General features: G+C 33.8%; 2 protein-coding genes and 1 long non-coding RNA gene across 6 annotated transcripts; 2 read left to right on the forward strand and 1 right to left on the reverse strand.

Annotated features, from left to right (window-relative positions):
- Window positions 1-2,612: 2,612 nt before the first annotated feature.
- On the forward strand, window positions 2,613-14,516 carry LOC129221335 (cofilin/actin-depolymerizing factor homolog; the record flags this gene model as incomplete). Its single annotated transcript, XM_054855801.1, is given in 2 exon segments — window positions 2,613-2,866; window positions 13,798-14,516. Coding segments are annotated over 2 exon segments (414 nt in total), but the record flags the coding sequence as incomplete, so codon positions are not given.
- Window positions 14,517-25,829: 11,313 nt separating this feature from the next.
- Window positions 25,830-80,802, forward strand: LOC129221336 (ectonucleoside triphosphate diphosphohydrolase 5-like). 4 transcript variants are annotated; one of them, XM_054855802.1, is made up of 12 exons: window positions 25,830-25,942; window positions 53,623-53,903; window positions 54,415-54,494; window positions 60,175-60,318; window positions 60,912-60,987; window positions 62,495-62,530; window positions 64,519-64,684; window positions 69,826-69,890; window positions 69,982-70,084; window positions 72,651-72,805; window positions 76,232-76,392; window positions 78,764-80,802. In XM_054855802.1, the coding sequence occupies exons 2-12, from the start codon at window positions 53,681-53,683 to the stop codon at window positions 78,830-78,832; spliced, it is 1,278 nt and encodes a 425-aa protein (XP_054711777.1). In that variant the 5' UTR covers window positions 25,830-25,942; window positions 53,623-53,680; the 3' UTR covers window positions 78,833-80,802. The 4 variants fall into 4 exon arrangements, with proteins under 4 accessions (XP_054711777.1, XP_054711780.1, XP_054711778.1 ...); XM_054855805.1 differs by lacking the exon at window positions 25,830-25,942 and adding an exon at window positions 26,131-26,305; XM_054855803.1 differs by lacking the exon at window positions 25,830-25,942 and adding an exon at window positions 42,010-42,068.
- Window positions 68,117-195,968, reverse strand: LOC129221338 (uncharacterized). Its single transcript, XR_008580498.1, has 4 exons — window positions 195,790-195,968; window positions 79,379-79,463; window positions 68,664-68,729; window positions 68,117-68,374 (listed from the first exon to the last, which is right to left on the reverse strand). It is a non-coding gene; the product is annotated as an uncharacterized LOC129221338 (long non-coding RNA).
- Between the last annotated feature and the right edge of the window lie 74,147 nt (window positions 195,969-270,115).

The raw sequence follows: 270,115 nt of genomic DNA on the forward strand, positions 1-270,115 counted from the left end.
ATAGAAATAAAGAGACTTTTCATTTATTTGCATCCTAATAAAGCGAAGTTAGCTCGAAAAAAAGAACAAAATATGACTCTCATATCAGATTTAAAGGATTGCATTTTTCAAAATGTAGACATCTAAAGAAAAAAAACGGTAATTAAAAGAGTTTATTTAAAGTTAATCATCCTTGTTAGCATCGAAAAATCAAAACCCATATAATTTTCTCCCAAAATAACAATTAAACATCGCACCGCACTGGCACTGTAAAAACGCAAATATTGACAAGCTAGTAAAATGAGAATATTTTCTAATCAAGTCATTATAAAGGTTCAACTTATAAAGGTTCAATGCCAAATGCTAAGTGGTGATAATTTTGAAGTTGGTAACCCTATCTGAACGATCTGAAGCGATCATATTTTTTCCCCACCCTTACTATCCTTTTGCAGTTCTAAGTTCATTTTGCAGATATATATTATTATTGTTTATTAAATCATGAGCTGGGAGAAAATTGCTTACCAATGCCTTTTCAGAAAAGTTTACAACAACACCGTTGCTAATTAGCTGTGATAAAACAAACAACCATTATATTTATTTGGCAGTAGCAATTATTTATCGCTTGCAGGAGCATAGCAAGAGCAGCATAGCAAGAGCGCCCATTTTTTTCTTTCAAAATTAGCCGATTTTTGTATAAGCTGATCCCTCTAATTTGACTTCAAAAAAGGTTCCAAAAATTATCGGTTTATACACAGAAACATGCATTGTTTTGCTTTCAGATTTGCTCTTTCAATTAACAATTTGTGAAAGATCAGATCTTGTTTATCAGAATTTTGTGAAGGGTCTGTTTTGTTTGATCGGGATTTTGTGAAAGGTCCATTTTGGTTGATCGTTTTGGTTGATCGGATTTTTGTGAAGGGTCCGTTAACGGACCAAATATCCTCTGGCCAGACCCCTGCTATCATTCTACTTGTTTATAAAAGAGATAGACATTTAAGCATCATAATTTTTGTTTTATTGCATTTTTACTTCACTTAAATTTAAATGATGAAGATAAATAAGAATAGTTTTTTAAGTGTACTTATATTTTTTACATTACGAGTAAGTGCTTCAATGAGGCTGTGGCATTCATGTAGACGTTTTGCTAAAGCTCATATCCAAAAATTAGCAAGTTTGAGATTAAATAGTGCTGTTCTCTTCGTGAACAAGGTCATGAAAATTTTTATTGAAGTCATGGAAAAGTCATGGAATTTTTTCATCCAAATGGAGTATGAACCCTGTGCATAATATAGACAAACGCGCGGCGAACGGCGTTTGCAGAAATTTTTCAAACTGCTAGCGTTAATGAAAAATTTTTTAAAGAGAATTTTAAAACAATCCCAGTTTATTTCTGTTTAAAGCCTTTTTCCAAAAGCCTTTTTAAAGCACATGTTTGAAAAAATTAATGGGTTTGGCAGTTTTCTTCAGTTGTTGGAAAATAAGAACTATAAATATGTAATTGTAAAAAAAATTAAATGATTTAAAGCACTTTTTTTGTCTCTTTCATATTTGAATATAAATTTAATTCTTTATTCACAAGGTTGAATTAGGCAAAATAATTATTTGCAGAAAATTTCCCAGTTAGGATTTGTGTTTGCAGAAAGCTTTTCATTTTATCTAAGTCTGTTTATATATAGAATTCAACTAGAAAAATTTGTTATTTAAAAGTTTAAAATATACCGAAAGAAAAATGAGACATTAAGTGTCTTGTGGGTGAATTATAAATAGAAAAGAAAGAATAATCCTCATATAATATCTTTATGCTGTTAGCAAATTGAACGAATTCGAGGCAAAGTGCTGATACTCGGATACATGACATTGTCATTTAGTACTTTAATGTAAGATTAAGATACATCAAAGTTTAGATCATAATTGAAAAGGAAATAACAATGAAATCTCCCCTCCCTTTCCATTCTCAAAACTTCCACCAATATATCTAAAACATTAAGAAAAATATGATGATCAATATTGTAGGAAGAGGGGAGGTTATATATGCCATCTAGGGCAAAATTTTGCATAAAATTGGTTTGCAGTTTATATTTGTCTTTCAAACTTTTGTTACGTCACGAAAAGAGTTATTTCTGAAAATAATTTAAATTTCATATTTACATAAAATATTTAACCTTTTTTTTTGGGGGGGGGGGGGGGCCTCGGTGACACTATGAGCTACCGACCAGTGTCCGTATGCTATCAAAACATGTCTAATATTTTTTGTTGCTATTGTGCTCTTTAAATTATGCTTTTTTCCCCCACAAGTGACTATGATAAACTAGGTTTTGCATGATTTTATTTCTTTTATTCAAGCCTGATTGTTAAATGTACATTGCTTGACAAAACTTTTATTATTAAAGTAGACCGGGCAATGCAGCTAGTCTTATAAAAAATGGCAAGTCTGCTTCAATGCACACTGCACAGGCTTGTTTTTTGGCCCAGTTAATCTGGATAAACGAAATTTGGTGTACTGCAGGTACACCAATTTCAGTGGTGTTATGAACTAACATTTTGAAAAGAAAGAGTTATCCAGTCTATGTTCCTGTTTTTCATTCTATAATTTTTATTTCAGTCTTCTGGAGTAACCGTATCTACAGCTGCTAAAAACTGTATATGAAGAAGTTAAGAAAGACAAAAAATACAGATATATCATTTACCATATTAAAGATGAAAAAGTGATTGATGTTGAAGTTACTGGGCCACGAGAAGCCACTTACAGTGAATTCCTTGAGCAATTGCAGAAATACAAGAATGAATGTCGATACTGTGTGTTTGACTTTCCAGCTAACATTCCTGTTGAAAGTGGAGGCCAGGAAAAATCATCTATGTCTGTAGATAGGCTTGTTCTGATGACATGGTGAGCAAAAATTGTCTTATATTTGTTAATACTTTTAATTAATGTAAATGAAATTTTCCATAATCTTTATTTATTAAAAATGTACTTTATTTGAATTTTTCAAAATGGAGTAAAACATACCTTATAAATTTCCCTCATAGAAGATAACTTCATGTGATGTACATAATTTTAATCTTGATAATGTGGATCATTGAATTGGGGAAGAACCTGAGAGCTATAAATTGGTGCTATGTAACAAGTTAACCTTAGGGCTCAAAATTAATCGTTGCATGACGAGTTATGAATATTTAATGATCATTTATTTGGATTTTCAGGATTTTGTGAAAGAATGAAACTTTTGTGTAATACTTAAAGAAAGGAAAACACATTACAGTCGAACTCGCTAATAGCAAACCATGTTTTAACGAGAACTCGGATTTAGAGAAGTAATCCAAGAGTTGGTTGGTGCGATAAGTGGATGGGAACAAAATTCTTTTAACGAGCAAACCCCACTTTAAGCGAGCAATATTTTTGTAATTCATAAAATGTCTGATTTCCAATTCAAAAAAGATTATTCTATTTTAGGAAAAAATAAATTTTCATTTTGAATTCAAACAAAAGTTAGATAAGACATAAATCATGAGAAAGTGAGGTTTTTTTTTTTTTTTTTGAAATTTGGAGTAGAGGAGCATTTAAAAATTATGTATTTGTTGGAGAAAGATTATTTCAGAGATATACTTCCGATGATATTGTAGCTGAAAGTAAAGGGAGAAAAAAAGTGAAGAGTAGCCTACCACCATCCCTACAAATTTGAAGTTAAATAGCCCTCAATTTACTTCGCTTCTAAAGTGCAGAAAAACTTCAAACTATTTTGAACTGCCAAACTGTCATGGATGCAAATGATGTTTTTCAGACCCCACATTCCTTAATTAATAACAAAAAAAGAGACAATAAAACTGTTAATATCAAACTTTTTTGGTACTGTACAGAAATATAACAAAGCAAACGTGTGTAAATTTGTAAGATTTTTTTCTCTAGATGTATTCAGTAACTACTCTATACTCGGCGAGATTTTGATCAGATACTTGGCCAATACAGAGTAGTTGTAAAAAATCGAATATTGTTCAAAGCAGATTTCTTTACAATTAATAAAAAAATGCAAGCATATAATATACTGCAATCATTTACAATTTAAAAATGCAATTCAAATTTTGAGAATAATGAAGTTTGTTTATGCTTCAATGGATTAAATCTTATATTTTAATGCCCCAAAATTAATGAAACTTATTAAAAATGAAGCAAAAAAGGAAAGTACAGAAAATATATAAAATTTTTATTATATTATTAAATAGATTTTTGCCACAAACAAAATTATTTATAAGAAGGATAAAAATACCTTTTCTTAAAAAATAAAACAATGTTTAAAGCACAAATTTGCAGGAACACTGCCGTTTTGGCATTAGAACAGGGTGGCGACAGATCAGGGAAAAGTCGGAACTTTAGTAATCAGGGAATTTCGAAAAAATAACAAAAAATCGGAAAATTAATTTTATGAAGAAAAAATTTTTTTTTTGCTTTACAAAATTAAGTATCCAAATTCCCTACGCATTTTCTGCCAATTATCTGTTTTAAAAAAAAGGAAAATTAATGCGTTGCTATTATATACTGCCGCATAATTTTAAATCTCTTTTCCTCAACCTCACAGAAATGAATCTTACTTATTAACCTCAGGATGAATTTCTTAAGATTTGCTTCTATGTCTGTTAGGTTGTTTATTTTACCTAGCTTGAAATTTCCTTTCATGCTTTCAATGCGACATAAAATAAGCAACCATACTGGCAAAAAGGAAGCCTTCATTAATGCCTTAGCTCTTTTGCCTTTATTCCATTGTCTCGAAGTGATTAGCGTATTGTAATCACGATTTCAAGAAGAAATCTTTGGTTTTTGATTTAATACTGATAAATTGTTTTTTGTCACTATACTATTTGCTGTCGCCGCAGATTATGAAGGTTTTCTTTTGTTCAGACTTGAATAATTCTTTTATTTTGTAACCAAGTTGTATTCTTCTTTTAGATATTTTGAAGTTAACTAATTGCTTTTTTTTTCTTGCATTTCAAAATTGTTTCTTACAAAAGCAATCTCTAAGATTTTTTCGTTACATACTTAAATCATTTGAAATAGTTAACTTGTGTACTTAATAAATATCTTTATTTTTTATTGTTAAAATGCTGTATTCATTCATTAAAATCTATATTCTTGATTGGAGAAAAGCTCCCTATGAATGGATGTCAAAACGTTTCATCTGTTTTGCATAAATGTCTATTAGTTATATAAGAGTAACTGTATTACTTCCATTCTTTCACTATTGCTTGTTATTCTTGCAACAATTATTAAACTGTTTGAAAATTTAGTTAAATAATTTCAATTACTTCTTCGTTCTACCATAAATACACATATGTTTTTAAGAGTGATTTTAATAGTTTCTTCTAATACATTCTTATGCTAAGTGGTTTCTAGAAGTAAAGTACTTTTTTAAAATTTTCTATAATCTTTTCATGTAGAAAAATTTAATATACTGTTTTGTAATTTTTTTTTCCCAAAAAAATTAACTTGATATGGTTTTTTTTTACCGCTTTGTTAAAAAAGTAGGATCTTTTTAAAATGTATCTTTAGTTCATCAACTTGACACAACTTGAAACGTTTAAAATACTGCATTTTATACAAACATACAATGGATTTCAAGTAGAGCAAAGAAAGGAAACCATTATCATTGGTAACATAAATCGGGGAAATTTGGTGAACTTGATCAGGGAAAAGTCGGAACTTTTTTTCACAGTTCCTGTCGCCACCCTGTAGAAGTAATGCTTTTTTCAATGCACAAAATGTGAGCTTATGGTTTAAAGACATCTCTGACAAAAGTCGGATTTTTCTACATTCATTAGCTTGCATTTTATGCACTGAAAAACTCCTTGTAGTGCAGAAACACGTGCTGCAGTGCACCTGCATATTTGCGCTTTTAATGTTTCATTAGTGTTTAAAAATTTACATTTGGTGGACTAGAAGTATAGATTGATGGGATTGATCAAGTTGGACAAATTATCTCTTATGTATTTGTTTATTTTTAATTTAAAAAATAAGTTATTTGTAAAATTATTGACACTAACAAAATTTTTTAAATAATGCATAATTAAATTTCTGCGGGAATTTTTTAAACTATTATTTAGATATTGAGGTCTATACTACAATTTTAATGAGTTCAAAATTCGTTGTGTATGTCGGCAGACCTAGATAAAATGAAAAGCTTTCTGCGAACACAAATCCTAGCTGGAAAATTTTCTGCAAATAATTATTTTGCATAACTCACCCTTGAATAAAAAATTAAATTTATATTCTAATATGAAAGAGACAAAAAAAAGTGCTTTAAATCATTTAATTTTTTTTTTACAATAACATATAGTTTGCTTATTTTTCACCAACTGAAGAAAACTGCCAAAACCATTATTTTTTTACACATGTGCTTTAAAAAGCTTTTGGAGAAAGGCTTTAACAGAAATAAACTCTGGGATTTTCTTAAATTCTCTTAAATTTTTTATTTTTTTTTTTAAGTCAACGTTAGCAGTTTGAAAAATTTTTTTTGCAGAGCCAAAAATTTTCTGCGAACACCGTTCGCGCGTTCGTCTATATTATGCAAGACTGTATGTCGGTGGTTCTTAAGACATAATTGGTACTCGGTGCGTCTCTAATTTTTCACTTTTTTACACTGATTATTGGTTAAAAGCTATAGGGAAAATGTTTTGATATATTTTTTTGTATTTTATAAGCAGTTTTTGTATAATTTTTCTACAGCATTTTTTGCTTGTAATGTCAGTCCAGTTTTGTACTATGAATCACTTTTTTAAATATGCAGCTCTTGCATAGTTTGTATAATGAATTATCTATGGTGTAATCAGTGGCGGCTCGTCACTATGGGCCGGGTGGGCTAGGCCCACCCAGAAAAATTGTACACAGCCAAATAGATCATGTCAAAATAACGTTTAGTATTTCGCCAAAAATTTAAAAAAAAAAGACAAATTGGGGACATGAAACACATTTTAAATCTCTAACACTCTGCTCATCGCTTCTAAAATGTGAAAAGTTTTCCATCTGTTAGCGTTTGTGCTTACAAGCTCTGAAGATGATTCTTAGGGCTGCGACTGGTTTGCCCCTCGACTGACTTGCCACACCTCCGCTCCTAACCAATCATGACGATTCAACCAGACACCAAAACGGCAAGTCCGTGTCATTCCGATTTCTGCTGCATGGGCTCCAGTTCCCTAGTCCTCCGAAAAATAGAGAAGGGCAATAGCAGGTGAGGAAGGATTTGACACTCGTCACTTGTACGAAACATCAGCTCGAAAAAGGGCAAACAATTGCCAGCCCACTGAATGAAAGGAAGTGCTCCTATCCCCCAAAGAAGTGCTCCTATCCCCCAAAGCAAAACACTTAACCATGTTCTGCAACGCAAAATCACTTCACCAAAATTGTTCTGCAAATACTTAAAGCATTGTATACACAAGCAACCAAAGTGACCTTTTCCACAAATCGGGAGCCCTAAATCAAAATCCTTTTATACAAGAGGTTTTTAAACTTCATTGTTGCTATGCATTTCTGTGAAACCTAAACTGATTGAGATTCTCAAAAAAAAAAAAATTATATGCTTTCTAAAATGCATTGAAAGAGCAAAGATACAATATTTTATAAAAATCCAAACCTAGGTGTCGAACCACGTTTTTTTGGTTAATTTTACAAGGCATGAAGGAGAACTTAAATAATGTTAATTAATAAATAAATTATTAAAATAATAAATAAAATGAGTTGAGTTAGAGTAGCAAATAATAAAACAATTCAGAGTATGAAAGAATATGAAATATCTGCAGAAACTGCTGAATTTTGACACATATCTTCCAACTCAACATAGAACTTTGCACAAATTCTAGATTTCTTCTAGTTCAAAGTACTTCAACAGTTTTCGCAAACTTTCCGCCAAATTATCGTAATTTCTGAGAAATTTAGATTTTTTTCTAATTTAAAGAAACCTGCAGATTTTGGTCAAAATGTTCTTTCGAGTTATGGGAGATATTTGCAGAAAATCTACAGTTTCTGCAGAAAATTTGTTTGACTTTTACTCTCACGATTGAACGGAATTGTTCTGCAGCTCAGGCATCTCTTCTGCGACGTACGTCGCAAATTTAGTAGTATTCTGCTTTGGGGCTCCTATCGTTTTCCACCGTCCTTCTTTTGTATTTGTCTTTAATCTTAAATGGCTGTTAGTATCTGGAACTGGCATTTACCGGGTTCCCACCGATTCTACCGCATGAATAATTTTATTTATTTTACTGTTTGGAACTAATATCATCGGAATTTCTGAATGAAGAGTTTGTTTTCAAATAGTTGGTTTTGAGTGTGAAAAGTTCTGAATTGGTCCGAAACTTTTACAAAAAACTTCAGATGGGCGAGATCTATTCAATTTTCTCTTTTGTTCTCGATATTCGGCGAAAGTAATAAGTATTTTAATCGTATAATCCTATCGATAATATCCTATCGATATGTGTTTTCTATTCTGTAGTACTCTAAGGCGGAACAAATCTAAGTTATTTCAATTTGATCTGGTACATTGCTTTAAATCCTTAAAGGCGTAGGGCCACATAACCTCAAAAATGATCAAACTATTCGATTTTTTTATTGCTTATTTTAAAACTTCAGATTGTTTCAAACTTTATGAATAGTTTCAACGCTCTAGTTTAATTATTTAAAAAGTTATTGGCTCTATGTCACTCACACTAGGTGCACTTTTTCTCTATTTCGAACTGTTTTTGAGCAATCATGAATTGCTTATTGTTTTCACTTGCCGTATGCTTGAATGAAGTATGCTTGTTGACGTACTGTCGATTCCAAGAAATATTCGATTAAGCGGGGATATTTTATTTATCTTTTCTTTTGCTTAAAACGTAATAATAAATCAATATCTAAGTAATAGAAAAAGAAAAAAAAACAATACATATGAAAATTATAAATATGCAACTTACAACTTGAGGTATTAAATGTTTGTTTCAACACTTTTTTCAGTTCATATTTTTTGGAGAAAGTCCATAATAGTGGATTCCTTGCCCAGGATATTTTGAGAATACTTTTCTAAATTCAATTACCGCGTTTTACGTAATGAATAATTATCAACTTCTTGTTTTCTGCAATGTTAATAGTTTGTTGTGTTTTTTAATTTATTACTGGCTGTCTGTTGGTAATGGCATTGGTAACTATAAAAGAAACTAGATAGAATAGTGGAAATGCTTTGATAGAAAATTAATGCCCCCCCCCCCCCCCCCCCCCCCCCCCCCCCCCCCCCCCCCCGCCGCCGTTGTTTGCCGAAAAATGCTATTTTAAGCTTTTACGTCAATAATTGCTCTTATTTAATTTATTTTTAACGTATTCAAAAAAAATTTTCAGCAAAAATATGTGAAAGCTGATTACTATTATTCGATTATCCGAAGAAATTATTTCGATTAAGGGGGATCTCTAACAGTACATCTATAAGGGGGATTTCTAACATTACATCTATAGGGGAGATTTCTAACATTACATCTATAAATTCGATTCCGAGAGATTTTACCCGATTAAGCGGAGCTGACAGTAATGCAGGCATCCATGTGCCTCGGAATCGAATTATTTATTAACGACCTTCAAGTCTTTACACAATCCTTTTTACGCGAAAATAGTATCCAGCACATAATATCCAGACCCAGGCATTCACTTGAATTTTGACGTCAGGAATTCAAACTATGGTTGCGGTAAAAGCCATTAGTAGAAAAAAGAAACTCCTCCTATCGCATTCTGCAATAGTGAAAACCATAGTTTGAATTCAAGATCTTAAAATTTAAACTTTTAAAAATTTTAAATATTCTTCAGGGTTTTGATTTTATTAAAGGGCACGAAAAATAATTATTGGTTAATAAGTAAGCGCATACTAAAAGATTTCAAAAAATTACATATTTTATTGAAAGTTTTTAAAAAATGCTATGAATGTGATGACCCCTAGGTATTGTGATGTAGTTTCACACAATAAAAATTAAAGTTAATTGTAATTTTGATATATGGAGAATATACTAACGATTAAGGAAACTGCTTCTAAAAAAAATAGTTACCAATTTCGTAATTTGATATAAGAAAGCATGCTAAAACAAAAGTTAATGCTTCTGTGTGATCATGTGCTCGTGTTGGCATCAAGAGTGTAATGTAGTAGTTTGATTAATGCTATGTGTTTAATACTAGTTTCATGGGGTGGGTGTCTTGTCTTTAAATTTAGGTTGTTTACCTTAAATTTTCAAAAAATGCTCAAGTGGATATTTTTTTAAAACAATTTTTCTACTTTGAAGTAAAAGTTCGAAATGAAGCAACTGCAATAAGGACTATCCTCTCCATGGTATCCGTATAAATATTATTGAGAAAACTTTATACAGTGAGCCCACCCGCTAAATTAAGGCAATGAGCCGCCACTGGTTGTAATACAAATACTATAGAAAATCACAAATGTTCCTATAATTCACCTTAGATAGTTCTGAAATAGTTTAATTCAGGTTGGCAACCCTGCATTAGGTTTAAGTTTTGGATCTATGCTCATATGCTTTAAGCTGTAGCCCTATTTTTTCATTTTATTAAAATTTATGATTTTTGGCAGATTTACACAGATCTGACCAGTATTAAGATTCTGCCGGGTTTAGTTTGCACCAACAATTGTTAAAGAATAGGATGTTTTATTTTCAGTACTTATTTAAAACTTGAATTGATAATTGCGTTATATTTCATTATTCGACGTTATTCAATATCAATTTTGTGTTAATCATTTGTATACAAATTATGCTGTATGAGTTAGTGTGAGTGTATTCATGCCAGAATTTTATTACTGCACTGTACAGACACTCGTATCACGAAGCTTGCATACCGATGTTGCATATTTTTTAAATATGTTCATTATACTGTTTTCATATGCTTTGTTCTTAATTGTTAGAAATTCCGCTGCTTTACAGAAAGGAAATTTATTTTGAAGAAATGCAACAGATCATAAGTCATAAATTCCATTACAAAAACTTTTCTCCAGATGACATGGGGGGGGGGGGGGGACAAGTCTAATGGTTGATTTATATTGTTTGACATTTTGAATGAAAAAACTCAGATGAAATAGCAAGGTTCCACCCACGTGGAAATGTCAGAATTTTTTTTTTACTGGAAATGTCGGGGGGAATTTACTTTTGTATGCAGAAAACCACCACTGGGATTCTTTTAAAATTATGATCGGTTTCAAAAAAAATTTTTTTTCCAGTTTAGCAAAACTAATTTTGGTCAAATTCATGTAAGTAGAAAGTTACTGAAAGAAAATATTTCTTTCCTTAAACTTAATGATTTACAAGAGAATTTGGGCTCTAAATTTCTTTTAGGTATTCGACCGTATGGTCTCCGTATTGTCCATGGTGCTTTTAAAACAGGATTTAAATCCTGGGATCTAAATATGTTTCTCTTTGCATTCTCTAATATTTTCCGTCTTGAACACATCGCCAAACTTGCACATATGATTCTATGGCATGTGGATAGCATTTATTTTGTGTTTACTATTATTTTAAATGTATCTCGCATTCCATAGCAGAGGACTAAGCGGCTATCAGAGTAGAATCAATCTAGAATATTTGTTTCGACTAAACGGATGGTAACGGAATATCGAAAAATGGGGCAATTAGTGGTTAAATCATGCTAAAGTGTTGAGAAATGTTGCAAGTTAGGGACTTGTGATTTAGTTTTTTTTTTCATTGTTTTAAAACTTTAAATTTTGGCAATCATAAGCAAAATAAAATGCTGAATATATTCGCTAATTTCTTGTTGCACTCGTATTTTTCCATCATTCTTTGAATAATAATACTGGTATTGTAAACATTGACATTGTTTCCTTATCAAGTTGGATTACCAAAATCTTCGCTAAAACGAGATTTGACTATTCATCATAGCAGGGATCCAAGTCGTCCTATTTTTTCCTATAAATCCTATATTTTTCAAAAAGGTCAAAAACCATCCTATATTTCCTATAAATCCTATATTTTTGGTACCCCAGAAGAACTCTACACCTTATGCATAACAAGTTATGTGACATTTCATTGACAGTTATGCCATGCTTCATGAAAAAACAAGCTCTTAAAGAAAAACTGGTGAAAATTTACGAAGAGGAAAAATATAAAAGGGTGTGTAAGTTGAGAATTTTTTATTTTTTTTGTGGATACACCCTAATGTACATTAATGACGAAGATATTCCTAAGAATGTAGCAGATAACCCCGTCAATAAGTATTGGAATTTTATCTTTAAACCTGCAGGATGAAAAGCTGCACTAACCTAACTTGACCAAACTTGTTAAGGCTGTCCTGAATTTCTCTTATGGCCAAAAGGAGAGGCTTAATAAAAGAATTGTGGCTAGTGACAAACCAAACATGAGTTTAGACACAATTGTTGCTCTCATAGTGATAAAAAAACTTGGTAAAACACTAGAAAAGGTAGATGTAAATTTTAAAATATTACACAGTTGTGCAAAGCAGCACACTTGAAATATAAGGAACAGAAAGAAAAAAAAAACCTTTGGAAGAAATAAGAAGGAAAAAAAGGGGAATACGAAATTAAACATTAGGACTCAAATGTAAATGCATAATTGACATCGAGGCTGGGCAAGCCGTAATAGGCGCTGTTAATAAAAAAAAAATTAAAACCTGCTTTAAAAAAGTCACGCAGTCCTATGTAATTTGTTGCTAAACCATTTTGATTTTTTATTGAAATAAATTGTTATTTCCCATAATATCATTGTTTTTATTTTTTTATGTGTGAGAAATTTAAATTTTCATATTCGGACAGTTAAGAATCAATATGGCAACAATTTTTGTATACATACTTTTTTATCAGTGGCACTAAAAGGTAACTTTTTTATGAAGTGTATGCGAAATTTAATCATTTTTTTGGCATCCTATATTTCTTAAATATGTCCTATATTGTTTTCCAAAAAATGTCCTATATTTTGTCAGTTGGTCACTTTGATCCCTGTCATAGCTAGATAATATAGATGTATGCCATGCGTGATACATTTGATGGTGTGTAGATACATTTGCTGTAGATGTGTGTAACACTTATCTTCAAAATTTGAGGATAAATCAGTGAAATTTTCATTATTGCTTTCACAAATAAATGATTGAATTCAAAAGACATTTTCTTACTAAAAATTTTACATACCTACTGCATTTTCATTCCTGTAGATAGTTGTGAGCTATGTGTGCAGATATTTTATATTTTTATCTCACTATGCTGGTACATAATGAAAGTATGTGCGACTTTTTTAAACTCGTAATTGATCACATTGTGGGCAGTCAAATAACCGATAAATCGGTTTTAAATTACATTTCATGGGCATAAAATCATACATTACTGCCTTTTTCATTCAGAAAACCTTCAATTGTGAAAGGGTGTCTAAAATCAGGGTACTGTTGCAACTTAGAATGAAAGGCTGCTATTGTTGAAAATTTATTTTAATTAGTTTTAGAACTCTATTTACATGAATGTAACACTTAAATTTTAACTTTTTAAAAGAAAGTTAACCAAAATGGCAAACTGTTTTAAACTGCTGTAAATCCCTCCCCCCTCCCCATTCTGAAAACTGTGGGAGAAAACTGAAACTGGTCAACTATAACACAGCTTTGATTATGACCCCTGAATTTTTCACACTTGGTCATTTTTGCACTTTTTCAGATGCAGGCAGGACTTGAATCATTTTTATTGGAAAAATACATTCTTTGATTAAATTCCATTTAATCAAAGTATCATCTGAAATTTGTTTTTAAGTTTGTGCATATGGGGTTGTTGCATTATATTGTGACTCATGACTCTTATTTTACAGGTGCCCAGAAAGCTCCAAGATCAAACAAAAAATGTTGTACTCTAGTAGCTATGACGCTTTGAAGAAGGCGCTAGTGGGTGTATATAAATATGTCCAGGCCTGTGACTTTGAAGAAGCCAGTCAAGAAGCAATTGAGGATGCTTTCAGGAAAGGCAAATAAGGATCACTAAATCATGTCTTTACTGTTCCAGAGGAGCGAAACCATCGCAATTGCCTCTTGGCAGTGTGAAAGTGATCCCTACTTCCATGCTTCTGTTTTCAAAAGATGTGACTGGGATGATCAGTGCAACATCGTTATTTCAGTATATGGAAAAAAATTCGGGAAGTGCTTGTAGAGCATGTTGATATATTATTTACTGTACTGTATTTTTCAAGCTGATAATTATTAATATTAATGTGAAACATTTTGTAGAAAAGTTCCTTTTTTTTTTCTTCTCCGGAATAGTGTTATTGGCAGTCATAGGAAAATCACATGGCTCAAATTTTGATGTAAGTGCAACTCGTCTGTTTGTCTGAGATATGTCCCATTTGAAAATTATGTATGTAATTTTATTATAACAGAAATATTTCTTAAATTTAGTCACCTGAATCTATTGCTGTGCAAACACTTCCGGTGTCTACATGAATAATTTATGTCATATCGTTTCCCTGTGTTTTTCATATGACTGTATTTGTATGTAAGCACCAAAAAACAAATAAAATATGATTTTTTTCAGTAAGTTTTCTTTCAATAGTTTTTGTTTTTAAAATAGTTTAAATGTCTACATTTGTATTAAGTATTAATTACTTATGTTTAAAACTAATATAATGTCTGAAGAGTGTTTTGAAAAATTCTGAATCTTCTGAATTAGCCAAAACTACAATTTGAAAAAAGAATTTGCAAACCCTAAATGGCTGTGTCTATGTAACTTTGGCTAAGGAAGAACCATTATCGCTTCAGCCTCGGTAATGATTCCAACATCATCTGCACCAGGCCAATAAAAAGTCTATTTGTTCTTGAAAATTAAACAGTATTTTTAAATTTGTATCATCGACTTCCAACGTCAGACCTACAAAAAAATCTTTATGGTTTTCTTTTATGTAAACTTTGCAAAACTATCAATTCCTACTAGGTCATTATAGCTGTTTTGTATTTCACTAAAACAAATATTTCATCAGAGCAGCTTACAGGGTTCGTATGGGTCATGGGGGAAAAAATTAACAAATTTCAGACCTTTAAAAGTTATGGACAAATGTCTTGGGCAGCAGTAAAGTAACAGCAGCTAAAAGAGCATTAGAAATCTTGAGTGGTTTAACAGTAGTGTGTGTAAAAGCTATTAATACTCAAATTGATCCCAAAAATAAAATCCAAGTTTAAGAATCCTTTTGCTTCCGCAATAACCACCCGCCTTTTGTTGTGATTTGATTTTACTGCTGGGACATCACTAATTTTGAATTCACCATTGTTTTATGCTCTTCTTATACTTTAAATTCTGTAGTAGTGGACTTGCTTGATTTTGCCACGCCCGCTTAAAAAGCAATTCTATTGCATCGGAGTTAACCACTTGTAAAAAAAAAAATTATCAGAGTTTATCTAAATTTGTTGAAAGTTTTGGAAAATAACGACTTTAGTCAGGCGATAGAACATAGAAATGGGGGAATTCTAGTACTCTAAAACAGTGGGGCCTAGCATATGGCTCACAAAACTGATCTGTGTTGCCAGCTAAAAAATCTAGTTTGGAAAAATGAATTTACTGACAAACAAGGCTTTACTTCAATGCATGACAATACTGTCAAGTTACATGGGTGATTAGAAAAATTGTTGACACCAAAGGGGCAATTTTTATGATGTAAATTTATTATTAGAAACTTAGCAATGACTCATTCATTACTATTCTGCCATATTTATAAAATAGTTAAACATTTAATCATCAGTATATTCTTTCACTATATTTTTACTTTACATAAATTTATGTGATAAAGACAAATAAGAATAGTTTATTAGTTTCTGCAATGTGCACTGATACTTTTTTTCAGTCACAAGTAAGTGCTTCAATGAGGTAGTAGCATTCACATAAAAATTTTGCTTATGGCTATTTCCGAAAATTGTACAGTTTGACATTAAATAGCCCTATTCTCTTCATGTAACGTGGTCATGAAATTTTTTATGAAATCATGGAAAAAGTCATGGAATTTTTTTTATCTGTATTTAGTATGAACCCCGTGCTTATGATTTTCAAATCCTCACTATTATGGGGGGGACCCACTTGCCCCTTATAGCAAAAATTTATGGGGTAAGTTCGACCCCTCATCTTAAACCGTTATTAATATTTTATTTAAAAAATATTGTTGCAGTATGCACTTTAAGTTAAACTATACATGAAGGTTTAATTATTATAAAAAATAATCATCCAGAAAAAAATTCCACAAAACCAAAGTATATGCAGAACTAGTCACTGATGAACTATGACATGATCAATGTAAAAAAAATTATAAAAACCATACGTATATTTTTTTTCAGACGGTGACCCACTTCTCCCAACCAATTGTAATTAAGTTTATTAAAGTTTTTTTTTTTTTTTTTTTTTTTTTGTCATTTCGTCTTAGGATTCAGACTTGCCAAGTGGTCCTTAGTAGTAAAACGGTTGAAAACTATTGGTGTTACTGCATTACTTTCTTCTATATCTAATATACAGAAGAAAGTATTGGATTCGTTCAAATTTTGACGGATTTGAACGTTTTGAGGTGTGACGAGTCCATTTCGACCATTTTTGGAAAATGTGTATGTGTGACCAATTTTTTGAGGCCTCTCTACAGCAAAATCTACCGCATGAAATCAAACGAAATTTGGTACACATGTGTGCCCCTATGTGAACTAGTGCCCATTGGATTTTTTGGCGCGAATTCCTCCAAGGGGGGTGGAGCAATGAGACGTTTGAGTTTGCGTGCTTGCTATCCCCCCAGGAAGTAACTGGCGGAATTAAACAAAATTTGGTCCATATATTGCCCCTAACAGGTGTTGATTAAATTTTGGTATCAATAGCTCAAACGGGGGTTGAGCTATAGAGCGGTTCTTTGTCGTCAATTGTGACTGCTGGGTCATTCCATACGAAATAAGCAAAATTCGCAAAAAAATGGTGGCCGCATGGTAACAGATTTTTATGGAAATCGGTATACAGGTTCCTTTTACGCCTATATAAAAATATCTAAAATATTTTTGCTTAAAATTTTTTATTTGAATAGTTACATGCGATTGAAAATTGGTCATATTGAACAGCATTCTCATAAATGCTAAATGTTGCATTTTTGAAGGCTTGTATCGTTATCATGATAAAAAACAAAGTTGTTTCCAGTAACCAAATTTTTGGCTAAGAGTTCAAAATTGGTTTTTTAAATATTTAACGGAACAGCATGATTCATTATTTCATCAAAAAATTACAAACTACCAAGTCCTGATGCTGATATGCACCCTCACACTAAAACACCTCCACCGTCCTGATTAACTGATCCAACTAAGTTCTTAAGATTAAGTTCCTAATTTTTTTCTTCTACTTACAGTTATACAACAATTTAACCAAAAATGTTGAGTTAATTTTTATCTGTAAGTAAGACGTGATTCCAAAACATTTTTAGCTTATTTATCATTGATTTTGCGAAGAAAAGCGTAAGTTTTCTGTTTTTCGCACGACCAAGAGAATTTCTGCGGGAAGAGGTCCCATTAAATCCAGCTAATCAGAGAAATTGGCGAACAATTTTAGGTGAAAATTAAATGTAAAATGTTTCATTTAACTCTGCAGAAACTTTTACAGTACTCAAATGTGTAATTTTCATAATTTTTTTTAACTTTAAATCTCCGATCAAGCTTTACTAACTTTGCCGGTTGACCTTTTCTTACCTTGTTTTCAGCACGATTCCTTTCTTTAAAGCATTTTATAAAGCACTTTACTATACAAACAAATAAATTAACTAATTTAGAGACATATCAAACCAATTTACCACTACTGTGGCAAAAAAAATTCAAATTTTGAATGGTGTTTGCGGTTTTTTACGAATACCAGCCATTTTACAGTAATAAGCACAATATTAAAGAATAAATAAACGAAAAATTAAAGCCAAATGACTTATAAGGGTCAACACAATGCAAAAATATTAATAAAACGGCATATGATAATTTTAATCACGAATTTATTCGAAAATATTTGAGTGTACGATGACTTTTGTGGCGTGTTATTTCTCTGTTTCTTCGTTTTTTGACCCATTTCAAAAAGAAGATCCGTCAATATTCTGAAAAAAGCAATGGGTTGTATTTAGAGTGACATAAGAATGATGTGAAAAAATATTGGACTAAAAATTCGAATTCAGTTTTGAGTTATTTTGGTTTTACTAAAAAATTTCTAAGTGTACGACCACTTTTGGGAGCCACTGTACTTTATTCCTTTTATTCTCAGCTGAAAGGTTTCGCCAAATTTGTTTAGGGTTATAGTTTTGGAATTGTGCGAGCAAAGTAGCCTTGGCGAGATTTCGCGTTTTTAGTTAAACCATTTTTAATTTTTATCATGAGTGGAATAAAATGATAGTAAGATTACAGAATTCGATAAGTAAAAAGAAATAATGGTCAATCAACTGAAAAGAAAACTACCACCATATATAAACTGTGAGTACACATTTTATTTATTTTGTTCTGAGTGAATTTGAATAAATATCAGTTTTTCAATTCCATGAAGAAAAAAAAACGAACTTAACAACATTGACTGGACACTTTTCCTTAACCTAATTCCACATAGATGATTTAAATAACCTTTGTTACTACAGTATCCTACTGAAATAGACAGTATGCAAATAAATTTTCTTGAAAATATTTATCGCAGAACAGATTGAAAAATCCAGAAAGAACGTTAAGAATTTGAGCAATAAAAAATAAAAGTTCGCCAAAAATCTGTTTATAAGGTTATGGTTTTAAAATTGTGTGAAAGAATAATGTATCTTGACAAGATTTCGCATATCAGGTAAATCATTTCCATGACGAATGAATTAAATGCATGATTTCTTTAGATATCCAATCATATAGTCATAAAAATAAATTATCTAGTGTTAAACGTTACGCTTGACAGTCTGCCACGTATGTGCACTATGTGACAAAAATGTCAACAAATGCCGGAAATGTCACGAAACTGAACTTAATATGTACTAATGTATAGAAAAAACGGTACAAAATGAAAATGCCGTTCGAAGCGAACCAAAAATTTATGAATTCCGAATTCAACATCGTGAAAATGTCTGCTTCAGAACAACTTACTGTTGTTCTGCATTAATTGTTTACTTTCGTAATACTTTTTGGTTTCAAATCTCTTTCTATATGGGTCAGAATAACCAAAAGACTTTGGAAAATCTTTTCAAATGAATAAAGCGAAAAAATCATACATACGAACGAAAATCACAACACTTTTAGCATTTTCTTCGTTACCATGTGCGTTTGTTTTGGTTTTTAAGTCCGCCATTAGACAGTGACTTCAGTGCCCCCTATAGTTCGTTGGAGTTGCGAATAAATAGAATTGATGGAACGCGGAAGAATGATATTTTATGGAGTCCGATTTGTAAATTTATTATTCTAAGTTGTAAATATTTTGTTAATATAGGGACTTTTTCGTTTAGATAGTATTGTGCAATTTTCTTTCGTCAATTTCAATAACTCTCTAAGCAATTAAAGATGCAAGCACCCAAAAAGAATCGGCAAACGGTAAGATATTTACCTACGATTTCAATTTAAGATACCGATTAGTACATTTTTGCGTTAACGCAAAACGTTTACGCCATTCACAACTCCAACAAAGTATAGGGGGCGCTGCAGTCACTGTCTAATGGCGAATGAAAAAACTAAAACAAACGCACGCACTGTAACGTCTAAATTGCTTCTAAACTTAGGAAATGAGAGGAATTTTTGTTCGCATGCATGATTTTTTTGTTCTTTATTCATTTGAAAAGATTTTTCAAAGTCTTTTGGTTATTCTGACCCATGTAGAAAGAGATTAGACATCAAAAGGTATTACGAAAATAAAAAATTAATGCAGAACACATAGTAAGTTGTTCTGAAGCAGCCATTTCCACGATGCTGAATTCGAAATTTAACAATTCTTGATGAAACTACATTTTTATTGTAGCCATATGAACACTATAAATATTTCATGTAAATAAACCTTTGTTTATCAGTGTTATCAAAAGAGGAAGATGAAAGTTCTTTGTTTTGTTTGGCCAGCGCTAATTGTTTTACATTCGGTTTCGTATGTTTTCAATTTCTGAATTATGATTTAATTCTGTCATGCATCATCAATAAAATTCGCACGGATACATAGCGGTAGTTTTCTTTTTAATTGATCTTCCATTATTTCTTTAAACTTATCGAATTCTGTTATCTTTCTAACATTTTAATCCACACAGGCTAAAAAATAAAAGTGGTAAACAACTGACATGCAAAATCTCGCCAATTGTACTCCGCACGCACAATACTAAAACTATAACCCTAAACTAAATTACCACTATTTTGGCGATGAAATTAATACCCAATTCTCAGCGTTAAACATTTTTCATTCCGTTCTACGATAATATATTCAAGAAAATATTTTGCATACTATTCTTCTTTTGAGCTTAAGATTTAAAAAGAAAAAAAAACATATTCATTCAAATTCACACAAAACAATAAAAAAAAAATTACCTGACAAAGTTATCTTCTTCGAAAAAAAAAAAAAATAAACAAATGCTTCGAATAGACTTGCAAATGCGAAGTTTGTTAATCCAGAATTTTCTTGTGTTTAAGACATTATGACATTCCATTTACGACAATCAACTCACTTTTTAGAGGGAAATAATGAAAACTAACATTATTTTGAGGAGCTCGAGAATACAATTAAGGAACAAAACACTTTCTGTTGCTGAAAGCAATCCAAGACACATCGAATGCGTTAATAAATACTCATAACAAACTGCCTATGTTTACGTCAACAAACATACGTGGAACGCCATGTTTTAGTTTTTCCGGCAGTTATGTAAATCACCGCAAGGTAGCGTATTCGAGCGCTGGAGTTCCGAATTACGTTCACGCCAACGCTGACGTAGCAGTTCCAAATGAAATAAAAGTTACTGAAAACTGTGATCGAAAACTAATTACTAATGTCAAAATAATGCATAACTAAAAGAAAAACAGTTAAATCTCTGCACCTGGAAAAAAATTATAATGAAAACACATTACGTCTTAAAATACATGTCGAGTGCCAAACTATAGATAATCCTGCCATCTAGCAACCATGCCGCCAAAGTTTTCGCCAAGCCTCCCACCAGTCACATGATGTGTCCAGGAACCAATTTTTTCATCAGCAAGTCTGGGAAAACTCGGTCTACTCTTATTATTAGTCTATGATGTTTTTCGAAATTCGATATATTGGGCGCCGGGAACTTTTGGTGCCTTTACAGGGAGAGAACCCACGTACCCCCTCTCCCTTGTCTAAAATAGTCGAGGGTGAGTAATCTACAATTGCGAGTTTTGAAATTCAATTGCAAAATTTTCTGTAGGAGGAAACCCAAACCTCTCTACCCCCAAGACCAAACATTATCAAAAATCGCCTAAAACTGCATTTTTACAACTACAATTACTAAACTTTTCAAGTGGAGAAATCCCCAGATCCTCCTATTTCTGCGTGAATATTTTAATTACGATTAGGTTCTAATATAACATAATGAATTGCTAATGAATGCCCCATACCGTTCTGATAATTTATTTCTATGAAACGGAGGGGGGGGGGGAGGATGTAATCTTATAAGTATAGTGCCTAGAAGGGCACTCCTTCTAGGCACTATACTTATAAGGTCGGAATGGGAAGATTGGGCGCCGGGAGCTTTGGGCGCCGAGCATTTTGGGCGCCGGGAACTTTGGGCGCCGAGCATTTTGGGCACCGGGAACTTCGGGCGCCGAGCATTTTGGGCGCCGGGAACCTTAGGCGCCGAGCGTTTTGGGCACCGGGAACTTTGGGCGCCGAGCATTTTGGGCGCCGGGAACTTTAGGCGCCGAGCGTTTTGGGTGCCGGAACTTTTTGGGCGCCGGGAACTTTTGGTGCCAAGCATTTTGGGTGCCGGGGACTTTGGGCGCCGGTTACATTGAACGCCAAATGTTTGGGTGCAGCTCTGCAATAACTTTTGCTACATTTGACATTCGTATTTTTAATACTATTGAATGTTTCAATGCGAGTTATTGTGGTTTTTTTTTTCTGGAGTCAAATAGTCGAATTATTGTTCTGTGTGAAATATTTATTACTTGTGTAAAATTAATTTGTAAATATTACTGTTTAATACATATTTGTGTTTGTACTCCATACTAAACCAATTAAATAACACTGCGGACAGTGCCTTTGGCGCTCTTTAGTGTTGAATTTACTACTAACTCATGTTGAACTATAGTCAAGATTTTGTTAATGTTTTGTTATGACGTTTGTAATTTATGTTTTATAATTTGTAAGTTTTAACTTAACTTTATTTTATTTTGCTTACTGTTATGTATATGTATTTTGTTAATAAATCTTATCTTATCTTTATTATCTTATCTTATTTATGCATGCTTATTAATTTCTGATGAAGATGAAGATCTAGCGAACTTTTAGTATGCCACCTCAAAAAATTGGTAGATTCCCATATTGGCCTTCCGTGACCATATTTGTCAAACCCACCCAACATATATACTGACCGATAACACATGGACATTTCGCGGCACCCTTCGCCTCTTCCTACGTAACACCCCAGGTTGCCGCGGCATACAGTTTAAGAACCCTTGGATTATATAGTGTAGTTGTTCTGGCAGCCTCCAAAACTCCTGTCTGTACAATATTTTCGAAGCCTGGGTCAAGAAGGGGTCCTATTTTCTATGTTCGCCAGAAACAAGAATAGGCTCCGTACGAATTATTTTGTAATTATTCCGCCCCTTATGGTGCCCCAATGATCCCTCCCTTCCCACTTTTTCATTTAGTCATGGTCGCTGAGAAGAAAGAGCAGCAGCCCGATTATTCTGATATTGGATATGGGGCACATTTCTATTTCAAGACCTCGCAGGGTCCGACTAAGATTTTTGTAGACAATGGGCATGAAATTCATTCCCCCCCCCCCCCCTATTCCAACTTATTCAATATAATGAAACTATAAAATATTTCGATTCTTGCGTATTAACACAACCATGCTAAATTTGGTGGTACCTCATATCACAACATTTAAAAAGTAGAAGAGATATAGTATACGATAATTATATAACATGTGATTAAACTTTGCCAGTTTACGGTAACTATCAAAGTTATCCATGATATAACTTTTAATAGTAAACGCTGACTAAACTTGGAGTGGTTTGGGAGATCTGCAAACAGATCAAATTTTTAAGGGGAATTTTTATCAACAAATAAGAGATATTTGTTGATACCCTACCATAGAAAGAGTCGAAAATATAAATTATTTAGGTATAACTTTTAGTGAAAATTTAAAATGGAAATGCCATACTGATAAACTTGTGAATAAGTTAAGAGGTAGAATACATTGGCTCTATCTATTGAGAAATATAGTTGGGAAAAAGTTTCTTAGATGTTTATTTTACGCTTGGATTAACTCAATAATTACGTATGGTATTTGTGCATGGGGAGGCGATTATGAAACAAATCTTACCAATTTAAATAGAACTTATGCAAAAATTTTGAAAATAATTTATGGAGCTAAACAAGAACTTAATAAAAACGATACTATTTTACAAAAGTCAGAGAAAATCTATAATATCAGAGAAATATATGCACAGAGAATATTGTATTTTTTGCATAACAACAATAACTGGTTTGAAATTAATGAAAAACAATATAATACTCGAATTTCAGGTAAACAATATAAAGTTGTAAAACCAAATAAAACGATTATTAAAAAACAATTCTTTTACTTGGCACCGCGGCTGTTTAATGAACTAACGGAAGATGTTAGGAATGAGAAGAACTTTAAAAAATATAAAAAAGGGGTCAATGAATATATACAAAATAATGACATTGTATCAACAATTAACTTTTAGCTGATAAAATATACTGACTTGCCAACCGGGGGGGATTTTGTATTGTAATTTTTATACTATTGAATGTTTCAATGCGAGTTATTGTGTTTTTTTTTTTTTCTCTGGAGTCAAACAGTCCAATAATTGTTCTGTGTAAAATTTTTACTACTTGTGTAAAATTAATTTGTAAATATTTCTGTTAATACATATTTGTGTTTGTACTCCATACTAAATCAATTGAAAAACACTGCGGACAGTGCCTTTGGCGCTCTTTAGTGTTAAATTTAATACTAACTCGTGTTGAACTATAGTCAAGATTTTCTTAATGTTTTGTTATGAAGTTTGTAATTTATGTTTTATAATTTGTACTTTCCTTTTTTTAATTTTGCTTACTGTTATGTATGAACTAATAAAAAAAAAAAAAAAAAAATTCTTTGTCTTGGCATTTTCAAATTCAAAAATACCAATGAAACCATTGTACTTAGATTCTGAGTGAAATAATTATTTATTTGCGTGGTAAATTAAGGGGATTTGGGGCCCCCAGAAATCTAAGAGGAGGGACCTGTGCCCCACATGCCCCTGTGGTAATCAGGCTCTGAAGAGCAGCAGGGGGCTCCATTAGGCTCCAACCACCCCGGGGGGCGCTTTGGAAACTGGAAAAGTGCAATGCAGAGAAGGATAATAAAAGAAAGAAATTTCTCAGACAGGAACATTTCCCCCTCTCTCTTCCTCTCACAATGGTCTAAACTCTCTCCTTGCGCGAAGCACCCACCTAATACCTTTTCATGACATCAGTACTAGAGCAGGGCCAAGTGGCGTACGAGAGGGGGGCGGTGCAACCCCTTTGCCCAGGGAGCAAATTTATATGAAAAATTCGTTCGTTATTCAAAGTGTTTTTTTCCTTTTTGCTACATTAATTTAAAAAAAGTATTGCAGAGGCTGGATTAAGGGGGCCCTCGAAGGGAGAGTTGGAACGCGCTCATTTTTATTTCTCGTTTCGCCAATGTACTGTAATTGGTTTTGTTCGACGATCCTTACCGGTCGACCACTGAGTAATCGGTTGCTAACCGCTGCGTTCTATCATCTACCGGTTATCGTATTGATCTGTTGATTAGTTGATTTTGAAGCATGTGATCATTTGATTTCACGTTATCGGTTAACCAGTAGCTACCGGTTGAGCTCGTCGAACGCAAGCATTGTAAACGTTTCAAAATTCGCCGCCGGGAACATTGGGCGCCGAGCATTTTGGACGACGGAAACATTGGGTGCCGAGCATTTTGGCCCCGGGAATATTTGGCCCAATATGCTCGGCACCCAAAGTTCCTGGCGCCCAAAGTTCCCGGCGCCCAAAGTGCTCGGCACCCAAAGTTCCCGGCGCCCAAAATACTCGGCGCCCAAAGTTCCCGGCGCCCAAAATGCTCGGCGCCCAAAGTTCCCGGCGCCCAGTATTCGGCGCCCAATCTTCCTAGACCGCACATACACATACCCCCCCCCACACACACTCATTCATACACACAACTACCCGCACACTTATGCCAGCACACAGACACAAACACACATACACATAATCCGTACACACAAACACACGCCTACATACACACACTCGTGATTGCGAAAAACATAATTTGAATTCAAGATGTCAAAATTCAAATTAATTTTTTTATATTTTCCTCTTCACGTTGTTTTTAACCTCACCTTATCCTTGTGTTCGGTGTTCGCATAGAGCAACCGGTCAACCATAACAACCGGTGACAAAGCAGGTGTGTTCTAACTTCTAACGAGACGTCATCAAGCAACCAAGGTCAACCGGTTGCTTTTGCGACCACAAAGCCAGCGTTTCATTGGAATCCACGAATAAATCAGTATGATTCCATATTTTTCATACCTCCTAAGCTGAAATCGCTAGAGTCATCGCTAAAGAGGCTCCGGCTCCGCCTATTTTTGAAAATATCAGTAATGACTGCGGCACAATTACACGCTTCTGCAGATTTGATTACTGCCACTCTTCGGTTGGTAGACTTGAGCATGTCAAAATGCTTATTTATTTTTATTGTCATCAGTAATGTGAAATAGTTAAATGATCAAGCAGTTATTTATTTAATCTTAAAACATGTAAGTATTTTTCATCTTTGAACAATTTCATTTTTATTTCTTTTTAAATTTCAAATGTATTTAACTTTGCATATGAAAATAATTCTTTTTGATGTATTTTATGAAAGACAAATTTTTTGAGCTGATATAATGGTTTAATGGATCGGAAAAATACTTGTGTTTTGCCAACTGAAGTCCCGTTTAAATGATTAACTGTTTTATAAATGTTAAACAAATACGTGACTTATAGCAGTCTATATTGTCCATTGATTGTTTAGAAATTTGAACAGGATTTGGGGAGAATCATAGAGCTCAATAAAGTAATATTGTGCGAGATGGCATGGATTAGGTTATCTTTTCTAAACATTACTTTATTTTGTTCTTGTAAGTTTCATTGCTGCATAAAAATAGCATTTTCTTCTTCTTTTTTTTTTTTTTTTATTACGGTTGTGACATGTTCTGGTAATAAATAACAGCTGCTGTAGCTGTTATGTGATCTGGGTGTGACTTCTTCCTAATGTGACCAGTTTTTTCCTCAAAACATTTCATTGAACAATTTTAGGTATCTATAACTGTACTGTGTATGACAAGAAGTATTCTCTCCTTACCATAATAAAAAGCACTAAAGGTAAAATTCTTTTACCTTTTATGCTTTTTATTATGGTGAAGAAGAAAATGCTCACTAAAAAAAAGACAAATTCATGCTGTTATATTTTCCAATGCTCATAGCCAGAAGGACTTATGATAATTTTACAGGAGGAAGAAAAAACTTTTTTCTGGTGCATGCTAAGGATCAGTGGCGGCTCGTGCCTTGAAAAAGTAAGGGGGCCTGATCATGGGTGCACTCGCATCCCCCTCCCCTGGTTTTAAATTAAAATTTTTTAAACATATTTTTCAATATTTAAACTTTTTTGTAATAATTATTTGTGTTAAATTAATAGAATTAAATTCATTTTAAACACAGGACAAGCTACAAAATACTTAAACTACTAAGTAAATCAAGAAAGATATTAATATCATATTTATATCCATGATTGCAGGGTGGTGCACTTTCGCCCCCTGACTTTCAAAAATAAAAATTTAATTAGATAGCGAAAAGCTGCTAAGTACATCATGAAAATTATTAATATCACATTTTTGTCCTTTACGCTCTTCGACACTGCAGTACGCTTCCCTTGCAGCAATTTTTATCCAATATTTTTAATACTAGTAATATTATTTTTAATCTTTTAAAAACTAATTATTTTGAATGAGTAATATTATTTTAAGCAAGACCAAGTTATAAAAATGCAAAAATATTGTTTTCAGAGAAATATGTAGAAATTAAAAGTTAATTAACTTTAACAAAGATGAAAATGCATCTCAGTGATTGCTTTAAATTAAATAAAATAAAAATAGATAAACAAAATTTTAAAAAACTAAAAATATCTCCCGGCATCCATGAGCCAGATTCAGAATTGTTATGCTGACAAAGAAAAGAAAAATCCAACTCTTTTTTATTTTCTTCAAAGTATTGATAACTTGTCGCATTTTCTTTAAAATTACGCGAACAAAAATTTAAAAAAAGTAATAATTTTTGTGTAACAATGGGAAGACATTTTTTGAATAAAAAAAATCTTGTAGGGCCATTCCATCATCACGTGCGGGACAAAATACGTTTAAATTTTATTAACTTTTCGTTGTATCTCTTAATATTTTAATGAAACAGGGGTAAGAGTTTTTTTATTCTTTGCATTTGATGCAAAGATACTCCTGACATAATTATATTTTTATTAAACAATTTTGGTATTTAAAATAAAATTTATTTACATACGTCACATGCGGGACATCCAAAGTCAACCTCTGGTAACTTGCTTATGAATAAGCTATTATATTTGCTCTATTAATACAGCAATGACAAAGCAAATTGTAGATTTTGAAAGCTATGGGTCCAACATAAAGGAAACATGTCTCATTAGTAGAGACGTACCGAGTAGCACTTTGGCCGAGTACCGAGTACTCGGCCTTTCACTACTCGGCCGAGTTACCAAGTACCAATTATGTTTTAAGAAGAACCACCGACACACATGTGATGAATTTTGAACTTATTGGAATAGTAGTATAGACCTCCTTGTCCAAATAATAGTTTTTAAAACTAATTTCCTGCTGAAATTTAACTAAGCATTATATAAACAATTTTGTTTGTGTCAAAAAATTTACAAAAAAAATATTTTTAAGATTAAAATTAAATAAATAAAAGGTATGATTAATCAAGTTGGAATTAAAACAAATTACAGTAAAATCCCTCTAATGCGGACACTAACAGGACAATTTTTTTATCCGCAATAGAGAGGTGTCCGCAGGACAGGAGTTTAATAATGTTATTTGCATTGGAACTGAGGAATTAAAAATTGTTCGCCTTTGAGGGGTGTTCGCTAGGTGGGGTTTCACTGTATACCAATCAATTATAGTTCTAGTCCGCCAAACATAAATAATTTTTAAAAGCAGATAAAACAAATTTGCCCCCCCCCCCCCCTCGTTACAAGGAACATCTTTTTCAGTGCATAACATGTGAGCTAAAGAATGTAAAGACATTCGACAAAAAAATCCGACCTTTGTCGGATGCCTTTAAATCCACAAGCTCCCATTTTGTGCATTGAAAAAGGAATTCCTTGCAATGCCAATACACGTGTCTGCAGTGTTCCTGCACTGTGCTTTTAACATTGTTTTATTTCCTTTTATTTTTTAAGCAAAGGTGTTTTTATATTTCTTATAAAAAAATTTTGTTTGTTGCAAAAATCCATTTTTAATATAAAAATTCCATATTTTCTATACTTACCTTTTTTGCGTAATTTTTAATAAATAAGTTTTATTGACTTTGGGGACATTAAAATAAAGATTTATTCCATTAAAGCATTACAAACTTCATTATTCTTAAAATTTAAATTTGACTTATAAATTTTAATTGTAAATGATTGCAGAATATAATGCTTGCTCTTTTTTTTATAAATTTTAGTATCTGTCTTGGATAATATTCAATTTTTTGCAACTACTCGGTATTGGCCGAGTATCTGATCAGAATTTGGCCGAGTACCGAGTACTCGGCAAATTGGCCGAGTACCGAGTAGTTACCGAGTCCTCGGTACGTCTCTACCATTAGTGTAGAAATAATTATTTAAACCATTGAAAAGAAAATGTATGTGCCCATTCCATTGAAAATGGTCATTTTCCCCCGCACGTGACGGTTCCTATATTTCATAAAAAAGAAATAATTTTTGAAGAAAGTTTTTGCTTAAGAAGTCACACATGCGTTTGTGATTTCTTAAGCAACAAAATTTTGTTCATCATCCTTTTAAATTATTATTTTTTATAAAATATATGTAGTGTTTTGTGCGGGACAAAATTACTGTTTTCTGTGGAATGTCCCTGTAACGATATATCTTCACCTCAGAGCAACAGTAAGATATCTAATTCCAGAAATAACACTAAGATATCTTACTGTTGCTCTGAGACGACGATATGCACATATGTACATACGACACAACACACAGCAGTGGCGCAACTAGAAAATAATTTTTAAGGGGGGGGGGGAGGCACAATAGGAAAAAGAAAAAAAAATCTGATCAATTTGATTGATTTGCTCATCAACTCTCTCAATTTTGAAACTTGTAGTTTTAAAAATGCAATTTTAGACGGTCTTCGGTGATGTTAGGGGAAAGAACGGTACAGGGGACTCCTCTTAAATTTGTTGTAATTAAAGCTTTAAAACGCATTTATAAGCCATAGTTATTGAAGTTAGTGTTCGAGATGGAGCTCGGGGACTCTCCCCATTAGTTTTTTTTGATAGAAATCAACCCCTCCTCCCCCTCCAATTTTTTGAAATTACAGTTCCAAAAACGCAGTTGTAGACAACCTATGAAGGGGCGGTAATTTACTGAATACACCATGCCTTGCGTTCAATCCTCGAGTTGAACCGAACCATTGCTTTGGTCTCTCGTCTGGTCTGAGCTAATTCTATATGAGCTACCAGTTTGTTTGGCACTCTTGGCTTCCTTAAGAGGTTTTCCATCTCCGGCTCAGTCACTTTCCTATGCTGGGCTGATGAGTGCTAATAAGCACGAAACTGCATTCCTCGGCTGGAAATGACTGAGCTGGCGGTGTATTTCATGTATTTCTGCTTTAGTCTTGGCTATTGAGCGGTAATTTACTGAATACACCATGCCTTGCGTTCAATCCTCGAGTTGAACCGAACCATTGCTTCGGTCACTCGTCTGGTCAGTGCTAATTCTATATTAGCTACCAGTTTGTTTGGCAGTCTTGGCTTCCTTAAGAGGTTTTCCATCTCCAGCTCAGTCACTTTCCTATGCCGGGCTGATGAACGCTAATAAGCAAGAAACTGAAGTTCTCAGCTGGAAATGATTGAGCTGGCGGTGTATTTCATGAACCTATGAAGATTTTAACGGGAATGGGTTCTAGAGCTTTCCCCTGGATTTTTTTTTTTTTTTAAGAATTTGTATAATCCACAGATAATAAAATTCAAAAATATGAAGTTTTGATTTAAAATATAATTTCAGAAACTAAATCAGGGTGGCGACAGATCAGGGAGATCAGGGAAAAGTCAGGGAACTTTATTAATCAGGGAAAAGTCAGGGAAATATCAGGGAATTTTGAAAAAGTAACAAAAAATCAGGGAAAATTGATTTTATAAAGAAAATTTTTTTTTGCTGTACAAAATTAAGTACTCTAATTCCCTACTCATTTTCCGCCAATTATCTGTTCAAAAAAAAGTAAAATTAATGAGGTGCGATTATACACTGCCGCATATTTGTTCATCTTCTTTCCTCAACGTCAAAGTATTGAATCTTACTTATTAACCACAGGATGAACTTCCTAAGATTGCTTCTATGTCTGTTAGGTTGTTTATTTTACCTAGCTTGAAATTTCCTTTTATGCTTTCAATGCTACGTAAAATAAACAACCATACAGGCAAAGAGGAAGCCTTCATTAATGCCTTAGCTCCTTTGCCTTTATTCCATTGTCTCGAAGTAATTAGAGTACTGTAATCACGATTTCAAGAAGAAATCTTTGGTTTTTGAATTAATAGTATAAAAGCTTAAAAGTTATTACTTCTTCGCATTTTTAATTTAATTGCTAAAATTGAACTTTCAATAAAAAAAGTTTCTTAATTTTAATAGTTTCTTAAATTTCTTATGCTATGTGGTTTCTGGAAGTAAAGCATTTTTTTAAAATAATTTTCTATAATTTTTTCATTGTAGAAAAATTTAATATACTGTTTTGTAGGGTTTTTTTAACCATTTTATTAAAAAAGTAGCATCTTTTAAAAATATATCTTTAGTTCAACAACTTTACACAACTTAAAACGTTTAAAACACTGCATTTTATACAAACATACAATGGATTTCAAGTAGAGCAATGAAAGAAAACCATTATCATTGGTAATGTAAATCGGGGAAATTTGGTGAACTTAATCAGGAAAAAGTCAGGGAACTTTTTTTCACAGTTCCTGTCGCCACCCTGTAAATTGAAAAATGCAAAAAAGTAATAACTTTTAAAGTACATTCAAAACTAATACAAAAAATAATCTAAAAAATAATGATTTCTTCTCTAAATTTTCAATACAGTATGCTAATTACTAGAAGATAAAGAGTCAAGAAAGGAGCAAACTGTCTAATCTTGTGCAAATGAAGGCTTCTTCTTTTACTGTATCTTGTTTATTTTACATAGCCTGAATCGAGTAAGGCAGGGTATCGGTTAAGGGGGGTATCGGGGAATTCATGCTGTAAATATTGAGGTTTAATGCGTTGGTGTAGAGGAAAAGAAACCAGATAATGGCAACGTATAATCCACGGATGTACGCAAGAAAATACGGTACAATCCATTTTTATTAATTTCATGCACGTACGCACTAAAAAAGAGAAAAATAATTAAAATTTTTTTTTGAATTATTGCATGAAAAAGTGAGGGGGCCCGGCACCCCTCTGGCCTCTCCCACGAGCCGCTACTGCTAAAGATGAGAATCGTAACTGTTCATGTGAGGAATTCCAAAGTACACTTAAGAGTAGATCCTGCTGCCATCGATGATGTTCTAAGAGAACTAATTTCTGTTTACAAAATTAAAGTTGAAATTTATGGGGCGTTTTTAAACATAAGAATGAAATACTTGGTTGGATTTCTTACGATTCACACTTTTACTTCAATTTTAAGAGCTGTGATTTGATTCTATGTGCTTTTTTGCAAATTTACGTATTATCCACCCGGAAATATGATTGATATTTTCATGTACTCATCGAGTTCGTGTTAACGAAGTTTGACTGTGTGTTCAAACAAAGTTCCAATGTTTCTCATAGTCATGTGTTAATACTTTTCCCATAATATAGTGCCCAACAGGGACGTGACGAAAAGGGGGTGCTTGGGGTGTGACACCCCCCCCCCCCCAGATTTTTTTGACAGTCCTCATTTTGAATAGATCAATATTCAAAAGCATCTGAATGGGATATTTCATTCTGTAGGACGACTTTTGGAACAAAAAAAAAAAAAAAAAAATTGCAGAGTTATAAAATGAACATAAAATATACCAGGGCTGCGGAGTCTGAGGGAAAATGAGCGACTCTGGGAGTTTTAGAACCTTCGACTCCGACTTTTTTATGCCAAAATCAGTTCGACTTCAACTTCACAAGCACTACTGGCTGAGTTGCTGACTTAGAGGGAAAATGACCGACTCGGATTCTTGAAAGTTTAAACCTTCGGCTCCCAACTATTTCACCTTTACCCCAAAATCAGTCTGACTTTGCTGCCCTAAAATAAACCACTCGGCACAAAATGCGATTTTGCTCAAGTCAGCATTTGAGTAAAATAGGCAGAATAGCAGACTGGCAGCAGTTGATGAGGGCATAAGGGGCTCCCAATTCTTGAAACAGGGACTATGACCAATGGAACAGTGTTGCAATTTTCCCCTAGGCCAATCGGGGACACAAGCTTTCGTCCGTTTCGTCAAACTGAGAGAGACACATCATGTTGACAGCTTTATGACGTTTAATTGTAGAAAAGGGATATTTGAGCATTTCCGCTGTTTTGTATTGATGTGTACTTCCCACAGCTTTGCTCCTATTCTTCCTCCGAGAGGGAGATTTTAGATAAGATATAATGAGTACTGGTCACTCTAAAATGAGTATTTTGACAAAAAACCATCCTAAAAAAAGTAAGATAGCATGTCTTCAGATGAATTGGAAGAAGGTTACTTTTGTTGCTTTTTATTCAAGTGAACTTCAAGAAATGCATGTTACGAGATGATAGGATCGCCCCACCCAATTACAGCTGTTTCTTTTTTACCATTTTCTTTCTTGTCAAAAGGAACGTCTTCGATTAACACCATTATTTTCTTAGGGCAATCCCTGCAAGGAAGAGAAAGTTTAAAGTGCTAGATTGTAAAAAATGACTATCATGAAAAGCGGCTCCTGAAGCGAAACTTACCTGAAGCGAATCACTAGGCCACACACAGATGTGAAAAGCTTTAAATATTGAACCAGAGATTTTTCTTACTTTCGACACTAAAAAGAGGTTCTAGTTTTATTAAAATAGTAAGCTGCATTTACTGTGAAAAATAAAACAAGTGGCAATGGGTAATTCTTGGCCGGCTTTTTTCCATCCAAGAAGGACTAGGAACAAAGTCATCGTAAGCTTAACCAGGCCCCAGTGGAAATTACATGCAACCCCCCCCCCCTCTCTTCATACACAACAACACAACCTTTACTAAAATAGCAGCGTTGCGAAGAGAATGAGAAGAGATCAAAACACTCACTAAAAATATCTTAAAACCACTATGCATCATGCAAACACACACACATATATGTATGAAGATGCGTTATAAGGGGGCCACACGGCCGCTAAGAATCGAGGCGGACCCCGCTTCATAAAAGTTATACTGCTTGGACTCCAAGCCAGGCACCTTGTTTCCGCAGAATCGATGAGAGGCCATGTTAGCCTAGTTGTAAAATAAGGACAGGGTACTTGAAAGGGCCCGGATTGGAATTGGAGTGGCATAAGTTTTCTGCGGGAGGGGCCCCAGTGACCAGACTGACAAGGAGCTGTGCTCGGCGGCTCTGTGTTTCCGACTAGGCTAACATGACCTCTCGTTGACCCTGACCCCGGCCCCCATGAAAAGTTTTACGGTACACCAAAATGCTCTAAAAACCTTTCCCCGAGCTATCGGTATCCCTTTGGGGCCGTGGCCCGATAATTTCGCTCCTGCATGGTCTAAGGCTCTGATCCCTTTTCGGCGGTCCTCGGGGGAACCGGCTCTTCTGGCATTTGCCCAAATGCCCACATAGCCAGTCTGCCCCTGTCTATGAATAATTTACTGGAATATTGCCAATTGTAAGACAATGTATACATTTTGCTGTTTTTTGAGTTACGTCCATAACAGGCAGTTTTTAATTTTTGTTACTTTTTGTAATCAAGCAATCTGCACCCAAATTTTTGATAGCATAAATGACACCAAACTATACAGCAGAAAAAAAAATTCTAGTTTTTTACAAAACGAAATTGAAATTATGCGTATTTAATGTCTGATTGTTAAGTCATTAACGGTGGAATTACCCGAATGTAGGTTTCTTTGTCTTTTTTTTGAGAAAATGCGGGATACTTAAAGCATATTGTTACGTAAGTATACGAACAAAGCTCAAAAATTGTCTTGGGGTAAAAAAAAGCTGGAAAGCTAGTTAAAATTCAGCGTTTTCTGAAAAAAAGTATAAAAGACTACGAAACCCAAGAAAAGGGAAGCTTCAGATTTTTTAGTTTCCATGATTACCAACAGCTGTTCAAAAGCAGTTGGGGCAAAGTTACTTCTTGAGTGATAAAATCTATTGTTCGTTTTTAATTAAAGCATTTTTTTTTTTCATTTTACTTTATTGTATTTCATTTTGTTATGCAAAACTATGTAGAACCTCAAGTAGTTTAAATCCTTTTTTTACTGAATTTCAGTTTAATCAAAACATTTCTTTGAATTTTATGTTGCCTGTTTTTCTATTTCTGTGTGCAGAGTAACATATGTTAAACTTTTTCATAAGATAATGAAAATACTGTATATCCCATTCTGTTTTCTGTCCAACCGTTTGTAAAGCCTGTTAATTTCTAAAAAAATATACCTTGTTTATTCGAGATTTGTGACTATTGGTTTGCAGAAAATAATTCACATAAAAGCCTTTTCGCTAGATTAGTTTCCTCTGTGTAATCTACAAATATTGAGAAAATCAGACATGACAGGACTTAGTCAAGATAATTTGAGTTATTTAGTGACCATTTAAAGAAAAAAGTTAAATATATTTATTTAAAATTTTTAAAGTATTTTTTTAATGCCGTTAAGTGTTAAGAAATACTATTAAAGTTTAAAATTCATTTTTTATGTCCATTGTCTGTGGTGAAGACCAAAAAAAAAATAAATAAATAAATAAATACATTGTAAAAGTATTTAAATTATTTGCTTTTTTAAAAAATTTCTCAGAAATTTTTTAAAAAAACCCAAAAGTGAGCTATATAATGGGTTTTTTAATGGGTTTTTTCAAAAAAAAAAAAACCCCATTGGGTTCAATCCGGCTAACCCTGGTTTGGTCGTCACCAGAAATGTCCTGGTTTAGTACAGTTAAATATAGCTTCTAAGGTTAGTTAATGACAAAAAAGAACGAGCTGATGTGTGCATCACATAACTTCCTTTTACTCCAATTAAATGTCATTACCCCATTACTGGCAGTTTTAATGTGATTCAATAGTTTACTCTCAAAAATCACCAACAGTGGCCAAACTGAAACCAGATTTAATAAAATAAAATTAAAAAAATCGCCAAATTTGTCACCTGTAGCCTCCGCTTTTTGATTAATTTGATACTTGATTTTAGTGGTTTTTTAAAAATACTAACGTAAACAAGCTGATGTGTGCATCACATGACTTCCTTTTACTCCAATTTAATGTCATTTCCCCATTACTGGCAATTTTAATGTGATTCAATAGTTTACTCTCTAAATACCACCAACAGTGGCCAAATTGAAACAGATTTTAAAAAAAGCGCCAAATTTGTCGTCAAGTTGGCGACCGAAAGACTGGCGATATATCGCCAAGTGTCCGCCAAATTATAACACCAGTTGAGTTTACATCACAATTAACCATGATTTCCCCCCAAAAAGGGGCAAAAGACCCCTTTAGAAGCACTGGAATGCAACCAAAAGGGGAGGTGCACAACTAGACCCCACTAGGAGTTTACGTACCAAATTTCAACTTTCTAGGACTTACCGTTCTTGAGTTATGAGACATACATACGTACATACAGACGTCACGAGAAAATTCGTTGTAATTAACTCGGGAATCGTCATTATGGATATTTCGCGTGTCTATACGTTCTTAGGCACTTATCCACGTGTGGTCGAGTCGAAAAAAAAAAAAAAAAAAACTCAACATTCATTCGGGAGTGAGCAAAATGGAAATTACGGTCGATTTTTGAGTGAAAATTTTTTCGCGAATACAATGCTTCCTTTTTTGTAAAAGGAAGTAAAAAGAAAGTTCGAGAGAAGAAAATTGCAGACAGAGAAACATTTTCTACCTAATTCAATTTTTGATTAGCTTCAAGTTTTTTTAAATTTATTTTTTAATGACTTCTTGCAACCTTGATAAAAGCTAATCCCCTCGTTTGTTTCTTTTATTTTCTGTTTTGGAATGAGTGGCCTTTTCATTTGACTGCCAAGATCAGAATTAAAGAACACCACCCGGAGAGAAATGCTGCATTGGCTTGAAGCCCAATTCAAAACACGTTTCTTTTTTTTCGGTCTACTACATTTAATCGATATTTATATCCACTGTAAAATGAATTCAAATGCCGTATTCACTCAGGGACGTGCTGATGATAGGTCGCTGTGACTTCTCAAAAAATTCTTTGATCGGCAAATTTTGTATGATGACCCCGCACATTTGGAGACAATTGCAAAATTGTAGTCCCCCCCCCCTCTTTTTTATTCCTAATGCTTTTTCTTTTCAGATGTTGGTTGTTTGCATGTTCATATTTTATCGTTTGGGAAAAGTTGAAGTTTCATTCGGTAAATTGAAAATCCCCACTTCCCCCACACAAAAAAAGTTTGGTGAAGCCCTGTATCGAATGTCAAAAAATTATTCATGCTCGTACCTCGTGAAATTACTTTCTAAAATTTTCTGAAAGCTGTATTTTATTTTATGCTGCCGAATAACAATCTATTTATTGTCCGTTTTCCACGAGAAGGCACTTGACTCCTCCTTCGTCACGTGGTATCCGATGATTCTATTTCGCTGTTTTCGGCAGAAGGTATATTCGGATCATAACATTTTGTTTCAAAAAGCAGCAGCTTTTAAAATGTAAGAATAACTAAAATAACAACAGACGAGTGAAGCAAGTGATATAAAAGACACTCTAAAACTTTCTTGCTCATTAAAATGCACGCCCAAGTTAAGGATGTCTGGTTGTCTAATTTAGAAGCGCATGGATTGCTTCAGGTTAAAAGTACTACTTTTAGTCACTGAAATTGATAGAATAAGCAAAAATAATAACATGGGCCCAGAAAATACTTCCATTTTCCCAACAGTTATTTTTAAATTAATTTTTTAAAATGTCCGATTTTTCAAACAAGGCATGGTCTTAATCTTTCTACAGCGTTTCCACGTTAGATAATCAAGAAGAGCAATTCCATGGTGTCAGACGTAAAAAATGAAGAAAAATTTCTCAGTTTTAATTCCATTTATGGGCATTCCAAGGTATTTTTGACATTTATGTAGAGTCCGTAACGTGACCTTTTTTGCCATAACTTTTTAATTTACCGTTTGATTTGCAAATTATTTTAATTTGAGCTGTTGTGTTGGTAGGAAAAGATCAAAATAAAATAATATGCTAATCAAACAGTAAGTTAAAAAGTTATGGCAAAAAAGGTCACGTTACGGACTCTACATAAATGTCAAAAATACCGTGGAATGCCCCTTTACCAAATATAAACTGTTCCAAAATGATCAAATTTATTTACAAGATACTTACTACATCCCACTGAATAAAAAATCATGTCAGTTTCCCAAAATAGATCCCTAAAGTATAAATTAAAAAAATTTAAAGAGTTGGTGTCGGACGTAAACACGTAAATAGTAAAGTTGATATTTCACTTAAAAATTATTAAAAGTCTGTCAATTGGCTTACATTTTAATTTTAAAAACAGTATAATTCTAAAGTACACTTATGATTGAAGCACATATCACAGTTTTCAAATGATATTATAAGGAATAAGATTATTAAAAAAAATATTTTTAGCTTGGTGTCGGGCGTAAATTTTCGGTGTCGGACGTAAATTGTTCATATTGGATGTAAACTATTGCTCTTAAATGTAAACACATAACGATGATTACAGTTATAAATATGTAAATTATAGGTTACATATACTGAAACAAAATTTACCAAATAAATTCAAAAGTAGGGTTGATTGGGGGAAGTGGGACACTGGGGTAAGTGGGTCACCCCCCAAAAACTGAAATACCCATATGGTTTTATACTTTTTTACATTGATCATATGCCTCAGGGCTCGAAAATTATATTGCCCGGCATGCCCGGTGCATGTAAAAATTCCGATTAGGCTTGAACTTTTTACCCGTACATGCCCGGCTGGGAATGTCATTTTTTTAATCAAATATTTCCCCTAAAACTTTATTATTTCGTAATTTTGTGAAAAATTACCGCATTCTAATGGGAGCTCAAAATTTATTTCAAGCGGTACTGCTAAAATCATATTTTTACCAACATAAAATCATTCAGAATAATTGGCGAAGTCACTGAGCGCTCTGCCTTAAGTAAAGTGTAAAGATAATGTTTTTGTTTACCACAACAGGGATTGCCCTAAGTCGAATAGAAATAGAGTTTGCTGTTTCTAGTTTGTATGGGAGTGATATTGCTCTTTATATAATTCATTTTTTTGTATATGTTAACGACGGCTTAGTATGTAGTATTTCTTTAAACTAATTTTTTTCTGGTTTACAAATAATTCTTGATTCAGATATAAAGCTGTTAAATTAACTTTCTGTCTGATTAGTGTTATATACAATAACGAAAACTGGGTACGTAAAAATTTTATTCGTGCATGTATGTTTTAGACAAGCATGCCCAGTAGGGCATGTAAAATTTTAAATATTTTTCTAGCCCTGATATGCCTGTGTTGACCATTGACCTGAATCGATTAAAATAACCTATATTAACGTGAGCGAAGCCGCGAGTAAAAGCTAGTATTTCACAATTTTGTTTCCCCGTATTCAACTGCTTCTCTTGTCCTTGCCGTCCTTGTGTTACGTTCATTCGAGCTTGTCGTCTGTTTCGCAAATGCCGTCAAGTGGAATGATGATCCGCTGACTTTGCTGATGTTTTGGATGAGTTGAATGAAAGGAAATTTTACTGTGATGGATTACAAGCATAAAAATTACTTGAAATTTTAAAACGTAAGAAAAGACCAATTCAAATAGATAATAGCTAGAACACTCTTGATAGAGACACCTTTCAAAGAAAAATAAATGAATAAATAAATAAATTTAATCGGTTCACCCGTTTAGGAACTACGATGCTGTAGAGTAGGGGCACATACACAAAAGTTGAACTCCTACTAACCCTGTTTTTTTTTTTTTTCTTATAATCTATTACCTTTAATTTTGTTGTGAATATGGCTAAGTCAGGCGCAGAAAGAACACAAGTGTGACGTGAGACAAAAACGTACGAGTGAAGTGACAGTTAAGAATGTAAAAACCACACGTAATGGAACAACAATTGCATTTTTCTCACGGTTCCTTGAAAATTTAGAATTGAGAGGTTTCATCACTTGTTTTATTTGGTGACACTTATGTATATAATTTTATGAACATGACTAATGACACAAACTATGCTATTCTAAAAAATAATTGATGAATGATTAAAATGTTTACTTGTAGTACAAAAGCTTCATTTCTATCGTATGTCTTTGCGACACATCTGTTTTTAATTTTATAAGCCTGTGTCACCTTTAATTTTCCAATTAAATACGTCAAATTGTCATTTTTAGATAAATAAAATATTCCGTCACTATAAAGTTGAACGTAACCCAGGGGAAGGGGGACATCCTTTAAAAAAACGGAATTAAAAAAAAATAATGATACCCCTGGAAATTTTGTCATTAAGTAATTTCCTTTTTTAAATATAGCCAACTTTGAATTTCGCATTTTTGTAAATTTCAAAAAACGTCACATTTCAAGTATTACTGTCAGGGGTGCCCCATGGAGGCGTCACTGTGACGTCCCAAAAATGTCCTTATTCGGCTAATTGCAGTGTTGCAATTTATTTAATGCACGAGTGTCTTTTTACATTAGTTGTACTTATGTATACATACTAGTATTGTATTATTCGGCAAACTGAGAATTTCCGCCTTCCCAAAAGTTCGGGGTGCCCCTGATTGCTGCACCAAGAAGATTTTATAATATGATGTAATGTTTGATTGAGGGCTAAAGGTGAAACACTTGTTAGCGAATCTGACTGTCAAACGAGATAGCATTATCGCTGCTTTTCTAGTTTCAAATTTCATTTGTTTCAGACGGCACCCTAGGTTTTATTGTAATTGTTTGCTGTTAGCTAATTTGATATGAAAATGAATCTTTTCATCCTTCATTGTTTTTATCGTCTGTCTGTCAAAAGAACATTGATAAGAGATAAATTATAAGTAGTGAAATTTAAAAATACCTATCCTTCACTTTTTGCATATTATTTTTATATGGGCATTATTATTATTTCTTTCATATCATGTGATCGAAAGTCGCCTATTTCATGTGAAAGGGCTGTTCATAAATGATGTCACTTTTCCCCCCATAATATTTGACTCCCACTCACTTTTGTCACACTTCATCTTACCCTCTCCTCCTTGTCACACGTCACTCCATTAACATTTTGTTTTTAAAATAGCTTGATGTCGCAGATTTTGTTACAGCCTTCCTCCCCCCCCCCCGTCACAAGCTCACAATTTCATGAACCCCTCCAACCTCAAGACGTGACGTCATTTGTGAGCGGCCCTTTAGAGTCTTTTTGCCTTTTAATCCAATCCATAAAACCTTTGTTTGAAGCTCGGTGGCTTCAGGGTTCTGCGGGCTTCGTTTGGAACCATCCTGTCCCGCCTTTTTTTTTCCAGCCCACTGTTGATGCCACTCTCTGCAATGGTTTAAAAACTCTCTAATCAGTTGGTTGGGGGGGGGGGGACTACGTGGCCTAAAAATGTTAAAATTCTTCTAAATTTGTTTAATTTTTGACAGTATAGTGGATTTACAGACTTCGCGCAATCAAGGGCGGATGCAGAATATCTATTTCAGGGGAAGGGACATGCTGAAAAATCCTCCCCCCCCCCCCCCCCGTATATGAACGAACGTACGGTTTTGGGTACGAAAAATTTTTGAAACTGCTTGGGTGTCAGTAAAAAGCACCAAATCGTCCAGGCACAAAATAGGGCAGAAACGTTACTAATTAATACTGGTTATTATTGCTCGGTGTAAGTATAAGTACATTGAGTTCAGTGTTGCTGATAGTTGATCTGTGTTAATGCAGCAATGTACCGTCGTGCGGAAGTCAGGTTGTGCAAATTAACAGCTTTTGAACTTTTTACGGTAAGTTCAAAACATTAAGTTGTTTTGAAAGAGCTTTTTATCGAACAGTAAAGTGCCAGCCTTTATAAGGGACAGGGGAGGCAGGGGGAAGAAGCTTAAAATATGTTTATAATATCGTCAGATTTTTTAATAAAACGTCATTACTACTGCAAGTTCACATGAATGTTTTGGTCTTAAACTTTCAATGGTTAAAAAAAAAAGGTAAATAGAACTGTTTCAGCAGCATGTTTGTCTACATTCCATTCGACACCCCTTTGTTTTTAACGACACCTGTAAAATAGCAGTTTCTCAGGTAATCGCTTCTACAGCTGCTGCATTGTACAAACTTCTGCAAGTTGGCTTTCATCTAATTATGGAGCTTTCTCTGTTTTATGACGATTTGTTGGATTATATCTAAGACATTTGCTGCCAGGGGAGAAATGATGGGTGCTATTCTTTTCCTGGTATCACTTGGATGAGCTTCGATGATTTGAGGATCAGTTGGCTAGTAGGGGTATGCTTTTTTTTCCTCTCTCTCTGTCTGTATTCATATAGTTCTCAAATTTCAATTGATGTTCAAGTTCTTCTAGTATTGTTTATATTACACGTATAGCTTTAGTAAAGTAGATTTTAGTTTATTTTCCCCCTTTTTGTGTTAAAACTTGTATCTAAGTAGTAGCAAATTGAATGCATAAAATCAATTTTTTTTCTTTTGTAGTAACTATTTATCATTGATGAATAATATAAATATGTATTTCCCTGACGTAAAAAGCTTTTTTTTTGACTTGACAAGCGTCAAAACAGGCCCGTCATTTAGAGGGATCGAGAGGGGGGGGGGGGAGGGTGGTCAATGGACCCCTTCCCCTGGTTTTGCAAAGTTTATGTTTTGATTAAAAGTGGGAGTGGTTTTTAGTGTTTTCCGATGAAATTTACATTGAATACACACCCTTTGCCCCCCTCCCCCGGAAAAAGGTGAAATGACGGACCTGCGTCAAAAACTGGTTTAAACTGTCAAAAACTTAAACTGATGCTGAAAAAATGACGAAATATGAATTTTGTATGCAAAATATTTTTTCCGCATTCTCATTAAATAGATACCATTAATTGTATCATTAAAAAATAATGCTTTGAAAAGTTCCCTTTTCTAATTGGATCCATAAATATTTTATTAACGCTAATTAATAACTGAATGTTATATAACTTGCAATATTGTTACGAGTCCAGCCACTTCAAGAAATTCTTTAAATGACCACACAGTTCTTGAGAAAGCACAGGAGATTTATTTACAACTATGTACAAGAAATATCGTTAGCAACTGCTACATTAACCATAGCATTTAGGCAAAGATCAATTAACACCGTAAACTCAACGGTTGCACACGTATTTACATCAAAATACGCGAAAACACAGCGCAAAGACTAATACACACAATAACAGAGCTAACGGTTCATACGAAATTCCGACAGTTTAAAAAGCAAAACTAACTCTTTATCACGCGCGGAGGCTATTTACAAATCCTAGAGAAGTTTCGACAAAATTCGTAATGCTTCTCGATGTTTTCTTTTTATTCCATTCACAAATGTTATCCGGGGACCATATACTTCATACGAATGTCGGGGGGGTTGTATATTTATAACAAGAAACTATTTACAGGTTACGTTACTAAGTTAATTTTAGATGAAAAATAATGGAATAAATGCCAAATTTAGCCAGATTACAACAAATTAATCACAAAAATAATTACTATTTACAGAATTTTTAACAATATTTTATGATTACCTGATATAACTTAATTGAAATAACATGAAGAATGAAATAGCCCTTGGGAGTTATTGAAGTTTCGTGTCAAAGCAACACAGAAAAGAGAAATCTTCTCCCTCTCAATCTCTGAAATTTGTTTAAATTTCATAACTCTTTAAAAACAAATCTATATTAAAGCACAAAATTTACTGTACATTTGTGCATTTTAGTTAAGGAGCGATTGCAACAGTAATATAGCAACAGTGATAATAGGTATTCATAAAGTATAAAAATTCGTTTTTTTTTAAGAATTTGAATTTCTAAAATTTTATGCTCTATTTCATTTAATTTTATACTATACATACGTTCATTAAACAAAAAGAAAAAGGGTAGCAAACTAATGCAATACACGGTTAATGAAGGGTCAAAATGAAATTTTAGTAGTATTAATTCAGTTGATACTTTGTTAGTAGGGTTTCCAATTCCGATCCCGAATCCTGCATGATATTTAGCAGGAATAATCCCCGCGGGATTGAAAGCAAAATCCCTCGGGAGTTTTTATTTTTTATCCCGCAATGATTTTGCATGTAAATGTTTCACAATTTTTGCCGTCCATAACACGAATATTTTAACATGTATCATCTGAAATTTTAATCACCTTCCTGTCTGTCAAAGAGCAAGAAAAACTTAGTCTCATATGCTGAACAGTAGATTTGCCATTTAACAAGAAAACAATAAAAAATTACGTATATTTTTCTGAGAATGAATTGGAATTCGCATTCGGGGGGGGGGGGGGGGGAGGTTTCAGTGTTAATACTTTTAGGAATTGCGAAAATGCGTAAAAATTATAGGCCTTTTCGAAAACCATTACTAAGTATTGAAACCCAGAAAAGTGGGCTTTAGAGGATATTGAGAAAGTGTATTACAGTGTGCAAAATCCGCTGGAGTAGCCTGAATGCAATGTTGGAACGCTTCTGTAAACTTGAGGAATGCGCTCGAAACCTTTAACTTACTAAAAGTGTACAATATTTTTTTTCCAAAGAAGAAAGCAATGAAAAACTTCGCATTTTTACTTCCTTTTACAAAAAAGGAAGTATTGTATTCGCGAAAAAATTTTCACTCAAAAATCGCCCTTAATTTCCATTTTGCTCACCCCCAAATGAATGTTGAGTTTTTTTTTCGATTCGACCACATGCGGAAAAGTGCCTAAGAATGTATAGACACGCGAAATATCCATTTTGACCATCACCGAGGTAATTACAACGACTTTTCTCGTGACGTCTGTATGTATGTGCGTATGTGTGTATGTGCGTATGTGCGTATGTATCTCGCATAACTCAAAAATGGTATGTCCTAGAAAGTTGAAATTTGGTACATAGACTCGTAGTGGGGTCTAGTTGTGCACCTCCTATTTTGGTTGCATTCGGGTGTTTCTAAAGGGGTCTTTTGCACCTTTTTGGGGGGAAATCATTGTTAATTTCGATGCAAACTCAAGTGGTGTTATAATTTGGCGGTCACTTGGCGATATATCGCCAGTCTTTTGGTTGCCAAGTTTTGTCGCCAACTTGGCGAAAAATTTGGCGATTTTTTTTTTTTTTTTAATCTGCTTTCAATGTGGCCATTGCTAGTGATATTTAAAGAGTTAGAGAGAGAATCCCATTAAAATTGCAATAATAGGGAAATAGCATTAAATTGGTGTAAAAGGAAGTCATGTGATGCACACATCAGCTCGTTTATTTATGCTCTCTATACCTGTAGGAAGAGCCTGACGATGTCTTTGCCACCGTGAAGCTAATAATATAAATGTGGGTGGTACCTTGAAAAAATTATGTTCGATGAAGTAGCTGAGCAGTCATCAATATTCGACCCGACTCTGTAAGAGGTGACAGAAACTTGGATGAAACGCTAGATGACTCGCATGACAGGTAAAATTTGCGAAATTATTCAAAGACTTTTATTGAGACTGCGACCAAGTCAGCCTTCACCCTCTGCTGCAACAGATCAAATGCACTGATGTAATAACCAACGTTAATAAGGCAACAAGGCAAGATAAATTGGATAGAGTAATACACAAATCAAACATACATCGTTTTTGTAAAAAAGCAGTCGAAAACTTTGTACTATGGAATGAGTAATAATGACAACAACGTGCATTAAGTACAAATAACGTAATAAAATAGAGTTAAAAACTCAGCGAACAGCTGTTTCGGGGACGTCATATGCAAGCCCCTTCATCAGTGCATAAAAGAAGAACGAAAAGTCCACACAATGTAGACCGAACGACAAAATGTTTTTGTCGCCCGTGCTACAAACTAACTTTTTGCCAAATTTCATGAAAATCGGCCGAACGGTCTAGGCGCTATGCGCGTCACAGAGATCCAGACATCCTCCGTACATCCAGACAGAGAGACTTTCAGCTTTATTATTAGTAAAGAAGTTCTGTGCTAGGCCAGTGACATGCACACACACGTAAAACTAAATAAATAAATGAAATAAAACATTAACAAAATAAAATGAAATAAATAATGTAAATAAAAAATAAATCAATAAATAAATAAAAATAAATAAAGTTTAAAAAAAGTACAACCCCCTCCCCCCCACAACTTTGTCTCAACTTCGCCATATCCCACCCCCCTGTGGGCACCCCTGTTACCAGACTTAAATATTTAGCATAAAAAAAATCTGGCAGAACTCCAGTAAATTTGTAAACAAAAGTCTCACCAAACTTAGTTATCTAATCTCCAGCTATGAAGAGACGAGGCGGGATATTTGAAAAATTTTAATCTATGCATCGTTTTTGCACGCCTCCCTCTCGTGCCACCTTCAGATAATCTTATGCCCTTCGTTTCTTTTGATTGCTACCTGCAGCCCATCCTTCAGATAGTTGACAGACAAAACAATCGGTCTCATAAGGGTCTTTATCAGGCAGTTTATCCTACTTTTTTGCTATCTCTGTGGTTGACCTTTCAACAAATTGATATTTTATATCTAGTTATTTCCGGTGTGGTTCCCTGATTTAAACACCGACAGAGATATTTTTGCTTCTAATACTGAAAGTGCAGTAATATGATGCCTTACTCAAATTTTTCGTTCTCAAAATCTTTGAAGAGTGCCGATTGCCGTTTGACGGATGGCTAATGAGCTAGGTAAAAGTTTTGTTTATTAGTTACTTTTCATAGTGAATATCGATATCAATTTAACTAATAGCATTTAAAAAAATATTTTTATGAGTAATAAAAGTGTAGTTCTTAAGTCTTAAACACCTGTCATAAGACTGTTTCTAGTAAAGGTATCTGAATTATGTTTGAAGTTGAGATTGATTTGAGAAAAAAAATTTACCTAATTTATAAATAAACATTATTTGATTTTAATCTCTCCCCCTTTTTGTTTGAAAATATGCTCTCCACTTCCAAAAAAAAAAAAAAAAAAAAAAGATAAATTTTATTTTAAGTACAATCCCCATTCTTTGAAAGATCAGAGGAAGTAAGCATGCTTAGCAAAAACACTTAAAAATCAGCGTTAAGATGGACAGGGTTCGTACGGGTCATGGAAATCCTGGAAAGTCATGGAAAAAAAATAAACAAATTTCAGGCCTGGAAAAGTCATGGAAAATTAATATTTTCATAAAAGTCATGGAAATTTATTTCAAGTCATGGAAAAATGTCTTGGGCAGTAAGAAAGCAACAATTGCAAAAAGAGCGCTAGTGATTTAGTAATATTGCATATAAATTGAACGATCTCAAAAACAAATCCGAGTTTTGGAATCCAATTTCATCCGCTTCTGTAACAGCCGCTCACCTTTTTTGTGATGTGATTTTATTACTGGGGCATTACTAATTTTGAACCCACCATTATTTTCAGTACTTCTTATATTTTATATTCTGTAGTAGTGGACTCCCACTTTCTTGAGTTTGCCACGCCCCCTCAAAAAGTAATAAAATTGCATCCGAGTTCGTTTCAACTACTTGTAAAAAGTTCATTATTAAATTTATCGGAATTTATTTTGATATGTTGAAGGTTTTAAAATGAAGACTATAGTCAGGCAATATAGAACATAGAAATAGGGGAATTCCAATACTCTAAAACAGTAGTGCCCAACATGTAGCTCACGAAACTGATCCTTTTAGCCAGCTGAAATATCTGGTTTGGAAAAATGAATTTACTGTAAAAAGTAGCTTTACTTTAATGAACGAATTAATATGCTGTCCAGTTACATGAGTGATTAGATGCACTATTGACATCAAAGGGCAATGTTTTTATGAAGTAAATTTATTATTTTTAATTGATTCAATTTTTATCCCATTCATTACTATTCTGCCCTACTTAATAAATAATTATTAGACATTTAAACATCAGTGTATCGCATTCATTATATTTTAATTTTACTTGAATTTATGTGATGAAAACAAATAAGAATAATTTATTACTTTCAGTAGTGTGCACTGATATTTTTTCAGTCGCAAGTAAGTGCTCCGATGAGGTAATGGCACTCATGTAAAAGTTTTTCTAATGCCCATTTCCGAAAAAATTGGCAAGTTTGACATTAAATAGTACTATTCTCTTCGTGTAACAAGGTCATGAAAATTTTTATGAAGTCATGAAAAAGTCATGGAATTTTTTATCCAAATTGAGTATGAACCCTGGATGGATTGAAAATTGATGAATTTCGTGATGCGCAAATTTTCTCATTTCAACTGGAAAAATATGAAATTACTATATTAAGCAACGAAACAAAAAATAAAATAGATTTAAATAATGATAGTAAAAAAAATAGTAAAATAAAGTAAATAAAAAATAAATAAACAAATAATGAAATTAAAAAAAATCAAACAAACAATAAATAAACAAATTAGTAAATTAAAAGAAAAAAAGAAAAGTTTTCAATAAATAATGGGGTGGTTTCCTTCAGTTAAAAGTACTACTTTTAGTCATTGAAATGGATAGAATGAGCAAGTTAAAAATAACATGGGTTCAGAAAATACTTTTATTTTCCCAGCAGTTTTTTTTTTAATTAATTTTTTAAAATGTCCGATTTTTCAAACAAGGCGTGATCTTTATGACGTCACAAATGATGCTTTTTGGCGCATCTTTCTACTACGTTTACACGTTATGATAATCAAGCAGCGAATTAAAATTGCGCTCTACGCTTGCTATCATCCATATCGTTGCCAATACACGTGAGTAAAGATGCAAATTAAATATTTAGCTCTGTGAATGGCAACACAGAATGGCATTTCATCATTTGTGATGTCATCGGCAAGAAATGTAAACAATGAAAGCTCACCGATTTAAGTATTTTGTTTAAAAAATATTAAACTTCAGCAAATTATTTAAAATATGGTCAGATCCTATGTTTTTAAGCATGTTCTTTAAGAAAAAATTACTTTTAAAATATTTGAAACGACCCCATTATGACCAGTGCACAGAACGGAGATGGTTCACATGTGATAAATTCAAGTTTTTTCTGGTGAATATTTTTCTTTCAAATGTTGCATCAACATTCAAAATTTTATTCTTTCTGTTAAAAATAATTAAATAGAAAATGAGTATTAAAATTTTATTTCCGTTATATTTTATCATATTAAGTACCGTCTTCCTCACATTTTTTTCTCTTTATGACTTGAAAAAAAATAATAAATAAATAAATCACTTCATGGGTTTCAAAAACAAATACTGTGCAGTAGTGATTTGGTGGCTGTCCACAAGTGATGTCACACTTTGAGGGGGAGGGAATTCACGAAAGTGTGACCGTTTGTGACAAGAGTGAGAGAAGAGGTAACAAGAAGTGTGATATCACACACTTTTTGAATGAAAATATTTTATGAAAGTTAACGTCAAAAATATTGAAAAATAAATAAATAAATAAATAATTTGAACTATTACATCTTGAATTCAAATTATGTTTTTCGCAATCACGAGTGTGTGTATGTAGGCGTGTGTGTTTGTGTGTGTGTGTGGGGGGGGGGGGTATGTGTGTGTATGCAATGCATGTGTGTGTGTGGGGGGGTATGTCTATGTGTGGATAGTTGTGTGCATGTGTAGGTGTGTATGTATGTATTTGTGTTTCTGTATGTATGCGTGTGTGTATGTGTTTGTGTGTGTAGGTATAAGTGTAGGCAAGTAAGTGACGCAACCTGGAGACGGTTTTCGCTAGAGGAGCAGCATCGTGAGGCCGGTCGACTGTGGTGCTGCAGAGGGAGGCGGGGGGGGGGGAATAAAATCATAGGAATTCAAAGCAGTTAAGTGAGAACAATAAGCAATCGTGATTGCTCAAAAAAAAAAAAAAAAAAACGTGACGTCATGAATGGGCAACACTTTTGCAAAATTCAACTGATACTTGCATCAAATATTTCGTTAATTAAGACTTTTTTTTTTGAAACTGCACACTGTCGAATAACTTATGAACTATCTCTACTACATTATTTCAACTGATGTAAATTTAATAATTTAGAATGTCATGACATTTAGTTGGGTTAACATTTAACTATTGTTTTATAGTTTTGTGTTACATGTTACATGGTTACTGAAGGTCTTATTATTGGCTATGTTGCTCTTGGATTACGTTCTTGAAAATCAATATATCTTCTTAGTCTATTAACAAACGTGATTTTATAGCAGCACAAATATTTTCTCGAAAAAATGTCCCATGCGTAAAACTTTTTTTTTATTTCGTTCAAGTAACTATTAATTAAATAAGGGATTAACTGTTATGTTTTGATAGTACATTAAAGCATCTATTATTCCACAACAGCATTATTTTTTAAGGCTTTAGTGAGCTGGAAAAAATAAACTACGCATGGGACATTTTTTGAGAATCGCTCTTCTAGCTGTGGATGAACATTGGAAGAAAAATAAATCAATGAAATAAGAATAACGATACACTAAGTTAATCTTCTTTACTAATAATAAAGCTGAAAGTTTGGATGTCTGTGACGCGCATAGCGCGTAAACCGTTCGGCCGATTTTCATGAAATTTACCACAGAATTAGTTAATAGCATGGGGGCGTGCACCTCGAAGCGATTTTTTGAAAATTTGATTTTGTTCTTTTTCTATTCCAATTTTAAGAATATTTTACAGAGCAAATTATCATAAGGTGGACGAGTAAATTATCATAACGTGTACGAGAAAATTACCATAACACGGGCGAGCAAATTAACATAGCAAATTGGCGTGAAATTCATCATCCATTATTTGTAAATAATATACAAGCTAACCAAATAACCTCTTAATTTTATACTACGGGCAAAGCCATGCGGGTGCCGTTAGTTACTAATAATAACGCTGAAAGTCTGTATGTCTGGATGTCTGTAACACGCATAGCGCCTGGACCGTTCTGCCGATTTTCATGAAATTTGGCATAGAATTAGTTCGTAGCATAGGGGTGAGTACTTCGAAGCGATTTTTCGAAAATTCGATTTTGTTCTTTTTCTATTCCAATTTTAAGAATATTTTACCGAGCAAATTATCATAATGTGAACGCGTAAACTATCACAACGTGGTTGAGTAAATTATCATAACGTGTATAAGCAAATTATCATAACATGGGTGAGCAAATGAACATAGAAAATTGGCGAGAAATTCATCATCCATTATTTGTAAATATGCAGACGAACCAAATGACTTTTTAATTTTATACTACGGGCAAAACCGTGCGGGTACCGCTAGTAAACAAATATTGCGGATTGATCATGAAGGAAACGTATGTAAATAAGTATGAACTTTTCTCGTAATCAAAATGTTTTTAAAAAGATGAAGCTTTCACGAGATGTCAGTAGTTTCATTTTCCATAGAAGTCGTTAAAGAAAAGAAGAAGGAAAAAAAAAAAACTGACGCATTATCTATTTTCTGGCGATGTCTGAGTCATAATAAGTGCAATCCACACTATATTGTTTTCTTTTAGTGACATAATTTGAAAGCTATTGTTAGGATGAGTTTTAGATGATTTTTTTTACCCGTCACCCAGTTATCACCGTTATAAATAATTTTAGATAAATATCTTATCATCATTCGTCATGTACATATACCTTTCTTACACAACAAACGTTTAGAAGAACAGGATTCACTTCTGGATGATAATCACATTCAGGCATAAATCAGAGCTATGATAATGTCTTCAAAAAAAAAGAAAATTGTCATTCATGTAATGGGATTACATATTTTTCTAACAACCAGTAAATGATTAAAAAAAAAATCTTTGTTCAAAAACATTTGTCTTTTGCCAGGGGTACCCAATCGGAGGGAGGGGGGGGGGGGGTGCCGGTGAAAGGGCACCCCTACTAATTAAGTTCTACTAATTAAGTGAATTTAATTGGTTCAAATCTATCAAACTATTATAACCTAATTACTGGTATTTTTAAGTGTATTAAATTTTTAAAATAATTAATGTATATACATGTTTATTTATCAAAAAATATACATGGATTGGTTATAAGGTCCCCCCTTATAAGGTCAGTTTCGTGAAGTTCCGAGGGGTGACCTTATATCGAGGTCCGACTGTATTTTGATGTATATCCGATCGATGTTTTCGAACCCTGGTTAATTTTTACCCTTATTTGTTGCGATTATCATTGTAAAATTATTTTCAAATTATACTCTCGCTATTTGTTATGCTCATTGTTATGTGAGATACTATTTGATCAGTTACAATAAGATTAAACACTCAAAATTTACTTTTAAGTTAGATTTTACCATAAGATAATAAACAAGTGCCTCTGATTGATCAAGCAGAAAGCATTTCCTTACCCTTTGTTTTCTCGAAATTTTTTAGGGAAAAATACCGACACTCCCCTCCATGAATTGTCATAGGCAATTGCATAGAAATAGAAGAAAAAAAGCGCAAGCGCTGAAATGAACCCAATACAAAAATCGCGATCGCAAAAACGAACCATTCTCAGACATGAGTGTGAAAATTGCTTATTTGCAATCTTAAATTAGTACATTTGACTTTATTTTGACTCTTTCAAAATATCTGTTTTGGCTTTCGTACTATTTTTAAAATAACACATTTTCAAAATGGCGCGATTGATTAATGCCTGACTTTTGCAAGTCCAAATAAAAATAGCACGTCAGAAAGCGATGAATTACTAGAAAGAGAACAAGGTTAAAGAAGGTTAAAGTGCTTTTGTATAAAATTCAAGTATTCATATGCAATTTAAGAAGAAAAATGTGTGAAGTTCCGAACTTTTTGTATAGCGCGATCGGGAAAATGTTCACCATTTTTTCTCCCATCCAATGCAAAATAATGATTTTCAAAAGTAATTCTGGTTACATGAATGCAAAATTGATATGCTTTTACTGTACAGTTAGTTGCCGTGTATTTATTCTGAAGATTGCGTTGAAACCACACTCAGGGCCCGACTAGCTAAAAGTGAGGCCCAAGGCCCACAATAATTTGGAGGCCCCCTGAAGGCTATTATTTTAAAAAATGTGTGTATTTTTTGTATAGTTGTAATGCTATGCATAATTCTTTAAGTAATTTGGTGCCCCTTAGGAAGAGGGGGCCCCAGGCCCAGGTCTAGTAGGCTTATGCGGTAATCAGGCCCTGACCACACTTTTACTTTTAGTCTTTATTGCTTCAGGAATTCCCTCAAGATGGAAGTTGAGGGAGAACTTATACATAGAATTCAGTACAATGGGCTATTTATGAACCTACAATATTTTTCTCCATGAGAGCTCTCTGCCCAGGAGGTCGCTGTAATCTCCAGTCTTATCATTAAAACTCCATTGACTGGTCAACAATAGATGTGTGTTTGAATAGTTGATCTTTATTCCTTTCTGTTGATTCACGTGGTCATTGAAGCTTAAAAGCAATTGCTAAATAGATCTTCAGCAATTCCCTACTTTTTTTCTGGTTAATATCTTTTGGGTTTTCTGGGTCTCCACAACCGGAATTTTCGCGGAAGTTACCTCCCTTTCCTATGAATTTGCATAAAAGACCCGCAGACGCAAACCCTGAGTTAAAATTTTAGTTCCCTACAAAAAAAAAAAAAAAAAATTGTAATTATTACCAACACTGGGACTTTTGTGCCTGACGAAAGCAGTCAACTTCACAGGTTTTGCTGTATTTGTATACTTTTTAATCTAACTATCAATCCATCGAAACTCATATCGCTATTTAATACACTCGAAATATTGTGATCACATCTAAATTTTGTAGCATAAATGTAATATTTTAACAACATCAAAATAGAATTTGAAAAAAATTGAAAATATTCCCCAATTCTTTTATTAAATCTTGCATTTGATACTTCCCCTACTTTCTTAGATAATCAAGTTCAATAACAAGTGAATTTTACTTTTAGTTATTGATTTCATTTATCTTTTTTAGGTTGGTAAACACTTGTCACTCATACAGGCCATTACATTTATGAAGTTACTGATCTGCAATGAAAATCGAGATGGACGGTGGTTTAAAAATCAAGTGGACATTGTACATAACATTAATTGTATTATTTATTTTTGTATGTGTGTCTGAAGTGGGACCTCTAACTTCATTAAAGATACCTATTTTATCATCTCATGAAGAACCCTCTTCAAAGTATGTCATAGTCTTTGATGGGGGTAGCACTGCCACAAGACTACATGTGTTTTGTTTTGCTAATAGCTCAAGTAAGTATCTAATATTTCATAAAAATTTCAGTTTCAAAACATAACTTTTAATTTAAAGGAAACAGTCAAAAAGTGACAAACCAAAGAAAACATTTCAACTCCATCCCATTTGTATAGATTTAATTTAAAAATTATTATAATAATTATTATCAAAAATTAGTCGAATGTATGCATAACAAGCACAAAGAGATAATTTTGTATTCAAACTGAAAAATTTAGGGATATGTCTCCTCAAAACTCAAAAGTTTTCCTTTTTTGACCCTAGAAAGAGACTAACCTAACCATAGTCCATAAAATGTTCCAAAAAATTAACAAAATGTTATTAAACAAAAGTTTTTGTGGACTAAATTTTAACTTTTCAACTTAGAAGTGCGTAGAATCAGCCATAGAATTTACTGTCTGATAAATTTCCTGTCTGTAAGTGCAGTAGTTTAGTCTTGGCATTGCACACTAACTCTCTTTTATAATAAGTAAAGACATGCTAATTAGATACTATTTATTTCTTTTCCAGGTGGTCATTTATCATTGAAAAGGGAGCATTTTGAAGAATTTAAACCAGGTCTATCAAATTTTGCAAATGAGCCAGAGAAGGTAAGTTTTTACAAAAATCCTTTTTTTTTTAACCCACTAAATTTTTGAAATTGATTAAGTTCAGAACATTTTTGCAAGAAATTTTGGTGGTATGCAACTTTAAAAACAAATTTGTTTCAAGATACCAGAGACATATTTTGTGCAATGTGAGAATTTGGGTAATTGAAACTCTGAAAATATTTTCTTAAAAAATGAACTATTTCATTGTTATATTACTAAACCAACTCAGTTATTAAAATTATAGTGGTTTCGTTTTATCAACATTTAAAAAAATATTTTAAGCACTTTTACATGGTGCTTCCTTTAAAATTTAAAAAATTTAATTCATACCTAAAGAGGTGACAATAATTAATATTCTAACCAAGAAACCACACAATAGTGTAATATGAATATTTTAAAAATAAGTAGTTATCGAAAGAGCAATGTAAAATATATATATGGACACAAATGATTTGTCCTTGTCAAGGCTGTAGCCAGCTGGGAGGGGGGGGGGGACCAGAACCCCCCTCTCCGAGTTTTCGAAGTTTCACATGCTATAAAAATAATTGCCAAAAATTTCGTTTTTCGGACCAATTCTGAAAAATTCAAGTTGTTCCCAACCCCCCTTCCCCCAATATCCCCAAAGATCATCTAAACTTTTAGGGCTTCAATTCAGAAATTTTTTTCCTAGGGAGCACCCCCAAAGATTACCAAAAAGTGGCCGCCAAACCTCTACTGCCTCTAACAATACCGAAGATCTTCTAACATTTGTATTTTAAAAACCAACTTCAAAAGTTTTTCGAGGGAATGTCTGTCCGCCATTCCCCCTCCCCTCTTGCCAACATCATTAAAGGTTGTCTTAAACTCAGCTTTCAGGGCTTCAATTTTGAAAAGTTTCTGGAGGAGAGCTTCCAAAAACTCCTCCCCCTTACATCATTGAAAGACAACCATAATTACGTTTTTGGAGCTTCAATTGAAAAAGGATTGCTGGTACGCTTAACTTACCAAACGTAATCTACAATCATGTTTTGAAGATTTCAATTTCAAAAATTTCGGGGGATTAGCACTGAATTTCTCTTTTCCCTAAAATTGCTAAAGATCACCTAAAAAGTGCATTTTTCTAACTGTAATTTAGAAAAAATTCGGGGGTGAGTCCCCGAACTCACCTCTTCATATCATAATAGGGATAATCAATAATTGTATTTTAGTAGATTCAATTTCATAACTTTCAAGTCAGAGTCCCTGATCCTCCTTAATGTCACTAAAGGTAACTTAAATATTAATTTTCAGAATTTTGCTTTTGAAAATTTAGGTAGAACTGCTGCTGATTACCTGCCACTTATGTGGTCATACCAAAACATAATCAAAAATCATGTTTCTTAGACTTTGATTGCAAAAAATTTTCTCTATTGAACCTCTTTCCCTTGTCCAGTGTTGCCAAGGAGAACTTTAGAATGTGATTTACGAAGGGAAAGCGCCTAAATTTCCATCTCCTTTCCGTTAACTTACCCAAAAATTTTTTTAATGGCGTTTTTAAAGTCTTATTGTCAAAAATATGAGAATCCCTAAACCTTCTCTTCTCCTCCAGCGTCATCAAGCGTAGGCCTTATAAATTCCAAAAATTTCTTATTTAAGGCAACCACCTCCTCCTCTAACACGTCAACGTGTATCCCAAAATTGTGTGTTTAAAACTTCAATAACAAAATTTTCCGGGACAGTCCTAAATGCGTTTTTAAGACTTCTAAAATTTTCAGGAAAGCATCCGCTAAACCAAACCCTTTCGCCTAGTGTTACTACCAAATATTGCCTGCAATTACGTTTTTTTTAAAAAATTGTTTTGAATTTTTGTCTAAAATGAGATACCGAACACAGTGTCAGTTTGGCATACATTTCAAAGTATTAAAATTGCTTCTATTTCTGTTCCTCCCTTACAAACAATCATTTTGGTGCTCCTGATTTTCAGAGCTCATAAAAGTGATTGATGGTACCACTGATGTTCCCATCAATTTTTCAGAGGGTATACTCCCAGTAATCAGTTATGCACAATATGTGTATGCGATCATATAGATAATATGTAATAACATGAAAATCTTTGACGCTTGAGGGTATACTCCATATGTCTTAAAAGATGTTTGAGAGTATACGGCATATATGGAGTATACCCTATGGCAGCGTTTCTTAAATTGTGTTTCATGGAACCCCAGGGTTCCCGGAGCTCTATCAGGGAATCCATGAGACTTGTACGTTTTCTTTTCACACCTTTCAAATTTGTTCTTCAAAAAATCCATAAAACTAACGCTTTTTCAAAATTAAATTTACTTTCGTATACTAATCTGAGCAATATTACCCATCATTGTTAGCCACTATAGGAATAATTTTATTTGTTGTCTAAATCAGTGCAAATTTTAGACAGTCAAAAAAAACCTGAAACTATGCCTTCAAGATCGCAACTTCATAACATTTCCTAGATCAATTCCAAAACACCTCCTCACCCAATGTCTCCAAAGATAGCCTAAAATTGCTTTTTAAAAACCTCTATTCCGAAAAATTTCTGGAAGAAGCTTTTAATCCCCTAATATGACCAAAGATATTTTAAAAGTAATTTCAATTTCGGAAAAATTTCGAAAGTGCACATGCCAAACCCCTTTTCCTACAAACAACATTACCAAATATCGCCTAAAATTAAGATTATTGAGGTAAATTTCATATATTCTGCTCTTGATACTAGCCACTCTCCCTGTATCTATGGCAGCAGTTGAAAGGATAATTTCAACATTTAACGAGCAATGACCCATTAAAGAGCAGTACTGGTCAAGTGTGTCTAAATGATCTAGGTAACTCTGTCTGCCATCAACACATAAAAAATTGTTGAAAAATTAAGGGCATTTTAATTTTTAAGATTTAAAAACTTTTTCTATGTAAATTTAATTGAATTATTAATACTATTGTAGGCAAGTATTTCTTTTCCTAATTGGAAAAATATTTTAATCATATAACTCAGGGGTTCTCAAACGGTGGGTTGTGACCCCCAGGGGGATCGTGAGATGTAGAATAAAAGTTTAAAGAAATTAATGTGGAAGAAATGTTTAAAGACCCAGCTTGCGTTTGGTATTAAAAGTGATTTCAACCTGGTAATCAAGCCACGATTCTTTCCCGTAAGTGCCTTTGCTCCCATCACTGCAAATTGAAACGCACTTCTTCCAATCAATTTCAAAAAGTTCAGTTGCTTCAATGGACACCTTATAAAGACTTTTACTTGTATTGCTGGGCAGGGGCTTAGAAAACAATACGTTTTTATGAATAGACTCATCGCAATGAAGGAGCACAAGGTCAATAACTGTCATAAAACTACTGCAAGATTATAAAATCAGTAAGGTCTACTCATGTCTCTTATAAAATAATTCAAGATACAAAAACTCATGCTTATTTTACGAGTTACTTGTGTTTCTAAGGTTAAAACTTAGTACAGTTTTTAGTTATTGTTCTAAGGTTTAGACAGAGTTAAAACTTTGGGGGTTCACCAAAATACGTAGTCTAAAAAGGGAATCGCAATGTCTAAAAGTTTTGAGAACCCCTGATATAACTCGTTCATAAACTCTGAGGTTATTTGTCTCTTTTAAAAGTACTCAGAGTTACAAATAGAAGTGTATTGATATCTTACAGTAACTAATAATAACAAGCAGTTACCAATAATTAGCATGATCTTTAATGGAATCTATTTAATTAGATATTTAATGACAAATAGTTAATGTGATAGTCTGTTTGAGGTAAGAACCTGGGCCTCCTCAGAAACGGAATCCTGGCTATGCTACTGCAAACTGGTGATGAAAAACAGGGCTTCCACGAAAAAAGTGAGCATTAAAAAGGGTTCCACTAATAAAAGAAATTTAGCAACGCTGCCCTGTGGAAACACCACTGGGTGGTACATATTACTATTTCATGTCCAGTCCAACTTGAGGGCCAATCAAAGGTACTCATGTCATTGGTATCTTTCGCAATTGCGACATTTACAACACCACACATCTTTTTCTAAACCAACAAAACTTGTAAATTATTTCATTTCAATTAAATGATATTATAATAATAAATTTGAATTATCTGAGAAAACATTGACTCACATTTTGGAAAAGTAAATTTAATTCTTGGTAATTCAGTAAAATTACTGTTTAAAAGAAAAAAATAAAACAACCAATAGTATTGCATGGCGACTCCCCCCTCCCCCGTTGCCATATGTCTACTAATGTGCAATTTGCTTAAAAAATCATAACAGGTGGCTTTTTGTCAAAAATTTATTACCCCTCTCTCCCCCCCCCCCCAAAAAAAAACAAAATCCTGGCTATGGCCTTGGTCCTTGTGTCCCCATTATCAAAATATAAAATCTTAAAAGTCTGCTGAAACAGAAAAGTTGCTAAATTTAGTGAGTTTCCGTCAGTAATGGAAAACATCTTCCACGCGATTTGTAGATAGGTGCAGACAGTGAAATTGTATGATAAAGTTCACTCCAAGTATTTATATTTGGCGCTTTTCTTAAAATTTTGCCACACAAGATACCATATACAGTAGAACCTCTCAATAAGGGACACTAAGGGGACTGAACTTTTTGTCCCTTAAATAGAGGCGTACCTTGTTTTGAGGTTATATGAATTGACTCATGCCGTGTACTTAGTATAATATCATAATAGACATCAACTATTAACATTTAAGATTAAATATTGAAAATGTTTTTTGGTGTTAAATAAAATTCAGACTTATTCAAAATGGAAAACATGTTATTTTAAAAGTTAGAATTTAATTGAAAATTTAGTACATTCAAAGTTATGTAATTTGTACAAATAATTTTGAAGTAATTAAGTTCATGGATTTGTTTCATGTAATAAAGTTTACAAAATGCATTGCAAATATCAGTGTGATCACTTTTCAAGTTCTCTATAAAAAGTTTGTCATGAGCAGTGTGCTATCGGTTGGAGTTGAATCCATATGAATAAATTGCTTTTAGGGAAAAGCATGAATATTAATCTCAGCAAGAATTTTAAAATACATATTTGCTGCTTTGCACATTAATTTCAAGACAAATTTTTTACTAGTTAATTTTTAGGCAAAAAAAAGAACCTTAATTTTCATAAATTCAACGTGTATGTATTTTTTCCCTCTGCTTTTATGCATTAATCAGTGCAAATTTTCTCTGTGAGTATCCCTTAATCAGGTAAATACATCGAGGTCCCTATTCAAAAAGAATGGGACCAGAAAAGTGTCCCTTATTCAGAGGTGTCCCTTAAAGGAGGTACTACTGTATCTTGATACAAAGCGACTAAGCCAAATAATTTTTGCATCAAAAATATGTTGCAATATTCTCTTTTGATTGTTACCTATTTCAATTTTATTCATTTTTTACTATGCGTGTGGCTCCCAGGTAAAAGTAAGTCATTCCCAACTCAGTGTGCACTTGCTTGGTTTCATTTTTCAACACAGGCCCTCTGTTTCTCACACGCACACACACACACACACACACACACAAAGACAGACAGAGAGAGAAAGAGAGAAAATTAAAAATATATGAACAAATAAATAAATTCTTCATTTCAGTTTTATTTATTTTTTCTTTATTTCTTCCTGAAATGACTAAAGCCAAGATGTATTTGTTAAGAAAAAAAAGTTTCCTTTTATAACTATGATTATTTCTTTGACATTCTTTTACAACTAGGCTGCTATAAGTGTTTACCAATTACTAGAAAAAGCAAAACAATATGTTCCTCCTGATTCCTGGGATGAAACCCCAATATCTTTGAAAGCAACTGCTGGCCTTCGACTTTTACCTAGTCAATTATCAGATGCTATTTTAGAAGAAGTAAGTGAAAAGTTTCTTTCCTTAAATACAATTTTGCTTGGGAAAATGTTCTTAAAATTAGAATAATAAAAGAACAAAATCAAATTTTCTAAAAATCGCTTCGAGGGGTTCACCCCCATGCTACAAACTAACTTTGTGCCAAATTTCATGAAAATCGGCTGAATGGTCTAGGCGCTATATGCCTCACGGAGATCCAGACATCCAGACACAGAGACTTTAGCTTTATTTTTAGTAAAGAAGCCTGCTTTTTTGGTTCCCGCTGAGAAAAAAGGCAAATTCTAAAATCAAATTTTAACATTTCCTATTGTTAGTTTTGAATCCAAAATGTGTTTCTTTAAACATCTGAAAAACCCATTTCTGCAGATACTGACCTTAACCTGCCCATGGCAGCATAGCATCTTGACCCTGGGGCTCCATATTGAATGAAATCTATGTCTTATTTTGAATCTCACTTTGATGTTTAGTGATATCTCTCAAATTTTTTTTTGTTGTAAAATAATGTTTCCTTTTAAAATTTTATCAATTTTAATTTGATGCTTTTCACTGAAACATGTGATGTTTCACCGCATGATTAATGGTGAAACTATTTTTAGGTGTCCAAAACTATTAAACAGTCTCCATTTGTATCTAATGAAAATAGCGTGTCTGTATTAGATGAAGAAGATGAAGGTATGTATTTTTGATGGCTTAATTTCTTGTACTTAAAATCCTAAAGGCATGCACAAAAAAAAAAAAAAAAAAAAAAGTTTAGGACTACAGTAAAAATGAATTTGTGGGTAAATTACTTAGGAATATTTTGCTAATTTACTGATCTCTTTATAGTAAATAAAAGTAAGTCTTCAAAGAAATTCTAAAACAAAGTCTGTGGCGGACGTGCCTCCAGGAGACCCCATAGCACCTACAGCCTTGAAATTTTGAACAAAATTACTTCGAGCCCCGGGGGTGTGCACCTGTAGTTTTATTTTTTAAATTCATATTAGGTTTTTTTTGTAATTAATTTTTTAAGCTCAAATTTTGCATAAATTGCCTATTAAAGGGGTGAAAAAGTACTTGCATACATTGTTATTATATATCGTTGGAAAGGGTAGAATTTTCCGCAATTTGTTTCAATGCTCTACTTAAATACAGTGGGAGTTATTTGCGTTTTAACTCAAACATTTTCAGGCTTAGCCAAAATTTAGGCATTACTTTCTTCATTAAATCTATCAGTAAAATGCGAATTAGTTGACCTACAGTTTTCTTTTTGACATCACTGAAAAGATCAGCTTTTTTTACTCCAGATCTAACTCGACCTATGGTTGAAAACTGAGCTTCTATCTCCAAAGGAAAAAAAGTTACAAGCCATTAAAAATAAGTTCAAATAATCCTCATCTCCATTAAAATTATTGATGTTTTATTTGCATTGCCATAGTTACGTTTTTTCGATTCGCATGTTTCTTCTTTCCCTTATTCACAAACTTTAAGGGTTTCGATTTTAACGGAAGATCTTAGGCTCAACTCAATTCAAGCCCCGAGCTAAAGAGCATAATATATTACTGGGACCATGAATATACAAAACTGCAGTTTTGCAATGCTCAGGAGCCCCTTAGCCCTTATGGCTCCGCAAGTTGGACAAGTTATTTTGAAACCCAGGGAAGGGGTACTTTTTGATCCAAAAGGGGGAAGGGGTGCTTTTTGATTCTAATGCGTTTTTAATCTGTTTCTTTCTAACTGACTATGTAAATCTTTGCGAATCAAATAAGGTTGCAGAGCAATCTTTGGGGATTGGTGAGCGCTAGCGAGCAGGGGGCAGAGTTCCTAGTAGATAAAATAAATGTTCTGCAGTGCGATATCGACTATTTGGTAGGATTTATCTTCTGAACGTGGCAGTGACAGTGCATATAAGCTATGTCCACTCAGGTTGAATTTGGTATTCACTATACATATCTTTCTAATTTTATGATTGCTTTATAAACCCTTTTCTCCAAGTTCATTGTTTTCTACACCACATCAAATTCATGCTCAATTTAAAACAATCTGCACAAAAATTATTTATCAGCAAGAATTTTGCTTTCTTTTCCACTTTATCAATGATGGAATGAAAATCTGATATGTTTCATACTACTATATGATTGTTAATTCTTTTTTAAAGTTGTTTTATAATTGGTTTTTAATTTTATTCAATTTTAATTTTTAGGTTTATTTGCATGGTATACACTAAATTTCCTTTTAGGTAAGTGATGCCTTTTAAAACTTATAATTTACATTTACTTTATGTGCATAACTTTTTTCATGAGTTAAATTTTAGTTTGAGGTAATTTTTCCACCAGTGCAACCAACTTGCCTTCCTGCTCTTCTTTTTTAGTCTAAATTGGTTTTTATTTTAACTTATATTTTATTTAACAGTTTTAATTTGCTTCTTTTTCTTCTTTTTTTTCTAATGAATTTAGAAACAAAACAAGTTGATGTTTTAATTTGAGATATTTTTTCCTTCAGTACAAACCTATTGCATATCTGCCTCCCTGCTCTTTGTTTTTAGTTACAATTTGGTTTTTTATTTTAACCTGTATTTTATAACTACACTGCTTGACAATTGCTAAGGAACGATTGATTTATGCGAATTTGTGACTCAACCAGCTGGCCAATAGAAATAAATTAAATTCAGCTGACGTGGTAGATCAAGACTCGTTATCTGTATAAAAGACAGTGCATACACACTCAAAATTTGAATGAAAGTTCACGCTGTTCGGTTTTTTACAAAAATAGTGCTGGATGTTAAAAAGGTTTTTCTTTGAAATTCTGTTTGGTTCTTGAAATATTTAAGAGTAAAAGGTCAGCAAGACATCATTTGAAGACCTACGATCGTGGACGAGCGGTTGGACGACTGGAAGCAGGTCAAAGTCACCACTGTGGCTGCTGCAGTGGGTGTATCAAATAGTGCCATCTCCCGATTAAAGAAGGACGCTGAAAGTGGAAATGTTTTGCAAAAGCATGCTGAGGTTCGTGGTAGGAACATCACTCCTTCAGAGGATCGCTATGTAGCCCTCATGGCAAAAAGGAACAGAAATTTGACTCTTGGAGAAATAGCTGCAAATCTTGCAATCGCTACCGGTACGTGTGTTTCTGCAAGAATCATCCTATGGCGAATTAATAATGTTGGTTTGTATGCACCGAAGCTCGTACGTTGCATCCAAGTGCAACCATGCCATCGTAGAGAGAGATTACGCTGGTGTAAGGAACATGTTGGTCGGGATCGTCAAAATTGGTCTAGAGTGATGTTCTCTGACGGATCTCGTTTCAGTGTGACAAGTGATTCTGGTCACCAACTACTGTGGAGAGAGCGTGGAACACGTTATGCAAAAAAATTTGTTTGTGAACGTGATTGGTAGGGCCCAGGCGTGATGGTGTGGGCAGGCATCATGCACACTGGCAGAATACCACTTCACATTTTTAAACAAGAAAGCGTTACGTTGCAAATGTATTGCAGAGAAGTTATGCTGGACCATGTTCGCCTTTTTAGGGGGCTGTAGGCCCAGACTTTCTCTTTACGAACGACGATACATGGCCACACAGAAGCATTGAGGTGTCGGACACACACTGCAAAGTGAAAACATTCTCCATACGCAGTGGCCTGCTTACTTTCCCTACTTAAATCCAATTGAACTTGCCTGGGAGATTCCTGGCAGACGTGTTGCACAAGGAACCGTCCCTCAGAACAGTACAAGAACTCAAATCCGCCTTGAGAGAGGAGTGGGAAAAAATCCCCCAAGCACTCCTCAATAATTAGTGGGGAGTTTGGAAAACACATGTAAAATATGCATTAGTGTCCCTGGTAATCATATATCATGTTAAGGTACTCATGTCTCCATCATTCTGACCTAAATCATTTTTTTGCGGTTGTTTGAAAACCATCTGAGTAGGATTATTTTTTTTATTTTTAAGTTTTTACTTCATTGATGCAGTATATCTGTATTATTTTGTGTTTATAAAAAAGGCACATCCTACCTACTAACTAGATACTTCGTTGTTTCTTTGATCATTATCTATTCTTAACTATTCCAAAAAACGTAATTGTTCCTTAGCAATTGTCAAGCAGTGTAATTACAATTTGGTTTTTATTTTAACCTGTATTTTATAACCCATTTTACTGTCTTTTTTTTTCCATCTTTTCTTTTTAAATGCATTTGAATGTAAATAACAAGAAATACTTTATTTTTGCAGGTAGATTAACCGATCCAAGTCGATCAGTCGCTTCTATGGATTTAGGTGGAGGGTCGATTCAAGTGACTTTTACACCAGTTGACTTGGACACACTTGTTTTTAGTCCTAAAAGTTATGTTGTGTCCAGAAAAATTCAAAATAAAACTCTTTCAATATATAGTCACAGGTATTTAATTGAACATTTATAATTATTTTTATAATTACATATTATCATGCTCTGTTTAGTTATATTGTTTCACATCCATTTGAATACTTCTATTTGAGAAATTTGTATACTATGATCTAACTTTGAGTTATTTCTGCTTTATGCAAGAATTTATAAGCAGTATTACTAAACAAAGATTATTACTATGCTAAGTCAAATTACTGCTTATAGTTTCCTTGGAAATTTTCTGAAATCTCATGTTTCATCTTCATGTTACGCTATTGTAACATGAAGATGAAATTAGATAGATACAATTTATTTTGTGATTTTGTTATGAATATTAATGTTATTCTTAAAATGTTTTCTTTTTATTTCCTACTGAAATTAGTTTGAAGAAATTCACTTTGGAAAATATAAATACTAATTAGTTTTCAACATTCTTGACTTTGCTGAGATTATCAATGAAAGAGATATTAATATTTGAGTTTATTTATTGGTGATATATATTTTAACAATTGAGATTGGCAGTATGTATCTGCAATCAATAAAATATTTTTTTGGAAATGATTTTTTCTAAAAAAAACCTTTTAAATAAATGTTGCTATAATCCATTATTTTACTAGTGTTTCCCCTAGACATTTTTAGGAGGGTGCTGTATCTTGTCTCCTTTATGGCAACCTTCGATGCACCACGCTATTTTTTTTAGCCTTTCTCAATAAACCTTCCTTGTCCCTTCAAAATATATCAACATTTGATCACAAAGGCAAATTTTCTTGCTCGAAAGGTAAAAATTCACTCCAGCACTTAAAATGTAACTCTCTGGTTCCCTATGTCCACTAGAATGGGCATGGGAAGATTACACTGCAAAACTTTGTATTTTTTTACAATGCTCTTTTAATTGAAGGAGTGCCTTTTTATCAGCAAGAGCCCTGCCCCTTTTAGGTCTAGGGGAAACACTATTTAAGTAGGGGAATATAGGGAAAGTGAAATAGGTAAGATAATTTATCTTTTTCAAAATGACCTAATTGGAAATTTGTTTTGAAAATTACAGTACTTAAAGAAAGAACAATGTATTTTATAATAAAACTTGCATTGAAAGAAATATTATTCTTCACTTTTGGTTGTAAATTTCAGGGTTTGTACGCTCCTTCAAAACTCCTCCAATACTCCTTCATTTAGGAATTTTTTTTTGAAGGGCCTTTCAAACTCCTTCAATTTGGTTTTAACTCCTTCAAAACTCCTTCTTTTTTATTTCAAGGCTACTTAGTCTTCCTCTTTGACAGTCATTTAAAATACTTCATACAGTGGTGGACAAAATTATAGACTCAATTTTTTTTTCTTTTGTTTCAATTACAACATGACTCAGTTTAAATTATTTTCATTGAAGTAAAGATGAATAGTTGAAGAAATAGTTCTAAAATTAGTACATCTTATCAACTAAATTAAAAAATTCATAAAATTAGAAAATTTGCAAAATTTAATATTTTATCATTACGTGAAACCTGGACAAAAGTATAAACTCAGAGGTGAAAAATCCAGGATTACGAGAAAGTTTCGTTCCAAAATGTTAATTTAACGCCATAGAATGAATAAATGTTGCCATCAGTGCTTGCTAAAAGTTTTGTTTTTGGAAATTAATGAGAAACATATAAATGCACAGCTGGACAAAATTATAAACTCATTTTTTCAATCATAATTTAACTCAGTTAAAAAACTATGTTCCAGTAAAGATAAATAACTGACTAAATAGTCCTAAATTCAGTATAACTCATAAACTTTACAAAATAAATAATTTAATTAAAAAATCTCAACTTTAATATCTTTATAATACATGAAACATGGACAAAAGTATCAACTCAAAAGTAAGAAACTCTGAAGTTTGGTAGAATTTTATTCAAATACTTAATAATGTAATAACCAAAAATGAACCAATGCTAAATTACAAACTTACAATACTGCATAAACACAATTATAAGCTGACAAAATTTTATTATTATTATTATTATTTTTTTGAGTTTAATTAAGTTACATTTGCAATTACTTCAGTAAAACAAAAGCATAAATTTAGGAAAATGTAATTTTGCTATTAACATGGATAAATTGAAAAAAAAATCAATATTTGAAATGTTTTAAAAATTAATATTGCATTAAATCTAGCCATTAGTGTAAACTACAAACTTTTAAAAACGAGTTGGGCCCCCAGTTTTCTGAATTACCTCGAATATGCGGCTGGGCATGTAGATTTCACAAGAGTTTTCAACAGCTGCAGTGGTATATGGTTCCATGCTGAAAGTATTGCCCTTTTTAATTCCTCTGTGGTTTGGTACTGGTGCCGATCATGAAAAACTTTACGCACCGTGGTCCCCCAAAGATTTTCCATCGGATTAAGATCCGGACTACGAGCTGGCCATTTGATAACTTTGATACCCCAGCGCTTGAACCATTCTTTTGTACTTTTCGCTGTGTGTACACTCGCGTTATCTTGCTGAAATAACCAGTTACCTCCAGTTATCAGATGAGCAAAAGGTAAGAGATGATCTTCCAGTATTAATTGGTAATCTTCAGCATTCTATATTCCATTTAAAAATGCCAATCCTGCTTTACCATGCTGAGAGAGTTATTTATCTTTACTGGAACAAAATTTTTTTTTAACTGAGTTAAATTATGATTGAAAAATGAAAAAAAAAAAAGAGTTTATAATTTTGCCCAGCGGTGCATTTATATGTTTCTCATTAATTTCCAAAAACAAAACTTTTAGCAATCACTGATGGCAACATTTATTCATTCTATGGCGTTAAATTAGCATTTTGGAACGAAACTTTCTCGTAATCCTGGATTTTTCCCCTCTGAGTTTATACTTTTGTCCAGGTTTCACGTAATGATAAAATATTCAATTTGCAAATTTTCTAATTTTATGAATTTTTTAATTTAGTTGATAAGATGTACTAATTTTAGAACTATTTCTTCAACTATTCATCTTTACTTCAATGAAAATAATTTAATCTGAGTCATGTTGTAATTGAAACAAAATAAAAAAAAATTGAGTCTATAATTTTGTCCACCACTGTATAACCCTAACAGTGCACCATGTAAAAGCAAAAATTCAGCAAAATAAAATCAGTTAGTTTATACATCACTCTTCTGTCTGCTACACTTTTTCCTGGTGAAGAAAAACTGCTTGTCGATAATGCTTAATCATCGATTCAACTTTCTGACGATAATGAAGTCACAAGCTAGTGTGTTGTGCTGTATCAAAAAAATGTGAATGGCTTAGTTGGGTGTATTTATTTACTAAACCCACCTAGCATAGATATTGTAGAGCTTCGTGGCACCCCTCACTTCTTCCCATGGCGTGGTACCTTAAGGTGCCACGACACCCATTTAGAGAATATGGTAAAAGGGGTCATCCGCAAGTGATGCCATGCCTGAGGGGAGACGACGGGTTCAAAAAATTGTAAAAAGGGGGAAAAGAAAGGGCAACAAAAAGTGACATCACACAGTTGTTTTAGCAATATGTTTAAGAAAAATATTACATGTGACAAAAGATAGGAGTAAGATGAAATGTGACATTTTGTGACTAAAGGAGAAGGGGGTCAAATATGTAGAAAAAAAGTTGGACATCAATTAAGGACAGTCCAAAAGTACTCCTTCAAAATCTTATTTTAGTCCTTCAAAACTCCTTCATTATATTTCTGAAATTGAGTATAAACCCTGAAAGAAAAGGAAATTTTTTATTTTTTTTTGTTCGGAGCACACTGAAAAAATATTTTTCTAATGAAATATTTTTGTTTCGATCTTTAAAAATATTTTTGATCAAATAATTAAGCAAATAAGAGAATGAATAAATAAAAAGATAATGAGATAATAAATGAATAAAAAAATAAATAAATTTATCAATTTAAGAGAAAAAATAAATGAATGAATTAAATAGTAAATGAATAAGAAATTAAAGGAAGAAATGAATAAATAAGTAAATTGGATCAATATCTATGTACTGTACTTCATATTTGACTTGAGCTTTCTCATCACGTGTTTCTTCATCATCACCTTCTTGCCTTATCATTTCCTATAAGGGAAATAAAAAAAGAACAAAAACAAATCTTTCATTGATTACATTTTTAATATTTTATTATTATAATCATCAGTTAGATTATTTGACTGTAGAATGGTTTACAGTAAGAATTGACCATGAACAGAGTTAAAAGCTTTCTGTTCAGTAACAAAACGGGTGAAGATTTATTTGTAGATTCATGTACATCTTTTGTCCACAAAAACATGAACTAGACATTGCTTTCTGTAAAGCGATGAAGTTCTGAAAAGCTTTCTGTTCAATAACAAAACGGGTGAAGATTTATTTGTAGATTCATGTACATCTTTTGTCCACAAGAACATGAACTAGACATTGCTTTCTGTAAAGCGATGAAGTTCTGAAAAGCTTTCTGTTTAATAACAAAACGGGTGAAGATTTATTAGTAGATTCATGTACATCTTTTGTCCACAAGAACATGAACTAGACATTGCTTTCTGTAAAGCGATGAAGTTCTGAAAAGCTTTCTGTTCAATAACAAAATAGGTGAAGATTTATTTCTAGATTCATGTACATCTTTTGTCCACAAGAACATGAACTAGACATTGCTTTCTGTAAAGCGATGAAGTTCTGAAAAGCTTTCTGTTCAATAACAAAACAGGTGAAGATTTATTTGTAGATTCATGTACATCTTTTGTCCACAAGAACATGAACTAGATATTGTACTGCCAGTTTTTTGCAGATTTCTTGCAAAAAACCTTACGTGCATTACATAGGGTTAAATAATCATACAGTGTTTCAGTATTCGATTGAATCTGTAATTTTGTAAAATGTTGGTTTTTTCTTTAAATGTGGGTAACTATACTGAAGTTTAATGTATTTTTACTTATGAGGGGGAGTGGTGATAAAAATACAATGCTTTTTTTGGGAGAATGAGATGATAAAAAACTACTAGGATTAAATTTTTGAATTAAAAACATCCTGTTGCATTTATGCAGTTTATTACTTAGGTTCCAGTCTATAATGTGTATCGTTAAAAACTTTTTCATTGTAGAAATTGACTACTTGTTACGTAAAATTAAATATATATCTTTCAAAGTTTTCACCATTTTCTGATTTCCTTTTTTCAATTCAGTTATTTAGGCTTGGGACTAATGGCTGCTAGATTGGCTATTTTGCAGCTTTCTAATGAGAAAACAGGTAGGTAACATTTATTTTAATTTTGTTATAGTATACAAATATATAGTTTGTTTCAACAAAGCTTTATGGTGCATATATTTATGATTTGTAGATGATCCACCAAATGGTAAAGATGTTTCTTTTCAAAGTCCTTGCATTTATCCTAGCAAAAAAAGCCATGTTTGGAATTATGATCAAAAAGAGTTTGCTTTAAGGTACATGTTTTTCTTTTATAGTTATTTTAATTCTGAAATTAGCATTAACATTCACCATGCTTTTACAGTGTTATTCCATCAATTTTTCATGTTGTACATTTATTTGATTAAAAAAAAATTGTATAATTATTATTTTAATACTGTGGTGCTCAACCTACAGCCAACAAACCTGATCCTAGTGGCCCATTGTTATGTTCAATATTACAGTTGATTATATTCATTTGAAACTAAGAATTGTTGTTGTATACTTGGAGCCAAACAGTCAGAAATTGGTTTCCAAAAAAGTAAACTTTATTTTGAGAAAATAAGCATGTAGTAAGTAATGATAACAACAACTATTGGTTCATAATTTTCTTTTTGTGTTTTTCATTGTTATGTAGAAAAAAATGTAAATATATTTAATTTTATATGTATTCTTTCCCATGAAATTCATCTAATTATGGGGTGTGACTCTCTGATAAAAAAAAAGGTTGGGCACCAGTTTAAATGTATTGTAAAGTGTCTCAATAAACTGCTGTTTCAGACTAGGAATCATTACTTTTTTTTTATAATAAACTCCTGAATTTGAAAAACATCAGAATAAAATGCAATTAATATTTTCTATGCAGCTAAGAAAAAATTTCAGATCTTCATGTAAAAATTGTTGTACATTTGGTCATAGAGTAACATGCAGTTATAAATTCCTTTATTTACTACTCTAAATGTTTGATTTCCTTTCATTATAAAGCTAAAACTTTAAGATTTCAACAGTTGAAATGGACAGTGCATTCATATCCAGTTTAAAATAAATGTGTATGAAGCTGTATTATTTTATTATATTTGTTTGCTGCATGTACAGTACATGTATGCGTTAAATCATACACAAAGAATTTGTGTAAATAATTTATAAAACTAATAAAAATGAAATTAAATGTGCCAAGAAAAAGCTTTGGTTTAAGCTTACCTTTAATACCCAACATAGATGTTTGTGAAACATAAATTTCAATCAAAAGGAAGTCCTACATTTGTGATCTTACCAAACACAGTCCAAATTGTTACACGCTATACTATGAGCGCAGAACAATTTTCTGAAAAGTCGAAAGTGCAGCAAATTGTGTGAAAAACTGTTGGACATGTTTTGTAGCTCTAAAATAAGCATGTTGTTGTGGCTATAATTGGCTCAGAATATTTTCACAGAATTTTTTAAATCTATGACAGTGATGGGATTCAAATTGTTCCTAAACCGGTAGACTTGAAATTTTTTGAAATTATTTTTTTAGAGGAGAGTAATAATGGAAAGGATGATAAAATGTGTGGTGTTTAAAAAAATTAAAAAAAATAAAAAAAAAAATCCTCACATTTTTCAAGCTCATTTAGTTTAACAAATATAAATAGCTATTATTTAAAAAAATATTTGTAAACTAGAAAGTCGCCCTTCAAGGTATGATGGGTTGAAAATTGCTCCCACTTTTCTACATTTGAATGAAGCATTTGCCTGTTTGGTGATAGTTTGATAGTTGAAATTTTAGTCCTTACCCCAGTGGATTAACCCTAAACTCCAGTAGATAGCATTCATTGTTTGACCACTTTTTCCTTTCTTCATTCCCCTGAAATGACACAGTCTTACCAGTACAACAGTTAAATGACCCAATCCAGTTCAGTCTTGTCACAATAAAGCCTTTCCCTGCATGTCAAAATATTATCAAAAAATATTATCAAATTATCATGCCATGGCGGGGGTTTCATTGTTGATGATGTCAGGAGCATTACTCAATCATTCACTATTTTATCCAGCAAAACCCTAACGGACACCCCTCAAATGTAGATACCCCTCTCATGCAGATAATTTTTAATCCCCCAATTTTCAAGACAAATAACATTATTAATCCCTTGTTCTGCGGACACCCCTCTATTGCGGACAAAAAAATTTGCCCTGTTACAGCCCGCATTAGAGGGGTTTTATTTTATGTAAGCGAATAGTGTTTTGGTACTCATTAGCTTCTTCTAATTTCTTTGTTTTTGCTTGAGGATCATCTGGGTGTGTTTGTTATTGCTTAAACACATTGTTGCCCCAGCATCCGGGCGCCATTCTTTTAGTGGTAATTCAGCCAAGTTAATTATCATTATTTAAAAAATATTTTGGGCAAGTGATCTATTTCTTTTACCTGAACAAATAGTATTCATTAGGCTGAAACTTCTTTCAGTTTCAGCAGAACTTACAGCAATGGTTTGAGAGTTTTGCCAAACACATTTAAAGTTTTTGTTTTTATTTATTTTTATATTTGCATAATTTTCAAAGTTTTGATTGTTCAATAGCTTGTATGTCTTTCTATACTGGTTTACCGAATTTAAGAAATTTTAAGAACTTGTTTGCAGAGCTTCAAGAATTTTTAAGAAACGGTTTGCACACACCAGTGCAGCCAGTTAAATCCCATCTTTTGTCTAGTACAAGTGGTGCACTCTTGCAATGGCTCTTAATATCTTTTATCAATGAGGAAAATTCATTTAATTAAATTTTTTAGCTCCTTCATGTACCTATTCTCGTTAAAAAAAAACTTGTTATAATTACTGTTACTTTTTTCTTTAGGGGAAGAAAAGATGGAAAATATGGATTTAAGTATTGCTACGAGAAAGCCGTTGAATTTCTTGGAGACACTGTCGACCAACCAGAGGAACTGATGAAGAGGGATATTTATGCTCTTTCTTATTTTTATGATAGATCTTATGACATGCAATTATTTGGTGTGTAAATATTTTTATTTCTTTAGTTTTCTCGATATATTATCCTTTCAATCAAATTTAAGTAACTAAACATAATGACGATTTTTGACGCATACAGTACAATCTTGTTTATCCATACTAATTGGGACCAAAGACAATTCGGATAAATGAAAATTTGGATGATCCAGCTAATATGTGTAATAAGCAAAGCGAATTCTTAAGTGAGCAGATTTATCTTTTATACCAGCCAAAAACGATATTTTGTAACAGAATTATATAGAATTGTTTCGCCCAAACACTTACTCATTTGTAGTTCAGCTGCAATGGTGTTGTACTAACGCTCGGACAACACCATGATATCTGTTAGATTACTGTAAATTCAAAGCTTCCCCCAGGATTAAATGATTCCGCCAGTTACTTCCTGAGGAATAGCAAGCACGCGTAACTCGAAAAACGTCCCATTGCTCCACCCCCCCTTGGAGGAATTCGCGCCAAAAACTAATGGGCACAAGTTCACATAGGGGCACATATGTGTACTAAATTTCGTACGATTTCATGCGGAAGTTTTTGTTGTAGAGCGGCCACAAAAAACTGATCACACACAGACGTGACACACACACAGACAGACAGACATTTTCCAAAAATGGTCGAAATGGACTCAGCACACCTCAAAACGTTCGAATCCGTCAAAATTCGAAATTCAAAAATTTGCACGAATCCAATATTTTCTTCTATATATTAGATATAGAAGAAAGTAAAAAGGGCAGGATACTGTTTTTTAAAAAAAGGGCACTTTTTCCAAACTAAAAGGCATGTTATCACTTCAAAGCATTGTGGATATAATCATAGGTTATATACTGTTATTCCTGAGTTCAAATGTCTTACTGTCCCAACAATAAAAACTTCGAAGCATTCATGAATTACTTCGTAGGACATATGAATAGTGTATAACCATTTTTAAAAAATTATGATAACTAATTTTTTCAGCTGTTACTAGCTGTAACTCAAAAGACTTAAATCCAAAAGTAACAATTGCTCTTGGAGTTAACCACCACCATAAGGAAACAAACACCAATAAACAGCGTCAGTTTAAAAGCACTTAGTATTAATTTTCAATAGTTAAGTCATCTGTTTTCAATTGAAATTTCCAAAATCATTTACATTTGGCTTTTACATGCTGAATTCTTTGTATTTGTGTCATATTTTTGCGTTTCTTTGATGCCACGTATCACACGAAATATTAGCGTTCTGCTGTTAATCTGCAGCAACCTTTTAGCATCTGCTTTCGGTTCTCGATATTTCTCATTTTTTCCAGTAGTACACAATAAAAAGAAAATTGAGCAAAAATACAAACATATTTTTCAGACCAAAAAATGCTCGGCGTGCGTATAATGCATAATAATAAAACAGAATATATTATCCACGAATTATCTGTTAAAACAACTGTTACAGCAAATAATTGAGATTTAGATTATTTTAGACTGAAATAAAATTGAAATAAAGATTAAATTCGCAGCACAAAATTTAAAAAGAAAAAAAAAATCAGTAAAAAAAATGACGCAGATTTTGGACGTTGGCGGATTTCAGGTTGGTGGATTTGTGGCGCTCCACTGCTCCTGCTTAATTCTAATTCAAAATGTAAAAGCACTATTAAAAACATAAATTTGAATGAAAGATTACAAAATGCAATGTTAAACTTAACGTCTATCTGGCTGGAAGAAAAAAGTTAGAATTATCTGAAAACACATGTTAATTGGACAAAGAAAGATGCCCCTTGTTATGGAGCGATAAAGAGGAAGGATAACAGCCAGTATTCTTTGCTAGAAACTAGTGTAAACAACTCCTCATTATTGACTAAAAGGGGATGCGAACCCTGAGGCAAGGGGTAAGGAAGTGATTCTGAGAATTCAGCAGTGGCTTATCAGTAGTGTTCCTAAAATGAAAGGTCCTTGAAAGAACATTGTTTAGTCTCTACAATGCACAGACCACTTTTCATCCCTTGTGGTAACTGATAATGAAAGGAATGCTTTTTTAATAATCAACTCAATGGTAATCCAAGTTGGAAGGAGAGGGGGAGGGGCGGATGTTCACTATTTTCACTTTGAAGAAAGTCATCGTAGGAAAACAAGGGGAGGGGACACTGGCTCCCTTCCTTTTCCAATCAAAAACTTAAATCCAAAGTGTGCCAGTTCATGGATAAAGCAAAGGCAAGCATGGCGTCGTTTTACTGATAAAACAGCAAGTTGGGCGCATTCTAAAAATCAAAGGGCTAGTTGGGCGTGGCACCCTCTCACCAAAGCCTGGGGGAGGGTCTAGTAAATTATTATTATTGCTCAATGCATGCAGCAGTGGTACAGTAAATCAAAATATAAAGTGAATGTTTAGCATACTCATAATTCAGCCATCATAACTTTAAATTATTATTTATGTGAATATAAACTTCTTAAGAACCCTACAAATTTGATCAGAATAAACCCAAGTTCTGGATAAATAGAGACTGAGCTGGAGGTGGAAAATCTCTTAACCAAAAGAGTGCCAAACAAACTGGTAGCTTATAAAAAATTAGCATTGACCAGAAGAGCAACCGAAGCAATGGTTTGGTTCAACTCTAAGATTGAAGGCAAGGCATGGTATTTTCAGTAAGTTACCGCCCTATAGCCAGTGCTAAGGCAGAAATACATGAAATACACCACCAGCTCCATCATTCCAACCGAGGACTGCAGTTTTGTGCTTATTAGCACTCATCAACCCAGCATAGGAAGTGACTGAGCTGGAAATGGAAAACCTCTTAAGGAAGCCAAGAGTGTCAAACAAACTGGTAGCTAATATATAGGGCAGTAACTTACTGAAAATACCATGCCTTGCCTTCAATCTTTGAGTTGAACAGAACCATTGCTTTGGTCACTCGTCTGGTAAGTGCTAATTTTATATTAGCTACCAGTTTGTTTGGCACTCTTGGCTTCTTTAAGAGGTTTTCCACCTCCAGCTTAGTCACTTCCTATGCTGGACTGATGAGTACTAACAAGCACGAAACTGCAGTCCTCGGCTGGAATGACAGAGCTGGTGGTGTATTTCATGTATTTCTGCCTTAGCCCCGGCTGTAGGGCGGTAAATGCTTTATTTTTCTGTAGCCATTAATTGTTCCCTTTATGTGGAAAAGATAGTCCTAAAGCCAGTGTTTGTGCCCAATGTTTTTCGATTCTGGGTTACTTTATAATCAAACATTGGTTTTTATTGTGGAATTTGTTTTTGCAACCTTCTTTTTTCCTTGAGACTACCAATACCCCAGTCCTTTTTTAAATTTTTTTATTATTTTTTATTTTTTCTATTTCTATCGTTATATTTAAGTACAGTAAATCAAAAGTATATTAAGTTATAAGTGTATTATATTATTGAACATAAATTAGTTAAGTTCTTACAATTAAGTTTATTTAATTTTATTCACAGGTAAAATGGGTGGCATCATTTCTGTGGGGGAGTTTATGAATGCTTGCAAAAATGTTTGTGAGGAAAAGATAAAAGATCAGCCTCTATTATGTCTTGATTGTAGCTACATATCTGCATTATTGCATCATGGATTGGGATTGGACAAAAAGAAGGAACTGCTGGTAAGTTTATGATTCTTCTTTGAAGCTGCATTTCTTGTCCTTCTAATATGGATGTTTGTTCTAGCATAAAAAAATTGTTTCGGAGCTTTAAGTTCTGTATTAGGTTCTGTGGGAAGAAAGCAGTACATTATTAAGCTTTTTTATCTGTCATCCATACTAGTACTCTTTTTAAGACTATGATCAGAAGCAATCAAATAATTCAATTTTTAATATGGTAATAGTTGCACCCTGAATGTGTTTTAAGCAATATTTATGCATATACTAGCCACAAAGGTGGCTGTATTAGCCACCTACGGCAGATCGCCCAACGTACCACAGCAGATTGGTGTGAAATTCTGTTCCCCAGAAATGTCGGACGGTGTACTGTCGTGCTAAGCACAGATGTGGTATCTGCACATTTTGTCAAAATTGAGTTATTGTCACTGGATGGTTGTTAGTAATTTAATTTACCAAAATCTCAAGTTTTTTGGTGATTTGTGAACGCAAAATATTAAACACTTTAAGAAAAAAGTCGTAATGGCACATTTTGCATAGTTTGCTAAGGCAATTTAAATGTAAGTGACAAATATTAAGCCTTTAAAGTGGTATCTGCGCAGTTACCACTTTTTTACCTAGTAATATTCAGATTCGACTTTTATACCTTAGTAAAGCAGCATACTTTTAAATGTAGCAGTTTATTGTAACAGAGTACTAAAATTAGTTTACCCTTGAGTAGTTGATATAGGTCGATAATAAAAACTAATAGAACTTTACATAAATGCTGAAGTAAATATTCAGCTTTTTCTATTTAAATTTTTATTTAAAATGCAACTTCTTACAAATGAAATGCATGTAAAATATTCATATCTAATTCTTTCGTGCAAAAAAAAACGCATTTCATTCTACAGCCAATTATATTTTTATTTAAGTATGGTCTGCTGTCAAAATTATCTTCATGCTGGGTAAAAATGAATCTAGAAAATAAAACGTTATAAATGATAGCATCAACACATTCTTTGAATATAAAGAACAGAAAATTATTATGGTTTACAGTTTTAACTATCCGAAATTTTGAAAATGGTATTTTTCAGAAGGTAGATTCTGTTAGATTTGTATTGATGAAATAAAGCGGCAGCTAAATCCAAATAAAGCAGAGTATTATTTAATGATACATCAAGCGCATTTTACTAAGCGATTTTTATCGTATATGTGCAGATATATCGTATATAGAATAGTCACTTACGGTGAAATCAACCTAATATATGAAAAGGTTTTGAAAAGAAAATTTGTCGTAACTGCATTCATTAATTTTAAATTAAGATTTTTACAAAAGTACGCTCTTATGTAAGTTAGATAAGTTATTTATGAAACAACTACCGCAAGTTGAACATTAAATAAGGTCACCAATCAAAGAAACAAGTTGTACAACTTTAATCATGAATTTCTCGTTTTGAGCTCCAGTGCAATACCACTTTTGCGCTTAACACGACAGTGTACTTCAGGGACTTCGCCCCATACTAGTGGCCTGAAGCAGCTTAAATTAGCGAAAGAATTTTAATTGGCATTTCATGTAAGTAACATTTATTCCTTTAACGAACAAGATGAAAAAAACATTGCATCAAAATGTGCCTTACTTAACTCATTTTTGTTCGGACCAAGTATTATTGGCCCGCAGCCAGCTTTTTTAGCCACTTTCGCTCAAAACATACATTTTCCCTGCCTCATTTTTGTTCAAAAAAGGAATTATTGGTAATCTGTCAGTAGCATAAGCAAGGTTACTTTCCAGGAAGAAAAGTGAAAATGTGGTGTAGAATTGATATTTGAAACTAATATCTTCACTAATTAAAGTCGTACAGAGATACAAGTTGGCGAAACATGATGCCCAAAAAATCTACCATTCTCAAGAAATTAGAATGACATATTGCCGCCTCGGAGCAACAGTAGGATATCTTAGTGTTATTTCTGGGATTAGATGTCTTAGTGTTGCTCTGAGGCGACGGTATATAGAAACATACACAGATACATGAAATACACCGCCAGCTCAGTCATTTCCAGCCGAGGACTGCAGTTTCGTGCTGCACGAAACTGCAGTCCTGGGCTGGAAATGACTGAGCTGGCGGTGTATTTCACGTATTTCTGCTTTAGCCCTGGCTAATGGGCAGTAATTTACTGAATATACACAGACACAGTTGGATTTTAATTCCATAAATATGGAAGTAACATTTACTTCAATGTGTCAGAGAATCTTTTAATTTCATTTCAAATGCAAATGATTATTAGCTGTATGTTGTCCTATAAAAGAATGTTAGCATATAAACTGGAATCTTAGATGGTTTGCACTAATTTAAATTTAATTGTCCCGATTGTTGTAAGTTTTTTCTCTCTCTTCCAGATGGGAAAACGGATTAATGGAATTGAAACAAGTTGGGGTTTAGGAGCTGCATTCAATATGATCCTGTAAATTATTCAATTTCAAGGCATTTTATGGACCCTAATTATTTATTGCAAAGGCAAATATGTTAAAGAATTTTCTTGTTATGTGTTACATATGCAGCATAAAATCTGTTCGTTGTGTTGAACAGGGTTCCTACCTCTTTTGGGACATGCACCTCAATCAGGGAAATGCTCTTTTGGGACAGCAACTTAATAAAAGTCATTGTCTTTTGGAGATGGGCAATTTACTTCACTAATATTAAGGGAAAAAATCATTTTAGTGTAATTTGTCATTCGATTGATTCAAATTTGGATCCGAAGTTAGAGGAACATACAAGTGGCTGTTGGGATAGGTTTCATCATTTTGTTTTCCTTAAAAATTTTGTAAAACTGATTTTAAAATAAAAAAAGAAAAAGCAATAATTCTGCAATTATGTACTGAAAAATGCAAATTTTTGGTGCTTAAAGAGCAGAAAAAATGTTGCCCAACTGCAATCAAGCGCATTTTTTGCATTAGACCATTTTGGAATGTCATAGTTACAATATTAATTATGCATTTTAAGAAAACAGTTACCTTAATTTTCTTGGAGAAAAGCTGTAAGCTAAAGGTCTTCCACTCGCCTTCCGTGGACTACATATCAATGTCCCACTGAGAGCTTCTGAAAATAATTGTGTGTTAGTTACATGAAACAAGAAATAGTTTCTCCTCGTACATCAAGTTATAAGTGTATTGTGAATTGAGCACCAAAATCTATTAATTATAGATGGAAATACAGTGGAAAGATAGCTTTTACTGTCAAGAGAAAAGAGATATGCAGGGTGTATCAGTATAGCGTTTACTGACTTTCAGGGCAGATAGAGTACACCTAGACGATGTGAAACCACATAGCAATGCATGGTCCGAAACGCTTTCCTGGGGCGGTAGTGACGACACAAATCACCAAATAGACGATATGAATAAGAGAAGAAAAGATGTTTATTATCCTTAGTACAGCAGAAAACTAAGAAAAAAGAACATGAAGAAGCCAACGATCGTCATCAAAGTAGGTGTTTGAAATTACGACACCGGGCCGTGACGCATGCCTTACATCTTCGGTGCATTGAAGATCTAATGTTAGTGAAAATACCAGGCACGTGACCCAGACTTCCCAGTGTAACAAAAACCACATGTGCGCATGCACCTTCCGTCATCTGATGCTTCAGTTTATGTAGCAGTATCTATAATGGTGTACACCAGACAAAAAATTACCAGAATTTTTGCTGTATTAATAACAAACATGTTTTTTCCTCTTATTCATGTCCTGTCTTCCTCATGATTTGTGTCGTCACTATAGCGTCAGGAAAGCGTTTCTGACCATGCATTGCTGTTTGATTTCCCATCATCTAGGTGTACTTTATCTACCCTGAAAGTTTGTTAACGCTGTACTGATACAGCCTGTATGCAATATTAACTGCTTTTAACTGTATCATGTTATTCATTTTAGAATGAAAAAGATAAACAAGGCTAAAATTCCTCCCCCCCCCCCCAACAAAGCCACCATTTTTCCCAAAAAATCTTTTAACAGAATAAAATAAATTTGAAATGCTAAAAATAGTTCCACATTTTACCAATATTTTCCTTTTTAGATAGTATATTTTATATTTACTTACTTTCTATTTTAAATTCATTGTGATACACTGAATTTAATAATGATTTGTACATAACTGTCAAAGGAAATAAGTGTCCAAATTTATTTCATATAATGCTGAGAAATCTGGGGACTTGACTGTAAATGGTCAGTATTACTAGTTCCGTAAAGATCTAGGAACCCTGTTGAAGAAAATTCTTAGCTTCTCTGTGATATATATATATATATATGTATATACCTATACTTATTAGAGTATTTTATGCACAGATAAATGGCATTTAAAAGCTGCCAAACATGTTAAATTATTGCAAGCACTTCTGTTTTTAACATGGTTACTCTTAGAAAGAATAAATTATTTTTTATCTACTTATTTACTGTGTATTTTTATTTTTATTTTGACACTTGAGTATTTTAGAGGATAAACAGCTAAGAGTTTACCCTAACCGTTGTTAAATGTTGTTGTTGTCATGTGCCAGTTAGACCGGCAATTCGCTTCAATTTTCCAACTGTACCATAATTTGCCGTGAAGTCCGACTTCCACAGTACACGCATGCCATAAGGATCCGTTTATAGGATGGGCAACCATTCACAGCACACAGGGTTCGTACGCTCCTTCAAAACTCCTCCAATACTCCTTCATTTAGGAAATTTTTTTGAAGGGCCCTTCTAACTCCTTCATTTTGGTTTTAACTCCTTCTTTTTTAGATCAAAACTACTTAATCTTCCTCTATGATAGTAATTTAAAATACTTCAATCGACAACTTAACTTCATGCCAAGGACAAAGATATAAGAGCAATTTTAATGTAGTAATTTGCTTTTTTTTCATAAAGATGTGATTTACAAATTGGTTATAGAAGTCATAAAAGTTGAATGTGAAAATATTATTAGTATCAGATGACTAAGACATTTCATAAGTGAATTAAAACATGCTTAAATGGTGCTTGGCTATTTTTTCGAGTTTTATGATTATTGCTTTTCCCTCCACCACACTCTCAGAAACAAAAGTCAGTTTGTATGATTATTATTAAGTTTTAAATATTTAAAAGAACATAAGTAAATGTACTATATTAAATGATTGCGTTAAAAAAAAAAAAAAAAAAAAAAAAACGTTTAGTAGATCACAGTTTTGACATTCTGAAAAGAGTCATCCACAAATATGTGTCCTGCCTTGACCGGGGGACAAAAAGTGACATTACACAGTTATTATAACAACATGTTTATGAAAAATGACATGTGACTAGGAAAGGAGTAAGGTGAAGTGTGACAAAGGGGGAAGGGGGTAAATATGTTGAAAAAAAGTGACATTTAAGAATACTCCAAAAGTACTCTTTCAAAAACTCATTTTACTCCTTCGAAACTCCTTCATTTTATTTCTGAAATTGAGTACGAACCCTGAGCGCAAGAACACATTCATACAAAGAAAAGAACTGGAGAAAGGAAGTACATCCATGCCCGGGCCTGGATTCAAACCCGGGACCTCCCCATCGAAGTCAGGCTTCTCTGACCGGTAGACAAGGGGGCTTTTGGTAAAGGTTGATTTTAGGAAGAATATGTACCTTTACAAAATCTTTTATCACACCCCTTTTGCCACCATTAATGAATTTCTTTGTCATTTAATCCTTTGTTCTCTGGTTCATTCCCTAGACCTAGATGAGCTAATGGCTGATATTCAAGAAAAAACACATATGCTGTAGTTGGGGTAAACCTAACCTGTCAGCATTACGAAGGCTACGCAGATGCTAGCAGGTTAGGTTTGCCCCAACTATATTCAAATCACACCCCACATTCAATCTTATTGAATCATGCAATCGTATTTAGTTAACTTTGAATTGTGTTTTCGCGAGATATTGGTAAGTCTGTTATCTAGCGACCTAATGATCAATTGACCCAGCATTCGAGAATTAATAGAATTGTACTTTATTAAAAAATGAGTTTCAGAATGGGAAAAATTCACTTCCTGGCACCACCTTACCAGGCTTGGAGCCAATTACAAAAGAATGTAATCGGTTAAAATTTCAAGCTTTACAAAGAGGAGATTACACACAATTACGATTATAATCCTCTGCCAAAACGTAATTACGATTATAGCAATGATTAGATTATTAATAAAATGTAATTGATTACAATTATGATGTGTGGATTACGATTTTGATTACAATTACAAACTCGTGGAAGAAAAATACATGCACATATATATATTATTCTCATTGCTCATTTGCGGTAACTACATCCTAGTTGAATAATTACGATTTTTGATTGTGCATTTAAATACTACATAACTATTTTGACAATATATCCTGCATAGGAATGAGATATCCTATATCTAAATGGCTCGCCCCATCATAATGCATATTGTACACGATTTAAATATTCATTGTTATTTTGCGTACAACCAAAATTTTAGAGGTCACGGTTTCTAAAATTTATGTGCTATATTTCTACATTCTATTCTCTACAATTTAGTATAATACTATTTAACTCAGCCCAATTATTGAGGAAAGAAAAACTTTTTTTATGCAGGATTTGTAAAACATGCGTAGTTTTAAAATACATTCCGATAGTATAAATAAATGATATAAAAGTAAATGTTCAAAAATAAATACTACATTTAAAATAATCTTTTATTGTATTACAATAGCACCAATACTTCAAAACTGTCAGGTTTCATTCTCTGAGAAATGTAAAATTTTCCACCAATGCCGAACAAACGCTCAACTGGAGCAGATGATATACAAAGGTGCAATTTTACTAAGCAATAGGTACACAATACACATGAATGTTTGATCCTCAGTTTTTTAGAGGATCAATAACATGCCCATTTGGTGCGCTAGTTTCGTAAGCTTTTAGTTTGCTTTCAATTTTCTCTTTTATGAAAGAATTATCACTTTTGGAAGTGTTGGCAGGTTTTTCCAAAAATGCAAACAGCTTTTTTTTTCGAAGGCAGTCTTGGTGACACATCTTTTGTGAATAAAAGTAAAAAAATACCAAAAGGCTTATAACTGTTTTTCAAAACTTTCTCAAACCGAAAACATATGCTAGTACTGCTCATATTGTTCTCTTTTCAATATGGTAGCTTCGCTTGTTTGCCTGTCATTGAGTGATGAAAAGGAAAATTGATGACCAATCCTTAAAACCGCAAGAGACAGAGACGTTCCTACAGGGTCCCCGTCAATGACACGCCTACAGGGAAAACGACTCACGATACCACTTGTTTATGATCCTCATTTGACAACCGTCAGCAGTGCCTAAAGGCCCTTCTTTTTATGTTTCTATTGAAGTCTTATCTTCTCCTCTATCTGGATCCCATCTCTTTTATACCATTGTAGAATCTTGGCTAACAAGTTTTCACTTGCAGCAAGTCAGGATTACACGATTACAACTACAAATTATAATTATTGAAATTTAGATTACAGTAACGATTATGCGAGAAACAGTTAATTAAAATTACAATTACAAGATTACGAGTGTCTCATTGCCAGATTATGATTACGATTAAACAAAAATGTAATCGATTACGCAGATTACGATTACGTAATCAGCGATTACTCCAAGCCTGCTCTTACAAATGTTTCAATTTAATTTCTTGAGCTAGAAAACAAGAATTGCCCACTATGAGATTTTCACTTTATCTAAAATTAAAATTGAAAAAATAGTCATGTTCTCTAGACCATTTTAAATGGAAATATATTTCCATATAAATTATACTAATATATTTTTTTAAACTTCTGAATAGTATAGTTTACAATTGCAAATTGTAATTCATCTTAAGTATACTTGAATATATCTATAGATGTGTTCTAAGTCCAGTTTGTGAATTTTGAACATTTTTGAAAATGCAATTAATTTTGTAAAAGCTGTTTCTACATAAAATCAAAAATTTAGAAGAAGCTCAGCATAAAATTAATACTGTCGATCAACTTAAACAAGTACTGTCAGTTCCAAGAAATATTCGATTAAGTGGGGAAACTTTCTTTCGCTTTCCAAATTGACATTATTTGTGTGAAGACATAATACTAATAAATCAACAGCTATATTACGGAAGTAATTAATGATCTTGGTAAAAAGTTTTTGAATAAGCCAAACAACAGAATAATAATTCAGAAATTATATGTATATTCAGGGTTGCCACGCACATGGAAAATATGGAAAACTTAGAATTGTCAGGGAAAATAAAAATCACCTAAAATGGTCAGGGAAAGTCACAAATTAGTTAAATTTCTGGAAATGTCAGGGAATCCCTCTCAATTTTTGCATCTGATGGGTAAAACTGTTGCGTAAAAATGTGGAAGTGTGGTAAATGTCGCATTCCAGGTAAGCGAATTTTCCTGATAGTTGAGAGGAAGAAATTTCAAGCTCATTTTTAGTAATAAGACTATAAAAAATAAATAAATTTTAAAAGTATCCATACGTAAATTATAAAGCTCTGATTTATATCATTACATTTTATTTTGCTTCTTTTGCAAAAAAAGAAATCAAACCATGCATTACTAGTATTTTCTGCAAAGTACGTGTGGTCTTACTAGTATTTTAATAGCCTTCATTCTACTTTTTTTCTTCTTTCTTTTTCATGTAATGAATGATCATAAAAATTTAAACTAGAGACGTACCGAGTAGCACTTTGGCCGAGTAGCCGAGTACCGAGTACTCGGCCTTTCACGACTTGGCCGAGTTACCAAGTACCAATTATGTTTTAACAAGAACCACCGACACACATGTGATGAATTTTGAACTTATTGGAATAGTAGTATAGACCTCCTTGTCCATATAATAGTTTTTAAAACTAAATTCCTGGTGAAATTTAATTACGCATTATATAAACAATTTTGTTTGTCAAAAATTTTACCAAAAAATGATTTTTAAAATTAAAAATAAATAAAAGGTATGATTAATCAAGTTGGAATTAAAACAAATTACAGTGAAATCCCTCTAATGTGGACACTAACAGGACAATTTTTTTTGTCTGCAATAGAGAGGTGTCCGCAGGACAGGGGTTTAATAATGTTATTTGCATTGGAACTGGGGAATTAAAAATTGTCCGCATAAGAGGGGTGTCCATTAGGAGGGGTTTCACTGTATACCAATCAATTATAGTTCTAGTCCGCAAACATAAATATTTTTTTAAAGCAGATAAAACAAATATGCAAGAACACTGCAGACACATGTTTCCGCCCCCCCCCCTTACAAGGAATGTCTTTTTCAGTGCATAACATGTGAGCTAGAGAAGGTAAAGACATTCAACAAAAAAATCCAACTTTAGTCGGTCGGATGCCTTTAAATCCACGAGCTCCCATTTTGTGCATAGAAAAAGGAATTCCTTGTAACTTCCAAAACATGTATCTGCAGTGTTCCTACACTGTGCTTTTAACATTGTTTTATTTCCTTTAATTTTTTAGCAAAGGTATTTTTATATTTTTTATAACTAATTTTTGTTTGTATCAAATATCCATTTTTAATATAAAAATTCCATATTTTCTATACTTGCCTTTTTTTGCATAATTTTTAATAAACAAGTTTAATAAACTTTGGGGACATTAAAAGAAAGATTTATACCATTGAAGCATTACAAACTTCATTATTCTCAAAATTTAAATTTGACTAATAAATTTTAATTGTAAATTATTGCAGAATATAATGTTTGTTTTTTTTTTAATATAAATTTTGGTATCTGTCTTGGACAATATTCAATTTTTTGCAAATACTCGGTATTGGCCGAGTATCTGATCAGAATTTGGCCGAGTACCGAGTACTCGGCAAATTGGCCGAGTATGCCGAGTACCGAGTAATTACCGAGTACTCGGTACGTTTCTAATTTAAACCCTCAAAATTTAAGCTTTTATACATTAAGATTTGTTTTTTTTTGGAAACATGCAAACATTGAAAGTGACTTTGCCGAAAATTGCCTAGTATGTTTGAGATTTCAGTCCTTATGCATGCTTCAAACTTGTCCATCATTTCAATGATTGGAAGTTATTCTAGTTAATTCTGGATTAGAATGACTTTATTTATTTTTGCAAACTTTAACTGTTATTGAGTTAATTAGCAATTACATGTTTTTTGTAAAAATACTAAATTGTAATAAAATGAGCATTTAATTTTTTAGTTCTTCATATGCATTTAAAGCTAACGATTTGTAAAAAATCTTTTTAAAACCAAAATTAAAGTCTATTTTAGAAAAATAGTTGTAACAATTTTCTATATTCTTATGTAGAAAGAATATAAATTTTAAATTGAATCATCATTGTAGAGAATATTTAGCATATATTTTTATTTTTGAAACAGAATGAACTATGATTTTTATAGATCCTTGCTTGCCAAAGAAAGATGTTACAATTTTATCACAATGCGGATAATTTTTTCACATGTTTATGTTACAGTTGAGAATAATGGCGATGTCAATGTTTTTGAAACATCCATCGTGGTTTTTGTTAAAACATTGATGTTTTACTTTTAAACATCTTTTTTCTTGTTTTAAACATCAGTATATATTTTTAAATATGTCACACCACTTGTTGAGAGTGTAGTATCAACAAGGGCATGTTGGTAAAAAATTTGCAAGAAAAGTTTTGTAGCATTATGGACTGACGGAATGCTGTTATTCATGCTGCAAGGAGGGAGGGAGTCTTAAATCAAATGAGATTTCTTATGATATGCTCAGTTATGCTAGAATAGTTCCTAGCACCTATCATCTTGCAATAGGAAAAGGTTGTAAAGTAAAGAAAAGAGTAAAAAAAGGGCTAAGAAAAAATTTTGAGTTATAAAAAGTTTGCATTGAAAGGTAAACAAACTTTTGCACAACATAATTGCGGAGATTTAAAAATAAAAGTATTAATTGGAAATATCTGGTCTTTCACAGCATTTGTAGTTAAATTTCAAGTTTGTCTTAATTAACCCAGATTTAGATAACAATTATTGATAATGTTTAAAAGCAATTTTTGGATAATAAAGTAGGTTTATTTACAGCAAAATTGTATCGTAAGTTGACATTCATTATCCTTAAATTTTTCCTAAAATCAACTTCTGTGGCAACCCTGTATATTATAAGTGTATCAAAATTATAAAAAGGAACTTTCAACTTGAGTTATAAAATCTTTGTTTTGGCACGATTTTTCATAAAATTATTTTTGAAAATTTCAAGAATACTGGATTGCTCGTTGAAGGTCTTTTGAGAACACTTTTCTAACTTCTTTTTTTGCCCCTCTTCGTCTACAGGGTTTTACATTTAATTACACTCAGGAGCATTGAAAATAGCGCCCCAAGAAGGAAGCGTTGGATTGAAGTGAAATTTAGTGTACGGAATAATACAGATGAGAGGTACACTTGGTCCCAAAACCAAGACAATTAAACAAATACAGGCTGAGATAAATACAGTGCTAATTCAATAGCGCGTTGGACCCCTTTTTGCTGCAATACATGACACAATACGGTTCGAAATTGAGCTAATTTAACATCTGATGTTGCTCTGAAGCAGATGGACGCCCAAATCTTGAACAGCCACTTCTAAATCTTGCACAGAGTAGCACGGCGACATCTGGCATTTCAGTTGATCCCATACATGCTCTATAGAGGACAAGTCTACGGAGCGGGCTGGCGATGGAAGAGTCTCAAAAGGACGTAAGAAGTCTTGAGCAACTCTAGCTGTATGCGAGCGAGCATTATCCTACTGGAAAGTTGCTCCTGGAGGGCCATTTAGGAACGGTCCTGGATGTGGTTGCAGAATTTCATTAACATGACGCTGGCCCGTTAAGGTTCCATGTACCACAACTAGAGTGGACAGGCTATCATAGGCTATAGCCTCCCAGACCACTTTGCCTGCTGTGCAGGTAGTGTGTCGTGCGATAGAATGGGTGAACTGGTACCTTTCTACAGGGCGCCTCCACATCCGTGCGCGGATAGCATCTGACCCCAAAACGAATCAGGATTCATCACTGAGCACCACCTTTTGTCAGTCAGTGACATCCCACAACGCTCTGGCTTCGCACCATTGCAGACGGAGTTGCCATGTTTTGGTGTTCAAGACAGTACACGAAAAGGGCGCTTGGTCGGCAGATTTACTTCCTCAAGACGTTTAGAAACGTTTCGCGGAACAACTGCTACCCCTACGTTTGCTTGTATGTTGAAGTGAGTCACTGTGACATCCACGAGCGCTTGCCGCACGATCCTTATATCCTTTCTTCTCGTGGTCTTCCCGGTCACTCCAGACTGTTTTTTACGCACGTGGATACCATCTGGTGTCCACTGCCTCCAACAGTTTCTAATGGAACACTTCGAACGATCCACCTGAGCAGCAGCATGGCTCGTCGACCAGCCCGCAATTTTCAAACCTCTCTCAAACTCGCTTAACTGTGAGAAACGTTTTCTAACTCGTCTACCCGGCATCCTTCACTCATTAAGGTTCTCCAGAAATCCGGCTGTAATCGCAACATTTACAAATCTTAAATTATGCATTGGTTTATATAGTACCTTTTTCCCGATTTCACCGATACTGTACGGTAAACGGTTAAGGGCATTGACACCAAACTTGGATCATTTGCATATCAATGTCATTCTTATATGCAAAATTTCACGATTGTACCTTTCTTCTATCTTGGGGCACTATTTTCAATGTTCCTGAGTGTATTTATCAATTTGTTCTGCAACGTTTATATTACTCTGTGCTGTTTAATTTAATCATCGTCAGTGCTATTTATTGTAATTTTTTGCAAAGTTTCGAATGTATCGTGTAAAAATGTATGGATCGAAAACATCTACATATGAACAGATTCATTGTGGTCTACAGCTGGGAGGTGTGACTGTACAAGTTTTTTTAAATTTTTATATAAATGATCCCCCAGAAACAGTCAAAAGCGTTGAGGGCATATAATACTCTTTATACTGATGACCTAGTTATATGGAGATCGGCTCCAGCAAAAAATAATAAAAGAACAAAATAACAAAAAGAATTGATAAAGCACTAGTATCTTTATGTACCAGTTAATCAAATGAAAGTCAATTTGGAGAAGATCATGTACCTGATTTTTACCTTAAGTCACCAACCGATTTTTACCTTAAGTCACCAACCAAGATGAATTTAATGTACAGTGATAAGAATATAAACCTAAACAAGACAGATGAGGCAATCTACTTAGGAGTTAAATTTGATAAAAAGCTGCCGTGGGAAAAACATATTGATATGATTGAAAGAGCTCAAAAAAGATTAACAATGGTTAAAAGACTAGCAGAAGTAAAATGGAGGTGTGGCCGAGATATCTTAAGTCAAACATACAATTTATACGTTAAACCCTTAATAAGTTATTGTGAGGCCTTGGTAAGCCTGGTTGAGGCCTGGTTGGTCTTTGGTGGAGGCCTCTTGTAATATGCACACTTCTGAACTAGAGATGTTTCAAAGAAAAACCTTGAGGCTCATAACTGGAGCAGTAAAAACCACATCAATTCAGGCAATGCTAGCCTTAACAGACCCAAACCAACAAGCAACAAACCAATAAAGGTAATAGTTCAGGAGAGAGCTTTAACATTATATGAAAAACTAACCAAATTATCACCAACTGATCTATGGAGAAACCAGGGACGGATTGGCTGACTTTGGCCCAGTTGGTAAAATAATATTTTGGTCCAACTCTGTAAATTAAAAAAATTAAATTATACAGTGCCGGATCTCGATTCTTCCAAGATCGAGTAAACATATTAAACTGCTGCTAATAGGAAAAACACGAAGAAAGGGAGGAATCATGTAAATACCCTTGGAAATTTTCGAATAAGCTATCTTTAGTGATTTTAAGGAAATAGCGAAGATTCGAAGACTGTATGTAAATTTTTCAATATTTTTGTAAAACAAAATCCAGGTAGGCCTGGATCTATACATTTTGGGCCCCCTTGCAACAAAACCTGTAGGACCTCTCCCCAGAGGCAGCAGTGTGTATTTGCAATGTTAATGGGTCTTAGTACTAGGTTTTTTTTTTAAATTTCTTGGACTGTTGGGCCCTTTAATAACGTGGGCCCAACGTTGGGTAGCGACAGTTTACAATAATAGACCAATAACATCACTTACCAACTTACGGCACAGCATTTAGTTGACTCTGTCACAACAAGCTGAGTACATTGTGAGTGTGGTGGTTGTCTTTTTCAATTGGGCCAGTAATCCAGGATATTGTCCTCTCATATTTGTTGCCCTAATTCTAAATGGACAGTCAACAATTTTCGAGGCTGCATAGAGCAAATTTTCGATTTCTCTCAAAAGCTGTGTTCCCTTATCCCAAGTGCTTCTTCTGTTGTTGTCTTCTTGGCTATTAGCCTTTTTAATAGAATTAAGTTAATTTCACCATGGGATGGATGCATAAAGATAGATGGTATACGACTGAAATATCATGTATAGCAGTGGTGCTCAACCTACGGCTTTCCTTGTTTTCCCATTCTATTCAGAATATATAGATATACTAGCTGACCCAGCCACGCGTTGCTGTGGCAAAGAAGTTGGATTAAAATAAATTTTTACTCATTATTTTGATAGAATCAAATAAATATTTTTAATAGAGCTTAAAATAGTATAGCCGATTTTAAAACATATGAGATTGATAATGGGCGTGATTCAATGTAAAAACGATTCCTAAATGTTACTGGAAAATTATGGGCAGCTGATGTGGCCAATTTCTTCCAGTAACATCTCATGCCGAAACCCGGAAAGTTTTCTGATAAAAGTTAATAACCTTCCTGAAATCATCTCGGAAGCATCTTGAAAAATTCGAAGATCCTCCCGTTTGAAGTTAGTCGTGTTTCTGGAACTTTAGTGTAAACTTAGGAAGGGATACAAAAAAAGCTTAGCACCGTTCTGATTTATTAAGGAACTTCTATAAGCAGTAATGCAAACATAGCCAAAGCTTAGCCAGAACTGCAAGCAAGTATCGAAAAGTTTTACTCAGAAACGTTTCGGATTTTTTTTTTTTTTTTACAGTGCAGGCTGCAGAAAGTACCTATTGAATTCAGTAAGTACTTACTTATTGAATTCAGTAAGTACTTACTTATTGAATTCAGTAAGTACTTACTTATTGAATTCAGTAAGTACTAACTAAATTTTCTATGGAAAAAGCACTATACTTACGCTTAGTAAATTTTGTAAGTATGACTTCCGCAAAAAACAAAACAAAAATAACTTGAAAGTGATAGTAAATATCGAAACTAATTGTAAAATAACCGAATGTAGAAACTAAGCGTAAACCAACATACACTTTTAGATTCTACACTACATTTTATTCACCTCAGCTTTCTCTATAGTTTGTAATCAATAACTTCTTTACAAAATACACTAACAAAATTTAAAAAATATAAAAATTAAATTTTTTCAATGAAGTTGATAACATTGACTTCGAACTATTGTTTCTATTATTTGAAAACTGAAAACTGTCTAAGCACTAAGTTGTGCACAATGTTCTTGCTTAACCAGTCTTTTGCTAATACGAAAAGTTTGATAACTTTCCACGTGTGAGTAGGCGATATATGGTTGCCCATAAGAGAAATATTTATGTTTCAAGTCCAAACCGAAAGAAGACATTGTTTGTTCTTGGAATCTATTTATGGTCTTTGCAAAAGCTAAACGAATCAAAAATTGAAGCCTTTCAAATGGGTTTGAAAATTTTGACGCTATTAATGGATTACGTGGCAACGCAAACATTTCTCCTTTAAACTTTCCCGACAAAATTGTTGACTTTTGATGAAGAAACGTGTTCCGTTGCGTAATTTAGTTGGGTTTAAATCGCGAAAAAGAATAAATTGATGAGCCTATTTTCAACCGGAAATCGTGTAGTCGCATTCCTGGTGTATCCAGGGAATTTAAAAATTCAATTGGAATGTTTACTGCTTTGTTTTCATCGTCACCTGTATAGGCTTGTTCAGCATCAATGGGGAGATTTTTTTTTCCAGCCGTCAGTAATGGCTCCTTATTCGCAATAATTGTAGCTAAGACAGCGTCATTGCTCTGTTGTTATACGTTGCAAATCAGTGTTAACTAAGTCGGTGGCCCAATTATCAAGTGACGGCATATCATAATAACTAAGTGGCAAATTTGAAATTGAAACGCAAAAACCTTCAGTTAAAACTAAAGCTTCATATTCATCTCTGGTGTAAAATCTGGATTTGGACATTTGTGTGTTTGCTAAACGTTATGAAATACGTCTTCAAACGTAAAAGTTCTATAGTTTCTCCTTAAAAAATAATGATTGTGTTGGATAGTATGTCGTCAAAATTGTTTTAAACAGTTGACGAATACTGTTTCTCCTTATGTCAAACCTGCATTAGAAAGTGTCAACTCCCAATGACTTTGTGCGACCAATAAATACAACTTGCGACATACATCAGGATATGTATTTGACAGTCGACAATTGACGATCCACAAATATTCCTGTCTGTTCGGGAATGTTTATCGAAAACAAAACTCCTACAAAACCGGCGCGATTACAGAGCCAATTATGATTTTTAAAAAATTACATTTATCTGGGAATAGACTCTCAATTAGTTCACTTTTCGGCTCAAAGGCAGTGTAGAAATTGTCTCGCTATTTGTTGTACTGTATATTTTGATACAGTTCAATTTCACCGTTTCAAATACTCAGCAATTGCTTAGAAAATGCTTATGCGATTAGATTATTTTGCGTTCATACTCGCATGTTCATGGCGAATCGCATTATCTCGACATTACGCTTTAAAAACGATTGTTTTAAACATGCATTGATTTCATCGGAATAACTGGTAATGTCTGCCGGAATTCCCCAGACAGTATTCAGATGATTTCGCCTAAAAGTTTATCGTTGCAGTTCAAATCTTGCACAATCCTAGGATGTGCTTCGAATGAATGCTTTTACTCATGAGCCATAGTACACTTATTAGAAATTACAATTTCACTCTCTTGCAACACTACAGCCATTCTACGTTTTTTTCTTTTTTTCTTTAATGTTACACTATGCGTTTTGTTTGTTATGAATATCTAATAGGCAACTTTCAAGTTGAATGTGCCGTTCGTCTACCATCTAAAAGAAGTAGCAGCAATGCCTGACGATGCAATTGTCACTGCAATTTTCTGTTGCGAACGTATCTTTGCAAGAATTAATGATATTAAAAATCTCTTGGGGAACAAAATAAAGAAAATAATTGTTTTCCGCTTAAATTCATTAACCTTCCTGAAATCAACCTGGAATATTTTTGAAGAATTCAGTAGTCTTCTTAGTTAAAGGCAGTTATGATTCTGGCACCTTCAGAGAAGCCTAACGCAGGTTTAATATAATAGCCTGGAACCTTAATGCTTTTCTACGAAAGCTCTCAAAGCATTAATACACGCATTGCTAACGCGAAGACAGACTCTCAAGCAAGCAGCTCGAATGTAACTCCTCTGCAACTCTTGCAAAGCTTCGTGAACCAGATATCTTTTCGCACTCATTGGGTGTCGAGTCAATCTGGACGAACCGTAATCGCTCCGAAACCGATACACCTATTAAATACGTTTAGTTAATCTTGATACTGGTGGAGAAAAATACTCTTCACAACGGTGTGAAATCTGCAATTTGTAGCAATTCAAGGAAACGTTTTGAAAGGTATAGCTGATTTTCTCAGGAAGTAAATAATAACCTGTAATATTCCGAAACGTTATATGGAAATTCTAAGCAGCATTTCTGAGTTTTATTATCATGGTGTTTTTAGTAGTAAGTCATCCGATGCTAGAGTTATATCGATTAATTAACTTACACCGCCATCTATTAAGAATTTTTAGAACTAAACAATTAATTCACACTATTATTGCATAATTAATATGAAATTAGCAATAAAAAATTATAAAAACTATCCTATCTTTTAAGTTGGACCAAATGACACATAGATATGAAATTTGAGAAAAATCGGTTGAGTAGTTTCGGAGTTTACCCCGAACAAACATCGTGACACGAGATTTTTATATATATAGATTTGTTCTGTCTCTCAATATCTCTGTTAATATGAGGCGTGGCCCGAGGTAAAAATGAAAAGGTTCAGGACCACTGATGTATAGCATCAATCTCAGTTCTATAGAACTTTTCCCGTTTTACTTTATATACAATTCCAATTTGAATTTGAAGGGCAAGAACTAAAGTAATTCTTTTTAGGAAAATTTGTTTGACAGAAAAGGGTCAATTATTTTAAGCTGGCTTCCCTAAGCAGTTTGCCCGGTCGGGGATCCCCGACCAGCCGACTGGGCCAGTCCGCCCCTGTGAGAAACTCAAAGAGCGTAGAAGACTGAAAACATACTAGAAAGTTTTTTACAGAAGGCTGATAAATTGAAATTAGACTACCTACTACTGAATGTACATGAAGAAAACCTTCCAACCCCACGTAATTTGAATCAATCAGAATTGAACAGAATTTAATGTGCAAAATCACAAAGTCGTCATCAGTAGATGATGAAATGAAAGCAGCTAGCTGCACGTTAGAGGCAATATACTGCAGATATCCCGAAAAAAAAAAAGGGTTTCATTTATATACAGATGGATTGCAGATGATTGATGGGGCTAGTGTGTGCTGCTTTGCATTTAAAATTATTTTCATTCTATACCTCCCTCAGTGAATTCCAAACCAATTTGGATGGAGAGAGAGAGGCAATTTGAACTACGACAAGAAAAATGCTTAGTAGAGAGATTAAGCTCAAAGATATTGTTATATTTTCTGTTTCATTTCGACCTTTCAAACTATTGCAGCCCACAATATAGCAGATTCAAAAAGTATTGAATTATGTAGACAAAATCTTTGACTCTTAGGTTTAAAGGCAATGACTGTCATCTTACAATGGATCCCATCCTATGTTGCAATCACTGGAAATCAATGCGCTGATAAATTGGCCAAAACGGGTAAAAAATTTTACAATCAAATAACCGCGAAGTACTATTTAAATCAATGAAAATAATCATTGAAAATACTACAAAGAAAAATTGCAATACCAAATTTCATGAAGAAATTAAAAACAAGAAATTGAGGGAGACGATTTTCAAAATTCCAGATTCTCCCAGGTCTGTTGCAGTTGGCAATATTTCGTTTAGAAACTGGTGTAATTGCCCTGCTAACCACCTGCATCGCATTGGAATTTAAAATAGTCCCAACTGCCTTTTATGCAATGACAATATAGAGCTACACAAAGAACAACTACTCAATTGTTCCTTTGAACGAAAAAAATCTTTGCGACCGATATTGGCATGCCAGGGAGATGATGATCTTGACATTTAGTGACTGAATTATTTTGTATTTCATGTTGTTGTTACTTACGTTACTCGGGAACCCGAGTACTCGATTTAAGGCAGAGAGGTATGGCTTTCGTTTACTCGAGCACCTATTTAGCTGGAAGTCTGATTTGGCTCAGACAACACACGATAGATGGCAGCATCATCAATGGACAGTTTGATAATTTAGAACCAATCCAGAAGCCAAATAGCTCCTAGCTTAGCACCCCCAGAGGTATCGTTTCACTTGGAGGACTTTGTGACTACGAGCATATTTAATGTCCCCCAGTCACCCTTAATGAAGACGGTGGATCTTCGACCGGCTAGGATCGAACCAAGGATCCTTCTGTCACTAGTCCGATGCCTTACCGATCAGTCCACCACGGCCCGAATTTGATGTGTTTATAAGAAATTTTTCTCCTTTGAATCGTTGTACATTTTTTTTCTTGTTTTGTTATTGTTAATTTATACATTTTAAAATTTGTTATTTAAGTTTCTTTAATTCAATTTTTAGCTCCAATCTCATGTATCTGTGATACATGAAGGCCCATGATGTAAATATCAAGTGCTTTTCCAAAAAAAAAAAAAAACAACAACATAGGGACAATAATTTAGGTTACCTTAGTTCCGAAAAGTAACGATTTGACCATAATTACTCGATTCCCCCAGTCCCTTTTTACCCGACTGCGCGTACGCGACTCAAAGGAGGGTAATGTGTTCATGAGTCTATGTATGTATATTTGTTCCTATGTGGCGTTGTACAGATTAAACTCCTTGGCCGATTTTGATAAATCTAACGTCAATCGATTTGTCGTAACCTTGGGGGTGAATTCTTGTGGTCGCGGCGCATAGGCGGATATATGCTGCGAATTCTGGGGGTGCAACAATTACAGGGATCTAGTGGGACGGGGGGCTTTCATTTGAAAATTTACCTCAAAAATGCTGGTTTTCAATTGGTTTCAGAGTAAATTTTATAGTAGTTTACTGAAATGATGTGCAAGAACTTGAAACAGTTTTAATGATTTTTAATAAAGTATATAACAATAGTCACGTTTTTTTTTTTTTTTTTTTTTTTTTTTTTTTTTTTTTTTTTTTTTTGACTTTATTAGCCATGGTTGTTTCAAAGTAAAAGAAATTGTAATGATTGTTCTTTGTACCCATAAATATTCAGTTACAGAGTAAACAATTATTCAATAACACAGTGTTGAATACTAAATAATTTAAGAAATGTGTTCATTTATCTTTTTTTTTTTTTTTCAAATGTATAAAAGTACTCTTCTGTTTTATACGTTGCAAAATTTCTCTCGCACTGGCAAAGTTTAGTGACACACGAAGATTACACTATAAACTGCTTATTATTGTTTTTTTTTTTTGGGGGGGGGGTTTGTTTTCAAGCAAATTAACTTGGATTGTAGATTAGAGAAAAGTTATTTTCTAAATTGTGTATCCGGATGAAAAATTATTAATTTTAATTATTTTCAATATCCAAATAAAAATGTTGGGGGTGCGGCGCACCCCCTGGCCCCCCCGTAAATCCGCCTATGTACGCGGCGACCTGATAAAGGCTCCTGATTTTACAAATAAAATTAGGGTTAGGAATCCTGATTTTTGCTCTGTATTCAGATCAGAGCTAATTGCTATTGATGTGGCTCTTAAAGCCATCATTCCGGTAACTTCTTCTGCAGACATATGGATCTCATCAGATAGCCGCAGTGCCATCCAGCACTTAAGTAACTGGTCAGGAGTTGGTGATAAAGACCTCTGTCTCAATCCTTTCTTCTTTTAAAGAGCTTACCCAATGGGACGAGATATTCTTTCAATGGATCCCATCTCACATTGATATATATGGCAATGAAATTGCAGATACTTTGGCCAAAGAAGGTGCCTCTGAAGCGCCAGTGACAAGTAGTACTTTGATCTTCACAGAGATCTGCTCCAAAACAAAAAACTCAAATCAGCACCTGTGGAAGACCCCCTCCGACTCACTCATTGTATACTAGGCAGACTCCGAGTGGTGCTTTTAACATCAAGGTGGATAGAGCTACCCAATCTGCTATTAGTAGACTTGCAAGTGGTCATATCAATAGCCTTTCTTTTGATAAGGGGCAAAAATTATATTTGATGTCTCCCAAATGCAACTTACAGCAGCCCTCTCCAGAACATCTGTTGAACTGCGCGGGCCTTATCAGGGAGGATATTTATTCTAGTCCTCTTCTGGTGTTTGACTTTTTGAAGGTTTTTGGACTCGTGGACCTGGTCTAGCCTAGCGGCTAGATCAGGAGGAATAAGACAACAACACAAAAAAAATATTTGCATATGTTACGATTACGTCCGGATTGTCGGAGAACTTAAATGAGTGAAGGATACCAGGTAGACGAGTTAGAAAACATTTCTCGCAATTAAACGACTTTGAGAGAGGTTTGATCATTGGCATAAAAATTGTAGGCTGGTCAACGAGCCGTGTTGCTGCCTAGGTGAATCGTTCGGAGCGTTCTGTTAGAAACTGTTGGAGGCAGTGGACACGAAATATTACCCGTAAAAAAATAATAATAAATAATAATAATAATAATAATAATAATAAACGGGTTCGGAGCGACCGGGAAGACCACGAGGAAGGAGGATGAAAGGATCGTGCGGCAAGCGCTCGTGGATCCACAAGTGACTCGTTTCACCATATAATCAGACGTAGGGGTAGTAGGTGTTCTCCGAACTATCTCTAAACGTCTTGCAGAAGTAAATCTGCGGTCCAAGCGCCCTTTTCGTGTATTCCCTTTAACACCAAAACATGGCAATCCTGTCTGCAATGGTGCGATGCCAGAGCGATGTGGGATGTCACTGACTGACAAAAGGTGGTGCTCAGTGATGAATCCCAATTCGTTTTGGGGTCAGATGGTATACGCTAGAGGTGCGACATCGATGGAAAAACATCGATGTTAGAAATTAAAACATGGACGGTATTGATACATCGACCAAAAAACATTGATGTTTCCGAACATCGATCTTTTTATCAATGTACAACATACATTTTTGAATGTACTACACTAATTTAAGCAATGCGAAAGAATATGTACCCGACGAATATATTGAAAATACTGAACCTCAAATCATAAATATAATTTAATAAGAATATTTTCGCAACATCTTGGTATTATAGTAGGACAAAAATTGATAATAAGACAAGCACCGGTTAATACAAACTAGTTACAGTAATAAGGAAATATTTTTAAACTGAATGAAACTAAAAGTAAATTTACATCAAAAAAGAATCGAAGAAAAAATGTATCATAGTACTTATAGTCAGTTGAATGATGAGAAAAAGTTGTGCTAATTATTTTAAAAATAGGAAATTTACTGTAACAATTATTTTTAAGAGCAAAAAATATGTGTTGTACTGTTAGTTAATAATTAAATACAAATTGTAAGTAATAGAGGGACGACTTCTTGGGGGAAGTCGATAAGTAACCCCGAATATTGGTGATGTCAGTTTGCAGAAAAAGCAGTTTGTTTACTTTGTCCCCCAAAAGCGCATTTCTCTTTTCGCAGACTATCCCACCAGTCAGAGGAACATCTCTTTACGATGGAACAGAAGTTGCCATCACTATCAAATACTTTAAAGCAACTTTTACCAGCTCTGAATTTTTAATGTTATAATTTTCACCGTAGTAACGTATAGGATTTTCCTTTAGTTTAAGAACTGGAGCCTTGGAGTAAACTGCAAGTTCCTGGCACCAGACTACCAGCGTCAGGTTCTTCCAATAGCTTTTACCTCTTCCTCACTCTCTAGTTAATCTTCCACTAATTTGTAGTGATCTTCCTAAACATCATCCTCTACACAGAAAAATTGATCTTATAAAATGTATGCAAAAAATGATTCTTTTTTTAGAAACTCCATAAGTAAACTTAATTACCTAGCGAGAAAATTGGAGAAATTTTATGATAATTGTCAATTAAAATGCAATAACATTAACATCGAAAAAACATCGAAACCAAAACATCGATGATCCAAAAAGATCGAAAGTAAAACATCGATGTTAAAAACATCGATGTTTCCAAAACATCGACATCGATGTCGCACCCCTAGTATACGCACACGGATGTGAAGACGCCCTGGAGAAAGGTACCAGTCCACCCATTCTATCGTACAACACATTATCCGCACAGCGGGCATAGCGGTCAGGGAGGCTATAGCCTATGATAGCCGGTCCACTCTAGTTGTGGTACGTGGAACCTTAACGGGCCAGTGCTATGTTCATGACATTCTTTGACCACATCCAGGACCGTACCTAAATGGCCTCCTAGGGGCAATTTTTCAGCAAGGTAATGCTCGCCCGCATACAGCTAGAGTTGCTCAAGACTTCTTACGTCCTTGGAGACTCTTCCATGGCCAGCCCACTCCCCCGACTTGTCACCTACAGAGCATGTACGGGATTAGCGAAAACGCCAGATGTCTCCGTGCTACTCTGTGCAAGATTTAAAAGTGGCTGTTCAAAATTTGGGGGTCAGTCTGCCTCAGAACAGCATCAGACGTTCAATTAGCTCAATGTTGGATCGTATTGCGGCATATATTGCAGCAAAAGGGGGTCTAACGCGCTTATTGAAATAGCACTGTATTTATCTCATTTCTTATCCTGTATTTGTTTAACAGTCTAGATCAGAGATTCCCAACCGGTGGTTCGCGGAAAAAATATTGTAATGGCGGAGTTCTAACATGCCTGTTTCTGATAAAGTTTCATGCTCAAGCGGTTTCAAGCAAATTTTGCTCCTTTTTTATTCATGTGTCTTTCGCACATTCTTAGCTTGAAAATATTTGCATACTTCCTGACATATTTAACATTTAAATAATTTAGCCTGTCATTGCAAAGTGCCGGTTTTAGCACTTCCATTGACAAAGATAGGTGATAGCCCTGAAGCTATGTTGAAAAAGCTCTACCTATGAATACAATGTCCTCAGATGAAAGAATTTGAAAGCTTTCGTTTCCCCAGAATATTTTAATAGGCGAGATTGATTAAACTTGATGAAAACATTACATGGAGCATGGAGCTTATACGAGCGTCTAAAATATTAGGATGTTTAATTTCTTTATCATTTGAGTCTGACGAAGAGCTATCGCTCTTCTCTTGCGTTGAGTCAAAAATGCATAGAAGTGTGATCACGCTGTTGTTTGTTGCTATAATTTTCACACTACATAGACTACAATTTACTTCGAGCTTTATTGTCGAAAGTGGGAAAGAATGGCTAGCAACCCAAAAACACCACAGGAAGTATGAAAAATTAATTACTATAGAAAATTTATGGGTGAAAGTTCGGCAGTGTGAGGTTTACGCAGTAAAAAAAAAAAAAAAATCAACGGAATTTAACCATGCAACTTAATTTACACTATATGTGAATAAAGAATTCATGAAATTATGTAAAAAATTTCTCTTGTAGTGAGTGAGCTTAACAATATTTGTTTTGTTAAAAATTACCTTTTGCGTAAAATTAGAGTAAATACGTATATTGAAAATAGACGCTTCTATAATTTTTCAATATGCCCAGTCTACTCCGCACTTATAGCATAATTACAAGAAAATTCTTCAACAATCAAACGATTAATGTGAGCAGTAAATCTTTATCAAACAGCTAGGCTCGTAATCCTTTTCAAGAAGACTTAAACCTAGATCTTTCTTATTTTACTGTAAGAAAAAAAGTTCATTTAGCTAGTCTGAGAGTTCCCTGAAAGGTATTTTAAAGATCATTCTTTAATTGACCTCTGATTTAGTGATAATAGAGATAAATGTACCTTAGGGTCAGAAAAATTTCAGCCAAACTTTTTTTTTTTGAGCCTCTTTGTTCCACAAATATCCCATTTTCATAATTTTTTCAAAGTTGATTGTAGCTCAACACAGAATAATCACTGAGTTTATTTTTTGGTGAATTTGTTTTACATTCATTTTTTAGCGATCCTTTTAGTTCGTAGCAATATTTGTAATTCTATATTTTGCAATTATGTTTTCGTTCTTGTTATAAACTGTGAAGCAGCATCAAACTAAAAAAAAAATCTCACCAATTTTATTGTCTATACGTAGTTGTGTGCGCACGCGTATTTTTTTTTTTTTGCTTGTTACTTATTACGTAGTACCTAAGGGGTTCGCCAACTTCTTTCGGAGTTTGGAAGGGGTTCGCAAGGGGGAAAAGGTTGAGAACCGCTGGTCTAGGTTTTGGGATCAAGTGTATCTCTCATCTGTATAATTCTGTACATTAAATTTCACATCAATCCAATGCTTCTTTCTTGGAGCGAAATTTTCAATGTTCCTGAGTATTTTCATTTCACTTTGAGAGTGTGCTCAAAACCAGTGGCGGATCATGCGATTTTGAGGCCCCAGGCGCAACTTGATCCGGAGGCCCTCTAATTGACACGACAAAAATGATAGTTTTTTACTATTAACAATGCAGAAAATCAGAAAATCATAACTTTCTTTTATTTTTGAATCAAGCAGCAATGGGGGGGGGGGGGCTAACATCCTTATTTAATAGGAGAAAAACGACATTTCTGACAAAAAAAACTTTACAGCGAAAAAATTTTGTTTTCTCTATTTTTTTGTAATTTAGTTAATGCAGGGGTGTATATCCGACCCCGATTTGTGGCATCTTCTGGCAAAATCCCAGAATTACCCAGTTTTTCCAACGGGGGACGGGGGAGGGGGTAGTTGGCAAAAAGAGAGGGGGATAACCTCTAATCGGATAAGGAAGGGGGGTCCCGGGGGTTACCCCCGGGAAAAATTTGAAACTTGTAGTTTTAAAAAGCGATTTTAGACTTCGCTGATGTTAGGGGGCAAAAGGTGCAAGGGCGTCAGCGGAAAGCTGTTGAAATAGATGCCTTAAAAACGCGATTATAGGCCAATTTATTGACGTTAGGGTAAAGAATGGAGCTCAGGGAACTGCCTCCAATCGATTGTTTTTTTTTTTTTTTTTTTTTAATAGCTCGAAATCAATTACTCCTAGCTCCTTCCCGATTTTAGAAACTGAAGTTTCAAAAACGCAATTGTAGACAACATTACGGGATAAACAATTTTACAGAAAAGAGGTTCTGGAGCCTCTCCCCCTGGACATTTGTTTCAAAATTATGATCCTAAAAACTTAAGCATTTATATTCAGGGGCTATTCCACTTAAACTGTTTCTAAGTGTAATTTTAAAAACTTATTTTTTTATGATATTAGAGGAAGGTGGTTCAGCGACCATTGCTCGAATATTTTCCGAAATCCAAAAAACGCGATTGTTAAGACCATATTTTGCAACATTAGGGCCAGTAATTTTTTGAAATTAAAGTTCCAAAAACGCAGTTTTAAGCGATTTTCGATCTTGTTTGGGGGCTTACCCCTGGAACTTTTGTGAAATTGAAGATCTTCAAAAATGGTATTTCAGAGTCTCGCTCTTCTCTCCATAATGCTTTCGGTGTGTGTGTGTGTGTGTGAAGGGGGGACTTTAGAGAAGTGTCCATTTTAAAACTTAAGAGGGAGAGATAAGAACGAAATAGGAATGGGGGTGACAATAAGAACAGTAAGCCATACTGTTGAATTTTTTTATTTCAGATATTTCTTTTAAAGAGAAATTTAGATTTTTCCCATCATTATTATTTTTTTCTTTTACCAATCACTGTGTTTTCCCAAGACCTGTTCTTTTCTTCGCTTCAATAATAAAGAATAGTTTAAAAAAATTCAACTCAGCATTATGAGGGGGAGGCCGTGATCCCCCCTCCCCCCCCTCTGATTGCGCCACTAGTGTAATTATGTATAAATATCAAAAATTGGTATTTTAAAATTGACATACGCACTCCTTAATATTTTACGTCGTCGAAAAGAGCTTTTCTTCTGTAGAAGATGAAGTTTGTTACAATTTGCTCAGTTAATATTAGACAGATACAAGTGTTTCTAATTTTGCGCACATCATAGTCTAAATTAAAGCTCAGCTGGAGATCGAAATGTAACTGGAGACTACAAATTTGATAAATAATTTCTGAAACGTTACGTAACGGTCATTTTGATATGCTTAGGTGCCCCCTTAGCAATTAGTCCTGATTTTGTTTTTCAACGGGAGGGGGAATCTTAATTTATTTATACCTTTAGGACATCAAATATAAGATTTTAATGCGATCCTTAGTGATGATTATCAGTCATTATTCCAAGAATTTCCAAACTATATTAAATATTTCATACTACTTTAAAAAATGCACTGCTACTGCTGGTTATCTTCTCGGCCGTTTTGAAGGCTTTTTTTTTATTTTATAATTTTTTTCCCACTCTCCAAATAATTTATTATTATTATAATATCCCTTAATCAAAATTCAATAATGTACAAGTTTTGTTGGTACAAAAAATGATGTGTGGCGTCTTAAATGTCGCAATCGTGAAAGAGATACCAATGACATGAAGCCCTTTAATTGGCTCACAAATTAGAACATGAAATAGTAATATGAACCACCAATCACTTTTCCTGAGCTTTGAAGGTCAGGAGCACCTAAATTATTGTTTATAAGAGAGGAGCAGATCCAGAAGTATTTTTAATATTTTGAAAAACTGACATTGGGTTTGATATCTCATTTTAGACGCAATTTCAAAAGACATTTTTTTAACGCAATTTCAGGCTATATTTGGTAAAAACACAAGGAAAAGGGTTTGTTTTGTGAAGGCTCCCCTGGAAATTTTTGAACCCTAAAAACGCATTTGGGGCTGACCCCGGGAAATTTTGTTATTGTAGTTTAAAAAACGCAATTTTGGGATGCATGTGGACATGTTAGGGGGGAGAGGTGGTTGCTTTAACTCGGAAAGTTTTTGAAATTATAAGGTCTACGATTGATGATGCTGGTGGAGAAGAGAAGAGGTTTGAGAGGATTTCAAGTTATATACAATAAAACTTTAAAAACGCCATTACAAATCTTCTTTGGGAGAGTTTACGGGAAGGAGATTTAAATTAAGGAGTTTTCCCTTCTTAAAACACATTCTAAAGTTCTCTTTGGTAACCGCATAAGAGGTGGGTAAGTAGCTGCTGTCCTCTCGCAAATTTTCGAAATCAAAATTCTGAAAATGGACTTTTAAGTGACTTTTGGGAGGATAACAGGGATTGGGGACTCTGAGTCGAAAATTTTCCAAAATTACGATCGTAAAAACCTAATTTTCGACTGTCTTTGATCTTGTCAAAACCCTCTTTTGGATCAGTGGTAAGTGTCAGAAGTTGCTGTCGCGGCATGATCCGACTTTCAGGGCGATTCCGAAGTCAAATAAAAAGTAATTGGAGGTGTATGAAAATGCAGGTCTCTTCTTTTATGTCATAAGTGTTTTTAATGCAGCGGCTTCTGCCCCAGTAAGTTTAAGGATTTGTAGTCTTGAAAATTCGTTTTTGACGATCTTTTGTAATGTTAGAAGCAGAAGAGGTATGAAGATAATTGTAAAACCGCAGTATTGTTACATCTCTAAATTATGTTAATGAAAGGGCTTTTCGGGAGCTCGCCAACTAATTTTTTTTTCAATTATAGCTCTAAAAACGCAGTTTTAGAAGACATTTGGTGATGTTATGGGGAAGAGAGATTCCAGGGCCCGACCTCGCAAATTTTCATTATTTGTAGTTTTAAAAATGCATTTTAGACAACTTTTGATAATGTAAATAGAGGTTCAGAGGCGCTCCCCCGGTCCTTTTTGAAATTGTATCCTTTAAAACTGTCGATTATCACCTATTATGCTACGAGAAAGGGGGTTCGGCGGCTCTCCCCCGAAAATTTCCGAAATTATAGTTGCAAAAACGGAGTTTTAAACGATATTTGGTAATGTTAGGGAGGAGAGAGATTTGGTGTCAATCTCCGGGATTTTTTTTTTTTTTTGAAACTGAAATCTTTAGAATACGATTGAAAGATCATCTTCGGTAACGTAAAGTGGATTGGCCATCTTTCCCAATTGAAGCTCCGAAAATGTAATTTTGGTTGACTTTCAATGCTGTTAGGGGAAAAAGGAGTTTTCGGATGCTCTCCTCTGAAAATTTTTTGAAATTTAAGCCATGAAAAATAAATTAACGATAATCTTTAATGATTTCAATGGGGGGGGGGGGGGGCAGAGAGATATTAATGCAAAAAATTTTGAAGTCAGCTTTAAAACGCATGTTTTAGAACATCTTCGGTAACGATAGTGGGAGGAGAGGTTTGTGGGCCCTTTTTCGCTGATTTTCGGGGGCGCTTCAACGGAGATTTTTTTGGAATTGAAGCTTTTAAAACGGAAGTTTAGACGATCTTCGGTGATATGGGGGGGGGGGGGGGAGAGATCTTTAATTTTTTCGAGTTGAAGTGCGAAACATTTTTGACAGCGTTTTTATAGCATGCAAGATTTTGAAAATTTCGAGAGGGGCCTGACAACCTGACCTCCCCCCTCTGGCTACGGCCTTGGGGGGGGAGCTGCTTAAAACAATGTATTACGTAGAACATGTCCACGAGAATCAGTAATGTACAATAATTATATCAATTTCTCTAGAATAGTGGTCAAAGAATAGCAGTAATTAGTGTGGTACCGGGTACTCGGTACGCACTTGGTACTCTGTCCACTTATCCCGTTATTTAAGACTGATAAGAAATTAAAATACATAACGTTATTCACAGTAAATAATCTTCATGATAAGTATACTTACTGGTGGATATCGGCTATAAATTCTTCATTTGTATTAACGCAGTCTAATCACTATTTCTTTTTTGTGGAAATACCTCGTCTTACCAATTCTAGAAAACCACCAGTCATAATATGACGGGTGCAAATTTCTTGATCATTCCATTTTATTTGTAAAAACAAGAAACCCAACGAGTAGGGTCTTATTGCAGTTCCTGATTTCTAAAAAATAATTTGAATTCAAGACGTCGAAATTCAAATGTGACTGATAGATGCTTTTTTTTGGGGGGGGGGGGGCATTTCTAAGCATTTCTGGTAAAAGTAAATAAACCTTAACATTTATAAGTCTTAAGTATTACACGGTATCAACTTGGTCTGCGCACGTGCCTTATATTCAAGGAACAGAAATCTTGGTTTAATATGATATAATTACTTAACCACCCTAGGCGAGACCCGACAGTTGAAAGCAAATTATAAAAATTTACTTTTGTGAGCGAAAAAAAAAGAAAAAGAAAAGAAAAAGAAAGAAAAAAAATTGATACTCATATTGTAATATTTTGCTGTAAGTCAAAAATTATTTTTGTTATTATTAGATGATAAAGTTCTTAGAATTAATGTTTTAAATATTAATTGAGATCTACTAATATTCGGCAAAGTATTTGTTTAATATTAAGCTTCTTATTTGTTGTTTTAAATAATTTGTACAATTATTCAAGTGCATGTGGGGCAAAGTGAAACAGCTCCATTTAGTTTACTTCTTCAATACTTTATAAAATCACTTGCGTATTTATTTATTAATTATTTCATTTACATTCTTTTATTTAATAGTTACCTTATTTATTCATTCATTCATTTTCTTATTCATTCACTATTGAGCAATCACGATTGCTTATTGTTCTCATTTGACTGTCCTTGACGTTACTGTGATTTTATTTTCCTCCCGATTTCCTCTGCAGCACTACCGCCCACCGTCCTCTGCTGGTCCTGAGCATTGTCCCCCGGAATCTGCTTCTTCTGGTAGGTGGCGTCGATGTCCTGCACACACGCACGCTCATACACATACACACACGCCTACGTGCATACACATTGGTTTACACACACAACTAAGCACACGTAACTTCCCAGGAGGAGGGGCAGGCTTGGGGGGACAGGAGCCGTTTCTGTCAACAATAACTCCAATGAGTAGGTCGCAACTCGTTATTGCGAAACACAGAATTTGAATTCAAAATTTCAGAATTAAAATTATTTTTTTTATTGACTCATTTAATTTTTCTCATATATTAACTTATTATTTTTTATTTGCTTATTTTTTCCTTTTCTTTTTATTTATTCATTCATTTGTTCTTTTATTTACTCATTCATTTGATCAAAGATATCTTTAATAATCAAATAAAAAATATTTAATTCGAAAAAATTTCATTTTTCACTTTGCCCCATAGAAAAAAAAGTAAATATTTCGACCTTTTTTTGGAGGTGCAAAGTTATAGTTAAAAATTAAAAATAATGTTTAAATGCAAGTTTTATTACAAAATATATTGTTCCTACTTTATGAGCCGAAAATTTTCGAACAAAATTCCAATTTGTTCATACTGAAATGAAGTAAGTGATCTTAACCATTTCACTTTGCCCCACATTTCCCTACTTTACCGATTCTATTAAAACAATTTCGTTTTTAAACTTACGACTAAAAAGTAAGTTCAGGCATTAGAGAAAAAAAAAGTTTGATTGCTCACCTAAATTCCAGTGCTGTTTTTTTTTTTTTTTTGGGGGGGGGGGGGAGAAGGCTTTTTTTCTTTCATTAAACTAGCAAGATTCTGACCACTGTTGCAAGACAAGATAACACTGCACTGCTGAATTGGATTGAAATGTACAGGGAAGAAGAACGGTGCTCGCGGTCATTTTCCCAAGGTCAACCGCCCTGTTTTGGCTTCCATTTGACGTGGAACTTGAGCCATATCAGGGCCGGATTTAGCTTTTGAACCACTCGGTGCAAAAGGGAAAAATTGTGCCCCTTTTGAACTGCATGTATAAAGAGCCCCCCTCCCCCCCCAAATGAAAAAAAACACATGATCTTTTTTACATTTTTTGGCAAACACATAAAATGTGTCAAAGTAACTTGGCAATTAATGTAAATTGTAAATAACAATTTTCAAATCGGTTGACAGATTTGATTCTGGTGATTTCAAATTCTCCATTCATAAGACAGCGATCTGAGAGAGAGAGAGTAGATCTAACGTCTGTGGCTTAAGTGGGAGTAAAAAAAGCCAAACCCTGCGGCACGACAGTCCATGAGGGCCGAGGCCTACTGTGTCCAACTCAGTTTTCCTGACCAGGGGCTCTGGGTTGCAAGGCATACGACCCGGTTAGGTGGTCAGCCTAACGCGGAACCCCCAGTGTTTGGTTCCCAAGCGCACTTGGTACTCATTTTATCGACTCACTGAAGGGATGAACTGCTGAGTTCAACCATGCTCCACCCGGGAATAGAAATCCGGGCCTGTGGCGTGGGGGCGCGAAGCGCTATGAGCTCACAAATCAGGGGACTTGTGTTATCTATGTGGAATCTAGAATTAGTAGAATTATGCTTATGTGTTACATGCATATTACTAATCCTTTTTCTATGTGCAAATAAATAAATAAAACAGTTTGAATTTTGAGATTTTGAAATCAGATTATGTTTTTCTGCAATCACGAATTGCGATAGGACTCTACTCCTTGGGTTCTACTAATGGCTCTTATCGCAACAAAAATTAGAATTTAAGACTTTAAAATTCAAATGAATGCCAGGGGCTGGTTGTTATGTGCTGAATGTTGTGTGCTGAATACTTTTTTCGCGAAAAAAAGATTGTGTACAATCGACGGTCGTTTCTAAATAATTCGATTCCGAGGCACGTGGACGTCTGCATTATAATAGAAAAATAAAATCAAGGGACGGGACGTCGTTCAACGGTCAAGTGAAAACAATAAGCAATTCGTGATTGCTCAAAAAAAAAAAAAAAAAAAAAAAAAACCAATGTGAACATTGCGTCATGGGTAAATTTTGCGCCTAAATAGGGGGTCTAGGGGTTACACCCTGGAAAGTTTTCTGAATAGTAGCTCTGAAAACGCTATTTTAGACAATCTTTGATGATTTGATGATGGAGGAGAAGGAATGTTAAGGGGACCTTAGTTTGGAATTTTTCGAACTTGAGGCTCAAAACAAAATTTTAAACGATTCAAAATTTTAATTCTGTACACAAAATTTGAAAAAGAGAAGGGAAGAAGAGGTTGTCAAAGCGTCTAGAGAGAAAAATTTTAAAATTTTCCAAAAAAAAAAAAAATGCAGTTGTTAGCAATCTTTGTCTTGTTTTATTTATTTCTAATGGGACTGTGTTAGAGGCTTTGACTTTTGTAGACCTAGTGCGATCTCCCGATGTAGCATCCGTATCGGATGGAGGTACCTGGGCTCTTACAATGCGAAACTGAGCTGGGAATTTAATTTTCCCGAGAGTACTTCAAGCCAAACGAATAATCGAAGGATCTTTCACATGCCGCAAAATCATACGACCCGGGAGCTGTCTATTTTATTCATCTTGAAAATCCATCGATTAAAGCCAGGTTTGAACCTTTGTCTTCAGGCGTAAGATGCCAACGCCTAACCATTACACCACTCGGTCGGCAGGCAACACTTGTTAAAGTAAGGGAACGGAATGGGATCTGGGATCATCCCCCATACATTTTTCGTCCAAAATACGTAATTGTAAGTAATTGTAAGAGAAGGAATGGGATTGGAGAAATCTTCATTAGTAAATTGTCAGAAGTTTTAATTTTCAAAATTGCAGTTTTAGACGATCTTCGGGATGTTAGGATGAGGAGAATTTAGTGCCTCTCCCCCCGGAATTTTTCGAAATTGAAATCGTTTAAACAAAAGTCGACCTTTAAAGGTGGAAAGGGAAGGTTGTAAAAACTTCCGCGAAAACTTTTCAAAATTGAAATTATAATTACGCAAATTGTAAGCAATCTTTGATGACGTTAGGGTAAGGGGTAAGATTTGCGGAGACTTCCTCGGAAAGTTTTCAAAATTAAAGTTTCGAAAACAACTTTAGACAATCTTTGATGATGTTATAGGGATCAGGTTTTAGGGTTCTAGGGTTTCACCTAACCCTGGGAACTCTTTCAGAATACAGTCCTAAAACCGGAAATATTAAAACTTTTAATTTTCACCCTTACCTTACATTTTAACATGTTTGAATTCAAACGCTTACAGCCCCAGAAGTATATTTTATTGATTTGGACGGAGGTGTTTTTATTTATTTATTATTTTATTTTATTTTTGACTTTTGTGTGATAACTATGGTCATTTTTCTACTATGTTTCATTTTAAATATCGTGTCTCATTAATCTCCTGCAGAGTTCTTGTTTTAACCTTCGTTTTTTCCCTTCAACCATTTAACAACTTCTAGTGCGTCTTTTCATATCAATCGTTTAAATCTCACTTCTCTCTATCTCTCTCTACTTTGATTTATCTGTTTGAACCATATTTTAACGGCATATACATTTTTCAGCATTCAGCTTTGAGATTTTCATGGTAAGAAAAAAATGAAAGTAAGAAAAACAGAAACAGAAAAACATAAGCACCCCAGACGCTATCTTGTTTATTTATAAATTTATACATTTTTTAGTCTAAAGCGTGCCATGAGTTTCCAAATTGCACTGAATACTGTAAGAGCATTTTTTTCGCGAGGCTTTAATTTTCGCAACCCCGTCATAATAAAAATTTTTAAACCTTGTAAAAAATCTTTTTACGTCGGATTTTTCAATTTTCGCTTCTGTTTGCAGAAAAAAAAAAAAAAAAAAACCGCGAAATTTTGTTTTCCGATGGGAAGTCACTGTAATCTTCCAAAAATTTCATAATTCGGGACATTTTGCCTGATGATTCTGAAAATTTGGAGACATAACCTTTACTAATAATAAAGCTGAAAGTCTCTCTGTCTGGATATCCGGAGGATGTCTGGATGTCTGGATCTCTGTGACGCGCAAAGCGCCTAGACCATTCGGCCGTTTTTCATGAAATTTGGCACAAAGTTAGTTTGTAGCATGGAGGTGTGCACCTCAAAGCGATTTTTCGAAAATTCGATGTGGTCTTTTTCTATTCCAATTTTAAGAACAAAAATATCATAAGATAGACGAGTAAATTTCGAAATTATCGTAACGTGGAACCGTAACATGGACACAAGCCAATTGGCGAGATACTAAATAATAACGTGGAACCGTAACATGGGTGCAAGCCAAGTGGCGAGAAAATTCACCATACATTATTTGTAAATATACAGGCGAACCAAAAGACCTTTTAATTTTTCTATTACAGGCAAAGCCGTGAGGGTACCACTAGTTGAAATAATAAAATGCCTAAATGTAATTATTTACTAAAGATGTAAGCACATGTGTGAATATCCATAATTTATCATTCTGAAAAGTTTAGAGCTCCGTTCGGCAGAAAAGTTCTCTCTCTCTTGAAAATTTAAGTTCGAGGCGCCCCTGCTGGTGTTGATCCTACTTATGACAAAATGATTTTAAAATCTCTGTAATTAGTATAAAAGAACTAACACCTTTTACTTCAAACTTGTGCAGACTACGGTTATAGAATAGATAAAGGGATATCGCGATGCGCCCTCTTCATTTGTAGATGGTGCCAGTATTTTTTTTTAGAGAAATTAGTTTTTTTTTTTTTTTTTTTCAGCAGCTCAGTTGCAAATATTTTTCATATTTTGATTTGGTAATTTTGCGCCCCTCAAATATCTTTACTCCGTGCCGGGGCACGGACTGACGGAGTATTAGTCCGGCCCTGGCCATATAAAGCCCTTTGTTACTTCTTATCTAACACCCCACTTTCTTTAGGGGACACACGACCTTGAAAAAAAAAGCGGGAACTCTCCGATCTCAGAAAAAGTGATGGCTACGGTGAAACACGAAATATGCTGTTTGTTTTGATGAAGCAGTACGGAGGAAAGAAACAAATATATTTTGAAATTCATGACTAATTGACAATTCTATGAGTTTTGAGCATTTTTTACAAAAAATTATGACTTTACCCATTGCAAATCCTCTAAATGAATAATTTTTCCTCCTGAAAAAGTTCAAACAAAGGCACCTGAAACCTGGGGCCCCCTTAGACGAAACCCTATTGGGATCAATCCTATTAGGGTACCCTATTGGGAGCAATCAGTCCACGCCTAAAATTCATGACTAACTCTCAATTTCCATGAGTTTAGAGCATTTTTCACTCAAAATTATTACTTTCCATGGCAAATCCTCAAAACAAGCATTTTTTTATCCTGGAAAAATCGAAACAAACGCACTTGAAGCTTGGGGCCCCTTTAGAAGCGGTGTACCCTATTGGGAGCAGCAAACCCAGGGGCGTAACTAAGGGGGGGGGGTTGGGGACAAACCCCCCCCCCCCGAAAAGTTAGTCTCAAAAAAAAAAGAGAGAAAGAAGAGAGAAGAGAAAGGAAAAAATTCCAAGCGATTACACACACACACACACATATATATATATATATATATATATATATATATATATATATAAAAGAAGTAACCCCCCCCCCCCCCCGAAAGTCGGGTCTAGCTACGCCACTGAGCAAACCCGTGCCTAAAATCCATGACTAACTGTCGATTCCATGAGTTTTGAGTATTCTCCACTCAAAATTATGACATTCCATTGCAAATCCTCTAAACGAACAATTTTTTCTCCTGGAAAAATCCAAACAAAGGCACCTGAAGCCTGGGGCTCTCTTAGATGTGGCCCTATTTGGAGCAATCCCATTAGGGGGCCCTATTGGGGAGCAATCAGCTCGCGCCAAAAATCCATCACTAACTCAATTTCCATTAGTTTTGAGCATTTTCCACTCAAAATGATTACTTTCCATGGCAAATCCTCAGAATAAGCAATTTTTTCTCCTGGAAAAAACCAAACAAACGCACTCCAAGCCTGGGGCTCCTTTAGACGCTGGGGGCCCCTTTGGGAGCAGCAAACCCGCGCCTAAAATCCATGACTAATTGTCGATTCCATGAGTTTCGAGCATTTTCCACTCAAAATTATGACTTTCCATTGCAAATCCTCTAAACGAACAATTTTTTCTCCTGGAAAAATCCAAACAAAGGCACCTGAAGCCTGGGGCCCTCTTAGACGTGGCTTTATTGGGAGCAATCCCATTAGGGGCCCTATTGGGAGCAATCAGCTCGCGCCAAAAATCCATCACTAACTGTCAATTTCCATTAGTTTTGAGTATTTTCCACTCAAAATGATTACTTTCCATGGCAAATCCTCAAAATAAACAATTTTTTCTCCTGGAAAAATCCAAACAAACGCACTCCAAGCCTTGGGCTCCTTTAGACGCTGGGGGCCCCATTGGGAGCAGCAAACCCGCGCCTAAAATCCATGACTAATTGTCGATTCCATGAGTTTCGAGCATTTTCCACTCAAAATTATGACTTTCCATTGCAAATCCTCTAAACGAACAATTTTTTCTCCTGGAAAAATCCAAACAAAGGCACCTGAAGCCTGGGGCCCTCTTAGATGTGGCTTTATTGGGAGCAATCCCATTAGGGGGCCCTCATTTTGAACTCAAAATTATGACTTTCCATGGCAAATCCTGAAGCAAAATATTTTGGTTTTGAGTATGTAACACTTCGCGGCCCGGAGGCCCCCTGCTTTGCTGGAGGCCCCAGCTATCGTCTCATGCGCCTATGCGGTGATCCGCCACTGCTCAAAGCATGTTTCGTGAAAAAAGACTTGTTCCTTTTAAAAAGTAAAAATTCATACGTTTTTACTTTCTTCTATATTTAATATATAGAAGAAAGTATTGGATTCGTGCAAATTTTCGAATTTCGAATTTTGACGGATTCGAACGTTTTGAGGTGTGCTGAGTACATTTCGACTATTTTTGGAAAATGTCTGTCTGTGTGTGTGTATGTGTGTGTATGTGTGTATGTGTGTGTGTATGTGTGTCACGTCTGTGTGTGACCAGTTTTTTGTGGCCGCTCTACAGCAAAAACTACCGCATGAAATCGAACGAAATTTGGTACACATATGTGCCCCTATGTGAACTTGTGCCCATTGGTTTTTGGCGCGAATTCATCCAAGGGGGTGGAGCAATGGGACGTGTTTTGAGTTACGCGTGATTGCTATTCCTCAGGAAGTAACTAGCGGAATCAAACAAAATTTGGTCCATATGTTGCCAGTAACAGGAACAGGTGCTGATTCAATTTTGGTGTCAATAACTCAAACGGGGGTTGAGCTATAGAACGTTTTTTGTCGTCAATTGTGACTGCTGTATCTCAAGAAATAATGAACGGAATGAAAGAAAAATTTATCGGCGAGTAGCCCTTAGTGGGTATAAAAGCTGATTTTATTTTGGTGTCAACAGCTAAAAAGGGGGGGTAGCGCAATCGCCCGTTCTTTTTTTCCATTGTGATTGCCCTATCTCAAGAAGCAATGCTACGTTCTGTTTGAAATTTAGAATATATGTGAATCCATATGTAAACAGGCTTTGGTTCAATTTTGGCGCCAATCGCGCCAAGAGGTGCTGATTTATTTTTATTATCATTATTTTTTAAGCGAATAAAAATAGCTTTATTAATGCAACAATAAGAAAGATAAATCGTAATAGATTGTTGGCTGCGTATTTCTCGTGATTTTAAATGTATGGAAATGATCGGAAATATTATCTCAATGATTTAAAATTTTTAACTGTTGCCATCTTATGTTTGTTAACAAATAAAATATTTGTAATTAATTCAAGCAAGGCTTTTAAAATAACTTTCAATTTTCGCTCTTTGCTTTGCTTTTGCAATAATTCAGACATTGGGATGGTCGTCAAGTTTTTGCATGTGTCATTTTGTTTTTGTTAGGAATATTGCTTCCTCGTCAAGCATGGGAGGGATCAGAAAAAGGAAAAATATAGAAGAAAGTTTCGTGGTGGCCACAACATACTAGTTTTATAATGTTCTAGAATGGAAGAGTAAAACGACATTATACTTCTAATGAAATGCATCGAAGATTGTTTTGAATTGAAGCTATATGATATTCCAAACTGGAAATTAAAATTCTTTCATGGGGCTCGAACAACAACAAGGCTGTATGAAATCTGTATTGTCTTCAGAATCCACTGCGAATAGCTGCTATTGTAATTTAGATGATCTAAAGATTGTCGGTCTTTTTCTTCAGTCACCATATTGTTGGGCTATATGTGGGATAATGGGGTTTCGCACTAACTCTTTTTAATACTTCCTTTGCTCATAAATTATAGCCTCAATGTATTTAACAAAAGAACGGATGGGAATATTTCCTTATTATATTTACTTCTTAATTCTGCTTTTGAGCTTCAGATTATTAGTGAAAGAAAAAGAGACGAGGATTTTCTTTTCACTGCAAGCAAAATTCTATTCATATTTTAATTCCTTCATATCGTCCTTTTGAAAACTTAGTTATAAGTTACTCGTATAGCTAAGTAAGACGATACGAATTATACGTTCAACCAGGTAAATAATAAGTATTTTTTTGTATAAGTATTTTAGAGAATTTACGAACAAAATTTTGAAAAATTTTGAATGAATATATATTACAAAATTTTAAAGAATTTTGAACGACTTTATTGCTTTTTTAAGCAATAAATTCGATAAGAAATGTTGTTATGTACCAGTGGTACTCAATTTTTTCCCCCGAGGGCCGCACCTGATATTAAAATGATTCTCGTGGGCCAGAACATATATAAAATTTCAAAATATTTGAAAAAATTCTGAAAATTTTTGGAAACATGGAAACAAAAAGAAAATTACAAAGTAAGAATTGTTGTTATCACACTTAAAAAAAACCTGAAAGTTCAGGTAGTTTTCTGACTGATTTTAACAGAATATTTCCGTAATGCTTCAAAACGTATTTTTTCCTTCCAAAAACAGAAATATCACGAAAGGAAGTAACGAAAACAGAATTTTTCCATTTCTAGGGTTGCCGCTGTGCTGCACTTTGTTAGTATCCTGATTAGCCTTCAAGTTTATGATAAACATCGCTTTTTGATAGTGCTTATTAAATCGCACTGTTACATTTTTTAATTAAAAGCTTATTTAGAATAACAACTCAGATGTCGAAGACAAAATAGATAGCTTGCTATTTCATGTCTGGAAAGTAATATACTCGTATGTCGAAATTGTTTTTACGCCTTTGGACTTTGTAAGTTTGGAAAAATGTTTGCGCCATTTTCAGACAGGCAGCTGTGTTTTGATCGCCCTGGTGATTTGATGTGAGTTTTACTGAGTCAGTATTAGAATATTATTGCGGTGTATTATTTTGCTCAATACTTCGAACAATTCTGTTCGTTAGTCATATTGTGTGTTCTAGTGGTGAGAATAGTTTTAGAATCTCGTGTTATCCATTTAAAATAAAGGCTATTGGATTACTTGTGTACAGTCGCAATGGAGACACTTAAACTTAGCACCGCTGGTCACATGTAAGTATTGTAGAATATCTTTGTACATGTTAATATACAAATGTATTTTTCTTGTTAATATGCATTTGATAGAATTCCGATGGTAGCTGATTTAGAATTTATAGAACTATTATAAAGTTACTGTTTTTGCTCTAACGCGTTGTATTCTTGAAAGTCATTAAAACGTTAAATGCTAACATTTCGTATCAACCGGAGATTATCGTGGTGTGCGAGCAAGACAGAAAAAAGTCACTCAGTTTTTTTTTTTTGACTGATTGAAAGTAAACATTTTGAATCTCTAAATAAAAGTATGTTTTGCTGTTATATTTTTTGCGAAAAGGCATAGCAGATTGTTAATCTTTGAAAATACAATTACAATTTTGACAAGAATAAGTTTTCTTGACTACTTAGAAATCTGGAAACATTCATTACTCCTTTCGGGATTTCATTTATAATAAAAAATATAAATTAATTAATTTATTTCCTTAGGATCTCATCCAACAACTTATTTGAGATTATTGCAAGTTTCTTGTTAAAACATTTCGGGTAAAACGAACTGATTGATATGTTTAGCCTAAGTATAATGCTTATGCACTAAAAATCTATGTTGCTATTCCAATGAGTGAAAAATGCGGAAATCACCGGGGGGGGGGGGGGGGTATACATCATCTGAGCAAAAAATTCTTCACGTGTATGTCAATGATTCTGTTTTTAAACACAGTAAATTGGTATGCGGTACCCCTCCATCAGGTATATTATTCCAAGATAAAGTCAACCGGTTTTTAATGGTATTTTATTTGACTCATTCTGCAAAAAAAAAAAAAAAAAAAAAATTCTATTTTTCATGTATGCTTTTCCATGCCATGCCAGAATATGTACGAGGAGATGTGGAAGGAAATATCGAGTAGTATCAGCATCAAAAATTGGTGTTATATTCAAATCGACCTAATTTCCTTGCTGGTACTTTTCGATTATTTTTATTCATCTGAAGGTGCAAATTTCAAGATAGATGCTTGAAAGGTAAGTTATGAAGCAAAAATTTCACTTAAATATATTTAAGTAATAAATACAAATTAAAAAGTAATAGTTTTTGAATGGTTAACTATTTTTATAATATATATATTTTTAAACATAGGATAGAAAAACAAGAATGAAATTTCAGTAAAATATGTAAAAATGAGAAACGAAAAAATAGCGCAACGAAAAATCAAGAACCGAAAGTTCTGTAAAGATACAGAAAATTTAAAAACGGAAAAATAAATGAACGAAAAATTAAAAACGGAAAAATAGATCAACGGAAAGAAGAGAAATGGAATTTTCGTTAAATCACGGAAAATTTATAAATGGAAGAACAGAACTAAACGGAGAAATGAGAAATGGAACTTCTGTTAAGTCGCGGAAAATAATTTAACGGAAACGTAATATTTACGCCAACTTTGCTGCCGGTACTTGATCCGTTATTTTCAGGAAATTTTTTTAACAGTGCATTACTAGATGCGTATTTTACTAATGGGGTTGTTTCATTCAGTCAAAAGTAGTCCTTTTTGCCGCTGAAATTGATAGAAAAAGGAAAAAAAAAAAAAAAAAACATGGACCCAGAAAATACTTTTATTTTCCCAACAGTTATTTTTTAATTAATTTTTTAAAATGTCCGATTTTTCAAACAAGGCGTGGTCTTGATGACGTCACAAATGATGAACTTTGCCACATCTTTCTACCGCGATTCCACGTTATGATAATCAAAAAGCGAATTAAAATTGCGCTCTACGCTTGCTATCAACCATATCGATGCTAATACACGTGAGTAAAGATGCGAATTAAATATTTTGCTCTGTGAATGGCAACACAGAATGGCATTTCATCATTTGCGATGTCATCGGACAGAAGCATAAACATTGAAAGCACGCCGATTTAAGTAATTTTTTAAAAATATTAAACTTAAACAAATTATTTAAAAAATGGTCAAATCCTATGTTTTTAAACATGTTCTTTCAGAAAATAATACTTTTAAAATTTTGGAAACGACCCCATTGCATCCGTTTTGCGAAAATCAATTTCTGAACATTTGGCTCCAAACTTGTGACTGTATGAAGTTGTGGTTTTCTGTTGGAAACTGAACAAAACAGCGGGCCATACGGGTCAGCTTCGTGGACCTCATGTGGCCCGCGAACCGTAGGTTAGGCTAGGCACCACTGTATATACACAGTTATAGATCTCTATGCATTGTTTCACACTCTAGTTGTGGAAACAAAATACGGTGTAGGTTGACTGAAATAGAAAGTAATCAAAATGAAGATATTCATTCAAGCAGAATCGAGTTTGCTTTGTGGTGGATCAAACTCGATTTTATGATCAAAGTTGTCACATGTCTCCGGGGGCGCCCCGATGGGAGACCACTGTGACCCCCCGAAAATTTCCTTATCGGCAAATTTCGTCTGACGATTCTGCAAAATTATCATCATTCAAAAAAATTCGGAGTTCTATTCGGCAAAAATGTTTTCATTCCGGCGAAATTTGGAGTTCCATTTTGAGAATTTCCGTGCTCCCAAAAATTTAAGTCAAGTTCTTTAGTTTCGTCTGCATGTTTCTTTAGTTTCGTACCATTTCATACTTTTTAAATTTGTAAAATGCCAAATGGTTATTCCTCTTTAGTGAGCGATGAAAAGGATAACAAATGAAAAAAAATAAAACAGTTAAAATTCTGAGAAAAAAGGTGAGTACAATACTTTTTCCCTGATACAAGCTGTAGATAATGAACTGACAAGTTCGTATGGTATCTTTTTTTTCTGGAATAAACCTGAATGAAATTAACTTGCGAATGACTTCGTTTATATCTGAATTCAAAACAGTTTTTCCCCCTTCATTTCATATGTTTCATCGCCAAAAATTACGCTCTTATACATTAATTTGATTAGCGTGAATTAAATGGCAGGAAAAGGAAGAACCATCTGAAATGGTTAAAGATAATTAGGAATTGGCTTCATTTTCAGCTGAAAGTTCTGCTCAATTAGTCAGGCATTTAGTTAATTAAAGAAGGTTTTCCCCGCACCACAATAGTTTAGTTTATAATTTCAGAATCGACTCGAGACAAGTATGTAAGCATTAATTTAGAAATGAGGTGAATTTTCTTTTCCATGTAAAGTAATGTAGCATTCGAAATATTACATATAAAATATCTATCAGCAAGAATAATATTCGTTACAATTGTTCATGTGAAATTTTTTTGATAGTTGAGATTTATTGGTAAGCAGGGGCGCCCCGGCGATGGGAGGTCACTGTGACCTCCTCAAAATTTCCTTATTCGGCAAATTTTATCTGACGATTCGGCAAAAATATTAGCAATAGGCAAAATTTGGAGTGTATATTCGGAAAAATCATCAACATCCGGGAATTTTGGAGTTCCATTCGGCAAAACTGAAGTAGGTTTAGTTTTAAAGACTAATTTCGCATATAGTTAAATTAGTGTTTAATTCAGGATTCGGTGGCTTGTCAGTTACGTTAGGTAGTAGTTTATAGGAGGCCCCGACAAAAGGTTATTAAAAATTAAGAGATCGTATATAATTAGTTAGGTATTTAAAATAACTCATCGTATAGTAATTTAAATCAGTGTTTATATAATTCGGTGTTTAGTTTAGTTGATTTTTGTACTGGAATTGTAAAATAAATTTCATTTCTACGTTCGGGTAGGAAATAGAATGTAAGTGTAATCAGTTTTTTTTTGCTTTTAGTTCCTGGGTATTTTTTGTAGGCGTTTTTTTTTTTTAATTTAAAAGTAATTTTTTCTTTTCTGCCTCACCAAATGCAATGCGATCCTATGTTTCTATGATGTTATTGGTTATCTGGATGGGTACTATCCATTCTGTCATTTAGGGGTATCCGGAGGTGACCCCCCCCCTACCCCAACGTTGAAAAATTGGTGTCTTTAGATATAAGTGGGCGTGGTTTTATTGTTTTTCGATAAAATTTGAATCATTTGACCAGCCCACTGGAAAAATTCGAAATGTAAAGCCTATTGCTGTCACTACTATTACTCTTCTTAATTTGTAATAACAATTTAGAATCATCCTGGTTTTCGCCTTAGTAACAAATTGCAAGGTCGAACCGTCAAGCATTTTTCATTCAGACGTGTTATTTTTTTTTCCACTTAAAAAATGAAAAAAAAAAAAAAGAAAACTCTTGTAGCTATATATTTGTGCATTTTTAGTGCGTATTTCCATGCATATTTTAATTATTTCTCTTGCATATAAATTGCTTTAATTATAATATATAAAATTTATTTTTATTCTAAAAGATTAATCTCCTACATTACCTTTAGCGTCACAATTTAGTTTCCCCCCACCCCCTAACATGATGTTTTAATGCCTGCTTTAATTTGTTGAATAAATAAAAGACTCGATTACTTTTGAAATCCCTGCAGTTTAGGACTCATTCTAAAACGACATGCCTTGGAGAAATCGTTTATTTGCCTCTGAATACTGTCATAAATAAATTTTACTGAAATCGAAAATATGATTTCGTAAACTAAATAAAGAGAAAGTCAAAACTTGAATGAAAAAAAATTAAAATTCATTATCTTAATGGCTTGTTTCTAAAACAAATAACGGAAAGCTCTTAATCTTTCGTAAGTACTATTAAATAATAAAGTATATTTAAATTAATCAGCTTCGTAACCAAAACAAATATTTTTTCTGAATTATTGTGTCTTTAGGGAATTAAATTAATTAATTATTAAAAATCATAATGCATAATAATTGAAATATAAGAAATTGCATTTGAATGATCATCATACGCTGATGAAGCAACAGAAAATTTATTTCTTAAAAGTATAAAATAAAGCCGGCGTATGCACAAGACGTTACATTACGCAATATGATATGAGTCAGGTGTGGCAAAATGGGTCACTTAATATTAACTAAAATGGGGGAGGGGGGGAAATGGCATTTTTTAATCAATGTATTTGTAATATTACTTTTCATTATGTTGGCAACATTTTTCAATGTGAAAAAAGTTCGTTTACTGAATGTGGCAACACAGAAAAAGTACTTTACACGCTATTAATGTTAGTGTTCTAAACATGTGGTTCACCAACTGAAAATCTCAAATTTTAATTAAATAAAAGTTCAAACTTAAAAAATTTCTTTTCATTTTAGAAGTCCTGAAGAATATCTGACGCTAATTATATATATAAAAAAATACTACATAACATATATTTTTTTTAATTTCAATTTTTCTTGCTTTGGGGGGTAAAATTGCTCGTAGTTTGATTTAGCTGATCCAATTTTTGTCCAATTGTTTTTCCTCTATTTGGAAGTACCGCAGAAAGTGTTACTAAATTGAAACGATGCGTTAGTTATATTTTTTCTTGACATTTAATTTTTAATTGATTCATATAATGGATAATAACTCAAAAGAATGCGTGTACTCATGTACGAGAGTAAGGAGCAACACTTCTGAAATGAATAATTTTTTAGACATTTTCCTGCACACATCAAAGTTTGGTTAATTTAGAGAATTTACTTTCAGTTGTAAAGAAAGGGATGTTTTTATTAGCTGCCGTGATCTAAAACTACATAAAACTGTATAAACGCGTAGGGGAATATGGGGCAAAGTGAACTAGTTAAGATTACTTAGCTTTTTCAAAATAAACAAACCGTACATTTGTTGTGAAAATTACAGTACATAAAGAAAAAAAATGAATGAGGAAATAAAATGATGAATGAATAAATTAATTACTTAATACATAATGAAAAATAAATGAGTGAATAAAATAGTAATGAATGAGGAAAAAAAAGTGAATGAATGAATAAATAAGTGAAGTTTTAAACGGAGAAATGCAAATAAATTAGTTAATAAATGAATACGTAAGGGATTTAGTAAATGATGAAATGAGTATACGAAATGAACTATTTCACTTTGTCCCGCATGCACTTGACTAATTGTGCAGAGTATTCAAAGTACAAATAAGCTTAATATTCTAACGGATCCGGTGCGACTTCCAACTTTCTTAAAATAACGACACAGTTCTTGAGAAAACCACAGGAGATTTATTTACACTATGTACAGGAAAGATCGTCAACAACTACTAAATTAATCATCAGCAATTAAGCAAATATCACTCAACACCGTAAACTCAACGGTTACTCACGTATTTACTTCCAAATACGAAAAACAACACAGCGTTATCATGCGTAACGGTTTTTTATACACATCGAAAGAGACCTCTCAACTATTACAGAAAATGATACACCGTTCTACACTTTCTTATTTCTTTCCATTCACAAATTTTATCATTCAGAAATGAGGGGACCGTACACTTCAGCCGAATGTACGGGGGCTGTATATTCATTACGAGAAACTATTTACAGGTTACGTTACTACAATAATTTTAGATAAAAGATAATTTAATAAACGCCAAATTTAGCTAGATTACGACAAATTAATCATAAAAACAATTACTATTTACAGAATTTGTAACAATATTAACTAAATAAATATTGCACCGAATATTAGTAGGTCTCAGTTCTGTTACTCAGAGCCAGAAAGACGTAAGTCACATTATGATAATTTTACAGGGGAGAGGAAAAACTTTTTTCTGGTTCATGCAAAGGATGGGACAAGCGCGCTTTTAGCCCTGGTGAAAAATTGAAAAGGATTATTTTTTAGGAACTATGTTCACATGGCTCAATGCAGGGACAGTCTTCTGCACACAATGCACTAATAAACAGAAAATCGCAATTTTTGGACTTACGTCACGGTACAGAATTTACATTTATAATGTGAAAAACAAGAACTTTATCATATGATAATAACAGAAATAATCTTTGACCTACAGCAAAATATTGCAATTTAAGTATCAATTTTTGAAAACTGCTTGTATTATCATATGTTTTTAAGAGGTAATATCTTCCTGACTGGAATAAACTACATGTGTTACTGCATAGTTAAAATATTAGCAGCTAGGCGCAGCAAAAAAAAAGGTAACTATTTCACCGTTTCACTTTGCCGTCACATTCCCTATAAAGAACAAAAATACATTATAATAGTGCTTGAAGGTGAGCAAGAAAGCACACAATTGCACACTTAGTTTGCCAAAAGGCGACGCAAAGAAGTGTTTTACAGTTTCATTTCTCAAATATCTACATTTCTAACATGATTCAATGGATTATTCGCGAAATATCGCCAATACCAAACTGGAAAAAAAAAAAAAAAAAAAAAAAAAAAAAGAATTTTTGGCATCTTGAATTTAAATTATGTTTTTCGCAATCACGAGCGTGTGTGTGTATGTATGCGAGGGTGTGTTTGTGTAGGCGCATGTGTGTGGGTGCGTGTGTGTGTGAGTGTATGTATGCGTGTGAGTGTTGTGTATGCAATGCTGTGCGTGTATGCGTTCGTGTGTGTGCGTAAGTAGGCATGTGTGTTTGTGTCTGTGTGCAGGCATGAGTGTGTATAGATGTGTGTGTAGGAGTGTGTGTATGTGTAGGTGTGTGTGCATATGTGTGTAGGTGAGTGTGCGTGTGTGTAGGTGTGTGTTTGTATGCGTGTGTGTGTAGGATATGGACGCAACCTGGACACGGTTTTCGCAAGAGGAGCAGCATCGAGAGGCGGCCGGTTGACGTTGATGCTGCAGAGGGTGCTGGCGGGAAAATAAAATCAGCGTAACGCCAAGTCAAATGAGAACAATAAGCAATTGCTCAAAAACAAAAAAAAAACAAAAAAAAAAACAAAAAAAAAAAAAAACGCCAATATGGTTTCCGGCTTAGCGATGTATCGCCGATTATCTGATTTACCTCACATAACTTTGAATGTGAAAATATCTAAAATGTGACCGATTTTACCCCACCTTACCACACTATAAAAGAAGTAAAAAAGTATGCACTGCTGGGCTGGGTTACGGTAACGTGATTGCTTGGGAAGATTAATGATGAATGGAGTTGGCGGATTATTCTATATTTTAATGATACTTTAATTCTTGTATTTATTTGGCAGATTATTTGAAATTTTAATAGAGTTTTCAATGATATTTGATGGCCTAATTTATTTGCAGTAAATACTTTTTTCAATGCTTTCTATTTTGTTGAAATTAGTTTGATTTTTTTAAATTAAAACGACAGAAAAAAACCATATCAATTTTTGACGAATAACGATATAATATCGACCAATAACATATTAAGACAGCTATTTTCGACTGTGCTGAATTTAATAAAATATTAAACTCTGTCTTTTCGAAGAAATGATGCGGTTTAACTAACTCTTCTTTTATTTATGGAAAAGAAAACGATTTTTCAATTTAATTACATCGCAAATTTTATGAAGATCGTTTCTTAAAAGTCTATCTACACAATGAAAAGTTGGAATATAATTGGTATTTAAATGAAATTCTCAAGATATTCATTTTAATGCAGCATAATGCCAAAGATGAAGGAAATTAAAGAATTAAATTTGCTCTTGAATCGTTTCCGAAAGTCTCTTCGAATACTTTTTGTTGAAGAGCACGGAAGATGTCTAATCTTAATATAAAACGTTACTAGAAAGTTATTTGCTACCACTTAAAGAGTTAAAGGGATTATGGGCAGATGGAATACATTAAATGGGTAGATGGGAGCAATAAATTAGTCAGAGAGCAAAAACTGGCGCGGAATCATTTTTTGGTAACAAAGGAAAGAACACGGATAAATTTATGTGTTTCCTGCCATTTTTTTTTCAAAGATAAAAGTATAAAAGTCTTTTACGATCTTCTAATATAATTTGATGTAAAGAATTAAAAGTAAATTCCTTTTTTGGTCTTTGCTGAGGAAGTTTTTCAGTCATTTTGATGCGGTGACGAAAATAAGATTAATCATTTGTTCAGGGAAGGCATTAAAAGAATTCCCACGCTGCTTAATTTGTTTTCGCATGTTGTGATATTCATTAATGTGGATAAGATTTTCAGAGAGTGTGAATAATTGGTTGAACATTCCAAAGTTTTAAGTATTATTTTGCTGCGAGCTTCTTTAAATAACATTCCTTTTGGAAATTCAAATGATCTGATGCAATGGGGTCGTTTCCGAAATTTTAAAAGTATTTTATTCTCACTGTAAAAAAAATTCGGAAACGTTTCTGAGTATATCGTGCAGCTGCGGTTCATGAAATTTTCAAAAACGTTTCTGAGTATTTCGGAATTCTCTTTCTGTAATTTCCGGAAATGTGTCTGAGTATTTCGGAATCCTCTTTCTGTAATGTCCAGAAACGTGTCTGAGTATTTCGGAATCCTCTTTCTATAATTTCCAGAAATGCTTCTGAGTATTTTGGAATCCTCTTTCTGTAATTTTCAGAAACGTTTCTGAGTATTTCGGAATCCTCTTTCCGTAATTTCCAGAAATGTTTCTGAGTATTCTGTGCAGCTGTGGTTCATGAAAGTTTCGAAAACGTTTCCGAGTATTTCGGAATTCTCCAAACAATTTTCAAAAACGTTTCTGAGAATTTCGGAATCCTTTTTCCGTGATTTTTTCTAAAAAATAATTCTTTACTATAGTATTGCATGCCATATCAGTTTCAATTCTTTCATATCTAAGAGCAATGAAACAAGCAATTTTAGAATCATTCGTGGATTTTTTTTTTCTGAATTTCTAATATCAAATAGCATGGTTAACAGCATAACATATGCACAGTTATAAATTTTTGAAAATTTATGAAATAATATAGTAGTTTCATTCATAATCACAAAATCGTCGGGGGAGGGAAGGGGAGTACTTTCTCAAAAGTGGGATTGTTTGCTAAACAATATTAAACTTCAGTTTTTCTCTCAATATTTTCAAGACTAAATTATCTACATATTGTATTTTTAGTGCAGAACTTAAAAACATATCTTGTATCAAACTTGATAGCTTTTATTTTCGGATAAAATTTGACAGAACTTACCTACACTTGCGTTTCGAAATTCGTTCGCGTCAAGTCAATTTCTTTGACGAACAAAGTGTACCGAAAAGTACCAACAGAGAAATTGATGCATTTAAATATGACACCAAAGTCCCCCTGCTGGAACCATTCGGGTTTATTCTTCTGTTCTTGCCCTTTTCCAGTTTATCACAAATATAGATACTTAATCAAAATAGGTTACTGATTTTATTTTTAGAGTGTGCGCAAAATGCATTATGTATTTTATTTATTAAAACATTGAACTCTATTACATGATTATTCCATTTCATATATACGAGAGTCCCCCCCACACCATAAGAGTGATGGTGCACCCATAAAATGATATAAAGCGCCCCCCACCTTAAAAAAAGCAACCCCTTGAAAATGTCAATGGCACAGTCTCTCACCATATGTGCATTGCATATTAATAACATAGTATTTAAAAACTGATCACTTTTAAAACGATGACATGAAATAATATTACTTTTTATTTCAGCATGTAAATGCAGCTGTTCCATTTTTGCCACTGACTCATTCCTCCTGACTGTCCTACATTAAACTAGTATATCCACGAAGGAAATGTTATTTTCGGAACTAATGTCAAGGAATTTTTTTATTGTTAACCACATTTAACAAAATGAATAAGCAGATGAATTAATTGTAACTATGTTCTTACTAATAGATAACATGGTCATTTTCTAATGATATAAATATTTTTAAATGAATGAATAAATTATAATAAAAAAAGATAAATTATACCGGCACATTTTTTGTGAAGCATATTACAATACTAGAAAATATTTGCATTACCATATTTCTAATGAATTAAACAATTGATTTTTTTTCTTTTTGAACCAAAATGTATGTACATCCAAGTATTTCGAAATAACTTTTCTGTGATTGCTTCTCAAATTTAAATCTTACTTCTTTTGCGTAATTAATCAGTTTCAGTTGGTTACAACAAATAGTACACCGCGCCCATAGGTATATGTAGGATAACTTTAAATTAATTCGATAAACCCAAAAACAGTTACAATTGGAGCCTCATCAAATGCAAATCAACAAAAATATAAATGTATATAACAACATGTTTTAAAATATTCATTAATACTTACAAGTGAACATGAGCGGAAGAAAATCTAAGTACCTCCATTACAACTGAATAAGTAATCCAAAGGGTTTCGTTTCATTAAGTATAAACACGGGTGTTGAAACTATTCACGCTTGAACACACAATATATATCTAATTATGGTCGCATTGGAAATTGTAAAGAAGCAAATGGTTATTAACTAACTTAATAGCTGCGTACATCGTCTAAAAATTCAAGGGCAGTCCAAAATGCAAAGGCGTAAAATTAGTTTCGACACATTTTACTACTCTCTAGACATGAAATAACAAGCAATCCAATGCTAAACAGTTGCTGACTGCAGCAACCATAGATAAGAAAAAAAGAAGTTCTCGTTATTTCCGACTCATTGGCGCCTGGTTGGAAGGATGAAATAGGTTTCGAAGCGTTGCGTCATCACTTCCGCTTCTAGATATCTTGAAATAACAAAAAGCTTTCTGAATATTGAGGAGTTCGCTATTGGATGAAGGATTCCTACTATTTCGGAAACGTTTCCGATATATCTAGAAACGTTTCCGAAATTTGTTACAGTGCTGAAAAAGCATCCTTAAAAACATAGGATCTGATCATTTTTGAAATAATTTGACTAAGTTAAATATTTAAAAAAAATATTTTAATCGGTGCACTTTCATTATTTACGCTTCTGCCGATAACATCACAAATGATGAAATGCCATTCACGGATCACCATATTTAATTCGCATCTTTACTCACGTGTACTGACAACAATATGGTTGATAGCAAGTGCAGGGCGCAAGGTTTAATTCGTTCTGAAATATCATAACGTGGAAACGTGGCAGACAGATGCGGCAAAGTAGAACCGCTATAAGGGGCCTTATGTCAAAGTGCATCAATTGTGACGTCATAAAGACCACTCCTTATTTTAGAAATCGGACATTTTAAAAAATTAGTTAAAAATTAAGCGTTGGGAAAATGAAAGTTTTTTCTCGCTCCATGTTATTATTATTATTATTATTATTTTGGCGTATTCTATCAATTTCAGTGACTAAAAGTAATACTTTTGACTGAAGGAAACAACACCATTGATTGGTTCAGACGAATTTCTCGGAGCACAATATTCTGTACTATTACAAAACTTTCATTCTAATGAAAATTTACTTCAGTTTTTAATTGCCTCGTTGTCATGATTGAACAAAAAAATTTTCTTGAGGCAATGAAGGAGGCAAATTCTTTTCAGGAGGCAGTTCTATTCTGAGTGATGGGAGCTAGTCAAGCTGTTGTTATAGCCTTTACTCCCATCTAATCAATCAGGGAGTTTCACATAGACTGGGCAAAATATACAGTAGCTCCCAAAAGTGTTCGTACACTTTGAAATTTTTTAGTAAAACCAAAATAACGCGAAATTGAATTCGAATATGAAGTCTAATATTTTTTCACATCATGCCTCTGTCATTCTAAATACAACACAGTACTTTTTTCAAAATATTGACGGATATTCTTTTTGAAATGGGTCAAAAAGCGAAGAGACAGAGAAATAACGCGTCACAAAAGTCATCGTACACTCAAATATTTTTGAATAAATTCATAATTGAAATTATCATATTTTTTTTATTTTTCCATTGTGGTCACCCTTAAAAGTCATTTGGCTTTAATCTTTTGTTTATTTATTCCTTATATTGTGCTTATTTCTATAAAGTGGCTGGTATTCGTAAAAAACAACAAACACCATTCGAAATTTGAATTTTTTCCTCACAGTAGCGGTAAATTGGTTTGAAATGTCTCTAAATTAGTTAATTTATTCCATTCTGTAGTAAAGTGCTTGATAAAATGCTTTAAATAAAAGAATTAGACCGAAAACAAGGTAAGAAAAGGTCAACCGGCAAAGTTGACAAAGCGTCGTGATCGGAGATTTACAGTTAAAAAATTTATGAAAAATACACATTTGAATATTGTAAAAGTTTCTGCAGAGTTAAATGAAACATTTTACATTAAATTTTCACCTAAAGCTGTTCGCCAAGTTCTCTTATTCGCTGATGAAATGGGATCTCTTCCCGCAGAAATTTTCTTGGCCGTGCGAAAAACAGAAAGCTTACGATTTTCATCGCAAAATCAATAATAAATAAGCTCAAAACGTTTTGGAATTACGTTTTACTTACAGATAAAAATGAATTTAACATTTGTGGTTAAATTGTTGTGAAAGGTGTTCTTGTGTAGGGGGTGCATATCAGCATCAGGACTTGGTAGTTTGGAATTTTTTGATGAAATAATGTATCATGCTGTTCATTTAAATATTTTAAAAGCCAATTTCCAACTCTTAGCCGAAAATTTGGTTATCGGAAACAACTTTGTTTTTTATCAAGATAACGATAAGAAGCACACGGTTTTCAACGTTTGCATCTAGTGCCTTAAAAATTGTCCTAAAGTTTAGAAAATACCCCTTCAATCTCCAGGTTTGAGCTTAATGTAACATATATAGAGATAGGATAGATTACGAAAATACAGCTTTGAAACAAAAATAAAGCTAGAAACAGTAAGGCTCGAAGTGTGGTTGATCATTTACTCAGAAATTACGCAAAAAAAGAAAGAAAAAGGAATGAAATCTATTCCCAGACGTTTAAATGGTGTTTTTGATACTGCATGATATTCTACTATATAATAACTTAATTTTTTTAAAGTGTACGAAGACTTTTGTGAGATAAAATTTCCGGCACTTTTTGGTTTTTGATTTAAAAAAAAATAAGTTTTAATATTTAAAAAAAAAAATCACGTAGTTTTGTTGAAAATTGATCATAGATCTCATAATTAAATACCTATTCCAAAACATTAATTCTTACCAATGGATTGGGTCCCATTTCATTGAAAGTCGTAGGTATACGAACACTTTTGGGAGCCACTGTATATACACGTTGTGTTATTTTTACTCATTTCATTGTACATAGTTTTCGACTGCTTCTTTTATATATTCTCTAATCTGTTTATTTGCGCTAAATAACGTTTCCTGTTATTTCTCGCCACAAAGGTATTTATTTATTGCTTCAAGGTCGTTAGTGTTTCAAAAACTTTAGGCACAAAAGATATAAAATTTTTGTTCGATTGAAATTTCAATGTTTTTAAAATTTATTAAAATTTCAAATTTTATGCAAAACATTCAATGTTTTCAATTTTTACCAAAAATTTTATCACTCACTACAGCTTACATTGAAGTATTACCTCTAAGTGACCGTTACTTTGGCACAAAAAAATTTTGAAGCAGTAATTCAATGACTTTAAAAAATATCCTACTCGACAACTGTAAAAATCAGAACTGAGAAAAACGCTTTTAAAGCTGGAATTTCAACTTCTTATTTTTCTCCTCTTGTTTTACATTTTTCTGCAATAACTTCGGAAGTTTTTGTACCATTGTCAAAATTTTAGTGTCAAAAGGTGCAGAATAAAGCATTGGATTACACATATTTGTTTTGAAAAATATGAAAACTTGAAAGTTTAAGATTCCTTAGACCGCTTAAATCTGAAATTATATTTTCAGCTTCAAAATGTTGTCTGAAGTAAAATACAAATGAATTTAATTGAGATCAACAGAAACACCAAAATGAATAATTAATCTATCGTCGTGTTTGTTTCTATTTAAAGTTTCAAGAAAAAGAAAATTAAATTTAGAGAGATTCTTTCTCGATGACATGACGTATATGATGACGTTTTCAGTGGGAAAACGAAATTAATTTAGCCAAAAACGATTAAATCTCACGAGATTATCTGATTGATTGCTAACAACGAATAAAAACTTTTCTCTGTTAAATGTCCTAGCTTGATAGGTTATGCTCAATGGGGGTCGCTTCCAAAGTTTAAAAAGTTTTTTTTTTCTGAAAAAGCTTACTTAAAAACATAAGATTTGATCATTTTTTGAAATAATTTGACAAAGTTTAATATTTCAAATTTTTTTTTATAAATCGGTGCGCAGACTCAATTTCCTTTTTTACGCTTCTGCACATGACATCACAAGTGATGAAATGCCATTCACTGATGCCATTAGCGCAGGGCGCAATATTTAATTCGTTTCTTTACTCACATGTACTGGCAACGATATGGTTGATAGCGAACGTAGAGCGCAATATTTTATTTGCTTCTGAATTATCATAACCTGGAAACGCGGGAGACAGCAAGCGTAAATATTATGCGCGCCAGTGGAGTGCGCGCCAAAGTTCATCACCTGTGACGTCATAAAGACCACGCCTTAGTTGAAAAATCGAACAGTTTGAAAAATTAATAAAAAGTTAAATGTTTTAAAAATAAAAGATTTCCCTTGCTACATGTTTTTGTTTTTTGCTTAATCTATCAATTTCCGTGACTAAAAGTAGCACTTTCGACCGATTCACAACTCCAGAGCTCGAATACGCTACCTTGCGGAGATTAACAATACTACTGAAAAAGGTAAAACATTCCGTTCCACGTGTTTCCTTTGGGGTAAATTATAGGCTTCAGACAGTTTGTGGTGTAATGTAATTTCAGAGGAACAGAAAAGAAAGCTTCCCCCCAAACACGATGAAAAATTACTGTCGTTCACTAAGCTTCAAAGCAAGTTATGTTACGGCATTTGTTTGTTTTACCTTTTTCGTCCGCCATTACACAGTGGCTGCAGCGCTCCCTATAGTTTATTGGAGTTGCGAATGGAAACAACCCCTTTGAGCACTAAGAACGAACAAACGCCGAGAACTTTCCTTTTTCTTCCATTTTTTTCGACATAAATTTTTTAGGGGGAGCATTATCAAAGTTATAAAGTGCTGTACGTAAATCCTCCTCTCTCAAAAGAAAAACAAAAACATTATTTTGCTATTAACTCTCAGAAGGATGTATTGGAAGCGTATATGGAATTATAGTATGACCTTGGGGGGGGGGGACCCTTACAATTACTCGTTAGGGGCTGGTTCCAAACTTTTTAATTTCAGTTTTCTTTAAATCTTCCTTCTTACGCTTTTTTCATTTTATTGCAGTTTACGAATAAATTTTATTTTTAAAATTGTTCCTATTCCCCTTTTTCTCATACGTGAGAGAAATTTTTACGAGAGTTCATGCACCATATGCAACGTCTAAAAGATTCAAACAAAAGTTTTCTCAGCAATATTGCTCAGAAAGCATTTTATAATGTATGGCATTCCTTCAATTTTTTAGAGGCGAAAATCAAAACAAATCACACAGCTTGAAAAAAAAAAATCTTCAGAAACAAATTTCGATAAAAAAAAAATGAATTCAGATATGCCTCGTTCAAATATTACCCCTGTTAAATCCAAGAGGAGAGAAAAAAATATATATAGCATATAGAACCGGATATAACCTCCCATTCCATATTCTAATCTCCAAAATATACGTTCTTCCGAATCCAACGAAGCAAACAGTGGGTGCGTTCGATTTCCCTTTAAAGGGCAGACGAGAAGAATACTTTTTGCTTGAACGAAGTCAAACAAACAATATTTCTCAAAAAACTCGGATAGCTTTCTAGAAATTTTACAAAATTTTGATTTTGTCTCGCAATATTATTTTCACTATTATGTATATGCGGCTGTGGTTTCCAGATAAATCATGTGATATTGGTAACATTTAAATAAAATATTGCACAATTGTGGAAAAATATGTTTCGGACGAAATATGTATTTTAAATTAAAATTTAGAGAAGTTCTATTCCACGTAGTATTTTACATTAAATTGCATTACGGAGGGGTTTGCATTTACAAATACGATTACGTGTATAAGAAGAGATTTCTGCTTGCTTCTGTAGTCCCCCATGTTTGGAGACAAAAAAAAAAAAAAAAAAAAAAAAATGATTTTTTTTCATTTACTTATTAATTATTATTATTACTTTTTTGAGCAACGACGATTTGCTATTTCTCCTCACGTGACCGTTTTTGAAGCTCCTTTCTAGCGTGTTTCGAAATTGTGGGAACATTTTTGTTTAGACTGACAAAGTATAACTGAGAAAGAATTAAAATCATGGATACAAATTGGAAAAAAAAAAAAAAAACGCTCGTGATGAATAAAACAATTTATTGTTTTTTTTTTATCGCAAAAAATTAAAATTAATTACATAACGGTTAATTTAATATCCGTTTTTTAACGCAATAATTTTATTGTTCCTGATTAAAGCTGAGCAGAAAAATAATCATGGATATTTTTTTTAAATAGATATATTTTTTAAAAACCTCATTATTACAAACATTTTATTAAGTTATTTTATAACATGAATAAAAAGCATTGTTTTTTATAGACAGTTCTGAGCATAAGTTTTTACAAGCGATCTAATTTAAGTCAAGAAGATGAATTAACTAATAAAAAAGAGTTCAAAAAACAAGTGAATGTTTTTTTAATAAAAGTTTTTGTTCTAAATTTCTTTTCTAATAATTTTCCTTCCTTTTTTGCTGCATAGAAGTATTTGCTACATTATGATTAACGTTTGATGTTAAGCCATATTTTGGATCATTTATTTTTATTCTTTTCTTGTAACATATTTATATTATTAAATGTCATGTGAACTGCATCTTATTAGAAATTTCAAAAGTTTGTTTTACAGTTTATGGCTATTCAAATACTGGATCTATATTCAGGCCTCAACCAGATTTGTACTATGCTTAAAAATGCCAATTTTGTGTTCTTATTTGAAAGTTTTTTTTTCATTTTTAATATTTAAAGGTCAAAAACTCAGTTTTAAATTTTTTCTTTCGATAATTTTTTTGATTTTTTTTGCTAATAAAAACAATAGCAAAATAGTAATAGCAACTCCAGAATTCGAGCACGCTACCTTGCGGTGATTAGCAGTACTAAAGAAAAAGGTAAAACATTCCATTCCACGTGTTTTCTTTCAGGTAAAGTACAGGCTTCAGACAGTTTGTGGTGTAATATAATTTTAGAAGATTAGAAAAGAAAGCTTCCCACAAACACGATTAAAAATTACTGTCATTCACAAAGCGTCAAAGCAAGTTATAAGCTGCGGCATTTGTTTGTTTTACTTTTTTCATCCGCCATTACACAGTGGCTGCATCGCCCTCTATAGTATATTGGAGTTGCGAATTGGAATACATTAAGAAATTGGCACGTATTAAACTGAATAACATATTAAAGCTGAATGAACGTGCGAAATATCAAATTGTAATATACTCTTATTCCACTAGAAAATCGCCGGTCAAGGTATGACAGGTGAAATTTGCTTCTACATTTGAACAAAGCAGTTGCCTGTTTGGTAAAATTGTAACCCTGAACTCCAGTTGATCAACCCTTAACTCCAGTAGATAGCGTTCATTGTTGACGACTTTTTCGTTTCTTCATTCCCTTGAAATGACAGACCGGTAAAACCGTTAAGTTACTGGATCCAGTTCAGCCTTGCCACAATAAAACCTTTCTCTGCATGTCAAACATTGCCAAATAAGGCCGTGGTAGCCTGATCGGTAAGGCATTGGACTTCGGGCCGGAGGGTCTCGGGTTCGATCCTCGCTGGTCGAAGATCCACCGTCGTCATTAATGGTGACTGGGCGACGTTAAATATGCTCGTGGTCACAATCTCCTCCAAGTGAAATGATACCTCTGGGGGTGACAGACCAGAAAATTATTCGGCTCCTGTCCTGGTTCTAAATTCTCGAACTGTCCATAGATGGCACCACTATCTATTGTGTTGTCTTCTGAAGGCAAGGCGCCTGGCACGCAGTCCTTCATAGTTTGAGGGCCAGAGATCCCGTTGATAGTTGATTGCCAAATAATATTATTAGCAAATTAACATGATGTGCCGCGAGTTTCATTGTTGAGGACGTCAGGAGCGTTACTCGATCAGTAAATTCGCTATTATATATATGAGGATTATCCCCACCTTTTCATGCAGTAACTCTCGTCTGGTAATTTTTATGAATATGGTTTTGTGAACTAAGGCTAAAACAGATTTCATAGACTCTCAGACACATCCAAATGTGATATATTTAATGTCTTTGTTTGTTTATTCAGTGAAACGTTTTTTTGAACAATCACGAATTGCTCATCAGATCACTTACTGAGGTCGATGTTGCTCTGATTTTTTAGATTACCATGACAACGAGAAAATATGTCTAGCTCCTTGGTTTAATATTTATTTCAAAATAAAATGAGGGAGGGAGTTATAAAATTAATTTTTTTTGACGAAAAATTTCAACATAGATAAACTTAAAATTCAAAACTTTATCCGAAAACAAAACTTCCAGATTACTAATTCCTATCATTTAAGAATGGTAAGAAATAAAAATATCATAAAGGTATACACTAAATTTAATCTGTATGATGAGTATACGGTGCAAACTTGCACACAATAAGCAGTTCTTTATTACCGCATCCTAATGAACATTTCTTTTTTTATGGATATACCTCGTATTACCTAATCTCGAAAATCACCAGTCATAATATGATGGGAGCAAATTTCTTTTCCGTCTCAGTCCATTTTTATAAGCAAGTAACTTGAAGTCGAGAATAGAGTCCTCTCAAGTCGTGAATGCGAAAAATATCGTTAGAATTCAAGACGTCAAAATTCAAATGAATGCTGCATGCTAGATTTTTAAGTTTAATATAAAGCGAAGACCTTCCCTTTTTACCATTTTAATGTAAATTTTCGTCTTACAGGATCAAAGGACACCATAAAGTGGACAGTATGATTAGAAAAAATCGCAAATTTAAATCAAGAGCGCTGAGTTTTTTTGCCACGATAAAGTGTTTGAGCCCACTATATTGAACTAAATGTTAAAAGTGGTTAAAAGGAAAAAACACCGTCTGCGCAGTTTTGCTGCATTTTGTGACGCTTCGTACGTTCGTTTGTATGTTCACGAAATAAATTTTTTTGCAATATTTTATTTTCAATTACAGACCTTTAGAGACTAATTTACTTTCTCGTATAAATGGAGTAAAAAGCATTTTTATGCTCCAAATCATCAGAAGTACAAAATGAAACGAGCTGATGTGTGCATCACATGACTTCAATTTCCTCCAATTTAATGTCATTATCAACAACAGTGGCCAAATTGAAACAGATTAAAAAAAAAAAAGAAAGAAAAAAAAAATTATTGAATTTTTGTCATCTTGAATTCAAATTATGTTTTTCGCAATCACGAGCGTGTGTGTTTGTGTAGGCGCATGTGTGTGGGTGCGTAAGTGTATGTATGCATGTGTGTGAGTGACTGTTGTGTACGTGCGTGTGTGTGTAGGCGTTCGTGTGTGTGTGTGTAGGCGGTGGTGTGTGTGTGTGTGTGTGTGTGTGTAGGCGTTCGTGTGTGTGTGTGTGTAGGCGTTCGTGTGTGTGTGTGTGTGTGTGTAGGCGTTCGTGTGTGTGTGTGTGTGTAGGCGTTCGTGTGCGTGGGACATGGACGCCACCGCCCAGCAAAAGTGGATTCCGGGGGACAGTGCTCGGGACCAGCCGCGCCGCCGCCGGTGGACGGTGGTGCTGCAGGCCTGGTCCAAGCTGAAAAAGGCACGGACGCCAAAAACGGTCAAGTGAGAACAATAAGCAATCGTGATTGCTCAAAAAATCTTCACATTTTTCGCCAAGTTGGTGACAAAACTTGGCGACCAAAAGACTGGTGATATATCGCCAAGTGTCCGCCAAATTATAACACCACTTGAGTTTAAATCGAAATTAACAATGATTCCCCCCCCCAAAAGGGGCAAAAGATCCTTTAGAAACACCCGAATGCAACCAAAAAGGGAGGTGCACAACTGACCCCACTACGAGTCTACGTACAAAATTTCAACTTTCTAGGACTTACCGTTCTTGAGTTATGCGACATACATACACACATCCGCGCATACGCACATACATTCGTACGTACAGATGTCACGAGAAATTCGTTGTAATTAACTCGGGAATCGTCATTATGGATATTTCGCGTGTCTATATGTTCTTAGGCACTTATCCACGTGTGGTCGACTCGAAAAAAAAAAAAAAAAAGCTCAATATTAATTCGGGGGTGAGTAAAATGGAAATTAAGATCAATTTTTGAGTGAAATTTTTTTCGCGAATACAATACTTCCTTTTTTGTAAAAAGAAGTAAAAAAAAATTAAACATCTCTGTCTGGCGATGGCTTTTTTCATTTGAATGCTTGCAAGTTGCATTCAAAAGATGTTTTCGCAATCCGAATTGCGATAGCATCTTAGCTCGTTAGTAGTCCCATAGCACGTTCTTCATCGGTTGGTTTTCGTCGTGACATGACAAAACTATAAGGTAAAAACCAACCTAAGGTAAGGAAGAAGTTGGGAGGGTATAAACCAACTCCCTACCTGATTTTGTATATAAACTTGACTCATGTTATACAAATCAATCAAACTTTATTAACAACACACATAACGTTGTTACACCTCAAGAAGTCGTCGCTCAATTCAATTAAAAATCCATCGAACACGATCTCGTGCGCCTTTTACTTTTCAACAATGAGGTGTTGCCATTCGGTAGTTTGGCATATTCCATTCGGAAAAAAAAAAAAAAAAAAAAAAGATTTTTGTCATCTTGAATTCAAATTATGTTTTTCGCAATCACGTGTGTGTGTGTGTGTGTGTGTGTGTGTGTGTGTGTGTGTATGTAGGCGTGTGTGTTTGGGGGGGGGGTAAGTGTGTTTGTGTGTAGGGGTATGTGTATGTGTGTGTAGGCATGAGTGTTTATGTCTGTGTGCAGATTTGAGTGTGTGGGTAGTGGTGTGTGCATGAGTGTTTGTGTGCGTTGGGGCGGGGTATGTGTATGTGTGTGTAGGCTTATGTGTTTGTGTCTGTGTGCAGGCATGAATCTGTGGGTAGTTGTGTGTATGTGTTTGTGTGTGTGTATGTGTAGGTGTCTGTATGTATGCGTGTGTGTATGTGTTTGTGTGTGTGTAGTTGTGTATGTATGCGCGTGTGTGTAGGATATGGATGCAAACCTGGAGACGATTTTCGCTATAGGAGCAGCATCGTGAGGAGCCGGTCGACGGTGATGCTGCAGAGGGTGGCGGGGGTAAAATAAAATCATAGGACATCAAAACAGTCAAGTGAGAACAATGTGATTGCTCAAAAAAAAAAAAAAAAAGATCGTTCGGGGGATAAGAAAAGTAATGCTTAGGGATTTCGAAAATCAACCCTCATTCCAGGTTTGTATGGACTGCATGTATATATGCATAAAAAAACGATTGAATTTTTCCCGGTCTTAAACTTTCGAGACTTAATTTTATCATTTTATGAGCCTTTCCGGTAAAAAAAAAAAAAGAAAGTTTACGACTGCCTTTCTTAATATTGAAGAACGAAGAATATCATTAAATTAAATTTCTTGCTGCATCCTGTGTTTAAAAACGCTGTAAAACTGTTTAAGGACAATTGATTCCTTTGCAAAATTAAAGATACCTATAGAAGAAAGTATAATGCTTGGCGATTTTTATGTTGCGAGCGAATCTAACTTAAGGGGAGCCAGAACTAAAACTTAGAAACGATAATAAAGCTGATTTTTTTTTTTATCTTCCTCTGAAAGTTAATAATGTTAACAAATATAATGAATTTCTCATGAGAATAATGAAGAATTAAATTTATGTTCGCTTGAGGGGAAATATTCATTAAAAACTCGTTTTAGTTGCATTTCCGTATTTTGCTCGTATACCAGCGCTTGCTAGAATATGAATAAATAATTTATGACACGGAGGGAGATCTTGTATTGAATAAAAACTTGTCTAGAAGCAGTACTGATCATTTGAGCCACTGTTTGAAACGGAAAATATAGTAGTTCAATTGTGCTATGTTTTACTTTTACTATATAAGGCTAAATTAAAAGAAATAACTATCAATAAAAATGCATATTTCCAATAAGCATACGTATCATTATAAGAATCCATTAATAGATGTGAATGAAAACTTTAAAAAAATGTTAAATTAGCACAATTTTTAATAAACAATTTTAAAAATTTTTGCCGAAAAAAGAATTTAAAGTTATACAGTATGAGACCCCAATTTTGGAATCTCAAAATTGTTAATGATAGGCAATTACTTGTTCAAAACACAGTAATTTCGGCTCAGCTTTTTTTAAAACGTTTTTTCAATGACACGTCTTATGCGTAAATATGCGTTTCTCTAATTATGCAGCAATCTTTTAACATCCACTTTCGATTAACGGTAATTCTTTTTTCCTTTTCATAAGTATGCAATGCCAAGCCTACTGTACAAAAGTACAAAACTATCATTAGTAAAAGCATGATTTATTTATTCTATCGCTCGGCACATTGCATAATAATAAAAATCAACATTCATGGACTATACGCCCTGCAATATATCTTCAACTTTTGTTTTAGCATAATGAAGTATACTTTCATGCAGATTGATCAAAAATATAAGAAATTTAGCTCGAACATTAGCAAAACCAGAAAAAACGTGACAAATACTGCGCAACAGAAGAGTTTTACTATTTTTGAATCAGAATCCAAACTCCGGAAAATTTTGAAATACAGAAAGGTTACGGTCCCGAGCATTCCTGATTCGGGGTTGTGTTATTTAGTAAAAACCTGCAAGGGTAAATGTTATTGTAAAATTGTACACTACAATCCTGGAATGTAAAAATAATAATTTGTTCTAAATCAGAGCAAACATCTAGAGACAAAATTTGGATCTCAAAAGTACTCTGTGTTTAATATTGTTTAATTTATTTATCTATCAACATATTTATCTTCCTGTATACATACATGTATATCTACATATCTATATATCTATTTATATATCTACAACACATCTTTTTATGTACATATCTGTATATCTACATATCTATCCATGTATCCATTTACATATCCACATATCTATCAATTTATCAACAATCCACATACCTATCTATATATCTATTTATATTTGTACATGTCTATCTTTTTTAATGCATACCTACATATCTATCTAAATATCTTTTTATATATCTATCCACATATCTAATTAGATACCTAATTTGACACAAAAAAAGGATCGCCCTATAAAACCTCAATTTGAATTAGAAATTTAATTTTATCATTAAAATTATGTTAAAATGACTAAGAGAGTGAAAAAAATCAAAATTTATAGTTAAACCGTTCAAAATTTAAATTCACACCACCCTTTTAAAAATATTTACTCTAAAGGGAAAAAAATCACTTCCATGCTCCCTTGCCCAAACTTTAAACAAGCAAATTATTTCTGAGTTCATTTGGGAGTCAATTAAATTTAATTTCGAGGATTCTCTCGAAGGATCAGATTTCAGAGAAGTTCAGATATTCCGAGCACTTCTAATTAAAAGAATGATTTTAATCACGGAGACAGCGGACAGCAGGCATCGGTCGGAAAGAGAATGATTTCAGTTGTTGAATTTCTTAATGAGATTTCTTCATCACGATTCTTAAACGAAAACGAGCCTCTGTAATGAAAATAAAGGTGGCAATTAAGAGGCGTTAGCAAATTACAGTTCTCGGTTCTTAGTGAGGTATCAGATTTTTCATGATTTTTGGCTTGTGAAAGTTTGTTAATATAAGTAAATTAGTTTTATTGCGTTAGTTAAATTAATTATGTTTTGACGCCTGATGATATCAACGTTTTTTTATTACATTTTTTCCATCCATTAACCAAAGCATTAACTAGCTTAAAAAGAAGCTTTAATTGACGCAGATTCGACATGTTCCCTGGATATCTATTTTATTTATAACTAGTGGTACCCGCCCGGCTTTGCCCGTAATAGAAAAATTAAAAGGTCTTTTGGTTCGCTTGAATATTTACAAATAATGTGTGGTGAATTTTCTCGCCAATTGGCTTGTACCCACGTTACGGTTCCACGTTATGATAATTTCGTATCTCGCCAATTGGCTTGTGCCCATGTTACGATTCTACGTTATGATAATTTCGTAATTTAATCGTCCATCTTATGATAATTATGTTCTTAAAATTGGAATAGAAAAAGAACCACAACGAATTTTTGAAAAATCGCTTTGAGGTGCACACCCCCATGCTATAAACTAACTTTGTGCCAAATTTCATGAAAATCGGCCGAACGGTCTAGGCGCTATGCTCGTCACAGAGATCCAGACATCCTCCGGACAGATAGACTTTCAGCTTTATTATCAGTAAAGATTTTTTATTTGAAATTTATTATTTTTTCAAACGTGATATGTTTGTTGACATAGTAGCTTCATTTTTATTACCAATTTTTAGCTCTATTCTAAATCTGAAATTTCTGATGTCCTAAGACGTTCCCTAGTACTTCATGCATCTTTATTGTCTCACCGTTAGTAAATAATTTTGCGTATTTGCAATCTTTTAAATTTCACTTGCGCTATTTTGCGAATGTGTAGCCAGATATTCGATATTTGCAATTTCAAAAGACAATTTCTAAAGTTTCTTTCTCAGTCATGAGATTTGCCGATTCTGCCTTTTAATTGTTGCCAAAAAAAAAATTAAAAAAAGAAAAATTATAAAATTAATTTCGCTAATGAAGTTAACAAATTAATTTACAAGGTTACAAGGAACCTCTCCTTTAAATACAAAAAGTTGTGACCTCATGGATGTAAAGATATCCGACAAAAGGTTAATGCAACTTTTGTGGTTTTAATTTTTACATTCAATTCTACTTGCAAACATTCGTTTGAAAAAATAGTTTGCACAAAAACATTTACGAAATGTATTTCATAGTTCGTTTTAATCGAAAAATTTACATTGTTTTTCCATCTTGACTATAATTTCCATGTATCCTGAAGTATATAGTTGAAAAGAAAGCAATAATTTGTGAATGGTAGTATGATATTACCAAAGGAAATTGCGACAACAGAGCTGTGATTTTTTTTGGGTTTTGTTGTGAAATACTTATGTTTAAAACGTAGACATTTTGGTAGGTTGCAAAATATAAAGTCATTAAAATTATTTTTTCAATTCTTTGATCTTTAGGAATGATACATAGTAATTGTGTTTATACCCTGACAACATTGAATTTAATAAACGTAGAGAAACGTCCTGATCAAAGAAATTGTTGAACCAATTGAAAATTCTTTAAGTTTGATCTACTTGAAACAAATAATTGTTTGAACAAAAAATGAAATTAGCTCCAATGACTGAAAAAAGGAAATGAAAAGGACTAAACGCCGGACATCTAGCAAACCGAAAAATTCCCAATTTTCTTATCCACTGTTTTCTACAAACAAAGCGCTCAAGAAAAGTGAATCATGTTGAGAAGAACAAAGGTAAATGTGTGAGACATATGTATTCCTGCGGTTGGATGTTTGAAATATTGTCAAGGACATTAGATTCTTTTTCGGGTAGCCTGATTAAGTATCGATTGCCTTTCAAAGTAATTTTGGATGTATAACAAGAATGCTTTAATTCTTCACTGCGTTCGATGTTCTGTCCGATAATGAAATTCTTGGGAGTTTTTCACGTGTAACTTTAGGTACGCCTTTTCACTTCAAATAAGACGATCTTTTTTTTTTTTTTTGCTCGATTGTATTTATTCTTGTTTTTTGATTTAAAGAAGTTTTTTGTTACGGAAATCTTTTGATAATATCAAAGTTTCACAGAATCCTAACGTCGACTTACTGATACAGTCGAACGTCGAAAATTTGAAAGAATGGGTATAGTTTGGTAGGTAGTTTCATTCATAGGTAGTTTGGATTTTTATTTTGTTCGGATTTTTGAAAATTCCCTAGAAAGTACCGTTAAGGGAAATGGTATGACATTTAATCAAATAAAGTCGTTGTAAGAGATCTATGCACGTAATATGCAATATACTACATAACGCCACGATACGTAAACGTAAAAATAAGTTTTAAAACATTTTTAAACAAAAATTAGCTTACATTATTTACCTGTCTCTCCCTTTATATCTTAACTTATTAACAAACTTATTTTTTTTTTCATAGCGACATTTTAAACCTCTCTCGGTCGGTTCTTTTAAAAAACTGTTTAAGTCAGTGTTTTCTTACAGAAATGTAAAACATTTCTTTGCGCATAGTCGGTGTTTTCCAGAAGTTCATTCATATTTCTTTGTTTTAATTGCTGTATAATAGTTCCTTACAGTACTGTTTACATTTTTCATTTTTCTCCTTACGTTCGGATTACGTAATAAAAGTTAATTTTTGTTAAAAATGCAGTTACATATTGCAGCCTTATGTACTGTATTGCATGTTATATATACATGTATATATTGTTTTTTCTGTTTGCTAAATGACATAAAATGTTTCTAAACGATATTTTCTTGGTTATTTTTGAAGATCTGAACAATTTGAAAATTTTAACTACCTATGGTCCTAATCGGAATGGGACTATTCGGCGCAAAACCCATTTCGGCGCCTCCGTTCGGCGCGACCCATTTCAATACGACCTGTTAAAAAATCGAAATTGTCTGCATACAAATATGCCAAACATTGCTTCAAAATTCAAGATATCTTTTGTTTTTTAAGTTTTGTAAAAAGTTTTATGATGTAATATTTTTAAAGCTGTATTTTGTTTTCTTTTTTATTATTAGTTGATAAAATATAAGTTTAAAAACATCTTCATAATTTTTCGAAGTAGATAAGTTAGGAGACAGTATTGACATTGTTCTATGAAATTTAAATATAAAACTCATTAAATTGAAGAATTTTTTTCGTTGCTGATCATTAGTTTATGCATTTGCTTAAATATCTTTTCTGTAAAAAATTAAAAAAACTGTCAACTAATAATAAGGTGAATTTTTTATATTTGTCATTGTAAAAAGTTAACGTGTTGAGAAAATCACCCGTAACCCTGCTCTCTATAAATTTTTAAGTTGTGTAGCGTGCTTTGAACACAGGAGAGACAAGAAAAAAAAACTTTTAAGACTACAAGATACAAATAATATTTACTATGTTAAGATTATTTTTATATGTTGCTTTTAAGTTTCATAAAGACTAATATAATGAATAAAAAACATTTTAAACTTTTTTTTTAACTAAAATAAAATATTTTGTGTCTTTTTAGTTCCTGTAACTGTACTATAGCACTAAATTGTCGACTAACTGTTCGGTAACAAAAAAAAAAAGCAATAAATAAAATAATAATAATAAAACTTTAAAAAAAAAGTAATTTGCAATAAATTTATAAATTGATTACAGAAAAATACTAGTTAGGACTATAACTTTCAAAAATAAATGATTTTTTAGTCAATAAAAAAAATCAAACATTGCCTTAAATTTACCTTGATGTCCATACATGGGTTTGCAATAGTTAAGTCGAGCTTTTCGGTTAGTTTGAAAAGTGTTTTCATGTAAAGACGTCTTATGAAATTATTTCCAATAGCTGCTACAACAAAAAAGAAATCACCACAGAAACACAAAACGGCTCAGCATTAATAAAAATTTTTTGACAAAGAGGTATCACTGGTACTGGCATTATTTGCTAATTTTTCAAGATATTTTCCTTTATGTTATCGCAGTAAAACATACGTGGATCACATATGCCCCCTCTTTCCCTCCCCACTGTAATTTTTAAAATAAATTTTAACTAGCTTCTAAAGCGCCAAATGTACATACTTCCCCCAGAAATCTTTTTTCTTCTTTGAACTAAAATTTCTAAAATTCACAAAGTTCAGAATTCAAAAATCTAGCGTCGAAACGATTAGCGCCAAATCGGCCAGCGCCGAAACGACCGCGTCGAAACAACCGCGCCGAAACGGTCGCGCCGAATCGTAACAAACCCGATTCTGGGTCTGTTCGTTAAGTCGTCTCTCAAGGGATCAAAAATTTTTGATCACTTATGCGGAGTGACTACATATGTGGAATGGGAAATTAAGGAAGAAGATAAAACCTTACAAATATTAATGAATAGCAGTAAAATTCTGTGAGTAACAATAGCTTATGTAATCAATGTCTATAAATTAATGGAAATTTTAAAAAGGGGGAAAAATACTAATGATAGTTACTTTGTTTTATTTTCTCTTACTTACACATTCATTACTTAATAACAACAACTTATTTTAATGTAGTTACGGTACATTAATACAATCCTTCAATGTTGACTGATGAAGTTGTTGCTTTCGGAAAAGAACCATCTCTTCTAACATACATCAAGCTTTAAATTCTGTGCTGTAGTTCCTTGAACGGATGTTAAATACTGACTAACTTTCTCCAGGTATTACATTTTGTCTGTCTTGCTGTCAAGAGTTTGATTCTTATTCTCGGCACTCGGCAGAGTCACAGCAAGAAGTATGCTTTGAATGACCAGAACCGAGGATCGAGATTTCAAGGAAAAATGACTATCATTGCCTTTCAACTAAATCCGACACTATTTTCTAAGATCCGATAAGGGAAAGGAATTTTAGAAAACAATTTTTTGAGTGACTAGGTAACCGGGTAAAATTAAATTTGGTGACCAGTAAAGGAGGATGATTTTACATTACTGTAAATGAGACCTTGTCGGGACCAAAGAAAAACGACCACTTAAACGGAGTAACCACTTAACGGGTCGACTACTTATTGAGGTTTCACTGTATTTCAAACTTTTCGTTTATAAATGTATTTTTTACTAAACTTAACAACCTTTGCTCTAACTCAGAAAAGAATGATTTTTCAATCACTATTTGGTTTCGAAGAATATAAATTCAGGCATCTGGCAGTTTTCTCTTTTACTATTGCAACCCCTTGCAAAGATTCTACTCATAAAAAACTTCTTTTATGGTTTACAGCGCTAATGAAATAAAAAAGAGAAATGTATAATCATTTATTTTCTTTTCATGACACTATTTAGATGAAATTAAAAACTTGACTTTCTCATCATGTTGATTAACCTTACTCATTTTGGTTTTAAGCAGCCTGCAATAAAAATACTTGGGAAAGATAAGCGAATGGGAAAAACCTTTTAAAAAATTGCTTTTTCACATAATTAGAATTTGTACATCCATCAATTTCCCGAAGTCAGAATTCTTTCTTGACGACTTGGGGTAATATTTTACTCAGTGATAATAGTGATAAGATCTTTCCATTATATTCAGGTTGTTACGGATTTCGTTCTGATAAAAATATTTTTTCGTGTCGAATCTTTTTTTGCATAAGCTATAATCGAAAACTTTTGTGGCTTTAAAATCTGTGTAATGGTCATTCATGCAAATATGGTGATTCAACTAGAAGAAATAATGAAAAAAGAAATCTAAAATTCATTCAAGAGCTCTGCCGCGTTAAGCTGATGTTACAGAATGGCCTTAGGTTGAAGTTAAGCGTTATGATGTGTAACTTTAGTTAACCAAAACTGAAACGTTTTCCTCATAAGGATAGTTAGTTATTTAACCCGAAGCACTTGCGTATTACGTATTTTGCATTATGGGATTAACAACGTTTGGCTTTTCTTTTTAAAAACTCAAACACAATGCTAAAAAAATAAAACAATAATAATAAAATTTAAAATTAATTTGAATTTTGAAATCTTGAATTCAAATTATGTTTTTCGCAATCACGAGTGTGTGTGTGTATCGAGGCGGGTGTGTTTGTGTGTGTGCTGGCATGAGTGTGAGGGTAGTTGTGTGTATGTTTGTTTGTGTGTGTCGGTGGGGGGATATGTGTATGTGTGTGTATGTCTTTGCGTGTACGTGTTTGTGTGTGTGTAGATGTGTGTGTATGTATGCGTGTGTGTGTGCATGTGTTTGCGTGCGTGTGTGTAGGTGTATGTATGTGTGTGTATGTAGATGCGTGTATGTATGCGTGTAAGTGTAGGATATTGACGCAACCTGGTGACGGTTTTCGCTAGAGAAGCAGCATCGGAAGAGGCGCGCCGACGGTGGTGCTGCAGAGGGAGGCGGGGAAAAATCGAAGGACATCAAAACATTCAAGTGAGAACAATAAGCAATCGTGACTGCTCAATAATAAATCTTTTTCAACTTCACTTTTAGGTAATACTTTAGTAAGCAAAATGTTAATTTTTCTATAAAAAGACATATTTATTAGCTCAAGAGTTAAAGCCAAAATAATTTTATTGAACGTAAAGGTAATTAAAATATTGCAATTTTACCATTTACCAAACCATTTGCATAATTTGCAAATGGTAATAGAGAATTAAAATTAATTTGTATCAGTAAAGATCATGATTTGTCTCATATTGAATTAAGCAAACAGATAAATAAATAAACAAATCAAAGCATTCAAAACCAAAAAAACGTGCGATGCTAAATTGATTCGGCACCGGATTTGAAAATGTAGTCAACGGATTAAAAGAAAATAGCTAGCTCAAACAATTCACGCATAAAACACACAAATTCACACAATCGGGTGGTTTCCAGAAATTTAAAAGTATTTTTTTCTGAAAGGGTATGTTTGAAAACGTAGGATCTGACCATTTTTTAAATAATTTGCTTGAGTTTAATATTAAAAAAAGAAAAAAACTTAAATCTGTGCGCTTTCATTGCTCATATTTCTGCCGATGACATCACAAATGATGAAATGCCATTCAGTGTTGCCATTCACAGAGCAAAATATTTAATTCGCATTTTTACTCACGTGTATTGGCAACGATAGGGCTGATAGCAAGCGTAGAGCGCAATGTTTTATTCGCTTCTTGGTTTTCATAACGTGGAAACGCTTCAGAAAGATGCGCCAAAATGCATCATTTGTGACGTCATCAAGACCACGCCTTGTTTGAAAAATCGGACATTTTAAAAAATGAATTAAAAAATAACTGTTGGGAAAATGAAAGTCTTTTCTGGACCCATGTTATTATTTTTGCTTATTCTACTAATTTCAATGACTAAAGGTAGTACTTTTGACTGAAGGAAACATCCTTATTCACGCAAAAGAATAAATGTTTGTTATACTGCCAATCGGGATGTTCTCTAACCTTCAAGTAGAGCCGCTATGTAAAGGGGCCTTACCTTCTGGTTAACTGTTCATCTTCCTATCCCAACATCTTTTTACGCTATCAATAGTTATCTTGACACAGGATTACTACAGTAACTAGGAGATTACTACAGTCAGCCTGAGATTACTACATGCTGTATTGCATGGAGTAAACCTGCGTTTCACTTCAACTCCTTAACTCTTTAAGAAACGATTTTTTTTCAGGAAAACTGGCAAAAATAATCGATATTTTTTGACAGAAAACGAATATTTATTTAGGCATAGTGAAAGTTTCTTTTAGTTTTGCGATTTTAGTTGCGTTGGGAGGAGGTGACCAGGGAGGTAATAGTTATTTTTTTTAAATGTTTTAGTTAACAGAGTGTAAACGATTTGATTACTTGTTTATTTTACGTTAATGCTTGAATTTCAAAATATTAAAATCAAATCTAATTGTCTTACATGCAAACATAAAAATGGCAAAAAAAAAAAAAAAAAAATCAATGAAAATAGATTTCATAGAACATTTTCTTCAACAAGTAACTGCTTTATAACAAAAGATTCCTAACAAGCTTGCGCCTTAATACACGACGTGCTTTCACACAAGAAAAATGTTGACAAATAGTGCCATTTATGGTATATAAGTATAATAATATGGTAAATAAGGTTTACTAGAACGAATCTGAAACGGGCATTAAAATAATGTGGGAGAGTGCAGATTTGCTAGTAACTTTCGCCCGTGCTTGATCATTGACCTACACCCTCTTAATACTAAATGCCTATCGCCTCAAAAAGTGACCTACCCATGTATAGTAACAATTTGGATAATAGCGCTATGCAGCATCCATCAACGAAGGCCTTTTCTATGGCGATGGATCCAAAGAATTCAAATGAAATTGTTATTTAGTTAATTTTTGAATTTAAACAAGGGCGCTCATATGCAAAACTGTAAGGGGGGGGGGGACTCAAATATTTTCCCCATGGAAACCGATTTCAGGACAGATTAGAGTCTAAAATTTGAAATTTTTTGCAATTTATTCATTAACGACTGGAGAAGAAACGTTTTTACATTTTTAAAAAGAAAAAAGTACTAAAAGCAAGGAAGTTCTAATTTCTAATTGAGGGGGGCTCGAGCCCCCCCTTCCCCCCCTAAATGGGTGCCCTTGAATTTAAATCTAGAAATTTACTCATTGCCAATTTCTTCGTTATTAACTTTTAATGTATCCGATAGATGGCAGTGTTAACCGTACATTTTTGAGTTCGTTTTTGCTTTGTGTAAAAACGAGAGAGAGGGGGGTGGGAGAGGGAGAGAGAGAGAGAGAGAGAGAGAGAGAGAAGGGGGAAGGAGAGAGAGAGAGAGAGATTTATATTATTACGGGGGGTATTGTTATGACACACGTTAATTCGGAAAGTGATTAAAAGAATACGTGCTTTAACCATAGAAACAATGGATTTAAATCTACTATTGAGTCACTAAAAGGTTCTGCAGTTTTGCGTTAATCATAAATTTACTCCAATTTCCCAATTTGTTGATGTGTGTTTGCTAAGTGGGAAATTTTTATTTAATAAGTAAAGAAATACAGAAATAAATAAATAACAAATAAAGACTTGTTTAAAAACGAAAAAGAAAAAAAGTGATACAAAAACGAAGTGAGATTATAAGTTGTCTCGCTGAAAGAAGAGAAAGAGATAGTAAAATAAGAGACGATAACTAAAAAAGCATCTATTCGCAAGTAAAATTACCTTGGAGTATAAATGGGAAATGTAAATCTTAGCCTAATAGCTGCTATTTACCTTGTCTTTCAAATAAATATAAATAAAGAAAAATAAAGGAAATATTCTCTCAGATAACTTTTATGAAGCGTAAATGGTTTTTCAAACTGCTTCGAAAACATAATATTTGAAGTACAACATATGTTAGAGAAATTTTTCTGGTTCATTTTTCCTTCGGCGTCAGGGGCCGAAAATGATTTATTGTGCACCCGGGAATCAGCGCACTCTTTAACAAAAAAAGAAAGAATTTTTCTAGGTGGGAGGAAAAAAAAAAAGACGCTTATTTCAGTGATGTAAAGAACAAATTGCGTGGTAGGTTTGAGAAGCGAAGAGTTAAATTGAAAGAACATTTAAAAGTATGAAAATTAAAACTTTAATCTGTATGGCAACGGTAAATTCGTTTCTTAAAGGTTCGTTAATTTTGCTTTTCCGCAAAGTTCATGAACTCGCAGTTTAAGTTTGATCCAAATTTTTAAATCTTTAACTGTCCTGCTTTGCATTTTAACATTGTTATTGTATCTATTAACATAAAACAAAAGATAAACGCCAAAGTATTGTTTTATTGTTGAAAACTAAGAAATAATAATCATAAAAACCATTTAAAGTGAATTAACCAAGTTAAAAGTTATTTTGCCACTTGAAGTCATTTTGAACCACGTGGTAAAGATGATGTAAAATAAATTATTTCCGTACAAAGTAGTAAGATTTTTAACCAGAAAAAAAAAAAATCTAAATGTTTACCAATTCCCCTTTTTTACTTCACATTGTTACAAATTTTGTCAATAGTAATTATTTTTATGTTTACATATGCTTAACTTGTTGCTATCTGGCTAAATTTGGTGTGGTCCAAATGTAATTTTCGCTCAAAGTTACATTTGGTCTTTAAACTTTACCTGTATGTTAGTTTTGCCTGCTATGCACTATATGACATTGCGCGAAGATTAGAGAGAAATGTAAGAGATATCGCCAAGTTGATATCAATTCTTGGTGACTTATTTTTGATGCCAGATTTGGCGAGAAATTTTCAAATGTCGCCAAGCTTGGCGACAGTTGGAAAGCAGTTCGAACCTAACACGCAAATAGTAATATCAAAGACAGCCTTTTAATGTAACTTAATGGACTGCTCCTTCAAACCCAAGAATGTAGTAGTATAGTGCCTAGAAAGAATAGTGTGCCGATCGGCGCTTTTTCCCCTTCAATTCTTGAAGACAAAATGTATGAAAACCGCTAGAGGGCAGTGCGGTCGAGGTGTACGTTCAATTTCACGGTGTTTACATTAGTAGACGCGGGATTTTGTTACAATTTAGTTCCGCGTTTCTCTTTTTTACCTTTATTTCGTGAATATTTCATGAAACAGCGTTTAAGGCTTTTAATGGAGGCATCAAAGTTTAATATTAGAAGAAGTAAAGCTTTATCTTGTTTCGTACCAGGGTGCAAAAGTGGATACAAAACATGCAAAGAAAAAGTTTCGCTTTTTAAAGCTCCAGCAGATGAAGAAAAACTAAAGAAGTGGAACTCGTTAATTCCCAGGTTAGATAAAGTTTTTGATAAATATTGCTCAATTTGTGCTCTGCATTTAGAAAAACATTTTATTGAAACGCATAATGAGCATATTATAAATGGTGAGGAAGTTTTGATTCCCCGGGGAAAACTTTTTTTAAAAGACGAGTCAATTACGACAATTTTCCCAAATCTGCCAACATACTTTACTAAAAAAATACCAAAGCAAAGGTCCATCAGGAATTATGCAGTTAAGAAAAATGTTCCCTGTTTGAAAAAAATAAAACTTGATCTTTCCGCAGATGAAACTGAAATAACCACGTATAAATCTATTATAGATGAAATTGTTCATAATAATTTGCCTAACGAATTTTGGGTTTGTATGAAATTAAAAAAATCTCCAAATATTGTAGTTTTTGTATATAATGAAAATTATGTGGAAAATAATATTGACGATAAAAAGATCATTATTGAAGTAGAAGAAAATTTACAAATCAATGCTACTATTTTGGTCAAAGGTGTAAAAGTAGATTATCCTGTTCTTTGACTCAGACTGAGAAGTCCTGATAATTTTAATTAGCTTCAATAATTTAGAAGCAGTTTTATTTTGTAACTAGCGGTACCCGCACGACTTTGTCCGAAGGAGAAAATTAAAAAGTCATTTGATTAGCCTGTCTATTTACAAATAATGGATGATGAATTTCTCGCCAATTGGCTATGTTCATTCGCTCTTCCCATGTTACGATTCCACGTCAGGATAATTTCGTAATTTACTCGTCCATTTTATGATAATTCTGCTTCGGAAACTGTTTTTAAAATTTAAAAATAAAAAAAGAACAAAATCGAATTTTCGAAAATTCGCTTCGAGGTGCACACCCCCATGCTGCGAACTAACTTTGTACTAAATTTCATGAAAATCGGCCGAACGGTATTCGCAACTCCAACGAACTATAGGGGGCACTGAAGTCACTGTCTAATGGCGGAATTGAAAACTAAAACAAACGCACATGGTAACGAAGAAAATGCTAAAAGTGTTGTGATTTTTGTTCGTACGTATGATTTTTTCGCTTTATTCTTTTTAAATTAATTTTCAAAGTCTTGTGGATATTCTGGCCCACGTAGAAAGAAATGAGAATTCAAGAAGCATTACTAAACGTCAAAGATTAATGCAAACTACGTAGTTCGTAGTTCTAAGCAGCTATTTCCACGATGTTGAATTCGATATTTATCAATTCTTGATAAAACTAAATAATAATTGTGGCCTGACAAGAATAACAATTAATGCTAGAAAATTCAATATGACATTACAAATTGTTATCGAAAGAAGATGATACTTTTTTGCCTTGCTTGGCTAGCGCTTATTTTTTTTCCATTTGTAGCTGAGTTATTTCTCTCGAATTCCCGAATCGGTTCATTTAAAAATTTTCTGTTTCGATTTTTCTAATTTCTGAGTTACGATTTAATTGTGTCATGTTATGCAAATCATCAACAAAATTCTCACGAATGGTGGTAGTTTTCTTTTCAGTTGATTGACCATTATTTCCTTTCACTTATCGAATTCTGTAATCTTACTAGCATTTTATTCCACTCATGATAAAAATTAAAAATGGTTTAACTAAAAACGCGAAATCTCGCCAAGGCTACTTTGCTCGCACAATACTAAAATTATAACCCAAAACAAATTTGGCGAAACCTTTCAGCTGAGAATAAAAGGAATAAAGTAAATTCTTTCTCGGTTATTCATTTTGTTCTACGATAATATATTCAAGAAAATATTTTGCATACTGTCCATTCCAACTAAATGCTGCTGTAAAATATGGTAAGTTTAATTAATTTAAGATTAAAAAAAACCCCATATTCTTACAAATTCATACAAAACAATAAATTTTTTAACCTTGTATAACGTTATCCAAGTTTGTTAATCCAGAATTTTCGCTTTCACCAATTATTAAGGAAATAATGAAAACTAACATTATTTTGAGAAGCTCGAGAATACTACTAAGGGACAAATTAATTTCTGTAGCTGAAAGCAAACTAAGACACATCGATTGCGTTAATAAATACTCAGAACAAACTGCCTGTGTTGACGTCAACAGACAAACGTGGAACGCAACGTGGCAATGTTTTAGTTTCATTTGCAGTTTTGTAAATCACCGTAAGGTAGCGTGTATTCGAGCGCTGGAGTTCCGAATAGGCGCTGTGCGCGTCACAGGGATCCAGACTGAATTCCGGACAGAAATCCAGACAGAGAGACTCGGCTTTATTATTAGTAGAGAAATAAGAGACGCGCTGTTATTGAATACTTAGGGGCCATTCATTAATTACGTAAGGATGATTTTGGCAATTTTGACCCTCCCTCCCCCATGTAAGGGTACGTAAGAATTTTCATCCCCCCCCATTCTTATGTAAGATTCCATTTCGTTTTTCAAAATGATAAAACAACAAATCTTGAATCGTTACATCACTGGAATCGTTATTAAATTCACATTATTAAATTAAACCTTTTGCGTAAAGAAATAGTTACTGAAAAGAATCTAAACTGAATGTTTTTTCGACTTTTTTTTTTTTTTTTTGATGTAATATTAATTACAAATAAAACATGCCGTACGCAATGCGACTCCTTTATTATATTTTACACTATAAATTCTTTGTAAAACAAATAAAAAAACATCTTATCCTAACACGTTTCTTACCTTCCAGACGCAAATGGAACATAATCTCTGCCAAATCACTTGACCGCGCAATGTCTAATGTGAAATATCGACTTGGAAAATATTATGTAAGAATGAGTTTGACCCTCCCCCCAAGTAAGGGTACGTAGAGGCTTTTCCAACCCCCCTCCCCCTTGGGACCCTTACGTATTTAATGAATGGGTCTTTATAGTCTACTATTTTCATTGAAGTAAGGTAGTTTTATAATAAGGTAATTTTATATGCTTCAAAAAATAAACGAACACCCATGTAACAATTAGCACTTATTACAGAATTTGTCTTTTGCGCAGAAATAAGTTTAATCCGAAAAACGGGGTTTTTAAACTGCGAAATCAGCATGCAATCGCTGATTTAAAACGAGTCTGATTGAGGAGCATAACGTACTACTCGAGTGCAGCGCCACCTGGATTTTCCTCAGATCTGACCTCACTTTTTCCCCGCCGATCGGCACACTAGTCTTTCTAGGCACTATAGTAGTAGAATATTCTTGAATTAAAAATATTAGAATTTAGAAAGTATTTTCGAATGGAATTGGAAAATACTAGAATGTTCATCAATGCTATATAAGAGTCTGGTTTTTCACTCGACTACGAATGTGCTTAGCTCTGTATGCTGTTAGATCTGTGATTGTTACCTCAGCGTTTTTGCGTGTTTGGATGTACAAACGTATTTACCGTTGAATTTACGGGATTTGACGATATTTACCTAATAGCTATAGATAAAGTAGCAACTGTTACCGATTTTCTTGTACATTTTTGTAAATAAATTGCCTGTGTTTTTGTAAGACCTGTGGCCAGGGGTAGATACAAGGGAAGGGTCATAGGGATCATGACCCTTCCCCCGAGCTATCGATACAATTATACATCCGCATTTTGTTCAAAAAATTTATGAATGAAATACAAACACTTGCAGTAATCTGTTTATTTCATTAAAAAAAAAAATAAGTAAGCTTTGAAAAACTACTTCTTGTCATTGCTTATGAAATTAATTAGCAACGTTTTTTCCTTATTAGATGCATTATTCCTGGCCGATTAGCGGCTTTTATTGACACCCACGCAGTTTCAGAGATTTAACGCCCCCAAAACCGTAGCGAATGAAGGGGGAGGGGGTCATTCCTCAGCATGACCAACCTCCTAAAATGGTAATCTGTACCCGTCCCTGCTTGCACCATCATCGAAAAAATTCTTCAAGTGTGCCGAGCATGTAAAAATATTGTCAGAAGGTTTTAGTGCATATCGGTTTTTAACACTTGTGCATATAGGTTTTTAACGGGTGTGGCAACTGGTAACCTTTTTCTATTTTTTAAAACTAGGTAGTAATTGTGTGAAAAATGTGGACGAAAGTTTCGCGATCATCATAATATAGTACTTAAAATATAAAACGAATTTTTCGCTAAAATGAGCAAAGTAATAATGAAATTGACTAAAAAGTGGCTGAAATTTTTGTCACCAGCACCTTTTGAGTTAATAGCTAATACTGAAAGAGTGTATTTCACTAAAATGCCCATTTACAAAAGATCGTTTCTTTGTTTATTCATTTCAAAACCACTTCTTATTCTTTTAGAAAAGCTTTCATGGCAATATCTTTTATCTTAACTTTATGTTTTCGGATGCTTTATTTACTCTGATAGCATTTTTTTTTCACTTCATGACCATTCCGTGTTACGACTTATTCGTTACATTTTTTCAATGAAGTACCTTTGATAGTGCCGATTTATAACTTGTGTTATCCGACCCATCGCTAACATAAAATTAAAATAAATGCCAAGAAAAAATAAAACAGGAATTTATTTTTTTAGAGAAAATCTGAAGCGCCAAAAATATCACATTTGAAAGATTTCAATATTTTATCCAACGACATTTTTTTATTCATTCCCATTGCCTTCGGCAAAGCACATTTCCTAGCGGAAGTGATAGATGGCTTTTATACCATAAAAAGCTTTCCAGTCGGATTATTTTTGCATGCTCCGGTATTTCCTTTCTCCCAAGAAATAAAATTAGCTCCATGCAAATATTCGAATATATGCACATATTGGTATATCGTTCACTCAACGTAGAGTGGGAAATGCAGCATTAATGAACAGATACACATTCAACCGCCATTCTTTCTGCGAAATATTTCCCTTCCGAGAGTGAAGAATAGAATATCTATTTTTATATTGCCAACAAAAAATCTCTTTGGGAATAAAGAGAACAATGCTTTCAGTTGCTGTTAGTGCATTTTTTTAAAGTTATTTTTCAGTTTGAATCTTGTCGAAAGGCATACAGAGATGAACTTCAAAGCTTCAGGGCTTCCTAAATGCAAACGCAAAGCAAAGAGAATCGGTTTGAATTACGGAACAGTCACTTAAAGCGCTTGCTATACATAGGAATATGTTTATAGCGAAATATTTTATTAGTACGGATGATTTTCATGTTCTAAATATCTATCAAAAGCGAACGAAACAGATAAATCTGAAAGCCAGCAAAAGTGGGTTTGATGTTAGAGTTAGCACAGGGAAATGGAATTCTTTGGGAATTCTTGAAAGTCGTGTGTGTGTGTGCGAAAGAGAGAACGAGAGAAACTTCTCCTGTAAGTCCTGTAGTAGGGGAGACCGGGGTTAGTTGTTACACGGGGTAAGTTGTTACATTCGAATTTAAAATTAACCGCCATCGCCAGGAGAAACTGACTTTCCTTGCAGTAGATGATATCACTCGCCCATCTGCATTCGTTGACGATCACTGGAGTGCTTGCAGTCAGTAGCAGGGAGAGTGCTCAAGGAAAACGGTTTTTTGAGGCTGGAAGTAATTTTTCTTTCCGCAGTTGTTTATCTATTTGTGACAAAGCCGTTGCAGATAACGAATTTATTTCTATACCACGTGAAAGCCTACATTTTCAGGTAAGTGCTAACATAGTTAAAAGTTTTGTACAAAGATATAATACCAGTAATATATGACAAGATTTAAAGTGGCGTCGTATGGGGCAAGTTGTTACAATTTTCTTGGGATTAGTTGTTGCAAATAACAACTTGCCCCATGCAAGTTTTAATTTAATATTATGTTTTCTTTTTAAATGTGATATGGCGGGGGACTATAAAAACAAGACGGACAGGGGCAAAACACCTAAAGAAACATACCTGGATGTGGCTAAAGAAGTAATTGCAGGTAGTTCATCACGAAAGGCAGCCGATGAATTTCATGACACTAGAGAGATTCTGCAGTAAGACGAAAAATGCTAGTTGTGGTAAGTAGCATTTCTGATCTGTTTTATTGCATGATTTAATTCATATAAAATAATTCATATAAAGACACCCTGTATCCCCCTTATAATACTAACCACTAAACCAAGGAGCATCACTACCGGGGGAGGGGATGTCATATCCGGGTGAAACCTTCTGGGTTGTGACTACCAAAGCGGAATTAAGAGTTTGTTAAAAATATAAATATTTTAATTCTAAAAATTTCCCTCAATGTATTTTAAATTACATTCAATGTATTAAATTGCAATGAAAATAGAGCACAATATTTTTTTTACATAAAATTCATACCCATGTTTTTTTTTATTTAAGCATTTGTTACCCTCTCAAAAATAAAAATAAGTCTTTTTTAGAAAATTGTACAAACTTTTTCCTTACATAAAACATTAAAATTTTTTTTTGTATCGGGGAGGGGGGGGGGGGTTACTGTAAACTGTTTCCATCACATAGTATGAACTGGGTTGTCACTCGTGCTAGGAACGCCACAGAGAAAACTATTTTTTGATCATGTTTTAGAATTTTGTGTGGAGCATGTTTCAATAATAGTTAATAATTAAACTCAAGCTGGGTGAGAAATTTTCTTTAATACTTGTTTCTGTGGTTTTTTTTTATTTTCAACATTTCTCGTCATTGTGTTGCTTCAATATTTGCTTAAGAGACAGAGAGAGAAAGAGGAAGAGAGAAAGAGAGAGAAGAAAAAGATAATAATTTTGTGTATCTTACTGAAATAGAGAACCCGCTTGAATCGTTTCGTCGTTGGTATTGGTTGCGGAGTCAAAATTATGTTTTCCAGAAGAATGAACATACTAAAATCATGAAATTATTTTCGTAGAAAATTTTTTGGTTTATTTTTTATATTATTTACATTGCTTTTAACTCCAGCAGACATAAGAATTCCATTACGAAGTTACAGAGATTCTTTTCTTTAGTGTGACAAAAATGAAACTACACAACAACTACAGTTGACATTGCCACATTTATTGTTTATTTTCTCCTACGGTTTGCTATTTTTGTTGTTTAATTTAGTTTATTTTGCAGGTCTTTCTTATGATGGTGAAAGATATTTTTGAAATTTTTACCACCGTGCTGTAATGAGCTATCTCTTTACTTTTCTTAATTTATAATTGAATGTTCAACTGAAAATGTATTATTTTATATCGTAATAAAAACTCTAAAAGTTAGAAAAACAATTAAAATGTTGGAGAAAATATGTATATAGAGCTTTCAAATTAGCAGTTTTTCCTGTTTTAGGTATTTAATTATCGATTAAGAACGACATAATGATGAACCATACTGCAAACAAACGAGCTGAGTGTGCATCGCACATGACTTCCTTTTACTAAAATTTAATGTCATTTTCTCATTATTGGCAGTTTTAATATGATTCAATAGTTTACTCTCTAAATATCACCAACAGTGGCCAAATTGAAACCAGATTAAAAAAAAAAAAAATCGCCAATTTTTTCGCCAAGTTGGCGACAAAACTTGGCTACCAAAAGACTGGCGATATATTGCCAAGTGTCCGCCAAATTTTAACACCACTTGAGTATACATCGAAATCAACAATGATTTTCCCCCCAAAAAGGGGCAAAAGACCCCTTTGATAACACCCAAATGCAACCAAAAGGGGAGGTGCGCAACTAGACCCCAATAGGAGTCTATGCACCAAATTTCAACTTTCTAGGACATCCCGTTTTTGAGTTATGCGACATACATACGCACATTCGCACATACATACGTACATACAGACGTCACGAGAAAACTCGTTGCAATTAACTCGGGGATCGTCAAAATGGATATTTCGGGTGTCTGTACGTTCCTAGGCATATATCCACGTGTGGTCTGGTTGAAAAAAAAAACAAAAAAAGCTTAACATTCATTTGAGGGTGAGCAAAATATAAATTAATGCCGATTTTTGTGTGAAATTTTTTCCGTGAATACAATACTTCCTTTTTTGTAAAAGGAAGTAAAAATCTTTTATCGTTGTCACATATTAAAATTTTATATAACATCTTTAACATCAGAGCAGGAATGATTTTAAAACGTAACTCTCAGTCGGATCGTTTCCAAAATTTTAAAAGTATTTTTTCCTGAAAGAGCATGCTTAAAAACTTAGGATCTGACCATTTTTAAAATAATTTGACTAAGTTTAATATTTTAAAAAAATTACTCAAATCGGTGCGCTTTCATTGTTTACTCTTCTGCCGATGACATCACAAATGATGAAATGCCATTCACAGAGCACAATATTTAATTCGCTTCTTTCTTTACTCACGCGTATTGGCAGCGATATGGTTGATAGCAAGCGTAGAGCTCAATGTTTGATTAGGTTCTTGATTATCATACCGTGGAAACGCGGTAGACAGATGCGCCAAAGTGCATCATTTGTGATGTCATAAAGACCACGCCTTGTTTGAAAAATAGCACATTTTTTGAAAATTAAGAAAAAATAACTGTTGGGAAAATTAAAGTATTTTCTGCCTCCAAGTTTTTTTTTGCTTGTTCTATCAATTTCAGTGACTAAAAGTAGTACTTGTGACTGAAGGAAGCAACCCCATTAGTACAGATTTTGTATACACTAGAGCTCCTTGCTACTGTTCCACGGAAAACTCAAAAGTATTACACAAATCTTCAGACACTTTTTGGACGAGAACACTTGTTCTCTTCTTTTAGTATAGTTTGAAGACCTTTTTGGAATATTCCTGAAACCATTTCTGAGAACATTTTTCAGAACAATCAAATGATTCAGCACACTTTTGAGAACACTTTTAGCATTAACGCATGTCCTTTCGTTTAGAACACTTTTTTAGTTTTTTTTTTTTTTTTTTTTTTTTTTTTACGGCACTCATACTTCTAGACATCCGACTCGACATATATATGTGTTTGATAGAGAAAAAAAATTATACAAAAAATAAAATGTGGACCAGGTAGGGTAAAAAGCATTTTAAACACCACAAGTTGAATATTTTTTCTTCTTAAATGTCATTCCGTCTCTTTCAATATAATGCGTGGAATACGTTTAGCCGCGTTTCAAAATATCATAAATGTGTTGCAGAAATTCTTCAAACGATTTTTGTCCACGTGGATAGCAACGCGAAAATAACGAAAGAATAAAATTGTTGCTGCCGGATAAAGTTTCTTTTCTTAGGAAGAAGGCGAAAATCTGAAGCAAGAAGTTTTCCGGTTTTGTTAGATAAACGAAGAAGCGCTAGGAGGGGTGGCAATAATGGCGTTTTTCATGGTTTTCTTGGTCTCTTCTGTGGCTCTCTCAAGAAGTGCTAATGGCACTCTTAAAGGGAAACATTTTTGCCCTGTTTGGTCAGAAAAATTGATTTGTTGTAAAATAAACTAGAACGGTTATTTTTATCGATCTGCTTTTACCAGTGTCAAGACGCAGATAAAAGTAAAGGTTGTTTTACAATCCTTTATTATTACGCGAATTTTATTCTTTCTTGGAATAAAATTACTCAAATTTTACTCTTGCTTAGGGTAAAATTACTCAAATTTTACTCTTGCTTAGGGTAAAATTACTCAAATTTTGCCCTAAGAAAGAATACAATTCTGAATAAAAATTCATGCGTGCAAACATATATGTTACCACAGGGCTTCCCAAACTTTATAGCCAGCGGACCCGTTTGTAGGCCAATATTTAGTGCAGAACCCTTAAAAAAGTTTTGGGGACTGTCCATAAATGACGTCACACTTTTTTTTTTCAACATTCTTGACCCACTCCCTGATGTATCGCAAAGTGTCACACTTCACCTTACCCCCTCTCTTCCTCTTGTTACATGCCACGCTGTTTTTCATACGCATATTATCATATAGATGTGTAATGTCCCTCCTGTTACCCTCTCCCTTCCCTTATCGCAAACTAAAACAATTTCCCAAGCATGACATCCTTTGTGGACGGACCCTTGGTAGGTAGTTTGCAATATACAACTTTACTTACAAACTCTGAAGTAAAAAATCAAATTGATCAGACAGAAATAATAAGGTAACAAAATAATGACAATTTGAAATTGAATATCCATAGGTGGATTTACGGGGGTGCCAGGGGGTGCGCCGCACCCCTAACATTTTTATTTGGATATTGAAAATAATTAAAATTAATAATTTTTCATCCGGATACACAATTTAGAAAATAACTTTTCTCTAATCTACAATCCAAGTTAATTTGCTTGAAAACAAACCCAAAAAAAAAAAAAAAAAAAAACAATAATAAGCAGTTTATAGTGTAATCTTCGTGTGTCACTAAACTTTGCCAGTGCGAGAAAATTTTTGCAACGTATAAAACAGAAGAGTACTTTCATACATTTGAAAAGAAAAAAAGATAAATGAACACATTTCTTAAATTATTTAGTATTCAACACTGTGTTATTGAATAATTGTTTACTCTGTAACTGAATATTTATGAGTACAAAGAACAATCATTACAATTTCTTTTACTTTGAAACAACCATGGCTAATAAAGTCAAAAAAAAAAAAAAAAAAAAAAAAAACGTGACTATTGTTATATACTTTATCAAAAATCATTAAAACTGTTTCAAGTTCTTGCACATCATTTCAGTAAACTACTATAAAATTTACTCTGAAACCAATTGAAAACCAGCATTTTTGAGGTAAATTTTCAAATGAAAGCCCCCCGTCCCACTAGATCCCTGTAATTGTTGCACCCCCAGAATTCGCAGCATAAATCCGCCTATGTGAATATCGAATTAATCGGAAAAGTGAGGTTGGTTTAGTTGGCACAATTTTACTACACATATTGGGTTTAGTTTTTGACTGCTGGAGTCAAATATCAGGTTCCGAATCTAGGCAGCTTCGGTATTTAGTTTTCCAGAGTAATCTTCTAATACTTTTTGAACTCAGACACTTGTCCTCCTTTTTTTAGAACACTTTGAAGCACACTTTTTGGAACTTCTTGCAAACGCTTTTGAAAACCCTTTTTATAATTTTTTTTTTTTTGGGGGGGGGGGGGCGGGGGCGGGGGAACACATTCAAGAACAAGTTTTGAACACTGACACTCGTCGCCTTGTCTCTCCTTTTAGAACACTTTATAACACAGTTTTTGGTGCACTTTTTACAGTACTTATGGACCACTCCTTTGATTATACCAGTAGGTTTCTCTGTTAATTTTACCGCAATATTGTGGGGTAGCTGTCAGTTGCCGTCGGCAATGGGCGGCATTCGACCAGGGAAGACTTTCCTTTTTTCCGGCATTCTAGACATCAACCGACAACGATTCATTGAACAAAATTTCTAGTAGTATCATATTGAGACATTCTGATGATTGGTAGATAAAGAAAGAGGTGGAAATTATATTTGTGCTGGAGAAAGCTTTTTCACTTTTAAAAGTTTCTGTTTAACGGTGCAAATTCGGAACACTTTTTCTGGATGAAAGTCTTCCAAAAGTGTTTCCAATGTGTACTGGGAATATGCAGTGGGGTCATTCCATGCGAAATGAGCAAATCAGCTGTGGCTGACATGTCACAGATTTCAATGCAAATTTTTATTTAGGTAAACCATGCATATCTATGAGGGAATGCAAAGTATGGAAGTTTAAAAACTGTTTGTTGCTTTGTTATTGACATTAGAAGTTGATGCTTATGCTAAGCCTAAATTTTCAGAGTTCATTGCTGCCAGTTTGTGACTCAATAACTCCATAAGTTATAAATGTACACTTAAAAAATAAATATTTCCGCATTCTATAAACAGAACTCTATTGGGAAAAAGCAAAGTAAAATTTATTCGGATCTTTTTTTAAATCTGAGATATTAACAAATATTGAAATTTTGCCAATTTACTTCAGATTTCAAATCACTCTTCTAGCTCTTTTAATGAAAATATAAGAGTAAAAATGATTCAGATTGAAAAACTATCTGTAACTAACTATCTGCTCTAATTTAGTTATTGTTTATGAATTTCTTGATGACGAAATCGTACTTTAAAAAATCGAAAATTTCAGTTTTTCCTCTATTTCTGATGTTTTTTTGAAGATGAGGGAATGCTCTAAATTCACTCAAGTTTTTTTATGTAATATATTGAAGTGTCTTTTAGATGCTATTATATTTTAATCATTGGTATCAGCGTATTTTTGTTACTAGAGTAACTTGAACTTAGGCAAAATTTCATTAGTTAGTTCTTTTTATTGTAAGTTTAGCAAAACTAACCATTTCTTTCGTGTTTCATTTTCTCAAAATCATGTTTATGAAGTATTTGCTAAAATGTACATTTTTTAAAAATCGAAATAAATGTTAGATATACTTGCTTTTGCATCATTGAGTCTTTTATCTAGTGTTTTGAATTCTCGCAATTTCACATAAGGGTCAATCATAAGGTTTCATACAGTGTAAACTACTCATTCATGTTCAAATATTTCTAAGTTATAAAATTAAAATATTTATTTTGAAAATTACAATATGTTTTTTCAGTATAATGTATTATGTAGGGCACAATATATGTAATTTAAGAAGGTGCAATGAAGTTTTCACGCTTTTAATTTCTGTTTTAGTGTGTGAATTGACTAGCAAAATTGCTCAATTTCAAAGACCTGTATCTTTTTTACAAACCAAATACAAAAAACAATATATATAACATGTATAGTACTTGAATAGAATATTCAATTGGTCAAGAAATTTTATTTTTAATTCCATCCCCTTTTGGTTTACAGGGGTCTAAAAATGTCATTTTTGTCATCTTTCCGATTTTTGAGGGACTGTAATCCATAAAGGGCGCACAAACACACAGCAACAGTTACATATTCTTTTTAGCATGGTTCCAGTGATTAGTTTTTGCCGTATTTCATTTTGTGTTTCCGTCCCCTACGCGAGTTATCCCCCTTTGAAATGTGTAAAATTTTTACATTTGGTCTTGAACTAACCTGTTGCCATTATTTTAATTATTAACGTACAGCTACGTAACTCAGCATGTAAGACTATCAACTTATGCTTTTTAACATCAAAGCGTTAAATTAACTGTCATAAATGTAATTCAAATAGATTTTGGCCAAAATGCAAAGGTCTAAAAGTCCCATTTTTGAATACGAAAATCACTTTTGATGACCTCCAAAAAATCAAAGTTGAGATAAAAAATAAAAGAGGTTTTAAGCATCTTTCATATGCAGCTTTTAGGGATATGAATTTCAAAAAAATTAAAAATGGTCGAGCGCAACCATCCGTCGAACCTGTATGGATTGATCCATAAAACAGAAAGAAAATGCTATTTTTCTGAATTTTATTTTACGTTTGAAAATCAAAAACCAATTTCGAGTTTCTTCAAGCAAATAGTAGAAACACAGCTCTATATTCTTGAAAAATTTTAAAGTTGTCTGAATTTTCCCTCATTTGAATTTTTGTGTGTACGTGAAGGGGAAAATCATCATTTTACAAAATGTCACTAAGTAGGCATAAAAGGAACCTGTACACCAAATTTCATAAAAATCTGTTACCATGCGGCCACCACTTTTTTGTGAATTTTGCTCATTTCGCATGGAATGACCCAGTGTGGTGACTGCATGATCTAACAGAAATGTATCTCGAGATGTCGAAATACAGTATTCAAAGGATAACTCCATACTTTGAACGTTAAATTTTGCTTTTCAAATATAAGGGCATTATTGAAATGTCATTTCACGTGTTTAAAACATTTTTTCCCAAAAACTTGTGGCGGACCCCCTACTAAGGCTTAGTTGGGATTTCCGTTCCCCCCGCCCAAAATTTCCATTTTTCTCCCCGACCGTTTTTGTCTAGTCTTACACCATTATCACTCGAGCTTCTCCATTTATGTGCTAATAATATAAAATTGGAACTTTTTGTTGTGTTTTCTACTATTGAAAAACTAAATAAATGATTTTAATATGTTATGCGCTGCGAATGAGGTCGTTTCCAAAATTTTAAAAGTATTTTTTTCTGAAAGAGCATGGTTAAAAACATAGAATCTGACCATTTTCAAAATTATTTCTTTAAGTTTAATATTTTTAAAAAATTACTTAAATCGGTGCTCTTTCATCGTTTAATGCTTCTGACGATGACATCACAAATGATGAAATGCCATTCAGTGTTGCCATTCAAGGTCCAAAATATTTAATTCGCATCTTTACTCACGTGTATTGGCAACGATATGGTTAATAGCAAGCGTTGAGCGCAATTTTAATTCGCTTCTTGATTATCATAACGTGGAAATGCGGTAGAGATAAGCGCCAAAAAGCATCATTTGCGACGTCAGAAAGACCACACCTTGTTTGAAGAATCGGACATTTAAAAGAAAATAATTAAAAAATAACTGTTGGGAAAATGAAAGTGTTTTCTGAGTCCATGTTATTATTATTATTATTTTTTGCTTATTCTATCAATTTCAGTGACAAAAAGTACTACTTTTGACTGAAGGAAACAACCCCATTAATATTTACCGCATAAATGTTCCTTTTTTTACTGATGATGTGTCAATGTTGTAAATATAATCGGAAATATTTTTTTCAGTTTATATTAAAATTTTGGTAAGAATTAAAACATACGCACAATAACATTTATTTATAATCTTAAAAATACACGATACTAGGAATTTAGCACCCACTCGAAAGGAAATAAAAATATTTTGAAATTTTCACTAAAAGAGACGTTGAATTCCATTCAGCACGTTCATTAAAAGGAAAATAGTGGGTTATGTTTCAAATCTGGCAATGATTCAATTTTGTACAAAGTAAAAGTGAATTGCCAATTATTCCTGTAATATTTCATGACTACCGAGGGAAAGATGAATTTTCTTAATTGCTTCAAATTACTCCATTAAACGAAAGAAAGCAATTTTAGCTACCGAAAAATATAGAATTGAAACCTTTCCAAAAATGGAGAAAATATTCTTTCGCATTGAATTTTCTGCTATAATTAATCTATTTCCTGTTACGTATTTTACACCTCTGGAAGAAATCATTTTTAAAAATTTGGACTATTTTCCGTTCATATTTGTTACGCAATGTTTCTGAATCCTTGGTTGTGTTCCAAAGTCTCGAAAATTTATTCGAAAAAACTGGCACATTAGCGATGTCTTCTTTTAAAACGAAAGAATATAAAAGATTGGTCGTTGTTAAACATGTTTTGAAGCAAATAAATATATGAAAATTGTTCTGACCTATATAATTAGTTATCATGAATGTGTGCTATTTGTCTCACGTCCCTGTTTTCATTTTTATTTGCTTCAAAGTTGAATTCATGATACAATTAGTATGAACATATGCAGTTAAAATGCAGCGATCAGTAACTTTACGCCGGCAAATTAGGGCACTTTTCCGCTATAGGTATGAAATATGGCTTGATAATTGGTTTGCATTCTATCATGGCGAAAATAAAAAAAATAAAAAAACATTCTCGTAAACACGAAACTTTTTTCAAATTTTACATTTTGTTGTTTTTTTTAAAATATTTATTACACTGTAACAAATTTCGGAAACGTTTCTGGATATATCGGAAACGTTTCCGAAATAGTAGGAATCCTTCATCCAATAGCGAACTCCTCAATATTCAGAAAGCTTTTTGTTATTTCAAGATATCTAGAAGCGGAAGTGATGACGCAACGCTTCGAAACCTATTTCATCCTTCCAACACAGGCGCCAATGAGTCGGAAATAACGAGAACTTCTTTTTTTTCTTATCTATGGTTGCTGCAGTCAGCAACTGTGTAGCATTGGATTGCTTGGTATTTCATGTCTAGAGAGTAGTAAAATGTGTCGAAACTAATTTTATGCCTTTGCATTTTGGACTGCCCTTGATTTTTTAGACGATGTACGCAGCTATTAAGTTAGTTAATAACCATTTGCTTCTTTACAATTTCCAATGCGACCATAATTAGATATATATTGTGTGTTCAAGCGTGAATAGTTTTAACACCCGTGTTTATACTTAATGAAACGAAACCCTTTGGATTACTTATTCAGTTGTAATGGAGGTACTTAGATTTTCTTCCGCTCATGTTCACTTGTAAGTATTAATGAATATTTTAAAACATGTTGTTACATACATTTATATTTTTGTTGATTTGCATTTGATGAGGCTCCAATTGTAACTGTTTTTGGGTTTATCGAATTAATTTAAAGTTATCCTACATACCTATGTGCGCGGTATACTATTTGTTGTAACCAACTGAAACTGATTAATTACGCAAAAGAAGTAAGATTTATATTTGAGAAGCAATCACAGAAAAGTTATTTCGAAATACTTGGATGTACATACATTTTGGTTCAAAAAGAAAAAAAAATCAATTGTTTAATTCATTAGAAATATGGTAATGCAAATATTTTCTAGTATTGTAATATGCTTCACAAAAAATGTGCCGGTATAATTTATCTTTTTTTATTATAATTTATTCATTCATTTAAAAATATTTATATCATTAGAAAATGACCATGTTATCTATTAGTAAGAACGTAGTTATGGAATTAATTCATCTGCTTATTCATTTTGTTAAATGTGGTTAACAATTAAAAAATTCCTTGACATTAGTTCCGAAAATAACATTTCCTTCGTGGATATACTAGTTTAATGTAGGACAGTCAGGAGGAATGAGTCAGTGCAAAAATGGAACAGCTGCATTTACATGCTGAAATAAAAAGTAATATTATTTCATGTCATCGTTTTAAAAGTGATCAGTTTTTAAATACTATGATATTAATATGCAATGCACATATGGTGAGAAGACGAGGGGCGTTCACCACGCAGACTGTGCCATTGACATTTTCAAGAGGTTGCTTTTTTTAAGGTGGGGGGCGCTTTATATCATTTTATGGGTGCACCATCACTCTTATGGTGTGGGGGGGGGAGGGAACTCTCGTATATATGAAATGGAATAAGCATGTAATAGAGTTCAATGTTTTAATAAATAAAATATATAATGCATTTTGCGCACACTCTAAATCAGTAACCTATTTTGATTAAGTATCTATATTTGTGATAAACTGGAAAAGGGCAAGAACAGAGGAATAAACCCGAATGGTTCCAGCAGGGGGACTTTGGTGTCATATTTAAATTCATCAATTTCTCTGTTGGTACTTTTCGGTACACTTTGTTCGTCAAAAAAATTGACTTGACGTGAACGAATTTCGAAACGAAAAGTGTAAGTAAGTTCTGTCAAATTTTATCCGAAAATAAAAGCTATCAAGTTTGATACAAGATATGTTTTTAAGTTCTGCATTAAAAATACAATATGTTGATAATTTTGTCTTGAAAATATTGAGAGAAAAACTGAAGTTTAATATTGTTTAACAAACAATCCCACTTCCGAGAAAGTACTCCCCTTCCCTCCCCCGACGATTTTGTGATTATGAATGAAACTACTATATTATTTCATAAATTTTCAAAAATTTATAACTGTGCATATGTTATGCTGTTAACCATGCTATTTGTCATTAGAAATTCAGAAAAAAAAAATCCACGAATGATTCTAAAATTGCTTGTTTCATTGCTCTTAGATATGAAAGAATTGAAACTGATATGGCATGCAATACTATTAAAAAAGAATTATTTTTTTAGAAAAAATCACGGAAAAAGGATTCCGAAATTCTCAGAAACGTTTTTGAAAATTGTTTGGAGAGTTCCGAAATACTCGGAAACGTTTTCGAAACTTTCATGAACCACAGCTGCACAGAATACTCAGAAACATTTCTGGAAATTACGGAAAGAGGATTCCGAAATACTCAGAAACGTTTCTGAAAATTACAGAAAGATGATTCCAAAATACTCAGAAACATTTCTGGAAATTATAGAAAGAGGATTCCGAAATACTCAGACACGTTTCCGGACATTACAGAAAGAGGATTCCGAAATACTCAGACACGTTTCCGGACATTACAGAAAGAGAATTCCGAAATACTCAGAAACGTTTTTGAAAATTTCATGAACCGCAGCTGCACGATATACTCAGAAACGTTTCCGAATTTTTTTTACAGTGTAGTCATTGGATCTAGTTACTTTGCTAATTATTGTACTTGTAAACGAAACATTTAAAGTCGTTTTATTCATTTGGTGAATTACTCAGCTCTCATTGAGATACCGAAAGATTGGGTGGAGGATATGATCCCGTGCTGCATATGCTGCACACGCACAAAATGTGCACAGAAGTGAAAAAAAAAAAATCCCCCCCCCCCTGAAAATAACGACTTAATAGTGCCCCGAATGTGACGATTGATTTTTCTCCTTTTCCTTCAATAAATATGAACTCTTTGATAATTGTTTTTTGAGTTTAACAAATGTTGTTAAAATTTTTTTGTTAAACTGCCGACAAACATAGCTAAAACTTAAATTTTCACACAGAATGATTTCTATCTTATCTTTTATGAGTCGTTTGACAAATGTACGAAAATTGGTGCCGATCGAAACCTAGATAAGCGAGATATCGGTCCCTAAATCTTAGATTGGTCTTATTTGGATCTCTTACCTTAAATTTAGGAGTTTGTCTTTTGTTTTATGCAAATTGATATAATAATACTATTAAAATACTAGCAAATCGCTCGCCAAGGTACGACGAGTGAAAATTGCTTCTACATTTGAACGAAGCCATTGCCTGTTTGTAATATTTTGATACTTGAAATTTTAATCCTAACTCCAGTGGATTAACTCTGAACTCCAGTAGATAGCGTTCATTGTTGACCCCTTTTTCGTTTCTTCATTCTCCTAAAAAGACAGTCTTAGAAGTAAAACCGTCAAGTTACCGGATCCAGTTGAGCCTTGTCAAAATGAAGCATCTCCCTGTATATTCAGCAAATTACCGCCTATTAGCCAGGGCTAAAGCAGAAATACATGAATTGGGCCGGTATCTTACTGAATATACCATGCCTTGCTTTCTTCGAGTTGAACCGAACCATTGCTTCGGAAATTCGTCTGGTCTGTGCTAATTCTATATTAGCTACCAGTTTGTTTGGCACTGTAGGCTTCCTTGAGAGGTTTTCCATTTCCCCAGCTCAGTCACTTTCCTATGCCGGGCTGATGAGTGCTAATAAGCACGAAACTGCCGTCCTCGGCTGGAAATGACTGAGCTGGCGGTGTATTTCCTGTATCTCCCTTCATGTCAAACATTGCAAAACATATTACCAAATTATCATGCTATGGCGCGAGTTTCTTTTCAATTCTCTATTATGTATATGAGGATAAGTGGAATGGTTAAAAATAGAAAAGTTTGGATCTAAGTTAATCTTCATGATTAGCACATGAACTTTCTTAATACTTCGTGACTATTGCTATTTCAAAAGTTCCACGAGATTGTGTGCGGAAGGTCCCCAATTTAAGCGTTTTATTTTACACCTTTAAATATTTTTTAATATTCGCCTATCAAACCTACCACGCAATTTGTTCTCTTCATAACTTAAACAAGCCTTTTCCCCCCTAGAAATATTATTTCTTTCTTTGTTAAAAAGTGCGCTGATTCCCAGTTGCCCAATGAACCATTTTCTTCCCCAATGCCGCAGGAAAAATGAACCAGAAAAATTTCTCAAGCAAATGTTCTATTCCAAACATTATGTTTTCAAAGCCGTTTACGCTTCATGGAAGTTTTAAGAAAAAGTTTTATATTGATTTTAAAAGCAGGGTAAATAACAATTTTTGGGCAAAGATTTACAGTTAACATGTACACTCCAAGGTAACTTAGGTTTATTTAGGAATAAATGTTTTTTTCATATTATTATTTCCCTATTTTTTTTAATCACTTTCTCCCTTTCATTGGAACAACTTGTAATCTCAGTTTGTCCTTACTATTAGTTTTTCGTTTGAATAGCTCCTTTTTTATTGAATAAATATAAACTTAATGTTTATAAGTCAGTGGGTTAGGATATTTTAAGAGAATTAGTGTACGAAAACATCTTTTATATGTTGTTTATATGTAAGAAAAAGTAGATGACTACAATGGCCAAGAAAATCCTTGTTAATACTACACTCTCTAGAAAGTGTCTCCATTTCACCTGCTAGACCTCTAACTCCACGACCGTTAGTCCTAGATGTACACGTCCAACAGGAAAGGTGGTCAAAATAAGATGAAAAGTTAAGAAAAGCTTGGAGCAAAAAAGAAAAAGAGTTAAGAAAACTTGAAGCAAAAAAGAAACTTACTGAAAAAATACGATCTTAAAAATAAAAATACTTTATATACGGATCCTAAGTCCCCTAATTTATATTTAGGGAAGTTGTCTCCATTAAAATTAATAGCAACATAAAAAATTTGAAACATTTGCGACGAAAACTCAAGGATATTCGATTTCAAAATTTTAACAGACCATTGAGAAGATAAGATTAGAATATATAGCCCTTCCATTAGAATGATAGGTTGTCGAAATAAACAACAACCTATCATCGATACAACCTATGTAGCAAAGTTAAAGAAAGGAAACAAAATAGCGAAGTTAAAAAAAAAAAAAACACTTCAGCCAATTCTCAATAAATCGAAGTCTCAAGGGACCGGCTAAAACCTTCCAAATATTTGGCAGTTCGAATTATTGGAAGTTCCTTTCCCAATTTTTTAAAGAATAATTTTTAAGTTCTTTTTTCAGAAATAGTGCATAATGAATAGACTATAACACTCTAAGTTTAGATCGAATTAGTTGTTAGTGCTATAAAAAATACCTTTACTGAGATTTAAAAAAAAAAAATCAAGAAAAGAAGTTATTTTTATCTGGTTTCTTTATTTATTTTTTAAATATTTTTCTCGTTGCATCGTAAAACCTCATTAAAAGTTTGTTTCCACAATTCGACTTCACGTTTTCCAGGTACTTATAATAAAATAAAATGTAAATGATAATAAATATTTACCAAATCTAATATTTGCTGATTAGTTGGAGTTTTGGTAAAGTTTCTGCAGCATTTTCTTCATCAGAATCTGAATAAGCAGACTCTCTTGTTTATGAAACCACGGTTCTTAAAGCAGTTTTAACTACTATTCCTGTCGTAGGCCCAATTTCTGTCCTTTTGACTTCAGTTTGGATTGCTTTTAAACATCCTTTTGTCTTAAAAGCAGGGTTATTTGAGTCATTCAGAAAATAAAGGCTACTTTTTTCAATTTTTGTCTAAGTCTTTCAAAGATTTTCAGGCAATGGAGTTTTAGGTCATTAGCTTCGGCAAAAAGGAGCCCGATCAGCTACTTTCACGTTAAAAGGCTTCGAGTTAATAAGACCTACCTTGCCTTCAATATTCGAGTTGAACCGAACCATTGCTTCGGTCACTCGTCTCGTCAGTGCTAATTCTGTATTAGCTACCAGTTTGTTTAGCACTCTTGGCTTCCTTAAGAGGTTTTCCACCTCCAGTACAGTCACTCCTATGCCGGGCTGATGAGTGCTAATAAGCACGAAACTGCAGTTTTCGGCTGGAATTGACTGAGCTGGTGGTGTATTTCCTGTATTTCTGCCTTAGCCCTGGCTATGGGGCGGTAACTTACTGAACCCACTGTACTTATATTTTTCATTGCTGCTGAAAAATAAGTGCAAATGTTTTGCTATGATACGCATAAACACACTGCAAAAGCTCGTAAAATTGAATTAAAAAAAAAAATTCTATTCTTACATATAGTTTCGAACCCTTTTTCGCCAACATAATTTCCCTACAAACGCAAGTCACAAAACGCTGCGTTTTATATCTCAGTGAATTTTAATCGTACTAATGTCAAATTTTTTGTGTTCTTTTTCATGCTTTTGATTTCTCTAAATGCAATGTAGGGAACTTCGGGACCGTATATAAAGTTAAGTTTCGTACTTTTTCAATTTTTTTTTCGCTTTAAATTTTTCATATCTTAATTTTGCACTTTATTTGGATCATTTTTGCAATGGGAAGTATGCATCTAGGTTTATATGTTTAAATTGTTAAACCAAGACACATTATTCTTTAGAGATTTCAACGAGCTCGAAAACTGGGATTTAGAACATTTAATATGGAAAATGAAACTTTAATTTTGAATATTATAACTTTGAATGTGTAATTTGTAAATAGTTTTATTTAACCATTGTGAGGAGTATGAATTAAAACCCTTCATCTGTTTTTTTTTTTTTTTTTTTTTTTTTTTTTTTTTTTTTTTTTTTTTTTTTTTTTTACAGTTCAGGCGAATAAGCTAAACATTTTTTTTTTTAAATCGAGATTAACCTACTAAACTTTTTTCACTACTTTATTTATTTGTTGGTTTCGTGAGATTTTGATATGAAGTAAAGATTAATATTAAAAATTTGCATTAAAATTAATTTCACTAAATTCGCCTCTAATTTAGGCGAGAAATGTTTCAAAAAATGAGTGGCAACAAAGTTTCTACTGCATTGAGCCGCACCACTTCGATGTATCTTTTTAAAAGAGTCATCATATTTACGCATTTTAAAAGCTAATACATTCAAAAAGAAAAATAAACAATTACTTTCGAGTTAAGCTACATCAAATCGCGGCACAAGTGATTAAATTGATCAAAAAAATCAACACGTGCTTTGAGATTATTAGAAAATAGAAAAGTTACAGTTGCAATTATTCATCGTTCAATTGATTTCAAATTTTTCTAGAAAATAATTTCCCGATTACGACATCAGAGAAAATTAATGTTTTTCATTTTGTTGGTAATTACCGGAATAAAAGAAAATGGTTTTAAAAAGCGATGGTCCATTTGATGTAGTATCTAATTTTTGAGTAATGTCGGCTTTTGTATTCATGAATGGTGCTTATTTAAATATTTCCATCAAAAGAAGATTCAACGCCTCTTCATTACCATGCTGTAAATGTAAAGGATTTCTTTTTGAGGGTTGTGTGGGTTAAGGATCTTAGTTATCAACAGTTTGGAATAATTGGTCATTTTTCAGTTAAAAATGGCAAAAATACTCTCGTTAGCTTAGTGCTTTTATTTAGTACAAATATTTCTGATGTATCAAACTGAGTTTTCAATTTGGTTGGTTTTCAAGGAACCTTATTTTTTAATAGTATTTTGCTTTAGACAGTGTTAGACGGTGAAGTGGAATTATTTCCTTCTGGGTTTACTATAGCTTTTTAATGTATGGTGGATGGTGATAAGAGTAATGAATTAATTTTGCTAAACATGTGATATTCAGTATTTACAGTTGACTAGAAAAGCGCCCGTCAAGGTATGACGGGTGAAAATTGCTTCTAAATTTGAACGAAGCCATTGCCTCTTTGGTAATATTTTGATTAGTTGAAATGGTAATCCTAACTATATATATATATATATATATATATATATATATATATATATATATATATATATATATATATATATATATATATATATATATATATATATATACTAGTGGTACCTGCACGGCTTTGCCTGTAGTTGAAAATTAAAAGGTCATTCGGTTCGCCTGTATATTTACAAATAATGGATGACGAATTTCTAGCCAATTGGCTATGTTCATTCGCTCTCCCATTCCACGTCATGATATTTTCGCAATTTACTCGACCATCTTATGATAATTTTGCTCCGGAAAATGTTCTTAAAATTGAAATAGAACAAAATCGAATTTTTGAAAAATCGCTTCAAGGTGCAGACCCCCATGCTACAAACTAACTTAGTGCTAAATTTCATGAAAATCGACCGAACCGTCTAGGCGCTATGCGTGTCACAGAGATCCAGACATCCTACAGACAGAGAGACTTTGAGCTTTATTATTAGTAAAGAAGATAGGGGATGAATCCTAAGCTCCAGTAGGCAGCTTTGGCTGTTGACCATTTTTTCGTTTCTTCATTCCCCTGAACCTGAAATGACACAGTCTTACCAGTAAAACTGATAAGTTTTTCCGATTCCAGTTCAGCATTGTCCGATAAAGCCTTTCCCTGCATGTTAAACATTATTAAAACACATTATCTAAATATCATGCCGTGACGCGAGTTTCATTGTTGATGACGTCAGGAGCATTACTCGATCATTGGCTATTATATATACGAGGATGGTTTAATTCACCCGAACCGTTCATTGTAACCTTCTGGTTGATTGAAGAATGCTTCAAATGGCGCACGGGTGTTTGACTGTGGTTCGAATCGGTTGGTGGTTAGTGAATAAAATAACCATTAAAGTTTTTATCATAAACGAAAACTTTGCTTATCCGGTTCCTTGTAGCCGGAGTTCCTGTTAGTCCGAATCAAATTTGTTGAGACAAAAAAAAAAAAAATATTGTTACAAATTCTGTAAATAGTAATTATTGTAGTAACGTAACTTGTAAATAGTTTCCCGTAATGAATATACAACCCCTTTTCATTCGGCTAAAGTATACGCCCCCCCCTATTTCTTTTTTTGTTCATTGATAAAATTTGATAACGGTCTACTATTTTCCAGAAGCGTTTGGAATATTTGAGAGATTTCTTTCGGTGTGTATATAAACCGTTACGCTGGATAAAGAGTTTAGTTTCGATTGAGATTTCGAACGGAGAGCGTATTTGCTCTGTTTATAGCGAGGCATTTCGCTGTCTTGTTTTCGTATTTGGAAGTAAAATACGTGTGTAACCGTTAAGTTTACGGTGTTGAGTGATATTTGCTTAATTGCTGATGATTAATTTAGCAGTTGTTAACGATTTCTCCTGTACATAGTGTAAATAAAGCTCCTGTGTTTTTATCAAGAACTGTGTCTTCATTTCAAGAAAGTGGAAGTCGCACCGAATCCGTTACAATTTGGCGCCCAACGTGGGGCTTCTTCTGGACTTTCTTGGAGTAAGTGTGACTTTGGACATTTTTTCATAAACACTGTTTGAATTTATAGACTTTGTTTTTATGGTGATTACTCGCGCAATGGATGATCAATTAAAACAACTTCTTGACGCAATCAATGCTGTAAAAAGTGATTTGACTGCAAGTTTTACTGCAAATCAAGAACAATTAAAAAATGATATGGCGGCTAATCAAGAACAATTAAAAAATGACATTGCGGCTAATCAAGAACAATTGAAAAGTGATTTAATGGTGCTGAAAAATGATTTAGCTTCTAACCAAGAGGAAATTGAAACGACCTTACTTCGGTAAAGACTGTGATGGAAAATAAATTTAATGAGATAGAGCATCGAGTTGATGCTATTGAAGGAAAGTTTGAAGCAGTTGAAGGCCTATTCATCGCAGTGGAAAATAAAATCGAAGAGAAATTTGAAGAAAAATTGAGTACCGTTGAAGGCTGATGCAATGCTGTAGAAAATAAATTGGAAGAAGAAGATAGAAAATTTCATCAACTTAAAGAAGACATCTTTAAAGACCTGGAAAGGAGATTGGCGACCGCGGAAGGCTGCTCTGTACAGTTTGGCGCTCCCACATCGGTTGCTCGACCGTCCATTAAACTTGCCACATATGATGGGAAAACTTCGTGGCAGGTTTACAAAACTCAATTCATGATAGTGGCGGAAGCGAACGGATGGGACTCTGCGACCAAGGCCTGCCATCTTGCAGCATCCCTGAGAAGTCACGCAGCGGACATTCTTCAGACCCTTCCGGACGGCCAGCGCCTGGATTTCGCCGCCCTCACATCTGCGTTGGAGCTTCGCTTCGGTGAGAAGTGCCAGAAAGATTTCAGCCGACTCCAGTTGAAGTGCCGTTTCCAGAAAACCGGGGAAACCCTGCAAGAGCTAGCGGCGGACATCGAGAGACTGTCTCATCTTGCTTTTTGCGACTGTCCTGCGGATGTTCGAGACAACCTGGCACTCAACTATTACATCGACGGGGTTCGAGATCCGGAAATCCAGAAAGCTCTACGGATGGCGGATGTCAAAGACCTGAATTCTGCTGTTGTGTATGCGATGAAGTTGGAGGCCGCCCAGCAAGCAACCCGTGTGGATCGCCATTCCATCCGAACTCTGGAAGCTGATGAGTCTGATTCCAGGTCGTCCCATCTCGCTGAACTTGAGAGACAACTCGGTGACTTGGCAAGACATCTGAACAGCATAACAGCCCAAAAGAAACAAGAGCAGAAGTGCTGGAAATGCGGTAGTGAAGGACACCTGCGAAGGAGTTGTCCGGCTCGCCAAGCTACGCGAGGGAAGGAAATTACCACCACCAGAGCTCTGCAGATTTCCTCTTCTAGTAGCGGCAGTAATGGACTTTTCATTTACGCACATGTAAATGGGAACCCATGCAGACTGATTGTCGACACTAGAGCCAATGTGACAATCGTTAGGACAGACGTGGCTCGTGAATTTGGATTGAAACTGTTGTGGACATCGCCACGCGTAAGTCCCCAGACTGTGACAGGCGACAAAATTAAGATTGAGGGTAAAGTGGACTTGGAAATAGTGTTTGGGAATGCCACCTACCATCATACGGCATTCGTTGCGGATATCACGGACCCCTTCATTCTCGGATTGGACTTTTTAAAGAAATACGACTTCACCCTTGACTTCAAGACTAATGAACTGCACTCGATGAGAGAAGACATAGCCATCTTCAACGTTGCAAATGATGTAAAATCCGATCATCAAATAATAGCCCAAACAGATTTATCGATTCCCTCAAGGTCAGAATCATTAATACCTGGCTCCATTGAAGAAACCAATAGTTTTCGATTTGGACTCATTGAATACCCTAACCTAAGCAATAGCCTAAAAAGAGTGCTGGTAGCATCTACGCTTGTGGACCTTTCTAAGGATGTAATTCCTGTAAGAGTCGCCAACGTGAGTGAAAGGCCAAGGAACATCCGGAAAGGTGAAGTGTTAGCAACTTGTACTCCAGTAAACTGAATCATTAGAAGAATCAATTCCCCTGAGACTGTGTCTTCTGAGTCCTTGAAATCGAAGTTAATTGGGAGTGCGCCATTATCGAAAGATCAAAGAACTGCTGCGGAACAATTGGTGGACGATTTCAAGCATCTGTTTTCATCTACATCGGAGGATGTTGGCCGTACGAATTTAACGCAGCATAGGATCTACACTGGAGAACACCCCCCTATTAAACAGCATCCAAGACGACTACCGTTCGCCAAGAAGGAAGAGATTGAGACCTTCCTGAAAGAGATGCAGGAGAATGATGTCATCGAACCCTCGTCCAGTCCTTGGGCCTCTTCCATCGTCTTGGTCTGAAAGAAAGATGGCTCTACCAGATTTTGTGTCGATTACCGACGGCTGAATGAAATCACCAAGAAAGACAGTTACCCTCTTCCACGGATAGACGACACCTTGGACACTCTTTCCGGACACAAGTGGTTTTCGACCCTGGACTTGAAGAGCGGCTACTGGCAGGTTGAGATACACCCTGATGACCGAGAGAAGACAGCGTTTACAGCTGGACAAGGCTTATGGCAGTTGAAAGTGATGCCCTTCGGCCTCTGCAATGCACCAGCTACGTTCGAGCGTCTTATGGAGACAGTGTTAAGAGGACTTTCCTACGAATCCTGTCTGGTCTACTTAGACGATATCATCATCGTGGGACGCAGCTTCGATGAACATCTGGCTAATCTTAGGAAAGTGCTGCAAAAGCTTAAGGAAGCAAATCTGAAGTTAAGCCCGTACAAATGTAATTTGTTCCGCCGGGAAGTGAACTACCTTGGTCACATCATCTCTTCTGAGGGTGTACAAACCGATCCAGAAAAGGTATCTGCGGTCAAGAGTTGGAATCGTCCCGAAAACATTCATCAGCTGCGAAGTTTCCTGGGGCTCTGCACGTACTACAGGAAGTTTGTAAAGGGTTTTTCCAACATTGCACGACCTTTGCATAAGCTGACGGAGAGCAAGCAAAAGTTTGAATGGTCCAAAGAATGCGAAGATGCATTTCTACGACTGAAGGAGGCTTTAACAACAACGCCTATCCTCGCCTATCCTCAGCCTGAAAAATCCTTCATCCTGGACACTGATGCGAGCAACGAGGGCATCGGAGCTGTTTTATCCCAAGAAATTGACGGAAATGAACATGTCATCGCTTACTGGAGCAAATGCTTATCAAAGTCGGAGCGAAATTACTGCGTCACCAGAAAGGAGTTACTGGCCATAGTGAAAGCTATAGAACACTTCCATCATTACCTCTACGGCCGAAAATTTCTGCCTCAGACAGATCATGCTTCATTAACTTGGCTTTTGAACTTCAAAAATCCGGAAGGCCAGATAGCCAGATGGATACAGCGGCTCCAGGAATATGACATGGAGATCAAGCATCGAAAAGGGTTATCTCACGGTAATGCTGACGCTTTATCAAGGAGACCCTGTCCTGAGAACTGCCACTGTTGTTCCCGAATCGAGAAACAGTATGGAACGACTAGCCCTACCGCCTATCAGGTGACAGTGACTCCAATATCATCAGAACCTGATCCATGGAGTGACGATCAAGTTCGCAAAGATCAACTTGAAGACCCCGATATAAAACCAGTTTTGGAGTTCATGGAAAGTGACAGTCGGCGACCTAGCTGGCAGGACGTTCCCATCTTCAGTCCTGCAACAAAAAGATACTGGGCTTTATGGAACTCACTCCATTTACGGAACGGCGTACTGTACCGAAAATGGGAATCTGACGACGGCAAAACATCTAGGCGGCAGTTACTACTTCCCCGATCAAGGATTTCAGATGTTCTGAAAGAAATACATAGTAGTGCGACTGGAGGACATTTTGGTGTCTTGAAAACCCTCAATAAAGTTCGGGAGCGCTTCTTCTGGAGCAATGCGAAGGATGACGTGGAGAAGTGGTGCCATTCTTGTGACGCCTGTGCTGCTCGTAAAGGACCGAAGAAGAGAAGCAGAGGGAAGCTACATCTGTACAACGTTGGAGCTCCTTTCGAACGAATTGGGATCGACATCCTGGGTCCTCTACCAAGAATTGCTGATGGGAACAAATACATTCTTGTTTCCATCGACTACTTCACCAAATGGCCGGAAGCATATCCCATTCCAGATCAAGAGGCTATCACCGTAGCAGAGACTCTAGTCCAACATTGGATCTCGAGATACGGAACACCTTTGCAGATTCATTCCGATCAAGGGAGGAATTTCATCTCTGCTGTGTTTAAGGGCCTATGTCAAATTTTCGGAATTGAGAAAACTAGGACAACACCACTATACCCACAATCGGACGGCATGGTGGAGAGATTTAACCGCACAATCCTGAACAATCTCTCGCTTATGGTATCCAGAAATCAACAGGATTGGGACAAGAAGCTACCTTTGTTCCTGCTGGCCTACCGCAGTGCTGTCCACGAGACTACCGGATTTGCCCCATCTCAGATGCTCTTCGGACGAGAGCTTCGGCTACCTTGTGATCTCGTCTTCGGTCGTCCTCCGGATGCGCCTGCATCGCCTGAGGAGTACATCCAGGATCTCCAGGCCCGGTTGGAAGACGTTCATAACTTCGGACGAGAGCGAATCAACATCGCGTCGGAGAAGATGAAGACCCGATACGACACAAGGTCTACTGGACATGAATTCAACGAAGGCGACAAGGTTTGGCTATGGAATCCCATCCGACGGAAAGGTCTTTCACCCAAATTACAGTCGCATTGGGATGGACCCTACAAAGTCCTTAACCGACTGAATGACGTCGTAGTGAGGATCCAAAAATCACCTAATGCAAAACCTAGGGTTGTACATTATGATCGATTAGCCCCATACTATGGCCATAGTTCATGAGTATTACGTAAACAACCATGGTTGATAACATAAAAGTTGTAGATAAATTTTTTTTTGCTTTTAATGTTTAGTAATATTTCTTGTTATTATTGTGTTTCCTATGCATTATTGGTTATTATTTAATGTGTGTATTTTTGAACTTGTGATAGAAGTTTGCACCCTTTCTGGGGATTGTACTGTCCGGGACGTGCAGTCCTTAGGAAAGGGGCAATGTTACAAATTCTGTAAATAGTAATTATTGTAGTAACGTAACCTGTAAATAGTTTCCCGTAATGAATATACAACCCCTTTTCATTCGGCTAAAGTATACGACCCCCTATTTCTTTTTTTGTTCATTGATAAAATTTGATAACGGTCTACTATTTTCCAGAGCCGTTTGGAATATTTGAGAGATTTCTTTCGGTGTGTATATAAACCGTTACGCTGGATAAAGAGTTTAGTTTCGATTGAGATTTCGAACGGAGAGCGTATTTGCTCTGTTTATAGCGAGGCATTTCGCTGTCTTGTTTTCGTATTTGGAAGTAAAATACGTGTGTAACCGTTAAGTTTACGGTGTTGAGTGATATTTGCTTAATTGCTGATGATTAATTGTTAACGATTTCTCCTGTACATAGTGTAAATAAAGCTCCTGTGTTTTTATCAAGAACTGTGTCTTCATTTCAAGAAAGCGGAAGTCGCACCGAATCCGTTACAATATATATATATAAATAAATAAAAATAAAAAAAAAAAATAAATTAAAAAAAAATAATAAAAAAAACCATATCCTCGTATATTTTATAGCCGATGATATGGTCGAGTAACGCGCGTGTTTCAACAATGAAACTTGCGCCACGACATGATATGTTTTGGTAATGTTTAACATGCAGGGAACGACTTTATTGCGACAAGGCTGAACTGGATGTCATTTCAGGGGAATTAAGAAACACCTTGCCAACACCTTGCTATATTTTTTCAGCGGGTTCCATTGGCTTTCCTGGCTGTTCTGCCGCGCATGGACGAACATTTAGACAAGATTCAAAAAGAGAACACAAGTAGGCGCCACTACTGCGTTTGCTGTGAAAACATTTTCTGATGAAAGCAAGCGTGTGCGCGATCAAACGAGATAGCGAGTGAGTTTTTTGTGCTACAGTTTGTGAGTAAATAAAAACGTAAAATGAGCAAACGTAAGTATATGTTTTACGTATGTAAATATATGTAAGAAAATGTGCCGTCTGCCATTCTCTGAACATTCGAAAAGAATCGCGTTATCAATGCAAAACATGTGCGTCCAAACCTACCTTATGTGTTGTCCCTTGCTTTGAAAAATATCACAGTTTGGAAAATGTCTAGAAAAAAAAAAAAAAAATAGAATTTGTTTTGTATGCTGTATTATTCATGAAAAAGTCCAATAAACCTGTTTTCCTTCAAATTGTTTCAAATAATTAGCTTAGCGTAGGGAGTCCATATATAGGCTGTCGACGACGCAGTCAATGTGTTAAGACTACAAATTTGAAAAATTTCCATTGGGCGGAATGACCCCAACATATTACCGCCCTGGGTGTCACCCATGCTAGGTACGCCACTGGTAAAGGCAGCTATGTACAACAAACCAATAACAAAATATAGTAAAAATAAACTATTTTCAAAAATTGGTTCAAAAATGTATTTTTTTGTCAATAAAAGTTCGGACAATGATTTTTGAGCAATTCATAACTAAGATATTTACATTGAATTAAATGAAATGAAAAGAAACTAAGTGGAAAATACATTCCAAATGTCTGAGGATACAGTAACAAATGAATAACCTTTGTAGGCTACATTCGCGTTCATTTTCAAAGATTTTATTAAATCAAGGAAATGACTTTTTTACCTTTGATATTTACCAGAAAAACGCGAGTCATGTTTTATAATCAATTTGTAATTCATGAACGCAGTTAGATTGGAAAATTAAATTTTTCTACCCACTTCGAGGACGATGTTTAGTTTTTCTTCTTTTCGTTAGGTTCTGTTCGTTTGTCTTTACCCGCTGCTTATTATTCAAATAAAACCCATTTTGAAACTCAGCAACTAAATGGAATGCAAATATCCGATATGTTCTTGAGGTTTGAATTTCATGTTTACATTGTTGTAAGGACGCGATTACTTATTGAAACACGGAGAAAGCCTTATAATGAATCTTTGAATAAAATCTTACAAATTGAAACTTTAGAGTCGGTAACGTGAATTTGAAATGCGTAAATTGTCGAGTCTGCCCGTACAATATGCAACTCCCAGGTTTCTGGTTCAAAAGTATTCAAATTTGCATACATATGGAGCATAAATAGGGAAGGAATAATAGTCCATTGTTACTTCCCAAAACATTACTTATAGTTTGTTCAATCTTAAGTAGTTAAAATAAATTTTATTTTTTTTCCACTCAAATGTCATTCGTTTTAAAAGAGTAGGGGGAGACTGGGGATACTTGATCCACACTTCAGTTTTCAATATTTTTCTATGCTGCTAATTATCAGTTTTTTTTAACTTCCTTTTACAAAAAAGGAAGTATTGTATTCGCAAAAAAATTTCCACTCGAAAATCGGCATTAATTTCCATTTTTCTCACCCCCGAGTGAATATTGAGTTTTTTTTCCGACCCGATCACACGTGTATATATGCCTAGGAACGTACAGACACCCGAAATATCCATTTTGACGACATCCGAGTTAATTACAACGAATTTTCTCGTGACGTCCGTATGTACATATGTATGTGTGTATGTATCTCGTATAACTCAAAAACGCTGCGTTCTAGAAAGTTGAAATTTGGTACGTAGACTCCTAGTGGGGTCTAGTTGTGCACCTTCCCTTTTGGTTGCATTCGGATGTTCTTAAGGGGGACTTTTGCAACTTTTTGGGGGGAAATCATTGTTAATTTCGATGTAAACTCAAGTTGTGTTACAATTTGTCGGACACTTCGTGATATATCGCCAGTCTTTTCGTCGCCAACTTTTGTCGCCAACTTGGAGACAAATTTGGCGATTTAAAAAAAAAAATGGTTTCAATTCGGCCTCTGTTGGTGATATTTAGAGAGTAAACAATTGAATCACATTAAAATTGCCAGTAATGGGGAAATGACATTAAATTGGAGTAAAAGGAAGTCATGTGATGCACACATCAGCTCGTTCAGAAAAAAGTATGTGAACAAAGGTAATTTTTTTCCTCTATCTGACAGTATTTGTTTTAGTTGAAATTAAACAGATAGTTTTGGTAATATTTTTTTTCAATAATTTCATAAAAGGATCATGTATTCTCACATCAAGGGATACATGATCCCTTTATGGGGGATACTTGATCTCACTGAGAAAATACATAGACTTTTCATTAGATCAGCAATTTATTTATGGATTTTAGTTTTTTACATAATGTTTCTAAAAAATAACACTATTTCTAACTTTCTTTATTAGATTATAATAATGTGAACATAAAATAACATTGTTTTAAATTCCATTAGGACATTTGTAAAAAAAAATATACACAGCTTTAATGAAGTTGTGATGTTTTTGATCAGTTACTTATTTTCCAATACAGTTGTGAACAACGTATTTTTTAATAACACTAACAGTTTTTTTTTAAAGTAGCGTAATGAAGCTAAAATTACAACAAATAAAAAAAATAGGATGGCAAGTACAAAAATCAACTTATTTGCTTTTGGTCTTGCAATAATAACATTAAGATGTTTATCAATTGAATTAATTTAACAAAAAAGAGGGAAGTAAAAATGGAAGTATCAGAACTTACAAAATGCAATACTTATACGAAATCAAAATAAACCAAGTGGATAATTTTTGCCGAGTACTCGGACAAAATTTCCCGAATAAGGAAATTTTTGGGAGGTCACAGTGATATAACATCGGGGTGTCTACGTCGTCACTTGAAGATACTACCTCGCACTTGTTTTGAAAATAATTTCGTCCACTGAATCCCAATCTGATTAAAATTCTAACATGCCGCACAAAAAAAAAAAAATAATAATTTGAATTGTGACATCTTGAATTCAAATTATGTTTTTCGCAATCACGAGTGTGTGTATGTAGGCGTGTGTATTTGTGTGTGGGGGTATGTGTGTTTGTGTGTAGAGGTATGTGTATGTGTGTGTAGGCATGTGTGTTTGTGTCTGTGTGTTGGCCTAAGTGTGTGGGTAGTTGTGTGTATGAATGTGTGTGTGTTTGGGGGGGGGTATGTGTATGTTGGCATATGTGTTTGTGTCTCTGTGCAGGCATGAATGTGTGGGTAGTTGTGTGTATGTGTGTATGTGTAGGTGTCTGTATGTGTGTATGTGTAGGTGTTTGTATGTGTGTGCATGTGTGTGTAGGTGTATGTGTGTGTGTGTGTGTGTGTGTGCGCGTAGTTGTGTATGTATGCGCGTGTGTGTAGGACATGGATGCAACCTGAAGACGGCTTTCGCTATAGGAGCAGCATCGTGAGGAGCCGGTCGACGGTGATGGTGCGGAGGGTGGCGGTGGGAAAATAAAATGATAGAGGACGCCAAAAACAGTCAAATGAAACACTCAATAAGCAATCGTGATTGCTCAAAAAAAAAAAAAAAACATAAAAAAAACTGCATAGAAATAGGTTTGGGTGAACAACAATAGAAACTCGTTTATCCGAACTAAGCGGAACCAAAGGCAATCCGGATGATTGAGAATCCGGATAATCCGGGTAGTATGGGCAGGAAAATCCTTAAATAAGCCGACATTAAGAAATATCAAACAATGTTTCACATAATTTCTTAACAGAGAAGGTGTATCTATAACAGAGATACACTGTCTTCTGGTTCAAACGGTGCCCCCTCAGTCTCTCCAATATGAAATGCCCCCTCCCCTGTTTTTTCAATCATACCTCTTTGATATATTTAAGTTGGGAGGAACTTTTAAATGTCTGCGAAACTGGGGATATGCATATAATTTGAGAAAAGCAAGGTCAATCTAACGCTTTATCATTGTAGTTTAGCTGCAGCAGTGTTTGCATTATACCATAACTCATTGTACAAATTATGTAGGAGCTGTACATTTATACAAAATAAAAAGGAATGTTCGGCGAACTTCTAGTTAAGTTCTTACTACAATAGTCATTATCATCTATATTCCGGAGATCCGGACAAACGGGGGCCGGATAATCGATGTTATATTGTATGTCATTTACTCAAATGCAGTGTCATTACGCTACATTATGTAATTACATTTTTTCCGAAGTTTTACAAAAACTAACGTTGTTTACGAAACGTAAAGAACAATTTAAAACTTCATGTTAGTGCGTCCGAATTTTTGACTTTTCGGATTTTAGATGTCCGGATTTTTGACTCTCGGATTTTTGACGCTCCTTTGTTAGTGAACGTGCTGAGACTGACTCGAAACAGCTTGATGGTATTTCTTTCAAAAATAAAAACAAGTACATATAAGAGCTTATTTTGAGCAAAATTTATAAAAGCTAATTTTTGTAAACAGCGATTTTGTTCGTGATTTATAATGGTTTTTGAACGTCTAAACAAAAGATTTAACGCTTAAATTTTGAACACTATTGTAATGTAGTATCGTTTTGTAAAATGAAAAAAAAGTGACTTTTACAATCTGAAAATAAACTGTAACCTTAGAAATGCTGAAGTTTCATACTTGCTAATTCTGTTCTCAAAACATTATTCTTTTTACTTTAAAAGCTGTCCCTCAGATTTACTTGAAAAGTTAAGAAAAAAAAGGAAGCTTTTGATTTTTTTTAAGAAGAAAGTGGAAAAAAAGCAGTCCGGTATTAAATTTTTAGCACTGGAAACTTCAGCGATTTCTTTTTTCAGACTTTTAGTCCAGCGAACAAAACATTTATTCGGCTTCGCAATTTTTACTTTTACGCTACACTTTGAAGATCCGTTTTCCTTTTTTCTTTACCCTTATATCCTGCGTACAAAGTGTCAATGAACGTATCGATCGAACTGTTTCAAAAAAAAAAAAAAAAGGTTAAACAACTGAAGTGTGGAAAATTTTATCCGTTAGAGAGCAAATAGTTAGACTGGTACAGTAGAACCTCTCTTGTCCGGCCCTTGTTTATCCGGATCTCCGGTTTTCCAGATCACATTTGTCATTAAAAAAAGATTCATCCAAATAGTAATTTCAAATTGTGATAGCGAAAGCGGAGCTACAAATACGTCAAATATTCGCTGTTTGATGAAAAAGAAGCAGTCGAAAACTTTGTACAATACAATGAGTAAAAATATGTCAACGTGTATACATGTACAAATAAAAGCATTTAAAAAGAGTATAAAAACCCCGCAAACAGCTGTTTCGGGATTACAAAATCAAACCCATTCTTCAGTGCATGAAAGAACGAAGGAACATCAAGTCCGACAACGGACAAGTGAACGAGAAAAAATAAGACATGGATGAGTAAGTAGACTGAAAGTGGCCGGAACCGGAAATGTTACGTCAGCAGAAAACAGCAAAGGCATCTATACCTAAGAAAAACGTCATACACTAAAATTTTTTAATTAAGGGATAGATTTCCAAACAGTAGGGAAAGGGAGCGTGCTCGACGAATCATTCACTAATGAAGTGGAATTTTTCCATATGCAGTAAGATTCCCAAAAATCTAAATCGTAAGTGGAAGAACAATCATGGATAGTTTTGGCAGAAGAAAAATCGAAGTTATGGTCGTAGGACCAACAATGTTGGGCAATGAAGGAACGTTTAAAATCCTGATTTTACTTCCTTTTACAAAAAGGAAGTATTGTATTCGCGAAAAAATGTTCACTCGAAAATCGACAATAATTTCCAATTTACTCACCCCCAATGAATATTGAGTTATTTTTTCGACTCGACCAGACGTGCATAAGTGCCTAAGAACGTATAGACACGCGAAATATCCATAATGACGATTTCCGAGTTAATTACAACGCATTTTCTCGTGACGTCTGTGTGTACGTATGTATGTATGCATGTGCGTATGTATGTCGCATAACTCAAGAACGGTGAGTCTTAGAAAGTTGAAATTTGGTACGTAGACTTCTAGTGGTGTCTAGTTGTGCACCTCAACTTTTGGTTGCATTCGGGTGTTTCTAAAGGGGTCTTTTGCCCCTTTTTGGGTGGGAAATCATTGTTAATTTCGATGTAAACTCAAGTGGTGTTATAATTTAGCGGACACTTGGCGACACTTGCCAATCTTTTGGTCGCCAAGTTTTGTCGCCAACTTGGCGACAAATTTTTGTACATGTATATACGTTGTCATATTTTTACTTATTCGCTATTTTATTTCATTAAATGTAAAGCTCTGGCATCATAAATTATAGTTTTCCACCAAACAACGTGGAGTACTGTGAACACTGACCTGTATTCTAGCTGGACTGAGCATCGTAGTTTCCGAGCTGAAGTGATTTGAACGCCATCTTGCTCACCCCACTGACCTGTATCACCCCCAAGTCAGTGTTGATCGAGCGTTCTGCTACTGTTATCGCTTTGCATTTTTTCTCAAATTCACTTTTAAATCAAGATTTTCTTTTGCCATTGTTATTTTATGTTGATTTTATTAAGTTTTTTGTTGCTTGTTGTTTCATTTCTGCCACAGATTTATATTTGCTTGTTGCTTTTTCTTATTAAAGTATGCCTACCTGCAGTGCAATAAATTGCAGTTACAAACATTGCAGGCAAAAAACTCCAGGAAAATCTATTCATAGGTGAGTGATATAGAAGAAAATTATAATTTTACACTTTTAATTGCAGTAGGGGGGTAGTATTGGGGCAAGTGGGACCCCTTTTAGCATAGTTTGTTTTTAAAGCCTTTAAAAAAGTTTTGAAGCAAAAAAAAAAAAAAAAAAAAATTACTTATTTCATCTTGGATATTATAAATAAATACAAGTTCAGCATTATTTCCTAAAACAATGCTTTAAATATTTTTAACCACTATATTTTTTAGATTATATATTTTTTAAAAATCACGTGGGTATTACGTGACTTACCCCATCATTTTTTAAAAAAGTCATTATTTGACAAAAGGAAACACTTGGATAGTTAAATTTTGCAGTATTTTAATTTTCAAAGTTTTACTCCGTAAGGCAGGGGAGGGGGGAGGGCTGCGATCCGAAGTTTCTGCAAACTTTAGGCTGACAACACATTCTAATGCAGAAAAATTATTTTTAAAAAATATTAACTTCTAAAATGTGTTTTTTTTTTAAATGATTTTTGTGTATGTTTGAAGAACTTCCTCATAGTTTCAAAAAATTTTACTCGAGTTCACCCCTGACCATATGCAATATTAAAAATTGTTTAAAAACAAATTGACTTTTTTGAATAAATTGTAACGATATTTCAAGCAATATCAATTTGTTCAGAATTGCTGATAAACATATTTTATTTTTTATTAATTATATTTAATATAGACAAATTTAGGAGTTCTATGGAAATACATTTTTAGTGTATAAAACATTCTTTATTTAAAATTGGACAGAGGCAAAAATTGTACTGTTAAATGTTTTTTAAATCAAATATTCGGTAAGCGGGCGTATCTCTTACTTATATTTTTTAAAAATAGGAACGTTTTCTTAAATTAAACAATTCTTTTCTAATCCGGCCTTTAGTTAAAAAATAAAAATACTTTAAAAACAAAATAAGACGATGTTTCGGTTTTATTCGGTTCGGTGGGGGCGGGGGGGGGGGGAGGTCTGAATCGGTATAATATTGCACTGACGAATCTCATCACGGTTTTGACACCCATTTTTCGACAGGTTTCTATTCCATTAAAATTAAAAACTGAATGTTTTTAACGTCTGTTCCAGACGAAACGATGCTAGAATTTATATGATGTTAGTTTTTCAACATGAAACGGTTTTTTCGCTTATATTTAGTGAAATAACTAAATTTAAAGCTCGCAGCTCAATACACCAATCATTAGTTTCACTTCGAGTTGGGGGTGAGCATGGCGGATCCCAAGAGCTTCTATTCGCATCTACTTCTCCGCGCGTCAGAACCTACGATGCGCGATCCAGCTAGAATACAGGTCAGTGACTGTGAAGCAAGAACGTAGTTGAGAACCATTTTGGATGACTACGGTCATCTATAGCCTCACAGGAGAAAGAAAGGTCATTGGAATGCTCATTCAATCTCCTAGAAAAACTGCTCGCAAATCGACTCGTGAGAGAGTGGAGTATCTACTGTATTTTGAAGCGTGCCCAATGAAAAATTTGCATTCCTAGATTTGTGCAATCTTAATGAAGATAATCAAGATAGAGGATTGAAAGGATGGAGGATTTGTGAGTGGTTCAAATCAAAAGTTCAGAGGACGATCAATTTCAGTACACCCCCTGCGGTCTCTGTATTCGATCGCGAAAGTTTTTTTTCTTCTTTGAGGGCGTGTCAAGGACAATGATTACAGCACAAAACAAGTTGGAATCAATGAATTGAAAACAGTCGTTGTAAAATAATGTGATCAAATACTACGTTTTGGATCCCATTGATCAGCGTTATTAGCTGTGTCTAGATCACAATGGCCAATAATTTGAACACGTTCGCCATTAGTGATTGAAATACGGGTTTAGTGGTATAATGAACACCGGTATTTCAAGTTTTTTCTCCAATTTCGTAATACTGGTATTTGTTGAGGCAAAATACCGGTATTTTCAGTGTTAGCTGTGCAAAACATAATTTGGTTTTAATTAGAGAGTTTTCGATTCAACTTATCAGATTATTTTGATTTTGAACATTCCATTATTTTGAATGTGCGTTCCTTTTCGCTTAGACAGTACCAAAATAAATATATTGATGAAAAATTTGGCTTAAAAAACAAGTATTAAATAATAGAATGTACATAGTGAACTGGATAATATTCTCAGCTATTTACATATTTAAAAAGAATTTCGAAGGAGAAACGATAAAATAAAAAAATATAAATAAATAAATAAATAAATAAAAAAAATCAAATTAAATTAAGTTCATCGTAAATTTTAAACCAGAGTTTTTGCACAAAATTATGAAATATGCAACGAAACAAGTAGTTTTTGATCCCGTTTTGAGAAATTTCCAATACCAGTATTCCGGTATCACTTTTTTAAAAATACCAAATACCGGTATTGAATTTTAGGTCAAAACGGTATTTAAAACTTTTCTGTATCAAAACCAATGTTTGTGTTCTAGTTATTCAAAGAGGATAAAAAAATTTTTTTTGGCATTCTCTGTATTGCGATAAATATGAATTTTTGATGGTAACATGACTCTGACATTCAATGTCGAATCAATTATCAGAATTACAATTTTCCAAAATACCTAATTATCCGAACATATAATCCGAACATATATAATATATCCTTTTCATTTTTTTACTATGTGTACGTAAAATAAAAAAAATGCATTTTAACGAAAATTTCAGCTTTGAATGAGTCGGTATACTTTTATGGTGTATTGTTTTGCATTTTAATGAAACTTTATCGTTGTTTTATTAAATTGGTAGATTATTTTACTTATTACTAGAACTTTTATTCTTGTTTAAAGGCTTCTTTTTTTACAAAATTTAGTGTTTAGCAATATATTGTTTCTAGCAACGTTCCCAACTTCGATTAATTTGGTGAAATATTTATCAAAATGTGTCAAGTAATCCACTTTATGATTATTCCCTCAGAACAAAACACAAAAAATACAGAAATAAGATAATTTTTTTGAAAAAAAAAAAAAAAAAATCAGTCAGAATCATTTAATCAGTAATGACATCCGTTAGTCATTACTAGTCATTAGAATTTTTACAGCTATTCAATTTCATATATTTTAATAGCGGTTGCTCAATGCACAAGAATATCGATATACGTTCGAACATCGATATGTTTGACAGCACGATTCGATGGCATTAATCAAATCAATGTGGAGGAAAATTTTTGCATCGACATTCAAATTCAGATGTGCTTTCTGAAACTAAGTCAAAAAATAGAGGAAAGAAAAACACTTTCAATGATTTTGATGGATTTATATATGTGCTGGGTTCAAGAAAAATATTTGCGTTGCGTCTTTTGGTGCAAGTAAGGAAAGGATTTGATGGATTTTGGATACTGCTGCTGCGAAGGTTTCATAAATCATTCTATCCGATGCATTTGAAAATGTTTTCCCAAGTTTCTTCACTTAAACCAGTGAACTCTCAACTAAAACAACTTCGAAGTTTGAATCAGAAGTAAGTTCCAACGACAGATTTATTGAAGCTCAAAATTTGAGTATATTCTTTTGGATAAGTTTATTCCCCTTTTTTCTGCATCAGTGCCGAGTTTTTTATTCAAATCTGTTAAAAATATATTAGTTGATTAATAAAAGACAGGAAACGTGAATTTAAAATGATATAAAATGTTAAAATATAAAAACGTGTGTGATAAATTTTGAGCAGTTCAGGAGTTGAAGTGTTTCGAACTAGGTTTCGAATAGGTGTCTTTTGCTGCGAAAAAAAGGTCTCAGATTATGCAATAAAACTAATAAAAAGAATTTTAAACAGAATGATGGTAACAGATACAATTTTAAATCATTAAGCTTTTTCTAAGTGCCAACCAGAACGAATTTGTCACCAATCGCCTGAAAGGTTCAAAATTCTATTTAGGATTTGTGATAAAAAGTTAGAACTGCAGTTCGAACTAAATTAGAATCTCCAAAAAATTCCATTTTATGTCGGCGAATCCGCATTTTCAATTATTGGTGTCGAAATTTTAAATGTGCAAGTTTGTTTTCCCCATTAAATTCACAAAAGAATGCAAATTTGGTTTTAAACTTATGTCTTTTTTAATTTAAGTCCTAAAAACAAGACTGGTTTTAGCTGAATTCTTGGAAATTTCACAATTTTTGATAAAGAGCTCGAGCACTAACCCCTTGCTGTCCTCTGGGCTACCCTAAAAGAAGATGATTAACTTTTATTTTTTTATGTTAGTTATTAATTTAAGCTAATTATAACTCACAGACAATGACGAAAATCCTTTTATTTAGAGCAATTTGTGCTGGAACATGATCAGCACGTAGCAGGGGTGCCCACTTGGGAGGGGGTCATGGCGCTGACTGCACCACTGACATTTTTAGGGGGGAAAGGGTGTTTTGAAGGATATTTTTCTCCTTTTTAGGGGGTTCATGCTTTTTTGGGAGAGGGGAGGGGTTACGAGATTTAGGGGGGTGGGTGCGCCCCTGCATTTAGAATCACTTATGTGCCAAATTTTGTCTGAATCCTCGCATTACGTTTGAGATATATCAGTCAGTATTGACGAGAAAAAAGTTTGATTTCTCCCTAGGCGCTATTGACACAAAATTAGGATCAATATGTGTACTTGAGGTCTACCTATCGACCAATTTTTGTCTGAACCCATCCCTGCACTACGTCTTGAGATACAGCAGTCACGCATAACGAAGAAGACGTTTTCATTGCCCCACCTGAAAGATTTGCGTCCAAAACCTAATCAGCACCAATTGACATGAAAGAACATATGTGTATAAAACTACGTGCGATATTATGCAGTAGTTTTTAAGCAAGAGTGGGGCACAAAATCGGTCACACAAATGCTGAAGCACGCACACAGAACGACATTTGTCAAGAAGGGTGAAAATGATACAACACACCTTAAAACATGTAAATCCGTCAAAATTTGAAAGCTTTCGCAAATCTAATACTTTTTCTACACACTAGGTATAAGGGAGGTGTGGGAAATAAGGCCTACCTAAGAGAGATTTGAAATTAAATAAAAACAATATATCCGAATCAACGAATTGTAATATTAATTAAACTTACAGATCAATTACTACAAGAAACTAACGAAAAATCACCAGTTTTGCAGAAAACAAGCATGAAATAAAACATTTTTAAAAAACTTGTCATTAGTCCTTATTATACTATGGTATGATTATAAGTCCTAAAAACTTTAACACTCTTAAATAATCAAAATAAGCTTCTAACATTGATTATTGAGGTCAATTGTAATATATATGCATTAATCATACTTAAATTTTCAATATGACAAAAAAAAAAAAAAATTCTTCAACCGTCAGGATACTCAAAATTATCTTTGTCATAGACTGTAACACCTACGCATTCCTTATGATACCACTTGCCGCATTTTAGATGTACATAGTTTCATGTAATTCATCTTGTTCTCACACAAGTGTGTTACAATACCAAATAGCATCGTTGTCTTTTGTATCATTTCCTTCATTGAAGGTTTACGTATTTTTTAATTTCTTCTCTTTCTTGTTTCTGTCAAACAAAATTTTAATGACTGGGGTTCTCTAATAATTAATGGCTTTTCTTCTAACAAATGATGTTTTTTTTTTTCATAATTTTCTCAGACGTAGGCATAAGTTCTTGAAATGCTGTACGTTTTAATGGAGCGAGCCGCACATTGTCTTTTTCATTGTCCGAACTAGAACCATGTTATAAAACTTTTCAGAAGGTCTGCTTGGGCTACTATAACACTGAACCAATTAGTAAATAGTTGTAACTACTTATAAACATCTAATATATTGAGAAAGATTTAAAATAAGATGTAAAACTGACAAATATTGTTGCAAAAACAAAGGAGTATAATAAGGCCTAAGATCAAATTTGGTAGGCCTTATTAGCCACTGACATCGTGTACAAAGTACAGAAAAGTACAATAATTGGTTTATATATATATATATATATATATATATATATATATATATATATATATATATATATATATACATATATATATATATATATATATATATATATATATATATATATATATATATATATATATATATATATATATATATATATATATATATATATATATATATATATATATATATATATAATTCAAACATCAAAGATGGATAGAAGCATTAACAACAGAAAACTAGAGCGCAAAACTATATCTCTGTAAGTGCTAAATATTATAAAAAATATTTAACATTCAGTCGGACGATTTTTTATTATTCGTGTTGCACAACCGCTCCGCGCAAACGAATCGCGTCGCACTGGTCGCAACAAGTGAGCAACATGTCGCGACCAGTATGAAGTGCCACATGAGTGTTAGCTATCAACGAGTGCGTCCTTCAGTGGATACGAACATTTTAAATTGTATTTCTGTTGTTTAGTCTTTATTAGCCGACAGGCCTTAGTACCTGCACCTACCTTAGATAAAAGTAAAAAGAATTAAACTTGCGGCGTGACCCAGCCCCAGATCAGTGATTTTTTCGTGCTATGGCAAAATTTTGAAACTGCCGCTCTTACCCATCAACCTTCAAATTTTTACATTGAATTTCAAAAAAAAAAAAAAAAAAAAGAAAAAAAAACAACAAAAAACCCACAAATACTATAGGAGGCCCTTTACCTTCATTGTGCTGTAAATTCTTTCATGTTCTGTGTGTACTATATGAAATAAAAATATAACATATGTAAGGGAGGCGAAACATCTAATGAGATTGTAGTACCTACTCATCAAATCAAAAAAAAAAAAAAAAAAAAATAAAATAAAATAAAATGAAATAAAAAATAAAAATAAATAAATAAATAAATAAATAAATAAATAAATAAAAATTAAAGAAGAAGAATTGAGTGACTAGCGTATTCGATGTAAAACAAAAGAAATGATCACCTGGGGCCTCCGTGGCTCTGTGGTATAAGCTTTGTCTTCTAAGCCAGAGGTCGTGGGTTCGATTCCCGCCGGTGCCCTCGGTGTTGTTTCCTTCTCTTGTGTTGTAAACCTTTCCTGTGTGTGTCTGAAGGCAAGGAGCTTGGCGCGCAGTCTTCTATGTGTGTGAAACTATGCAGATTCTGAATAAATAAATAAATAAATAAAATAACCTTAATTGGATCAATACCACACTAAAATAATCAAAAGTCGTTTGTGAAACCATTGTAGGGCTTCGGTGGTGCTGTGGTAGAAGCTGTGTCTTCTAAGCCAGAGGTGTGGGTTTGATTCCCGCCGGTGCCCTGGGTGGTCTTCCATTCTCATGTATTGTAAATCTCTCATTTGTATTGTCCTGAGAACAAAATTTGGAAAAACGTTGTGGATTATCCGAGTATAAAGCTTTTCCGCTGAGAATAACTGAAGACTTCAATGTGTGTTATCAAATCGAAACCGTTGTTTCTCTATTAACTCTTCAGTTTGTGCTTCCAACATATTCCTTTCACAACAGGTAAGTAAAATTTAAATTTATTTAGGAGCTAAACAACTTTTCATACACAGAGGACTGCGTGCCAAGCGCCTTGCCTTCGAACACACACAAGAAAGATTTATAACACAGGAGAAAGAAATAATACCCAGGGCACCGGCGGGAATCGAACCTACCAGCTCTGGCTTAGAAGACGAAGCTTCTACCGCAGAGCCAAGGAGGCCCCTAAAATTTAAATGTTGAAGATTTTAACATTTGGTTCCGTAATTTACATCTTCTTTACTTGTTATTTAAAAAAAAAAAAAAAAAAAATGAACATCTTTTTTTGTTGTATATGTTGCTTTCAGTCATAGGGGTTTTTGACGGCTATACAAGTGTATTTCACGCGCTGCAAACAAAAAACACACTTTAGGAATTTAGTCAAGCTTAGGATAGTAGAGGAAAAAACAATTGCAGTTTTGAATGTTTTTTAGTTCTTTACATACAGAATGTCGTACATTAAAGTGGTTAAGAATCAAAATTGTACTCATTGCTTCTTTCCCTGCTGTTATCCATTTTATCTTAAAAAAGTTGGGAGTTTTTTTTTATTGAAATAGATCACTATTATGGTCTTTACTGTTTTCACACATTTCACTCCACCAAAATGAATTTCACCCCTCTAAAAAATCTCAAGGTGCATTTTCATGCCTTGAAAAAAAAAAAAAAAAGCTAGCAATATCTCTGGTTTATAATGTAGTATGGGTAACGGCATATAAATTTGTTTTCTCAGATCAAAAAAAAAAAAAACGAATTCAGAGGCGTAACAACTCATAAGGGCCACGGCTAATTGAGCACATCTCAGTTTTCCTGACCAAGCGCTCTGGGATGCAAGACTGATATTCCGATTAGGTGGTCAGCCGAACGCGGAACCACTAAGGTTTAGCTTCCAAGTACGCTCGATACTCATTTTATCGACACACTGTCTCAGATCATATGAAACAAAATTATATGTCCTTAATGGATTGCGAAGTGCAAATGCATCAGTAATTTTTCTCTCAGTCCAACGTAGATAAGAGTATCAAGCAATAAGTTTCTACCCTTAAGTCGGTTGCTATGGAAAAAATTCATGCAATAATCCGACAGTCTTGTTATGTCATCCAGAGTCTGCAGTTTCCTCGTTATGGACTCATCAGTCTGGAATGGACAATGACCCAAATGAGATGCAAATTGTCTCCAGCTCGATTATTGTATATTCCAGACTGAGGAGTTCATCGGAAGGACGAAACTGCAGTCTTTGTATGGTAAAACGGGGCTCTCGGTATATTGCTTGTAGATAAGAATGTTTCTGACAAATTTCGAGTTTTAAATGAACATTCTTTTCGAGTTTTAAATGAACATTTTTTTCGAGTTTTAAATGAACATTTTTTTCGAGTTTTTTAATGAACATTTTCATAAAGTATCATTGATAGAGCTTCCTGAATGCTGCACGAAAAAAACTGTAAAAGCATTTATTTTCGTAAGGCTTTGATTTTCGTGATTTCCGCGAGTTCGTTGCAATCGCGAAAATTTAAGACTTGTGAAATATTTTTTTCGCGGTAGATCGTTCATATAAAATTCGTGAAATTTTCATCTCACGAAATCACCGATATCTTCATTTAAGCGAAAATTATGACTATGTACTAATCGGTATCTTAGATTGAAATTGTAGGTAAAAATCTTACCCTTTGCCGATTCGATTTGGGCGTTTGCATCTTAAATTACTTAGAGAGTTACTGAAATTGACTAAAGAAAACGCATAGTACTATCTAAACAAAAAAATTCCCTATATTAACAAAATATTTACTACTTGGAATAACAAATTTACTAATCGGACCGCATGAAAATCATTTTCGGTGTTCCACCAATTCCTATTCCTATTCCTATTCAGAGTCACAATTGACTACAACTGTGTTTATGTCGAGGACTGCATACTAAGTGCCTTGCCTCCATTATTTTATATATTTTATATACCGATAGATGGCATCATCATCACCGGATCGAACAGTTAATGAGAATTTAGAACTAGTCCAGGAGCTAATAGCTACTTGGTGCTAGCACCCCCAGAGGTATCGTTTCACTTGGAGGACATTGAGATCACGAGCATATTTAACGTCGCCCAGTCCTTCCATCAATTCTATTTATTTTTTATCTCTCGCTCAGTTCACTTCAGATCCAAAAAGCGGTGTGCGGAAGGAAAAGTTCAAAAATAAAAGTTCAAGGCTAACCTCGATCAGTTGCGACAGTTACCATTTAACTGTTTCTAGAAATTATGTAACAGTCTCACTAGCACAACCAGAATTTAACTCCTGGGGGAGGATCATAACAGTCTTAATGAGTATCTAATCTTCCGTAATGGGAATGGCAATATTAGTTAAAACCAAGGGCTTTGGGAGGGCATCCAAACACCCCTCTCGCAGCGCCACTGACACTATTTCTATTTCTACGCAGGAATATATTAAGCCTTGCTAGTTAGGACTCGTAGTAAGGAATTAGCTATACCCTTAAATTGGATAGGCCGTGGTCAAACATATTCCCCACTTAAATGGATAGAGTTTGTACCAGGAAGTGGGCAAGGTGTTTCCATGGCAAAACTACCTCCAGAAATTCGCGAACAGAATATTAGGTGTCTAAAGCGAACAGAGGAGGAGGATTCTATATCCTCATTGGAGCTCTGACTTAAGTGGAAAATTCAATTTCCGGTATTTACTCATTGTAACTCAAGATATATTAAGAGCTGGATGACTGGGAAATGAGCTGCTAACGACAAAGCATCGTTTAAAGGAAGGATGTTACCTAGTATGAGTATTAAAGCAGTTGATAAGTGCTATATTTTGTCATATTTGCATGTATATTGTGCAATGTAGATTTCTTTTCTTTTTGTAATGCTTTAATTAGAATCTTTTTAAGTGCTTCTCGCACTAGAATGCAGGGGTCACTTACGTTTCTTTCTTTTCTTTTCTTTATCTGCATTTGTACATTTTAACTCTGAAATGTTACTTAAAAGTATATTATTTTCTGTTATTTGAGTAACTAGGAAAAAATTTATAAGAAAATATTATTTACCATTTGTTTTTTATGGAGTTAAGTGTAGAATTGTTTCTTGGGCTAAAAAACTTAAGCAAACTTTCGTCATCTGAACACACTCCAAGCCCTCCTACTCCAACTACACTGGGCCAAAGATAGGCCATGTCAGTCTGCTCGGAAACTAGGGGTCCGGCCTTAAGGAGGGTCCGGCTCGCAATTCAAAAATAAAAATTTTATTAGATTTACGGGGAGAGGCGGGCCCACCTTACTGAAAAGGGCCCGATAGGGTTTTCGGCGGTCCTGCAACTACACAATGTGTAAGTGTGCGACATCGATGCAAATGCGGTAATGCGTACAGAATAAAATAATAATCGCATCGAATCGATACTGGTTCGATTACGATATTTCTCTTAGTGGTTGATAAATCGGCAGTAGGAATTCAAAAATCGTTTTTTTAAGTGTAATTTTTCAAAAATATTCAAAATGTGAATTGTTATTTATTTATTTTTTTACCGATAGCGGTGAAAAAAATCTTAAAATGACACCTCATTTACGAAGTTCGATAAAGTATTAAGAAAGTTATGACGTACACTGTAAAAAATCTCGGAAAACTCTCTGAATATATAAAAAAGTTTTCCGTAATACACAGATTCGTACGCCCTCCGCAGTTTTCTGCTATAATCAAAAACGTTTCCCGTATAGCAAGAAAGTAAGAGTCGACGCATGCGCAGCTCACAATTTTATAGTCCAGCAGTAAATCTAAACTGAAACTTTCGAAAGCACGCAATGAAAACAAGTGCTGACTCATGTATGCGAAGTAACACTTATCAAGGGGATTAGTAGAAGTTTTGTTCCTCGCATGAATTCACTGAAGATAATTCTAAAGTCTTATATTTTCTTGCATATGTATCGTCATAAGATTGAATTTGAAGCTATGTCACTTATTTTTAAGTACGAAGTGCAAATTCTCGACGCATGCTCGCGGAAGGAATACAAACTGAAATTGAAAACCAAATAACTACCGAGAGGACGCCATGTAAATTCATTGCGTCGCATAACTTGTGTAGGTAATTTACTTTTTTCTTGGATACTTTTCTTCTTTCTACCAAATGGGTAATTTTTGTTGGCAGAATTTTATTCTGTCATAAAAATCACCTTTTTGGTGACCAAAGCCTGCAAAAGACCACCACCGACGAATAGGTAAGTCGCTTTGCAACTCTATTACTTTAAAGAGATTTAGTTCATATAAATCTCGTTAAAAAAAACTATTTTCTTCAGTATTATTTTTTCGTTGTGAACTATTGCAATTTGAAAATATTTTACATTACATAGAACACATATTTAAAGTGCAAGTGTGTCTAGTTTTATTCTGTAAAATTTATGAATTGAAGATTATAAAAAAATTTAAATATGTGTTATTGTGTACTTTGTTTTTATGTGTCAATCTCAGTTAATATTTGGCTATGTATCAAGCATTATGAATTAAATGTTATAATATGCAAATTGTCAGGTTTGATAGTTCGTCTTTAAGGTTGCATGTTTTCATTCTCTTGTAAACAGTGTAGCTAGATTGTATGAAGTAAAAAAAAAAAAAAAAAACTATCTCTTGTAATTAGGAACATAGTGCTTCAGTATTATCTAAATGACGATATCTCTTTTAATATTTGCATTAGCGAAACGCTTTAAATTAGTTAAATGTGTATTAATTTATTTAACAAATAGATACATATATGTATTTAAAAGTGTCTTCATTTTTTTCGTTTTACGAACCTCAATTTTACCAAAAGCAAAAAAAAAAAAAAAAAAAAAAGACTTAATAAAATAATTTTGTATTTTTACACCATATTAAAGTATTTGACTTATAATTTATATGATACTTTGATTTATAATGTATGTGATACTTTGATTTATAATGTATATGATGTTGCTTTTTCAAGGGGGGGGGGGGGCGCTTCATAGCATTTTATGGGTGCACCATCACTTTTATGGTGGGGGAGGGGTTATTCTCGTATATATGAAATGGAATAATCATGTAATAGAGTTCAATGTTTTAATAAATAAAAAATATAATGCATTTTGCGCACACTGTAAAAATAAAATCAGTAACCTATTTTGAATAAGTATTGATATTTGTGATGAGCTGGAAAAGGGCAAGAACAGAAGAATCAACCCGAATGGTTCCAGCAGGGGGACTTGGTGTCATATTTAAATTCATCAATTTCTCTGTTGGTACTTTTCGGTACACTTTGTTCGTCAGAGAAATTGACTTGAGGTGAACGAATTCCGGAACGCGAAGGGTAGGTAAGTCCTGTCAAATTTTATCCGAAGATAAAAGCTATCAAGTTTGATACAAGATATGTTTTTAAGTTCTGCATTAAAAATACAATATGTTGATAGTTTTGTCTTGAAAATATTGAGAGAAAAACTGAAGTTTAAGATTGTTTAACAAACAATCCCCACTTTTCAGAAGGTACCTCCACTCCAATTCCCCGACGATTTTGTGATTAGGAATGAAACTACTAGATTATTTCATAATTTTTCAAAAATTTATAACTGTGCATATGTTATGCTGTTAACCATGCTATTTGTCACTAGAAATTCCAAAAAAAAAAAAAAAAAATCCACGAATAATTCTAAAATTGCTTGTATTATTGCTCTTAGATATGAAAGAATTGAAACTGATATGGTATGCAATACTATAATAAAGAATTATATTTTAGAAAAAATCACGGAAAAAGAATTCCGAAATTCTCGGAAACGTTTTTGAAAATTGTTTGGAGAATTCCGAAATACTCGGAAACGTTTTCGAAACTTTCATGAACCACAGCTGCACAGAATACTCAGAAACATTTCTGGAAATTACGGAAAGAGGATTCCGAAATACTCAGAAACGTTTCTGAAAATTACGGAAAGAGGATTCCGAAATACTCAGACACGTTTCTGGACATTACAGAAAGAGGATTCCGAAATACTCAGACACGTTTCCGGACATTACAGAAAGAGAATTCCGAAATACTCAGAAACGTTTTCGAAAATTTCATGAACCGCAGCTGCACGATATACGCAGAAACGTTTCCGAATTTTTTTTACAGTGTACTGACCAAAAAATTAGATTAAGAAATAACATACATGATTTATCTTGAAAGTCTTTTTCTTTATTAAATAAATATGCTGTGCTATAGCTGTATGCTGCCGTGTGCAGGTAAACGGCAGTATCAGCAGAAATACGTTTTCGAGATATTTGAGGAAATATGTGGTGAATTCAATAGCAACAGTAGGAAAATGTTGGAATTAGACATTTTTGTCGCCCCTTTTTTTCAGCGGAAAGCAAATAAGCGAGCTTGCACAATAAAGATAAAGTACAATAGATGACAATAATGCAATAAATTGAAAAATGAAAAATTTGGTGCAGTTACCGTCCTTTACCTGCACACGGCAGTATAATAGCTGTTGTCTGTATCTAGGCATATATGTGTGTTAATTTCTTAAAGGCAATGCTATAGTTAGGGTGGGGTTGGGAGGGGGATAGGTATATTCGCTTTTCTTTTTCTTCTTTACGGTAAAAATAACGCAAACGTAATGTGAATTGGTTTCAACCCACTTTCCCTTGAGGTGTTCCCCCCACCCCCCACCCAAACATTTTCTTCCAACTACAGCACTGCTGAAGAGCAAACTTGGATTCAATCTTTAGTGGTCAGTGGCCGGTACTAATAGATTCATTAATAGCCACTTCTTTTGAAATAGTGGCTAATTTATTTTTTTAAATTCAAAAGGCGAAACAAAAAGTTTTCTTTTTTCAAAACAATGAAAACAAGGGGATTTATATGTGTCTGTATATATATTATTCCATTTAATTGAAAAGCATTTCTTCCACTCCAGTTTGGTAGTTTATTAAGTACTAAACTCTGTTCACCGGATAGAGCGACAAAAAATAAATAAAAAGGTTTCCAGATGGTTTGCCGCTATACCACTTTTGGGCATTTTCTCTTGATTAATAATAATTGAAAAAAAAAAAAAAAAACCCCACACAAATATGATTCGTATTCGTCGTCTGCTTGGCACCTATTTGCTCTTTCCCAAGCCAACACGTGATTATGGCCGCCAAATGGCGCAATTCTTTGTTTACATCTAATCTAACTTTCTCGTGAATGAAGTTTAGCTGCGATGCCCGGCGTTGACCGATCTATCTCAAAAATAAGAGTTGCGTCAAGTGGACGCATGTTCAATAATCAAGCTTAAATAAAAAAATAAACACAAGTACAACATTTTCCGTCAACGTGTAGAAAAAAAGCAATTTTATGACTTGGAATTTATATTTAGACCTCTTTGGATTAAAAAAAAATTAATTTGAATTTTGACGTCATTTATTCAAATTATGTTTTTTGCAATCACGAGTGTACGTGTGTATGTTGGCGTGTGTGTGTGGGGGTATGTGTATGTGTGTTTCGCATGCGTGTTTGTGTGTGTGGGTAGTTGTGTGTATGTGTGTTTGTATGTGTTGGGGGGGGGGTATGTATATGTGTGTAGGCATATGTGTTTGTGTCTGTGTGCAGGCATGAGAGTTTGGGTAATTGTGTGTATGTGTAGGTGTGTGTGTATGGTGTGTAGGTGTCTGTATGTATTCGTGTGTGTGTATGTGTTTGTGTGTGTATGGTGTGTAGGTGTCTGTATGTATGCGTGTGTGTGTATGTGTTTGTGTGTGTGTGGGTGTATGTGTGTATGTTGTAGGTGCGTGTGTGTATGCGTGTAAGTGTAGGATATGGACGCAACCCGGAGACTTTGCTCGCCGGAGGAGCAGCATCGTGAGGTCGGCCGGCGGTGGTGCTGCAGAGGGTGCTGGTGGGAAAATAAAATCATAGGAACGCCAAAAACAGTCAATAAGCAATCGTGATTGCTAAAACACACACACACACACACACACACACAAGGAGATCTAAATATAAATTTTGGATTTTTTTAAAATTTCGAAATCCCCGTGTGGACTTCTGAGCAATAAAGGGCCTCTGTGCCAAATTTGGCAAACATCCGACGTAAACTGTACATTTGTGATATAACTTCTCCTTCTCCCACACTTCCATTCCTCTTTATGTATAGTTGTTCCGATTTATTTTCTTCAATTTATAACGAAAAGTACGATTTCATTTCGTGTGATTTTTCAGTTTCATTATTTATTAACGAGATACTCCTTTCACGTGTTGGCTCATTAATGAACAGCGCTTCATTTGACAATTCAAAAGATAATTAATTTCTCCTTCACTGCAGAAGCTACGATTACATGAGTTGAGTGGAATTCACAGCAAATTATTCTAGAATCAAGTTCGAATGTTCGAAATGCTTCGTTACATTCTAATGAACGATATATAATTTTGCGTCATACCCTCGCGTGCAGGTGACAGGCTTATTAGCCTTTTCATATTCATACTGTCACTAACTCGACTTTAAATGAATTCATTATTTCGGAATCGGCAATTTAATCGAGTTATGACACTTGTTTCGAGGAGTGTATTATGCATTGATATGCAGTAGTAATGCGTCGAAAAGTGATTTGACCGGATGCCGGACTCCGAATATGCGACAAAAAGTAGTCGAATGTGCTGTACGATTGTGCTACTTGCATTGACCAATTATGTTCGAGGGGGAGGGACAGCATGTCCCTATATCAGGGGTTAAAGGGGGCACAGAGCCCTAAAGTTTGGGAACCTCTGTTCCAGCTAATGCATTAGAAATTCATTAGAAAGCACACAGATTATATAGTATGCTGGAGGTCGGGTTCGTACAAAATTGGGCAGGGTTTAAGGGGGTAAGCGCGAAAGCTGAGTTTTGGAATCTAATTTGGTGCTGATTTAAAAAGAGAAAAAGAGGAAATGCGTGGTAAGTAAAAATGGTTAGTTGATTATATAGCACCTAAAATAAATCTCAAGTGTAGCGGCCGCCAGTCGCCAACGAGCGTCCATTTCATTGAAAATGGCTACCAAAAAATCAAATATCAGTCACCAAAAGTGGTAACCATGTGTTTTTTTCTTTGCAAAAATTCATATCGTATATCGTATTACGATATCGCGCTATCAATTCTGTGACGTTCAGCGCATCAGCCGACTTCACCTTGGCAACGCAATTAGGAACAAATTCCCTTTAGGTTATTTATTTCTTGCCCTTTTTAAAAAATTGCAACTAAAAGTCAAAAGTGGCTACCATTTTCTGTGACTCTGGTAGACAGTGGCTACTATTCAGAATTCCTAGTCTAGAGCTTTAAACCTAAAATCTATAAAAATTTTAAGCAAAATCATAAAATATCAGTATTAATAATTGCACAAAAGTGTCCAACCAAAGACAGCAACTCACTTCGGATGGAGGAAGTTACTTTTAATTTTCAATCCACAGAGCTTTCGAAAACTTAATTTACACACCAGAATACGAGCCAAAGTCATTTCAATAGAGCTCGATAATTCAAAAGTGTTCTGCATAAAAACCAAAATGACTGCCCGAAAATGCACCAAAGCCATTAAGTTTCTTTGCAAGTTTTTTTCCCCTCAGTTGATGAACATGAGTCGAAATCATCTGTCGAATTCTAACTGCTTGTCAAAATGGTTCTTCCCAGATTTAAATGCCTGTTTTACCTTAATGGCAAATCGATATTTAATTAAGCTCCTTGTAAGAAAATCCGTTTAGTTCGTTCCTACAAGGCACATTCTAAGAAAGCATGAAACGACTTAAGCAACTCGTTTTTGTCAGTCGAACAATTGGCGCCGAATTTTAATGTTTCTTCTTTTCAGAATTCGAAGCACGTTTTGCATTCAGATATATCTTTGTCATGTACTTTTATGTCCTCACAAAAATTCTTGAAATTGAAAACTTTCGGAGAATATTTGAGTATACGAAACAGAGTGGATGGCTTACTTTAAATTTTCTAATGTACCTGCTTTTTGAATTTGCATGCTTTGTAGTTGTTGAAGTAAAAAAGTTATTTGAAGCTCGAGACAAAATATAACGATTAAAATCTTCGGTTGAACAACTATACTCAAGGTGTTGAAGTAAAATTATGGCGGGATTAAAGCGCTTTTTAATGCTTTCTGAGAAGAGGAGCATGATTTATTTTTACAATGTAAAGCTCTACTTTTGCCGTAATTGAACATAAAATTTAAAACTTTTAAAATTAGTTACACTACTTGTGCTTTTACTACTCTGAATTTCTCATTTTTTTATTTTTACCCAAGTAATTCTTGAACTTTTATTGTTTTATTAGTTACTTGTGGTTCCCGCACGGCTTTGCCCGTTATAGAAAAATTAAAAGGTCTTTTGGTTCGCCTTTATATTTACAAATAATGTATGGTGAATTTTCTCGCCAATTAGCTTGTACCCATGTTACGGTTCCACGTTATGATAATTTCGTAGTTTACTCGTCCATCTTAAGATAATTTTGTTTTTAAAATTGGAATAGAAAAAGAACCACATCGAATTTTTGAAAAATAGCTTCGAGGTGCACGCTCTCATGATACAAATTAATTCTGTGCCAAATTTCATGAAAATCGGCCTAACGTCTAGGCGCTATGCGCGTCACAGAGATCCTGACAGACAGAGAGACTTTCAGCTTTATTATTAGTGAAGAAAACTTTTTTTTATAAGATACTAGGGTTGGAGCGAAAAAACTTTTTTTTTTCGGTTTTCAACTTGCCTTAGTGTGGAAAAGTTGTGTAATGGTAAGTAAACATCGTGAAAAATATCTGAGGCAAATCAAATAGTATTTTCCGATTCCTCATGGGCCCTTAAACTTTTCGTTTTGAGCAAAACTCACGAATTGTTGAAATGGAAATTTAGGTTGAATTTTGAGGGAAATTTTTTTTGAATATTTCTTCTACCTCGTACAAATAAGTAAGGTCAAAACATATGGTCTTCGATGCGTTAACAATTAATACCGTATCGCAAAAGAAGACACTAAATGTGACATGGCACTTAAATCTAAAGCCTATGAAATTTAATTTAAATTATATATCCTCATAGATTTTATGTCTTATTTACAATTTCAATTACAATCTCAAATATAATTTTTGCTCGATGCATTTCGCTAAGAAAAACTTTCAAATCCCTCATGCTAAAACAACGTTACAATAAATGTTAGCCATTCGTCCAATAGCGACATTTCCCGAGGAAACAAAATAATAATGACGTCAGAAATCAATTTTGCGTGAAACATAAATGAGTGCATAAGAGAAACCCTCCCAGACGTATCTTGCTTTCCTTGGTTTCCTAATTTATTGAGCGCAAAAGCGTTCTCCTATTTAATAAGGATTCTTCTTTTGATTTGCAAATTAATTTATTGGAAGCGAAGACTTCTTCGGAAGCCCCTCACCAGAGATGCGGTGGAATATTCTATGCGAGGTCCTGTCTCATTAGGTTGATAAAATGGGTTAGGGCCGTTATGCCCCTTTCTGCCAAATAAGTATTCATTAACGCGGTCTTGAATAGTTTTATCAAAATTAAAGGAAGTGGGATAGGCGGTTTAATGTGTTTTATCCTCCACTTGTTAGAATGTTTTATTAACTCCATTAATTATGTCACAAAGAAGTTTCAGTTTTCCTGTAATGACAAGGGTAATTTTCTTAATTAGTTTTTAACGTAGTAAGTTTATACTGAGCTGTTTACTGTAGTAAAATAAACAATGAAATATTTTATTTAAAGAATTAGCTGCTACAAATTAAAAAAAAAATCTGTTGTAGTTGGAAACAAATTTCTGCAACGAAGAGATTACTTTATTGATAGTTTTCAAGTGTAAATGAAAATATTATATTTTCACTCCATGACCTTCTAAACCAGCAATTCTAAGCCCGTAAATGAAATTAATTTTGAAATTTCAGAATTTTAAACGACTGATTGGAAACCAAATCTTAGACTAAGAAGGAATTCAGTCCAACTACACTGTCAAAAATGAAACGCTCAATTTTGACGATTCGGCAATCCTCGAGCACTATTTCGTAATTTTCGACGATCCTTTCGTCACCGAATCACCTGATATTTGACGAAACCAGAATTCTCAAATTTTTCACGAAATTACTTCGTCCCAATTTCGTTACATTGCAGTGCATTCTGGGAGTTTTCGTTTCAATCTTGTACTTGCTCGTTAAATTATCTTACCTCAATTATTCTAAAGGATTCATAAAAAAGGTTAGTAATTATTGAAATTTGTATGTGCAATGTGCCTTCTTTTATGTATTGTTACATTTTTGTTTAGTGTTGTGTTTGTAGTTGTATTTAAAACACATTAAAATTGAAAACGAACGGTTCGATTAGGTTTAGAATTCTGTGTGTGTTAACTTTGAGTCATCTCCACGTTAGGCTTAGCTAGCGTTGTTTTTTTTATTTGTAAAAGAAAATGTTGGTTCGTTGACATTTGTTTCCAAAAGCGTACTTCCTTTATTTCGTTAAAAAAATTACAAACATGACTAAAGAGTTTGTACGAATTTAAACTTACAAAAAAAAAAAAAAACCTCCACCGTAGCTTAACTAACACAGATGATAAATACAGCGCTTTTATAAAAGGCATAGAACTTTGAAGCTTTTAATTTCAACATGGAATATATTACATGGTTATGTGCTTTCATTCTTCTCCATGAATTAAAAAAAAATAATTATGTTAAACGAAGTGTATTTTTTAGTTTAATAATTCAAATTTGTTTCATTCTGCATTTTTATTTTCTTAAACAAATACTATATACCAATCCCCCAATATGCTTACCAGCTTACCCCACGTTGTTTATATAATCTCTTTCCCTGCGGCAGATGTTTCTAGCAATAAGTGCTTATGTTCATTATTTGTGCAGCTTTTTTTTTTTTTACTTGCATAAACATGAGTTAAAGTAAATATCAATTTGATAAAATCATTTTAAGATAGAGAAAATATTAATTTCCATAAAGAACTCTATATTTGTTCTTGATATTTCAGCAGAATATTTTCAATATTTTTTCAATTTTTCCGCAAATCAAAATAAATTATTTAAGTGAAGTTTTAATGTTTAACCTCGATTTAAAAAGAAAAGATAGTATAGCATGTTTGAAAATTGTAATAATAATAGTAAGCATTTTTTGTTGTTTATTTTCCCACTTCATGCACTAAATTTATAAGTTTTTCTATGTCAATTTGTGTTACATGATTTGTCATTATTATGAATTTTTCCATTATACATAGTTTCTACAGCTAAAATAAATGCAGCATTAATTTTATTGCCATATTTGCCGCCTCAAGATATTGTCAACAAAAAGTGAGAAATCCCGGTCTACATTAAATCAGACTAAGAAGTATTTTATAGATGATTTCCAATAAATCCAAATCTTTTAGTTGGAGTTGTGATTTTGCTGGATATAAAGTAAAATGCCTGAAAATTTAACCGAACTTCAATTGAAAAATTGAAAGGATAATGAAAATATATGAAAAATTAAAAGGATAATGAAAATATATGATAAGCTTTATATATGTAACAAGCTTTGCTCACCACACTAGTACCTATTTTCATTATATACCTTTGAAAAAAAATCCATTGATATCAGTCAATTAGTTCTCAAGACACAAACAAACAAGAAAATGCACTTAGTTATTGGGTTTCCCCTATCTTTTTCAACTCTTCTCCCTTGCCATTTTTTTATTTACTGCGTGAAAATTGCATATTTTAAAAATCAAATATGCTTAGTTAAAAGGTGATATCCCCTTCGTCTCCGTCCCAAACTAGTAAGTAGAGTTATGTTTGAATATTTTTGTACTAGTGATTGATTCTGATGATTTTATGATTTCGTTCGAATATTTTGTAAAGATTTCAAGGTACTATACTATCAATTAACAACTTTATTTGGCAAGCATTCTCTCTTAAAATCATTACCAGCTGAGTTAAAGAACTCCGAAGTACACACGCCCTTAAGCTACGCCCAATTTTGTAAGTACTCTACCCCCAGTATAGCAGAAAAATCAGTTTTTTTTCCTACTAAATCCCTATCCATCAGCTAGAAGATAGCTTTATGTAATTACTAGTCAACTTATGAAATGGAGCGTGGCTTCGAGTGTTGGAGCCCTGGGTTTTTGACTCTAATTTGATAGTGGTTTAAGGAGGTAAAGCTCGGTAAGTAAATGTTGTTTATTGATAACATAGCACAATAAAATCTCTGAAAAAAGTGCAAATAAAATCATAATCACCAGTTTCAGTACTACTTAATTCATAAGTACTTTATTGGAACTAATTTGGGTAGGGGGGGGGGGGAGTAGTTCAGAAAACATTCGTGAAGAAAACGGAACACGAAAATCGGGGAAAAAAACGGTGTATTTTGGCTATTGGTTAAAATAAAAAATAAATTTAAAAAAAAATCACAGATCAACAATTTTCGCACCCTTGATTTTTTTTATAGCTCAAAAAAAAAAAAAAAAAAAAAAAAAAAAAAAGGAAAATTCACGACTTGATGTGCAAAAGAATTAACTCGTTTAATGGCTAAATAATGCTGATTCTCGATAAATTGAAGAAACTCTAATGCTAGAATATTATTCAGAAATTAATTTCAGAAACTGAGAGTCTAGCTGAATAAATGAAAATTTTGTTCATCCGCTGTAAAAATAACTCATTCTTGCAATCTGCTTGAAAAAAAACTGTCAGCGTCGAAATAATCATATATTTTGAAAAATATGAAAATTAAATCAGGTGCTTTTCAAAGTCACAAGCGAATCGTAGCTTTTTAACTTAAGAAAAAAAAACCCCTCAGATTTTGAAAGAAATCGTGAAAACATGTTTTATTTCAGAAACAAATTGCTGAATTTAATCGTAAAACTTTCCTCGAAATAGAAAAAAGATCCATGTGCGTGAGGGCATACACACATGGACTTAAACCTTTACTTATTATGTATATATGCTATTTTTAAAATTTTTTAGGATGGATCCAACATCACGGAGATAATCAGAACAAGGACAGACGAAGACTTTTTCATAATTATAACAATATTCTAAGTGTTCGTATATTATACATTGATTTCTTGTTACACATGTTTGGAAATAAAAATACAAACTTAGGGATAAAAAGCAAAGGTATATATTTATAATTATTTAACAAACATTACACTAAATTAATTTTACCAAAAGATTTATTTCACATCTGCATCTTTTTAAGATTTATATTTTCAAATACCTTTTGCAATTTTGGAGAGAATTGTTTTCAAAGCATGAAGCATGAAATGCATGCAATAATAAAGTTCCTGTATTAAGCATAAATTTGGCCAAATAAACATTCTACATACAAGCAAAATTAATAAAACAAATAATTAATTGGAAAAAGAAAAAGGTAAGCTTTTTCTTAAGATTATCTAATTTTATTTTCTGTATCTAATTTTAGAACAAATATGTACTAACTTAAAGTTGTCCATTTTATTGTACTTTTTCTTTGAAATTTGTGGTATAAGTTGGATAAAAATCTTTTTTTTTCTGGAATTTTTTCATGCGATGCAATGAAGAAGAAACTTCTCAGCAATTTTCTCCCGAGCATATATCGATCTAACTGTGCATAAAAGTGGCACATGATTTATTTTTCCAGAACTAAATGTCTGCTGAGGAAGTAGACCTTTTATATTACCAGTAGGGGCAGGGCGATGTAGGAATTTCTACATCGTGATGCATCGCCATCCTTATATCGCGACGTAGCGATGTAGTTCAAACAGTTTGAAATATTCTTTCCGCTTTAGGGGTACCCCCCTCCCCAATTAGGGGGGTTTTCTTTACAAAAATCCAGACTTTTGTCAGATCTTTTTCTAATTTGGCACATAGGTTCTTTAATCACATGGGGTAGTACCCCATATGAATACTACCCCATGGGAAACTATTCTATGTGGATTTCCAGCATCAAAGGACATCTGGGTCGAATCTGGAAAAGATTCGACGAAAACTGGATTTTTATAAGGAAAACTCCGTTGGGGTTTGCCACACATAGCGGAACGAAAACTACACTATGAGAATTCCCAATTATCAAAAGACAAATGTACCAAATTTCGAACAGATCAGACAAAAACTGGGTTCTTATAAGACCCCCCCCCCCACTTACACACACGTGGTTTCCCACTCCATAGCGGGACGAAAAAGGGAATTCCGAGCGTCAAAGGACATCTGTGACAATTTTGGAAAAGACATGATAAAACTGGTTTTTTGTAAGAAAACCACTCATTTGGTGGTTGTCGCCCATAGCGGGGTGAAAACTACCCTATGAGAATTCCTGAGCATCAATGAACGAACCTCTATGCCAAATTTTGGAAAGATCCGACAAAAAATGAATTTTTTTCAAGGAAAACCCTTATTGGGGTTGCCTCTCCCCCCACCCATACATTGACGAAAGCTAACCTCCGTGAATTCCTGAGCATCAAAGAACTTCTATGGCAAATTTAGAAAATATCGGACAAAAACTTTTTTTTATATAAAGAGAACCCCCAATGCGGGGTTGTCTGTCTCCCCCCGCCCCCCACATAGACGGACATAAACGACCTTGTGTGAATTCCCGAGTCTCCAATAACGAACCTCTGTGCCAAATTTGGAAAATATCCGACAAAAATTAGATTTTTTGAAGAAAACCCCCCATTATAGGGGGGGGGGAATTAGATACCATGGGGAGTTTAATCTGCAATAATTTGTTTTACCTTTTTTAAGAGGTTGTTTGTTTGCATTTTTACATAAATAAAAATTTGCTTGACATATTTTATGTGCCTCTTTCTTTAACAATTACTTGTCCTTTTTTTTGATGGGGGGGGGGGGGAGGCTGCAGGCCTGTTGTTTCAATTTTTTCCCAAATATGACAAAAAGTCTGTCCCCAATAAAATTTTTACAGAAAACCAACTAAAATGACGGCCAGTCATGTGTAAAAACATGAATGTTCAAAAATCAAGACGGGAGGGGGGGGGGGGGCAATTGACCCCCTGACCCCGTAAATGACGGGCCTGTGAAAGTGACTATACGCAGTAAAGTGGGAAACTACGGTGGTAAGATTCTGAAGTTAGGATTTGATCACATGCACACAAATCTTATAAAATACAGTCGAACCTCGTTATAACGAACTTAAAGGGACCATTAAAATCGATTATTATAAAACGTGGTTCGCTTTATCCAAAAAACAATGAACAATAAGACAAGGATTGCAAAAAAGTTCATTTTAGCAGTTATTTTTTTTAAAGCGTGTTCGAATTAACGAGGTTCGACTGTATTCTCAAAAATAAAAAAAAACTGTGCTCAAAGAAAAAAAAAAAAGGAAATAAATTTTCTTAAAAATTTACGAAATTAACGTCCTTATATATGACGAAATTAATTTGACGAAACTAATGCTCTCAAAGCTACGAAAATGATTGTTAATTTGACAAAACTAGAATGAAGAAATATTTCGTTACATTTGACGAAATTCGCATCTTCAAACCACTAACAAAAGCAGTTTCTTCAATTTGACGAAATGTTCGCTCGGAGCATATCCCTGGAAGTGGTTTCGTCAAAAATGAAGAAAATTTCGTCAAAATTGAAAGTCCATTTCTGAGAGTGTACCGGTCGGGGACATGTCTGTGTGACGGTAAAATGGCTCTTGAACAAGTTAGAAAATCGTGAAGATAGCGGCAGCTGGTTAAAATACTGATGGTTCTATTTAAATATGAGGCAGTCGAAACAAAGGAATGTAAGTGCCAAAATTTAAAATTTAGAGATAACTGATAAAAATGACAGGAAGATCTATTCTCTGTTTTGGAGCAAGATATGGTACTAGTCTGTTGCTATACAACAAGATCTAGAGAAACTTTTTAATGAAAGCCTACATATGGTTTGAATTTTATACGCGTTTTACTCAAAATCTTAAAGCTTCGACACTGCATAGTTAAGTAGTCTTTTACGAAAGATGTCATTTGTTTTTTCACTCAAAGTTATGATTTGCTTTAATTTTCGGCTCAGACCAGTGACTGTAAAAAAATATTTTTTTTTGTAGCGAACTACAACTATAACTACTTTTTTCAAAATGTAGCAACTACAAACTACTTTTGAAAAGTAGTCGTTACTTCGCTACATTTAAGAAATTAATAAATGAAAAGCATACACATACATACCGTTTGAGGATTGAACGGAAAAATTCGAAAAGGGGTTTAGATTAATAAAATGGTTCATTTGAAAATGAAATGTTACTACGAACTATTTATTTTTCCTTAACTTTACTGAATGAATTTGTCATTCCAAACATTTTTTACGATTTTATCGAATATTCGCTGCAAGAAGTTGAAAGTTGGCTTTAAAAGTTGATAGAATTCAACCTTCAAATTTTTAATTCTTTCCTGACAGTGAATATTTAATTCATGAAATACAACTCGGCTACTTGAAAAGGTAAAAAGATGCAGTCGTAATTTGATTTAAATTTTACATATGCATACAGAACCTTACAGTATTTCAGAAACTTACAATATTTAAATATTTCATAATTGAGTTATGTTAATGTGTCAAAACACAACCAGTAAAAAAGAAAATATAAAGAAATAGGAAAACTATCCCAAACGGTATTAGGATTAAAAATTAAATATTAATAAATATTCGAAACATGAAACATAACTAAGAATGTTTTCTATGTGCAATTTTAAACTGCAATGGACTCACGCTGCAACGCGATTCGAAAATTGCGAAATGACTATATAGCGACTTTTTCTCGAAGAACGAATTTTGGAGCTAACGTGAATTCCTTACCCGCAGCACAAAAATTTTCGGAACTGAATCGCTTAAGTATTGCCTTCTTTATTGGGTTCAAATTGTTAGCATCGTGAATGGACTTTTTCTTTGGCTTCACTGAAAGCATTTAGAAAAAAAAAAAAAAGGTTCTACCAGCGTTTGAAACAAAAAAAATTTCACACGCAGATCTCTTTACCATATCAGTAATAACTCTTTCAATGCCAAGAAATTGATGTTCATTTGTAATCGGGCAGTAAGGAGGTAGGTCATTTCCATCTCTAACACTGATCAACGATAACTGGCTTAACCTTCGAGAGATGGCGTCACCGGTTATCTCCATTCCCGCAATTTGAACGTGAGAGTGATGAAGAAGGAAATTTGTTGCAGTCTTCTACATCCATGGTAAAATGCTTAACGACCGACTCCAGGACTTTTGAGCTCACAGATTCAATCAGTACGTACCACATAGATACTCGGTAGGCCTTAATGGCCTCTGGTATTGAACTGCTGAGCCTCTCATCACAAGTCCGATTTTCTAAGCACTGTACTTCCACCGACCTGAAACAACAAACTGAAATCTTCAACATTCATGCGAATGAAAGAATATTTCCCACATTGAAACAGCAGTTTATTCAGTTTCCAGAAAACTGTTCGAAGAGTCTCTTCAAATGATGCCATTTCGAAATTAAATAAATTAATGATAAAGCAGGAAATCAAGAGAACGTTATCCTCATCTATTGTAAAGTGACTGTTCACATTTTTTTCCAAAACATATTTAACCCCCAAACCCTCTTTTATCACAAAATGTCACATTTCATCTGACTTCTCACCTTTTCCTTGTTACATAAAAATTACGTAAACATATTGCTATGAAAAAGTGTTTTTATTTCAGCCAAAATTTGTGATATCACACTTTATATTTTCCTTCCCTCCTCTTTGCCACAAGCTGTCATGATTTCGCGAACCCCAGTCCCCCCAAAAGCGTGACATTATTCGTAAAAAACTCCCAAGTTCAGAAACTTTTTATCTTTATCTTCTTTACTAATAATAAAGCTTAAAGTCTTTCTGTCTGGATGTTCGGAGGATGTCTGGATGTCTGGATCTCTGTGATGCGCATAGCGCCTAGACCGTTCGGCCGATTTTCATGAAATTTGGCACAAAGTTTGTTTGCAGCATGGGGGAGTGCACCTCGAAGCGATTTTTCGGAAATTCGATGTGGTTCTTTTTCTATTCCAATTTTGGGAACAAAATTATTAAAGATGAACGAGTAAATTACGAAATTATCATAACGTGGAACCGTAACATGGGCACAAGCCAATTACCATGGGACCATCTGGGAAGCATACCCTTTCAAGCAAAAAAAGAATTTTTCAAATCGGTCCAGTAGTCTTGAAATAATCCGAAAACATACATAAAAGCCGCATGACGAAATCATAACTTTCTTTTTTGAAGTCGGTTAATGATGTCATTTTGAAATTAAATAAATTAATGATAAAGCAGGAAATCAAGGGAACGTTATACCCATCTATAGTAAAACTGACCGTCCACATTTTTTCAAAAAACATATTTGACCCCAAACCCTCTTTTATCACAAAATGTCACATCTCATCTGACTTCTCACCTTTTCCTTGTTACATAAAAATTTCGTATATTGCTATTAAAATGTTTTTATTTCAGTCGAGATACGAAATTGGCGAGATACGAAATTATCATAACGTGGAACTGTAACATGGGTACAAGCCAATTGGCGAGAAAATTCACCATACATTATTTATGAAATTATCATAACGTGGAACCGTAACATGGGTACAAGCCAATTGGCGAGATACGAAATTATCATAACGTGGAACCGTAACATGGGTCCAAGCCAACTGGCGAGAAAATTCACCATACATTATTTGTAAATACACAGGCGAACCAAAAGACCTTATAATTTTTCTATTATGGGCAAAACCGTGTGGGTACCACTAGTTCCAAAAAAAAAAAAAAAAAAGAATCATGTTTTCCGTCATTACTCAGCCTCTTATTACCCACACTCCTCTACATACACAATTTAGTGGAATAATTTAATCAAAGTCATTATTGAAATATTCATTTGATTTATGCAAAGATATTATTCCAACTGTTCCAAAATTTACTTCTGAAATAGAAAAAAAAAAGTGCAACAGATCTTTAGGTGGTGAAATTCAGTTGAAACGTTTATCATATGTGACACTTCTATTCTTGAAGAAATATGGAGGACAATAGAAGCAAAATTCTGTTCTATTCCTTATAAATGTTGATCGTAGAAAGAATAGTAGTCATCAATGGGCATCTATCCAAACTTTCAGATCTTTCAAATTTTTCAAGACATTTCGGAAAATACGAAAATTTATGAAATAAAAAACATGCGACTAGATGTTCGTTGTGATGATGATTGCATTTTCCTTTCAAGAAGTCACTGTTTTAGAAAAGAAATAAATTTCCTTTTTACGGTTTCAAAATAGATTTAATAGTTATTCACTGTAGCTCGAAGAAGTGCTTCATATTTGTCGTCATTTGAATTTTTAAGAAATCTTCCTTTTTTGCTGGATGCGCGATACGCCACGAGATATAAAAGGATACTTTTTTTTGGCGTATAAATTTTGATCCATTTAGAATACTTATGATTTCTCTTCGGTCTTTTGCTCAAAATTTTTGTTACCAGTTTTATTTCGATGGAAGTTCTTAATTTTTAGAACTCCATTAAACGCTCTAAAATCTTTACATGGTATAGTTCACATATGGTATTATAATCTTTAAAATTTGCAATTTTCTGGAAACAATATAAGTTTTGTAAATTTAGTTCTGTAACAAATTGTTAGTAACAATTCGATACCGTTTTTACTATCATAGTGAAAAAAAAACATAAATTATTTTTTGGATTTAAATTTAGGTTTAGGTCCTGAGGAAAGTACATGGCAATACTTTGAAATTAGGATTATAATTATACATGCATTTTACTGCAAGAGAGTGCGCGATGTTACATATTAATTTTCGAACTAGAGAAAAAAGTAAGTTTTATTATTATTTTTTCCTATAGAAAAGTGTACTGTTTTAATGTGTGTACAGCATGTACTTGTCTCAGGTTTTCAGCTTTCATTTAAAGCTAAAATTTTAATTATAGCTAGTATAACAATTTAGTTACAATCCTCATATAAATAATAGCCGATGAGGAAGTAACCCGCGTGTTTCAACAATGAAACTCGCGCCACGGTATGGTCATTTGATATTATGATTTGGTAATATTTAACATGCAGGGAAAGGCTTTATCGTGACAAGGCTGAACTCGATCCGGTGACTTAACTGTTTTACTGGCAAGTCCACATATAAATAATAACCCGCAATGTTTCAACAATGAAACTCGCGACACGGTATGGTCATTTGATATTATGATTTGGTAATATTTAACATGCAGGGAAATGCTTTATCGTGACAAGGCTGAACTCGATCCAGTGACTTAACTGTTTTACTGGTAAGACTGTCATTTTAGGATAATAAAGAAACGTAAAAATTGGTCAACAATGACCGCTACCTATTGGAGTTGATGTTTAATCCACTGGAATTAGGGTTGAACTGCCAAATTTAACTTAAACTACTAAAATATCACAAACAGGCAATCCCTGCGTTCAAATGTACATAGAAGCAAATTTTCACCCGTCATACCATGACGGGCACTTCCTAGTATTTTAAATAATGGGTATTTAACATTTCGCGTCAACATTTTAAGAGAAGAGTCCTAAGAAGCTTTATCCGATTGGCGGTCGTTGAGACAGTATAAATTATTTTACTGTTTGCCGCTTTTAATATTTAAATTAAATGAATACATTTTTTCCCTACTTTTTTCCAGGGAAAGCGTGGATCCAGAAATTGCGCAAGGGAGAGGAAATATTACTTACCTCTATCTGAGAATTCTGAGTTATACACTCATACTCAAACAAACTTGTGTACAACGCAAGTTTGTGTGTGTGTGAGAGAGAGCCCGCGTGGATGTTAAAATATGAAACCTGAACCTCCCTAACATCACTAAAGATAATCCATAAAACTGAGCTTTTGGAACTTCGAAAAAATTCCCGAGAGAGAGTTCCAATCCCCATCTATCCTCCTTATGTCGTCAAAAATGGCTTATAATTATGATTTTGGAAACTTCAATTTTGAAAACTTTTCACTGGTTTTCCAAACTCCCCTTTATTTAAGATCATCGAAGATTGCTTAAAACTGCGTTTTTGTGTATTCAATTTGAGGTAGAGAGAGGGGGAAAAAAAAAACTCGTAGAAAGCTTCGAACTCCCACCTGTTCTCCTTAACTTAGTAACAGTTTTCTTACCACTTTTTAAAAATATTGTTTTTAAAGGATTCAATTCCGAAAGAATTCTGGAGGAGATCCCATGTACTACATTTCCAATAGCTCATCAAAGGTAATCTAAAATTATATTTTTTGAGATTTATTATTGAAAATATTACGCGGTAAAGTCCCTGTAACCATGCTATTCTCCTAGCTTTTTCAGAGATGACCCACAATCGTCAACTGAGTTTTTAATTTTGGAAAGCATCGAAGGGAAAACCCCGTACCTTTTGTTCCCTTAGTCGGGTTATTAATAAAATTATTCAAATCGGCCGCTAAAAATTCGGTTAAAATCGAGATTTGCAAGGAAAAATCTACTCTTCCTAGTGTTGAAGTCGGTTAAAATGTAGCCTTTGTTACTCGGGCTACGAATCGATTAGCACTTCATTCATAAAAATTCGGATAAATAGCTTAGGCACTACGGTGGAACAATAGAAAGACTGCTAAAAACAAAAACATCAAAAAATAGACTCATACTATTGTTGAAGTCGGTTAAAATACAGCCTATGTCATCCGGACTATAGTAACGATTCGATTGATTGAGATCTTTTTCATTAAAATCGGATGAATAGTTTAAGCGCTACGGTGAAAGAAACGTAAATACGAGGGGGACCCAAAAATAACCGGATTTTTGTTCTAAAATATTTATATATTAGTTTATTCAAAAAATTTCTTTTGTCTCCTTTAAAGTGTTCACCCTTAGATGCAATACACTTGTTAATTCTTTTTTTCCACTGTTAGAAGCTCCCCTGGAACTCTCTAACCTCTCTAACCTACAGTGCCTGTTGCGAAGTAGTTTTTACAGCCTCTACATCATAAAAACGCTTAATTTTCAGATTTTTTTTCATCCTCGGGAACAGAAAAAGATCACAGGGGGCTAAGTCTGGCGAATACGGGGGTCGAAGAATGACTGGCCACCCCTGAGAGGCCAATTAGTGGTTAATAGTAAAGGTTGTGTGTACGGGAGCGTTATCATTGTAAAGGAACCATCCTTCCAATCGCCCTAGCGAGCTCCAACTCATTCTTGTTTCTTCTAAATTTTCGTCAATCGTAAAACGACCACTCTCGTTGATTTTTTGGCAGATGTTTTCAACATTTTCATCATTTCGAAACGTTGAAGGGCGCTCAGAGCGAGCATGATCTTCAACATTCATGCTACAGCGTTTAAAGCGCCCAAACCACTCGAAAACTTATGTACGGCTTATAGCATCGGTCTTGAAAGCTTGTTGAAACATTTGGTAAGTTAATCCGTTGCCGACTTTTCAAGCAGGAGAAGCAAAATTTCTAGTTTAGTTTGTTCTTTTAAATTTACCACGTAATGAGTTCGCAGGTGGAAAGAAACAGCACCTGAGTAAACCAACCCTACGATCAGACCAGTGGTTGGAAGTAGCGCGCTACAAGTAGCGACGCTACTGTAGTAGCTACATTTTTTAGTAGTTTGTAGTGTAGCGCACTACTTTTTTAAAAAAGTAGTGTAGTGAGTAGTTAACTACAAAAAATAGTAGTTTGTAGCGATTTCTGGAAACTACTTTTAAATAAACTGAAAAAAAAATCAAGGTTCAAACAAATGTAACTGGCGTAAATTTTACACAAGGTACATCATCAGATGCAATGAGAAATAAGACTCATAAAAATACCAGCTGACCTCAGGCATTTCATTTTGACGCCATACGTTCTATCTGTTTGACGCCATTAGTTTGTAAACGTAATTTTCATATTTCACCAATATTTATATGGAAAAAAGCACTTATCTTCGCAAAAATGAGGATAGCGGTGATTTCGCAAGTTGAAAATTTTGTGAATTTTATATGAACAGACCGAAGATTGTAAAATAAAAATATTTTAGCGAGGCTTAAATTTTCGACAGTATTCACCTAATAAAAAGAAGCTTCTAAAAATGTTATAGAAAAGGAAAAAAATGAGCTGTTCTGGAGGACTTACAATAAATACCAGCATTACAGTGTATGAGAGTATGATAACGGGCATTTTTCATAGTGTCTTCTGATGAGTTAATTTATCAATCGTTTTTTGTTCAAACCTCTTACGGTGTGTGTGTATAAGGGTGTCCCCCCCCCCCCCAAAAAAAAATCGAAAGTTGATTTTTCAAGTCGCACACTCTTATATGTTATCCTTTTACGTCAAAAAAAAAAAAAAAAAATCATATAATTTGAACAACGGCAACAAGTGCCGATTATGTCTGAAAGTGAGAACCAGCACTTGTAATGCTAGGCAAAATTAAAATAAAATGTTTTTTTAGAAACTAAAAATTTATGTTGATAAAATATTGCTCCTATACCCCACATATGCACCTCAAAAACATGTATTTAAATTAAAAGCCATTTAGATATCCCACACGTGGCCTAACATTTATAATTTTCATCAAAAAATTAAGTTTTTGATACACATTTTCAGAAAAGTAAGATTTTACGAAATTATCAAGCTGAAAAAAAAAAAAAATACAGTAAAATAGAAAAGTGGGTAATTAGCGTTAAATAGAAATTTTCGTTTTCCTGCAATTTTTAAGTCTCCCACATATTACTCAAAGATATGGATTTTTTCCAGGTTGAGTTAAAATTTTCATTTAAAATACTATATTATGTATTTATTATTCGTTTGTAATTGTTGATTTGTAAATGTGTTCGCCAGTAATTTTTGAACTTGATATTCTATTTAAATTTATATGCAATTTTTTAAAAGATAACTGACAAAAAAATCATTTTTTTAAATAAAATTATAAATTTTAGGTCATGTGTGGCATATCTAAATGTTTTTTAATTTGAATAAATGTTCTTTTGGTACATGTGGGGTGTTGGGTACAGAAGAAACGTTTTATTAACAGAAATTTCGAGTTTCTAAAAAAAAAAAATTTTCTTTTTTTTTTCGATTTGGCATAGCATACAAGTACTGTTTTACACTTTCAGGTGCAAGTCGGCACGGATTGCCGTTGTGCAAATTATATGGAACTTTTTTTCACAATTGTTTTGACACAAGAGGAAAAATACAAGAGGGTATACGACTTGAAATATTGACTTTAATTTTTTGAGGGACAACCTATTGTGTATGCTTTTTATTTACTTATTGTTTTAGAAAGTAGCGAAGTAGCGACTACATTTCAAAAGTAGTTTGTAGTTGCTACATTTTGAAAAAAGTAGTTGTAGTTGTAGTTAACTACATTTGTAACAAAGTAGTTGTAGTTGTAGTTCGCTACAAAAAAAATGTAGTTTTTCCAACCACTGGATCAGACGGTATCAATTAAAGTGACGCCATTTGCACAACTGGTTTCTGAAGGTCTCTACTTGAGCCATCTAGCTGGAGAACACTCTATTACATCTAGGATTGGCATCGCAAAATTAGTCCGGCTTCTTTTGGATCCCCCCTCGTACAATTATATATAGACTGCTAAAATCATAACAATTCCTTTTGGCTTCTCCGAAGTCAGGTAAAAAATCAATAAAAATCTTGGAGTAAAAATAACAAATCATCCAATCTAATAAGTTCAAAGCTTCGGTAATTGTTTTTGAGTTGAGTATCGTAACTGAAAAATGTTGTCTGATGAAAACTCAGTCAAGCATAATTTTATTCTGAAATCTGATAAGAGCAAAGCCGCAGCAAACATGTGCTTAACCAGCCCGAAAATGTCTAAAAAGCAGATATTTATCATATGTTTTTAAGTGTACAAACAAGGAATTAAAAACATGTCCAAGCAGATGCGTCTGATTAATATCTTTGAATATGAATAACGTCAATTTGTATGACCATATGAATAAAGTCTTAGCGATAAAAGGATAATGCCTGAGAAAGAAGACAAAAACTACCAGCAACCCAGCAATTTTCCCAAAATTTCACTTTTTTGCATTACTACTTAGTCCTTTTAATTCCAACATCAATGGCGCAAGAAATATTAACTCGCTGTAAAAAAAGTCACACTGCACAACAGCATTTAGATGGAATGAATCCAGAATGTTTAATTCATCTTCTTTCCTCTATTTTCATTAAACGAAATGTTCCTTAGTTTCGTGCCTGATGAAACATGGTTTAGCATTTCTCAAACTAAGTGAATTATTCCTTCTCTATTTCGTCCTTGTACAAAAGAATGGCGCTTTTTCTTTCTCAAGACGTGTATTTTCCTTTTCATTTAAAAGATATCTGAAAATCCCCATGGAACAATAAATCATTTCCGTCTCAGAGTGCAGAAAAAATGGCGACTCTTCGCTGTGTTCTGGCAATTTCGGGTGTAATGTGCTCTAAATTTCCAGAAAATGCATCTTTCCGCAGGAAGTGTACTTTTGCTTTATTTACTCTTATTCTAAACAGAGGAAAATAAGGAGTGTGCAGAGAAGACATTTTCATTCCCTCTGCATTCCCGGAGGAAATCAGATTGTAAGTACAGCCGCTTAGGTGGAATGCTTTGGCTCACCTCCATTTTACGAACACATTTTGCAGAATTGAGTTTTGTTTTTGGAGTCGGGTGTGTTTTGTTCTACGAAACTGTTTGTTCGGGTTGTGATGCGAAGTTGTCGAAGAGATGTGTTTTTATCGCTAGAATATATGAATAATTAACTGTAGATAATTAAATGCCGTATATACTCGAGTATAAGTCGACCTACCTACTTTTAGGAGGAAAATCGGGAGAAAAATCGAAAATCCGCGCATAAGTCGAGTCTTTGCTTTCTGAAACGAGCTGATGTGAGCATTACATGACTTCCTTTTACTCCAATTTAAAGTCATTTCCACATTATTGGCAATTTTAATGCGATTCAATTGTTTACTCTCTAAATATTACCAACAGTGGCCAAATTAAAACCAAATTTAAAATTAAAAAAAAATCGCCAAATTTTTCACCAAGTTGGGGACAAAACTTGGCGACCAAAAGACTGGCGATATATCGCCAAGTGTCCGACAAATTACAACATCACTTGAGTTTACATCGAAATTAACAATAATTTCCCCCCAAAAAGGGGGCAAAAGACCCCCTTAGGAACATCCGAATGCAGCCAAAAGAGAAGGTGCACAACTAGGCCCCAGTAGGAGTCTACGTACCAAATTTCAACTTTCTAAGACATACCGTTTTTGAGTTATGCGACATACATACGCACATACATACATACGTGCATACGGATGTCACGAGAAAAGTCGTTGTAATTAACTCGGGGAATGTCAAAATGGATATTTCAGGTATTTATGCGTTCTTTAGCACTTATCCGCGTGTGGTCGGGTTGAAAAAAAAACTCAAAATTAATTCGGGGATGAAGAAAATGGAAATTAAGGCCGAAGTTTGAGTAAAACTTTTTTGCGAATACAATATTTCCTTTTTTGTAAAAGGAAGTAAAAATGAGTTCATTCTTATTCCGAAACACATGTCTGCAGCTTTTGCAGAGTTGAGTTTCAAACGCTGTTGATTATACCCAGAATACGTGTATATTATATACGTGTGTCGCGCACACCGGCAAGGCAAGTGGCACAACGCAAAATTTGAGAAACACGAACTAGCAACTGATAAAAAATATATAAATTTAACACTCTTCCTTGCCATAAAACTCGCGCAAAGTTTACATAACTGGTGCGTGGTGGCTGGAAAAAGGATATAATCAATAGTGACACATCATTTTTTTTATAATTTTATAATTTAGAAAGAACATTTTCGTACTTTAATTATGCATTATTAATTAAAACAAGAAAAACTAACCAGTAAACATCACATCATAATGTTTTTACGCGATTGTAGTGATTGAGCCGAAATCACTCAAATCTACTACAGTTGGACTCGCTTATAACGAGCCCTGATTAAACGAGAACCCGGATTTAGCGAGGAAATCAGAAATACTTGGTTAGTACAATGTTATGTCTATGGGGAAAATGACTCGCTTATAACGAGCCCTGATTAAACGAAAACCCGGATTTAGCGAGGAAATCAGAATCTTGGGTAGTACATTGTTATGTCTATGGGGAAAATGACTCGCTTATAACGAGCCCTGATTAAACGAGAACTCGGGTTTAGCGAGGAAATCAGAAATACTTGGTTAGTACAATGTTATGTCTATGGGGAAAATGACTCGTTTTAATGAGAAAAAAGTGAGCAATATTTTTGCGTTTCATAAAATTTCTTTTGACTACCAGCTCAACTGAGCCTTTTTTGACAAATTTTCTTCAATATTCCAAAGTTAGTGATAAAATCATAAATCCTTAGAACAATCGATGACCATTTTTTACTTCTTTTTACAAAAAAGGAAGTATTGTATTCGCGAAAAAATTTTAACTCAAAATTCGGCCTTAATTTCCATTTTGTTCATCCCCGAACGAATGTTGAGTTTTTTTTTTCAACCCGACCACACGCGGATAAGTGCCTAAGAACGTATAAACACCCGAAATATCCATTTTGACATTCCCCGAGCTAATTACAACGACTTTTCTCGTGACGTCCGCATGTACGTATGTATGTACGTGCGTATGTGCGTATGTATGACGCATAACTCAAGAACCTAGAAAGTGGAAATTTCGTACGTAGACTGCTAGTGGGGTCTAGTTGTGCACCTTCCCTTTTGGTTGCATTCAAATGTTCCTAAAGGGGTCTTTTGCCCCTTTTTTGGGCGAAATCATTGTTAATTTCGATGTAAACTTAAGTGGTGTTATAATTTGTCGCCAACTTGGCGACAAATTTGGCGATTTTTTTTAAAAAATTTTATAATTTTTTTAAAATAAATTTAAAATAATTTTTTTCAATTAGGCCACTGTTGGTGATATTTAGAGAGTAAACTATTGAATCACATTAAAATTGCCAATAATGGGAAAATCACATTAAAATTGGAGTATAAAGAAGTCATGTGATACACACATCAGCTCGTTTAATTTGCGGCGGAAAGAAACATTTAAAAATTACGTATGTGTATACTCGTATATGTGTATTCCTCAAAAACAATGACATAAGAAAGAGACACTCAAATAGGTCTATAATGTTTTATGATACTTTTCACGAACTAGTATTTTACGAGCACTCTTTTATAACGAGTAAATATCGTGGTTCCTTTTGCGCTTGTTATAAGTCAAATTCAACTGCGTTATGTCAAGTTATGTCAAATTCAACTGCATTGCGTAAAACCTTGTTTTCCCCGAAGTCTGTTTTTCCCAATTTTTTTTAATGACTTGTGTCCCTTTCCTTGCAGGGAAGCGGTATGTTATTACAATCTGCTCACATTGTCTAAAAAGTAACGAAATCACAGGAAATTAAAAATGGAAATTGAAATTACGCAAAAAATCTGAGTACATTCCGTAAAGTTTGTTGCTTCAAAAATAAGATTTAAAAAGCTTGAACACAAGTTAAAAACGGATTCCAATTAAAATTTGTTCTGCCTTTTGGAAAACAAAACAACTAAAAGAAAATAAACATATTTGCGAAATTTTCTATTGTTTAAAAGAAAGAGTCAAAAGCAGAAAAACAAGTTATCCAGTGCATATTTAATGTTTTCAAAAAATATAAACGATGTGCAGAAAATATACATCGTAATTTTTTCTCAAAATTTTACAACTTTCAGAAATAACGAAAATACAAAACACTGTTTTTGCATTTGGAAAAAGGAAGAAAAGGGCTCTTACGATGAAAATACAGATTGAAAGAAATCTCAAACATATGTATTCACGAAAACTTTATTCAGAGAAATTCCGAATACTGTGGATGAAACGTACATTTTTAGAAGTGTACTAAATTTTTGAGAGAAATAGAATGTAGACAACATGTAACGCAAGTATTCTTGAAAAATTTAACATTTTTTCAGAAGAAATCTTTCGGAACTCCCCTTCCCCATGGTTATATATAGGAAAAGGTTATAGTTATTTTGTAGTATATATATATATATATATATATATATATATATATATATATATATATATATATATATATATACAGTCACAAAAGTCTGCGTACAGATTAAATTTTAAATTAAAAAAAAAAAAAACTTAAAGCATAGAAAAATGTATTTTAATCATTGCATTTTTTTCTACTAGTTGCTACAATTGTAAGTTTAAATAAAAAGTAAATAATATAAGTGTAATACTTTCTCAGATTCAGTTCTGTTCCTGGTTTTCTCCATACAATAGGGTGGCCTTTAACTTTAAATATTGTAAATTTACTTTCATCTGACCAAATTACAATGTTCCAGAAGTCCTGCGAAGAGTTTAAATATGTTTTGGCAAAAGCAATTCTTTTCTTTCTTATTTGTCTCGGAAATGTATGGCTTAGACCTAGGTTCGTGTCCGTGATAGTCGGCCTTTCGCAGCACTTTTCGTAGTTTCAGGAAAATTTTTCTTGTTGCTGGTTAAAAAAATATCTTTTGCAATGCTTGCAGCAGAAAGTTTAGGATTTTGTTTAATTCTTAAAAGGATTTTTCTTTCTTCTCTCTTCGTTTGCTTCTTCGGGCTCCCACATCTTGGTTTTACAACAAGACTACCAGCGTCAAGATAGTTTTGAATAACTCTTTGTACACTAGAAAATGGTTTTTTCAATGGTTTTACCAATATCACGAAGAGTTTTACCTTCGTCTCTCAATTTTATAATTAGTTGTCTCGTAACTTAAGGAATTTTTTCACTGGTTTTCCTTTTTGTCAAAGAAAATATTAATAACAACTTCCAATCAACGTGAAATTTGCTTCAGAAGTCAATGACCTTGAAAGCATAACCTTCTTTGCATTCTGAAGTTCGAAGTTTAAAAGTTAGATAAGAAATCCCTCGCTTTCTCTGCGTTGTACGCAAACTTTATTGGCTCATATTTCTGGCCAATTATCTTTTAAAAACTAGTGTGCATAAATTATTGGATATGAAAAGATTACAGTTAAATAATTTCGAAGTCCCTTATTGAAACTAAATATTTAATAAATAAAACTTTAAGAAACTACCCGTTTCGCACCTTACATTTGGATATGATATTACTTTTTCTTGATATACGCAGACTTTATTGACTAACTGTATATGGGAATTTATCCCAATGAAAACGAAGAATAGTGAACGAAACATATTTAGTGGTTAAAAACTACATATACGAGCATAAACAGGAACACACACATCACAAATATAAGAAAAACAAACATCTAAGTCCGGTGTCTAGGGCCGTCTGAACATCATATTTCACTCGCGTCTTACGTCGTTCTCACCGCGTCTTACGTCATTGTCACCACGTCTTACGTCGTTTGTTTATCTGTCGTTCTGCTCGTGGCGGTTTTGCCGTAGGATTACCGTTAAGTTCATGGAGCCCTTGACTCATATATATATATATATATATATATATATATATATATATATATATATGCAAAAAAACACGTAGGGGAGGGTGGCCCAAAGCGGGTAGGCCTTTGTATGCTCTCCTATGGTGAGTAAGCGGCGGTGCATACGTATGTCGAGTTTACATTAACACCCCCTACTTTTAATCAGCCCCAGCGAAACAGCAGTGAAGCGGCATGGCGCAATCAGGCTTAAAATAAAATAATGATGCATTTCTAAAAAAAAAAAAAGAATGAAGATTTGTAACTTATGATTAGTTGAATACCAGCTTTTTTTTTTTTTTTGAAGCGATAACTTCTTTCGGAGAGTAAACCGATTTGTGACATAACGCGCGTAACGGCACAACTCTCTGCTGGAATTCCTTTCGTTCGCGCATACAACAGAAGTGCGCATGGTCGGGGAAATTTTGTTTCTTTACTCTTAGGGTCAGTTTTAAGCGTTAAGTGATAGTAGAAAAGTAATGAAACTAACAGAAGATGGATAATCGTCGCAACATAACGCAATCTCCTAACGAAAGGTAAGTTTAATAATACATATTTTATAATACCAATAACATTATAAACTATATATATTCAAAACAGCATTTAATCTTTAAATTTATTTTCAAAACAAAAACATTTTTGCGATTAGTTATACTAAAAATATCTCGCTTCATTTAGGGTTTTGAAATTTGATAAGGTGTACATATTTTAAACGAACTTTATCCCCGCAGTCTCCGCAACGCGGGGGTTGGGGACGACCGAGAAAACAAAAATAATACATAAACATTTTATTTGTTCATCACAGAGTAAAATCTAAAATGTTTCGTAAGTTTGAGTGTTTTTTCTGATAAACGAAATTTGGAAACGACGCGTCATTTAACCTATTGTTTTTGCGTCGACATCAAAACTTATGTTTAGAAGAATGGTGATCAAAGAATAAAATTAGTTTTCATTTAGAGCAATTTTAAAGTCGGTTCCATTTTTTTTTCGAAATTTTTTTAAATAAAAATCTAACCGGCAAACACCTCTGTCTCTGTCTCTTACGTATTCAAACTTTCAATATTTATTTACAAATTAGTATTTTAATTCTATTCAAATGGAAGTCTGGCTTGAAAATGATGATACTAAAATTATTCCATCTTTTAAACATCATGTGCGATTAAAGCGTCAAAATATAAGAGTAAGAGGCGTTGCAGTTTTTCAGAATGGTCTTGATTGCATAAATATTGTCACTCCAAATATAGGATTACATGTTAATAATGCTACAAGCTTTAATACGGCAACACAAAACGATATTGGTGAAATGTGTATAGTGGAATGTCTCAATGAAGCAAAGCAACAAATTATCATTGCCAACACACACACACACACACACACACACACACACACACACACACACACACACACACACATATATATATATATATATATATATATATATATATATATATATATATATATATATATATATATATATATATATATATATATATACAGGGGCGGACTGGCTATCTTTGGCCCGGTCGGCAAAATCATATTTTGGCCCACCATTGGGAATAAATAATAATAAAAAAAATGAATACTGCTTCTATATAAGCAAAACTACATTGGCCCTATTCCCACCATACTTCAAAGCTTAAATATTAATGACAAGTTAGAGACACGTGTAACGATAAGAACTCAAATTTAAAAAAAAAGAAAGAAAAAACAATACTTGGCACTCAAAATGCTTTAAGTTTTTAACCTGTATTTAAATTACATGAATATATGGTACAATAACACCATTCCACGGAAAAACGAATATTTTGTTAAGAGCATGACAGCTCATATATTTCATTAAAAATAATAATTTAGAAGGGCAATGAACAAAATTTTGGAGATTAAGGAATCGCAAACGTATGTGTGATTTATTAAGAACAAAAAATTTATTCATTACGTTTTAAAATTATTCCTTTTTAAAAAATAGATAAGCTTTCACGTGCGGGACAAAGTTGCGGTTTTTTCGTGGAATGGCTCAAAAAGGTTGAACTGTAAAATTTGGGCATTGAAATAAAGAAATTATTTTCACTCAAGCGTTGAGCAACCAAGACAGTTCTGCTGAACTGGAAGCTATACTATCAATCAATTTATCATAGTCGTAATTAAATGATCGCTCGACATGAATCAGCATGTAGCCCTCTAGAAGATCTTGTCCAATGTTTGAACGTAAGCGATTTTCGCCTACTTTTGCACAATTCGATAAAGTACACAGTACGTTTTGCGTTGAGTTCTACTAGGAATTTAACTTCAGGAAATCAAGCAGGATCTAACCAAGCAATGTCTTATAGAAGTGGTTGCAACAAATCATTTATCATGTTGAGTAGTGAAATTGTGGTATTCAGTTAATTTATATATATATTCTGCAGATAAGAATAAAAAATTCACTCTCTTTTTTACTTCCTTTTACAAAAAAGGAAGTACCTATTGTATTCGCGAAAAAATTTTCACTCAAAAATCGACCTTAATTTCTATCTATTCTTCTCTAGTTTTTTTTTTCGACGCGACCACACGTGCATATATAACTAAGAACGTATAGACGCCCGAAATATCCATTTTGACGTTTCCCGAGTTAATTACAACGAGTTTTCTCGTGACGTCTGTATGTACGTATGTGCGTATGTATGTCGCATAACTCAAGAACGGTATGTCCTAGAAAGTTGAAATTTGGTGTGTAGACTCCTATTGGGGTCTAGTTGTGCACCTTTCTTTTTGGTTGCATTCGTATGCTCCAAAAGGTCCTTTTGCCCCTTTTTGGAGGGAAATCATTGTTAATTTCGGTGTAAACAAAAGTGGTGTTATAATTTGGGCAGACACTTGGCGATATATCGCCAGTCTTTTGGTCGCCAAGTTTTGTTGCCAAATTGGCGACAAATTTGGCCATTAAAAAAAATTTTTTTTTTTAAACTCTGGTTTCAATTTGGCCTCTGTTTGTGATATTTAGAGAGTAAACTATTGAATCATATTAAAACTGCCAATAATGAGAAAATAACATTAAATTGGAGTAAAAGGAAGTCATATGATGCACACATCACCCCTTTTTTTGCTGCAATAAAAAGTAAGTGTTCCCCAACTCATTTATAAACACCCCAAAACATGGCCCGCGCATTTATAGAAGGATTGGGGCCGCTTTGTCTGATGATACAGACCTCTTCAGTTTTTCTTAATAAACGAATAAATATTATAAGTTTTTAAAACGCTCCTTTTTCATGCCGGCCCCTTTTTGTATGTCCGTGTCCGACCCCAATTGCTCTGGCTCCTCCCGTTTCCAGGGCTCTAAAAACTAGAGATCAAGTTGATAAGAGAGGAAAGCATTCGCCCGTGTGGACTTCGGCAATTTACTTTGGCCCCTGCTTAGGAGGGAAAAAAATTGACCTGTTTCTAAACGCTTTTTCACATAGAGTAAACAAATTACATGTTTTTTTTTTTTAATTGTGACATCTAAAAAAATGTTAGGTCGGAGCTTAAATGTATTATGTTCAATAAAAAACTTGCTTGAAGTGGCCCACTCAGCGGGTGGCCCAGTCGGGGATCCCCGACTAGCCGACCTGGCCAGTCCGCCCCTGTCAAACAAAAGTATTTCAAGTATTATTCAATTTATTCATAAACAGTTTTTAATTTATACACAAGAAGGTTCTGCTATAGTTAATGAAGATTATTACACAATTCCTTTAATTTTAACCGAAAAATTTAATGTTAATTTTGCTTCTGTGATCGAGCTAAAAATTTAATATTGTTTGTACAATCCAAATTATAATTACAAATGATTAATACGTCAGAAGAAGCCACTACAAGCCTCGGAAAGGTACTTGATGCAGTCTTTGCAAGATTTTTAGATAACATACAATGCAAAAAATTTTGTTGCTTATTATAGCTACCAAAAGCCAATTGTTACTTTCATAGGATTTAATAATAATAATGAATAATTTAATCTTATGAAAGTTATCACTTCTGCCAAGCGTCCCGTGTTTTAATTTTCAATATTATTACGTTATTCTGATACCATCCACCTACAAACTACGATGGTCATTTCGTTTGTTTCTCTTTAACCCGGTTTCAAAAAAGGAGGTTATGATTTCGTATTGCGGCTGGCTTTTTATGTGTGTTTTCGAATTATTCCAACACTACTGGACCGATTTGAAAAAAATTTTTTTTTTGTTTGGAAGGGTATACTTCCCAGATGGTCCCATTGTAATTTGGCCTGGATCTGATAAGGAGTCCCTGAGAAATCCAAGAAACTTTAAATTTCATACGTCATGGTCACGTGGTGTTGCTGTGATCGGTGTATTATCACACCTAATTTTTTGGCTTTCTATTGAACGATATTTAATTCTCGCGGCACATGGATGATTAATTTTCTCAACGCTGCGCCGCATGGTAATTTTTTATTATAGGTGTTACTAATGTATTTATTACTGCGTAGCAAAGCAGTAAACTAAATGTATTTTGCTACTTTAACAGATGAATCAATTACCTTAATATTTTATTTACTAATAAATAACTTTATTTAGGCACTAAAATATAAAGTTCTTTATTTAATATTCCAATTTTTAAATATATTTAGTGTTCTATTGAGGGGGGATTGAATACAGAACACCCCTTCCCCACGATTTAATTTATATTTTTTAATAATATACATTATAACTGTGTATGATTCCTGAAGTTTGAACAATATTCTGGATTTACTATTTCACGATGCCGCCAGTTCAATTTGAAATTAGGGTTATATTAATTAGCAGGCTTCAAAAAAAGGAGGAGGTTCTGAACTCGTCAGATTTGTTTTCGCTTCGTACAATGTTCCATAAATACTCGAAGACACCTGTACCCAGGAGTGTGCACAGAGAGGGGGGAGGGACACCTGTTGGTCCGGGTCCGAGCCTGGAGGGGGCCCAATATTTTTGTAACTAACGGTGAAATATAGGGTTAACAATATGGAGAGGGGCCCGGAAAATCTTTTGTGATGGGCTTCAAAATTTCTGTGCACGCCCCTGCCTGTACCCATAAGGAAAAGTCTTTTTTTTTTTTTGTTTGAAACAGCATAGTTCCTCGGCGGTCTAATGTTAATCACGTTCAGGTTTGATGAAATTGAGGGAACTCTTCAAATATCATACTCACATTTAAATCGATTTGTACTTTATTAACTTTGTATATCGTCTCACTTAGTGAACCGGTTTTTATGCTTTTTTTTTTTTGTTTAGTGGTGATTTTGTTTAAGGGTTGGTCTAATTTAGGTTCCAAAACTTTGATTTACCCTATTTGTTCTTTAGGGAAAAGTTGAGGGTAAAACAATAAATTTTATGCAATTTCCCTCACAAACGATTAATATAAAACCCATTGATAAACTAAGGCCATAAAACAAAGGTTTATACTTTCTTTACCTAAAGTTAAAGAAAGTACTAAAAAAATTTATTAAGACTAATGATAATGAAAATTTTGAATTAAGGATCCTCTGAAGCAAACATAAAATTCATTCCAATGGAATTTTTAATCTTCATCTATAGTGGAGTCATGTGAAGAAACATGCGACTTTTATCACGAGTTACATGACACGTATTGCGAAACATGAATTACAATTTACAATATTACAATTCCAAAATTTACAATTCTACAAATTTAAACTTAAAGCGATTTCCCTTTTCCTTTCCTTTTTTTGGGACTTGTCTCGTGGAAATGCTTTTGGAAAGCGAACTTTAATAAAGTTGAACTACACTGTTACAACCAGAGGTTCCAGACGAGTGAATATATTCCCCCTAAGGTGAAAGCATGGGGCCCAAGGGTGCAATACTAACCAGGAAGTAGAGCAGGGGTGCCAAAACAGCAGACAATCGTAGACAGGGGTGCCAAAACAGCAAGCAATCGCAAAATGACTTGCTAGCGCATGCGCCTTCCGGCATACATTCACCATTCAACCACTTCAATATGGCGGATGAATGATAGGTTGCATCTAAGCGTGGCTTCAATGTCTTTCACATTGAATGAAGTACACTATTGGATTAAATCTCAACTTTTCTAGGATAATTCTTTAAAATAACAAGTAAGTACAGCTTTTGATCACTTTGTAGGTTTTAGGGCTTTCAAACATAGTTAAAAGTACGTTTAATGCTTTTCAGTTACCGGTAGTTCGTTACGATACCGTGTACCGTTAGTTGTTGATTTTCAGTTGACCGTTACTGTCGTGAAATTTCCATCATTCAAAACGCTACTAAATATATCTATCATTATTTTCTTGAGTACTCGATAAGCAACATTTAATCACCAAAATAATAACCGCAATTTATCACTAATCAACAAGTGAGAACCTAAATAAAAATGATTCTTGTGCTTCGTAGATTACTACACAACAGCGAGTGCAAAAAAATAAAAAGGAAATCTCTCTCCGTCTAGCTTTTTTTTTTTCTTTTTCGTTCAAGTGTTTGAATCATTTCCTGCTAGCGTTTAATGTTTCGTTAGCGTTAGGATTTCTTATTTCTTTACGTTTTCAACTGTCGAAAAATTTCATATGCATTTTATTTTATTGTTACTCTTGATTGAAATTTTTAACGTTCGAGAAAGGATTTTGTTTTTTCCGTAACTTTAATATCCCAGAATAGTTTTGGCTCTTCATGTAAATAATTCATAAGTACATCTACATTTTACTTTCGGTGCGGTTATTTCTCACAAATAATCATTAACTTAACTATGATATTGAAATAATTACTCGTCTTTAACTTTAAATATATTTGTGACAACTCTTTGATACCAAATAAAGTCTGTAGATATTTATTGTTTTATTCATTTTTAATATTACTTTGTAAAAAAAAAAAAAAAAACTTATCAGTACGCAGAGTTTTTTTCACAAGTTTTTTTTACCGCCCCGAGAGTTATTATAATTATTATTATTTATTTTTAAGAAAAGGATAAAAAATTTCACAGATCCGCAATGTTTTTCATTAGTTTTTACCGACCCGTGGGTCAAAAGAGGTTGAGAAACACTGATGTAGAGAATGATCAGATGAATTAAAGCAATGAGCACTCCTTAACTATGTTGAAAACTCTGAAATATGATCAAATGCTGTAATTACAAGTTTTAATCATTTCCAGTACTGAATTCATGCAATGTGAAAAGTGTGCAAAACGTAGACTGTCATGAATCAAAACAAAACTATTAAAAAAAAAAAAAAAAACAATTATATTCAAAAAAGCACACAATACGGGGGAGGGGGGAGGAGGATCTACAGTAAGGGTGCCATTTCTCTCTCCGTAGGTTCATTCTTTTCACCCTGGCTGCCTTCCTTTTTTGAAAGGTGCCTGTTTTTCCACCCTAGTTATAGGTGCAATTTCGGCTCCGTAATGGGTGCCGCTGGTGAACAAGCGTTTCACCCCTGAAAGGTGCCGAATGCAACCTGTAGTTTTAACAGTGTAATGATAAAGAGAATTTTTTTTGTACATAGTTACGCATTTGAAAAAGCCTTTCTTCACAGTCATCGGAAGTCTCTGAGGACGCTCGCCGTGTCATATACACCACTAAAAAGCAAAAAATAAATTACATTTAAATAAAAAAAAAACACCTTCAAAAACTACCCAGGAACTAAAAAACAAAAAATAACTGATTACGCTTACATTCTATTTCCTACCCAAACATAGAAATGAAATTTATTTTACAATTCCGGTATAAAAATCAACTAAACTAAACACCGAATTATAAAATAAACACTGATTTAAATTACTATACGATGAATTATTTTAAATACCTTACTAATTATATACGATCTCTTAATTTTTAATAACCTTTTGAAGTCGGGGGCCTCCTATAAACTACTACCTAACATAACTGAGTAGGTTTAGTTTTAAAGACTAATTTCGCGTATAGTTAAATTAGTGTTTAATTCAGGATTCGGTGGGTTGTCAGTTAGGTTGTGTAGTTGTTTATAGGAGGCCCCGACTTCAAAAGGTTATTAAAAATTAAGAGATTGTATATAATTAGTTAGGTTTTGAAAATAATTCATCGCATAGTAATTTAAATCAGTGTTTATTTTATAACTCGGTGTTTAGTTTAGTTGATTTTTGTACTGTAAAATAAATTTCATTCCTATGTTTGGGTAGGAAATAGAATGTAAGTGTAATCAGTTATTTTTTGCTCTTTAGTTCCTGGGAATTTTTTGAAGGCGGTTTTTTTTTTAATTTAAAAGTAATTTTTTAAATTTAAGGTTATAATTATTGAAATAAAAAACGTGCCTTCGGGCAAAGCGGGTTATAGGATTTAATCATATATTTGTTTATAATATTCTTGAGTCGTGTGCTGACTTAGATTTTATATTTCTATAGGATAAGTATGACTTTAAAAAGTTATTTTTAAGGATCGCAATTAATTAGTCTATTAATTTAATCAGTTATTTATTTATGTTTTATAAACAAATGTGCTGACTTTAAATTGGATAAGTACATATTTTAAATATATTTTTTATAATGGCAGGTAGCTATTCAATTTTTTTAATCATTTATAATTTCATATTTGATTGGCAAATGTACCAAATCACAATTATTTAAGTTTACCCGCTTTGGGCTCCCTAGCAGGTTTTTGAAATGTTTGGTAAAGTTTGATAATAAATAAATATTGGGTTTGAAATAATACAAAAATCACTTTTTAGTTTAAATTTCAAGAACCCTGCTAGGAAATAAATCCGAAATTGCTATGATAAAAATCTAAAAAACTACAATTTTCGAGCGTTCTTCGACAACCTACCCGTTTTGAGCCACCCTCGCCTATGTGTTCATCTTTACTAATAATAAAGCTGAAAGTCCCTCTGTCTGGATGTTTGGATATCCGGAGGATGTCTGTAGGATGTCTGGATCTCTGTGACGCGCATAGCGCCTAGACCATTCTGCCGATTTTCATGAAATTTGTCACAAAGTTAGTTTGTAGCATGGGGGGTGTGCACTTCGAAGCGATTTTTCGAAAATTTGATGTGGTTCTTTTTCTATTCCAATTTTCAGAACAAAACTATCATAAGATGGACGAGTAAGTTACAAAATTATCATAACGTGTAACCGTAACATGGGCACAAGCCAATTGGCGAGATACGAAATTATTATAACGTGGAACCGTAACATGGGTACAAGCCAATTGGCGAGAAAATTCACCATACATTATTTGTAAATATACAGGCGAACCAAAAGACCTTTTAATATTTCTATTACGGGCAAAGCCGTGCAGGTACCACTAGTTGAAAATAAAGTGGCATTAAAATAAAGAAAGAATACATATTTTCAGTGCAAATTGTCAAGCCGAAAGATTTTTAAAAATTAGAAAACTTAAGACCAGTTAAGTATTTACGGAAGCTAAAATATCTCAATAAATAAGTGGAAACGCGTGAATCAAATGATATGGATGTGTATTTTATGTTTAGAAAATTTGAAAATCAAACAGAAAATGAATTTCAAGAGTTTCAACTAACTGAAATTAAAAAACTTACAAAACAATTCTTATGAAGCTCATTATAAGAAACTTTTTTGAAACGTGAACACCGATACTATTAGTAAAGTTTTTTTGTTGCTTATACACACCAAACGGCAGTCATAGTTTACAACAATGCTTTAAATTATTTTTTTCAATGAAGTGCTACACATCATTCTTTCAATAATTACGAATAGTATTCCAATGAAGATTCCCAACAAAAATTATATGCATTCGTATCTATATAAATTACTTGCATTACGCCGCTAAAGCAATGAGTGCTCGCAAATTTTCTAAACCGGTGCAAAAATTTGAAACTGCCACCCTTACCTATCTTCCTTCAAGTTTTTATGTATAGTTTAAACGGAAAATCCCCGCCACAGAAATAGTGGCATTTGCCCCCCCCCCCCCCCCCCATGCTGCCACCCAAGGCCTTGCTCATCTTTAGATCCGGCTCAGGAAGCAATAGGGTAAAATAATATTTCAGTTAAAACAGAAAATAACTTTGAGCTTTTGCCGGTTAAATTAGCCGCCAATCAATTATTTTAGTAGGTTTTACTTTTAAAACAAACTAGAAGTCCCAGTGCTGAGCACTTTCGGCGGGGACACGTCTGTCTGTGTGCCTGTAACCAGGCCGTGGTGGCCTGAAATGTAAGGCATCGGACTTGTGACCGGAGGGTTCCGGGTTCGATCCTAGCCAGTCAAAGATCCACCGTCTTCAGTTATGATGACCTGGGGAGCATTCAATATGCTCGTGGTCACAAAGTTCCCCATGTGAAACGATATCTCTGGGGTGCTGGACCAGGGACTGCTCTACTTCTGGTTTAGGTCATTGAGAAGAGATAAAATGTAGGTAGTGAAGACTTTTTATGACTGGGGAGCATTAAATATGCTCGTGGTCAGAAAGTTCCCCATGTGAAACGATATCTCTGAAGGTGCGGGACCAGGGACTGCTCTACTTCTGGTTTAGATCATTGAGAAGAGATAAAATGGAGGGAGTGAAGACTTTTTTACGCGAACCAAAGATCTCAACTTAAGTGATATATTTTAAAGCAAAGCATTGGAAGAAATCAGGTTTCCTTTCGCTAGTTTCACGCAAAATGTGTCAACCATTTGTCGGTTGTTGAGTCACGTGACTTGGAGTCGTAGCCTTAGCTTTTGCTAAGCGAATGATTGGACTTGTTCCTTTCATTTATATTCTTGCTCTAAGGTTTAGATCCAAAAATCAGAGCTGTCCTCCCATTCAACTGATAAAACCTCAAATTGTGGTATGTACGGGAACCCTTGGAGTGGAAAGTGAAAAATGTGCCTGTAACCCTTCTCCTCCGGACTGTGATTGTCTACCAGGTCAATAATGCTACCGTTGGATACAGGAAATCCAGGGAAAACCATTTCGCTCTATGTCACCCCTCAAACTCTTAAGGGTCCGGAGATAAGGGGACGGACATTCAGGGGTAAAATCATCAATCGAATGGAAAAAACGTTGTATGTTGGTTTTCTACATTTTTTTTTCAGTATGAAAATGATGAATGTTGTTCAGAGAATGAATCACATGTGTTTTTAGTTCGTTTACACGGTCATAGAATGCAATAGTTGGCATTGGCCTTGTAAATAAAGTGTTCAAAATTTGTTGAAGAATGTTGTATGTTGCCAACCTGCTTTGGGGTCTTTACAATAGGAACTGAGTAGGTAATAGAATGGAAAAGCGGTGTATGTTGCTATTTGTGGCCTGTTTTATATTTTACACTAAGCAGATTCGTTTTTCGGCCGTAGTGAAAAGTTGAAGTTGTTGTTTTCAACATACAACGTTTCCCACGCCAACCATTCAATTGTCACCAAAACGATGGGGATCAACAAGGGTTGGCGAGTGAAGCAAGCAGGGCGTGTAAACCCTAGTAAGACTGTTCAAATATGATTTGGATTTGGGTTGTTGAAAACAGTGAACTTGGGGCGTTAAGTTCCCCAAGAGACTGCACTATATAAATTAGATCTTCATAAAATAAATAATCTTGTCAAATATTCAGAGCTCGATAAAATTTGATATCACTTAAGTTGAGTTTATTTTTTCTCTGAAAAATCCATCTCTGATAGGAAGAATGAATAAAACTCTTTCCCACTCAGCAGAGCATTAAAAGATGCTAAGAATGTTTCTTACCCATCAGGAAAGATATTTACCATTAGCTTCATTTGTGCTTAGTGGATGTCACTAAAACAAAATTGCTTAGTCCTCATTCTGGATCTTGGATTCCTCCGTTAATAGCTTTCTTTCTTGTCTCGGCGTTTTTTCTTCTTTTTGCTTACTTGTTGTTGTCTGTTCAAAGTTCTGACCGAATCTATTGTTATTATTTGCTCACATTTTGATTCAGATGTCCGAGTATTGACGTAAGGTTTTTGCAATATGCTGCTAAAGAGAAAGATAAATAAATGCGTTGTTTTTTTAGCCTTTTTATCACGTCAAAATAAAACAGAAAAACATGGCATTTCCAAATTATACCTAAGAAAAAAAAATTTAAAAAAAAGTAAAAAATAAATAAAATTATTAAACAAATGCTAAAAAATGTTTTTTTTTTTTTTTTTTTTTTTAATGAAGAATTTTTCAAGGGAGGAGGATGGAATCAAGAGTATACTCAATTAAAATTTTACTGGAAAACAACAAATCCTCTCCTATTTGATGTAAAAACCGAAAAATTTTCAAATCCGGGGAAGGGGGGAATCGACCCCCTGACACCTTTAAATTACGGGCCTCCATAAGCTTAGGGGCTGTCCACAAATGATGCCATGCTTAAGGGGGGGGGTTCATGAAATTGTGACTGTTTGTGACAAGGGGGAGGGCTGGGGGTAACAAGAAATGTGACATTACACCATTTTATTACAATATGTTTGTGAAAAAAGTGTGACATGTGACAAGGGGAAGTTTCGTTAAGTGTGACATTTTGTGACAACAGGAGGGAAGGAGGTCAAAAAGTTGAAACTAAGTGTGACATCATTTGTGGACAGCCCCTTATATATTACAGCGTGAATTGTGACAAGAGGAGAGAAAGGGGTAAATTGAAGTGTGACTCATTGAGACAAGGGGGGATGGGTCAAATACGTTGAAAAAAGTGTGACATGTATGGACAGTCCCTATGTCTTGGTTGCTTTGGAGGGAAATATATAGAAAAAAACTTTTTCCTTCCAGTGACCAAAAGTTTTACCAAATGTTTTTTTTTTTTTTTTTATTAATAAGGAAACTTGAAATTTATTACTTGATTGAAAGAACGTGCGATTAATTTTCACTGTCATGCACGCAGATCATGCTAAAAGGAAATTTTCCCGTGGATCAAAAAGTACAACGTAAAATTTCCCTCACATTGAGTCCGTAGAAAATGAAGTCGTTAACGACATCTGCCAATTTGTTAAAAAGCAAAGAACAGTAATCTGAAGGTTTTGGAATGAATAAATGTAGGAACTTTCATGTTCGAACGTACTTCCGGACGATTTTTGTTCTTTCATTTTAATCGTTAATCGATATTTAATCAAGTTTCATGGTAAGAGCGCCGACGAAAAAAAAAAAAAAAATCCGCTAATGTTTCTGAATTTATCACAGAAGTAAAAAAGTTATTAATTTCTTTAAGCAGTGCCTTTTATCCTTTTTATTATGTACGTTAGGAATTAAATGTTGACAAATATCATCTTTGATAGTAAATATTGTATTTATTCAAATGTGTATGTTATTTGATAATTTTAGCTAGAAAGATCTTTTCAACAAAAACTGATATCAAAAACAGTCAGCTGCAGTTGAGACAAAGGTTACGTTGGCGGCGGCGATATAATGTATGCATCGTTATTGGAAACTAACCATGGAAGCACGCGAATAGTGTAATAATGAAAAAATAAATATAAAAAAAATTATTTGAACTTTGACATCTTGAATTCAAATTATGTTTTTCGCAATCACGAGTGTGTGTGTGTTTGTAGGCATGTGTGTGTGTGGGGAAGGTATGTTTGTTTGTGTGTGAGCGGTTTGTGTATGTGTGTAGGCGTGTGTGTGTGGTGGGTAGTTGCGTGTATGTGTGTTTGTGTGTGGGGGTATGTGTGGGTAGTTGTGTGTATGTGTAGGTGTGCGTATGTGTTTGTGTGTCTGTACGTATGCGTGTGTGCATGTCTTTGTGTGTGTAGGTGAAAAAATATTTGTCCTTTGCGTTTTTTACCAAGAGCCTGCTGAAATTTTAAGAAAAGGACCAAATTTAAAGACTTGCGTGAATTTGAAGATGACAATTTTTTCGCTTACGATTTTACCGTCTGCATGCAGTTGGACATTTATCTGCAAAGCGTGTGGAAGATGTCTTTTATTTCTCACCGAAAGTCGCTAAATTTGGCGAATTTTCTTAAATTTCGGCAGACTATAAGACTTCCGATAACGGGGGCACGAGTGCAAATAATTTTTGTGTCAAATATTTTTTTACTATGCTCTTTCGATTTTTTTTTCATTCTTGCACTGTCGTGTGGTTTCCGCGTAAGGACTTTTTAATCTGCGGTACTAAAACTGTATGACAATCCTAGTATTTGCCGCCACGCTTGGTCAAAGTTGCATACAAACTATAGTAGAACCTTGTTTAACTGGCTCCCGTTTATTCGTATCTCCGGTTTATCCGGATTAAATTTGTAACGTTTAAAAAAGTTTTATACTTTCTCAAATTATAGTTTTAAATTATGATAGCTGAACTATCAGCGGGCCAAACGTTTGCTTTTTATTTTGATTAAGTGTACCACTTCTACTTACGCAATCATTTACAACAATCTAATAAATGGTGAAGTGTTTGATTGAATAATGCAAATGATGTTAAAGGTGGATTTTCCGAAATAATACTATGTAATTTTGTTGCACAGCATTGCTTTAACTGTAATAAAAGGCACGTCTGCTTAGTTAAGGATTTGTTTCGCTTATTTTCCGTGCTATCCGGATTGCCTCCGGTCCCAGTTAGTCTGGATAAACGAGGTTGTACTGCACTTTTTTACGGGAAAGTAGGCTAAAAAGATCACAACTTGGATGTTTTAGAAAATACACTTTGAGGAATTATCTTCTTTACTAATAATAAAGCTGAAAGTCTCTCTGTCTGGATCTCTCTCTGTCTCTTTCTCTCTAGCTCTCTCTCTTTCTCTGTCAGGATCTCTCTCTCTTTGTCAAGATCTCTGACGCGCATAGCGCCTAGACATGAAATTTGACCCAAAATTAGTTTGTAGCATGGGGGTGTGCACCTCCAAGCGATTTTTCGAAAATTCGATTTTGTTCTTTTTCTATTCCAATTTTAAGAACCTTTTACCAAGCATATTATCATAACGCGGACGAGTAAATTACCAAGTTATCATAACGTGGAACCGTAACATGGGCGAGCAAATTGGCGAGAAATTCAACATCCATCATTTGTAAATATACAAGCGAACAAAATGACCTTTTAATTTTCTACTACGGGCAAAGCCGTGCGGGCACCACTAGTAATCAATATTTCGGCTAATATCTCTTTTAGATATCTTAAAATCATTTTTTTAAAAAGAAAATAATTCTTAAAAAAATATTAGGATTCATTTCTCAGAAGTTACTCGGAAATGCTAAAGACAACAAAAACTCTTTCTGAATTTATGACACCAGCAAAATGAAACATTGTCGCGAGAATTGGCTCGAAAGAAATAATAAACACCCCCGAAAGAACAATCATTTTCTTTCTGACAACACCTGTCCCGTCGTGTTATGTGACCGTCGGAAGTCATTCATCAATGTCCGCCACTCCACGTCATTTATCAAGTAATTAATGTCATTCCACGGATCATCAGAGGTAAGGAATTATATGCGGAACAATGTGTAGAATTTTATGCCCGAGTCCCCTGAGCATGGGAAGGAACACAGCAAAAACATTGATACTTGAATAATAAAAGTATCCGGTATATAATTCGTGACAGAAAGCAGATAGACTGCTTATTGAAATATGATGATATCCCGTGCTAAGAAGACTAATACTGTTTGACCACGGATTGTACGTAAATTGGGATTCTGTCAAGTAAAGACGATTCCATGTGAATGAATTTAGCAAGAGAAAAGGGAAAATAACGATGGGATTAGGATGCTCGCGTTTTATAATGTCACTATTGCCTTATTCATTTATTGCATTCACAAAAATAAAATAAGGGGAAACAAAAATAGTTACTATGGAAACAACAAAAAGAAAAAAAAAATGTTCTCATTTCGTTCCGGAACTTAAAAGCAAAATGGTAAGTTCAAAACTGTGTTGTGAATAAATAAATCAATTAATTTTTGCCGTGAGAATATAGATCGAATATACTTTAGATTTAAAAAATGCTGCTGAGAGCGAATTTTCATTTTTACGGAACTAAGGCTAAATAATAGAGAGGCAAAAGTGCACATCTGAAACAAACCAACTAACATCCCTTATAAACTAATAGATACGTCCATTTCCGCCTATAAACCGGATATTAACCTTTCCATGTAATCGATGACCAGACAGTACAGATCAAATACAATTAGTAGTGAATACTTATATTTAGTAGAGTAAACTCGGGGTCGCATTTAAACAACCCTTACTCTGTCAGGGGACCATGTAAAAGTTTTGAGGCCCCTGATTGGCTAAAGCGGACTGACTGACTAGCTTGCACATACGGCGGCCATGTTTTTTCTTTCGTCCAACGCGTATGAACAAATTTCGTTTTCATTTAATTCACGCTTGAATGGATACATTTTTTTTTTCTCAGTTTCGAATAATGGCTACCGAATCTTGTTTTGAAATGAAACTTCCCCCTTCTTTTAGTAACTGTATTATAAATAGGTAGTGTAATATTATTACTCTACACAGCGACATACAAAATGTGAAGCAGTGCAATAAATGGGTGAAAGAATTTGGACTTCAGACAAATACGAAATGGAATTCAAGGTCTTCAGTTCCTCAGGGAAAGAGAATTATGTGTTCGTTAGTGCTAATTTTTTCTTTGTGTTTATATTCTAATAAATATTGTTCACATAAACTCTGATAAAATTACCAATTCATTTATTCGTTCTACAGTGCTGCCATCTATCTATGTATCTGATATGTGAAAATTTTAGAAATGCATTAAAATAAAACCGGAAACACATTCTGCTAATTATATATTTGTAATGCAACTAAATAAAAATGTTGCTTTGAAGTCATTCTTTCATTTATTTTTTCGTTTTAAGAGCATTCATTTCTTAAGCTGATTCATTTTCTTAAACTGATCAAAAAATGCTAACAACGACACGTAATCAATTTGAAATATCACATTTAAAGATAAATTTTTTAAACTGAGCAAGAATTGTTTTTCTGTAAAAATTTCTCAATTTAGTTTACGCCCCCCCCCCTAAATGCTGCTTTAAAAACAAAAACTTCCTCTAAATTTAAAAATTAATGTTTTTTTTTAAATATTTTTATATTTCGCACGTTTATTTTCCTTATAAGAAAAAAGTAACGATTTAAACCCCTAAAATGCATTAGAATACAGTAGACCCTCGTTTTACGCGGGGGTTACGTTCCACGGAAATGCCGCGTAAATTGAGACCTAATACTAATGTTAGAATGGGGGTTTGGTTCGGCAGATAACAAAATACTTCATGCTAGTGATGACTAATTCTATGATAAGCTTAATGTGTACTCATATCGACTTTTATGCTCAAAATGCATAAAGAAAACATCAATTAATTTCGTGTCCTGTTTATAAAGAGGAGCAGGCTATGATCGTCTTTTGGCAGTCATTAAGAATTTTTCTCTGGAATTCGTTGGAGAGCATTAATGCATTTATGATAACTTGCGTCACATTTCCATGATAGAATCTTCCTTCTCTAACAAATCAGAAAGATCATTTCTATTGTCTAGGAATAGCTATAAATTTTCAATGTGAACATTTTTGGTTGTGCATCACCGACGTCGGTATCCTCATTGGTTTTGGCCTCCTGTGTCACTCCTGAAAGCTCTTCTTCCGGTGAGTTCTGAACTGTGCGAGTCAATTAACTTTACTTCTGCAAAAAGTTTTGGAACAAATCGTATAAAATGTCTCCAGTGGTCCAAGCTCGATTATTAGCACGCCACACCAAAATGCAGTTGATTACGCATAATCTGCAATCTTTAGGAGTTTGTATTTTGAAAGAGGGAAAAATGTTATCTGTTTGCTTGTAAAATAAAGTAAAGGTGTCAAATCTTAAACCGCGTACAGTAAAACCTGTAAAGTTGACCACCCTTGTAAGTTGACCACCTGTCTATGTTGACCGCTTTTGTCAGGAACGGAATTAGTCCTATCTCATATAATGAAGGAAAACCTCTGTAACTTGACCACCTCTCTATCTTGACCACCTGTCTATCTTGACTACTAATGTACGCTAAATTTGGTTTGGAGTATTGTAAAAAACTCTTTGTAAGTTGACCACTTGGTTTATTTTCTTAAACTTTCTTCAACAAATTATTTTATTTTATTATCTGTTTATTTATTTATTTATTTATTAATTATTATTATTATTATTATTTGATAGCTTTCTAAGAATGTTTTATTTATTTATTATTATTATTTTCTTTTTGATAGCTTTCTAAGAATGTTTTTAATGCTTTGATGACAGACTAGCATTTTAAACAGCAGCATTTTAAACAGCAGCATTTAAACAGCAGCATAAAGCTTATGCTGCTCTTTATTCTCCAAACTTGTTTTTCATTTGCTGTTCTATTTGAGATTGCTTTTTGTACTCTGTTCAATGAAAATAGGTGTCAGTAGAGAAGTTTAAAGTCTTTTCTTTTAGTTGCATGTGGCAACACAGGAATTGGGCTACAAAGAGCAGGCCCGGATCTATACATTTTGGGCCCCTCTGCTACAAAATATGTAGGGCCCCTCCCTAGTGGCTAGCAGTTTCTATTTGTAAAGTGAATAAGTCTTAGTACTAGTTTTTTTCTATTTTTTTTCAATTTCTAGGGCCGTTAACCCCTTTAAGGACGCGGACCCCTCGCACTGCGGATACGCAGAGTCGAGCTTGTTGCTCTTTGTGCTATAAGTTTTACATAAAAAGGCTTCAAAAAGAAATTTGAAATTAATAAAAAGTATGAAACATTAAAATTAATTGAAAATGAAGAAAGCCAGAGAAAATTAGCTGGCACATATAGAATTTCTAAAACTACAGTGTCTAATATAGTTAAAAACAAGGAAAAAATAACAAAATTATTGGAATAGTATTTTTAATTATTGTTTCACTTTCAATGACGTTAAACAATGAAAGTGAGTTGAACAGAAAGAGTAAGGGTGAATTACTCAAAAAATGAATACATGGTGCAAGAAGTGACAAAAAAAAAAAAAAAAAAAAAAATCATTACCGTCCTTTATAAGTTGACCACCTGTCTAAGTTGACCGCCAAAGTACTGCACCGCGAGTGGTCAACTTACGCAGGTTTCACTGTATAATCGATACCGTGTAAAATAAACACGCGTGAAACGAGGGTCTACTGTACTTATTTTTGATGTGAACTTCCTTATTGATTTAAAAAAAAAAAAAATATTTTAAATCAAAATGTAAAATCATGAAACTAAATTTAGAACTACTCTTTTTAAAGTTTTAGCTTAAAAAACACATGCATTTTATATATTGTGTTTTCTAATCTTATTAAAACCACTAAGCATTATTACCAAACAATACAAACACTAGTTCAAAATTATTTTGTGGAAGAAAATCTTTTATAGAAGAAACAAATTAAAATTTAAAACAGTCTACATAAAATTTTCCAAGTGTTTTAAATATACATCAAAAATGAGTTTATGCAAGTATAAAATACTACAATGTATATTATAGATGGCAGCACATAAAATTCTTCCGCTTTTTTTTCAATTCAAAAATCAGCAAAGTACGAATGATAGAAACTTTTTTTAATGAGTAGTACTCAATGAATACAGAAAGAAATTACAGAGTTATAAGACTAAACAGGTAGTGTCATTGTTCAAAATGGAAGAGGAAAATAGATACATTCAAGCGTGAATTGAATTGAAACGAAATTTGTTCATATGCGTTGAACGAACGAAAAAACATGGCCGCCGTATGTGCGCGCTAGTCATTCGCTTTGGCCAATCAGGGGCCTCAAAACTTTAACATGGTCCCCTGACAGAGTAAGGGTTGTTTAAATGCGTCGGGCATACCTAAGCCGAAGCTTTAAAAAAAAAAAAAAAAAAACCTAACCACGATTAGTTGTTAAGTGTATGCTTAAAACTTATTCACACAAATACTCTTGAAAAGGTCTACACAGGCGCACTTTGTTGCTGAAATTAGGAAAAAAAGTTTCTGGGGTGTTTTACCTGGCGGGGCGTGACACCTCCACTTACTGTCGTGATAAAGGAATCCGTACGTCAGTGTGATAATAGTTTTTTTTTTTTAAAGTAGCAAAAGGAAGTAAAGTAAAGGAAGTAGTAAAAAGAAGAACATAGTAAAGCATACTTTCTGACTCATAAATCACTTGCCTTTATCCCCCCGTTAATGAAATATTTGAACTTTAATTCGACCGACGTTAAAAAAAAGTCGCAAAATTTAGCGAAGAATGGATGCTTAAACAGTCGTTGTAGCTTCGTTAACATTCAAAAATATCGAAATTCTGATTGCCAGAACCTTCTATTTCTCGCTAAATTTGGCGAATTTTCTTAAAATGTCACTCGATTTTAAGACCATATATATTGATAAAAGGGACATGAGGACAAATAATTCATGCGTCAAAAACATGTTTTTTAAACTCCTTCAATTGCTACTTACTTTATTAAACTATTTGCGTAGTTCCCTGGTTAGTAGGATATGGTTTCTTAAATGTGGACACATTTCAGGTTTTGTACTACATTTTAAAATAAAAAATACATAAATAAGCGTGTATTGTCGTGGCATAAAGCACAGAGTCTTCAAATTTTTCATTTTTCTTAGGAGTTCTGAAACACTTAGGCATCCTGTATAACGGAACACGTAAAAATTATTATTTTTTAAGGGCAAAGTATTTTTAGAAAGCTGATACTTTAGACTGTAATACATAGCGCTTACTTATATTCTAATGCATAAAAAATTACTGTACAGCTTTAAATTTCGGAAATAAATTGCAAATGTATAACGAAAATAACACATGTGTGCAAAGGAACAGGATCAAGGTCGGATACAGACTACCATTTTAAGGGAGGGGGGGCTGATGCTAAAAAATGCCCCCCCCCTTTTCCGCTATGAAAGAACCTACTGTTTTAGGTTGAAAATTTTCTGAAACTGCTTGGGTGTTAATGAAAATCACAAGAGCTACCATTAATAATACACATACTAGTACATAAACGTTACAAATTAATTTCATCAGCAATGAAAGTAAGTAGTAACTTTTAAAAATAATTAATAAATTGAAAATATTACTGTCATCGTTTACATTTTTACCTCCTTTTACAAAAAAAAAAAAAAAAGGGGAAGTATTGCATTCGCGAAAAAAATTTCATCCAAAAATCGACCTTAATTTCCATTTTGCTCACCCCCAAATGAATGTTGAATTTTTTTTCAACCCGACCACACGTGGATATGTGCCTAGGAACGTACAGACACCCGAAATATCCATTTTGATGATCCCTGAGTTAATTACAACGATTTTTCTCGTGACGTCTGTATTTACGTATGTATGTGCGTATGTGCGAATGTGTGTATGTGTGTATGTATGTCGCATAGCTCAAGAGCGGAATGTCCTAGAAAGTTGAAATTTGGTACGTAGACTTCTAGTGGGGTCTAGTGGTGCACCTGTGCACCTTCTTTTTTGGTTGCATTCGGATGCTCCAATGGGGGTCTTTCGCCCCTTTTGGGGAGGAAATCATTGTTAATTTCGATGTAAACTCACGTGGTGTTATGATTTGGCGGACACTTGGCGATATATCGCCAGTCTTTTGGTCGTCAAGTTTTAGAGCCAACTTGGCGACGAATTTGGCGATTTTTCTTTTTTTTTTAAATGTTTTTATAAATCTGGTTTTAATTTGGCCATTGTTGGTAATATTTAGAGAGTAAACTATTGAATCAAGTTAAAACTGCCAATAATGAGAAAATGACATTAAATTGGAGTAAAAGGAAGTCATGTGATATACACATCAGCTCGTTTTTAATAAAATGTTTGAACTCAATGCGGATGGATTATATTGTGTACAGTTTAGGGAGGAGGGCTCATGACCCAAATGACCCTCACCTTCTGTCCGCCCCTGTGTAAGGTAGTGTAAAAAAAGTAACTGCACTGAAGAAAGTGCACTAAAAGTTGTGTGCATACATTTAAGAATTTTTGACCAAACTTTGCATTTTCAAAAAGTTCATGAAATCGCAAACTGTTTTCTTAAACCCAAATAAAGAAACCAAGCCTGATTCTAGTCACTATTCACCAGATGCAAGTTGAGTAGAACTCCTTCCCTTCACATTCTGAGTGAATGATTCTCCATTCTAGTGAAACAATTCTTTCAAAAGATTGAAGCAGTGTTTCCCTGCTGCATGAATCCATTGTTATGTAAAAAGTTTCCAAGATTAAACTTTTCTTTCGAGAAAATTCAATAAGAAAGCTCACTCTCGGACAGCTTGAACAGGAAATCAATAAAATCATTGCCACTCAGGCTTTCAAAACTGCTGTATTATCCAGCTTTCTTTAAAAGTGGATAATCAGTCTCATTTTTCTTTATTATTTCGAGAGTTTTGATTCATGGTTTCGGAAGATACAATTCAATACATTTTTTGTATTGTAATGCATATATGGCTTTGATGTATGGAGTATTTTCTTCAGTTACAATGACAGTTGGAGTTCAAATAAATATTTTAACTAATGTAAAAATTTAATTTTTATTTCGTTGGGGATCCAACTCTGTTATTTCCGGGCTTCACATCGTAACAAAGAGGCAATTTACTTCTTTAGGCTAACTATATTTTTCAAAAGTAAGTTCACTGTTTTTTCTTTTTATTTTCTAGAAGTTTTGTAAAGATTTAGTATTTTCCAATGTGAGAAAACAAAAATTGATAATAATTTTAATTCTTTTGTTGATTATTTGCAAATACTTTCATCATCACTTTGTGAGAAATTCAGCGATTTAAAAGACATACTATGTACTTGTGTGTGCGTGTATTTTATTTTATACTAGCTGCGCTCCCTGGCGTTGCCCCGTGCAACTCGACAATAAAAGTTATGTCAAGTGACGCATGTTCAGCAATCAGGCTTAAATACAAAAAAAAAAAGGGCAAAATTTTCGTCTACGTGTAGAAAATAGCACTATTATGACTTAAAACTTAGCTTCAAACATCTTTGGATTCTATTAAAATTCAAAAAAGAAAAAAAACTTAAAAACTTTCACATTTTAAAAATTAATTTGAATTCTGAAATTTTGAATTCAAATTATGTTTTTTGCAATCACGAGTTGCGACAAGACCCAAGTCATTGGTCACTACCCCACTCACTTATTTCGCAAAACCGTTCCTGTCCCCCCAAGCCTGCCCCTTCTCTTGGGCGGTTACGTGTGTATAGTTGCGTATGTGTAGGCTTGTGTACACAGTGCACACACTTGTGTGTGTGCATAGACCTGTTTGTATACACGTTGGTGAGTGGGTACGTGTGTAAAGGCGCAGGTGTGTATGTGTGTAAATGTGTATGAACGCGCGTGTGTTTAGGACATCGACGCCACCGATCAGGAGAATCGGCTACCGGGGGACATTGCTCAGGACCGAAGGAGTCGCGCCTGCAGAGGACGGTGGGGTTGAAAAAGGAACCGCAACATCACGGACGGTCAAATGAAAACAATTAGCAATCGTGATTGCTTAAAAGAAAGAAAAAAAAAAACCGTATGCAAATTTCTGAGCATGAAGAGACCTCTTCGCCAAATTTGCAAAGATCCGACGTAAACTCTGTACCTCAGAGCCAGAAGGACGTAAGTCACATTATGATAATTTTACAGGAGAGGGGGGAAAACTTTTCTCTGGCGATGGCAAAGGATGGGACGCGCGCTCTTTTAACCTTGGTAAAAAACTGAAACGGATTTTTTAAAAAGAATTAATTTCACATGGTTCAATGCATTATAGGTTTCTACAAGGTATCCAGCAAAGGACTCCCTGGTTTAAAAATTAACTCGGAAACAAAGGACGATATTGAAATGAAATATACGGTGTGTTTATTGTGAAACCCATAAAAATCATAAGCAGGAACTTTGAAATTAGTTTAAAAAAATGCCAACGGGTGGCGCTGCCGCTGTAATTGCAATCGAAGTCTATATAAATAGTGCTGCGAAGAGGTTAGTTGTTTCAGCAGTAGTTTAGCCCCTCAGATATGCTTACATATACGCTAGAGACTATCGTCCAATCTCTTTGCAGCACTTTTTATGGAAACTTCTATTTCAGTAACAGCGTACAGCGCCCCTTATTGGCACTTTCGTAAACTAGTTTCCAATTTTCCTGTATATGATTTTTATGGTTTTCACAATAAGCATACCGTTTGTTTTATTCCAATATCGTCATTTGTTTTCGAGATATTTAATTTATAAACCAGGCAGTACTTTGCTGGACACCCTGCACATACAATGCACTAATAAACAGAATATCGCAATTTTTGGAATTATGTCAGTCTGGCTCTGAGGTACAGAGCTGTGCATTTGTGTAACCCCCCCTCCCCCTAGCCCAACCAACCAGAGGTAATAGCTCAACTAGCTAGAGCTACATTTTAATATCTTCCTAGTAAATAACATTTAGATATATTTGTTCTAAGAAAAGCAAAATTTCTTAAATATTTCATGTTTTAGCCGTAAGCAAAGCATCGTTTCTTGCCTGTTCTGATAGCGTTTCTCATCTTCTCTACCGAAAGCACAAAATTGAAAGATGTTGCATTTATCCGCACTATTATTAGTTTATTATGCGTCCTATATTTCCGAAACTTCAGGTCTTAGGTTTTTCCACTCCGTGATTCAGCTTTATCCGATAATCGGATTAATTCCGGTGGTTAAATGTGCATCTGTGTTTCATCACTGAAAATCCATTCCTACCTCTTGCTTTTTTCTGTTAAAGAATGTTATTTGTCTTGCCACTCCAAGAGGTTAATGCAGAAGGAAATATCTTTATTTTGGAAAGTAAAAATAAAATGGAGTTTCATGTAAGTTTTATTTTTTGGCCTTACCACAGGAAAAGAATAAATGTAAAGGGTGTTTTTTTTTTAGAAGTAGAGAACTTTAGATTCAAATAAAACACAGTTAAATGTAGTTAATTGCCACGAATGTTGCTTTATTCGAAAGATGATTCTTTGCCATTTTTATTTAAATATGATTTCTGGCATATGGCCATCTCGGCTGACTTTGAGAAAGTCCAATTTTCTCACTTTTTGCAGCAATAGAGGCCGTATGTCAGTAATAAGGTGGCGAATGTTCTCTTCCAAGACGTCAATCGTCTGTGGCTTATCGGTGCATACCAGAGACTCCACATAGCCCCCATAAAAAGTAGTCCCGCGGTGTTAAATTCCATGATCTTTCAGGCCAATTCACGGGTCCATTACGCGAAATTACGCGTTCACCGAACGTTTCTTTCAATGAACCAATTGTGACACGCGCTGTGTGGCATGTTGCACCGCCTTGTTGTCTATTCATGATGAAATGGCAAACCGAACTGAACATAAAACAAGTGACAGCTATCAAAATGGCACACATATCAAACAGTGTTGCCAACTTCAAGTTCTATACCTCTAAAAAAACACCCTTATTTGAAAGTAAATTTAATTTTGCTTACGTGATCGTCTTTGTTATATTCCTCACGGAGCAAAACTGTAATTTTGGCAAGTACTAAACTTGTACTAAATATGCAACTGCATGCTAAAAAAGAATATTAGTGAGTGTTTAGGGGTGTTCGTATGTAAATTTCTGGGAGGGCGGAAATTCTCTATTTGCCAAATGGAAGTCTAAATTTCGACGGCTGATAAAATACGAGTATAAAACTCATAAGTGCATTAATGGAAAGAAAGAATTCCGCATTTAAAAAGTTCCAATATTTCAGTTAGGTCTTGAAATTTGGCAAATCTTTATACAAAATTTTTTGAAAAAATTTCTTTTGGGAGGTCGCAGTGACCTCTCATTGGGGCGCCCGTGTAACTGCTATAAAAAACAGTTGAAGCTGTAACTTAGTATTTGTCGGCGTCAGGCCCGCGCCAAGCCTAATCGGCGCATTCGTGCTGGTATCTTTCGAGCGCCATTATGCAGTGACGATCAGGGAAAATATATAGTGTGGCAAACCTAACTTGGCAGCATTGTGACGGCCAAGCAGATCCTAATCACAGCATTACAACGTTAGCTTTGCCTCAACTATAGAGAACACTTAGAGAGGTTTTGTAAAAAAAAAATAATAATGCGTAAACATTAAATTTAATACAGTATACGTTTTTACTTCAATTCTGGAAATTATTTTGAGTTTAGCAGCTCCTCTGTTTTGATAATGCGTTTTGGAAAAAAGAAAATATTTTAAACATCAAAGTTCGCGACGCTCTATATATCTCTCTAATCTCTAATTGATGAAATATTAATCAAACTTTTATGCCACGGAAATTGTTAAAAAGGCATTGAATTTAATATCTAACAAGAAGTTCCGTCTAAAACTAAACGAGCCTACTTTCTCGTACACTAATATCGATTTTCTGGTATCTGATAATATTGTTTAAAATTAGCTAAAATCGCAAATAATTATATCAAACGTAACTTTTTAATGTTTTAACCTGATTTCTAAAAAGAAAATATAACTCGCTCATCTGAAGACTTAGATGCGTAAAAAATATAAAAATAAATAAAGAAATAAATAAAACAACGAACTAATTAAGTAGTAGCACTTTTTAGACAAAAATAAATGCATTAAAATAAATACATTTTAAAATAAATACATTATTTCAAAAAAGAAAAAAAAATCGTTTGTTTTTCTCCTGCTGCGAAAAAAATAATTGAAAAAATAAATAAATAAATAAATAAATAGAAATAAAATTAATTTGAATTCTGAAATTTTGAATTAAAATTATGTTTTTCGCAATCACGAACTGCTACAGGACCCTACTCATTGGAGTTATTGTTTCTAGAAATGGCTCCTGTCCCTCCAAGCCTGCCCCTCCTCCTGGGCGGTTACGTCTGCATAGTTGTGTGTGTAGACGTGTGTGTGTGTTCATAGACATGTGTGTATGCACGTAGGCGTGTGTGAGTGTATGTGTTTGAAGTCGTGTGTGCGTATGTGTGAGCGTGGATGTGTGTAGGACATGGACGCCTCTGACCAGGAGAAGCGGATAACTCAGGACCAGAGGAGCCGCGCCTGCAGAGGACGGTGGGTGGTGGTGCGGCAGAGGGCCCTAGTCCAAGCCGAAAAATTAACCAGACATCAAAAACAGTCAAGTGAGGACAATAAGCAATCGTGATTGCTCAAAAAAAAAAAAAAAAAAAAAAAAGAACTTTCAAAAATAAATAAACAACAATAAGATGTCAACGTAAGAAATAATGCTCATTTTCAAAAATAAATAAATAAATAAATAAATAAAATCGTCTGCGCTTATCTTTATGTTCAAATATAAAGGACTCTGAATTTCTCCGCTAAAAACGGAAAACATAAATTAAAACTTTAGAGCTTTCATGCTTAAGGTTCGACTCTGGCCCATCAACAGATTGCATTCAGTATGTCATAAGTACCTCTATCTGCGTAGGGTTGCCACCTATTAAGCATCCTATAGTTGAGACAACTTACGTTACGTTGTAAAACTGATTAGTTTAACCATAAATTTGTTAGTGCTCATTTTAATGCCAAATGACTAAAATTTTAATATCATTAAAGATTTTATTTGATGTCGCTTGACGCCTTACCTCTTTTTTAGCACACATGGTGGCTAATTAATTAGAAGCGTTCCTTTTTATTTCTTGGGACTGTACTGTAGCAGTACTTAGTTCGACATGAAAAGTAGCACAGATAAACAAATTTTCAAGTTCCATTTTTTTTTTTTTAACATAGCACTTTCTTGCTGTAAGTAATATCTTTTGTATAACTTTTCTTCGGAGAAAAACGAAAATAAAAACAAAAATCATTATGAGACATGACGGCTTAGCATTTGTGTATTAGGCAAGCCATAAAACAACAAAATATCTTTAAGATCAATATATATATATATATATATATATATATATATATATATATATATATATATATATATATATATATATATATATATATATATATATATATATATATATATATATATATATATATATATATATATATATATATTTGTAGTTATAACCGTAGAAAGCTCATTAATTTCTCAATCATACTAATACATCTTTTGCTCCTACAAAATAGTTTTAAATCTACATATTTACGAAAATCTAGTCCCTAAAATACATTAAAAATATCAATTTTTTCAATTTTTTGCTTCTTTTAGTACTTCAACCTATTTCAAACACTTAAAAAAAGTTTCATCGTTCTTTCTCGATCATTTAAAAAGTTATGGGAGGGTTTTAAGTCACGCGCTCTAAGTTACTTAAAGCAAAAAAAAAAAGGGAAACTTTAAAGTGCTTTTTTTTTCAATAACCTTTTTTTCCCCTTCTGCTAACATAGTTTTTAAATCCTTAAGGATTTTTTGCTATTAAATATACAGCTTTTAAGTCATACTTTTTGCAATCAATAGAATATATTTAACAAAACTGCTGGATAAGCATTTGAGAAACTACTTCACTTTTTTGAGTATTTCATATCTTTATGAACAACGGAGGAGGGGGGGGGGGGAGGGTATGAGAGAATTTTAGTTTTTTTTAGCAAAACTAACCACAGAATGTTTTCCAATTAATGTATAAGCAAATGACTGCACAGATTTGTTCGAGGGTCAGTCAGAGTCAAAGTTAGTTGCACTGCTCAAGAAAAAAAAAAAAAAAAAAGAGGATTGAAATTTTACAATAACTTTTTTGTTATCTTAAAGTTCCATTCAAAATCTACTTTTTAACGTAAGCATCTCCGTTATTTAAGCATTTGTCGAGGCGTGGCACAAATCGAATGGCATCATTGCTTTGAAAGCTACTGTTTTATGGGAACAAAAACATCGAAATCAGGAGGTGAAAGGTTAGGTTGACTTGGGAAGGTGAGCCCACACTTCCCACCTAAACTTGGTCATCTCTCGCGCTCAGCGTCGTCAATATCTGTACGTCCATTCTCAAACATGTTGCACCATTTCACGATAACTTAACGTGACATTGCATTTTCACCATACGCGTCATGCTACTGCCCATAAATTTCAGTGCAGTTGCACCTTTTTGCCCACAAAATTGAATCAATGCACGCATTTCCAATTTGGACGCTACTTGCAGCTGTCGAGACATGTTTGCGACTGATAATCAGAAAAACTGAACTTGTCTTGGGAAAGCCGCTACGTCACACGATAAAGGTACATGTCTGAAGTATTGCCACAGAATTTTATAAAATTTGTCTTAGATGGAACAGATTAACGAAGAAGTACAACTAACTTTCTGACTGACCTACGTAAATATCATTATCATGATTATTTATTAAAATATATCTTTGAAATATATCTAAAAATTAAAAACAATACAAGAAATTTTAAATATTGCATTAAAAATCTTTCAACTTTTGAGAAAAACATGGGTGATATCATTAGTGTTAAAACATAAATTATTGATTGCTAAATATGCACGCAAAACCTTATCAATTTTATTTATTCAAATGAAAGAAAATGTTTTAGAAGTGCACTGCTATTCCTTTAATATTAAACATTTGAGGTAGTGAGAAGCAAAGGGATGCAAGTGGCAAAATTAAAAATTTGAAAATTAGCAGTACAAATGGTAGATGGACATCTCTTCTATCTTGAGGCAAGAGATAGTACTAGAAACCCTAGTAGGTGCTGCGGTACAGCATAATTTAGAAAAAAATTTTAATGAAAGCCTACCTATGATCTGATTTTTAAACTCGAAACTCTTAAATCGGCCACTTAGAACCCTTTGCTTCTCACTGCCTCATTTTTCTTTTCAGAGTGCTAAATATTTTTATTAACATTTATAATTTGCATGTATTTTTATCGTTTCAGTTAAGCTTGAAGTTGAAGTATTTTCATGCAAATTCATCACGCGATCCAATGACGTTGCATGCGTCCTTTAAATAGGCTGAATGCCGTTTTAGTTTTTCTTGAACTGATTTGACTTGACTCAATCGATGTTGTAATCTTGATGCTATCTTAGCACTTTTGGCAGTAACTCTTGCCGTGAATGAATTATTCTAATAAATATAATGATTAACATATTTATCAGAATAATTTATTCACGGCAAGAGTTACTGCCAAAAGTGCTAAGATAGCATCAAGATTATCATTATCTATTTTGTACATATGTAAATAAACGTATTTATTTTAAAATTATGAGTCATGAATATATTGCTAGCATTTTAACTTAACTTTAATACCAAAGAAAATTGACTAATTAGACCAAACTTGGCATACTAAGAATTTCATCTTGACACATACATAAGTTTTTTTTTCTTTCTTTCTTTCTTTTTTTCTTTTTTTTACAGAGAAAAGCGATTTATCTATAGTTTACTGATCGGATTGGGAATAGCTTAACTCCTCTACTACTTGTGTATTACGAGATGTCTGTATCATATTTGAGCACTAATTTTTACATCCTGAAACTGAAAAGCCTTTTGGAAAATAAATCATTGCATTAAAAATATCTCTTTGTGTCATTGAGAAAATAGCATGAGATCACTATGCATTTTTTCTCTATTTTCATATGCAAAAAAATATTTTACTGTCTTTTTATTTCTTTCAAATCTACTTCTGAAGGAAGTTCTCCAATAAAACTTCTTTGAAATAAAAGCAAAACATAAAAGCAGCTCAATCATCTTGTGAGCATATACAAAAAAATTTATTCTGATTTTATGAATTATGTAAGAGACACTCGTGATCCAAATAATAGAGATTTTTGTGAACAATAAGAGAAATCGTAAAACAAAGTTCTGAGGCAGTGTTTCTTTTCCTTTATGAGAAATAGCAACATTCATATTTCAGAAAAATTACGATTTTTGAACGAAACAGCAAAAAAGCGTAACTTCTATTTAATTTAATGAAAACTCACAAATGGGGTTGTTTCCTTCAGTCAAAAGTACTACTTTTAGTCCCTGAAATTAATAGAATGAGGAAAAAAAATAACATGGACCCAGAAAATACTTTTATTTTCCCAAGAGTTATTTTTAAATTAATTTTTTTAAAATGTCCGTTTTTGAAAGCAAGGCGTGGTCTTTATGACGTTACAAATGATGCAATTTGGAGCGTCTTTCTTTCGCGTTTCCACGTTATGATAATCAAGAAGCGAATTAAAATTGCGCTCTACGCTTGCTATCAACCATACCGTTGCCAATACACGTGAGTAAAGATGCGAATTAAATACTTTGCTATATTAAATATTTTCCCCCGTGAATGGCAACACTGGATGGCATTTCATCATTTGTGATGTCACACGAGAGAAACGTAAACAATAAAAGCGCACCGATTTGAGAATTTTTTTTAAAAATATTAAACTTTGTCAAATTATTTCAAAGTGGTCAGATCCCATGTTTTAAGCATGCTCTTTTAGAAAAAAATACTTTTAAAATTTTGGAAACAACCCCATCGACATTGTAATATTTTTTCAAATATTTTCTCATTTTTAAGTAATAAAAATAACGTAATAAAGCCTAACATTTGCAATTGAGTGCACTATATGCAACCATTTGAAACTCTTGTGCCATAAAAATATTATTTTTACCATTCATATGATCAGCATAAAGGGGGGTTACTATGAATCATGTGTGTTCAACTTTGCTCTATTTTTCGTTTTTTAATGCACGGTAAAACCTCGTTTATCCGAAACTCTCTTAACCGATGTCGGTTTCATTATGTTTTTGAATTTGTTTAATTTCAAGCAAATAAACAATTTTACTTTTAAATCCCCCGGATGCACCAAGTCCAATTCTGCCGTGCTAATCACAAAAGTCGTATCTGTAGTTGAGTTCAAAAGAAGAAATTTTTCCGCTTAACGTTGTGTGCCTCTATTTATTTGATCCAGATGCAACTTTAAAGTTTTTTTAAAAAAATATTTCTCACTAACAAATGACCATATAACGTTGTACTTAGGTGAAATATGTGACAAAGAACCACCTGGTGACACCACTCAATTTTGAAAAAAAAGTGCAGATAAGGCTTTTGTGATTAGCACGGCAGAATTGCCGACACCAAGTTATCTGAAGGCTGTGGAGTCGGTGGAGGGAAAATGACCGATTCCGGCTTCGACTCCGATTCCTGGAAATTTAGAGCCTCCGGCTCCGAATCCTTCACCCCGAAAATATACCGACTAAAACTTCTTTCCATGGGAAATAAAGAACGAGCTGATGGGTGCATCTCATGACTTTTACCTTTACTCCAATTTAATGTCATTTCCCCATTATTGGCATTTTTAATGTGATTCAATAGTTACTCTCTAAATATCACCAACACCGACCAAATTGAAACCAGATAAAAAAAAAAACCCACCACCAAGTTTGTGGTGGGTTTGTCGCCAAGTTGGCGACAAACTTGGCGATCAAAATACTGGCGAAATATATCAATGTGTCCGCCAAATTATTACACCACTTGAGTTAACATCGAAATCCACATTGATTTCCCCCAAAAAGGGGCAAAAGACCCCTTTAGCAACACCCGAATGCAACCACAGGGGGAGGTGCCCAACTGGACCTCATTAGGAGTCTACGTATCAAATTTCAACTTTCTAGGACATACAGTTCTTGAGTTATGCGACATACATACGCACATACGAAAATACGCACAAACGAACATACGCACATACATACACACGTACATACGGACGTCACGAGAAAAGTCGTTGTAATTAACTCGGGGAATGTCCAAATGGATATTTCGGGTGTCTTATACGCGTGTGGCCAGGTCGAAAAAAAAAAAAAAACAAAAAAAAAAAAAAAAAAAAAAAAAAAACTCGACATTAATTCGGGGTGAGCAAAATGGAAATTAAGGCCGAATTTTGAGTGAAAATTTTTTCGCGAATACAATACTTCCTTTTTTGTAAAAGGAAGTAATAATATTTAAAAATAGCATATCTTGAAGATATACAGAGAAGTAGAAATAATAATCCCAAACCCCCAACTAGTCAATGCTTTCATTCCATACCTTAGAGCCGAAGCCGAAAGCACCATACCTGTTAAAACATTTCTCTACATCACGTGATAAATCAATCACTCGACATAGTGTCCCGTCCTGAGCCGTGCTTCGACGTTTACAAGTCATTTGCGCAGCGCGAGTGAATTCATTATGAATGGAAAAGCAGGGGCTAATTTGTCTAATAATCATGATACTGGAATGGTTCTGTACGTTGGACGAAGATCAACTAATGGCACTGCAGCGTAATTCGCTGAATAGTGTACTGTCTCCATGTGAAGCAGTTTTCTAGAAAAATGAACACGAGTTTTTAAAACTGACTTTTTGAGAGAATGGGGTCGTTTACAAAATTTTAGAAGTATTTTTTTCTGAAAGAGCTTGTTTAAAAACATAGGATCTGACCATTTTTTACATAATTTGTTTAAGTTAAATATTTAAAAAAATATTTAAATCGGCGCGCTTTCAATTTTTATGCTTCTGTCCGATGACATACAAATAATGAAATACCATTTAGTGTTGACATTCACAGAGCAAAATATTTAATTCGCATCTTTACTCACGTGTATTGGCAACGTTATGGTTTATAGCAAGTGTAGAGCGCAATTTTAATTCGCTTCTTGATTATCATAAAGTGGAATCGCGGTAGGAAGATGCGGCAAAGTGCGTCATTTGTGACGTCATCAAGACCACGCCTTGTTTCAAAAATCGGGCATTTTAAAAAATGAATTAAAAAATAACTGTTAGGAAAATGAAAGTATTTTCTGGGTCCATGTTGTTTTTTTTTTTCTTCTTATTCTATCAATTTCAGTGACAAAAAGTACTACTTTTGATTGAAGGAAACAACCCCATTAACTTCTTATTACTTTTACTTAAAAATTTTCTGCCCTTTAATATTTAAACTTTTAATCGACATAGAATCATGAATTGGTGTCGCTTGAAAGCTCTTAATTTAAATATTTTAAAAACATAAAATCTGAAAATTATTTATCTTTTCGGTTTTCGGTTACCAACTTCCTTTAAAACCATAGGTTCTGGGGGACTCATGTGAAATTTTTCTTTTAAACGCGCAGTTTTGTAGTTTTATATGTTAGCGCCACCTATATGTCTTAGTCAATATTGTTTCAATGAGGAAAAAAACTTGACGAAATTAGGATTAAAAAAATATGTATTGCGTATGAATCTTAAATAGTTTTTATTTTTTTAAATAAATTTTCTTTATCACTGCAATAATTTATAAACACCTGTATTTATTATTCCAAGTTAAGTATTAAACACAAAATTTTCTTGCAATTTGTCAGCAAAATATGCATCGCTTCCAGTACTTGAGTAAATTTTATTTTGCTGAAAAAACAAACCTTCATTCAATCAATCTCATCAGGAGTATTTATTTAACTACTTTACATGAACAAATCTAAGACTCACTCAACCTTTCCATTTTCCATACCTGTGCTTCCATTACTCACGCTTGTGAATAGATGAATTTGCAAAATGTGCTTAAAAATACAGAGTTTAAAATTGTTCGTCTTGTAATTTGGTTAAATCCGTATAGCAGCTATTGTATATCTCGTTTTGTTTGAATTATTTTACAGTTGAATAACTAACTAGTCATCTAGAAGAGTGAGCATCGAGTTTCTATTTTACGACAATAGTTTCAACAGTGTTCTGAAAACATATTTTTAAACGTTTTACACTATTTAAACGGTGTATTTAAGGTTTCTCGAGAGTTATTCCGGTGTAAATTTTATATGCAGCAAATGTTTATATTTTGTCTAAAAATAACGATTTTTTTTTCCTGTTAGTAATTCAAAATTTTAATAATCAAACGACTGTAAATTGAAAATAGTTGGTTTATAATTATGGCATTTGTCGAGAATAAATACTTGACGATAAACTATTCGAAAAAATACAGAGAGTATGAAGTGGTTTCGAATACAGAGGATATTGGTATCACAAGCCTCATATATTATGTAAATTTTATGATACATTGTTTTTCAGAATAATTAATGTAATATGTTTCTAGATTTTCAAAATTATGTGGAAATGACTCGACTATGTGTAGCTACACTGCATACATATTTAACTACTATTCTGCCGTGTGCAGGTAAAGGGCAGTAACAGCAAATTTTTCATTTTTCATTTTTTTGCATTTTTGTCATCTATTGTACGTTATCTTTATTGAACAAGCTCGCTTATTTGGTTTCCGCTGAAAAAAAGGGTCGAAAAAAACGCCTAATTCCAACATTTCCCTATTGTTAGTATTGAATCCATCACACATTTCCTCAAATATCTGGAAAACTCATTTCTGCAGATACTGCCGTTTACCCGCACACGGCAGTATTATATCAACATCAATTGAAACGAGAATGTGTGGGGCAAAGTGAAATAGTGAAATATTTACTCTACTTTTAGCGCCACAATCTGGTAATATTTTAACTATGTACTAGCACATGTATACTCTATTCGAGTTAGGAAAAAATACCACCGAATATGAAAGCATATGATAATACTGGCAATTTTCAAAAACTAATTCTCATACTGTAACATTTTGTTGTAACTCGAAAACTATTTTTGTTATTATAAAATGATTCAATTCTTGTTTTTCACATTTTAAATATTAATTGAGACATTCTAATATTCGGTACAGTATTTATTTTCTTAATATTAAACTTATTTGTATTTTAAATATTTTGTACAATTAGTCAAGTACATGCGGGGCAAAGTGAAATAGTTTATTTTGCTCACTCAATCATCAACTAAATCACTTACGATTCATTTATTAATTAGTTTATTTATATTCCTTGATTTTGTTATTCTCTTATTTATTATTCACTCTTTTACTCTCTCGTTTGTTGTTCTTCCCACATTAATTAATTGATTTATTTAATTGTTCGATTATTGTTTCAGTATCTTTTCATTTATTATTTCAACCTTTTATTTACTGACTCATTTGATCAAAAATATTTTTTATATCCGAATTGAAAATACTTGATTAGGAAAATATTTTATTTTTCACTTTGGCCCATGAAAAAAAAAGTGAAAAATTTTCACTTTTTTTTTTTTGAAGGCGCAAATATACTGCCAAAAATGAAAAATTCTGTTACAATGCAAGTTTTATTTTACATACAATGTTCTTTCTTTATGTTCTGTAATTTTCAAAACAAATTTCCTATTCGTTCATTTAAAAAAGGTTAGTTATCTTAAGTATTCCTCTTTGCCCCACATTCCCCTACTTCATTTTCCACTAGACTTTAAAAAAAAATGTAACTAAAGATTACTTATCTTCAGTTCCTCTGCAGAAAGAGTGCTGCAGTTGTTAGGCGATGACCGCTTACACTCAAATGCTCAGGTTCGAACCTGTCTCCGGCAGTCGGTGGATTTCAAAGATGCAGAAGAAAATCGACAGCGTCCATGTCGTATGATTATGCGGCATGTAAAAGATCCTTCGAGTACTCGTTTGGCTTAGAGTGCTATTGAAAAAATAATAATTCCTAGTGCAGTTTCGCATTGAAGAGAGTTCAGGTGTCCCCATCTGGTGGAAAAACTGATCTTCAAAGCTCTCCTGATAATGTCATCTGCTGATAGCGGTGCAATGCCACACTTGAAAGAATGGATGAGGATTGCACTAGGTCTGAAAAAGCTAGTGCCTGTAACGCAGCCCCATTAGAAAAGAAAAAAAAATACTAAGTTCCTTATTAATGGATTATTCAATCGTTAACTATATTGGACAATATATTCTGAATTTTTAAGGACATCCAAAGCTGTATAATTGAGCTGGATATGAGGAAAACTTGAACCTTTATGAGTTAACGAACATTATAGAAAATTTAAAACAACATTGAATTAATGAAAATGTGTAAAATGAAATTTTGCAATCTAGAGTTTTAAATATTTTTTTATGCAAAACCCCCACTTTGTTGCAGAATTGACTTAGTTATGGAAAACTTATTCATTTATTGGTTAGACAAGACATTTATATCATAATTACTATTTAACTGGTGGTCTTACGTAAAATCAACACTATTGGTGATCTCATCTCATTAAAAATACAAACCACGCAATAAACAGTTTTAGTATACATATTTTGAAGAATAAGTTCATTAAAGGAATATCTTCATTTCTTAATGCTTTACAAACATACATACATAATGTTACTTTGAGCGAAATGTTTCACTTATTAAGATTTGTTTAAATAAGCAAATTCGCGTTAGCAGTAAAATATTTTCTGTAACAAACTCCCGAAAAGCTATAAGTAGAAAATGTAAAATATACCTTTCTCACTGTCGTCTGCGAATTTCACGAAGCAACAATTAAACGTACGGGAGTAGAAAAATTAAACGTTTAGTTTAGAGCAACATAAGAGATGAAACTTGGCATTAAGAATGGCAAAAACCTCTTGCTTTTTTGTGTTTGTAACAATTTTTCTTTCCATTTTTAGAAAAGCAGAAGCAACAATGATTTTCCTGAAGAGAGTTGTTAAACTTTTTAGGATACGTCACATTTTTGTCTGATTTGAAAATCAGAATTTACTTTTATTTTATGTCACAAAGAAATAGCTTCTTAATGCTTCAATAAAACTTATTCGTTGCAATTGGTTTTAATCTCTGGTTTAACTCTTGGCTGGACCAGGTGCATGAGCTCAGAAGTCCTTAAAAGTTAAATGCATATGCTTTGAAGTAAGAATTTTCTTAATTATTTAATATATAATTTGTCGCCTAACCACCCCTGTTGTCTTTAGTTAAGTTTTTGTAAGGAGGCGCAAAGGGCACGATTTCGAGGATGCACCGACTCATTGGGAAGTACGTCTCTAAATGCAAACATATTGTTTCAATCATCTAAAATGGTGCTGTGCTTCATGATTAACAGATATAGAATAAACAAGTTTAGATTTAAAAAATATAAATTAGACATTAAAGTACTTTTTTTTCCCAAGAGCAAAAGTTGTTTGGGATTTAGTAACAAAATATCACATTTTACTACGCAATGGCTTATAAAAAAATGGCTTTAATCTATTTTTATACTTAATTTATTTTTCACTTGTGGCAATGAGTGCTTTAGATGTCTTATAGAAGTGTACTGCGCATGCCTGAATTTTTGCTTTCACATTCATTTCTTTCTTTTGGTCCTTTCTTTGGTGCACAGGTTTATTTTGATGAGGGCTACAATCTGAGTGCCTTGCCTCCCTTACGCATGATATATTTTTTATTACACATATAAACAACACATGAAAGAATTTACATCACAAAGAAGGGAAAGTACAACCGGAGCGGGGGTGGGAGTCGAACCCACCGCCTTAAGTGTGCTAATGTCAAGCAGTCACTCAGACCGCTCGCCCACTGAGGCCCCTTCACATGCATTTAGCTTGTTAGGGCCCTGGTAGCCCGATCGGTAGAGTGTAGGATTCGGGGCCGGAGGGTCCTGAGTTCGAACCTCGATGGTCGAAGATCCACCGTCGTCATTAAAGGGGACTGGACGACGTTAAATATGCTCGTGGTCTTAATGTCCTCCAAGTGAAACGATACCTCTGGGGGTGCTAGCATCAGGTAGCTATTAGCTCCTGGTCTAGTTCTAAATTCTCATTAACTGTTGGATCCGGTGATGGTGCTGCCATCTATCGGTATAAAAAAATAATGGAGGCAAGGCACTTAGTATGCAGTCCTCGACAAAAATACAGTTGTAGTCAGTTGTGACTCGGAATCGAATTTAGCTTGTTGGTCAGTCCCAGGTAGTACTGATAGAAAAATGATATTCGTCGATCTGGTTTCATTTTAAATTTTAAGTGATCGTATTGATCCCGCTTGTTTTTTGTTTTTTTTTAGTAAGTTCACGTAATTATTTTTTCAGAAACTGGCTGTCCTGCTGTCAGAGACTATCGAAAAGACGCGGGTGCCTTTCTGAATTTCAGCTATTAGTTCGTCAGAAACAAAATGGCGTAGGCAATTTTAAAAATCGAAAATCTTCAGCTAAACATCGAATATAATGACAGCTTTCCAACGCAAGAGGATTTTTAAACTACTCTGAGAAGGATTAAACGTTTCAAATTGTGAAATCTTCAAGTTTGTGATTAAAATGAAACTTTTATGCGGTTTTGTTTTTGCAAGATTCTGTGACGATTTTAGCTGCACCTTGTACCTGGATGCAGAATCTGACGAAACTAGAGACTTTTTGAACTAGAATGGTACCACAGAGCTAATGAACCTTGACGCTGTTAATAGTTGACTTAAAGGTACGAGGATGAAAAAGATTTCTGGAGGATTACGACATAACATTTGTGACTGTTGACTGAAAGTGACTTTGAAAAATGTTTTCAACAACTAAAGTATAATGATAACTGTGTATTTCGACTTGGACGCGTCCCATGATGGAAAGACCGAATTTTCAGCTGCATGGCATAAGGTAAGCGGATTATTTTTCACCCGACAGTTGTTCGATGTTTTTTGATCGCTCGCATTTCTGCTTTTGGTTATGAATGTGGACGTAATTTATCGTCCTGCATTTTGGAACTAGTTTGTGTTGCGATTCTGTACCATTGTGTTCAATTTCTGAAAAAGTAATTGAAATTACGATGGAAACTTGAGCTAGTTCTATTTTTTACAATTATTGAAAAGTTCTAATTGGACAAAAATGGTTTGTGCGTACGTGAAAATGTTTGCCTTATCTTAAAGCATGTAAAATTGGACGAGGAATCTTAGATTTATATCATCTACTGAGTAGGAAACTGAAAATTTGAAAAAAAAAAAAAAAGGTTTTACTTTTGCTGAAAATCTTTGCTCATAATAAGACATAAATACTTCAAATTGAATAAAACTTGGAAATGGTAGTTGAGGGACATTCTAATCAAGCCCTTATATTCACCCAAATCAGGGAAAAAAACTAAATTTGTTGAGTCTTGCTCGAAGGAGTATGAAAACAACTGAAAAATAAACCTGAATACATTTTCTTCATAAAAAATAAATAACTATTGACACAGTAAATACTTATCAAACGGGACCCTATTAAACAGGATTTGTTCAATCGGGTCATCATTTAGCTGTACATACTGAATAAATTGAAGACGTGTTGGTGCAATTTTGCAAGCAGTATTTTGTGTTTTTGTGATGCATTTTTTGGTAGTTTTTTCTTATGCAGTTTGATATTTCATTCGCGGGGGCTTGAATTCAAAACGCATGAGTGGAATCCTTTCTGTGTGCAGTAGTTTATTGACTCAATTTTCAGAATTCTGATGACCCGAATTTCCGATTAGGCTGGATTAGTGAGGATCCAAACGTATTTAAAAAATACTTCGATAATTTGAAGTTGATGTCAGAGAAGTTGATGTCAGAGAACATAAATGCGAAAGTCTTGCTGACAGTGTTTAACACATGAATCGGACACAAATTATTCTGTTTGCCTTTAATGATAGTTCGGTTGTTACAGTAGCTGCATTCAGGGACTCCCCGATAGGAGGTCACGGTTCATCCAGGGCATTCGGTGAAAGCCAGGGCACACTGAGGTCACGGAAGTCTCCGGTGACTAAATTCAGACAATATTTTCTTATTCGGTAAATTTTAACTGACGATTCGGAAAATTTGAAGACAGTATTGCAATTAATGCACTATTTTCCCGACTTTTTTAATGATGCTCTTGTATTTTCTCATAAGATGTTGGCATGTATGCACGCATTTTTTTTTTTTTCACATATGGTAAAACTTGGAGTTTTATTCGGAAAATCAGAATTTCTCCCCTCCCAAAAATGTAGGCTTCGGGTGCCTCCGGCTGTATGTTTGTACAATGTATGAAATATAGTTCACAATTATAAACAAGTAAATAAATAGGGAGCATTTGAATTAAGCTTGCTTCAAATTCTTTTATAGAATGCGATAATCCAATTCTGAGTATTTTTTACGATAAAGGGAACTATTGTGATATTGTTGGTAAAAACCGGAGTTACGCATTTTATTTTCAAATTAACTATCAATGTAAATACATGGAGGCAGTTTATTTGTTAATTTCATTCAGTTTCTGAATGAAATTTCAATTTGCTTTGAGAATATAGCATTGCTTAATTTGTTACATTAAAAATAATTAAGTGACGAATTATATCTCACTTCTCTGCTGCAGTTTATTATACACTCCAGTAAAGATTTATATATAACTGTAGTAAAAGGTTCATGGGAAATAAAATTATGGTTATAGGAATCAGTGTAATATAAATTCAGTTACAAATTAGCGAGGTATTAATTTGTGGCGGACTATTTTACGGCAAAATTGAAATTTGATTACTGCAAATTTTTCTTTCATTAAAATTGAGTGTTTTAAAACATGACAAAGCCAGCTTCATAATGTTAATGCATCTGAATGGAATTGTTAAAAAAATATGCTCTCATTATTTGTAGTTTATTGTCTTTCAAACAGGTTTATTAGAGCGACAAAAAAATTTCTGGCAAAAACGATTTCGGTGGTTGAAATCTGCATTTTTACTACTTCAAATGGGGGGGGGGGGGGACGCGTCATGCGATGTAACGTGTGCTGTGACTGTCACACAGTTGAGCAATTGCTGATACTAAGACTTAAACATTGCTTCCACGTTCACTTGTTGAGTGTGTTCTTGTTTAAATGAAAACATTTAAACGTAAATACAAAATACTTGTTTTCTAACTTTCAGGTGTTATCATATGTGTTACGTTAAAGAAGTTATCGGCAACCTAACTTAGCTGAGCTGAGGATTAACTTTCCGATTTCGGCTAATACAAAAATCGACTGGGGGGGGGGGGAGAGGTGCAAATACGGTTGAGATGATGCATTTGACTTCTAATTTCAGGTTAATTATC

This window comes from Uloborus diversus, chromosome 4, assembly GCF_026930045.1.
Source record: "Uloborus diversus isolate 005 chromosome 4, Udiv.v.3.1, whole genome shotgun sequence".
Lineage (NCBI taxonomy): Eukaryota > Metazoa > Arthropoda > Arachnida > Araneae > Uloboridae > Uloborus > Uloborus diversus.

What these genes read in the sequence shown, in the direction of transcription:
- LOC129221336 (XM_054855802.1), top strand. Translation starts at nt 53,681, where the DNA reads ATGAAAATCGAGATGGACGGTGGTTTAAAAATCAAGTGGACATTGTAC. An exon ending in GCTTTCTAATGAGAAAACAG is followed by an intron (nt 69,891 to 69,981) that starts GTAGGTAACATT and finishes TATGATTTGTAG; the next exon opens with ATGATCCACCAAATGGTAAA. An exon ending in ACAAAAAGAAGGAACTGCTG is followed by an intron (nt 76,393 to 78,763) that starts GTAAGTTTATGA and finishes TCTCTCTTCCAG; the next exon opens with ATGGGAAAACGGATTAATGG.